General features: G+C 42.8%; 3 protein-coding genes across 4 annotated transcripts; all 3 read right to left on the reverse strand.

Annotated features, from left to right (window-relative positions):
- Positions 1-45,216: 45,216 nt before the first annotated feature.
- On the reverse strand, positions 45,217-48,258 carry ARL4A (ARF like GTPase 4A). Its single transcript, XM_073333824.2, has 2 exons — positions 48,152-48,258; positions 45,217-47,968 (listed from the first exon to the last, which is right to left on the reverse strand). Exon 2 carries the CDS (start codon positions 47,885-47,887, stop codon positions 47,285-47,287), a length of 603 nt encoding a protein of 200 aa, XP_073189925.1. The 5' UTR covers positions 47,888-47,968; positions 48,152-48,258; the 3' UTR covers positions 45,217-47,284.
- Positions 48,259-92,790: 44,532 nt separating this feature from the next.
- SCIN (scinderin) lies at positions 92,791-189,392 on the reverse strand. The gene is made up of 16 exons (XM_073333825.2): positions 189,065-189,392; positions 177,692-177,846; positions 175,152-175,313; positions 151,027-151,176; positions 115,651-115,743; positions 114,769-114,901; positions 112,375-112,463; positions 111,060-111,275; positions 108,623-108,744; positions 107,637-107,727; positions 101,824-101,994; positions 100,757-100,934; positions 100,136-100,257; positions 97,974-98,051; positions 96,378-96,438; positions 92,791-95,305 (listed from the first exon to the last, which is right to left on the reverse strand). Exons 1-16 carry the CDS (start codon positions 189,261-189,263, stop codon positions 95,172-95,174), a joined length of 2,154 nt encoding a protein of 717 aa, XP_073189926.2. The 5' UTR covers positions 189,264-189,392; the 3' UTR covers positions 92,791-95,171.
- An 18,225-nt stretch (positions 189,393-207,617) lies between these two features.
- C2H7orf78 (chromosome 2 C7orf78 homolog) lies at positions 207,618-237,299 on the reverse strand. Of its 2 annotated transcripts, none has more exons than XM_073329552.2 (6): positions 237,186-237,299; positions 231,061-231,533; positions 224,996-225,080; positions 223,618-223,757; positions 222,380-222,460; positions 207,618-207,683 (listed from the first exon to the last, which is right to left on the reverse strand). In XM_073329552.2, exons 2-6 carry the CDS (start codon positions 231,499-231,501, stop codon positions 207,642-207,644), a joined length of 789 nt encoding a protein of 262 aa, XP_073185653.1. In that variant the 5' UTR covers positions 231,502-231,533; positions 237,186-237,299; the 3' UTR covers positions 207,618-207,641. The 2 variants fall into 2 exon arrangements, with proteins under 2 accessions (XP_073185653.1, XP_073185654.1); XM_073329553.2 differs by lacking the exon at positions 207,618-207,683 and adding an exon at positions 218,363-218,639.
- Positions 237,300-288,358: the final 51,059 nt, after the last annotated feature.

Here is a 288,358-nt window from a genome sequence, read left to right on the forward strand (position 1 = left end):
TGGTGGCACAGGGAGAAGCAAGTAGCAGCAAGGGCTAGTTGTCCTCAGTACATAGTCACAGGGTCCAGGTTGGCTTGTACTTGGGGGTGGCTAGCATGTACGGCCGCTGCCCATGCTACCAAGGCTATGCTACTAGGTTTAGCATGCTACCAAGTTGAGAACTAGTGTGAGTATGTTTAGGTGAGCTGGAACTCATGCCTCCAGCACCAAGGGTAGATGTAGCTTGAGTGGGGGTAGGAGGCATCAGGAGAAGTTACTTTAAATGCCTGTTTCAGTCTCATTGTCATAAAGCTCTGTTCAGCTTCCCCAGCAAGTGTTTTCCTCCACCTATTCCTCCCTTCCATTCCGAGTGAAACACAAACAGAGAGAGAGAGAGAGAGAGAGATTACCTGTGTGAGCTCTCTTTCCACAGTACAACTGTCAGTAAGTGGCATGCTAGTTGGCAGTTCCATCAGACACCAGACTCAAAAGGCATTAGGAACTGAAATATCCTCACTCCTAAAATGGATCTGGAACAGGTTGAGGTATTTTGTCAGGACTTTGTAGGGAAATTTGTATGGACGCTTCCTATGCTGTAGATAAAGCACTTCACTCCAGGACTGGCAATCTAGCACTTTTCAGCAGCACTAAATTCATGACTAAGATATTTGCTTGAAACTGAATCCATCTTACCTTCTCCAAAGGTTCTACAGTGGTAAGGAGGTGGCATTATGTGAATGAGCATGTTTGAAAATAGCTCTCTGATCTCTGAATTTTAAAGTTTATCAGCCAGATCCTGAGGGCCTTATTCAGTTCTTACTCAGGCCAAACTCCACTGAAGTTGGCTAAGTAAAAACTGAGTAAGGCCCACACGATCTGGCCCTATGACTCTAGTTTTGGCTAGTTTTTTCCCTAAAGCCTGCATATCAGTATGTTAGTCAAATTCAAATGGTGCTCCTGGAGTAAGGGCTGTTCTGAGAAACTCCATTCTTTATCAGTGGGAAACAGTTTGCAGGCACACCCAGAGCAACTGCAGGATTAAAAAGAAAAAAATAGATATAAAGTTAACCCACATTTGAAGCAATAGAAAGGGAACAGATGTGTGAATAAATTACTAGCTCTTTAAAAATATCCACAGCTTCTATCAGTTGTAACTGGTTAAGAATGCAAAACTCTTTGGTGTTTCCCTTAGTATAAACATAGCCCTGTTATTATACTGTGATGCTCCCACTTCTAATTCCATTAACAACTCCCTTCAGAGATTTTGACTGCCCATAACAGATTCACAAAAGAGCACTAAGCATCCATCTTTGTCTGAAATTAGTAGTTACTGCACATGTATAGATATATGCAATAATGCATTGTCCTGAAGCTCTGTAATAAGTAGCCACAAAGATGAATTAAGCAAGACTTAAAAGTAACCTTGCAGTTCTATGCTGCTCCCTGTTTAAGGCATACACTGAAAGCAATATATGTAATACAACCCCCTTTTACAGATCACTCACTGTTAGCTCAATGGGAACGTGAAAATAAGCTGTCATTTTGAAATTAGGTATACTTGTTCACTAGGGTCTACTGAATACAATAAAATAAAATAAGTTCCCAAATCTGACATTTCAGAGGTAACCAAATCATCATTTTTCCATTTACAAATATGAAATTTATAAAAATTAAATAATTGCTCGAGAGCCACTCATGTTGGTTCTGGAGTCCCCAATTTTGAAGAAATTAATGTCATCTGAGAACACCAGCTCTATTTTTCTGATGTTAACTGAGAAAATTGCCTGTCACTCATACCCTAAAATGTTTATATTCCACCATAGATTCTCTTTTTTTCATATTTCCATTACAAACATTGGTGTGTAAAAAAAAATATCGATAAGGACTCTACACTCAAATACTGTTAACAGTACAGAAATTCAGTTACTTCTACTTTTCCTTATTACCTCTTTGTCATTGTGATCACATTTAAGTAGAGAGGACTAAGAAGGGGCCAAATGACAGAGACCTTGATGCTTGTTCCAGAACTAGATAGATAGGAGGATAATGGCCAACTACGGACTTTCTCTATGTAATCCCACCTCATTAGCAAGGAGTTAAGAAAACAAATACTAACAGAGTTTAATGGCAACAATGGGCTGAAATATTTCCTTTGATCATGCAATAGTGTCTTTAGTTCCCGGCAGCATAGCACAAGGGATTTTTTTCCTTTTTAAAAGTACTTTTAAAAAAATTCTCTCTAGCCTCTTCCAAAAGATGAGGAAGACAAAACCACATGTAAATTAGGGCCAAAGTTTTCGTAATTGGCCAGTGAATTTTGGGTGCCCAACATGAGACTCCTTAAAAGGGCCTGATTTCCAGAGAGTGATGAGCATGCACCCTCTGAAATATCAAGATCTTTAAACTGTCAAAAATTGGGTACATAAAAAAAGGCTGCATCCCAAATCACTGGTCACTTTCGAAAATTTTGGCCTATAGCATTACAATTATATTACAAGTGCAAGTGATGTTATAGCCGTGTTAGTCCCAAGATATTAGAAAGACAAGGTGGGCGAGGTAAAATTTTTAATGGATCCATTTCTGTTGGGGAGCTTGTCTCTCTCTCTCCCCAACAGAAGATATTACCTTATCCACCTTGTCTTTCTAAGAGCAAGTGAGTGATGTAACCATGAAGTACCAGATCCTTTGGAGGTTATATATTCACCCTTCCGCAAGAACTTTCTACAGACACATGCAAACTTTAACACCTTGTGTAATATTTTACTACTTTTCAGAGTAACAGCCGTGTTAGTCTGTCTTTGCAAAAAGAGGAGTACTTGTGGCACCTTAGAAATTAACCAATTTATTTGAGCATGAGCTTTCGTGAGCTACAGCTCACTTCATCGGATGCATCTGATGAAGTGAGCTGTAGCTCACAAAAGCTCATGCTCAAATAAATTGGTTAGTCTCTAAGGTGCCACAAGTCCTCCTTTTCTTTTACTACTGTGCCCCCTGAACCCATGCAATATTTGTAACCCATATCCACATCACTGTTATATTTTAATACCACCTTAATTCAAATATCAAATTTATAAAAAGTTAACTGCTTCCCTTCAGTGCAGACAGGGGTAGTGAAAGTTTCCATGTCCAAATTCACGTAAGTAAAAATTATTCACAAAGTAACACTGATCATTAAACTCTCCATTTAGCTGGCAACATGGCATTCAGCAACACTACATTATGTAACACTGTTGCTAAGTGTGTAATGATTGTTTTAGGCCTAGTTAAACCCCTGGATGCAGGGCCTTCCTTAGGCATACACAGCATACATGGCTGCATAGGGCACCTGAAAATTTGACGCACCAGCAGGTCTTAAGTGTCCCCCCACCTGGCTCTTCCTATTCCTGTTCTGACCCTTCCTACAGGCTCCCACAGCTAGCTGCTGCAGCCTGGTGACTCTTACTCCGGAGGGGATCTAATAACTTAAAAGTGAAAAAGGCTTCCAGCCTGCCAGACCCATTAACACAACACTGAAACTGTTAAAGAGCCATTCAAGTGGTAATGAAGCCATTTAACAGGCTTTTGCCAACTCTCAGGTATATACTCAAAAAGAAAAGGAGGACTTGTGGCACCTTAGAGACTAACCAATTTATTAGAGCATAAGCTTTCGTGAGCTACAGCTCACTTCCTCAGATGCATGAGCTGTAGCTCACGAAAGCTTATGCTCTAATAAATTGGTTAGTCTCTAAGGTGCCACAAGTCCTCCTTTTCTTTTTGCGAATACAGACTAACACGGCTGTTACTCTGAAACCAGGTATATACTGTCAGTTTCGGAATTTACTGACAAAAACAGTTGTGCATTACTGTAATATTTACTCAGAACATGTTAGTTTACAGGACCTTATAAAGCAAATTTTAAACTATTTCATTAGTGAGTTGGTGAAGATTATAAAATCACATCTCTAAAAATCCTTGCATCGATTTTTAGATGCACAATCTTCAGACACAGTTTTTTAAAAATCAATCCTTCAAAAGACCACCCTCATCTAAAATACACATTAAAAATACTATAGTAAAAAAAACACAAACAAAACAAAAAAACAAACTTGCTACCAAAGTCTTCCTGTCCATCCCTTTCTCTCTTCACCCTCCCCCAAATTGAAGAGAGCCCTTAAAGGGACAACACCCCTTTCCTGCCAGATAACTGGACAACCTTTCTTTACTTCTGACTATCTGATTAACTAGATTTAAGAGAACCCTCCAGCAAAATCAGTCCCTAGTAAGATATATAATCCTTTGTTATGCCTAAAATCTTTGGAAAGGTATTTTTTTAAGTTGGTGAAATTTCATGAACATGTCTATTGTTATGGAGATCACACAAAATAAATTAGTGTTCCCTTTTTCTAAAAGCAATGAACATTGTTTTGAACACACTAAACCTCTGAGACTGATTAATTTAAAATAAGGTCTTTGTTTCAGTGAGTTAAGTATGTAGTAATCTGGAATGATTACTTTATGAAGGCTTAAGAGTACATTTAAAATCATCTTAGAAATACTGATTAGGAAAATGTAAAACAGAAGTGCTGCATCATGTATTCTATAATATTTAATGTTATATTCAGCAAAATAGCTGACTCGCCCTTACTACAAAGCTTTTGCAAATAAATCTGACGAACTTCAGGGCATATCAAAAAACCTGTGACTGACATTTTTTATTCCCAAATTTAGTGCTTTTAATTAGGTACCTTCTGCATGTCCAGTCTTCACCATCTGGCATGCAGTGGAAAACATGCTCCATTTTCTTTAGAAATAAATTGCAGAAGAGAGTGTTTTTTCAAATGTCATTTGCTCCATTTGGGTTCAGGGATTTGGCTGGAAGGGGGTGAGGGTGGGGGAGGGAAGAGAGGAGGGAGACAGTGGAGAGAGGCCTGGCACAGAGCAGGAATGGAGTATGGGTGGGGCCCACAGGCAGACAAGGTGGGCTGGGGAGCTAGCCTCCCTAAGCGGCAGCTTCACCCACTGCCCATGACAGCATGTAAGAGAGAGCTGGCTTCTGCATACCCAGGATGCACTGCAGTCTCCTTAGGCAGGAGCCATATTCACAGAGCTGAATGGCCGGTGCTGTACATTCTGTGTGAGGGAGAGGGTACAGGGGTCTCTCTGGGGAGCTGAGACTCTCCACCGCTGTGAGGCAGACCAGGCGGCTCAGTGTCCTTTGCTGCCTCCACCTGGGCTGTGTGTCTGGGCTGCCATCGGGCATAGGGCCCCATAAATCCTAAGGATGGCCCTGCCTGGATCCACATGCACACCTCCCCTTACTGCCAATGGAAGCCTTGCTCATGCTTTGAAGTGAAGGCTATGGCACTTTATTTCTGTTAGTGGGGATCCACTCAAAGCTTTCCTAATGGAGTTGAGCAGAAAGAGTCTTTGAAGGTTGTTTGCATCCCAGAGACAGACAGCTCCCACTCCCAATCCAACTGAAAGCATGTCTACAAACACCCTTGTGGAAGAGATCCCCAGCTCCCTATGTCAAATTACGTGAAAGGCAGTATTGGCAGTCCTAAAAATTCAAAAAATGAGTCAGCCCTCTGTGTCTCCTCCCCAAAATTAGATGATTTGTAAATTAATGAGTTTAAAAAAAATACATTTTAGATTTTTAATTTTCCTTCAGAGTTCAGGTTTTCAAGCTTTCATGAAGGCTAAAAACTTGAATTAATAAAAGATGTAAAGGTAGATTCTGATTTATTCAGATAACTCCATGAGCAGATTCTTTAAGTAAAGAGTCACCTAATAGGAGATTTGTGATCAAATCAGGAGAGTTGGCAACACTCGTTTGCAATTTTCAGTTTTAAAACAGTGGGCTCAATTCTTCTGTCAATGATTTTACACTAGTATAAGACTCCAGTAAATTCAATGGAGTTATGCCCAGTATACACTTGTATGCAAGGAGCATCAGACCCAATGTATGTAAACCGTCTTCCTATGTAAACCTACTTTCTAGGTTGTGCTGACCAGCTCCACCTCATCAACCCAGCTGAAACAGAGCTTGGGGTTTGGTTTGTTTTTAAGCCACCTGCTTGGTGCTGTACAAGACATTGCCTCACAATGCTGGAACAGGCCTCTGGGCAGATTTTCCACTGCCAGGGGCCTGCAGCCCATCATCAGAACGTAGTCTTTCTTCAACATTGGTAGGCTTCACATTTGACCTCTCTTTTCCATGTATTATTTCATTCTTTATACATAATCATTTCAAAAGAATAAAAACCACAATTGTCAGCAGCACAGACATCTTAAGCAACCCTACAACAAGGATATATGCATCTTGAATTAAAAATACATATATAATTGGCTTCTAGCTTCAAGTTTCTAAGGAGTCCAAGTTTATAAGTCACAAGGACTGGAACAACACAGCAGTTATTGGCGGGGAGGGGGGGAGGAATCAAGGACCTTCTGATTTTTGCTCAAATATGCAACTTTTTAAATAGTTGGCTTGTGTGCATGTTATGCCTGAACCACCATTTGCCTGATTATACCATCAGTCTTTCCACCCTTGCCAACTGAATAATGATGGTGAGATGATCATTTTCACATTTTAGAAGGGATGGAGGCCCAATCCTGTAGGATCTGAATGCAGAATCTTTCCTTTGTTTTCTGTAGGAGTTGGTTTGGGCCCCATGGGCAGAACTTCCATGCACATTCACAGTTTGCAGGACTGGGGTCAAATGTAGCATAAATACATGCCAAAACAGAAACATTTGCTTTTAAGAGTAACAGCCGTGTTAGTCTGTATTCGCAAATAGAAAAGGAGTACTTGTGGCACCTTAGAGACTAACCAATTTATTGCAATTTAATGCTCAAATAAATTGGTTAGTCTCTAAGGTGCCACAAGTACTCCTTTTCTATTTGCTTTTAAGTATTCCCTCCCTAAGTCCTGCCAAAAATCAAATTTATCAATCCTGATTGATATCAAGATAAAAGGAAGATGCTGGTCAGATCCTCAGCTGGTGGAAATTGATGTAGTTCAAAGGATCTAATCCTGATTTCTTATTGTCACTGTCAAGTTAATACTTTTTTTGTTTCACTGGAATAGCAGTAAGATTAGGGCCTGATCCAACTCCCATTAAAGTCAGTGAAAACCTCCTTAGTACCTTAAAAACAGAGCTTAACCTGTATACAATTGATTTTAAATGGGTGATCAAATTCAACTGACTTTTGAACACAAATTTTAACTGGCTTGGCTGTCACAGACATTTCCGATCAAACCAGCTGTGAAAGAATGGTCTGCTCAGCTCTCCAGCTTCAAGATGTCAGCAACTTGCCTTTGACACCCTGCAGCAGAGGAGACATCACAATGTTGTTACTTCAACAATAAACTCACAGCAAGGCTTTCCATGCTGCTTACTGCCCATTGTCTTGCATAACGTAATCCTGGAATGAAGCCAAAGCTGCAACCTGACTTGGATTTTTATTAAACACACAAATCTCTGTTGGGAAATGGGAATGAAACAAACATTGGCTTTATTTTCATTACCAATTAGAAAGTAGGAACAGTATGAGGAGATCAGACTAGGTTTGAGGAGGATTTTAAATATCAAATCCTACATAATAAGGAACTGGGGTGGAGATGTGGCGAAGTGCCTTTGAACTCAAGATGCTGATGAGCAAAGCAAAGAATTAAAAGGATCAGGTCTAAAGCTGAAAATGAACAACGGAAAAATCTGCTTTTGCACTTGGAAATATTTTACTTTAATTCGTAAAAGACAAATGTTATGTTGGTCAAGCGGAAGAATGTTTAGGAAGCTTTGCATTTGAGGTCATAGAAAATTCAACTTCTGTCTTAGAGTTTTCCCCACAGTAAAACTACCTTATGGAAACAAGTTTAAGAAGCTTTAGCTTACTAGAGACATCTCAGGCAGAACTGACTAAAGTTCTGTTTACAATAAGGTTTTTCAAACCCTTAGTTCCCAGTTGTTCCGTGTGTGCCTGCCCCCCCCCCCCCCGGGAACTATTTATGTACTTGCCCCATTTGAGCCTTTTCTACACCACAGATCACTACTACTGCCACTGATGGAGTTTCACAAACTTCAGATTCAACTGAGTAGAACTGTGCAAAAATGGAACTAGAATGTTTTTTCCTCAACCCCACTGGTTAGTGGAGTGCTTCTAGCAAAAATAAACCCTCTAGGACAAAACCTAGACCAGAAACAGTCCTGGGCAGTTTATTCTGCACCACCTAGGCTCCTTATCGCTACCTTTTATAATGTATCTCTAAAACTGGGCCACGTCCATTACCTTCTAAAATGAATTCTATTGTTTCACAGTTGCCGTAGCTCTGTTTCAAGGTAGTAATGAGGCTCATATGGCTTCCAGACTATATTTCAAGCTGTGGCATGTATTGGAAGCAGACAAACACAGGGTAACTAGTTGGTTCAGAATGGAACACTGATGGTGAATTCTTGGCCTGGAACGTTGTGCGTGCACACAGCTTTGACAGCCTGACTCACGATCCTAATTTCACTCCCTTTGCTTGCTAGAGCTAGCCTGGAGTCTGGCATTTATGAAGGAAGAGCAGAAATCCTGTGCCAAATATTGCGAGAAGTTAGCTACTCACATAATTTTGTCATTGTACAAACTTGTATCAGCTCTAGCTCTCAGACTATGAATTCTGTAATATAGTGCCAATCTAGTTACTCACCGTCTTCTCCAACGGTCTCAACATTCACTGTGGTTTAGGCTCCCCTATTCTTGTGGGACTTGAGAACCACAGGTAAAAATGTGAGTTGAGCCAGTAAAAGTAAAAAAGTAAGGCTGTAAGAGCCCCACAGGCTTGTTTGCAAAGGGTTTCACAACTCAGACTTGCAGCTTGATTTGCTCAGGCTGGAAGGTTTGCCCTCAAACCTCTATGGGGAAGCCCCTACACAGGTAGCTCATTGTTAACCTTCTCCAAACTACCCCTAGCTGTCCTGTTCCTTGCAACAAGCTCCCCTGCCTCCCAGCCCATCCCGCTCCTTATTGTAGATATCTTCAGGGAAGCCCAAATGCCTGTTCTTTCTCCTGGAGTCAGGTGGCCCCATTCCCTGGCCTCCCTAGCAAACACTAGATACTACTTCTCTCACCTGGCTTTAAGGGGGTTATCAGGTATGAGCTACTGACCTGTAACCCTAAACGATCTCCCACAAGAATAGGATGCACCCACAGAGCAAGGGAAGAAGGGGAAAATCACAATCATTGCAGTAGCTCAGACACCTCCCTAGCTGTTTACAAGAATTGTTTTGGGGAAACAAACATCCTTCCCTCCCTACAAACCCCAGGACTCTTGATATACTGTTTATGCCTTCTGTGAAGAAGAGAACTGACAGTAAGCCAAGGGTCCTGGAGCTTAGCATGCTAAGGATTATGGAATGCCTCTCAGACTCAGCTGGCTGGCGATTGGAATTGGCATGTGTTCCCTAATCCAAATGCTTAATGAGGTGCTGCTCACAGAACTCCCCCAGGGTCCCTCATGCACAGAAGATCTTTCAACTGGCAGCTGATCTGGAGGGCTTCTATCTGGTTTAAGAAGGAATAGAAAATGCCACTCCACCTCAGGTGAAAGTAGGGAGAGGCAACAGAAGATATCTAAGGTAAAAAGAGATCCCAGGTCTTGCTAGGCAGAGAGATGGATCCTGAGGCTGAGTGAAGGTGCCCAGTTAGATAGAGGGAGAGGCGAGCATGGCAGGTGAGGACAAAAAGAAAATCTATTGTGTTTTGTAAAAATACTGGTTTTCTAAAAATAAGATGAAGATCATCAGTTCATGGGGAGGAATGGCATGGTCCCTGCCATGAATGCCACTTCCTAATGACACAAAACTTCCTATTTCCAGAAAAAGAAGCATTCACATGAATTGTTCTCTATTTTGGTAAAATTTCTATCCAGTATGATTGATTTTGAGAATTTATTTAGTCGTTCCCACCCTCTTCATACATTTGTCTTAAATCTTTGATTTAAAAGTCCCTTAGAGGGTTTTTTTACTGCTCTTTCGGACCATATATTATTATTATATAAAAAATCAGATCTAATCAACCAAAGTGTCAAATTAGTCAATAGCTTGACAATTAACACCAGAAAGTCAAAGAAATGCAATGATTTCTGTTAAGCAAGCTTATAATCAAATGTGAACAGTTATTTACAAAATGTAAACGGGTATCAATTTGAAGTCTAGGCAATTAAAAAAAAATCCCTTAGAAGTATGCCTCCTGCCCGATAGTCCCACCTCAAGTTTTACTGTCACATTTTTCTATTTTATTATAACTTTCCTCTCATGCTGCCCCTTTCACTTAGGAGAAGTTTCCTGTAAACATCTGCAAAGCTAACTTATGATCCTCCTTCAAATCCCTCCTTAGAGCTCTCCTTTGCTGCGATGCCTACAAAAGCTTGACCATAGTACTTAGGTGGCGATCCCCTGCAGCCTACCATGCTGAGCAATATTGTCTCATTTTCCCCTTCTACTCCTCTGTCTTGCTGTCTGTTTTCATCTTTTATCTGGTGACTTCAATTGTAAGTGCTTTGGAGCACAGGCCTTTTTGTTCTGTTTGTACAGTGCCTAGCACAACTGGATCCTGGTCCTATGGCTCAATGGCCTATGGTAATAAATTCAAGCATATTTTATTATTTTCTTACCTGATGCTGTTCAAAAGGCCCACAAACAAAAAGGGAGACTAATTTATTATACAGCAGGAAGTTAAGCACATAGAACTGTCAAATGCCCAAAGCAAAGAAACTGCAAATATTTTCCCCTAATCTTTCCATTGCAATAAACTTAGCTACAAAGTTCAGTGATGAAATTGTAAATTTGGTTGAAAAATATTTTGTCCCTTAGAGAGAGAGTCACTGATTGAAGGATATGAATGGAAAGTGTGTCTGTTACTATGAAGACAGGAATCACTCTGCAGCACCTGGAAAGCATTCTGCGACTCACCTTCAGCATCTCTCATCCAGTGACCTGTCTAGAGATTATAATATTTATAAAATGCAAAGACAATGCACATGGCTGCTCTCCTGGATCCTTGCCAGTTAGTATATTTGTGATTCAGAGGGTGAATACCTTTGTGTTTGAACACTGCATGAATCAGAAAGTCATTTCAGAACAGTTCAGAGATGTCATGGTCGGTCATGTCACCATGCATCACCTTGACATTTTACAGGATATGAATCATTGGGATCACAGCCTTGGGGCCATATATTTTCTTCACAATAAGTTATTTATGATAATGGCTGTTACACCTCTTTCTCCTATATATACACTCGCAAAACAAAGCAGAGGCTACTGTGCAGCTCCCCAGTCTAATATACTGACTGACACTCCAGACCCACACAGGAAGTCATAGGTTGGGTCCCACGTCCAGTCCCTTGCTTTCTAGGCCAGCAAAGGATTTGAATGCTGCACAGGCACCGATCACCACCACCATATGATCATAAATTTCTAATTATATATTGGTTATTTCTGTTAAGTAGCTAATGGTGCCTCTAATTCCTAACCAGGACTTAAACTGAGTAGTCGCTTACATTGATTAACCCCTATAGTGAATATAGCTACATTACATTAGTCAGCTTCTGCGGGGGAGCAATCCTTGCTCTGCTCTCAAGTTACTGCATCCAGCCAAACAAGGAGTAGTGTTAACTGAGCCTAGATGTAGCCACACTGGGTACATCTGTGCAGCAAGCAGCTGTCCACGGCAGCGAGTCTCAGACCCCACGTCTACAGACTCAGGCTCACATCACGGCAGTAAAAATAGCTGTGTAGACTTTGAGGCTCGGGCACTGAAGCCCTCCCACCCCAGGCTTTAGCACCCGAGCCCAAATGTCTACACAGTCATGGACACCGGCTATAATAGGCCAGCGGAAGCTCAGCCTCCCCTGATGCCATCATGGCCGCTGGACCCCCAGGTGCAGGGTTTTTGGGTTTTTTTTGTTTTTTTTTGGGGGGGGGGGGAGTTTTTAATTTATCATGCCCATGCAGATTCGAGGCAACGGTATGTGCTGCCCCAGAACCTGCAGAGGGCATAGCAAAAGCTTCTTATGGGGAAGAGAAACATATGTTTTTCTATGGGTGGCTTGGGGAGGAGAAGTACAGTGTGGATGCAGCTGGCCCAGGACTCCAGGCAGTGGAGCTCGGGGCTTCAGTTGGCTGGGGGCTCTTCCAGGCAGGCGGGGGTCTCAGGGCTCTGGCCGAAGGTGGGGGGGGGGTCACCATGGATGGAAGGGGTGGAGCCAGGACTAGCCTCCCCAAAGGGAGGCTCCACCCACCATCCATGTACATAGCTCTTTTTAGCGCCATACTATGAGCTTGCGTTTGAGACTTGCTGCCGTTCGCTCTGTAGATGCGCACCGAGGCCCCTCTTCAGGGAGAGAGGAACCACTGCAGGACCTGGGGTGGGCAGACTTGGTAGGAGAAATCCCACCAAAGAGATTTTGTTCAGGTTTTCAAGCGACAAAGGGGGCAGAAATACTCAGCTGTAGAAATGTCCATTCTCCGTATTCTTAGTGGATACAGAAAATGCTCCCCCATCTCTTCAATATGTTATGAGCAACAGTTCCTTCTTCACTGCAGATCCTTCAGCATCTGTTTAAAGTGATCTGTGCTGTCAGGACATTTAATAGCTTCTAATCTAATATAGTGATCTCCTGAGCAATTGGCTGCGAGAATCCATGCCACTGTACTCATACACAGTTCGCATGTCAAAGGACAAAAATGACAATAGCGCCACTTTGAAAATGCCTCGTCCTGGCCAAAGTACAGAATTCATAAGCAGACAAAGTGTTCTATTTATCTTACGCCAGGGTGTGGTCCGTGTGTGTTGTAAAACTCCAGATACAAAGGCCATTCACGTCCATCAGGAACTCCCCTGCTCTGCACTGACTCAGCGGAAAGTGGTGGGAAAGGAAATGTGTTCTTACATTTCAAAACCCCACCAAAGCAACACACTCCCTAGTCAATGTTGTCATAGTGCAAGAGGAAAGGGGCTCCACCAGTTGAAAAAAGAAAAGAAAAAAGTTAGGAAGAGATTAAAGAGGGGAAAATAAGTCCATGGGAAAAACAATATACTGTACAAGTGTTGAGAGTTTTCAGGCTCTATTTTTGAGCTCTGTTTGCCACTGGAACAGATTGTGATCTCACTTAAACTAGGGTAGTTCCATTGACTTCTGCCAAGTTAAGTGCCAATCATCCTCAGGCCTTGTCTATATGGGAAAATTCTCATTCTCCCTCCCCCATGGTAATGAAACAGCTTTAACTAAACAGAAAGAGCATCCACACTGCTTTGTCTGAAGGAGCTTTAGTTATTTTTCTTGAGAATCAGAGTATTGACCCAGAACCGTGCTTTTTGAAAATAAGCACACAGCATCCTGGTTAGGTATCCCAGGGTACAATATTCCACTACTAAGGTCAACGCATTATAGACTGTTTATCATAGTAGATTTCAGGATACCTACCAGAATCCTAGGACTAATGGTCAAACTTCCCCGATTCCTTCCATGCTATGCGATAATTGCCTGGTTTTTGCTAGCAGTGCTATTTCACTCTTTCAGTTTCAAACAAGTTTTGAAACTGCTGCCAGGCAGCATGGAAAAAGCACTGCTGAGCACCATCAGTAATATAAGCAGGGTGCTCCAGTTGTATTGGCAAATTAGGCAGGTGCGTGACTTTGGAAGAGATGGAAGATCACCATCAATAGCCACCATGCAGATGCTACTAGAAGAGGATAATGATACCAGCCACCCATGCCTTTTTTGCCTGCATCTCTTCCACTAGCAGATCTTGGCTTGCCTGTAATTAGTGGCAAGAGGATGCTGAATGGCTCCCCAGAGGGCAACAGAGTCCAGATCCCCATTGTCCAGACCCCCAGGTCCCCATTGTGACCATGCAGAAACACAGAGTCTGGTGTCCAAAATGAACTCCGAGTCGGAGAACTTGCCCATGAGCTGGGTGCAACTAGATTTACTAAGGGTATGTGACATTTAAATTGGTCTGGGGGGGAGAGGAGGGAGAGAAAAAGAATTTCTGGTGAAGATGGGCTTAGAAAGCAAACAGACACCCAGATCCTCTCACGCAGGCCACCCACCTTGTAAGAATAGGCTCAGAGCTGGGCCAGCAGAAAGAGACATGGCAGGGAGCAGAGGCAGCACGCCCAGCATAGATGCCAGACTATGCCCCTTAAGAGATCTTCTGACCCCTCTGGCTGTCACTGCACCCCTTGCCCCAGAAACATACCCTGCCGTCACTCTACCCAGCCCCAGGGAAACATCCCTCACCTCCACTGTCACTTCACCCCATCCCATCCCAGAGAGTTCACCCCCACAAACCTCTGCTATCATTTTGTCCCAGCGTCAACTCCATTGAGTCTCACTGCATCCCTAACTTGCTATTCCCAGAAAACAGCCCCCCCCCATCTCACTGAAGCCCCAGGCCCCTCCTACAAATGCACAGGATGTATTTTAGGAATTTGCATAAGGCCTGTTACCTCATTTAAACAGTAGCTCATTAAGCCCCTTATGAACGTTGATGGGATTATGCAATGTATGTCTAAAAATTGTGAGTTATCTGTGTCCAGTGTATGAAAGTGTAACCTGGGATTAAGATTGGTCCCTCCCCTCCCCCACTTTTTTCAGGCCTCTTTAAGCACTGAGTGCAGGATAGCAGCAAGAGGGTACTGAAGGTGTAGTTAATCTGAAATAGGTGGTGTCCACCTGATCTGTGCGCACAGCTCAGTCCAAAATAGTTGTCATTTTGAAAGTGGATTATAGTAGGATAAAACACAAGTTAAAGCAAAAAGGTGTGTGTGGATGCAACACAGTTGGTCTCAGATCCTCAAAGATTGATTTCCATAAGTGTTCAGTACCTAAATACCTTTAAGAAACTAGGCTGTTATCAAACACGCTCCCACACACGCCCCTCTCACATATACCCCCAATGTATCCTGTATAGACAAAGTCTCAGCGGAAGTCAGTGGAGTTATGCCAGTTTACACCCAGTTTCTGACTCACTGTGTTTAGGGCGGGCCTGAACTAGAGCCAACTCAACCCCTAAAGTTCGGGTGACCTTTTCATTACTGTCTGCCAGTTATGGTTTAACATGGACTCTGCCACAATAGGCAGATTCTGCCACCCCTGGGTTGCTAACTAGTACGATGGCCCTCATTCGTGAAAAAAATTCACTGCAGCAGGTTGTGTCAGAGACTATAAAATATAAATCACTGCAAGCAGAATATTTTCCTCATTTCAGATGTTTGCAAAGCTGCCGTGGCGCTACAGCTCCACAGAACACGTTCCTTCTGGCATCGGCATGTGGATTCTTAACAGCCTTGAATTTAGTTGCTACAGCTGCATTCAGACCAGTAGCTGTGTGCAATTTCTGCAATTATGAAGTAGCCTGCACCCCAAAACTAAATACAGCAAGAGATCAGACACTAAGGAACAGATTGAAAGTGAGGATTGCTCAGTCATACCTTACAATGGGGCTACTCGTGGAGTAAGATACCGGCCCTGGCAGTGGGAATTGTTTATTCCTACTGCGATCTGTTTAGCATTCAAGTTGCCAACCCTAAAACAAGCTCTGTGCAGATGGACTCTCATGCCCCAAGAGCCCAAAATAAGTGCCCCCATGGTGATCCAGTGACAAGAAACCATGAGCTTGGAGGTTTGTTTGTTTAACAGGACTGGAGTCTGGTGAGACTGTCTGAGTCACATAAAGCCTTGTCTATAATAGAGCTACACTGATGTAACTGCACTGGTGCAGAGGCCTAATGTAGACCTGCTGGACTGACATAAGTTAGCTTGTTACCAGTGCAAGATCATGAGGAGAGGCCATATCTACACTATGGGGAACATAGCTATATCACCATAGCGATGCCAGCATTACCCTGTCATGTAGATGCAGCCTACAGTGACAGAAGGGGTTTTTCCATTGCTGTAGTAACACCACCTCCCTAAGCAATGGTAGTTAGGTCAATGGAAGCCTTCTTTTGTTGACCGAACTGTATCTATACAGAGGCTTAGGTCAGCATAGCTACAGTGCTCAGAGGTGTGGATTTTTACTGAGTGCTATAATTATGTTAGCCTAGTTTTAAGTGTCAATTAGGCCAGAGATTCTGTGCTGTGCCTCTTGGCGTAGGAGTACTTGGTTACAGGCGATATACTCTTGTGGGCTGGATTTTGCCACCTTTATTCACAGTGAATAGTATCTTTTGCACAAGCAGTTCTTTCGACTTCAGTGAGACTGCCTGGAAAGTAAGGCAGTACTCAGAGCACAAGGAGCAGAATCAGGCCCTTTATGATTCACTATATGACAGGCTAGGAGAAGGAAAAGCAACTAAACTGAAGAGAGGACTCATCTCTTGGCTAAACACTTCTCAGGTCTGTTGAAAACTGACCCTGATGTGGCCGGGAGGGCACCTGCAAGGAGCTATTGCCATATCAATCTGTCCATACCTTATCTATGGAGAAGACTTCAGTCTCCAGCTCTGTGAGTCACCTGAACTGTGGCAGTACAAATACGCTAGTATAAAGCTAGGTCTACACTACAATCTATGCCAGCAAAACTTACCTCGCTCAGGGGGGTGCATAGTCCACCCCTGAGCAACACAGTTACACTGGCATAAATGCTCCTGTGTGCAGCGCTGTGTGGGCGGGAGAGCTCTCTCCCAGTGCCAAAGAGCTCATAAACATGGCTTAAGTGCACAGGATTTTTCAGACCAGCACAAAAATTTACACTTTTCCTAAACAAAGCTTCCCAGTTAGTCAGAGCTATGTTAGGGAACAATTGTGAACATGCTGATGCATGCGAATCTGAGGATCAGGTCTTGCAGATCAGCCCAGCTAGAAAGCAGACTATAGCCTCAGAAACAAAAACAATGGAGAAAGTTTCTTTGCCCCAAGGGGCAAGGAAAATGTGTTTCTAGGATTTTCAGAAGCACTCAACTCCCATTGACCAGAATGAGTTGACAAGGGGTGGGATTTTCCCAAACAGGATCAGTAAACAAGCCGAAGAGAGATTAGTAGACTTTTTTAAAATGTGCAGATTTTGTTCAGCATTTCTTTAAATGATTGAATGAACTTTCTAGCCTTTTTACATTCGCAATACAGTCAGCGTCTATAGGGGAAGCTATTGTCACCCTATTGACACAGCTTTACAAAAAATCTACACATCTAACCACACAACAGCAGCAGGAAAGGTGTGAACTCCCTTTCCCCATTCCCATCAATAGGGTCACTTGAAAGACTTCCAGAGACCATTTAAATGCAAACAAGTCAGCCAAGAAACAAATACTTAAACCCACTTGTTTTTATTCCCACCCTGTCCCCTACTTTTCCAGGGTGGTCCTCCCTTTGACCACCTGTTCTCAGAACAGTCCTTTCCTGTTTAGGCCAGAAAGGGACTGCATACTTATCCCAGTCTTCCCCCCTTCCCATATAGCAATCATAATTCAGTAACTTCACTACCTCCAGGCCTGGCATAAGGCAGGTGGCTGCTTATATCACCTCCCAGGGGATATTGTGGACCCTATCAGGACTCCACACATGCCTTTCCAGAGCACAGTTACACTAGTGTAAAGCTAAAAGAGCAGAGAATGATTTCCCTTGCCTACTTCCAATATCTATTTAGTAATGCCCATGCTGCTGCTCAGGAAGTTGTTTTTAGCACATTGGCAGTGCCCAGAGGTGTAGTAAGCTAGAGCTGTGACTAACTCACCCAGCCAGGTTTGAGCAGGGGTTCGTAATGTGCTTATTGCATGTGGTTTAAGAATTGCACAATGTGAGGGGGAGAGTGAATTCCAGAAAACGACCTGCCTACAGGCAGCCCCATTTTTAACTTGAGACCTCCAGCTGGCATCTCCACCAATATCAAATAACATTGACAAGGACAGAGGGGTTCTCAGTCATATAGGGCTGGATATGTTAAAGCCAACACCTGGGATTCCTGCTGGAAGCCCACTGACAGCCAACATCAATCCCTGAGCTCTCCTGTAATATGATGCCAGTGTTAAGAGGAGTCTCACACAAGGCCACTGGGATGGCCCACTATATGCTACACATCAGAGCCTTAGCAGCCAATTTTCACCCGTGCAGATGCAGTCAAATGGAGAAGTAGGAGCTTGTACTCCTCCCCTTTCTTGTGCTCTCTGCTGGGAGAGGGTATGTGACCCAATGCCCACAGAAGTCAATGGGAGGCCTCCCACTGACTTCTACAGGTCTGGGTAGGGGAGAGGGTTAAGTAACTCTGGGTTTGAGCCAAATGAATACAGTGCAGGTGAAGATATAGTTTTACTTTCTGCTGCACTTCCCAGGCTTATACTGTAGTAGGTCTAACAGAGATTTTGCTTCTGCAGGTTTCCTCAGCTCTTTGACAAAGAAGCCAGTCTGTAGAACGTGGAGAGAGATTTCTCACACACACACACACACACACACACACACACACACACACACTCTCAACCCCCCACACCCTTTTCCTGCTTGAAAAGGTCTCTATACTTTAGATAATAGCTCATTTTTTAAAGCCACTGACTAAAAAGAGACTTGTTTTAAATTAATTGCAAGAGGGCATCCTCTGTTGTACTCTGCAAGACTACATTAAAAGCTTTAGGCCATTTCTTCAAGGGAGTTAATTAAGGCCAGATCACTCAGGAAAAAGAACTACAGGACAAAGTAATATCTTTACTAAGGTAGCTGGAACATTTAATTACTGTGTTACTGCAACAAAAGCATTATATAATATTGGTACATCATCATAGCTAAGGAAAAAGAGCTGCTTGTCAATTAGGGGAAAACTGATGTCGGATCACATCCAAAAAAACAATGGGCATATTAACTGAGAGCAGAGAAGTAGCAGACAATATGGCTATTAAGTGGGGGGGCAGGGAGAGAGAATAAAAAGACTGTTGAGTCATGCAATCCAAACATTAGACTGCCTGTTGAGCTTCTGCAGCATCTTTCCATGGTCTTGTCTGAATAATGTTTGATGCATGGTGCCAGTCAGTGGCTCTGACCCTGCAAACAAATGCTGTACCCCTGTATGATCATGGAGCCTCCTGGAAACCAATAAGAATCCATGCAGGCACAGAGGTGCCCGACAGTAGAAGCGATACTTAGGCCTGATTTACAGTACAGAGTCAGGTTGAGGTAAATCCACTTGCATTGACCAAGTTGTGCACACATCTGCATTTACACTTGTCTCCTGCGACAGTGATGCAGTAACACCACCCTCCCCAAGAGGCATAGAGTCACCATCAACCTACTTAAGTCCATGCAGTGAGAGTATAGACACTGCATCAGTTGGGTTGATGCTAACAGTCCTCCAGCAGCTGTTCCACAGCGCCGGTGGCCCCACCTCAGTAACTTCTCCATTCACAGTGTTGAGCTCCATTGCCCAGGCATCACAGAGAGTGGAACCCCTTCCCCACCTCCACCCCCCTTACAACCTAGCCCCCACATGTTTTTGAAATGCCTTTTCCTGTTTGCCCACCTCCCAACTCACCTTTGTTGTGTGCATCTAACTGACTGCTCCATGAACCAGGCTGGCTCCATGCCCACAAAGAACAATTAGACACTCCTGCCTCGAATAGGCAAGTAGCATTGGATTGCTTCAGCCTGTGCAAGCACAACTAGGGACCAGCCATAGAAAGAGCAACATCTACAATGTGGGAGGGGGAAAATTAGTAGCAAAGGGGCACGAGAGGGATCAGCAGCAGTGCCATGTGAAAGCAAAGGACGTACACCAGAAATTGCTCATACTGAGGGAGGGCAACAAGATATCTGTGCGGCCCTACAGACCTGCCACTTTTACAACAAACTGCATGCCATACTTGGCGGTGACACCACCAGCACCCCACAGACAACTGTGGATACTTCAGAGGAGCCCAAGATGGAGACCCTCTGCTGTGAACAGCAAGGAGGATGGAGGAGATGCAACAAATGACTCCAATCGTGCCATGAGTCAGGAACTCTTTGTAACTCTGCAAGAGTTGTCAGTCATAGAATCATAGAATATCAGGGTTGGAAGGGACCTCAGGAGGTCATCTAGTCCAACCCCCTGCTCAAAGCAGGACCAATCCCCAATTAAATCATCCCAGCCAGGGCTTTGTCAAGCCTGACCTTAAAAACTTCTAAGGAAGGAGATTCTACCACCTCCCTAGGCAACGCATTCCAGTGTTTCACCACCCTCCTAGTGAGAAAGTTTTTCCTAATATCCAACCTAAACCTCCCCCACTGCAACTTGACCAGTGAGCAGTGACCAGTCCTGCCAGGTGAGCATAGATGAGGAAAGGGCAGTTGGGTAAGCATGTACATGCATTGTTTTTTGCTTTTCCTGTCCCCTCAAACCTCATCTGACTCTCTCCCACTGTTCCAATCCCACCATTTTAGCATTAAAAAAAAAGAAATATCCTAGGATGCATCAGACCATGTAATTCTAGCAGAGCTAGGGCAGTATTACTACCATGGTACAAGGTAGTAGTGAGACCTATTCTGGAATATGGTGTGCAATTCTGGAGACTTATGTGTGCCGTATTAGCAACGCATGTGAGAACTGTGCTGAGCTCTGCAGGCTCCTTGCTTCTGTCACAGAGATGGCAAACACCAAGAAGCACAGCACAGGATTGTGGGAGTTTGAAAAAGCATGGTGGAAAGGTTATCAGATGTGGAAAGTGGTATGGCTGGAACTGGAGCTCTAGCTCCCAGAAACCTCTAGGCAATTCGCTACTACCCAACAAAGGACTGCAATAGGTGTCCCACAAGGCATTGAACCTGATGGTAGTGCAGGGAATACTGGGATACCTATCTGGGGTGCACAGATTGATGGTACACCTAGCACAAGCACCCCTGGTGAATATACGTAGCACAAGCTTAAGCAACCAAGTGTGCACACACCTGGTGATATACAAACTTTGGCAGCTGCAAGCCATTGTAACTTGTGCCAACCAAACTTTGTAGGATAGAGAGGGCCTTACTCCACTTTGTAAAGCATTTTAAGGATCAACTGATGGCTCTTATCTAATGCTTTACAATCACCACCACCTGTCTGCAGTATCAGGACCAGCAATGGTCCATATATTAAGGCCAAAAGGAATCACTATCATCAATCTAGGTCTACACTAGAAGATGCTTGATGGTATAGCTGTACTGGCAAATCTTCCTAGAGTAAATACAGCTTATACCAGCAGCAACAAAACCCAAAACCAAGAACACCCCTCACAAACCATGCATTTTTGCTAGCATAGTTTCTACTGGTTCAGCAAGTGTTATAAGCTATACCAACACAGAGTTCTTCCAACAGTACAGAAATGTTGCAATAAAAAACAGTCTATCCCCAACATCATAGCTGTGCCAGCAAGAGTTGCTAGTGTAGAACTGTCTTAGGTGCATCTATACGTATTGTCTAACTGGTCTGCGTTAGGTCTTTCTAAAGGATAGCAGTTGCAATGCAGGACCAGGTGTCTGAAATGGAGTGGAAGGAGGAACAAATATTGCCAGTGGTAAACACAGTAATCCCTTAAAACTGATCTTGCTGCCAGATTGTAATCCTTTTCCTTTGTCACACTGAAGTTCTGACTGACAGTTAAATGAGTACAAAGATTTAGTCTCAGCAGGACAATTCTGCACGAGCATAGGAGACCCATGTATGTGTACATTACATAATGTACATAAGAAAGCTTCACTGAAACACCCATTTGTACTCAGCTAAGCAATGTAACCATACAACCTTTGTTCTTACCACGGCCGATCCCTGCTGCTCCTCATTGCCTCCCTCTCATTGTGCCCTGTCTACAAGGTAATCTGCCTTTCTGGAGCAGAGGCCACCTTTCATTGCCTCCAGTGAAGAACCAGCACACCACTGGGCATTATAAAGTAATCATGATAAACTTGACAGTAAACTGAAGAGCTCCTAGAAATACAGAACTTTTAGATCAGTCCTAGAGAGCGAGTAGTATTAAAACATTTTAAATGGGAATATCTAGGAGTATTATGGGGAAAGTGGCCACACATTAAATTAAAAGGTATATTTATAAAGGGTTACCAAATGATTAACCATTTACTAAGATGTAGGTTAAAGCGTTCTGAGTTATTTCAGAGTTCAAAAGGAACTATGCATATAATCACATCTCTAAGACATATGTTCATATCTCTAATGTGTGTACAGCATCTATCATTTATGTTAAGGGTACACTTCTAATCTATAAAGTTTGCCAGAAAAAACAGATAATACAATAGACTAAGTTAGAACAGAACTCTCAAGTGAGTTGCAAGATATCAGCCTGCCACAGCACAAGATGACCCATTAGGATAATAAAGAAGATCCTACCAATCTGGGTCATTCTTGTTTTCATCCAGTTCCAAGGAGGTTTGCTTTCATTTGTTCCAGGTCTTCCATTCACCTCACTATCCAAAAATTTTAAAAACCACACACACACACACACACCCTCCCCCCCACCAAAAAAACAGGCCAAGGAGGAATGCAAATTGCATTCCTCAACTGATAGTTTTTACTTCAAATTAAGTAATGTAATTGAATTTCATGCCCTATTGAATTATGAACAAACAATAGATTGAACAAAAAGTTACAGAAGAAAGTCATATAAACTTTGGTAACTTATTTAATAAATTGAAATACCAGTGTGCTCACTAGCTTCAGATACAAGCCCAACTTTCAGGGGGGAAAATGCTGGTTTACAATAGAGAGCCCTATCAGTAAGTTTGTACTGTCACTAGAGTTTGAAAGCTCATTTCAATGCTGTCAATAGACTCTAATGTACAGATGGTAATTAGCATTAAAGGTGACCTGCAAAATAAAGACAGCTGGTCTTGTATGGTTTGCTTCCTTATTCATTAAGAGGCCTGAAAGGGTTTGAGCTTTAAGTTGGCTTCTGCCTTTTTTTTTTTTTTAATTTTGAAATTCGAGTCCTGTCTAGCCTAAGAGTCCATAATGGTGGATAAGTAGTAACATGACATTAACACAAGAACCAAGAGTGAAAATTGAGTGGTAGGGAGTTTTCAGTCAGAATATAAAGCTTAATTTTGTTCGTTAGATAAGTCACTTAGAGTGGGATCCACAAGTGTACTTGGGTCTCAGTCACATTTTGAGGCACCCCTGTGATCCACAAAATTGCTCAGGCACTGCCTAACCTTGTAGGCACCTGAAACCACGCAGCACATTCATTTTTGCAGTAAAGCTTCCCTAGGCACCTGTGCTTCTGCCTCTGAGCATGCACACTGGTAGCTCACCCTAGAGCTCAGGCATTTACTTTTAGGGCTGCCAATTTTGCTTGGACACATTCCTGGAGGTTTCATCACAGGACATTCCTGCAGACTCCAGGACAATCTTGGAGGGTTGACAACCCTACTTACCTCCCACCTAAGCCTCAGAGGGATTTACAAATCATGGGCAAGACAGGTGTTGGGCTGCCTAAATCATGTGTTGGACCCAATCTGGTAAGCATACTCAGAGGTCACCTAACTCCACCCAACAATTGCCAGGAGGCAGCAGACCTCCCTTCTAACCTTTAGGTCAATGCCTAGGGCACTCATCCATGATGGGGGAAGAGACCTAGTTCAAGGCTCCCCTCTGCCTGATGAGAAGGGAGTTGAACAGGGGCCTTCCCCACTCAGGTGAGTGCTTTGACTGCTAGGCTATGGAATATTCTGATGTCAGTTTCCCTCCGTCTCTCCCACTGAAATTGTTCCATTGTAATTAAATAACTGGTTAAATATTAATTGGGCCAAAGAGTGTGAAAATGACTGTAGCAGAGTGGTTAGAGCACTCACTTAAGAGGTGGCAGATCCCTGTTCAAGTCAAGTGTGCCAGAACCTTTGTAGAAGTGGTGGGGAAATTAAACTACTACTTAATATCCTGTAGAGTACAACTAAAATAACCAGAATACAAAATGTTATAAGGCATATTATATATATAAGGCATAATTACAGCAAGAACAAAATAAGACAATTTTAGTTCTAAACAATCAGGACTGCATTTTATTTTTGCACTTCATGTATTGTACTTTTCATTTGTCATTTTACTGTGTATACGCCACTATTAATAGTGCACTATTATTAAACTGTAACTTGCACCATCACAATCAAATCATCCTTGTTTATATATAATGCATATTTTAACAATTGTAATGCTAAATTGTAAATGGCCTTGGAAAAAAAACAACCACCAACTTTGAAGGGAAGTAAACATGTCCCCATATGAAACTACCATATAAAATTTGTTTTAAAATGTTTTATAAAAACCAAAATTTATATATTTTTAGAAAATCTAACACACACCATCCACAGGCTGTAGCAAATGGAAGCAATAGGATATCTATTGAGCAAAAAATGTAAACAATGCAATTTTTGATCATGTGATTGTCTAGGATGGCAGTGGATATCTAGGAATGCATCCAATCCGATCCCATAGTGCATCCTGGCCTTTAGTAGCATGATCATGTTTTTCCCCACAGCACATGTTTGTTTTGTTAAAAGTTGTGGGGCATGGTCCTGCCCCCATACCCTCCATTTTCTGGTGCTAGTGGTTCAAGCCCTCTCATGAGGTGTGAGGGTGATGGAGGGTCTTAAACCAAAAGGTTTGCCACATCCTGGCTGAGAGCTTTAAGCACCAGGCTAAAAGTTATAAGGGAGCTTCTCCTCTTCCTGCTCACCCCCACCGGCTGTTTTATGGAGTTAGGTGGCCTCAGAGCATGTCTGCCAGATCAGTCCCAATCCACAAATTTTAGGCAGCCAGACACCTATCTTCCCTTAGTTCACAAATCATAAGCTGAGATAAGTGCCTCCCTGCAGCCCAGATTTAGGCTCCAAGTTCTAAGAGAGGTACAGAGCTTAGCACACCCCTCTCATCAGCATCTCCCATTGACTATCTTAGGCAGCTCCCCACCTACCATGGTAGCTTTCTAAGGCACCTGTCTCTCCCCATTCATTGTACATGGAGCCTAAGCACCTAACTCAGGCTCTGTGGATCACACAGTGTTGTTCCTGTGATTTTCTAGGTGCCTAAAAGTTAGGCATTGTGACACTCAGGGAATCTGGACCTTAATATTTAAATCAATGACTAATTATTATTTTGAAGAAAGGAAAACCTCGACAACCCCACCCCTACAATTAAGGTAGAAAAGCTAAAAATATACAACTGAGCCATCACAAGCACTCCAGCAAACCCAGAAGAAATCAACATTGGCATTCCTGATACGTCTAAGGTAAACAAACTGAAAACTCCGCATCCCTTGCAGGGGAAAAAAAAGGGAAAACAGATACCACATACTTGCAGGCCTTATACACTGTGGGATGAAGCTTTCCAGAACTTAGACGTTCCTCCAGTTACATCATCTTTGGTGAATGCTAGTAGATTTGGTTGCCAGCCTTCAAAAACAAGAACACTGAAATTTTCTATTGGGTTTCTGTACAAAATACCAAGCTAGGAGGGGTTTCAAGCACTTTGGAGAACAGGATTAGAATTCAAAATGATCTTGACAAACTGCAGAAGTGGTCTGAAATAAGTAGGATGAAATTCAATAGGGACAAATGCAAAGTACTACACTTAAGAAGGAATAATCAGCTGCACAAATACAAAATGGGAAATGACTGCCTTGGAAGGATTACTGTTGAAGAGCATGAAGGGTTTGTAGTGGATCACAAATTAGGAGTCAAGAAATATGTTGCAAAATAAATAAATAAATAAACAAAACCACCACAAACATTCTGGGATGTATTAGCAGGAGTGTTGTAAGCGAGACAAGAAGTAGTTCTTCCACTCTACTCAACACTGATAAGGCCTCAACTGGAGTATTGTATCTAGTTCTGGGAAAGATGTGGACAAAATGGAAAAAGTCCTGAGGAGAGCAATAGTGTGTCTAGAAAATGTGACCTATGAGGAAAGATTGGAAAATTGGGTTTGTTTCATCTGGAAAAGAAAAGACTGAGTGGGAACAGGATAATCTTGGTATATGAAAGTTGTTAGAAAAATGAGGGTGATAAATTGTTCTCCTTATCCACTGAGGACAGGATAAGAAGTAATGGGCTTACACTGTAGCCAGGGAGATTTAGGGAAAACTTCCTAACTGTAAGGGTAGTTAAGCACTGGAACAAGTTATCTAGGGAGATTGTGGAATCTGTCTCTGGAGTTTTCAAGAACAGGGCAGAAACACCTCTCAGGGGTGGTCTAGATCAGTGCTATTCAAAGTGGTGGTCCGCGGACTGACACCAGTCCATGAGCCATCGGCTGCCAGTCTGCACGCACATTGGAAAAAAATTGCCTGTCTTTCCCCCCCCCCAGATCAGATAGCTTGAGAAGCACTGGTCTAGATAATACTTAGTCCAGTCTCATTGCAGGGGACTGGATTAGATGACCTATTGAGGTCCCTTCCAGTCCCACATTTCTAGGATTCCAAGATTGGAGTAGGGAGAGTAATTTTCAGTTCCTTGGCTGTGTTACCAACTCCTGCCCTCGTTTACCCACTTCCTAGTAACCTACACAGGACTAAAGGTAGTGAAGTACCAGCTATATTGTACTTGCTGTCCAGACTATGGTTATGCTTAAATCTATACTTCTTTACACTGTGCCAGTGGTCCTTGGGGAACTGGCCGTGGTTACCTCCAGAGCTAAGTCTGTAGTGAAGATTCTCTAATGAGCCCAGGCTTGCAAAATGAAAGGTTTCAGGAAAAGTGAAACCCCCTATATTCAAGCCAGAAAAATACAATCCATACAGTCTATCATTGGTCTTATAGGAGCTTTGTTTTGGGGGATGAAGTATATACACATCAAATTCAGGAATTAAAGATCCCTTTATAAGAATTAGGATTCATTCTCAACCTTTCAGCAGTGAGGTGGCAGATGTCAAGTTTACACTCATTAAAATCTTGTCCTCTGCTTTGGCTTTTGTTTCCCTAGAGTAATGCCCTGTAACCCCAGCAGTACCTCAATACTGACTGGAAGAGGGGCTCCCTGTACTGTAACTCATATCAGGCCTGACACACCCATTGCCCCAGCTCACTGTTGTCATAATATATATCCCAAAGGTGTCACCAAGTACCATGTGTAAACTGGTGACACACTGATGATGTACGTACAGGTTGTGCATGAGTACTGGAAATAGGTCAATGTTTTTTGGAGGCAGAATCAGGCATAAAATCAGCCTGCCCTAGACAAAGAAATGTGTACTACCCATTTGACTGGTTCAGCTACAGACAGAGAACAATGAAAGTACATTTACATCTAATGTAAACAAAGCCATCAAGCTAAGCAAGCAGGGGTGAAGACGCCAGACAGAATATAGACCCTAGGAAGCCTTCCTGGGTCTTGAGGCAGAGACAATGGACTTTGAGTAACATAAGGGGAGAGAAAAACAAAAAACAAACCACACACCACATCTGAGTTATCCATCACTTAGGGCTTCTCCTGCTGACATACCATCTCTGCGAGTGGCAGAAGCTTTTATTATGCCGACAGGAGAGAGCTCTCCTGTCAGCATAGAACATCTTCACCAGAAGCGCAGCAACGGTGCAGCTGTATTGGTATAGCTGAAGTGCTGTACATATAGACATGAAAGTCACCAATGTCCAGCCAGAAGTTCAGGCTTTGCCTAGTCTCTGGGCTCCTAACCAAGGAGGGTAGGGAAAGCAAGTCACTCCCTATTAGCCCTGGGCAAACATGGAGGCTGAACAGTTTCTGAAAATTCTACATCAGGCTGTATTTACTTTTACAGTACAGAGGAGGTCCTGGGAATAGATGCTATGCAAGTTTCTCTGGAATTAGAGAGAAACATTTGTATTCAGATATAGAACATTTCCTGCACAGCAGCTGTTCAGATGCCCATTAATTTAACTGCCAAACTTTCCACCTCAGCCACAAGACTCATTGTGTAACATTGACACAGGCTTAAAGAGAAGCAGCATGTTGAGCAAGAAAGTCAAGCATCAGCATTTAATGTTAACAGAAGTGACCCTGCACTAGTCCATCAGAGGAAAGAAGGGAAATTGATTACACTATTTGACCCCCACTGTCATGCAGTGGCCTATGTCCAAGGCACTTTAATCACTTCCCCAGGAATGGCAATTCTACAAACACAAAATGCTTCACATGTGAATCCTCAGAGGTCAGACACAGCCTGCGGCCAGTCAGAAGGAGAAAGATGAGGAGGATGACATTTCTCCACAAGCAGACCCACAGACAGCAACACTGATGATTTCTGAACCCCCAAGGACTTAACTACAGACATTCCTGATGACAGGCCAATGAGATACAATAAGTGACTCTTTGGACACCATCACTTGAGTACTATTTGTTCTACTGTTAAGATATTTTAACCCCCCCCCCCCTTGTATGTATATTCCTAGTTTAAAGTTGTCAGGACATCATAGAATAGTCAAATCATTTAACTGTTAACATTTTAAGTGTGGAAAAGCTTATAGTATAGTCAGCAATCCATTTAGTTACAGGCCTGTCTGATCTGGACAAGATTCAAGGTCGATCCCATAGGGTGAAACTGCATAGCAGACAGAGTTAGGGAGGGCGAACACTACAGAGTCTGTGGCCAGGGTTAAAAGAGAGTCTTCAAAACCCCACCAGTGTTAGCATGGTTTCAATTTAACCAGCATTCACTATGGTGGAAGCTTTAGCATAGGAAAGGCTCTGTGGGTTTCTCGCATTTTTGCCAAGATGTTAGACAGACATGAGTACCAGAGACCAGGTGAGTGCAAAAGAATCTTTTCCACACACATACATGCTTTTGAGAACCCAAATTCCTTGGCCCCTGACCAGAGCTTGGCAGAGTCCCTTCCCTTGGCCTGGCCATCCCTCCATCATAATGGATGTACAGCAAGGCCAAAACTGAGTAGTGTTGTTGTGACCCTTCACAGGAGGTCACAACCACACTGACTTAGACACAGCTGCCCCTCAATGACAGAAGGAAGGCTGGGCCAAATTTGAGCAGCGTTGTTAATCCACGCACCAGGTCACAGCGCTTCTCGCTGCAGCTTGGGCCCCTGCCACTTTTGCAGACTTTCGAGAGCCACTGTAGCTAAATCAATTTAACAGTAAGACGACAAGTAGTGGCCAGAGCCTATTTACAGTAAGGATCCCACCAATTCAGTTGAACGCAGAGTAGGAATTTTCCTCAAGTGTAATCAAGGCTTGCATGTGCCCAGCATGTTAAATAAAGAATCCCCTCTGTACTTAAAGTTCCATCTCTTTTATTGCAGACCTTTACTAAGCATTGCTGGAGGACACTAGATGCAAGCAGCTTGTGCAACAGCAAGTGTCAGGTACTAGAAATTATTCCCCAACTGTGAAAAATAATGTGGTATATTTCCTGCTTAATAACCACATGGCCTTTGATTTTAACAGTTTTTGTTCATGAGGTAAATTTTTAAGCCCAGAAGCAACCTGTTCAAGTTTTTGGTTTGCTTTAACTTGCCAACTATCCGCTAATGTTTAAATCTGTGTTCAAGAACAATTTCAAAAGAAACAAGAGTTTGCTTTCAGAGAATTATTTCTAACCTTTGCTATTACAGCTGTAGTACGCCAGATTCTAGAGTACACCCCCCCCCCTTTTTTTAAAAAAAAAAAAAATCTGTGTTCACACCATTCTACATTTTAATTTATAACCACCACAGCATGCATAATGCCATGGCAGAGAGAAATAAGATTTCCCACACTGTAAAAAAAGTTATAACAGTATTTTAAAATGGGACTGATGCTTCCCAGAATCCTATTAGAACGATAGGAACTACCATAGCCTCTCTTAGGATGAGAAGGTGCTGAACAGATGGGCCAATCCTTGGGTCCAGGGCAAAGATGGTTTTTCAGAGGCATGTGCCAGCCTGACACGCACCCTTTCAGCCAATTGTGGTGCTGCATATACACTCTGCCTTAATTTCCCCAATTAAAGCTATCATGTATTATTAAAAAGCTTACCACACGCATCCCTCTCCCACTTATTAACTGATAGTTCCACACAAACACAAGGAATACTGTCACCCAGGATTCTCAGCAGGGAGCAGATGCCATATGAGTTTCAAACCCACATCCAGGTCCTTTACCCACAATATACTCTCAACCTGGATTCCTTTCCTAGAGCCAGGGTCCCTGAAAAGCCTTCCTACCTGCTGAAGCTCTTCTCCCAGCAATACACAGCCCCTCCCCAGCTAGGCTTCCTGCAGCTATCTGGGAGGTACCTCCCTAAATGCCTCTTACCATCCACCTCCTCTCCCTAAAAGCACTCTCCCACCACCACCACCTGGTGCCTTTTATCAGGTCCAGGTGTTCATTAGTCAGTTAGCTGCCAACCAGCCACCTAGGCAGTTAATTACATGCAGGTGTCCCAAGATGGGTTTCTCTAAGGCGAGTGAGTCTATCATAGATAGATGAGGCCCTGACTTCCCTTAAGAAGACCAGCAGTCCAGTGACATGGCTCTATACCACCATTGCACTTCCCCATTCTACAGGTTGCCAGGCAGTTCAGCCCCCTTGAATGTTTGAGCAGCCTCAGGGTTGCTCTAATTTATGCTTCACTAGCAATGCTTCCCATTGGAGCTGGGAATCACCAGTTGGTAGCCCCTTCTTAACATGCCCACTTTGCTTAGGAAGGGAGGGAGGCAAACTGGTAGAGGTAACATAGACAGCTATGGTGGTTCTGCACCAGCCATGGATTTCTTCATGCCAGACAAGTCCCCAACTACCCACTTAGGACAGCTTAGGTGCCCCTTTGCACCACCAAAGTGTCACAAAGAGACTATAACATGGCCCAGAGTTTGGCCCATGCAATAGGTACAGTAAACCAGCTATTTTCAGAGAATCAGATAACATGCATTTTGTAGGGACCTGTTCTAAGATGTGTATAAAAATATTTCCTTACTGGAACCAACTGCCATTAAATAATAGTGCTGGATCCCATAGCACAGGGAAACAGATCTTCACCAAGCACAACACTGCCTCAGTTTCTCCACCACCCAACCTAGACAGACTGTCTTTCTGAGGCTAGTAAGTGAGACTGTCTTTTCAGGCTTTGTTGGGTTTAGCAGACAGAGTCACTAACCACACCTGCAGAATTATTCTTCCTTCCTAGAGATAAGCAAACAGCCCTTCTCCAAGACTCAAATGGTCCTTATTCTACTAATGCAGGATCTAAAGAGGCTTTCTTGATCATCCACTGAAAGCCCAAACATGGGCCCCTACAAACAACTGGTACCAACACTAGGCCTCCAGCCCTATACTGCATAGATGGCCTCCTCCTTCATTTATTTGCCCTCCCCAGATCATCTATGTCCTGCCTTCTCTTAGACCATTTCTACAGACTCTCCCAAACTGAGTACTTCACAGCTAACTGGCATGTTTTCCATCTGCCTTTCACAGGTCTCTCTCTAGGCTACACTCAGGCTGTTCTTGTATAGCTCTCCCATAATCACCTGACTCCCTGTTGCTCACAAGAACTTTGGACTCTAAACCCCATGGATTGGGAGAAAACCTGGCACAGGTGTAGCTGGACCATCAAGCTGGACTCAATAACAGTATGCAAACAGGATTTAGATATTTACATTTTTTTAAATGGAACAAACCCTATTGATTTCAATAGAACCACACCCATTTATACCAGCTGAGAACCTGGCCCATGGTCACTTCCCCAGATTTCTTACATTTCTAAATTTAGACACACTGTGACAAATGAAGCTATTAAGTAGTGGGGAGAGGATGGGGTGAGGAGAGACAGTGCAATAACAGTGACTCAGGTTAGGCATTTTCATGATTCAGTTGCTTTTTAAAAATAATATAATATTGTGGCTATTGTCTCATTTCTGGTGGGCACTGCAGTGATGATAAGTTTTGATTAGGGATTTTAATGACAAAAGAACAATGATTCAATAGACCGAATTCAAAGAGATAAGGTAGGGGAGGTAATATCTTTTATTGGACCAATTTCTGTTGGTGAGAGAGACAAGCTTTTAAACTTACAAACAGTTCTTCAGGCCAGATCTGAAGAAGAGTGTAGTGTCAGCTTAAAAGTTTGTCTCCTTCACCAACAGAAGATGGTCTTGTAAAGGATATTACCTCACCCATCTTGTTTCTCTAATATCCTGGGAGTAAAACGGCTACAACAACACGGCAAACAGAATCCAAAGGGTACCCTGGGCCAGATTGAAAGCCCAAGGAAGTCAATGGACATGACTGTTGGCAGGTGGTGGCATAGAAAATATAATTATGCTAATCCCACAGGAAACGGGATAGGCTGTTTTAAGGTAGGAGAAAGGAGATGATGTGGAATGTTTGCTGTACAGTCCATATGCTGAGTATAAAATGGGGTAGGCTAGGTGAGTGTGGAAGAGGAGCCCAACAAAACACATCCCTTCTCTTATAGTGTGTCTGTGACACTGCATCCCGTATTCTTCATAGTGACATTATTACAATATGATTATAGCATAATTATGATGCATTTTATGCAAGTCATATGAGGTATCATTGGAAAAGTTATAATTTGCTGAATATGATTATCCTATTTGTATGCATGAATCATTTTTGTATCTGCAGTTATGAATACTGATTATGTATCTGTATTTCAAATGTAGTTACACTGGGGTAATGCGCACTAGACAAGATACTTTCCGTCTAGATTGTGGGTGGGAAAGGGCCTATTCAGGGCAATGGGCTGTTAGGAAAAAACAATAGGCTTTAGGAGAAACTTATCTCCCACTTGGGGAGCCTTTCTGAGACTGCTACAGACAGCCTCCAAGTAATGGGTGCTACGACTCGACAAGGACATGTGACCAAACCACATGTCTCTGGACTCCATCTTGGGATATCAGTATTTTTCCACAGATTGGTCTAGGAACCAAGCTTTGGGAACAAAATGGTTCTTGCCATATGTAAAAGATATATAAGGCAGTGAGTAACATCATCTGTGGTTCTTTACTCCCCACATAAGGACTGAGTGGCCCTATATAAGGGTGTGGCCCTACTTGTATGAAGTCTGGTGAAAGTGTAGGCTGCAGGACTTTGCAGTTTGCCACAGCAGTACAGTGGTACCCCAGTTCCAGGTGGCACCTATCCCACAAAGAAATACAATGGCTTCCTTGTGCAGTCATGTACGGAGGGTTAAAGTGATTGGAAAGTGGGGGAGAAATGCTACTGAATCAGAACAGGAAGGTTCCAATTCCTTGTGCACAGGTGTAAACAGTACACAAGGTGCAAGGCAGAGTAAAGACAGGCCCATAATAGTCAGTCATTAATGCAGATTTCCATGTTACAAGCGCCTGCAAAAGGAAAAAAAATATTTTGTTCATGGGGAACACATACTAACCACAAAATTTTTCACCCAACTTCAAGGTTATGTTGACTAGTGCTGAGCAAACCTCAAAAGGTCTATGTTTCCACTGGTTTTAGAGTCTTCTTCAAATTTCTTTGCTTTAAAAATCAGGTTGGGAATCCCAACAGTGTCAGCTTTCTCACACAGTAGATGAATCGTTTCCATTTGTTTTATATTTTGCATCAGTATGTTGAGTAAAATAGGAAGGGACTCATCAGTAGTCCTGCCATAATGAATGAGGGTATGTTTATACTCAAAATGCTCCACCTTTGCAGCTGGACCTGCATCACGATAGCATTTCAGTGTAGACACTGACTACTGCGACAGGAGGGGTTCTCTTATCACTGCAGTTAATCAACCTCCCCAAAAGGCAGTAGGGCAGTAGACAGAAGAATTCTTCCATCAACCTAACATTGTCTTCGCTGGGGATTAGGCCAGCATGGCTAAATCTCTCAGGAGTGTGAAAAATCCCCATCCCTGAGAGATGTAGCTATGCTGATGGAAGTTTTCAGTGTAGATCTGCCCTGAAAGTACTTTCAGGAATAAGGTTACAAGCTGACCCACCCTGAAAATGAGTGATTTGCAAACATTAGCAGCTGCTATTTCAAACTTAAAAAAACATTTCCCAAGGGTTTTCACTAGGAACCATGTCTCATATGTTTTCATGTTAATAAACAACGCTATTGTTAAGCTTTTAGGAGTACAACAAGCATTAAAAAACAGTCTGCTTCTTTTTTCATGTATTTACATTCCTATCAAATACATTTAATTAAAAGAAATTGTGGAAAAGCTCAAAACTAGCCTGCAAGCACAGAACCTCTGTGCCAAGTTTCAAGGCAAGTGTGAAATTCCATGGTTTATTAGATTATTAAGCATCTGGAACAAGCATTTATATTTATAAGAGAAGTGTTGACAAAACCCTAACTCTGAACAATGGCAATACCGCCATCATAATTTAGAGTTAAACTAGAACTGCTTGGTTGATGTGTAGTGTGAACAAGGTAAATACCAAATCCGGATAACTTTTGTCCTATTGATAATAAAGTGAAGGTAATCTGAAACACAGCACATTATTTCAAATGTTTTTTGTTTCAGTCAGTCAGAAATTTCCAATCACATTAAATGGTTTAAAATATGAATATATTAATATTTTCAAATACATTAGTAACAGTAAAATATAATAATATAAATAATATTTTAGTAGAGGAGCAATTCTTGAAGGAACCCTATTATGGTGTATATGTATGTGTATGGTATGTTTACATGTATATAAAATCAAATGTGTAAGGATGCATATTTCTGAAAACAATACACTACTTGTGAATGTTTAGCAGTTGCAAGTACCTTTATGGGGATTATCTGCCCTAGTTCCTGCTCTTATTTTTGGAAAGCAATCAGCTCTTCTTGAGAATTTAGCACCATGCTGAGCCACCCTGGGGCTTTCCATGGCCCAGCCCTTCACTTTTCATTATCATCTGTTAACAGCTACATCCTGTGCAGCCTGCTTCATCATAGCCAAAAGAGAGAGAACAGGGGCCCTCTGAATCCTCAGGTTTGAAAGTACTGCACAACACTCTATTCTCCTGTACTGTATAAAATGAGCCACTCATTTAAAACAAACTGTGAGCGATTTTTGTCATTAGTTGCTTCAAACAAAACTTTGAGTAGATGCTGTTCTAACACAAGAACTTTGCTGATCACCAGTACCCAGAAATATTCATTTTCTAGGGCTAGAAGATCTTATATTCATTCCAATTTGCTTTAAATCCAAAACTATGCATAGTGACAAGCATATTTTAACTGCTAGCAATGAACATCTGCGGCCTAATTCTAGATGGAATTAGCAGCAGACTGTCATCATTCTGAATGTGTGATTATTATTCACTGACAAAATTTAAGTATATCAGCATTGCCAACTTTCACAATATTTGGTGTATTTCTTGAAGCCCCAGTTCCTGGAGTCAGGTGATGACATGATAAGCTCAGCTTTCATTTAAAAAATAAAAGAGAGAGTAAGTTTCTAGTCTTCATGGTTGCGGAGAACATATGAGGCCTAAAGGTTCAAAAAACAGAAAGCAAATAAAAAGAATCCAAAATTTATTATTTTTAAATCTCATGCTTTTTAAGCCAATTACATGCTTGTGGGGGCCCTGACTCATGTGGTTTGATTTTGAATGCTTGTGATTGGCAATATAGAAATAAACTAAAAGGTCAAGCCAGCTAGTAACCAGAATTATTATTAAATAATTTCTTCTACTTTGGATTTCGATAGCATCTTTCATGTAGGGATCTCAAAGCACTTTTCAAACATGAATTTAAGCTTAACAGCATGCTGTGAGTAAAGTATTTCAACGATACTCATTTTACAGGTGGGTCAAGTGTGGCATGGAGGTTGAATCTGGTTTGCCCAGGGTGATATAGCAAGTCAGTGGCAGACCAAGAATAAAATTCAAGTCTTGACTTCTAGTCCTTTGCTCTATAGGGAAGGAGGAGAAGATTGCTTTTGTTTTTTTAATTACTACAGCACACTAGGAGCCTCGTCTATACTGAGCCTTTTATTCAAATCTCCTATCATTGCTGTGGTAACAATGGGAGCTATATTGTGTCCAAAAGGTCTAATGTGATCCTGGAATGCATAAACAGGGGAATCTCAAGTAGGAGTAGAGAGGTTATTTTACTCTATATTTGGCATTGGTATGACCACTGCTGCAATACTGTGTCTAGTTCTGGTATCCATAATTCAAGAAGGATGCAGATAAACTGGAGTGGGTTCAAAGAAGAACCACAAGAGTGACTAGAGGATTAGAGAAAATGACTTATAGTGATGGATTTAAGGAGCTCAATCTATTTACCTTAACAAAGAAAGGTTAAGGGGTGACTTGATTATAGTCTTTAAATATATACATAGAGAACAAATATTTAATACCAGGTTCATCAATCTAACACAGAAAGGAATAACACGATCCCATGGCTGGATCAGACAGATTAAAATTCAGACTGGAAATAAGGTGCAAATTTTTAACAGTGAGAGTAATTAACCATTGGAACAATTTAGGAAGGATAGTCCTGGATTCTCCATCACTGACAATTTTTCATTCAAGATTGGACGCTTTTCTCAGAGATATGCTGTAGGAATTATTTTGGGGAAGTTCTAAGGCCTGGAGATCAGACTAGACAATCATAACGGTCCCTTTTGGCCTTGGAATCTATGAATTGTAAACTGCAGGCATTTGAGTCAGTGTATTGGCTAGACCAGGGATCGTCAACCTTTGGGACAAGGCCCGACAGGGAAATCCGTTGATGGGCTAAGACGGTTTGTTTACCTATAGCGTCCGCAGGTTCGGCCAATCGCAGCTCCCACTGGCTGTGGTTCATCATTCCAGGCCAATGGGGGCTGCGGGAAATGGAAACGATCGGCCGAACCTGCAGATGCTGCAGGTAAACAAACCATCCTGGCCCATCAGCGGATTTCCCTTATGGGCTGTGTGCCAAAGGTTGACCCTGGGCTAGACCTCCTTGTAGCAGGATTATGAGATACAAAGATATAAATGCTGGTGACTGGACTACATTAGTGCTCTCACCATTGTTACTGTGTGTGGAGCTGCATTGGTGCTGTAGTAATCAAGGGAGAATTTCACAATTCACTGTAGGCACAGCCTGCAGGCCCAGAGTGACTGTGTTGATTTCAGTGAGGCTACATCAGGTATGATTTTGGCCCAATAAGTCTACTTTCCATAACAATTAAAAGGTAGTAGATCAATAATTCTGCTGTGCTTAAACTCCAGCTCATTTATAAAGATACAGTATATTTAATACAGTGAGGGATATGTATCTCTGTCTGTCCGAAACACAGAAGAAATATATTTTATAAGCCAATCAGAATGCAGCTTTTTAGTAATATCATTTATCATGTAATATTATAAAATCTACATCCAATATTTTGGGTTTTAGATATGAAATTATTATAACATAACCTTGTTAATCTCCTGCTTTGAAACTATAATATCTCAGTACTTATGTAGCTGCAGAAGACTATTAATTTATGCCAGTTTTATACTCCCTGATTACCTTTATTAATTATACCTGTACCATTGATTTCAAGTTTTAAAAATATTTCCCAGAAATGTTTCAGTGTTTATTTTTAACATTTCAGGTCAGGAAAATAAATTCAATATAAAATACTAAAAACAAAACAACTGGTTACAATTAGTGCCTATTTGCATTTTATTCACAATAATGAGGGGAAACACTGAGAAGAACATTGTATTAGCTGAGGCATTCATTATATTCTCCAATGTTTTCTACAGAATCAACGATTTCATTGAAAAACAAAGAATCTTGCACTAGAAATCTTTCCCATCATTGCTTATACAAATTGATAGTGCTTTAGATGATCTGAAAAAAGTGTGGGGGTGGAGGAGGGAGGGTCTAGCTATCATAATCTGCTAGTAGAAGCTTTGCAAAGACAGTGCTTTAAACGCAGCACTCAGCGACCTGGCTTTTTTTTCTTTTTAATTTTGCCAGGTCTGTGATACTCCTCCACTCTAAGAACTGCAAGCTCAGTATGTTATCAGCACATTGGGAGACCTCATAGTCAATTTGTTATCAGGTGCAGCAGTCAATGTTATAAATACCAGCAGCCTCTGTAGACTAGGGCTTCCCATGTTGTTAACACTGGTAGAGTTCAACTGATGATAGTAACAGAGAGATATTTTTAGAAAATGTCCCTATTGTAGACAACGCCAAAATGCTTGGTTTTCCCCCTTCTCTCACATTAAGCCAGCTTTGCAAAAGACTGTCTCCAGCTAAATAACAGGTTTCAGAGTAACAGCCGTGTTAGTCTGCATCTGCAAAAAGAAAAGAAGTACTTGGGGCACCTGAGAGACTAATAAATCTTAGTTATGCTTAAATAAATTTGTTAGTCTCTAAGGTGCCACAAGTACGCCTTTTCTTTTTCCAGCTAAATAGTAGCAGCAGCAAAGGTGGAAACTGTCCTCTGCCTGATCCCGTTGACTTGTGAACTCTCTTCACCTCAGCCTCATTCACCAGAACGTCAAAGCCTATTAAAGTTTGCAAAAAGCAAAGGAGTACTTGTGGCACCTTAGAGACTAACAAATTTATTTGAGCAAAAGCTTTCATGAGCTACAGCTCACTTTGGCAGCCAAAGGGGAATGGGGGGAAAGAGGTGAAAATGATGTGGTACCACAAGAATAAAGTTACCTGGATATATATATGAATATGATTCAAAAAACAAGTGATCAAAATTAATTTTATAGTTACTAAAAACTAAAGTTAGGAATTTGATGTCAAAAAATTGACAAACACACTATAATTGGGCTCTAATTATACTACACAGAATTGTGTGGCAGCTACATTTTAGTAGCTGATTCAAAGGTTTAAAAAACTGAACTCAACAAATGAGGAAAAAGCATCCTGGTTAGTGCCTCAGGAAGGATTCGTCTAAATGGGCAGAAGCTTCTGCAGGTTCTAGAGGTACAAGAAGTTGGGGCATTCTTAGATCAAGCACGTAAGACTGATCATATCAGGGCACTGGTTCCACAGGTTGGCGAAATGATGACAAATGCCTGGCATCTGCACATGCTGCTTTTTCGTGGTTGAAAAATCACATTAACCAGATTGTTAAACCACCATCTGCTCAGCACAAAGGAAGGTGTTGTAGTGCTGTCATCTACTTCATCAGCTGATGGTGAAGAGATAGAAACTGCTCCTTTCCCAATGGTTATTCTGTGACAATGGATAAAAAAGAAAGCTACCGAGGGGCAGAGTTGAATGGATTTCTCCCTCCCATGCCAAAGTGTATGCTGCAGGACAGTAACACATCAATTGTTCCAGCTATATATAGTTTCTATCCCTCTTCACTGGAACTCTGGGTACAACATGACAGGATATATATGGACGAAAGTTCAAATCCTATTACTCCTAGAATTTAAAAAAGACAAGTAACACCATTCTAGAACATTTATCAACACAATACACACTGTATTCTATGGTAGAGAATAGTTTGTCCTGTCAATCCACACTCAATACAATATTTAAAGGTACGATAAAAGATTTGTACCTGTTGCAGAGTAATTAACTCACTAAGTTTGTTCTTTAATCTCTGGCATCTGGTTTCTCCCTGACTAAACCTGCCTTTAGCTACCAAGGATCCTTTTTATCTTTCATTTTAAAATATACATTTTTGTTTGATCGGATTGATGGGGTATTTTTATACTTGATGCAAAGATTTTAAGGGCTCTGCCTTCAGTATACAACATAAAATAGATAATAGTCAATGTACTTATAGAAACAGTGGAATTGCCAGACCAGATGATTTAGTCCAGTGGGTCTCAAACTTTTTTACTGGCGACCCCTTTCACACAGCAAGACTCTGAGTGCGACCCCCCTAATAAATTAAACACACTTTTAAATATATTTAACACCATTATAAATGCTGGAGGCAAATGGGGTTTGGGGTGGAGGTTGACAGCTTGCAAACCCCCATGCAATAATCTCATGACCCCCTAAGGGGTCCCAACCCCCGGTTTGAGAACCCCTCATTTAGTCCAATATCCTTTTTCCAGCAGCCACCTGTATATATGCTTCAAAAGAAGGTGCAGGAAACCTGATAAACAACTAGAGAACAGTCTCCCTGTAAGGAAAGTTTCTTCCTGATCACAGCCAATTAATGCTTGGTTTATATCCTGAAGTTGAGGGTTTATATCCCTTATCAATTTTTCTTATCTTTTGATACTGTGATAATTGTTCATATATAATTTGACATGAGGTATGGCTCTGTAAAATAGAATGACATTGCTGGGTTTCCTACCCCTTATTTCACCCAATCTCCAATTTACTTCTAGGTATTATTTTTTATGGTTGTTTTTCAGCCAGGTCCTTAAAAATCGCTCGAAGGCCAAGTATTTCTCTTTTTAGCCTGCATCTGCTTTAGATAGAAGATGGGGGGCTTGTCTACACTACAGACTTGGCAGCACTTGTGCCACTGTAGTGCAATAGTGAGATGCATGCCACAGTGACAAAAGGGGGTTTTCCATCACTGTAGTTAATCCAGCCTCTCTGCCACTACCTAATCTGTCTACAGCTGAATTGTTAATTGCCTGGAGAGGCTCCTGTTTCCCTATACTTTTACTTCCTCCCACTCTCAGAGGTGAAGCTTAAGGGTGGGATCCACCAAGGGACTGACATTGCCATGCTGAGCAGCATGCCACCTAACTTTTAGGTGATTAGAAAATCACAGGAATGACACCACAATCCACAAAGCTGAATAAAGTGCTTAGGTTCCCTGTACAACGAATGTGATCCACAAATGCCAGCTAGTGGCAGGAGCCACTTAAACTAGCCAATGGACATGCTGGCCAGACAGGTGTGTGCTAAGCCTCACCACCCTCGCAAAGATAGATAGGCACCTAAATGTGGGCTGCAGGGAGGCCCAGAGCTCTGTTTAGCAATCCACCAGTAGGATCCCCTGTCCTGGAGTCAGGCAGCTTAAGTGCCTAAGCTCTTTCTTGTGTGCATCCGCCTTGCCTTGCCCTGACCCACACAAAATGGCCAGAGGAGCTAGTGATAGCACCACCACTGCCACCTTATAACTTTTAGCTCAGTGGTTAGAGCACTCATGGGGACATGGGAGACCAGGGTTCAATTCCCCCCCTCTCTAGCAGCAGAGACAAAAGAATTTGAACAGGAGCCTCTACTACCCTTTAACCATGGAGGTGCTTTAATCACTGCAGTGTTGAATATTCTGATAGGGGCCCCCTCAATATCTCCTGGTGAAGCTCTATCTCTTCTATTGAATAATGAAAGAGTAACTGGGGCATGGGAAATAGAGGTGGGGTCTCCCACCTCCCAGGTGGGTACCCTAACCATTGGACCACAGAATAATTTCCAGCTCTATGACAATTTAAGCATTTAGACACAGTAGAACTACCCAGGAGGCTGAGAGTGTGAGAACGATTCTGTAGTTCAGTGGTTAGGGAAAGCACAGAGGAGGTGGTAGACCCCATATCCAGTCCTCCTGCATCAATCACTCTTTAATTACTAGAACAACTTCAAGAGGAGAGACTGAGGAAGCCCTATATTAGCATATCACATAGACAAGTGGATAAAGCTCTCTTCTGAGAGGTCGGAGACCCCTATTCAAATTCTCTCCTCCTCTGGAGAGGGGTGGAGGGAATTGAACCTGGGTCTCCCACATCCCAGGTGAGTTACAAGGTAGGCAGTGACAATTTCTCCTCCTCTGGCAAGACTTTGAATGGGAGCCAAACCGGTAGGCAGACTGAGCACACCAACTGGTTTGGGCTCCAGCCACAATTTAGGTGGCTTCCCCTGGTTTGTGAATCACTTTGGGGATTAAACAGGAAGATGCAGGGAGAGGGCCGGCGTGGAAGATACCTAGTGTGAGGCAGTGCATGTGCCCAGAGGCTAAAACATAGGCACCTCTGAAATGTAGGCAGGAAGTGAGCTTAGACACCGAGAGGGCTCAGCAGCAGTTTTGTGGATCATAGTGGAGGGGTGGGGGAGAAGACTTGGTGCTTAAATCTCGGGTTTAGGCTCCTAGGTACATTTGTGGGTCCCACTGTGAGTCTTGATTTGTTACAAGTCTTTGATTTATATCAGTACAGAGATAAAACCTGTAAACACACTTCTTATATTACAATACTAAATACAAATACCAAGGACAGAGATATAAGAAGCATGTGTAGTCTTTTAGACATTGTATGTGGACAGCAGTAAATATATATAGCTATTATCCAGTTGATACAAAGATTTTATTTTACTGAGGCGGGGGGAGATGGGAAATGATTGAGGTTACCAAACTGCAACCTTTCTTAAAGCGTTTCAGAATGGTAACTGTGTTAGTCTGTCTCAGCAAAAAGAATGAGTACTTGTGCATCTTACAGACTAACAAATTTTTTTGGGCATAAGCTTTTTTGGGCTAAAACCCACTTAATCGGATGCATGCAGTGAAAAATACAGCAGGAAGATTGTGTGTGCACATGATCACACACACACACACAGAGAACATGAAAAAATGGGTGTTTCCATACCAACTCTATGGCAACACCCATTTTTTCATGTTCTCTGTATATCTATCTTCCTACTGTATTTTCCACTGCATGGATCCGCTGAAGTAGGTTTTAGCCCACAAAAGCTTATGCCTAAATAAATTTGTTAGTCTGTAAGGTGCCACAAGAACTCCTCATTCTTTCTTAAGTGTTTTGTTGACACGTACAGTGGTTAAGATTCAGAGTACTGAAAAACTGAACCGCCAATACGTGTTCAGTGCACTGCTCAGCTTAATGTAAGGCCAGGACCTCCACTGTATCACAGATCAACATGATTTGCTAGCTAAAACAGATAAACTTTAATTCATATACTTCTAAGAAAAATAATGTAAAAGTGATCAAGCTTGTATAATCCAATTGAAGCAACCCCACATTTTTAAAGATAAAACCTGAGAAATGAACAGTTTCCTTTAGTGGGTCTCAAAGTGTTTGTTTTCTGTGTTTCACACAGTAATTGTTGATTTAAGTATAATTATCCTAAAAGAGTCACATAATGTAGGCAAAGTTACTAATGTAACTAATTCTCTTTGACACAGCTGCTCCAAGCTGTTTCACATTTCTAGGTATTTCCTAAAGTATGTTTAAAATGTCCTTATATGAAATAGCTACTACCTTTATTAAACCAGTTTATAAAGTAAGTTACATCAACAAAAATACATTTACCAAACCTTTAATTTCTGTAACAGTGGAATAACTTGAACATAGAATTTAAACAAAAGTTTGTTTTGACTTTAGTTTATTTCAAATAAAAACTTCCTTACACATCCCAACTTCAGCTTACTGTAGAAATCATAGATCGGGGTTGAAGCTTTCTTATGTCAAGTGATAACATTGCTCCCAGTCAACATTATGTAATACAACATTATAATAAGGGGCTAGCGATTCATACATGAACAAGGCTACTTTAAGAACAGCCAGGATCTCCTGCAGAAAGTATCTTACTGGACTCATTATGAGGCTCAAGATACAGTGTGCAACCATGTTCATATCCCCCTGCCTCCAACTGTTCTTCATAAGTTACCAAGGAGTGGGGAGCCAACAGGGAGTGTATTAACACTAGTTTCAGAGTAACAGCCATGTTCGTCTGTATTCGCAAAAAGAAAAGGAGTACTTGTGGTACCTTAGAGACTAACCAATTTATTTGAGCATGAGCTTTCGTGAGCTACAGCTCACTTCATCGGATGCATACCGATGCATTATATACACAGAGACCATGAAACAATACCTCCTCCCATCCCAATCTCCTGCTGGTAATAGCTTATCTAAAGTGATCATCAAGTTGGGCCATTTCCAGCACAAATCCAGGTTTTCTCACCCTCCGCCCCCCGCACACACAAACTCACTCTCCTGCTGGAAATAGCCCATCCAAAGTGACCACTCTCCTCACAATGTATATGTGAAATGGCCCACCTTGATTTTCATACACATTGTGAGGAGAGTGGTCACTTTGGATAAGCTATTACCAGCAGGAGCGTGAATTTGTGTGTGTGTGGGGGGGGGAGGGCGGAGGGTGAGAAAACCTGGATTTGTGCTGGAAATGGCCCAACTTGATGATCACTTTAGATAAGCTATTACCAGCAGAAGAGTGGGATGGGAGGAGGTATTGTTTCATGGTCTCTGTGTATATAATGTCTTCTGCAGTTTCCACAGTATGCATCCGATGAAGTGAGCTGTAGCTCACGAAAGCTTATGCTCAAATAAATTGGTTAGTCTCTAAGGTGCCACAAGTACTCCCTTTCTTTTTATTAACACTAGTGTTTGATACAGTTAAGTGTACATAGCTTGAAAGATCAACCCTGTTTCCCTTAACCTCCCATTGACAGTATCATATAGTATCCTTCAGACAATATTCAGAACAGGTTGGGTAGACAGGAAAGAAGAGTGTTTACATGGCTTTGGGCCAAGAAACACAATCAGTTCCCCACAAAATTTACTTTACCAACTATTAAGCTCTCAGATGAAGCAGACCATGTTCCATAGCAAGCAACCCTTACTCATGAGCCATAAAAAAAAGACAGGCATTTCAATGCCTCCTTGTACAATAGTAGTGTGCAACCTGCTAATTAGGGCAGCGAGAGGGGGAGGGGAATGGAGATTAGAGAGTATAAGCCAAACTGGCCTCAGCCCTTTGGGGATAAAAGGTACCACAAAGATGTGGAATCAGTTTTGGTGGGCAATGATCCACTAGATATGGAACATCCAAAAACTTCAAAGGTGAGGGGTTTTTTTTAATTATTTTTTTAGAGCTATTATGTGCTTCCAATTGTTCAACTGTACCCACCCAATTTTGAAAAAAAAAAAAAAGTAGCCCTACATGTTTCTCTGTCAAAACTGAATGCTCTTGAAATTAGTATAGTGTGCACAAGTGTTTGACAGCAATTATGGAGTACTGCCATTGAGATTTCCAAGTCAGTGCAAGGGATTTACTCCCATTCTCCATTAAAATCAAGAAGCGGTGTGACTGAATCCTCTGCACTGCTTTGAAGATTTCAACCTACTTGTTTGCAATGAAAAAGTACCCTTATATAGGTATGAGAAATGCAACATATTTCATCTACATAGTAAAAAAAAATCCAAACCCTTTCTAGCACAAGAAGTGCTAAACCAAGTAAAAATTTTAGTCGCAGCTGATTGAAGGATTTAATACTACCATTGTAGTCTGTTAATACTGTATATGATTTCAGAACTTTGAGAATTTGAGAACTGCACCAGCAAGTATGTATGTAACATCTAAATCTGTTCATGAGAAGGGAAGGTTTACAATACACACGACGACTGCACAAGGAGAGAAGTGGCTATAGCTAGAAGCAAACAGCGTTCTATTACAAACATATAGAACATAATACAAGTATGCCATTGATATTAAGTCTTTAATGAGATACCTGTGATTTATAACATTGTCACATTTACGAATCTCACATTTATAAGAGTTTGATTTCCATGCAGATAGTTCTACTGCTATTGAGAGCGAGATTTGCACATAGAGGCCAACAAGAACACTTCACTGCAACTCAAGGAAGTCAAACACCTTCTCCCTGCAGACTTGTTTTGAGTTGTGTTTATTGAGGTTTAAGAAGTTATCCACATTTCTATAAATATAGACATTACTGAGTAAGTGACTTTCCATGTCACTAGTGCAGGTACATATATAACCAACATACAAAAGCTCCACTGGAAGCTACTTCAATTCTTTCAAAAGGATCAGGGTGTCATTAAAAAAACAAAAACAAAAAAACCCAAAAAAAACCAGCTGTCACTTTCAATTATTGAAAACACTAAAGTGCATTTTTGGTTACCTTCTGGACAAACAGCTGCTGGCTATGAAGTTTGATTTTAAACAGATATCAATACCTTACATTGATTGACATTCAGCTGTTATCCTCTTAATACATGGCTGTAGGTAAGAATGCATTAACTTTGCTGGTTGAGTGAGTAAGATGAAATGATTCTTGCATTGTTCCTTTAAGACTGATATTTCTAATGGAAGTTTCAAGATAGTCTAACATTCTGTTTTACAGCACCACTAAAGTTAATCTTAAAATTCAGGCTCTAGTTTAGCCCTTTTCAATTGTTAATCAAGATGTCTAGACAGCTGTTTGAAGTTCTGTACCAGTAAGAAAAACTATTCTCCCTTCTCATTAGACATACTGTCCTGCCCAGTTAATACTGTTTGCGCACTTTGTAAACAAGAACAGCTTAAAGCATAATTAGAGCAGAACACAGGCCATCTTTAAACTGATGTTTTCCCAGTGTCAAGAGTTTCAAGTGTATAAAGCTTCTTTACATTCCTAACCACAAGCACTACAAAAACTGTAATAAAAAAGGCTATATAGAAAGTGACCTAGTAGTATAACTAACCAACCTGGGCATTTTTGCAGATACAAAAAAAGTGTGCTCTGTTGTCTTTAGCTCTCTTTATATTTCACTATGATCAAGTTTTATTGCCATTATCATCTAAAGAGCCCAGAATGCTGCACTGCTTAAAATCTTGCGAGACCTAAATCACTGTATGCATCTCCTTTATTGCAACAGCAAATTTACTTTTGTGTTGATAATCTGGGGATGTCACAGTAACTTAATTTTTTGATCAAACAAACAAGATTTCTGGAACAAGTCTCCAAATGACATGAGTATGTTCTAAACCGAGTTTGCGCAGTATAACAATGCATAGCTATTTCTAAGAAGACTACACACCAAATCATGTTACATGTTGGGAAAACTGATCCATGCTCTTGCATGTTGTGTATTTGTCTAACAAGTCTTATTTCCTCTATCAGTTGAAGAATCCACAGCACAGAAGTTTCAAGTATTAGAACTAAAAAAGTGATTCAACTTCAAAAGTTGAATTAAAAACATACCATATAGCCAAACTCTCTCATGGAAATCATTACCAAACAAGATTAAAAAAAACCCCAAGGCTCACAGCCTTGTGAAATAATGGATTGCTAATTCCATACACGTTGTTGAAATCAATATTTTTAAAGCTATATATATATTCACCTAAAACACTCCACTTACGAGCATTAGAAGTTTAAAAACACTGAATGCCTTCAATGGAAATTGCTTGTAAAAATGCACCCTCGAATATATGAATACAAACACCAAGCAAAAAAACTCATTTTATTTGGCTATTTAGATATCCAGGTCACATTTACCCACCCATCTGTTTCCTGATAGCTTTATATTACTTTATAGGGCATCCAAAATAATACAGTGCCAGAAACCTTAGAAAAACTACTTTGTTTTTGCTTTTCAAAAGGTTCTGTGTCTGCACAACTTCCACAAGGCAAAGTTGTGCAACTGATTGTTTAACATAACTAGGCTTTAACAGCATCCAAGCAAGCAGGTCAGACTTTGGAAGCTGTTATGTCAAATTCTGACCACGGAACTACTCTAAGACAGAAGTGTGGTAAAAGAATTCATCTCTTCTTTTTCTGCTGTCTCAACATTTTTCTTCGCTTAATGATCATATCGTGTAGTTTTTCAAGTCCCTCTTTGAGTCCATCCCCTATGATTGCACAGGTAGGCTGCAGATGCCAGGGAGTAGAAGAGCTCAGCTCGCTCATTGCTAACATCTTCTCGATTTCTGAGAGAGAGAGGGAATTCCTCAGGTCCTGTTTGTTAGCCACTATAAGGACAGGCACGCCCTGATTTTCAGATATCCTAGTAATTTTATGAAGTTCTGTCTTGGCTTCCTCCATCCTTTCGATGTCGACAGAGTCCACCACAAATACGATGCCATCCGTGCACCTGGTGTAGGACTTCCACAGGGGCCTCAGCTTCTCCTGGCCTCCCACGTCCCAGAAGTGGAAGGTGACCGTTTTCGAGCTGCCCAGCGTCACTTTGATTTTCTCCGTGTTAAACCCCTTGGTAGGCACAGTGTTGACGAACTCGTTGAACTGCAGCCTGTAGAGCACGGTGGTCTTGCCGGCCGAGTCGAGCCCCAGGATCACGATGTGGAAGCACTGGAAGGAGGGCAGGCTGGAGAGGATCGGCGTCTGGTCCGAGAGCCCATTCCCCATCGCCGGCGGCGGGGAGACAGCGAGCCGCCGCCGACACAAGCACCGCCGGGCTCCCCTCGGCCGCCGAGCCGCACTCAGACCCTGCCAACGACAAGAGAGGCGTTAGCCCCGCTGGGTGGCTGACCGGCCGCCCCGCCCCAGGCTCGAGGGGAGCCGGGGACCTAGGTCCGCGCTCCACCCCACCACATGCCCCTCGCCCCCCGGGTCCGTCCGCCCGCCCTCCCGCGCACGTCCCCCGGCTGGCGAAGCTAGCGCAGCCCGCACCTCACGCCGCTGGCAGCCCCATGTCTGCCCGAGCGCCCAGCACCACCGCAGCCGCCAACACGCCGCACCGCCGCCGCCTCCTCAGCGTCTGCCGGAGCCTGAAGCAGTGCCGCCGCCTCACCGCACAGAGCGAACCGCGCCCCCTGCCCGCAGCGCGCCGCTCATTGGCCGCCCGGGGCTGCGGGGTGGGGAATAAAGCGAGGGCCGCCTCCCATTGGCGCAGGTATCCGCCACTCTCCAGGGGCCGCCGCAGCGCGTTCCCGCCCTCCCAGGTTTACACGCGGGGGTAAAGGGCGGGGGCAGAGGAGGGGTCTGTACGTTATGCCCTAAAGGCAGAGCGCTCCGTGCACACTACGTCCCCACGTCCGTCACCGCGGGGCTCCAACTTAGCCACGCCCCCAACGCGCCCTCCTTCGTGGGCGGGGGATGGAGCAACGCCCCTCCCTGCTGCATAGCCCGGCACGTGCCCCCGCAGCAGAACCCCGCCCGCGTCTCAGGAGCCCTGGATCTCCGTCCAGTCGGCAGCGCCTGACCGAGGGCGCGGGGCGAGGGGCGCTGCACCTTTAAGCCGTAGAGACCCAGCGCCCCGTCGCCAGCATCTGCACCTAACACGGGGGGCGGTTAACCTCCTCCCCTGGGACCCTGCCCCGCGGCCCCTCACGCGCCGTCCCCGCCTCCCTCGCCCTCAGGGAGAAGCGCGGAAACTCACCTCTGACCCACCACTCCCGAGGGAGGCAGGGAGGGGTTTGAGGCTTCCCGCGCGCTCGCACACCCGTAGCGTCATCGCCAATAGCCTCGCCCGTTGGCCCCGCGCACATCCGTCTCCTAGCAACCCGCTTCAAACGGCAGTGGCGGGGTCTCGTCCCCCTTGCGCCAACTCTTCCCTTCGCCCCCGTCGTGCTTGGGTCACGCCCTCTGCGCGAGCGGACCCCCCCGCCGCCCCCGCTCTGGGGACGCGCCACAGCGAGCACCCGCCCAGCGACCGGGTCCCGCAGTAGGGAGTGCGTGGTGTGAGCCGCCCGGGCCGCGGGGCCCGGAGTCTGCAGAGAAGCTGCGGGCAGCGCCCGGCCGGGTGTACCCGGAGCCCAGGCTCAGAAGCGAGGCTCCGCTGGTAGCGCCTTGCCCCCAGTGTGGGTGCTGGGCTCCCTCTGCTCCCCCCAGAGGCGACGAGGGAGGGGTGGCACATGGCGTCGCCTGTCCCCCGCCCTCCCCATTTCTGCTGGGGTGGGAGTTGGGGCTGAGCAAGGCTGAGGGGGACGTGCGTAGAAAAGGCCCCCCGCCCGAGGAGGCACGGGGAAGCCTGATTTAGCTTTTTCTAGGATCCTTGTTCCTCCTTTCCACCTCTTTCTCCACCATCGCCTGCCTCATTTTCGTAACTTGGGTATCATCTGTGAGCACTCTAATTCATTTAACTGTCCACATAAAAAAAACCATTCATATCAAATCTTTGTTTTTTCTTGATAAGATTATCATCATCCATCTCGTTTTCCATTTTTTTTATTCTAGCTTCGCTGTTTTTTGACCTTACCATTTAACCATTTTACTATAATGGACAAAAAAAAAAGATAAAAAAACAAAATAAACCACTAAGCATTGTTCTGTAATTTTGAAATCCACCAGATTGTTTTATGAACTTAGTGGGTTCAATTATTTAGAATTGAAAAGGAGTGAAATTAATGCATTTATTTGGATAACTTTTTTGAGAAGGTCTCTTTTTATTTTTATTCCATGTTCCAGATAGATCACTATGAAGAGAAGATTTGAAAGTGGTGCAAGTAAGAGAGAGTGAAAATGACTGCGTGAAGTAGCAGTTAAGAGCTCAAAGCCAATAACTTCATTTCTCAAACCTCTGGAAAACACAGTTTACCCAACAAACAATGCTACAGATACTGAAAACTCTGCCACTGCAACAGGTGATATTTCAATGCCAATAGCTGAACATGAGGATAGTAGTCAAGAAGGAGATGTGCCGATAGCAACAGATGCAGCAGAAGGTTCTCTGTACCGTCAAGAAACTCAACAGGAATATGTAGATCTTACTCAGCAAGAGCAATTCATGAGTACTACAGGTTTGACTGTGACTGATACTGGAATTATTGACAAGAGTAATGCTGCCCAAATGCAATCTTTTCTTCAAATTGGTGGTTTTGAAATTCCAAGTAACATTCCACGAGATGCTGATAATCATGCTTTCCCTACTTGTCTGCTGATAAAAACTCTTCCAAATGGTGAGACCTGCACAAGAGACTGGTTTTGTTGTAGGATGGAAAAACAATCTCTGTACTGATGAAGTGGGTTTTAAATTACGAAAGCTTATGCCCAAATAAATTTGTTAGTCTCTAAGGTGCCACAAGGACTCCTCGTCGTTTTTGCTGATGCAGACTAACACGGCTACCACTCTGGAATCTCTGTACTGTGTACCCTGCTTCATTTTGAACAAAAGTGCTGCAAATGCATCAGTTCTCTCTGATCAATCAGGATGGAGCATCAACAGAGGTTGGAGGAAGTTGAAAGACAGAATACCATCACATGAGAGTTCAGTGTCACACAAAGAAAATTATGGAAATCAGCCAGTAGGGCAGCATCAGCTGAAAGTTCATTGAGAATTTACTCTTGACTGAACTCCACAGAAACTAATAACTGAAAAAAGTTTCTTGAGCACGTTCTGAATGTCATCCTTTTTCTTTCTGAGTGGGGATTGGCTTTCTTTGGGTTGCAGTCAACGCATTGGTGATTGTGCAAATGGAAACTTTCTAGGCATAGTTGAGCTCCTCAGCAAATATGACCCACTTTTGTCAGAGCATGTTAAACGTATTCAAGAATCGCAAGAGGGTCAAAAGCACATGCAAGTCCATTATCTACTTTCCACATGCATACAAAATGAGTTTATTGAGCTATGTGGATCATTCATACAAACAATTCTTGATGAGATTTGAAATGCCAAGTATTTTTCAGTCATTGTTGATGCCACTCCAGATTGTTCTCACAAGGGACAGACTACTATGGTTATTCGCTATGTTAAGAGTGTAGACAGCTCAAAATTTTCAAATGAAGAAAGGTTTATTTTGTTTGATAATTTCACGAGAAAAACTGGAAAAGAAATTGCTGCTCGAGTACTAGCAAATTCTAGAAGGTTTTAAGTTAGATTTTCAAGTCTGTATTGGTCAAGCCTATGACAATGGATCTAATATGGATGGGAAGTACAAAAAGTTCTGTTTGAGCATAAATGAAACTATTTTCTCCAGTTGACTGTGCTGAATCAAGCAAGGAGGCAATGACTTACTTTGGAACTGTTCAGCAAATGTACAATCTCTTCAGTTCATAAAGGTGGGAAATTTTGAAGCAATATCTTCCTGTTTCACTGCATGGGATGTCCAAAACTAGGTGGTCTGCATGGATTGATGGTGTTCAACCATTGCGCAGCACTTGAATTCAGTGAGAAAGGCTTTAAATGAGCTTGAATCTCTCAATCTCACTGCACAGGCTCGAACTGAACTTCAGTCCGTTCAGGTGCACATGTCCAAATTTGAATGCATTCTGATGTCATCTTTGTGGATGAAGCTACTTACAAAGATCCACCAAACTAATCTGGTAATTGAAGCACACAGAGCTACACTTGATGTTGAGAGGGATAATATTGAAAGTCCTATCAATGGTATTCAGCAGATTTGTGAACAAAGGGATGCAATCCTGACGGAGTCCAAATTAGTAGCACAGAATGTTGGCATTTCATCTGAGTTGCCCACCTATCGCAACTTACCTACTGAATCTGATGCCGAGCAGCATTATAGGGTTAATGTCTTCCTTGTCATCATTGACTCTATTCAATCAGGTCTTACATGTTGATTTGAGTCACTGTGACTAATTTGTACCCTTTTGGCGTTTCTTTGGCAGTTCAACAGACCTGAGTAATGAAGATCTACTTTCTGAAGCTGAATAATTTCAGCAACAGTACAACAAAGAAATCTCAAAAGATCTCAGTGACGAGGTCATCTTTCTCAAACAAATATATTCCATGAACTTTAAATTAGATTGCAAGCCAAAGGAATTGCTTTAAGTAATACACGCACTTGGACTCTCTGGGGTGTTCCTAATATCACAATTGCATTGCTTATTTTTGTCAGTTTGCCTACATCAGTGGCTTCAGGTGAACGCTCCTTCAACGCATTGAAGCAGGTAAAGAACTATCACTGTTCAACTATGGGACAGAAGTGTTTGAATGGACTCACCATGCTTAATATCAACTGTTACATTGCACGAAAGCTAGATTTTTCCTCAATAATTAGTGCATTTGCACAGAAAAAGGATAGAAAAGCATTTGCTAAATAAAAAAAATATTCAAATGATGTCTCACTCTTTTTTTGTTGCCTTATTTTGTTTTCATGTGTTGTCATTTTTTATTTTTATTATGGCGAGGGGCCTCAAAAGCTGGAAGTGGCCCAGGCCTCTCTGGATGTCTGACAGGGCCTGATTGGGAGGTGGGTGGGGAGGCAGAGGTGGCCTGGGGGAGGGGGTAAGCCTGGGGAGGCAGTAGGGGCCAGGATGCTAAAACACAAGTTCACCCAGGGTACCATTTTCCCTAAGGTCAGTCCTGGGTATGGGAGGCACATCCTAGGTATGGGAAGCACAGGGGAAGTGGGAAAGGCACCATCACCTGGTGCTCTTGGGGAGCCCCAGTAGGAGGTGCCCAGAGCAGGGAAGAGAGACCAGGCTAGCAGCACAGCTTCATCAGAGGGGGCGCAGGGAGCCCGCTGAGTCCCATCCCTTTGTCACCCACAGCTGTAGTTACCAATGCTTGGCAGTAGGTATCTGGAGCCTTTTCTGGCCCACACTGTGTTCTCAGTGGGGGAGGCAATGGGAGAAGTAAGTGGGGAAGGAGCTGTGAGGAACGTGGGGGCAGGGCCAGCCTTACTGGTGGATGAACATCGTGGTCAGGAGGGCACTGTGGTCAAGAGAGTTGCTGGAGGGTGCCATGGCAGTTACCAGGAAGTTGATCATTGATATGAGGGAGTTGGGGGCAGAGGAGGATTGCCATTGTCAGTTATGGTGATGATGACTTTGAACACCTGCCCCAGGTCTTCAGACAGGTACTCCCTGAGCACAATCTCATCTGTCTTCCTGTTGGCTAAGAGCTCTGACTGCTGCCGTGGCTTCTCTATGAAGGAGAAGGTGAGCTCTCCATTGACCCCCATTGGCTGTATCTCTGGCTTTTATCTGAGCCAACAGGGAATTGGGGGTGCCTTGCTGGAGACTCCGATCTCCACGTACCTGTTGGTGAGCACTGGATGGGTGATTATTGGGGTGTTGTCATTTTGGTCCACCATTGTGACCTTGATAAGGGCGCTCCTGGAGAGTTGAGGGGAGCCCGTATCACTTGCCTGGATCCTCAGGTCCAGCTACTTGAGGATCTCATAGTTGAATGTCCGGAGGGTGTAGATGGCCCTGGTGGCTGGATCTACAGAGACACAGGTGGAAATGGGGTGTCCATGTTCTGTGTCTCTACTACATACTTAATCTCCAAGAAAGGGCGCCAAAATACAAGTTCACTCAGGGTTCCATTTTCCCTTAGGCCAGACCTGAGTGGGGGCAAAAGGATGCTGTCTTCAAGTGGGTGTGTGGGGGGTGGGAAATGTATTTCAAAACTTTCAAACCTTAACAACATAACTACCAGGTGTCTTTGACCCTTCACCTTAATTGTTATAACATGACTTCCACTTTTTCAATCAGCGTGGCACTCACAAATGTGTTCATTAGACCGTGGAATTTTATTACGCTTTTGACATACTTTTCTGAAAAGTGGTTTGAGGTCAGTCTACATTTAACTTGAGTTAATTTAAAAATGTACCTGTTAGCTTTGTAGAATGGCGAAAAAACAATTAAGTTTGGACATTTTCTTCACAAAGAAAGCTAAATCACCACCACCAAGTACATCAGAAACTGAACCTGACTTTTCTGGAGTTCAGAATTATGTAAACAGCAGCAATGAGAGTTACACTGATACTTTGGATTCCAATTCAAATGCTCTTACAGAGGCTAGTACAGCTTTCAATAAAGGAGACCCTTGCTTTGGACTGGATGCAGCTTTAGAATATATTGAAGAAGGCCCATAATAAGCCAATAATTGATTTTACGGCCAATGCCAGTCAGAATAAAACCAGAAGATTCAGGCAAGAGTGGTATAATGAGCATAAATGGCTTGAATACAGTGTCTGATGACAAAGCTTTCTGTTTTTATTGTCGAGCATTTGGCAATGGGCAAAACAGTGAACTGGCATTTCAAATTACTGGTTTTAAAACATGGAAGAAAGAAAATGAAAGATTTTGTGAACATTCAAAGTGTGAATCTGATCTAGAAGCTGTTGTTAAATGGAAGGATAAGCTGCAATCCTGTAAAACATGGAGTGTTGCATCCTAGCTTGGCAGTCCAAAGGAAAAAAAAGCAGTGGAGGACAACCAAGCATATTTAGAAACTATAATAGTACTTTATTTTGTGCTCGCCAGGGTGTACCTTTGAGGGGACATGATGAGAAACTGGATTCCACAAATCAAGGCAATTTGCAAGACTTGATTAAACTGCTTAGTAACTGATTCAAATGATGGCTAATGAACAGAAGTACTTCACCTACCTACACAGTTTGTGTCAAATGAAATAATTGAGATTATGGCTTCACAAGTGCAAGATTCAATCATAACTGAAGTCAAAGAAGCTGGAGTGTTTTCCATCATTGTAGATGAAACTGGATCTGTCAAAACATGAACAAGTTGCTCTCCTTGTGGGTTACGTAAACCAGTCATTTGAAATAAAAGAGCGGTTTATTGGCTTCTACGAGACACTGCAAGCGGATGGTGCTTCACTAGCCACCCTGATCAAAAGTACACTATCAGTCTTGGGACTTGATATTTCAGCTTTAAGAGGTCAATGCTATAATGGAGCCACCAGCATGGGAAGATTCTATAAAGGTGTGGCCGCACAGACACTTGACAAAAATCCTCTGTCTTACTATGTTCTCTGCTCCGCCCATATACTTAATCTGTATATAGTGGACATGGTTTCCTGCATTCCAGTTGTCCAGAACACTTTCGGAATTCTCCACGCTCTACAAACTTCCATTGAAGTCAACTCAAAGGGACATGCTGTCTTTGAAAAAATGTCAGAAAATATTTTTTCGGGGGGGGGGCATCTACTCTTAAATCACTCAGTGACACTCGTTGCAACTGTCATGTTGAGACTATCATCAGCTATTTTGGAAATTTTTGATGAAATGGTTGAAGCTCTGAATGAAATCTCAGGTGGGAGTTCGACAGCTGAAGTTTATCTACTTCTCAGAAATGTACAAGACTTCACTTTTCTACTACATGTTTTGTATGTGGAAAGTGCTAATGGAAACAACCACTTGGTGATGGTTTTGTATCCCAAACTTTAATGTTAATGAACTGTGGCAGGAAAACAGTTATCATGGCCCTGGTGTGCCTCACAACGGGGTTATTTCCACAAAACTGGGAAGAGGGGAAAAGTCCTCTTTTGAGAAGCCTGAGGACTATTATAGGAGAGAAATATTGTACAGAACTCTGGATCCCTTATTAAGGAGCTAGAAGACTGCTTTTCCAAGAATGACCTGTTCATTTTCAAGTCCCTTGCAGACATTCTCTCATCTGAAAGCCCATCAGATGAAAGTGTAGGTGCTATTTCCACCACTTACAGTATCAAGATGATCTGAACTCTGAAATCACAATTTTTCCCCACATGTTCAAAATTAGCAATGCTGATGAGTGTAATGAGGAAGAGGAGCCCACCCAGCTTGAAAAAAGATGGCAATTCTTTCTTGAAATGGAACTACGTGATGTCCTTCCACATCTGTCAAAACTCTGTGCTTTACTTAACTATCCCAGTGACTAAAGCATCGGCTGAGAGAAGCTTTTCTTCCTTGTGGCAACTTAAAATGTACCTGAGGAATACAATGACAGATGCTCGTGATTCTAACCTGGCAATACTGCAGATTGAGGACAAGCTGTTAACATATTGGACGTTATTATGAGGTTCACAAGCATAAAGGACCAACACCTACAATTCTTTTGACAAGGTAAAGTCATTTATTTTTTAAAGCATTTACATTTATTATTGCTTAACAGTTAATTGTCACAAAAGGTATAGTCATGCATGGATAGAAAATCAGGAGAACAATACCTTCTGTGAAAAATACCCAGATATGGGTCCTGTTTGGTAACAACAACAATTTAAAAACTGCAGCAGACTTTATATACACACAGAAATCATGAAACAATACCTCCTCCCACCCCACTGTCCTGCTGGTAATAGCTTATCTAAAGTGATCAACAGGTGGGCCTCACATCAGTCTTGTGAGGTGTGCCAAAGAGTGGGAAAACCCCAAGACCAGGTCAAAGCTCCTCTCCAGCCACTCCCCATCATTGAAGTTCCATTTCAGCGAGTAGCTGTGGATATTCTGGGTCCTTTTCCGAAAAAGACACCCAGAGGAAAGCAGTACATACTGACTTTCATGGATTTTGCCACCCGATGGCCGGAAGCAGTAGCTCTAAGCAACACCAGGGCTAAAAGTGTGTGCCAGGCACTAGCAGACATTTTTGCCAGGGTAGGTTGGCCCTCCGACATCCTCACAGATGCAGGGACTAATTTCCTGGCAGGAACTATGAAAAACCTTTGGGAAGCTCATGGGGTAAATCACTTGGTTGCCACTCCTTACCATCATCAAACAAATGGCATGGTGGAGAAGTTTAATGGAACTTTGGGGGCCATGATACGTAAATTCGTAAATGAGCACTCCAATGATTGGGACCTAGTATTGCAGCAGTTGCTCTTTGCCTACAGAGCTGTACCACATCCCAGTTTAGGGTTTTCCCCATTTGAACTTGTATATGGCCGTGAGGTTAAGGGGCCATTGCAGTTGGTGAAGCAGCAATGGGAGGGATTTACACCTTCTCCAGGAACTAACATTCTGGACTTTGTAACCAACCTACAAAACACCCTCCGAACCTCTTTAGCCCTTGCTAGAGAAAACTTACAGGATGCTCAAAAAGAGCAAAAAGCCTGGTATGATAAACATGCCAGAGAGCGTTCCTTCAAAGTAGGAGACCAGGTCATGGTCTTAAAGGCGCTCCAGGCCCATAAAATGGAAGCATCGTGGGAAGGGCCATTCGTGGTCCAGGAGCGCCTGGGAGCTGTTAATTATCTCATAGCATTCCCCACCTCCAACCGAAAGCCTAAGGTGTACCATATTAATTCTCTAAAGCCCTTTTATTCCAGAGAATTAAAGGTTTGTCAGTTTACAGCCCAGGGAGGAGACGACGCTGAGTGGCCTGAAGGTGTTTACTACGAAGGGAAATGTGCTGGTGGTGTGGAAGAGGTGAACCTCTCCATGACCCTTGGGCGTATGCAGCGACAGCAGATCCAGGAGCTGTGCACTAGCTACGCGCCAACGTTCTCAGCCACCCCAGGACTGACTGAACGGGCATACCACTCCATTGACACAGGTAATGCTCACCCAATTAGGGTCCACCCTTACCGGGTGTCTCCTCAAGCTAAAACTGCTATAGAACGGGAGATCCAGGATATGTTACAGATGGGTGTAATCCGCCCCTCTGAAAGTGCATGGGCATCTCCAGTGGTTCTAGTTCCCAAACCAGATGGGGAAATACGTTTTTGCGTGGACTACCGTAAGCTAAATGCTGTAACTCGCCCAGACAACTATCCCATGCCACGCACAGATGAACTATTAGAGAAACTGGGAAGGGCCCAGTTCATCTCTACCTTGGACTTAACCAAGGGGTACTGGCAGGTACCGCTAGATGAATCTGCCAAGGAAAGGTCAGCCTTCATCACACATCTCGGGCTGTATGAATTTAATGTACTCCCTTTCGGGCTGCGAAATGCACCCGCCACTTTCCAAAGACTTGTAGATGGTCTCCTAGCGGGATTAGGAGAATATGCAGTCGCCTACCTTGACGATGTGGCCATATTTTCGGATTCCTGGGCAGACCACCTGGAACATCTACAAAAAGTCCTTGAGCGCATAAGGGAGGCAGGACTAACTGTTAAGGCTAAGAAGTGTCAAATAGGCCTAAACAGAGTGACTTACCTTGGACACCAGGTGGGTCAAGGAACTATCAGCCCCCTACAGGCCAAAGTGGATGCTATCCAAAAGTGGCCTGTCCCAAAGTCAAAGAAACAGGTTCAATCCTTCTTAGGCTTGGCCGGTTATTACAGACGATTTGTACCGCACTACAGCCAAATCGCTGCCCCACTGACAGACCTAACCAAAAAGAAACAGCCAAATGCTGTTCAGTGGACCGGAAGGTGTCAGAAGGCCTTTAACAAGCTTAAAGCGACACTCATGTCTGACCCTGTACTAAGGGCCCCAGACTTTGACAAACCGTTCCTAGTAACCACAGATGCATCCGAGCGTGGTGTGGGAGCAGTTTTAATGCAGAAAGGACCTGATCAAGAATTCCACCCTGTAGTGTTTCTCAGCAAAAAACTGTCTGAGAGGGAAAGCAACTGGTCAGTCACTGAAAAAGAATGTTATGCCATTGTCTACGCTCTGGAAAAGCTACGCCCATATGTTTGGGGACGGCGTTTCCACCTGCAAACCGACCATGCTGCACTAAAGTGGCTTCACACCATCAAAGAAACTAACAGAAAACTTCTTCGGTGGAGTTTAGCTCTCCAAGATTTTGATTTCGACATCCAACACATCTCAGGAGCTTCTAACAAAGTGGCTGATGCACTCTCCCGTGAAAGTTTCCCAGAATCAACTGGTTAAAATCGTCCTTGAGATGTGGAAAATATTGTTAGTCTTTATGTACTTGGTAGTATATTTAGAGATGCATGTGTCTTATTAACTCTGTTTTCCTAGAGCTCCAGGAAGAAATCCCAGCCAGTGTTTCACCCTAGCTGAGATTTGGGGGGCGTGTCATAAATATAAAGGGAAGGGTAAACCCCTTTGAAATCCCTCCTGGCCAGGGGAAAGCTCCTCTCACCTGTAAAGGGTTAAGAAGCTAAAGGTAACCTCGCTGGCACCTGACCAAAATGACCAATGAGGAGACAAGATACTTTCAAAAGCTGGGAGGAGGGAGAGAAACAAGGGGTTTGTGTGTCTGTCTGTAGTCGTCTTGGCCAGGGACAGAACAGGAATGGAGCCTTAGAACTTTTAGTAAGTAATCTAGCTAGGTATGTGTTAGATTATGATTTCTTTAAATGGCTGAGAAAAGAATTGTGCTGAATAGAATAACTATTTCTGTCTGTGTATCTTTTTTGTAACTTAAGGTTTTGCCTAGAGGGGTTCTCTATGTTTTTGAATCTAATTACCCTGTAAGATATCTACCATCCTGATTTTACAGGGGGGATTTCTTTATTTCTATTTACTTCTATTTTTTATTAAAAGTCTTCTTGTAAAACACTGAATGCTTTTTCATTGTTCTCAGATCCAAGGGTTTGGGTCTGTGGTCACCTATGCAAATTGGTGAGGCTTTTTATCCAACATTTCCCAGGAAAGGGGGAGTGCAAGTGTTGGGAGGATTGTTCATTGTTCTTAAGATCCAAGGGTCTGGGTCTGTAGTCACCTAGGCGAATTGGTGAGGCTTTTTACCAAACCTTGTCCAGGAAGTAGGGTGCAAGGTTTTGGGAAGTATTTTGGGGGGAAGGACGCGTCCAAACAGCTCTTCCCCAGTAACCAGTATTAGTTTGGTGGTGGTAGCGGCCATTCCAAGGATAACGGGGGTAATATTTTGTACCTTGGGGAAGTTTTGACCTAAGCTGGTAAAGATAAGCTTAGGAGGTTTTTCATGCAGGTCCCCACATCTGTACCCTAGAGTTCAGAGTGGGGGAGGAACCTTGACACATGCATGGATAGAAAATCAGGAGAACAATACCTTCTGTGAAAAATACCCAGATATGGGTCCTGTTTGGTAACAACAACAATTTAAAAAAAAATTTGTTGATGGTTTAAATTTCAGTCAGTTCTTGGATACACCACTCTCAGAGATAAAGATCATAGGTTTAGGGCATATTTCTGTTTTAAAACATTCCATATTGGAAGCCACAAGGTGGCATAAAGTTGCCCTGTTTTCTTTCTGATTAAGAACACCAGCTAGTCATCTCAACAATACTGTGGCGCAGTGGTTGCGGTGTTTTAGTTTTTTTGGTAAAAGATTGCAATGTTAATAAACTCCATTATTAATATTAAAACTATTTCAAGAATGTTTAAATTATACTTGCCAGCGATGCATGGGTAACAACTGCATTGTTGTTATATGTTATCCAACGTCATTTATCTAATAATTTATACCAGAGTGTTTTGGTTAATTAAAACCCAACAGGTACTCGTGCCAACCTCTCTAAAAAAAACAATACATGTTTTGTGAAGTATGGAAAGAAATGTAATTTTGCAAACACCATTACTTCACCCCAAACAACGTTTTTATTAAAATACAGATTATTTTCAATCTAAACCTCACTTGGTTTGGTTGTAATAATAAAGCTGCATGTAGTTGCGTTGGGATTATATTCATTCACAAGATTAATTCTGACATTTTATCTTAAGGTATTTTTTAAAGAATCTCAAGTGTCAGAGCCACCCACATACGAATTGGCCTTAACGCTTAACCATATATTAAGGCAACTTTCTTGTTAAGATTTTTAATGCATGTGTGAATCATATGACCAGTTTTCTCATGTGTAGCTCTCTTTTTAGAAGTCTCCATCTGCTATTATAGTATCGTAAAATGTATGTCTAGAAATCAAAACTCCTTTGTCTCTTGAGTATCTGCCCTGAACCTTGCTGCATACCACCAGAACCTTTCAATTGTGCCCCCCACTATCAGCAATTATGGGTCACCTCTGCACAGGGCCCTGCCTCTGCCCGAGAAGGAGTAGGACGCTTCTCCAGGCACCCAAGGCAAGAGTCACCTTTGTGCCACCTATCTTCAGCACAGGACTCCTGCCTGTGCCTGCTGGGTGTTAGCTTCCTGAGATGACCTGCCTGTCAGCCACTCAATCCTTCTCCTTTGGGCTACACCAGCCCTGCAGGTTGACAATAGATGCCCCCTAAACCGCAACTCCCTTCAAAGTGTTCTCATGTGGTGTCCAGCCCGTGATCTCTGGATACCCACAGAAATCCCAGATACTCTGTTCCCAAAGGACCAGTGTACTCCATTTTACCAGTTTTACCTTAGATCACTGCACCTGTGTCACACCTAGCTCTTGAGTTCAATTATAGTGAAACAGGAAATTTTAACAATAGAGATGGAAATAAAAACAAGTGTGAGTAATAGAAACAAATGGTTACCTACAAAATAATAAAATGCAAACTAGGGTCTACACTTACCACTAGTCACCTTTCCTAGCTAATAAAGTAGATTCTCACCCCAAAGTTCAGTCTTTTGCAGTGTTCACTAGCCCAAAGGAATTGGACCCAATCTTTCATGAAACACCCTCTCATCAAGGTACCTCTTCAATAAATGGATACAGCGTGTCTTTCTCCACCCTGTGATATACTGAATCAGTTTTTTTAAAAACTTTATTCACAGAAAGGACAATCCCCTTGCTGACACATCATTCCTTTTCACTTCCAAGTGGGTTTTGTTGGTTATCATGAGTCTTTGATGGTTTTCCATAGACTTTTCCTGGTTGGTGCAAAGGTGAACAGTTGGCCAATGTGATGCTGGCAAACCAGGTGCCAGCTCATACTGAAGCCCCAGGCCAATTCACATTTGTATTAGTATAGATCAACGTGATTTGTTAAATGTATAAAGTGTGTATTTGGTGTTTAAACTTCATGAAAACTAATGGGATGTTACTTGCCTTGTGTTCACTTATCTGTATCCTGTAAAAATGTAGTAGCAAACATTTACATTGTGTATAACCCTGTAACTAAATAATCCATCAAATAAGAATGAAGCCTTGTGGAATGCAGATGAAGAACTCTAACAGGAAAGAGCTAATTTCAAAGCAAGTGGTCATTTTGTATGACGGGAGGTCAAAGACTCAAAATGCATTCCTCACTTTGTTGTCAAAGGAAAAGACCAGGTGGGTAATGACACTGTCAGATTGTTTTCTGTGAGAAGAAGCTATAAGTATGGATTCTAAGAAAGATCTCCATCTCTGGACTGTTTGGATTCTAACAGGGTAGAATAATTGAACAAGAAGATTGACTCTGGGAATCTCCATCTGGGAGCCTTGAAAAGACTTTTTTGGGAAACTGGCAGTTTATTACATCACTGCCACCATTTGGAATTACAAACTCTGACTCACCTGTGCATATATTTTACCCACTTTAACAACTCAAGAACTCATTTCCTTTTCTTAGCTAATAAACCTTTAATAAACATCTGATGAAGTGAGCTGTAGCTCACGAAAGTTCATGCTCAAATAAATTGGTTAGTCTCTAAGGTGCCACAAGTACTCCTTTTCTTTTTGCGAATACAGACTAACACGGCTGTTCCTCTGAAACCTTTAGTTAGTTTACTATAGAATTGGCTACCAGTGTTGTCTTTGGTGTAAGATCTAAAGTACCAATTGATCTGCGGTAAGTGACTGGTCTCTTGAGGCTGAGAGAAACCTAAATGTGATATGATTTTTGGTTTGTGTCCTTTTGTCACAAAGGACAATTTTTGCAGGTAACAAGATAGACTGGAGAGTCTAAGGGGATTGTTTGTGACTCCATGGTGAGACTGGTATAGTGATCCAAGAGTTCACATTTGTCACTGGCTTGGTGAAATCTAATTATAGAACATACCACCAGTTTGGGGTATCTGCCCTGTTTTCTGACAATCTGCCTTGAGATAGGCACTCATAATTGTGAGCTACTCCAGACAGCATGACAACCAATACATTACATAATCAGCTAGCCAGGGAGGGATGATAATTCCCTCCCACTTGAAAAGGCCATCACCCAGACATATATTATTCCCTGGTGACTCATTTTCACGCTAAGACCATATGGACATGATTTCCAGTTTAGTTACATTATTCCTTAAATATCACCCATGCACACATCACAATGATTACAAGTATCAATATGTTACAAGCTTTCAGCAGAGACCCCTCATACAACCTATATAAATACCAAGAAAGTGATGTATTAGGTGTCGGGAGTTTGTCAGGTCTGAGACAGAAGCTGCTTGTAAAGAACAGTGAATCCTTTACCAATTGGCACCAATGGGCCTTCATGTCATAGGGGACCAAATAGTCCAGGTGGCATTTTGGAAAAGAGAGATTAGAAAAGCTGATTATACATGCATGTTTCAAACAATACTCTGGAACTGATGCTTCTAGCCTGCTCTCTGGCATCTTTATTGTTCCAGTAGGAGCTGCTGTTCACACTGCAAGGATACGCTACATTCTTTTTAAGATTTATTAACATTTAAACTTATTCTGAGCACAATAAGCTAAGTGAAAGACTTTTGTTTATTAAATGCTATATTACTAAATCTATGAACATTACTGGACTATATCCTTTTGTTCTGTTTGTACAGCACCTAGCACAATGGAGTCCTGGTCCATGATGGGGGTTCCTAGCCACTGTGGTAATACAAACAATTAATAATAGGAGTTGAGAGACCTAGGGCTTGATTCCTTTCACATGTCCACTATATTTACAGCCATGTAAGTCCAATAGGCTTGATTCTCATTTACACTAAGGCCCCTTTATACCACTCTTGTAGTGTAAAGTGGCCTGTCTATGCCCACATTAAGGCATATTTTGGAACAGTATAAAAAGGGCTTTACTGTAAATGAGAATCAGGCTCATTGACTCCCAATTTAGGCCCTGATTCAGGAAACCATCCCTACTGAGAAATGCTGCTAAGCATGTGCTTAACTTAACACATACTTTAGAACCAGTGAAGTCAAAATTGAGCATATGCTTAAGTGCTTAACTCAATTAGGTCCTTACATAGGTATAGGGAAAGAATCAGGGCCTTGGGTCACTGACCTGCTGTGTTTCGATGAAAGAGAAAGGGTGTCATGCTCAAAATCTTTTGGTTCCCAGAGCACTTCCCAGCAGTCAAACCAGGGAATTTAAAAGAAAAGGCAGTTTTGACAAATTTCTGGAAATTATAATTCATTTTTTCCTTTCAAAGCCTACACTTTATATTTTAGAAATTGAAATGGCAAAATACAATGTGTAAAATAAAATGTAATTGTGTAGTAAAAATATATTGTAGTAGCAGCAGAAATTGAAATTCACCATGTGTTGTAATTGAGTCTTCATGTTATTAAAGTGTTAAGGCCCTAATCTTGCTTCCACTAAAAGTGGCAAAACTCCCATTCACTCATATCTGAGTTTGATTCTCCAGTGCTTTGCATGTTATGTAGTTATTTAGGTCCAGATCTTACCAGTGACTCCATCTGGTCAGAGTGAGCTGCTTGTGTATAGTCAATCACAGGATAGGGGCCTTCCTTCTCTACAAAATAGGTGTAAAATGCTCCCCCAGCATAAGGGAGTGGATAATTCTGATTTTGTAGTATTTTACACTCACTTTGCACAGGTATAAATGACAAAACAGTGTTCAAGGCAATAGTAAGTCATGCCTAGTGGTAGCAGGATTGGGCCCTAAAGCCAGAATCTACATTACAGAGTTAAGTCGACTCAAGTTACACTATCATAAACCACTATAATTACATTGCTTGTGCATGTTCACACAACGCTCCTGGTGTCAGCAGAGCATGTCTACAGTTGGTGCTGTAGCATCAAGAGAGCAGTGCACCATGGATAGCTATCTTCCTGTGCAACTTGCCACCTTCAGCCACTGGGAGTTCTGGGAATGGATCACAGTGCATGCTGGGTACAGGCTCACTGTTCCATGATGCAGTTCTCTGTCCTATTGTTCCATGGGCTTCCAACTACATTTCGTGCCATTTTTCACAACAGCCCCTGTAAACTGTGCGCCCACCATCTCTGTCTAAAAGCATGGATCCTGCACCGCTCTCCAGTTTTGTGATAAGCATTATGAACACAATGCAGTGATCATGCAGTATTTCATGTGCTTTGAATCTGAAAATTAATCTGTAGTGCCTGTCCTGCTGTGTGCCATGGAAAGAAACAATTCCAGATTGCTTTTGGCATTCACAGAGCAGCTGCACATCGTAGACTGTCGCTATTGGGCTTGGGAAACGTACTGAGTGGTGGGATTGCATCAATATGCAGGTATGGGATGATGAACAGTGGCTGCAGAACTTTTGGATGCGCAAAATTACCTTCATAGAACTGTGTACAGAGCTCACCCCTGCCCTGTGGTGCAAGGACACGAAAATGAGAGTTGCCCTCTCAGTGGAGAAGCATGTGGCAATTGCTGTGTGGAAGCTGGCAATTCCAGACTACTAGTGGTCAGTTGCAAATCAGTTTGGAGTTGGGAAGTCCACTGTGGGGGTACAGTCATGCAATTCAGGGTCATTAATTGCATCATGCTATGAAGGGCTGTGACTCTGAGCAATGTGCAGGAAACAGTGGATATGCTTTGTTCCAGCACATTCTTCACGCTTACCTCAGGGCCTTGTTCTGGTGGAGTCCCAGCAGCCAGCCCAGAGAACGATCCACTCTCCTTCAACTCTAGCAAGGAACTGATCTCAGGCTAGCCTTGCAGCTCTTCTTATACTAGCCTGTTGGGCCCTGATTGGTTGCTTCTCTGACAGTCTCTAGGCAGCTTGGAGGACCGCTCTACTGCCCTTTTCTGCAGTAGGGTGTGGCAGGGCCACAAGGCCTCCAACAGGGGGCATCAGGGCCTAGTCCACACTGTCACAGGGACATTTATATTTTTTCTGAACTGCTGTGTTGAGCTAGACATGTTTCTGCTGGGAACATAATCCCCCTCAATTTTACCATGCTGAAATCCTTTCAGTTACTGGCCTGGAATCTATACCAGTTTGAAGCTTGATTGCATGCCAGAGTTATTCTAAACCTCTTAAAAATTTTTTTCAAGCTGAGGTTTCATTTTAAGCTATGGTCTCTTTACAGTGCATCTTTTGAACATCAGTAATAAATAATTCTAAAACTGAGGTAATAGGGTAATTTTCACTTAAGAAAGGCAGCCCATAACATTTAAAATCTCCTCTGTGTGAGTAATTTTTTGTGTTCCTCACTTTGTCACATATAGCATGTCCCACATTGGACCTCAGCAGGTTGAGGTATGGACATAAGAGGTGCTAGTCCTTGCAAAAAGCTAACTTCACCATATATAACTCAGACAGTATTTCACATTTGTATGACATTCTGTAGTGCATACAGAGTGACATTGCTGAGTTAATATTATCTCCTCACCAAGGAGACAAAAACTTTTCTTGTATAGTATAGTCCTGACCATTTTAATTACAAACCCAGCTGACAATGTTTATTATGCATTTTAATCTGTTAACTTTGTTAAATAACCTCTCTGTTGTATTTTATTGCTTATTATGAGACAGCTACTCCTTGAGAGAATTATGAGACTCAAAATATTTAATTCCTTTAAATGAAATTATCTTGGAATAATCATATAATTATCCAGTCTATACAAGCAATTCCTAAAATACCGGAGATATGATACCACATATCATTATCCACATCTTCTAAATCATTTCTGATTTCATACAAAGAAATTTAAAAAGCGTCAAAGTAATTTAGAAATATAAAAAGAATGGTAAAAGTTACAACAAACTTTTTAAAGATTCCAACCCCCCTATTCTCTTTCCAGGAGGTATAAGTTAGCAGTTTCTAAGCAAATAATTCTTACTCAGGCCCCAGTTTAGCAAAGAACTGAAGTACATGCTTATGTTTAAGCATGTGTATAAGTGGATACTTAAGCACGCAACATTGCTTTGCTGAATGGGGCCCATAGGAAACAGCTAAAGGAATATACAAATTGATGATCTCAGATCATGTTCTCAAATTTGTACTTATCATTAAAATTAGCCATTGTACCAGAGAACTGGAATGAGCAAAACATTGTTCCCAACTTAAAAAAATGTGAATCTGAAAATTGTATTTTAGTTCTGGGAAAACTAGTTGAAAAACTAGTAAAGATTTACTGTAGGTGTCAAGAATCCAGGCCTTCTGCAAAGCCAGTCCCCAGGCAACCTATCATGTGCAGATGGCCAGTTGTAGGCTGCTTGATTGGTCATATTGCCTGATTGGTTGGAAGAGTCAGAAGATTGGCTCTTAAGCCCAGCAGCAGCAGCAGCAGTTCCGTGGCTAAGCTCTACTATGTTTTTTCAAAGACACAGAGCAGGGTAAGAGAGTAGAGTACCATGAATGTTTGAGGAACATAGTAGGTGGTGGTTATAAACTCAGTAGGTGAATCTGCTTTGCCATAAACAAAAAGAAGTTTGGTGGCTGCTTAAAGCATTCACCCATGGCTGTGATATCTCCTGTGCCTGCAAGGCCCCAGCTCTGCTCCTGCCTTGTCTCACTTCAGAGAACCTGGATCTGACCCTTGGCTCAGATTCAAGACTTCCTACTTCCTTGGATCTGGCGTCTGACTCTGGTTTTGATTCCTTGTTACCAACTACTGTTGTAATCACTAGACCTGACTCCCGCTCTGATACTAGGCACAACAGCCAGCATCCTGGTACTGTGAAAGTAGGTAAAATAGGACAGGGAATAAACCAGCATGACTCTTGTAAATGTAAATCATATGCTTTTACTTATAGAGAATTATAAAAATCAATAAAATACTTAATAAAGAGGTAAATGTGGATATAGTTTATTTAGACTTCCAACTTGCTGTCAATAAAGTCCCCTACTAAAGACTAATCTGGAAATTTGCTAACAAAATTCTGAGATGTAAAGTCCTGTGATACATTAAAAAACTTTTAAATCCAGATTGCTCCCTTCCATACAGCAGGAATGGATTAGAAGGGCAGAAAAAAATCCGTGCAAGGTTCTGCCTATACTTTCCTACCAAGCATGTTGTGGCATAGTACCATCTTGTGGCCACTGCATATATCTAGCAGGAAGTGCAAAGAAAGGAGGAAGATAGCTGGGGAGAGACAAGGAGACTTGCAATGTTTAGAGATTCACTGAATAAGACACTGAATCTGGTTTAATCCATGATGTGGTGGATATATTTCACTGAAACCTGAGACTCTGCTTCTTGAAGAATACGCCCCCTTACAGGAGAGAGGCTTGGGACCCTCCAGAGTGAGTATACAGTAGTGCCCATGAATCCCTTTGACCCACTTGTCCCCAATCTCCAGAGGCAGGAGTTGTGTGCCTTTAGTCTTGTACACTTAGAAGGCTTCTGAATTAGTTGTGACCTCTTTGGGAAAATGACAGGCATCATTGTGGACAACTGCTGAACAAAGACTCCTGCTCTATATGCAGTGTCAACTGTTAAAGTAAGCGGTTAGGCTGTAATAACAACTTTGTGTAAATCAGTCAGAAGTGCTCACCTTGAACATGGTCTTCAGTTGTTCATCTCATCTGAAAATAAAAGAGTAGAAATAGAAAAGATTATATAAAGATTGCATTATATGGGTATATCATTTTATTGGGAGATATGTTTATATTCCCATAAATCATCTGAAAATCTCAACCTTTCTGCTCCAATGTACAATGCTGTCGGTAATATACTGGTAATACAACAGCTTCTTGAGCTTAGTATTCAACTGGAATTGAATAGCTGGTAGAAATCATTGCAGAAGCACTGAAGTGGAATAAGAATAGTTTATTACAGTGGTTCTCAAACTAGTGGCTCATGGACAACTAATGGTCTATAGAACCCTTCCTGATGGTATACAGAATAACAATACTGAGACTCAAGAAGTGAAGTAGAAGTTTAGGAATTGGGTTGATGAAAGGATCTCTCTTATGCTGTGGTCTACTGACGGGGAAAGAAAAAGAACTACTGACTTGCTAGATATACTGTTTTTTCAGTATTAATGTTAAAAAGGTGGAATCAGTGTACTCTAGCTCAAGCGCAGTTGTAATTTTTTGAATATGCCAATTAATGGGTTAGCTTCTTGAAGATAAAAACCTCACAGCAAACACTATATCATATAAATGAATGTGTTGTTTCAAGAACAATACATAACCAAAAAGACGAAAGCTATTCTCCCTCCCTGCACAAACCTGAGTCATCAGACTTTGCACAGGGCTTTTTCCACAGGGGTTGGAGAAATGGAAACGTTCCCCTAGGCCATGCTCCAAAACTATTGTAATGCCCCAAAATGTGAATGTGGTGGATTCACATAGTTGCAGATCAACTAGCTGCATCCTGCCCAACACCCACTACCCTCTTAACCAAAGCTCCTTGTGATGGGGTGTCCACCCCACATAAGGCAAAGCAGGCAAATTAGGTTAATTAATCTGATAGGCTGCATCTGGGGAAGAGCCAGGGACTGAAAGGTTGATTGATGGTGGAGCCCATGAGAACGAACAGGCAGGGCTAGTATAAAGCTTGCAGCAGAAGGGGGCAGCAGTGAGGGATCCTGTGGCCATTCGCTAGATATTATGGAAGGAAGGAAACTTGAGGGAAAGTAGGAACCCCAGGGAATCTAGGCCCTGAATGAAAGGTTAATCCAGAAGAGTGGTGGAGCAAAAGCCTGAGAGATGAAAAGGCTCAGGAAAATGACAACAAGGTGGGACACTGCAAGTCTTGGGCTGCTGATTAGAGGGTTCCGGAGCTGAAACCCAGAATAGAGGGTGGGCTGGGCTCCCCTACTACCCACAGGGGAAGTGGCACAGTGAGAAAGAAGACTGCCATTTCGTATAGAGAGCCTTTGATAAGCCCTGGAAGGGGAAAACTCACATTGACCTGGTGAGAGGGCCAAGCCATGAAGAGAGAACACCCTGAGTTGCAGAGAGAGAGATAGCAAGGGTGCAAGAATGAGTGACAGAAGGGTACATTAGACCTGGAAGGAGCTGATCCCCAGAGCAGCCAGGAGGAGGTGCCCTAGCAGTGAGTTAACCACTTATACTCCTCTCCACTGCTATGTGATTTAGGAGCACAGCTCTGGTGTACCTGTATAAGCTCTCCAAGACCTATTCCCCTGTGCAGCACATTTGTTCCATTGCCTTTCAGACTGTAGGCACTTGCAGAGAGTGGTAGACTTTATTTGGGCTTATGTAAATACATGTTGTATTCATGCCAGAAGCTGCGACTGGATGACATCAATCATTTGATAATTGCCCTGTTCTGTTCATTCTCTCTGGATAATCTGGCACTGGCTGCTGTTGGAAGACAGGTTACTAGGCTAGATGGACTAGTGGTCTGACTCAGTATGGCCATTCTTATATTCTTATTCCCAAAAAATAACACCAGTGTAAAATTAAGCAGAATTACACAACAAAAGGCCCAATTAGTTTCCATTGTAGTCAATGGCAAAATTCCCACTGGCTTTAATGGGTGCAGTATTCAGACCGTTATAGCATGTTTCTTTGTTTGAACAGAAGGGTGTTAGGATCCAATTTAAAAAAAATGAATTGCTCTCTTGCTTCATAGATAGTATTACCAATGCGCTTCAGTTACTATAAAACATACCTGCCTTAGTCAGTCTGGGTTGGATTTTCCTCATGCCTAAATAATCTTGATTGGCTGCGCTTGATTGTCACTTGGAGCCCAAGAGGTTTTTCTATTACCATTGTCAGAGGTTCACGAATTTGCTTAAGCTGCTTTGTGAGGAATTTCATTCATGGAGGCACATGCTGCTTGCATATGCCCTTGACATTTGTCACAGTTTCTAGGACTTCAGACAAAATAAATTTGTCATCATTATCATCATGTATATTAGTTATTACAGTGGTGCCTAGAGGCCTGAATCAAGGATCAGAGTTTTATTGTGCTAGGTGCTGTACAAACACATAAAAAGACATTCCTTGTGTCAGGGAGCTCACAGTCTAGAATTAAGGTAAAACAAGTGAAAGAAACAGACAAAAGGGAAGAGAGGAGGATGGCAGGACAAGATAACAGTGGGATGCATGCGTTATGCATGATAAAAAGTGATCTCAGCGCACCACCTGCCTTAGCATTAGAAGAGTTTGGAGGCCTTGGAAGATCTTGGGCCTGATACTGCTTCCTTTGAAGCTAATGGGAAAAATTCCAATTTACTTCAATAAGTGCAGAATCAGACCGATTGTTCATTAAGGGTAAAATGCATAGATAACTGAAGACAGACTTGGCAGCAAATCATTAACATGCCAAGCAGATTTCAGAGTAACAGCCGTGTTAGTCTGTATTCGCAAAAAGAAAAGGAGTACTTGTGGCACCTTAGAAACTAACCAATTTATTTGAGCATGAGCTTTCGTGAGCTACAGCTCACTTCATCGGATGCCAAGCAGAAACTCTTCTGTTATACTGCAAGACTTCAGTTCTTGCATATAACAACAGTGAACCCACTTGGAGGGATTTGTAAGTGGGTAGGTGCACAAAACATTATTTTCTTTCAGCTCACAGATAACATGATTTTAAAAAACACATTTATACATTGCAGTTTCATGTTATCAGTGAAGAGGACTAAAAGATGATTAATCTAGTGACTCTATCAATCATCAGCTCTTGCCACTGAAGTTGTAAATCCAAGTTTTGGCAAGTGTTTCCATAAAAGCAAAACCAGTCTGAATGTGTTGATGCCTTATGTTGATGTCTGATCTAGTCAGCTGATAGAAAGATACAGATATTCTCCTGGGGTTTTGATGTTGATGCCTATGATGATTCACCTTGCTGATGGTGGCTTGCATTTCTGATCCTCCCTCAACCCCCCACTTTTTAAAAAAAAAAAAAAAAGAGAAAAACAATAGTGGCAGAGACCTGATGGAGGCAGCAATTGTTTGGATGGGCCAAACTCACAGCTGTGATTTTTTGAACATTTTAAAAATAAAGCTAGCTGACATTTTAAGCCTGTCACCAGCTTTAACAGAAAAAAGCGACATATGAGTGAAGTTTACTTTTTCTTTTTTTAACTGAGGGTCAGTACAGGAAGATTGTGCTGATTTTGGTGGTGTGTGTCAACACCATCACAGCAGGGGTCATTTTAAACACAATTCTAAAGGGGATACAAATATGAAAAACATAATCAAAAACATAGAAACAGATTCTCAGCCGGTGTAAATCGGTATAACTAAATGAGCTATGCACACTTACTGAGGTTCTGGCCTGTTAGGCTTACACGCGATGGACTGTGAGTTGGTTCCTTGTTGCCTAGTCAGATTGCAGTATTGGTATCAAGTTAGTGTTTGTCTTCCCAGGAAAGCTTTTTCAGTATTACTAGCTTTTCCATATAAACTGCCTTGTGGCCACACACAAAAATTCCTTTTTATCTGGTATCTTATCCCACTTTAATTAATCTGCTTTGAAAGTGATAGGGCTCTTTTCTGGAATGAGTTATACTTCTAAAAGGGTTGTGTGCATGCATCCCCATTTCAAATTATCTATACTGTGTCAGGCAGTCCCCTCTGCTACCCCATACTGCATTGCTTCACACCTGCATGAGCCTCCCTGGTTATCAGTGTGCTCTCTACTGCTCTAGGGATGTCACTTGCTTGTTTAAGTGTTGGCACACACTCATGTGCGTCCCTTTGCCATTCCAGCTTGTGGCAAATTCACGTACCTGGAGTCCATTGTAGCAGCCAGGCCCTGTGCTCCTGTCACCCTATCTGGAACTGGACTTTGTTGCACTCTGGGGAGAGGAAAATGTCCAGTCCCATCGTAACAGGAGTCACTGGAATTCGAAAATTTATTAGCCGCTATCGCAGTAAATGAAGAAGGGGCCATCTGAGGACTCGAACAAGTGCTACTCAAAAGCCAAGGAGCAAAGGCAGAATTATCAACTTCCCCCCCCCCTCCAAAAAAACCCCTCTGTTCCCAGTACACATACTCACAATAGGGACCTGGCCTGGCTTTCTACCAGGGAGACCATCATGGAACCCCAGTATCTGCAGGTCAATTTGTCCATGGCATCGAAAGGCAGCCATTCAACCAGGGACCCAAGCGAGGAGGCGATTTCCCTGAACAGCCAAGGTCTCTTCCATGTGCCCAGCATTGAGCCAGTGATCCTTTGCCAACTCATCCAAAGCCACTGGTCAGCATGATTGCCAATACATCTGGAGCACCCTGTTCATAGTAATAGACAGTACTGTGGCGCTCAGCAGTGCTTTCTCCAAACTGCCTGATGGCCATTTGAAAATGACACTTACCCACTAAACCCAGATGAGTTTTGAGATGTCAGGAAAGGAATCATTAGAGTTTGTCCCAAAATACCTACCAGAACCTACTGGACTCCTACAATGCCCTGCGAGAAAAATCCCCGATTGCACTGAGCCTAAAGGTGGAACATTGCAACATAGGATACCTGCCCAGAATGCTGTGTGATTACTTTGAAAAAGCACAATGGATGCAATGACTCAGAAGAGAAGCAGCTTAAGCCAATTTAAACAAAGTGATGTGAATGCACTGTTTCTTTATAATTATAAATTGGTATAATCATAGTGGAAAAATGTATATTGGAAAAACTTTCATGTCTACAAGCCCTTAGATTTTTCTGTGCCCTTCCAGCTGAGGGAAACCTGTAAGTTATTTGCATGCATATAGCATCTTTCATTCTGTGAGGATTTGTGCACTGTCCCTTTAAAGGCAACTTTTTCCAAAGCCCCAAAAGAAGTTTGGCACCAAGTTTCAGTCTTTCACAGTATTGCCAACCTCAAACATTCAAAAATTACGAGTCAGCCCCTCCCCCCTCAAAATCATGAGATCTTTAAAATAATGAGTTTGGGGCTCTTTATTTGCCTTCTGGTTTGAGCCTTTTAGAATGCACTGTGGTCACATTGTCATACTTTTTAGCTTTTCTCTGCAGCCATGAGAACTAGAATCTTTCTTTAAAAAAAAAAAGCTGAAATTCATGTGTATTCACGTGACTCGGGGAGCTGGAGATAAAATGAAAACAGATGGCAACAATGCTTTCAGTGAGAGGTAGGCACCTAACTGCCTTTTGTCCCTTTGAAAAACTCATCCTAAATCTGTAGCAGAAAGGGATGCAGCAGTGGGCCTGGGGAAAATTCTCAGCAGAAGCTCTACAATGAAACAGAGAGATAGAGCGCTAGTCTCCACCACAAAGGCTTTGCGGCTAAAGCTAGATGGGTATAACTACAGCAGCAAAGCACCCTAGTGCAAACAGCAGATACCAGCAAAAGGAGTATAAGCTGCATCTACATGGGGCATTTTGCTGGCATAGCTATGTTGGTCAGTGTTGTGCCTTTTTCACACCCCTAACAGACATAGCTATGCCAGAAAAACTGTGTAATGTACTCCTGACCAGAATCAGAGTAGCTATAATGATCATCCCTTTTTATTTACTTTAATTAAGTTCCTTTTTCTGTCTTATGCCTTGCCTACACTGGAGGTTTTGTTGGCACACCTATGTCACCAAAAATCACTCCCCCTAACTGACATAGCTATGTATGTAAAACTTTCCAGTATAGAGTAGGTGTTAGAAGAAAGCGACTTTTGGGGGTTCTTCATCATCACTTGACTCACCCATGGTTCTCAAAGCATTTCACAAACAAGAACACTTCCCTATGAAAGAACTTCTTAAACCTGATTGAGACGCTTAGGGCTTGGCTACCCTTGCAAGTTAGAGCGCATTAAAGCAGCCCCAGATGCCCTAACTCATGACCCGTCCACACTGGCAAGGCACTTAGGGCTTGTCTACACTTACATTTTGTAGTGTTCTAACTTGCTGGCTCAGGGGGGTGAAAAAATCACCAGTGCTCGGAGCTAATCTCCTCATGGAGGTGGACTACCAGGAGCGCGACCACACTTCAAACTTCAAAGGGAGAGCACTCCCGTGGCAGCGCTTTGAAGTTTTTAGTGTAGCCATGCCCTTAGAGCGCCTGGACTCTGCAGCTGGAGCACTCCTGGTAGTCCACCTCCACAAGAAGCATAACGCTTGCTGTGCCTCGGTTGAAACGCCCCAGTGTTGGGTGTTGTATTACTGCGCTGCAGTCGGCCTCTGGAAACATCCCATAATCCCCTTAAGTCAAGTGGCCACTCTTGTAATTGTTTTGAACTCACTGTAGGAATGCGGATATGCCATTTCAAAGCTCCATTTCTGACAGCTGGCTGCTTATCTGCTCCAGGACAAAGGAACCATTAGTGTGGAATGTTGCTGCTGTGAGTGTGTGTGAGAGAGAGAGAGGCAGAGGGGAAGAGGGTCTGCTGCTGTTTGAACTTACAAGACAGCATGCTGACATGCGCTCAGCCCCCCAAAAACCCACTCCCTCTCCCCCCACATACACACAACACACTCCCTGTCACACTCCCCCCCATTTGAAAAGCACATTACAGCCACTTGCATGCTGGGATAGCTACCACAATGCACTGCTCTCTGTGGCGTTGCAAGAGCTGCTAATGTGGCCACGCCAGTGGGCTCGAATCTGACAGTGTGGACACACTGCAGCGCTTTCCCTACTGCGCTTTCCGAGGGCTGGTTTAACTCACAGCGCTCTACATCTGCAAGTGTAGCCATACCCTAAGAAGAAGGGATTGTATAACTGCAAAGCATTATGAATGACTATAGTACAGGTGATTAAACTGAGGTGTAATGTCTTGTCCATGGTCACACGGTGGATCAACAGCTGAAGCTGGACAAGAAAGTAAGAGTCCTGATCCCAGTCTCTAAACTCTACATGGTACTCCCTAAATAAATTCCTTGTGTATCTGGGATGACAGATTAGCAGTGAGGGCATGATTACAGTACGTCTCCTACTATTCTGTCTATTCTACATATTATACCCAAAATTGCTCAGTTTAACATTTTCAAAAAAACACATAAAACCTAAATACAAAATAGGGGCACAAAGAGAATCTGTAGATTCCAAATACTTTCTAATAAATTGGAGACTACCTTAAACTTTGAGAAAAGCAACACCAAGAATTTGTTATTTGAAGAGATAGGCAGCCCTTTATTTTCATGTTTGACACAATCATTGTACTATTTAATAACAACCTTTCCGATTCCCATAGTTTTAATAATGATGTCACATCTATTATTTCAGCACTGAATTTGGTCTCTTGAAACATCATAGTGTTTCTAATAATGCATGTAAAAGTAAAGAAGATTTATATTCGGCCACAGAAATGTTATGCCTACAGGATGTTTATCACCAGATTAGCAAAGAGTAGTACAAATGCATTTTTCCTAGAGTGATGGAGACTTAACAGAACACACACACACACACACACACACACACACACACACACAATTATATCCACCAGAGCTACATTTTAATAAGGAACTGATGTTGGCAATTCTTAGTCTTCAGCTGTTTTTGACGTCAGCATCTGTGAAACCAGAGCACAATGTAAATTGCTTACTGGGGGAAAAAAATAGAAATGCCTTTGATTTGCCCCTTTACTGATTGCATTACACAAGGAAATTGCTAATCAGTCCTTTCATTCTTGTCTTATAGCAAAATTTTAAAAAAGCATTTTAGTGTCTGAAAGATGACCTCCAACACTTAAACTGTGCAAGCAATTTCCTTCCATGATGAGGGAGACATCCCAATCTGTTTGTTCTGCATATTTTGGGTGCAAGTTGAAAAATTCTACAAATTGTGCTATCCTGCAATGAAGTAATTGGATTCTAATGGCTACCAGAATGAAATAGAAAGCTAGCTAATCCTCGTGAGGATGATTCTTAGGCCTGGTCTACACTACGAGTTTATGTTGGATTTAGCAGCATTAAATGGAATTAATCCTGCACCCGTCCACACAACAAAGCTATTTTTTTCAACATAAAGGCTCTTAAAACCGATTTCTGTACTCCTCCCCAACAAGGGGATTAGTGCTGAAATCGACGTTTCGGGTGAGGGTTAGTGTGGACGCAATTCGAAGGTATTGGCGTCCGGGAGCTATCCCACAGTGCACCATTGTGACCGCTCTGGACAGCACTCTGAACTTGGATACACTGGCCAGGTGTACAGGAAAAGCCCGGGGAACTTTTGAATCTCATTTCCCGTTTGGCCAGGCAAGCTCATCAGCACAGGTGACCATGCAGTCCCAGAATCGAAAAAGAGGTCCAGCATGGACCAAGCAGGAAGTACTGGATCTGATCGCTGTATGGGGAGAGGAATCTGTGCTATCAGAACTACGTTCCAAAAGAAGAAATGCCAAAACATTTCAAAAAATCTCCAAGGCCATGAGGGACAGAGGCTACCGCAGGGACGCAACACAGTGCTGCGTGAAACTTAAGGAGCTCAGACAAGTGTATCAGAAAACCAAAGAATCAAACAGATGCTCTGGAACAGAGCCCCAGACATGCCTCTTCTACGCTGAGCTGCATGCAATTCTAGGGGGAGCCGCCACCACTACCCCTCCCCTGTCCATGGATTCCGATGATGGGGTATTCTCCACAATGCCTTAGGATTTTGTGGATGGGGAAGATGAGGAGGAGGAGGACGAGCTTGAGGAGAGCACACAGCACACCATTCTCCCCGACAGCCAGGATCTTTTTATCACCCTGACTGAAATACCCTCTGTCAAGGTTCCTTCCCCACTCTGAACTCTAGGGTACAGATGTGGGGACCTGCATGAAAGACCCCCTAAGCTTATTCTTACCAGCTTAGGTTAAAAACCTCCCCAAGGTACAAACTTTGCCTTGTCCTTGAACAGCATGCTGTCACCACCAAGCGTTTTAAACAAAGAACACGGAAAGAGACCACTTGGAGATGTCTTCCCCCAAAATATCCCCGCCCCAAGCCCTACACCCCCTTTCCTGGGGAAGGCTTGATAATAATCCTCACCAATTGGTACAGGTGAACACAGACCCAAACCCTTGGATCTTAAGAACAATGAAAAATCAATCAGGTTCTTAAAAGAAGAATTTTAATTAAAGAAACGATAAAAGAATCACCTTTGTAAAATCAGGATGGTAAACATCTTACAAGGTAATCAGATTCAAAACACAGAGAATCCCTCTGGGCAAAACCTTAAGTTACAAAAAGACACAAAAACATGAATACACATTCCCTCCAGCACAGCTTATTTTACAAGTCATTAAACAAAAGAAAATCTAACGCATTTTCTAGCTAGATTACTTACTAACTTTACAGGAGTTGTAAGGCTTGCATTCCTGATCTGTTCCCGGCAAAAGCATCACACAGACAGACCAAACCCTTTGTTCCCCCCACTCCAGATTTGAAAGACTCTTGTCCCCTCATTGGCCATTTTGGGTCAGGTGCCAGCGGAGTTACCTTAAGCTTCTTAACCCTTTACAGGTGAAAGGATTTTGCCTCTGGCCAGGAGGGATTTTATAGCGCTGTATACAGAAAGGTGGTTACCCTTCCCTTTATATTTATGACACCCTCCCAACCCAACCAAGCTGGAGAAGGGACCTCTGGTGAGTGTACCTTTTTAAATATAATACATGTTATAAAAGCAAGTATTTTTTAATGATTAAGTAGCCCTGAGGACTTGGGATGCATTTGTGGCCAGTATAGCTACTGGCAAAGTCTGTTAACGTGTCTGGGGATGGAGCGGAAATCCTCCAGGGACATCTCCATGAAGCTCTCCTGGAGGTACTCGAAAAATCTTTGCAGAAGGTTTCTGGGGAGAGCAGCCTTATTCCGTCCTCCATGGTAGGACACTTTACCATGCCATGCTAGTAGCAAATAATTTGGTATCATTGCATGACAAAGCCTGGCAGCGTATGGTCCCGGTGTTTGCTGGCACTCAAGCAACATCCATCCTTTATCTCTCTGTGTTATCCTCAGGAGAGTGATATCGTTCATGGTAACCTGGTTGAAAAAGGGAAATTTAATTAAGGGGACATTCAGAGGTGCCCGTTCCTACTGGGTTGTTTGCCTGTGGCTGAAAAGAAATCCTCCCCGCAGTTAGCCACGCGGTGGAGGCGGGGGGGGGGCATTGGCGCTGAGCTGTTCGCATTTGGCAAGCAGGGATCTTCCCTGATACCAGCCACGCGGTGGGTAAAGCAATCATCCCAGAGAATTGGATGGGGGGGGGGGTTAGTTTGGTTTCTGCTGCTGCACGTTAACAGGAAAACTGCAGCACTAAATGGCCAACTCAACATGCTTTGCTTGGTATAGGAGAGGAGGGCGCTGCTGTTATCAAGGTTGCAGAAGCTGCAAGACTATCGCTTACCATGCTACCTGCAAGACAAATTCTGTTGCCCAGCACTGCATGTGTGATCTCTAACACCAAAGCTGCAGGCACTCAATATAAGATGCAAAATGCAACCATGTATCAAAATCACATGTGCTATGTAATGTGAATAGTGTTGTTCACCCTGAAAGAGTATAGCCAATGTTCTGTAAAATGTATCTTTTTAAATACTTCACTCCCCTTTTTTCCTCCAGCAGCTGCAAATGTTTCAAGCCTCCCTCCTCTGTCCCAAAGGCTATCTCAGATAAGGTGGCAAAAAAAATGCACACGTGATGAAATGTTCTCTGAGCTTATGCAGTCGTCCAGCACTGACAGAACTCAGCAGAATGTGTGGAGGGACACAATAGCAGAGTACAGGAAAGAGGCCAATGAACGTGAGGAGAGGTGACGGCAGAAGATCAGAGGAGGCATGATGCAACCCTGGGGCTACTGCGGGATCAAACGGACATGCTCTGGCGTCTGGTGGATGTTCATGAACAGCAGCAGGATCACAGACTGCTGCTGCAGCCCCTGTTTAACCGCCCTCCCTCCTCCCCAAGTTCCATAGCCTCCTCACCCAGACACCCAAGAACATGGGTTGGGGGGTGGGTGGGGAGGCTCCGGGCACCCAACCACTCCACCCCATTGGACAGCCCAAGCAACAGAAGGCTGTCATTCAACAAGTTTTGAAGTGGCCTTTTCCTTCCCTCCTACCCTCCTCCCACACCCCACCCGGACTACCTTGTGAGTTATCGCCCTATTTTTTATAATCAATTAATAAAGAATACATGTTTTTTAAATGATAGTGACTTTATTTCCTTTGCAAACAAGCTGTGATCGAAGGGGGGAGGGTGGGTGGCTTACAGGGAATTTAGAGGCAACTAAGGGAGCGGGTTTTCATCAAGGAGAAACAAACAGAAGTGTCACACAGTACCCTGGCCAGTCATGAAAGTGGTTTTCAAAGCTTCTCTGATGCACAGCGCTTCCTGCTGTGCTCTTCTAACCGCCCTGGTGTCTGGCTGCACAAATTCAGTGGCCAGGTGATTTGCCTCAACCTCCCACCCCACCATAAATGTCTCCCCCTTACTCTCACAGAGATTGTGGAGCACACAGCAAGCAGCAATAACAATGGGAATATTGGTTTTGCTGTGGTCTGAGCAAGTCAGTAAACTGCGCCAGCACGCCTTTAAACATCCAAATGCACACTCTACCGCCATTCTGTACTTGCTCAGCCTATAGTTGAACAGCTCCTGACTACTGTCCAGGGTGCCTATGTATAGCTTCATGAGCCAGGGCATAAAGGGGTAGGCTGGGTCCCCAAGGATAACTGTAGGCATTTCAACATCCCCAACAGTTATTTTCTGGTCTGGGAAGTAAATCCCTTCCTGCAGCCTTTTAAACAGACCAGAGTTCCTGAAGACACGAGTGTCATGAACCTTTCCCAGCCCTCCCACATTAATGTTGGTGAAACGTCCCTTGTGATCCACCAGTGCTTTCAGCACCACTGAAAAGTACCCCTGGCGGTTTATGTACTGGCTGCCCTGGTGGTCCGGTCCCAAGATAGGGATATGCATTCCGTCTATAGCCCCACCACAGTTAGGGAATCCCACTGCAGCAAAGCCATCTCATATGACCTGCATGTTTCCCAGAGTCACTACCTTTGATAGCAGCAGCTCAATGATTGCATTGGCTACTTGCATCACAGCAACCCCCACAGTAGATTTACCCACTCCAAATTGATTCCTGACTGACCGGTAGCTGTCCAGCATTGCAAACTTCCACAGGGCTATTGGCACTCGCTTGTGTACTGTGAGGGCTGCTCTCATCTTGGTATTCTTGCGCTTCAGGGCAGGGCAAGTCACAAAGTTCCATGAAAGCGCCCTTACGCATGCGAAAGTTTCGGAGCCACTGGGAATCATCCCAAACTTGCAACACTATGCGGTCCCACCGCTCTGTGCTTGTTTCCCGGGCCCAGAATCAGTGTTCCATGGCATGAGCCTGCCCCAGTAACACCAAGATCTCCAAATTGCCAGGGACCGTGGTTTTAGAGAAATCTGTGTTCATGCTGTGTTCACTGCACTGCCATCGCTTCCTCGCCTGGTTTTTCAGGTGCTGGTTCTGCACAAATTGCACGATAATGTGCGAGGTGTTTACAATGGTCATAACTGCTGTGGTGAGCTGAACGGGCTCCATGCTTGCTGTGCTATGGCATCTGCTCAGGCAATCCAGGGAAAAGGGCACGAAATGATTGCCTGCCGTTGCTTTCATGGAGGGAGGGTGGGTTGACTGATGACATTTACCCATAACCATCCGCAACAGATTTTTGGCCCCATCAGGCATTGGGAGCTCAGCCCAGAATTCCAATGGGCAGCGGGGACTGCAGGAACTGTGGGATAGCTACCCAGAGTGCACCACTCAGAATGTCGACGCTTGGCACGGTACTGTGGACGCACACCGCCGAATTAATGTACTTAGTGTGGACACATGCACTCCACTTTATACAATCTGTTCCCAAAAATTGACCTCTATAAAACCGGAGTACTTTCGTAATGTAGACATGGCCTTAGATTCTTCTACAGCAGAAGAAGAGAGGGTTTCTGGCTATTAAGGCCAGATCTGGAGTCTAAGGAAGAACAAGCTTGGCCTATGTTCAACTACCTGAAAGAGGATTCCAAAGAGGATGGCTCTAGACTGTTCTCAGTGGTAGCAGATGACAGAACAAGGAGTAATGGTCTCAAGTTGCAGTGGGGGAGGTTTAGGTTGGCTATTAGGAAAAACTTTTTCACTAGGAGGGTGGTGAAACACTAGAATGCATTACCTAGGGAGGTGGTGGAATCTCCTTCCTTAGAAGTTTTTAAGATGATTTAATTGGGGATCGGTCCTGCTTTGAGCAGGTGGTTGGACTAGATGACCTCCTGAGGTCCCTTCCAACCCTGATATTCTATGATTCGATGTCCTCCCAAGCTAGGATCCTTGTCCGCTCCAGCCTGTGCTTCCTATGTGACGCATCCTCCCAGCTGCTGGAATTAGTGAGTGAGAGGTAGATCACATTGAAAAATAGGATTGGTTCAATGAAGACCCAACAAGGAGCTTAGAGCAGCTCTGAACAGGAAGTGGGGCTGGTGATTAAGAAATGGGCAGGGAGGGTAAAGAAGTTGACCAATGTGGGTGGAGGTTCATGGTGTTCATGGAAGGGTGTCAGAACTTAACTTGGGCCGGGGGGAAGCAAGGCTGGTTGTGGTACTGACAAGAATGTTTCTAAGAAGAGTTGAGCCCTGAACCAGGAAGATCAGATTGAGGTCTGGATTTTAGCAAAGTTCAAAGAGGTTTAGATTACTCATTCTAAAACAAATCCATCTTTTAGGGAAAAAAGAACAAAGCTGAGACATCTGGATCTGCACTTCTCCAAAATTCAGAGAGTTCAATGGATTTTGCAGTTGATGTTCCAGTTCATGCTCATCTCTAATTCTAAACTGTGCTTTGAAATGTAATCTTTTTAAACAGGGATGGCTTTAACATTTTGCAATAGGTGAAGATTCAGGAGACAGTGGTTGAGAAAGGGTGACAAAAAGGTGATGGTCATGGTGGTGCTGGATGATGCAGTCTTAGATGGGGGTCTCAAATTCCCAACTCATAGAAGCAGTGGTTATTGTAGATAGAAACAGAAGAGAAGTCTCATTGCACCTGCCAAGGAAGGAGAACTGCGTGGGAGTCCTGCTTACCCTTGCTAGGGATAGGATGCAGGGAAGGGGCAAATTTGGAATTAAAAAAACAGGTCATAGTCCCAAGCGCCACTCAGCACCAAAGCTCTGCTTACTAGTAGTCTGAGATAATATGTTGATGAGCAGATGGCAGCATGATGGGCTCCGCATCAACACATAGGGTACGTTTACACTGTAGCTAGGAGTGTGCTTCCCAACTCGGGCAGAAAGACGTGCTAGCTCTGCTGGAGTGAGAGTGCTAAAAATAGAAGTGTAGCTGGGCCTAGCACGAGTGCCAGCTTGGCCTAGCTGTCCAAGCAGAAAACAACCTGGACCCACAGGTACTTATGTGGGCAGCTAGTCTGACACCTCTTGTGCTACCCCCAGCTACACTGCTAAATTGGGTGCACTAATTCAAGCAGAGCTAGCATATCTGCCTACCTGAGCTGGGAAGCACGCTCTTGGCTTAAGTGTAAACGTCCCCATAGACAGAATAGAATAGGTGTGAATTTCACCCATTAGAGATTGGATAGAAAACTAAAATTATCCCTCCCTTTGGGTGGTCTCAGATTCCCTGTGCTGAGGTTCCTGGGTTCAAATGCTGGGTACCCTAAGTCGTCCTCCTTAGGATGTGTAGTGGGGTCTCAGTTTCCCTGTGCTGGGGTGAACCCTTCTCTCCTTGACTGAAACGGAGCTGTGTTGATCCTGACCTGGAGTCTCTCCTTCCTGCATTACTGCTCCTCCTAAGTGGCTTTGTGTAAGTGGGGGAACAGTCCCGCTATTGTGGGGAACTTTCCTGGCTTCTGCACTTCCCTGGTGAAGTGGGCTAGCGAAAGGATCTGAGTCCTCGCTCCCACTTCCTTTACCCAGTAGCCTCCCTGCCCTTGAGGACTGCCCTTCCACTCTCCTGTCTGGCAGAGTCCTCGTAACCCCAACAAGGCTGGGCCCAGGATTCCTGGAGGGCTCGACCCCCAACCCTGCTGTGGTCACCTAGGACAGGGGCTAGGGTGTCCCCGCTCCGGGGTACTCTCTCTGCACTGGGCACTTCTCTGACCCACTGACCATTACATACAAGTTAAAGCAAATGCAAGTTATTTAATCAACAATTAATTTTAAAAAGAATAAGGAATAATGGGAAAGGTTAAAGGAAACACATCAACCCGCTGTATGGCAGGGAACATCACAAACAGTGTCTCTGGAATGTCAGGGCAGTTCACAGTCTGTTCCTTGTAAGTCCCAGGCCTTCTTCTCAGGCCTGGCTTTGCTGCAGGGATGCTGTGGGTTGGACACTCTCTCTGGTGGTGGCCACACGCTCTCAGGCTCTAAGTGGTAGGCCCCTTCTTCCCAGTGTCGCCCCCCGTCCTGTCAGGGTTACGATCCAAACCTGGCCTGCAGAGCCTCTTGGCTGAGGTGTCTCCCTCCCTGAGGTGTCTCCCGCTGCCCAGGGTCCCCCTCGCTCTCCTGAGCTGCTCACCACACCCAGCTCCAGCCCCAGCTGCACCACTCGGTCTCTGCACTGCTGCTGCTGCTCTGCCTCCAGCTCCCTGGGCTGCTTCTTTGGCCCCTCTGCCTCTGGTTGCTGCAGCTCTGCTCCCAGGACAGTCTGCTCTGCAGGCTGCTTCTATGACTCTGCTCCCAGCACTGACCTGCTTCCTGGGCTGCTTTTCTGGCCCCTCTAGCTCTGGTTGCTGCAGCTCTGCTCCCAGGGCAAGTCTGCTCTCTCTGGGCTGTGCCTCTCGCTTTGGGGCTGCGGCTCTTCTCCCAGGACAGGGTCTGCTCTCTCTGGGCTGCTTTTCTGGTCCCTCTGGATCTGGCACAGCTCTGCTCCCCAGCTTAGCTTGGACCCCTGCTTTCTCCTCAGCTCAGCCCCACTCTGTCTGACCCAGGCAAATCCAGCTCACATGGAGGACGGGACCTCTCTGGCCTCCTGACTCTCTGATTAGCCTGCCCGCCCTGTCATTCAGGCTGACCTGGAGCATTGGCCACTCCACATTGTTCCTGGGGGCTGTCAGTCTCAGGGTCCTGATTCCCCATCGACCCTTCCCCCTTTTTAGTACTGGGAGCTAGACTACCAAAACACCCCACTGAATGTTAGTAAGGGGGCAACAGTCCCCTTACATTTGTCTCCTCTCCAACTGCAAAGTCAGGGCACAGCTGCTGTGTAGCCTGCAGGCCAATGCTTCTCTTCTGGAATAGCAGTACCTTGGACCAGCTTCTGGTGACTTGGGGGCAGATCCTGTCCTGTTGCCCCAGGCTTGCATGGAGAGAAAGGACTCTAGTGGCTGTACTGCCTGCTTTCCTGCCTCAGTAGAGGTTGGGGGTCTGTGGAAGGAGGGTGTTCCTGCTGCTGGCAAATCGGATGCCTGATCTGAGGCTTTCATACTCCAGCCTTATGCAACAACACTTTTTAATTTTGGCATTTCTGGCTCTGATGGGCTAGTGGCAGAATTGACGGCAGAAAGGAAGCAGGGTAAGATGGTGGGCAGTTCAGAAAGGTGCTGGTACAGCGGATGGACACATACAGGCCCAATCCGAGCCCCAAGGAGGAGCAACAGTGCTTTTTATGGAGAAGGGACAGTTGTCACCAGTGATTCCCCCCTACATTAAGGCTATGTCTACACTACACAGCTTTTAGCAACACAGCTGTGCCACCAAAAGGTACACAGAGTAGCCACTGTTTGTCGGCAGGAGAGAGCTCTTCTGTCAACCAAAAACTTCCACCCCCAATAAGCAGTGTTAGTGTTGTTGGCAGGAGAGCACTCCTGCCGACAAAGTGCTTTTCACACTGGCGCTTGTCGACAAAACTTTTGTCTTTCTGGGTGTGTGTGGTTTTTTACACCTCTGAATGACAAAAGTTTTGTCTTTCAATTGCCAGTGTAGACAAAGCTTAACATCCAAAGGCCTCCATCTCTGGGCTTGCTGCTGAAAACCTAGATCTGTCGGCTAGAAATCTGGGTAAATCCTACATGCTGGGCTGTAGTTCAGAACCTAGCCTTCGCATTTACAGACCCAGCCCTACATCTGATCTTTCAGCTCAGTACTACTCCACAGTAAGGCTTTTAGGGGAGCAACCTTTGGACTCCCTTAACATTACTCATCTCTGATCTGCTGTTGTGAAGTGATTTGGGGTCCAGCAGTCTCGCACATGCCGTACACAACATTTCTTTGAGTGTTTCTTAATCCCTGATAGCTGAAGATTTAAACAAACAAAATTCCAGGCAATTCTAGATTCCCTAGTTCCAGTCTTTTGCTGTTACAAAACTATGTGAAACAAAAACAGCCACCAGAGCAATATTCAACAGGGAAAAGCCAGTACAAAGGCAAAAGCAAACAGCATCAAAATGAATAGGAATCTCATCAATTATATTGATCGTACTGCCTGTGGTCAGCATGAGCTCAGTGTTCCCTTCAGCTCGCACATTTTGCAAGATATAGTCCCCCCATGACACATTAGATCAATGTATTGAAACCACATAAATGTACGTTTGCCAACCCATGAAATGGAGGTGGTGAAAAAGAAGCAAAACTTATAAGGCCCTGTCAATATTAGAACCATGACAGCAGCAGTCACATTTAAACACAGTCCTTGTCTACACCAAAAAATTCAGCCCTCATTTTCCAGCAGTGGTGTGGACACTAGTGTATACAGGCAATGGAGGAAGGGGTGACATCCTGAAAGCAAGTATACTGGATCCTAAGTAGAAAAGAGTCTGAGGGTTTTCATGACCAGGTGGTCTTGTCTACTTTAGCGCTTGCTTTCACAAGTGCAGCTGCTCTTGTCAAAAAGGGGAACACCATTATCTAGTGCAGATGCACCTATGATCATTGTTAGCAAGGTTCTCTAGCAAAGTTACCCTGACTAGTCTTGCCAGGGTTTTTTTTCATTAGAACTGTATCATGTCACTAAACTGTGCTTTTGTCTACCCAGCTGACACTAGCTTCCCCCCCCCCTTATAAAGTTTTCCACACTTGCTGTCACAGTGAAGCTGAACCAATGTTAGCACAGTGTAGAAAAGGCTCCATGCAGCTGCATGTGTTTTTAAATGCCAAGTTGTCTAACCCTGCTGAAAGCAGTTCTAACTTGACATGCTGCTAGCAACCCTTGCAGCAGTCTGGATAATCATTACTGTTTATATGACAGTAGAGCCTAGAGGACCTGATTGAAATCAAGGCCTCATTGTTCAACCACATTATAAAAGACAATCCCTAGCTCAGGGGTGGGCAAACTTTTTGGCCCGAGGGCCACATCAGGGTTACGAAACAGTATGGAGGGCCTGGTAGGGAAGGCTGTGCCTCCCCAAACAGCCTGGACCCTGCCCCTTAACAGCCCCCTCCCACTTTCCGCCCCCTGACTTCCCCCCGGGACCCCACCCCCTTTCCATCCCCCCCTGCTCCCTGTCCCCTGACTGCCCCTCGGGACCCCACCCTCTATCCAATCCCCCCTGCTCCCTGTCTCCTGACTGCCCCCCCCGAACCTCCGCCCCATCCAACCGCCCCCTGTTCCCTGACTGCCCCCTGGGATCTCCTGCCCCTTATCCACCCCCCCCCTCGCCCCCTTACCAGGCCACTCAGAGTGGTAGGACAGGCTTATTTGAAAGTCTGGAAGGTGGGTGGATGCAAGCCGCACTGCCCTCGTGGTGGCATACCTATGGGGGAGGAGGGGACAGCAGGGGAGGTGCCAGGGGTGAGCCTCCCTGGCTGGGAGCTCAGGGGCCAGGCAGGATGGTCCTGCAGGCCGGATGTGGCCCGCGGGCCGTAGTTTGCCCACCCCTGCCCTCGCTAGAGGAGCTTGCAGTCTAAACAGACAGGCAAAGGGTGGGAACAATGAATTATTATCCTCATTTTAGAGATGGGGAACTGGGGCACAGAGAGATTAAATGATCTACCTAAGGTCACACAGGGAGACTGGGGCAGATCTGCAGAGTCATCACCCAGTACTTTAACCACAAGACTTCGCACCCCTGAATGCCTTATTGCTTCCATCTTTGCTCCTACCAGTGGCGCTAAACCAGTGGCACCAATGATAGGAAATTTTATGGAAGGAAATAATTTGCATATAACCATAAACTTCATCTTACAGTGATGAAGTTACATGATACACTGGTTCCACAAAGGTGGTGGTAGGACATGGCACTGCACAAACCATGGCAGCCATGAGGCTGGGGCAGGGAAGGAAGGGGGTGGCTGGGAGGGAGGATGTTTAGGGTTAGGTTAGATGAGTGGGTGCTAGAGAGATTTTGTCAGTGAATGCTGGAGTGTCTGAGGGTGCTGGGATAGATCGGTGCTATGGTGGTGAGGTCCTGGGTGCTATCAAGCCTGAGAGAGTGCTGGGATATCCGGGAGAGGTGGGATACTTGTATGAGTGCTGAATGGTAGGGAAGCTGAGGTCTGTCTGACATCAGGCTGGGGCTGTCTGGGAAAGTGGGGTCAGTTTAAGTCCCTTCATCTGCTGTTCCCACTTGTTAGTCACTTACCACTACTGCTGACTTCTCTTGATGCTCCTCCTGCTCAGATGCGGGGGGTGGGGGGGGTGGGGACAGTGGAGAGCAGACAAGCCCGCTGGCTTCCCGAAGCCAGGCTCTGTAGTGACCTTTAGCATCAGCAGGAAAAACTACAGATGAACGCATGTGGACTCAGAGGTGCTTCAAGACAGGACTGCCAAATGTGAGTCACACAGAATGCATGAAACTTGGCAGCGCTGTAAAAATCCCTGCCCAGAGGGAAAGCCTGTTAGACACCAACTAGCAACGACCTTGTTTAAATGCAGTTGCTGCTACTATAGTTCTACTAGTAGCATGGAAATGGCCTAAAAGCACAGACCTGTTTTAGGCTTTGGGTTACATCAGCCCAGTCAGATGGCCAAATTCAGCCTCGGCATAAACAGGTGCAATTCCTGTGAAATCGCTAGGAATCATGTCTGTTGCATGATAATGTTAATGTTTCACAGACAGAGTAGCTTTCTTCCAATACCGAACAAGGAACTTCTTTAGAATAAAGAAAACAGTATTATCACTCAGGATAAGCTCAGTCATTCTGCTTCACTGTATAGCGTTTGCCTAGAGCCTCCCCCAACCTCTTGGCTTCCAGTGACACAAGTCCTCACAGAACCAGTTTGCACCAGAACTGATCTGGTTCAGAATATCATCCCAAGTGGTAGTAAATTATGAGAGGTCTGCCTATCTTTTGAATAATTGTTATGCTTGTAATTATAGCAAAGGAATAAATCTGAGGAAAAAAATTGGTTAATAGTTTCTTGCTGGAGGATCTGCCCTTTGGTGCGTTTTTTTATATGCCACGAATCCCAGATTTCATGGCACTCTGGTGAAATCTGGAATCTGTGGGGGAAAGAGGGCATCCACTTTTTTGAACTCACTGTCCCTAGTGTCTTTTTGTAGCAGGGATTGATTTATTTAATTGACAAGTAGCTTTGCATGGGATGCTTTTGTAATCCCAGCTACTTATCCTCTGAAGAATCACTGAGCTGCTAATTATTTCGGCGGAATAATAAAAGTAAATTGGAGAAGCCAGCACATTTTTAATTTAGGCTGTACAGGACAGGGTTGGAGTACTTTTCTAAAGCAGGCCTGCATGAGCATCGCATGAGAAGGATTGGGAAAGGTAGCGTAAGGGCAGCAGGGCCAAAATGGTCATCTGCTGATCCTGGGGCCTTCCAGCAACCCTACAATGGAAACATGGCTTCAAGTGAGTGTAGCATGTCACTGTCTAGTGTAAGATAAACATGTTGATAGTCACAGGAGGGCCCAGCCCAGCACCCAGAAAACTCCAGCTAGTACAGAATGCTGCAGTGCATTTGCTCAGTGACACAGGATTCTGTAAGCACTTCACATCTGTCCTCTGCTTGCTGCACTGGCTGCCCATTGAATTTCAAAGTCCTTATCTTCAAAGCACTCCATAGGCTTGGCTCAGGATAGCTAAAAACTTGTCTAATGCTCTGGGACAAAGACTGTGGTCAACAACTCGGTTCCTTTTGGCAATGAACCATCACAAACCTCACAACTTCCCACTCCGAGTCTGAGGCATAGTTCTATGACCTCGCCTTCTCTAGCAAACACACAGCAACCAGGTATATTTAAAAATAAAACAAAGCAAAAAAACGTTACCAAAAAAGAAACTTCACTGCACACACACTTCTCCCCCTGGAGAGAGGATGAAAGAACAGATGTGTAGTCACGTTTCTTAATGCACTACTAAAAGGCACTCAGAAACTATGGCGATGAGTGTGATTAACAAACCAATATAGCATAAAAAGGGGAATATGATGAGATGTTAGGTGATTGGGGAGGGCTAAGGCTCTGATCTTGCTCCCACTTAAATCGAACTCCCACTGATTTTAATGGTGTAGGGTTCACACCCCAAGAGGGGCCAACGATCACTGAGAAAAAAAAGAGAGCAAACATTTTGGAGGGGAAGACTGTGGGCCTCACATTGAGGCATGATGTGTCAAATGGAATCTGTTACAGAACAGGGGGTGTGTAAGGAAGTATGATTATTAAAATATTTTTCTAGGCTACTAGTAATTTCCATAACGTATTCTCACTTTAGGCTCAAGTCTGCCTTAAAGGCACAGCCCCACATTGGGCGTGGCAGGGAGCTGCACTGCTCCAGAGAGATCTGGGAAGTAATCAGCTTCAGGGACAGAGACTTTCTCTCAGGTATGTAGGGAGAGTACACCTCTCTGCTGCCAGCCAGAGTGCAACATACTCCCCCACTGTATGCAACCTCTCAATTCTGCTGACAGATGGCTAGAGGGCAGGGCCATGGTCACACCTCCTCTAGGCTCTCTTTGATTCTGCAGCTGGAACAAATTTTGTTGCTGTATGAGAAAGAAGAGAAGGTAGCCCCTCTCCCAGAGCTGTTTTGGCTCTTCAGGACTAAAGGAGTAACATGCTTTTTGTCACACATATAAGCACGCACAATTCTGAAACACTCCCCCATACACACACACACACTGAACAGACTGTTGAGTAAAAACCAACCCTTTTTATAGTCACCTTTCAGAGCAGAACTGCAGCTAGATATCAGAGAATGCTATAGGGAAAAGTGTATGTTTAAAATATACTTATCTGATCCTGGAGGCAGGCTTCTCTGCCATGTGTAATGTTTACTGAGATTCTGATATTGGCCACATTATTATAGATCTAAATTACTAATACCATTTTGGTATTAGACCTTTTGGGCCTAATGATTTCAATTGTGATCTTTCAATTTCAATGTAGTATATGCTGATGAGTTATGATACTATATTTACCACCAGCAGCACATATGATCACTAGTGATTTAGACTGGTCTTCTAGTAAAGATAACACTACTGCAATAATTTGCTATTATAAATGGACAAAGAGTGCCCTCTCCTGTTTGGTAATAATGCAAGATGTGGCTCACCCTTGGGTGCAGTTCTGAGTGTTTCTATACCCACATTTTCCCTTTCTAACCTCTGTGCAACAAGACAGTTGTGTTTGCCGCTTGGGACCTTAAAACTAGGTACTGAAGCCCCTAAAGTAGCCTTATTTTCAGAGGTGCTGAGCACTCACAGCTCTCATTGAGAATATATACTTTGGTTACGGGACCTGCCACATTAGATGAGACTATTGGTCCATGCTATCTGGAGACCTGTCTTAGTCAGTGTCCAATATATCTGATGCTGTAGAGGAAACTGAAAATCCTATTTGTACAGCACCTAGCACATTGTGGGCATTGCCAGAGACAAATAGGCCCCAATTTCCAAATCTGGGTGCTTAGAGTTAGGCACCTAAATAGAACTGAGCACAGCTTCACCGACCAATGTGGTCAAAGATGTTTTTCTTTTTTAAGGAATTTATAACAAGATTTTTATTTCTTTATTTTGTTAAAGCCCTCACTGATCAGAGAAACGTTGTGGAGCCTTGCTAACAACCATTGTGCTTAAACACAGTTGATAGAATTGTTTCAGTCATAAGGCCCTAATGCCCATCTACCTAGCAGTAATCACTGTAAACACCATAATGCCCTGCCCAAGTTATAACACAGTTTATCTTGCATATGAGCCAAAACTTTGCTTTATCTGTGTTTTGGAATATTTTGACAGGCCCCTGTAAAGATCAGAGCTGTAACAGTGTTCTGGAACACAGTTAAAACATAGTTTGACTTTGATCCCATCTACATAAGTGAGACTAAATTCTGTTTATAATACAATTAAGGCATTATTATATTTTATAATACACTCTTCTGACATGGCAAAGATTGCTAAAATCGTGAGTGGGCAACAGGTTGCTGATTGTCCATAGGACCCTATTAACTGATCAACTGAGGTTGTAAGCTTTTCTTTTTAATATTCCTTCTGTTTAGCCTACTTGCAGTCTCTTAGAAAAGTGCAGAGGACATCCTTTTTAAAAAACATGCTGTTTCCTTTTCCATGAAATGATCTTTACACACATTACCCATCGTGTGTCCTGCCAAGAGGGCTGCAAAAAGGAAATTGATAATTGGCTGACTAATTTGATCACAATGTTATTAACTTTCCTTAAAGATGAAATAATATGCTGATAAGCATGCACTTCTTGGCTGCTAGTCAAAGCATGTTTTGTATAACTTCGTAATGTCGCTGGATGAGCTGATAATGATGGGTCAACTCTCTGTGGGTGTAAATTGACGCAGCTCTAATTTACACCAGCAGAGGATTAATTACTAGCTAATTAAATTGTCCCCCTAAGAAGGAAGTGAGTGTTTGCCATTCTTTTAAATATCAATGGGCACACAAAATAAACAAGAATGTTTCAGGAGAAAAAAAAATCAGCTTTCCACAAACTGTTATAGTGTTGTGTTTTGTCTTTTTTTTTTTTACATGAAATGACACATCCAAATACAGCTAAATTGCATTAATATAGATTTAAACAAACACTTTAAGCTAACAAACTCCCAGAATTAACCCTCTTCACCCTCCCAACCCTTGAAAAATAGAATTAGATTCTTATATTTTAATATGGTGCAGTATTCCCTGGTTCTTACGCTATCAGTGACCCAGCCATGCAACTTTGTTCAATAATATTGACAAATGAAGTTGAGACTGCTTTCACTCCTTTGGCTTTACTGAGCTTCCAATTCACCATTAACCATGTAGAAAAAATATAAAAAGCCATTTTTAAAATTCCATTTTCAAACTCATTTAAAAGTACAATTAAAAAAACACAATTGGAATTCCTTATTTAAAAATTCACATTGACACGGAGTCCATTTGATTTACCGATGTACACATTGGCATTAAAATGAATGCAACGGGATAAATGTTCAAAGCATTGCTACAGGTTTGAAGCTGAATGGTCCCTGCTAACTTTACAGGGAGTTGTATGGTTAAACCACAAACACACACACTGTTTGAACATGTTTTTTTCTAAATTCACAAGAATAAAAATCATCTGCATTCTTCACACCAGAATGACTATGTGATTCTTTCAATTTTTGAGAGAGACCCCAGGCCAGATTCTACAGTGCTTACTCAGAGCTCCATCTTTCCAGGATACTCCGTGCTGCTGAAAGAAAAGTGGTTCCCCAAAGCATTGGCACAGCACATTCGAAGTCTGCTCAGCACCCGTGTGAAGAGTTTCAGTCTCCTGCACATTGAGGAAAAACACAATCTGTTTGGCCATATGAGCAAATCTCTACACTTGCACAGAACTGAGCACTGATGAGTAGGGGAAAAAACGAGACTGGTGCAGCCTGAGATAACTTGTGGCTGGGATATGCAGTGTGTGCTTACAGTCTGGTGAATGAAATGATGTGTGTTCATCCACTTTTAAAGGTGTCAGTGACTCCTGCTGCCTGTCAGGAGCAATAGCTCACTTAAGTGTGTTTAAGGGCAGCAGTTAGAGCAGGGGTCTCAAACTCAATTTACCTTAGGGCCGGTGCCAGTCCTCAGATCCTCCCAGAGGGCCAATAATGTCACTGCAGATGGTGTTCACGCCACCTCCCAGCCTGTTTCCCACCCTTTTCCCTCGCCTCCCTTGGCCTCATGCCGCCCCAGCTGACTCTGCCCGGTGACTAATGATGCTGCCTCCATGGCTGACTCTGCCCGGCCACTAGTGATGGTATCTCTGTCCCTCTCCCCCAGCCAATGGGAACTGCGGGGGGCAGTGCCTGCAGTGGACAGAGCTGGCAGCGTGGCTGCATGGGTCTGTCTTCCGTGGCTCCGCCGGGAACAGGAGGGATAGGGAACCGCTTGCAGGGAGCCAAGCTGCCCGAGGCGAACGACATGTTGCCGAGTGCAACCCCTGGGAGGGTCCCAGCAGGATGGAGCAATGTTGCGGGGAGGGACATGTGAATCTCTCCTGCCCGCTCCCCTCCAGCCTCCCCCTTCAGCCAGCAGCCATGAGGGCCGGATGAAGTAACTTCTTTAAAAGTTTCCGCAGGCCACAGTGGGGAGGTTCTCGGGCCGCAGATGGCCCGTGGGCTGGGACTTTGAGACCCCCAAATTAGAGGAATCTGAGAACAGGGATAACATGCGACCATGTCTGAGGGCTCTATAGAAACAGTGTCTGTCACAGCCAACTGTGTTAGGCCTCATGATGATATATGTTCACATCACATTCATTCAAGCCTATAGTGTCTTCTCCATTCAGATTATATCCATTTCCTGGACCACGTGTAACAAAGTATCATTTTCACATTGGCTCTCTCAGAATCCTCATCCGCACCCTGCAGGACAGAGCTCCCATTCCTAATTCAGACTGCAATGGACGTTTCGTATTAGTAAGGACTGCAGGATTTTGACACTTTAGGTAAATTAGGGCTCAATCCTGCTGCTGGGATTCTTTCCCCTCAACTTCAATGGGTCCTGGGTGGGCCAAATTGTGCTCTCACTTATGCTGGGGTAAAAAGCAGAATTTGGCCCACTGATGAATGTTAGCTTGTAAATTGTATATTAATGTGCTACTGATGTACAGGTTGTGTTTGAAAAAAGGCATTTTAGAACCAAACCAATGGTATCACTCTACATAGATTTGTAAAAAACCCAACCCGCCACCAAGAAGTTATGTTACTACTTTATCATCTCATTTAACCTTTCCAAAGCTTAGACATGCTAGTTTACGCAGAGGAATATAAGAACGCTGGGGAATGGGTGACAACAGCTGCATCAATATTGTTTTACAAGCTAATGCTTAAGAATGCTAGATAATAGTTGTGCTCTGATTGCTGTTCTCTTTGTAGTGGAGGCCTTCACCGACAGATCAGTTTTTCCATTTGTTGGAATCCCAGCCCAGGAACCAGCCTGTGAATGTAGGGGGCTCGTATCCTTGCTTCACAATAACAAGTGGAGTCCCCTTATCTCTTCCAGAAGGATCTGTCTCAATGTAGCGTTTGGCTAAAGAGATAACAGTAAAACATGGAAAATATTAGTCCATTCACCAGGAGAAAAATAATTAAAATCCTCAGCAAAATAAATGAGGATATTATTACACTGATTCAGCTTAACTACATCAAATGATCAAATAGCTATTGCTTTCTCTTAGCTGCCAGTCAAATTTTCAGAATTGTCATCTCAGATGTCAGTTTAAAATAACAAGATACAGGCACAGTGGTCTTTGCCCTGGTCATTTGGGTCCTACCATATAATAGCTCTTTAGCTCTGGAACGGCTGAAGGCCTCAGGTACTGCTGCTGGAATGTAGATGCTTCACTCATGGTTTTTCCAAGGAAGAGCCTTATGGTTGAATCCAATGGTTTGTCTAAGTGATGCTAGTAAATGTCTGAAAACAAGCTAGGTAACTATGTCTGAGGTGAGGGTGTGCCAGTATTTTCAATATAAATCTTGGTATGATAGCTCAGATGCGTTAATTCACATCACTGCTGGCACATGTTTTACAATAGAGGGACATTTAAAAAAAATTGGATTTCAGACTACTGTGCTCAAGTAGTTTAGGCACACAACAGATTTGCACCCATGTAAATTCTGAGAGCAGAATTTAGCCCATATGACAGAATTAGAGAAGGGCAACAATGAGCAGACTTGGAAGCTTTATCTATTTCTCTGGCTATAAATAGTTTAGGGTCAAATTCTATAGTCACTCCACATACAAAACTTCCAGGGCAGGTTCTGTACATGGAGCAGCTACAGACACGGGTCCTTTATACTTTTTAACGATATTTTGTGCCTATTAACACCATGTTGATGAATTTCATTCTTTATGGAAAGTTACATTTAAGAAGAATAGAGTTGAGTTTTTGGTGACTGTTGCACTGTTTAAAATGGTACATAAAGAGGGAATAACCTAATCATGGAATCTTCAGAGGTAATTGCTACTCAAGCTCACTAACTCTTTTAAACACCATGCTTAGTATAATTAGAGTGCTGACCATTTCACATCTCCTCTTTCATTCATTTTTAATCACCACTGAATCCATTTCATTCAGCATTTTGTCAAACACATTTCTTACCAGATTTCACAGATTCATTTCGCTCAATTTCATTAGCATCTTTACCAATCCAGACAAATACCTGTAAATAGAAGATTTAAAAGTTTAGTTGTCATATTGTTATGGGGATTGGCTCAGATTCTGATCTTATTTACACCATTGAAATCTAGAATAATTGCATTGTCTCCATTCGGAGAAAAAGCAGGCATCAATGCAGTGACTCCAGAGTTACACTAGTGTAAAGGAGATCAGAATCTTGCCCATCATACATAAAGACACAAGTTTTCTACAGACACGGTTCTATGCTTCAAAATACCTCCACATCCTGGACTTTTGCAAGTCCAATGCTAAATTCCAGGGACATTTGTTAGACCTTCTCTTTTCACAGCTTTGTCCTAGTGGTTGGCACCGCACACGTTTCCAGGTTAAGCTAAAAATGTTGGGCCTGATTTTCCTCGGCTTTGTGCCTTGTGCAGTCATGCAGGATGGGTGAAAACCACAATCAAACAGAATTCTGGGTAGCACTGTACCCTTACTTTGCACAGATGGAAGGAACAGGGGAATCAGGCTCATTATTTATAACCCATGCTGAAATCCGCTCCCCCCCCCCAGCTTGTATAGATCACAAACCAGGGCAGTGTGTTCTGCATGTGTTACTAGTAATAAGTGAGCTGTTGCTCACGAAAGCTTGTGCTCAAATAAATTTGTTAGTCTCTAAGGTGCCACAAGTACTCCTTTTCTTTTTGTGGATACAGACTAACATGGCTGCTACTCTGAAACCAGACTTTTTCAGCGTGTGATAAAAAAAATATGAGAAACATCTTTAGTGTTTATGTTTGTTGGGCCAAATCCAGCCCTGGTTCTGCAAAGCAGGCGATTCCTCACTCCCTATATACTGTGAAAAAGCCATAACAACCCTTTGTAGAGCAGTGTGGATGGGGGTTAGGGTGGAGGGGCATGATGGATCTAAAAGCCAAACCCATTTGCTTTGGATGGATGCTGCCCTTCAGCTGTAGTAATAGCTGCTGAGCAACTGTGCTGGTCTCCCACAAGCTGGGGGAAAGGAGCAAGCTTCTGTTTTCTCCAATCCCTGTGAAGTTCCCCTGAAGAAGACCAGTTTGCAAAGGTGCTCAGCAGAAGCCTATGATTTGGCCCATTCTCTACTCATGTGCTTTTTCTGCCACATACTGCTATGGTCTTCTGGAGGCTTCTGAAGTTTTGGAAAAGTTTTTGTACACAAATTGTGAAGACATTAAACAGAATTGTCCAAAACATTGTTGGGCTGACTTGCAGTGTACTGTGGTCGCTTATAATCAAGCGGCTTCCATTAGCATTAAGGGGAAATGCAACTATAATCTTGCATGATGGTTTGAAAATGTAGTGGATATTCATACTTGCATGTCAAATAGCTCTATTTTCTTCCTCAGTTATAATTTCAAGAAAGCGAAATTCCTTCTAGCCTCACAACATGGTACTTTTGGTATGTAATTATCTTCACCCCTCTCCTCTTTATGATAATTCTCTTACTGTCTTCTCGCTGGTTGTCCATCCATAAATTGTTGCTAGCAGTAAATCCTTTTTGTCACCACATAAAGCATTGTTAAGTACATAGCTTACCTGCTCCCAAGTATCTAACAACATGACATCATCTTCAGCTAAATCATCCTGAGTGAATTCTCCTGGGACCTCCTCAATCTAAAATGGATAATAAAATTGGTATTGTAGTTCCATTCAAGATTTTCCATCATGCTTGAGTTTGGACAAAGATGAGACTTTTAAAAGGGATTACTCTAAAAACAGTCATGCATTTGCTTTTTTTCTTTTCTTCTGCAGAAGCAGGTTCAAAACCTATTTTGATCTATGAGTGAAATGCAGTAGACTGGTGGGAGCAAATCAGACATCTGGCCACATCATAAACCCATCTTTCAATTTGGCACAATTGTCTGTGCTCAGGAGAGGCACAGATTTCAAATAGTAGCAGTGAGTTGTGTAAATTGGGACTGAGATGCACTGGCGGACGGGGGCAAGGAAATCCGCTTACTGCCTACCTACACTAAATGCCTGGACAGAGCCAAACTTTCAGCTCGTATGTTCATGGGCATTAACATTTACTACAACACCAATTAAGAGAAGGAAGGTGATAGTTCTGATGTGCAGTCCATGGACTCAGTCCTGAAATGGCAAAACTCCCACTGACTTAAAAAAAATGGGATCTTTGGTTTGACTAAGGAATTCAGGGTTGGGACTCAAGAGAATCAGAGGCTAACTTCTTCAGATGTGTTAAAAGCAAGTAGGAAAACAGTTCCATTCTGGTTTGTATCAAGTAGGATAGGTAATAGTTCAGCTAGTGGTCAGGCTGCCTTTGTTTGATGTGATTGCAAGGCTTGTCTGTGCTTGGCCCTGGGGCAATGCTGAGGTGAGGAGAGGGCAGAAGGTGCAAAGAACCTTCTCTCCCTCCCCTCTTTTGTGAGCATGTGCAGGAGCTGGGAATGATCAGCTCCTTGTGCTGTCCTGAGTGCAAAGACATGGGAAGGTGAGCACTAAAGTGAGGCCAGGTCCTATGGAATTTAATAGATGGTGATAACTTTGGATATAGGGGTTTTTTTAAAAACCATCTTGTAGATCTTTATAGCAAATTCTATTCCTCTGTGGATTTCCATGGGAGGGTTTGAAAAGGCTGCAGGAAAGATATACTTCTCCATTACATTTTATAAGATCTTAGTCCTTTTCTAAGAACCTTACTGGTTCCATCTCTTTTAAATTGGATGGGAGCTTTCCGCAACGGGCATGAGTAGGGAGAAGCTCCACTCCCTTCAGGCTCGTCAGCAGCGTTCGCCCAAGAGAGAGTGCCTCCTTTCCAAGTGTGGGGCAGTGCCCGTGCTCTCAGAGCTCCCTGCGTCCATGCGCCTCAGTCACATACACCAGCTCTGGAAGTGCCTGCTGGGGAAGCTTGCCTCCTCACCTCCCTCAATACTCAGCACCTTAAAGGCACAATTACAGAAAAACATCCGGCTGCTTCCGGCACTATGGGTTAATGAGGGTTCAAGGAACCTTCCCTTTCCCCACCACTACTAGCACACACTTGATGGACCCAGGGACGATATAGACCTAACATTTTCTTGAACAACTGGCTGTGGGCTCAGCTGGCATATCTGGCAATTCTCCAGGGCTCCATGAAAACATGGCTAGGAAGGTTTAGTCAAGGCCTTACCCATCAGTGCACCTTCTAGTTGCAGGTAGCAGACATTAGTAGGAGTATAGGCTACTTCCTTCAGAAGCAGGGCTCTCCCCAGAACTTCCTAAGGCATTCATGTCTGCATCTGCCCTATGTCTTCAGAGCACCGCTCATCCCCTCTAGCTTTCCAGATGCCACCACCATCAACACCTCTACAGAGAGCAGTAGTGTAGGCCATGATTTTGAATTCTTAAATAAACCTACTAATGTGCAAGTCTAATTTTGACACATTCATCTTTTCCATCAAACGTTTTTTTCTCCCACCGCATTGATCTGCATATAACAAAATGAGAATTAAATAGTCTTGAACTTTTATTTCCCTCCAGCAGTCACCGGTTTGTAACCCTACAGGACTAGCCCAGACACTCTACACCATTTTTATCTTGTGCTGCTTAATAAGTATTGGAATAGTAGACTAACAATTCACAAAGGTACCATGCTGGGTCAATGGAGGCCTCAGGTGGTGTTTCATTTAGTGTCTATTGCTGCCCAATATGTCAAAGTACAGAACTAACAGAGGGGAAAGTATCCATCATATACTTACAATAAACCTGCCAGTCTTATTGGAACAGCCATAGAGACGAGGAGGGTGGTCTTCAGACTCAGTTAGCAGCTGTGCTGAAGTCTGGTATTTCTTCTTACCTCCAAGGGCTGTCCAGAATTCCTCTGGAATATACATGATATAATCTACTTGGCATTGAGTTTTATGTTTTCTTCTTTAACTGGATGGATATTGTTTCAAAAATCCCCAAACAATATTCCCTTTGCCCAGCCCATAATGTGTATGTTTTTCTTTAATAGTTCTGTTCTTCCCAATGTTTATAAAAGCCAATGCAGATATTCATGTGATTACATGTAATCACACCTTGCTCTCTCTCTCTATTTGTTTTAGTCATTCAGTATGTGTAAAGGGCTAAATTCTGTTGCATCCACTGCAACTCAGTTGACTTCTATAGATAGCACCACTTGTAAATCAGCTCAGATCCTGGACAAATATCCTTATTGCAAAATACAGCCAGATTTTCAAAGAAAGGGGAGTGTATCCGGTTTGTCCACAAAAGTGTGTATTTTCAAAAAACCCATTTGTATGCACATTTGGGACCCAATTCTGTCTGGTATTGTGCACCCTCCATCCCACTGAGCAGCCAGATCGCCCAGAACTAACCTGGTTCCTGGCCTTCTGCAATCCTAGCGGTTTGACATTTCAGAATCCTGGCTACATATTGAGCTCCTTTTTCCTCTTCTCTGCTTGCTCCTTTTCCGACCCAGGTGTAGCCGGAGTTTGTTGGCAGTTTCAAAACAAAAACATCATTGGAGTTCAATGAAGTTGCATCAACATCAACCTAGAGCAAGAATGAGATTGTTTCATTCTTCTGATTTTTAAATAACTCACACATTCACCTGTCTGCACACTGATGTAAAGCTGTAATACTGGTGTAAATCCAAAGGAACTGCACTTTCTGCTGTGGTGTTTCTCTAGATTTACACTGCACTAGCTTGGGGCACATCTACACTGGAGCTGCAGGTGTAACTTCCATCCCAGGCAGACATAAGAACACTAGTTTTTATCCAGCTAATGCACTAAAAATAGCAGTGTAGCCACTGTGGCAAAGGCTAGCCACCCAAGTATGATCTTATCCAAGACCCTACTTTTGTACTTGGACAGCTAGCCTGACCTGCTGCAGCTGCTCTTTTTAGTGCACTTGTTTAATCAAAATTGGCACGCATATGCTACTCAAACTGAAAATTACACCTCCAGCTCCAGCGTAGACGTACTGGTAACATCTCACTTGAAACTGATAATTGGCCTGAGAGAAAAATTTTAACTAGCTGCCCAGGCTTAGGAAGACAAGGTGGATTTGGTAATATCTTTTATTGGACCAACTTCTACTGGTGAGAGAGATGAGTTTTCCAGTTTACATAGAGCTCTTCTTTAGGTCTGTGTCCTGGTTAGCAAGAAACTTTCCATATGCTCAGCTTATTCTTTAATTATCCACTATGGGGTTTCTTGCAACTTCCTCTGAAGAATCTAGTACTGGCCACTGTCAGAGACGTCATACTGGATTAGACCTGGAATGGCTTCTGATCCAATCCAGAATGTGAGCTCCTCTGTTCCTACTCATACTATAACCATCAAACAGAAGTGATTTTAACTCACGCTTGCCACTCTGGTGCTCATTCCAGCTGTACTATGTTACAGGGGGAATATTTTACTGAACAGGTGATTTTTACCTCCACAATCCTGGTGATGGAAGCCAGGTTCCTGCGAATTTGAAAGAGACGCGTGGAAGGAGGGGGTTTCTGACCTCCTTTCTTGGATGTTCCATCCTTGTAGACAATGAGTGGTTTGTCTTTGAACAAACTCAGCAAATGTGTAGGTTCTTTTCCTTGGGAGACCCGGATCTGTACAAATAAAGGAAAAGAAATTAAAGGATTTTACATTAGTTTTGGCATGACTGAAGACCAAGGTGATGATAGCTAACAGGGTAAGTAGGTTCGGAAGAATTACTAATGGCAAGCTGTCTCCGCTGAGCTGAGCGCCCATTATTTCAGAGGCACTGTAGTTGCAGCATTCATAAGCCGTTTTGTCACTCATACTAACACATACACACAGACTAATATTTCTTACAGAACATTGAGATTGGGACTTGTCCATTTAGTTTCTAAGGGATTAAAACTCTGATGGTTGCCATTTACTTTAATAAGAAAACTGTTCCTTTTTGAAAAAAACATTGCCTCTGTACAGAGGTTTTATGTAGGCATTTAATTCTCCTGGAAGACTCTAGTTCTGAAGGTTAGGGGATTTGTATTTAAACGAAGTAGCAAAAACGGGTTTTTCATCATAACCATTATTTCTAGGTCTGTATGAGGATGAAAAAGGGAGCATAAATCCACCAGGCGATAGATAACTAGGCTGACAATATAAACTGCTAGTGTATATGGGAAAAGATGGTATTTAAAACTGAACTGGCAAATGCCTCTAATTTTCAGGGCATCTTAATATAAAAATAACATACATTTATTATTGTACAGCAGAATTCTCTATTTCTTCACTCTGGAGGAAACAAAAAGATGACAACTAAAGGCTACATTCTGCCCAGAGACTTTTTTCTGTTTTCCTTCCCTCTTGCAGTATACAAGAGCAGCATACTTTAAGCATGATTTGAAGTATACCACATATATATCAAGTACTGTATGCATCAGAGGAATGAATGATGGAGGATAAATGAGAAGAAAGGTGAAAAGTAAAGGGATGGAACAGGGAATTGGCTAAAATCTTTCTTTAAAAAGGAGCACTACAGAAGAGAAGAGGGAGATGAGAGGAGAGAAAACAGCAAAGACCACCACTTGATACAGCTGGCATGGGAAAGAAAACTCATTACTTCAGATGCCAGAAACACCTACTTCTACGTGGTGTCCTGAATGTGCAAAGCAACCAGTTTAGCCAGCAGAGGGAGCTTATATGCCCATGAGCAAGTCTGACACATTTCCTCAGAGACTGCAACATACATAGAAACAGAGCTCGCTAACCTCTGTTTTTTGGCCCGAGCCTTCTGCTTTGAACCCTGGTACATCAGCCTACCAGCTGGGTCCTCTGCCTTTTGGGCCAGATGTCAGATTCCCTCTCTTCCCCCTGAAAATGGCTTTCCCTCATCCAAGAAAAGGAATAGAGGGCCAGAAAAGGGAATGTTCAACTGAGAGAGGGAAAGAGCCTCAATACCAGCCCAGCACAACCCTGATCACTGCCTCCGGCAGCAGCAAAGAAGCAAACTGCTCAGCACTGCCTGCTGGAGGAAAAGCAGATGAGGAAGAGCTGGCTGCCACCGAGGAGCCTGACACTTGCACTCTAGGAGGAGCAGAGCCTGTGAAGTGTTAGTGAGCAGCTTCTGTGAGATGGTTGCATGCTGATGCACTGTGTGGCTGAGAACTGTCTGCTGGATAGGGTGCGTGGCTGCAAGCCAGCGCAAAGGAGCAAGGGGACACCTTATTACCCTGTGTGGGCTACCCACAGCACCCGAGCTTGAGCAGGGGAGGAGCAGAGCCTCTGCCAGTGGGGAGAGGACAGGCAAGGATGGGGAATGGGAAGAGCCTTGGCATATCAGTGAGCGCATCAGAGCAGGTGCAGAGGTGGGAGTAATCAGTGCCAACAAAAGAGCTAGGAGCACGGGGAAGCAAGAAGCAGATTGTGACAGTATTCCTATCCTCCAACTGGGGCAGTGAACCCCTTACTCTGTCTGGATTGTAGGACTGCAGTCCAACCTAAGGTTGGCAGGCCAGGCATCTGGGTTTCAATTGGAATGCCCAGTCGAAAAGGGACCCTGGTAGCTCCGGTTGGCACTGCCGACTGGGCCGTTAAAAGTCCAGTCGGCCGCGTAGCAGGGGCCCGGGGCTAAGGCAGGCTCCCTGCCTGCTCTGGTTCCACATGGCTCCCGGAAGCGGCCTCCAGGTCCTTGTGGCCCCTATGTGGATGGGTGGCCAGGGAGGCTCCGCATGCTGCCCCCGCCCCGAGTGCCGGCTCCCTAGTCCAACCCAAAGCAATCATTTTAACAAACTGGAGAAACATTTTGATCACCCCAGAGATAAAGGGCTCCTTTTCAGGCCAGCCTCAGCCTGGCCTTCCATTTGCTCCCACAGTGTTGCAGGTGGCAGCAATGGTGGGCACTATCCCATTTCGATGTCTCACTGCCAGACGGGCAGGCGCAGTCAGAGAGTGAGACAACTGAATGAAATCAATTGCACGCGCCATTTGTGCAAAATCATGGCAATTATACGCAGGTGCCGAAAGAGAGGCCACACTTTAAAAATCTGCTCCAAAGATGATGAAGTGAGCTGTAGCTCACGAAAGCTCATGCTCAAATAAATTGGTTAGTCTCTAAGGTGCCACAAGTACTCCTTTTCTTTTTGCGAATACAGACTAACCTGGCTGCTACTCTGAAACCTGTTAGGAAATATGTGGCTGTAACGAAAGTTTCAGTCTCTCTCTTTGGTGTAATTTGGGTTGTAGTGCCATCTAGTGTCTAAAAAGATGGTTACACTGGAAAATGCTACAAATTATGCTAAATACCATTTTACATAATAAGATTTAGCATATATATGCTGAAAGTAATTAGCTTTTAAATATTACAGTCATTGCAATTAGATGGAACTCTTTTAGCTTAATGAAAGAAAGTTCAGTTAACTATAAAATAATTATTTAACATTTATTTAGGAAGGTTTCAACTAAGTAATTACACCAAGAGATTTTAACCTTCACTTAGTATGATGTCAATAATCAATTGCTATTGATTTAACATTTAAAACTATCCCCTGCAATCTAATTAGTTATAAACTTGATAAAAATGACAGACCTTCACACTTATACTTTAGGGATGGGAGTCAAACATTTTACTGTTCTCATCCCCTGCCTCGTAACCCCCCCTTCTTTCCCTAGCCCTCCTCCTTCTCCTCCTCCATCCCCTCTTTCAAAGGAGAGCCCTCCCACCTCCTGAGCTGCATATCACCCATATGGAAGTGAAGGCTTGTCCCAGTGGGCAGCAGGTCTAACGCTCCCATCTGCTACACCTTCCCTGTTAGCCACTTCTTCAGCACAGAACTGTTTCTGGGCTCTGTGGCAGGAAGTTGGCCCCCCAGCTACCTCTGCGGTAGGGAGTGGGACCAGTGGGTGATGGAAGGCAGGACGGAATGAGAGAAGGCCAGAGGAGCAGGAGGTATTTTTAGCAGGGGAACAGTGGGTCACATCAGAACTGGTCTTGCCCCAGCCACACCTCTTAGCAACCTTTGTCCTCTCCTGCACACCACATTCCTTCAGGTAAGGACTTGTATCTGAGATCTCATCCTGCATTTCTGCAGAAGGGAGCACTACCATAGGGCCAGATTGTGCACAAGGGAGGAAAGACATGAGTTACCTCCTGTGCAAGTGACAAGAACAAATCAGACCCTGAAGGAGAATGCTTCATGGTGCTCTGCCTGTGGTGGTAAATCTTTATCCCATCAATGCAAAACAGTACCTCAATGGCACAATTTGGCCCCTAGCATGTCATCAGGTCTGACAAAGAGCAGCTCCATAGGGTTAGCCATTCTCAGTAACTTCAAAAATGGCATGAAGGTGGCTGGGGGAAACACTCATATGCCCTTATTAAACAGCAAGGGTCAAAGTGGGCAAGGAAACCTCCAGTAGAATGGCAGGTGCCTGATGAAAAGGTTTAAAATGGCCGAAAGAGATGGACTGGCATGGGCAGGAAGGAGGAATTCTGTGACTTTATGCTGGAAAATTCTGTTGCAAAGTGATTTGTGCCATTGACAAAGCAGGTGTGAAAAACTAAAGGGCATAGAAAACAAGCCCTTTCATTAAGGACTGTGGAGAGTCTGAACTCTTTTTTACTTGTGATCTGATCACCAGTTTCCAGAGGGAAAAAATCCAATATATTAACGGAGTCCTAAAATGTGTTCCACAGCTTCCCTCTGCATGGTGAGAAAAACAATGGTGATGATTATGAGTATCATAGAATCATAGAATATTAGGATTGGAAGGGACCTCAGGAGGTCATCTAGTCCAACCCCCTACTCAAAGCAGGACCAATCCCCAACTAAATCATCCCAGCCATGGCTTTGTCAAGCCTGACCTTAAAAACTTCTAAGGAAGCAGATTCCACCACCTCCCTAGGTAACGCTTTCCAGTGTTTCACCACCCTCCTAGTGAAAAAGTTTTTCCTAATAGCCAGCCTAAACCTCCCCCACTGCAACTTGAGACCATTACTCCTTGTCCTGTCATCTTCTACCACTGAGAATAGTCTAGAACCATCCTCTTTGGAACCACCTCTCAGGTAGTTGAAAGCAGCTATCAAATCCCCCCTCATTCTTCTCTTCTGCAGACTAAACAATCCCAATTCCCTCAGCCTCTCCTCATAAGTCATGTGTTCCAGACCCCTAATCATTTTTGTTGCCCTTCGCTGGACTCTCTCCAATTTATCCACATCCTTCTTGTAGTGCGGGGCCCAAAAGTGGACACAGTACTCCAGATGAGGCCTCACCAATGTCGAATAGAGGGGAACGATCACGTCCCTCGATCTGCTGGCAATGCCCCTACTTACACAGCCCAAAATGCCATTGGCCTTCTTGGCAACAACGGCACACTGTTGACTCATATCCAGCTTCTCGTCCACTGTAACCCCTAGGACCTTTTCTGCAGAACTGCTGCCTAGCCGTTCGGTCCCTAGTCTGTAGGGGTGCCTGGGATTCTTCTGTCCTAAGTGCAGGACTCTACACTTGTCCTTGTTGAACCTCATCAGATTTCTTTTGGCCCAATCCTCTAATTTGTCTAGGTCCCTCTGTATCCTATCCCTGTCCTCTGGCGTATCTACCTCTCCTCCCAGTTTAGTGTCATCTGCAAACTTGCAGAGGGTGCAATCCACACCCATCCTCCAGATCATTTATGAAGATATTGAACAAAACAAGCCAGAGGACCGACCCTTGGGCACTCCACTTGATACCGGCTGCCAACTAGACATGGAGCCAGTGATCACTACCTGTTGAGCCTGACAATCTAGCCAACTTTCTATCCAATCTATAGTCCATTCATCCCAGCCCATCCTTCTTTAACTTCTTTAACAAGTAGCAACAACGAGAAAAAAAATACAAATCAGCCAGTTAGTGTTGTAAATGTCTATGGTGCTTTTCAAATGTAGAAGACGACAAATTCCCTGCTTCCAAAGCTTACAGGCTACGTCAAGCCATGTCACAACAAGAAAGGGAGAATATGTGGAATTACTGAGGAAGTAGGGGGGATGCCTGGAAGATGTCCGAATCAACCATTGTTATTTCTGGTGAACTCAAATGACAAGCAATTTCATTTAATCTCCAAAGTAAGCTGCAGGGGGAAGAAAATACGGTTCTGTGAGGACGTTTGTTTATGTTCACTTAGGTGCAATACAGATGTAGCCTCCATACACCAGACAAGTTGTCTGTGTGGTCCGGGGTGTTACTAAGATTGGCCACCTCTTTTAAAAGAAAACTAGGTCACATTTATTCCTTAGAGAGACACAAACCTGGACAGCCTGTCCATTTAGTGACCGATCAAGCTGAACGGTCAGGAATGCAGATGCAGTCAGCTCATCTTTTGTTGCATGTGCCCCTTGCCTGAGAGTGAAGAAGAAAGAAACAAAGCTGAAGCCCAGTTTCAAAATGATCCAGGACATATATTTCAAGCAAAGCACACAATAAGTAAGTCAGCTCCTACAGCCTTTATGCAGGTGTGGGACTGGATAGAGCCACTTTCCCCCTCCCTTCCTTTCTCCCCCCTTTCCCCCAACCAGTCCCTAGTACTCTGTGCAGACCTGTCAGGCTGGGGGCAGCACCATGCCAGACCATGGACACAAAATTAAACTGCAGACCACTGGGAGGGTTTGAGCCAAAGAGCAGATGGGGAGGGAATGGGATGGGAAACAAGCCTGGGAAGGTTAAGGGAGACAACAAAAGGAATGGCAGAGGAGAAGCAGTAGCAAGGAGCTGGGGCAGAGACTGAGACACCCCCAGAGCACAGGGCTGCAGAGTTTACACTAGTATCATCTTGCAGGGGAGCCAGCTGCTTCCAAAAGGGGACTCTTACAGGTACACAGCCTGGAGCCGACAGGACAGCTGAGACCACGCTACAAGACCCACCTGTCTGGGCTCTCAATGCAGGTGCCAGTATCAGAGTGCACGGACAGATTGGAATGACTGGGGAGGAGGAGAGAGATTTGCACTGGCTCAGGCCAGAGAGTCTGTGTGTGTCTAGCTAGGCATGGGGTGCTGTTTTACTGTATGCTGTGCCAGGGCAAGGGAGTCTCTCTAACCCCCCACTTGAGATCCTGACCTGCATCTACTCCTGGCTCTGCCTAGGTTTGATAAAAATTAAGTGTGGTGCTTACTCCACCCCTTCCCCAACCCTGGGACCCTTGTGACATGTTAGTCTTCCCACTGGTTTCAGTGGGACAACTCACATAAAGCCAGCAAATAATACAATATCCGTGGGCTGAATGCGGACCAAACATACCATGTGTAGATGATCTGTCCTTTAGGATAAGTATAAAGTATAATGTAGCAGTCACCGCCAAAAAATTCTCCATATGTCTCAGATGCCACAGGGATTCTGCCATTACTTTCAACACGCCAGACCTAGGAAACCAAAGCCATCACTGAAAAATATTGGAATTCATCAGCATTCGACTTGAAGCTGAATATCGGGGAAGTGGTCAAATGACTTACTATGTTACCTTCTTGAGCAACACCTGTTTTCTGTCTCCAAATACTATGTTAACCTAACTGCCATCAGAAAAGATCAGGTGATCCTAAATGACAGAGACTGAACCATCTTGCAGTGCACTCGGCCCAGCACTGCTAACTAAATGAATTGTAGCGGGAAGTCAATTAGAAAATATTGTGCTTTCCTCTTGACATTTTGATGTCACATCATGTAATGTCACTTACACTAATCCATTCACATTCCTTTCCTTCATGTCATAGGTAAATGGTACCACATTAATGAAATAGAATTCCACAAGGAAAAGGTATGCTGCACTCCAGACAAGTACCCACTGCTGCACACATTATCCTCCACTTGATCCTGTATATTTCAATTCTATGTCATATGATTAATGCTTGAGACCTGAGTTGCTAAAGGCTAAGACCGCTATTCAACCTGGGCTAAGCCCAGGGACCCACTGGCCACCTCAAACAGCAGGCAGTGCACAGAGTAATCCCATAAGGAACAAGAGGAATACTCCCCACAAGCTGCAGAGCTGCTCTGTTATGTCAGCCCAATGGCTAATATAATCCTGTGTTGCCCCAATGTATCCTCAACATGGGAGCAAGGACTCGAGGGTTTACAGTCATGTGTGGAACCCTGCACTGTGCGTATCATGCCATCTTGCCCTCTCTGAGTCCAGTCCCCACGGCTGGGCAATGAAACCCACTCATTCTGCTTCTGTGAAGGAGCTCTCTAGCCTTGAGTTGAAGACTGCGTTCAGAGAACAGACCTGGTGTATGAAGGACTTACAGATATAGAGTGAATGGGTAAAATTCCCATTGACTTTTGATTTCTGGGATTTCACCCATACTCTTTAACTGGAAGGCTTCTAAGTGGAGAGAAGGGAGAACTGTCACTTTAGAATAAGTGTCATATTTAAAGTATTTCTTTTAAATACATTATATAGAGGCTGGGAAGGATTTAAGGATTAGATTTGTATCGGTAAATGTCGATAACCATTGATTTCACCATATACGCACAAACTGTCAAAAAAAAAAGAAGCTGTTTTCATCAATAATACTTGACATTTACAGATAGGCAAAGTAGGGTACATGCTGCTTGAGAACTTATTACAGTTTAATTTAAAGCTATGTACGTTGTACATTTTGATATGTGGTGGTGACAATTTGTGTTTTAATAGTTTATCAAGCCATCTCAATTTCTACTGTCATTAAATGATTGTCTGACCCGCCCAATAATTTCCAGCAATTGTGACAATTTAAATAGACAAAAATTGAAAAAAAGTGCTCAAACCCCATAATTCTGTGCAACTTTAAAAATTTAAATAGATAAAAAAAATTAAAATGCTTAAAAAGAAACAGTGATATCCATTCAAATTATTAAAAAAAAAAAACAAAAACAGAAATCAAATTCTGCCAAGCCTAATTTTGTAAGAGAGGTGGCAATTCTACTTTTGTACAGAGTGACTGATATAGCATTTTTAATGGGCATCAAAGCACTTTACTGAAGAACAAACTGTACAGCACATAGATGACACGGGGATTCATTCCCTCTCCACCGAAAGGCTCTTGAGATGTAAAGCTGCAGATTTTGCAACCAAACTACTCAACAGTTTAAACCTGCAAAATAACAACTTATCCAGTAAAAGTAACACGAGAATGTACCATATATACTTGTTCATAAGCCGAATATTTTTGGTAAAAATGTGACGCATCAAAGAGCGGGGGTCGGCTTATAAATGGGTCTACACCAAAATTTGATGACTTTAAACTCTGTGAAATCATTGAATTGAATATCTAATACATTGTCATTTTGTTTACCTGGAGCATTCACAGGCATGGAGCCCCTCAGTTCTCTGTGGCCGCAGTTTTCCGTTCCCAGCCAATGGGAGCTGTGGGAAGTGGCACCACTTCCCGCAGCTCCCATTGGCTGGGAATGGCAAACTGCAGCCACTGGGAGCTGAGGGGCTCTGTGCCTGCGAACGCTCCAGGTAAACAAAAAGTCCTGACCCACCAGCTGCTTACCCTGATGGGCCAGGAGCCAAAGTTTGCCAACCCCTGAAATATAGGGTCGGCTTATGAAAGGGTCATACAGTTTTTACCATTTTTACTTATCCATCTTGGGGGGGTCAGCTTATAAATGAACCAGCTTATGATTGAGTATATATGGTAGGTAGTTGAAATTATATATGTTATATTTCAATTTTTTAAAATTACAAAATTACCTCCACTTTCCCTGAACCGTCATCAATCATATTGTGTTGGGCAGCCATTTGTGCAGATTCATGTAACTTGGTAGCATCAAATTCAATCGGCTCAATTCTAGCCACTCTCTCAGTGACATAGACTTTCCCAAAGCCTTCGCTTTGATATTTATCCTTCCAGTCTCTGAAGAACTGTTTGAAGATGGGAGTTTCCCCTCCTTCTGGAAGCACTTGAATCTGCAGGTAAAGAAGAAATGGGGGAGGGGAAAGCCGGTATGTTACTACTACTGTCCCTTTAGTGGAGCAAAGTAGAATATTTTGGGTGGCTGATGGTCCACTGGTTGCAAATTGTTCTAATTTTTGTGGCCACTTTTGAGACCCTCTCAAATGACATGTGGCCACGGTGATCCATGCCTTTCAGACCTCCAGTTTAGGATTACTGGTAATGTTCTCAATCTGCAGGTAGCCAAAGAGTCTATCCAGAAATTAAAGCTAGTACTGCATGGAGCAATCCACCTACTGATCAAGACAGAGCATTAAGAATGTATCACACCAGCTCTTAGCACTAAATATTGGCTGGCTATCCACTTCCAAACCCAATTCAAAGAGCTACTCCTAGTTTACAAAGTCCTATATGGAGTGGGCCTTGTTGCACAAATCAGGAAGATAGCTACAATAATCAACTGGGCACAGTGGCTGACAGAACCTAGGGTCCATCTTGCCAGATCCAGGGACAGAGCTCTCCGGGGAGAGATCTGGCAGCTGTGGAGCAAGCTCCTGGCGGAGATGAGGCTGACCTGAATCTGACTGCTTTTAAGGCATGCTGCATGATCTGTTTCTTCACAGAGGAGTTTTCCTAAAAGGAAGGATGAAGATGCCTGACTCCACTTCGAGTCTGATCCTTCAGGCAACAAGTTGTGATGGGGGAGAGAGTGAAGAGCAAGGATTCTATTATGAGACATTCCACATATGAGATAAATTTCTTATTGTTGTTCTTGGTAATCTAAAAAATGAGGTCTGGAACTGAAGCCAGGCATTGAATGAGTAAGGTTTGTACAAACTATCTTACTTCAAATGAATAAATCAGAAGCTTTCTACATTAGTGATCCCTTTCACTGACTCTCCAAACTTTTGGATACTTGTGTATACCAAACGTTTGGAGATTCACACATCACTATTTATAGGCAATGTTATGAGAATTATTTTGATCAATTAACCACCCCACCTTAAAAAATGATTGGCTAAACTGATTAATAGCACCACATGCACTTTAAACAATTGACCAATATTTTAAAAAAAAATCTCTTGTATTATTTATCTCACAAACGTACTGCACCTGGGTGTTGGCAGGGTAGTTCATTTGTTGTATGAATTCTTCGGCAGTCTTCATGGCTGCCTTTCTCTCATGTGGGTTAGCATCTTTGCCTGATTAAAACAAACAGGACAAGATTACGGCAGGGGAAAGGGAACATGTTCTCAGAAGGTGTAAAAGAAAAATTCCTGGGAGAAGTTGAAAATGAATGAGGTATCCTTTAACATAGTTCATTCTTACATTTTGTTTGCCTCCAGGCTGCACAGTGACAAAACTAAAGTCTGCTAACAGAGGTAGGCAAAGAGATTCGCACCAGGTCAAACTGCCAAAAATCTAAATTCTACTGATTTTGAAAATGAATAAAAATAATCTGTTCACTTTTTAAAAATGTGTCTGTTTGCATTGATAGCCTGGGTCAAAATAATTATCATGATGTGTGCTGTGTAGAAAGGCTCGACTTGCAAAAGCTCACTGGCTACCTGCATTGCTGGAAGGGGGAGGTGGGAAATTAGGTTGCTTTCCACAGCTGCCAAGCCCATTGCCTATCAACCCCTCTCTTCCATAACTTGGTTAAATGAAACTCCCTATTAGCCAGATTTTGGCATGTCACATGCCACCACTGTTCTTCACACATTGCTCCTTGTTGGGCTCCAGAGTTTTTTCGACATTCCTGAATCACTGTCTGGAACTGCACTGTGTCCTGGTTCTGTTCCCCACAGCACCATTAATAATTGCATTTTAAGGCCCAGATCTGAGCTGTTCTGCTGGAGCCTCAGTACATTTGATTTTGAATGAGACAGTTGCTGAAGCAGCCTGTGTAGCATTGCTTTAAAGCTGTCTCCTCTGAATACAGCTTTTGCAAGAGAGAAGGTGTGAAAGAGAGCATGGGGAAAGGGGTGCTATCGCTTTAAGGGCCAGGTTAGAGCCGACAGAAAGAGAGAGGAGTAGAAGCCAGGCAGGCTGCAGTGCTTGGCATTTACTCCCTGAGGCACCTGGAGACAAGCCTAACCTGATTCAGAGACTTGGGTGTGGACTGTAAGTTTGTGGGGGGCATTCTGATGAAATGATTGTGGTAATGATTCCTGGACCCAGGAACTGTTTGTTGTAAAGGCGCCTGACCTAATGAACTGTTTGCTCTAATGGTCCCTAAGTTGAAGCCTTAGTAAAAGGGACATGGTTAATGTGCATTGACATCCCCTTGCCCCTGGGCTGTTAAAATGGTAATTGCTGCCCCCAGTACAAGAGTGCGGACTGAGACAATAATAGACTCACTGGATAATAAGGAAAAAGAAAAGGAGGACTTGTGGCACCTTAGAGACTAACCAATTTATTTGAGCAAAGCTTTCGTGAGCTACAGCTGTAGCTCACGAAAGCTTTGCTCAAATAAATTGGTTAGTCCCTTTGGTGCCACAAGTCCTCCTTTTCTTTTTGCGAATACAGACTAACACAGTTGTTACTCTGAAACCTGGATAATAAGGGTTATAACCAATTGTGTTGCTAACATAAGTCACAAAAGAGAGAATGCCTGGAGCAGCACCAGTGCACCTAAGGGGACACATGGGTGCTTCCCAACTCTTCTCTATTTAAAAGATGCCTGAACATGTGCAGGTGAGATTTTACTCTGGCAAAATGTTTGCAGTACTTCCTGGATTGCTGCAGATGACTGGCAATGTATTATTTCTAATGAAGTTGCTACAAAGCAATTTTATTAAGAACTGTGCTCAGTCAGAGAACAGAACCCCCTTCATACTGGATCTAATGGGAGCTCTGAAATCTGCCCAGATGCAAGGAGTTCAGGTATTCTTGATTTTCCAGCACTGTTCTATTACAGGGAAATGTGCTTTCAACATAGCTCCAGACACTGTTGCAAGCACCTATGTTGGCACTGAGAAATGTTTAAAACAAACAAAGAAGCAATAAAGTAATGATAAACATAGGTTTTTAATGATGCATGACGTTTAGATTCTATCCAGTGCTGGCTTTACAACCTCTCATCCGTATCTAACAATATTGTGTATGTGAGAGCAAGGTACAGTTTACATTAATTATTAAGCAATCAGCCTCTGGGTTTCGTCCCTGATCATGATGATTTGCCATTCCACAAACAAGGCTCTACGTGATTTTTAATGCTTTCTTCATAACTGCTGTTCAGATCTTAGGCACCAAGCTGATAAATACCCAAGATACATAGACTGGACCCAATCCTTGCAAACCCATACTCATGTGAGCAGTCCTTATCCACAGAAAAAACTGAGAAAGGACTGCTCAGGCGAGATAGGGTTTGTAGGATGCCGTGCTCAGGCAGTATGTAGCCCTTCTATGTACCCACATGTACTGTGTGCACTCCCCAAGTTCTGGCAGCACTGGTTCCTGGGTGAACTCTCTTGTCACCGAGAAGCAGTGTGGGTCATCTCTTACCTTTCCACACAAAGATCTTTCTTGCAGCGCCATGGTCCAAAATGAAACACTCTGCAGACAACAGCATAGCCCTCGAGAAGGGGTTTTCCTCTGCAACCACTGACACCTTCATGGACCCACTTGCATCTGACACCTGAGGAAGCAGTAATTTCAGATTTAGATCAACCCAGGCTTTCACACTCAGATCACTTTCCCCTCCCCAAACTACATTAGCTTTGCTTTACTAATCCTGTATAAATGACTTCATATAATCCGTGCGTTACTGGAAAGCTGTGACAGTTAATGAGAACTTTTTAAAAAATTGTTTCATTTCACGTTACGTCCAACAGAGGGAGCTAAGCTATTAGCATTGTGATTTTTATCAGCTTCCTTTCTCACAATCTTATTAATAAATCACTTACTACTCCACCCCTGCTTAAATACATGTTCTATGAATACCTTATATAATTAAAAATATGCAGATCCTTCAAAATTGATAATTGCAGCTAAAACACCTACACTCATGAATTATTCTTATGCATTTAAAGCCTGCTCTATCTACTGATTCACACCCACAATGTGCACGCACAACTAACGGCAGGTACAATCACTTGCAGGTACAAAAAGGGAGGCTGGCTTAAAGCCCCTCCTTGGATCAGGGCCACAGTTTTGAACAGCATGGTTAAAAACATTTCCAAGACCAAATCCTTGGCTAGTATAAATTTATAGCTCTATTGAATTTAATTGAGCTTTACTGATTTACACCAGCGACTGCAAACTGATGGAAATAACAGGCATCTACAGCCCCAAAACAGAGTTTAGCATACAAGGGATATTGCATGTCTGAACGTCACTGTTTCAATATATCTAGCCACAATAGAAATAGAAAGATTTGGCGCTTACCATGTATAGTTTAGCAATTCTCCTGTTTGTGATATCAGCTGCCTCATCATCATTATCATCATCCTCACGAAGCAGTGGCTTAGTCCCTAAAACCTGTATACCAGAAGAAAAACAACTTCACTGCAAAGGCAACATGGGTTTCTTAGTAAATGTACTTACATATTTTTAATATCTGGTAACTCAGCAATTAGACTGGATCATCTCTGTATATTATTATGAAGAAATGTAAATCTCATCTGTTGGCCAGCTTGATTGCAAACATACAGGTGTGTTCAAGCAACTGTGCCAGATTTGCTGCAGTAGGGTACATTTGTATGTGCTGTCTTTCCCACACGCCAGCTCCTTGGTTGTGGGTACGTTGGGAAGGGGATTCACTGAGAGACCCAGGCCACAAGATAATTAAGAACCAACTTCATTTTTCACTTTCTTGGTGCTTTCTGTTTGTTTCCCTACATTCCAGTTTTGGTCATTCACGCATTGGCATTGCTAAACACTGAGAAGGCCATGGTGTTTGATTACTAAAGAAAAGACATCCACTTCTGGGGGGTCATGTCAGTACAGCTAGTTGAGATTTCCCCCCCCCCAAATTTTTTTTTTAATCAGAAAATGTAGATTTGTTGAAACAAAAATGTTTGTGAGAAAGGGTTGGTTTCAATGCATCTCAAAAAATTTTTGAAAAAAAAAAATTCAGAACTGTTAAAACATCCTGTTTCAACATTTTCAAAAAAAGCTTCATTTTTCAAGTTAAAATGACTTTTCAAAATTTTAGTTAATTTGTACTTTATAAAGGGTTAAAAATGTAAAAGGTCAAAACTGAAACAAAATAATTTGAAATTATCTAAACAAAATGTTCCAATTGATCCAATCCATTCCCCCACCCCAGATTATTAGTTTGTGAAAACTTTCAAGATTTCAGTTTTCTGTTCCATTTCAGGATGGGGAAAAATTTTCAAAATCTCAAATAGTCTTATGGGATGAGAAACCCATTTCCCACCCAGGTCTGTTACCTAGTTAACCACCGGCACTTTAAGTGGCCAGTTTTGTACCAGGGCTAGTTTTATACTAATTTATCATTAAAACAAACTCACAATGCTACATTAAGAGTATACATTAAGACTGAAATGTCCAGGTATTCATTGAGAGAGACAAGGCAGGTGAGGTAATTACTTTTATTTGACCAACTTCCGTCAGGGGAAGGTACGAGCTTTCAAGCTTCACAGAACTCTTCTTTGGGTCTGGGATTGTTGTAGCCATGCTGGTCCTAGGATATGAGAGAGACAAGGTGGGTGAGGTAATATCTTTTACTGGACCAACTTCTGTTGGTGGAAGGTACAAACTTTGGAAGGTCCCCAGACCTGATGAAGAGCTCTGTGAAGCTTGAAAGCTTATACCTTCCACCAACAGAAGTTGGTCCAATAAAAGATATTATCTCACCTACCTTGTCTCTCCCATATCCTGGGACCAACATGGCAACAACACTACAGGTATTAACTGGCTTTTTGACTGATTGTCAGACCTTCTTCCTAACAACCCTCATTTTAATAAGATGTTTCCTTTTTGATTCACATATGGCCAAATCCAGCAAATTTGTTCTCAGGCAAATAATTTCAGTGGGATTACTCCCATGAATCAGGGCACCAGGATATGGTTTAATATCTGATAATGAACTGTTAAAATCAAATATGTCAGTAAAAACTTTTCTGTTGACAGTAGAATTGCATAGAGCCATTCTAAAACACTGTAAATATTTGATCACAGGGATGCGGCACAAAGCACACAGTTGTAAAGAGTTCAGAGGAAAAATACCATAAATATTTAATAAAAATCATCAGCCATCTGTATGATTTTCGGTCTTGGCAATATCATGTAAGCTGGATGTGATTGTCCTAGGTTAACCTCAAGTAGTTCACTTCTAACTGGAAATAAAACAAAAACACAATGCTCTTAGCCTTTAAGAGAGATGTTCCCATTAGCTTTTCAACAGATAATAGTGTTCACTGTATGAATTTACAGTGGCTGCAAATTTAATGATATTTAAGGTAATTAGAAGTAAATTTTCACATCAGTGTACAGGCCATGTAGCTGAATGACACATTATAATCAATGGGATTATATGGCAATAACTGGAAGAATTGCTTTGAAAATACTCCCCATCATGAACTTTTACATTAAGTTATAGCTATCCAAGGTACGAAGCCTCAACAGGCTATGGCCATTCGCTTTTTTACAGAAAAGTTAGACCACAACCTGGCAGTAGGCATATTTCTTTATGTGAGCAGATATGGGATATATTTGAGGCTATGTAATATTGAAATGTCTGTGAAGATCTAGAGGATGAAGTGCTCATATTAATAAAATCTTCTTCCACCCACCTTAATACTTTCCTCCTGATTCACTGGGAGTTTGCAACAAACACAACAGATGGTCCCATTATCATACAAACTCAACTGTACAATGTGATTGCCTGTGGTATGATTAATGCAGAGTTTCATCTTGCCACGTAGATGGGAACTATTTGTAGCGCCAAAATAATGCTGCAACCGTTATTATTGTCAGTGACTCCAGGGCTAAAAAATGGTACGAAGCAGCTGCCCTTAGTTTACAGTGAGCCGCCTTCTTCTACACAGACTTTGGAAAGTATGTCAGCACCATTGCAAACACCCTATTCCAACAGGGGCTGTGCAAGAAAAGTGCAAAACAGGGGCTAATGGTGTGTAAGCAGAGTCTGAATGAGCTCTCCCCGGACATCAAATAATGAGCTGGGGGAACAGACTCCAGGAACAGACTGTTTGCATAAACATGCCGACTCTGCCTCGCTGTGCAGCATGATGGAGCTACTTTGCCAAAATGATCACTTTGGACTGGTTGGTACAAGCTCTTGAGCAAGCTTAACAAGGAAGGTTTAATTTAGGATGACCCCTTCAATCAGGGCAGGCTAAGTACAATTCTGCTGCCCATTACTCTGACAACAGGGATAACACCATTTCATTACCCCACACTCAATACAAACAGATTTAATTTTTTTTAATTAAAGCTAATGTTAAAATTAGCTAATACACAGGTTAAGGAAAGAGTGTCTATACATCTGGGTATAATGCTTAAGTTATCCAAAAGTACTATGTTTGGTTTGAAAGTCATAAAATACACATAGTACATAATCTGCAATATCCCAAATTAATGTTAATAAATTTAAGATACAGTTAAAATATTAGCATCCAAATATTTGGGTACATCACTCATAAAAAGTTATACCAAGAGTAGCTTATGGGAAGCAAGTATAGCAATGAGTGTAGATTGTCCCTCAGTAACTGAGAATTTAGGATAGGTTGTCCCTCAGTAATCACAGAATCATAGAATATCACGGTTGGAAGGGACCTCAGGAGGTCATCTAGTCCAACCCCCTGCTCAAAGCAGGACCGATCCCCAACTAAATCATCCCAGCCAGGGCTCTGTCAAGCCTGACCTTAAAAACTTCTAAGGAAGGAGATTCCACCACCTCCCTAGGTAACGCATTCCAGTTTTCACCACCCTCCTAGTGAAAAAGTTTTTCCTAATAGCCAACCTAAATCTCCCCCACTGCAACTTGAGACTGTTTCTCCTTGTTCTGTCATCTGCTACCACTGAGAACAGTCTAGAGCCATCCTCTTTGGAACCCCCTTTCAGGTAGTTGAAAGCAGCAATCAAATCCCCCCTCATTCTTCTCTTCCGCAAACTAAACAATCCCAGTTCCCTCAGCCTCTCCTCATAAGTCATGTGTTCCAGTCCCCTAATCATTTTTGTTGCCCTCCGCTGGACGTAATAGAAATGGGATGAAATTTAATAGTGCAAAGTCATGCACTGAGGGACGAACAAGAATTTTTGCTATGAACTGGGGAGTTATCACTTGGAAGCGACAGAGGAGGAGAAAGACCTGGGTGTACTGGCTGATCACAGGATCGGTACGAGCCACCAGTGTGATGCAGCAGTGAATAAAGCTAATGCAGTCCTAAAATGCATCAGGCGAGGTATTTCCAGTAGAGATAGGGAAGTGTTATCACCATTATACAAGGCACTGGTGAGACCTCACCTGAAATACTGTGTGCAGTTCTGGTCTTCCATGTTTAAGAAGGATGAATTCAAACTGAACAGGTGCAGAGAAGGGCTACTAGGATAATCCAAGGAATGGATCCTACCTTATGAGAGGAGATTTAAGGAGCTTGACTTGTTTAACCTAACCAAATGAAGGCTGAGGGGAGATATGTTTATCCTCTATAGATAGATCCAAGGGCTAAACACCAGAGAGGCAGAGGAGTTATTTAACTTAAGGGTCTGTGTTGGCGCAAGAACAAATTGATATAAACTGGCCATCAACAAGTTTAGGCTCGAAATTAGATGAGAGGAGTGAAGTTCTGGAACAGTCTTCCAAGGGAAGCATGGGGCATGGCTGCTAAAATGAACTCAAGGAATGCAAACTTGTCACAAACTAGAATCGCAAAGGGGGATACTTGGGTGTGTGCCAGGATTTAAATAGGAAGGTAACATCTGGTCAAGATGACCAGGGGAACAGTGGAGGGCACACTGGGAAACACATAGGCTGGTCCAGGTGTGAAGTAGTGCAGTGTGGGATAGCAGAGGGAGGACTGGCTGAAGTAATATAGTCAATCATAAATAGGGATGCATCCTTGTCATAAATATAAAGGGAAGGCTAACCACCTTTAAATCCCTCCTGGCCATAGGAAAAAACCCTTTCACCTGTAAAGGGTTAAGAAACTAAAGATAACTTCGCTCGCACCTGACCAAAATGACCAATGAGGAGACAAGATACTTTCAAAGCTGGAGGGGGTGGGGGGGAAACAAAGGGTTCTCTCTGTCTGTGTGTTGCTTTTGCCGGGACCAGAGCAGGAATGCAGGCCAGAACTCCTGTAAAGGGCTAATAAGCAATCTAGTTAGATATGTGTTAGATTCTGTTTTGTTTAAATGGCTGATAAAATAAGTTGTGCTGAATGGAATGTATATTCCTGTTTTTGTGTCTTTTTGTAACTTAAGGTTTTGCCTAGAAGGATTCTCTATGTTTTGAATCTGATTACCCTGTAAGGTATTTACCATCCTGATTTTACAGAGGTGATTCTTTTACTTTTTCTTCAATTAAAATTCTTCTTTTAAGAACCTGATTGCTTTTTAATTGTTCTTAAGATCCAAGGGTTTGGGTCTGTGTTCACCTATGCAAATTGGTGAGGATTTTTATCAAGCCTTCCCCAGGAAAGGGGGTGTAGGGTTTGGGAGGATTTTGGGGGGGGGACATTTCCAAGCAGCCTCTTTCCCTGTTATATATTTGTTAGACACTTGGTGGTGGCAGCAATAAAGTCCAGGGGCAAAAGGTAAAATAGTTTGTACCTTGGGGAAATTTTAACCTAAGCTGGTAAAAATAAGCTTAGGGGGTTTTTCACGCAGGTCCCCACATCTGTACCCTAGAGTTCAGAGTGGGGAAGGAACCTTGACAATCCTCATGAACCTTCTAGTGGTATAATTTATTCCAAAATATATGTCACTTCCCACATGGATTAAAGTGGGACAAGACACCAGATAAATCAAAAGAACTTGTGTGTGTAGACACCAAGCAGTGTATGCTGAAAAAACTAGTTATACCAAAAAAACCCTCTCCCATGTAAGTAAGCCCTCATTTCATTATGGGAAGGGGAACATTGCTAAACTGGAGAGTGTTCAGAAAAGAGCCAGAAGAATGATTAAAAGATTGGATTAAAGGATTGGAAAACATGCCTAACCCTCAGTTAGTCTGACTTTGGCCAGGAGAGTTCAGATCCCTTCCAAACTTTACCTAATGTTTCCATTAGCTGTGCAAACGTGTAATCCCTTTTTGAATTCTGTTCAAGGAGCTCAATCTATTTAGTTTAACAAAGATTAAGAAGTGATTTGATCAGAGTCCATGGGTGGTGGGTGAACACCTCCTTCTGGGAGGCTAGTCTGCCGGCCCCACCCCTTCCACCTGAGGCTCTGCCCCCCCGGATGGAGAAGCCCTGAGCATTCCCCCCCCACCAGCTGGAGGAGCCTGACTCACACATCCTGCAGCCCACCTGCCCCAGCAACCCCAACCCACCAGCCAGTCTGAGCCCGAGCCCCAGCCTCAGAGCCAGTCCACTAGCCAGCCCCAGCACCGGGCCTAGTGCCACCGGCCCAGCCTCCGAGCTGGTCAAAGCACTGCCCCAGGCCACCCTGGGCCCTGGCTGCTAGTGGGCCTGAGCTCCAGGCCGCCAGCTGTAGTTCAGCCCCCACTGGGTTAAGGAGATGGGGGAGGGAGGGCAGGGCCTCGGGGGTGGAACATGGGCAGGGCCACAGCCTGGGTTAGGGGAGGCTTAACCTGCCCTGGCCTTTGATACCTGTTGCCCATGTCAGCATCTGTAAATTCCTACCTGGGGAAGAGAAATTTGATAATAAAGGGCTCTTCAGTCCAGCAGACAAAGATCCAATGGCTGGAAGTTGATGCTAGACAAATTCAGACTAAAAATAACATGCCCATTTTAACAGTGAGATAATTAACCACTGGAACAATTTAGCAATGGTTGTGATGGATTCTCCATCATGGGCAACTTTTAAATCAAGATTGGATGTTTTTCTAAAATACATACTCTAGTTCAAACAGGAATTAATTCAGGGAAGTCATCTAGCATGTGTTATACAGGAGGTCACATTAGATGATCACAGTGGTCCCTTCTTGCTTTATAATCTATGAATAAGATATATCAGCATAAGGTCTTTATTTTAGTTATAACTATGTCCACACTATAGATTATACTACAAAATCAAAAACCACACACACACCCCTAACCAAAACAGTGATACTGATATAAAATCTATGTGGAGACCAGGCATAAATCAACTTTATAATGTTTTTCTTGATCTACAATGATTAGATGAACCATATTTATGTCAGATTCACAATACCCTGCTTCCTAACAGGGTTAGGTGCAGGCATTATATGACTCTGTCAACATCATCTCCTTTATGGCTTCTGGGAACCGAAAAGGGAAGAAAAAATCCTCTGCAAAGTCAGCTGAGCAGAAATCATTTAGTATGATGCTATAAATGTGACAATTTTATCAATAAGGTAACAAAGCCTGCACTGAATTTTGGTTTACCAGAGATAGTAGGTTTCAGAGTAGCAGCCATGTTAGTCTGTATTAGCAAAAAGAACAGGAGTACTTGTGGCACCTTAGAGACAAACAAATTTATTTGAGCATAAGTTTTCATGAGCTACAGCTCACTTCACTTCAGAGATAGTAGGTTAATTGGAATTTTGTCATATAATTATATCTGCATATGGTTGGCTAGACTGCTATTCCACATAATTCTTCACCTTTTTATAGCAGTATTCTCTGTGCTGTACATTAAAAGGAAAACTAGTCATGCCACTGTGGTTTACCAGCTGCAGGGAAAAGCTAGCTCAAGCCATTGATCTTTCAGCAGAGCTACCCAATGAAGCCATTTAGGTAAATGGGGAATTTTTTTATGGCCCTGATTTACATACATTTCCAATTTAGTAGTGAAACCTGTGATAGCTGGTCACATAGGACCTGATTCTGTAAACTCTTACACAAGCAGTCCCACTGAAGTTTGTATTCCTGTGGTTGGAATTGAAGCCCCATAATCCTTACTTACCACCACAGATACAGTGGAAGTCAATAACTCTTCACTCTTCTTGCAGTCACATAGAAGAGAATTCTAATTCCCTGAAAACATTTTAGATTGGCTGGGGAGGCTCTGAACATTCTCCAGTGAATGGGGAAGAGTAGGAATTGACCACCTGCTTCCTTCTGAAGACTGCGAAGGGACCACTGGGTCCAAGGAGGTGAAGTCGACCTGAAGCCAAACATGTTTGTGAAGGGGCAGTTTTTGAGGTAGACAACAAGTTGGCTGTCAACGGCATCAAGCCATGACTCATGATGTGTTTGTGAACCTGAGATGCTGTTTGAGATTTTAATGGAACCCTGAATTCTCCCTGATTTCTGATGGTTTCATGTTTCTTCTTTGAAATATTTGAGGTACAACTTAAATTTGCAGCAGTGTTATCTGTCCTTGTTTAATCACCCAACCTCAGTGTGCATCTGCCAGCCTTCTGGGAAAGGTGCAAAATACAAAAGTAAGGTTCACTCTTAAGCAAAACCAAACAAAGAGAAACTTTTTACCCTGTAGGAATACTAGGGTAATCCTAGCTAAACACATCTCAGCAGAAGAGAGAGTCTATTTCTTGCTGTTTTAACTACAGGAGTTTCCTGCCTTGAAATGAAGGTACACGTCCTAACAAAGCAGACACTGATTTAATGGGAACACAAAGATTATGGGGAGCTGAGAGTCTGGATGGAAATAGTACAGCTGAAGGAGAGGACAGATAAAGAAGGAAGTGTGAATCACATGAAACAGTAGGTCAGACAAAGGTTCATTTAGGCCAATCTGCAATGACCAAACCAGTTTTGTATTGTTGAATTTGGTTACACTAGTACCACAACAATATTTGTGTTTTCTCTTTATTATAGATAATCAGACTTTGGGGCTGAAGCTGAGCCATTTGTTGCGGCTGTGAGCCAAAGTATTGTATCTCAGAAAACTCCAATTTCCATCTTACATATATAAGGAGATTAATTTACTGCCCAAAGAGCAAGATAAAGAAAAGAAAGTCAGATATTTATAGAAGTCAATATTGTCTCATGGATTTGATGATATTTTACAGCTCTATGCCTTTGAAAACGAACAGGATTAGGAGAATTTGTCATTTTCTTGCTTAACTCGCTGACACAAGGAGTTACTGCCATTTCCTAACACTATGGATTTCAAGCCCTCCCAATGTGCACAGATATCTATCAACCATTTGTGTGAATGCAAGATACACACGTGCACTGGGGATCCCTCATAGTGGATGCAGAATGATTAGTGTTGAGCTACACAATCTCTGTGTGAACTCATCAGCACTCACAGGGGGTTGTGTGTTAATCTCCTAAGTAGAGAGGAGGCTGTCACAGAGAATGTGCCTCTACAATAAAAATCACCTCAAATCTCAGTTCAATTCCAGTGCTTTGCATGGAGACAAATTCTCATTCCAGTGAACCAATCCATTACAGTGAATAAAATTGCTCAGGGCTAGACTGTTCCTACCCGTAACAGGGCCACTGAGGGGAGTAAGAAATCTATCCCCTTCCATGTGTGACCACACTAAGGCTTGCCCAGCTTACAACTCAGAGCCTGGGAGCTGAGGAGAAGTAGCTTGTACCATGCTCTTTTGGCCCCCTGTAGACCAGTTGGTGACGTAAGGCTGAGCAGCCATGGCTTCACCCTGAAAAGGGATGTGGTAACTTATCTTCCCTTCTAGAGCAAAGAGGAAGCAGGTGAGGAATGGTGACCCAAAGTAACAGTTCCTTCCCGGGCCTCCTGGGTCAGCACAGCTACACTAAAGACAGCATTCATCATCTATTTGACCTCCACTTACCAATACAAAAGCAGCAGTAACTCACTCTATTTCCATGACTAAAGTGTTGCTGCCCTTTGCGCACAAAACAGGGGGAAACTGCTCTCCTCTGTTAATGGGCGAGACTGTGCCATTAGGCCCAGCCCAGAGTAAGGGATGGTGGGGAGCTGCACTGCCCCAGAAGCAGATCTGAAAAAGAATTGAGCCTCAGGGCCACAATTTTTGCTCTGTTGCCAACTTGCTCTAAGGGGTCAGCCTGTAAAGTACTTATCTCTTTCTGTGTTACTCTGGCTGGTAAGTAGGGACGCTTACCAGGGCTCCTCCCACTACCTGTCCATATTCCCTACTCTCCCCACCCCCCATCCTCCTGCTTGTAGCAGATGCAGTCTAAGAAAGAATAAAAGAAGCATGCCAGGAGCCTACCCTGCTTGGGCATGAGCTACAGTGCCCCCCACAGGTGTGGCACTATAAGGGCCAAGGTCCTAAAAATCCATAGGAAATGCCTAATGAACACAAAGTAGAACCAAGCTTTAAGAGCTGAAGGTGACAGAAGAAAGCAAGAAGCCCCTTTTTCTCCCAACTACCTCATTCCTTGTCAGGCAGCACTCTCAAATCCAGCCACTAGTGCTGCTACCATCCCTTACTGCCCAGAGGGTGACTGGATTTTGTGGCTGTAGGGCGGTGCTGCTGCAATGACTAACAGTGGGCTCACCTCAAGTCATAATCACTTTCTGTTTGTCTGGCATTAGCATAAACACAGCATTACCAGCGAAAAGCTCCTTTGACACTGCACGGCCAATTTAGGAATAGCAGAATAAATCTATTCCCCCTCCCCCCAACCCCACTCTCCTGCTGGTAATAGCTCCCCTTACCTGATCACTCTCGTTACAGTGTGTATGGTAACACCCATTGTTTCATGTTCTCTGTGTATATAAAATCTCCCCACTGTATTTTCCACTGAATGCATCCGATGAAGTGAGCTGTAGCTCACGAAAGCTTATGTGCAAATAAATTTGTTAGTCTCTAAGGTGCCACAAGTCCACCTTTTCTATTTGATTGCTTATCCACTGAGAAAGTTACAATCTTTGGGACTGCACATAGGTTCATGTCCTTGGAGAAAGGGAGGCAGGCTCAAGGTAAGGAAGCTTTGCTAAGCTGCCTCACAGACAGCAGGTTCTGACTGGAATTATGTACCTGTGGTATTCATAGCAGCAGCTGCAGCCTTCCTCATGTCTGCACCTCTCCCAGGACAGCAGGAGACCTCCCATCGACCTTAGTGGAGGTTGAGAATACGGTGGAGGAAATAATAAAAGCATTTCTAATATTTAAATTACAGGCTACAATTGAACAGGTTTCTGTTGTCTCCAGAGTTTCAAACATAAATCATAATTTGATTCCTGGTACCATGTTTGACTTCCTAAAAGTGGGGCACTGTGCTTTGGCAGCTTTCCATCAAACAGTACTTTGCAGCTTTGCAGACATATTGTACAGAGTAACTTGAATATAAACTGTTTACTATTCTGATGTGGTAAAACATGCTGTCATTAATCTGCAACACTCTAAAAACAGACCTCGGGTAACATTTTCAAAAGCACCTAAGGGCTTGGCTATGCTTGTGAGTTAGTTACCATTAAAGGAGCCCCGGGTGCCCTAGCTCACTACCCGTCCACACTGGCAAGGCATGTAGAGCGCTCTGACTCCACAGCTAGAGCGCTCCTGGTACCCCACCTCGGCGAGAAGATTAACACTTGGGTGCACCTTGGCTGAAATGCCCGGGTGTCAGTGTGAACGAGGTGTTGCATTACTGCGCTCTGATCAGCCTCCAGAAACATCCCATAATCCCCTTAAGTCAAGTGGCCACTCTTGTCATTGTTTTGAACTCGCTGTAGGAATGCGGATATGCCCTTTGAAAGCTCCGTTTCTGACAACCGGCTGCTTATCTGCTCCGAAACAAATCAAGCCATTAGTGTGGAATGTGGAGGGATAGGGGAGGGGGATCTGCTGCTGTCTTAACTTACAAGACAGCATGCTGACATGCTCTCAGCCCCCCAAAAACCCACTCTCTCTCCCCTCACATACACACTCCACACTCCCTGTTACACTCCACCCCACCTCCCCCATTTGAAAAGCACGGTGCAGCCACTTGCATGCTGGGATAGCGACTACAATGCACTGCTCTCTGTGGTCATTGCAAGAGCTACTAATGTGGCCATGCCAGTGCACTTGCAGCTGTCAGTGTGGACAGCTGGTTTAATTCAAAGTGCTCTACATCTGCAAGTGTAGCCATGCCCTAAGTGACTTAGGATCCTAAGATCCATTTTCAGAAGTGACTTTACTAAAGATTTTTAAAGGTATTATATGCTTAAATAAGCATCTAGGCACTTTTGAAAATCCCACTAGACATCTATTTGCATCTTTAAGCACATAATATATCTTTCTCAAATCTAGTCCTAAGTTGCATTTGAAAATGGGACTTAGGCACCTTTGGAAAATTTCCCCCTAGTTATTTTTAAGTAACTTTTTCTTTATTTAGTGATATGTGGGTGCTCAGTTTTAAAGGAAAAAGCAATAATGCACAGACAATAAACTAAAGCCTTTTTTTTTTTAAGACAGCCCTAACTTTTTCTTATGTGTACCTAGCTTCCTTTGTTTCTCTCTGCTATGCAAATAATCACACTTAGGAACTCCTTTTAGATGCCTGCACACTTTTTAAGTTCTCACAGAAGAAAGTTTTATTTTGGCACTCAGATTTGCAACTTACTCTGTTCCAACTAACCACATTGCAAAACCAAATATTTATATTCAGCATTTATGCCTATGTGGGATGCTACGGTGGGTAACAGATCACAGTCTGGGTGGTACAGCAGAGCTGCTAAGAGGAGAAAGGTGAACAGCACAGGAGAGAAATGAAGACTTCTGATACCAAAACATTTTCAGTCTTCTTGGGGATTATTTGCTCAGAATTGCAAGGAAAGTTCAAAACATTTTAAACCAGAGAACAGAGCTCATGGCAATTTGCAATGGAGCAGAAAATTATCCCTCCCACCAAATGACCACAGAAGCACTGCCTTCCAGGCCTCTATAGGCCACAAGCGCTCTGTACAGGTTAGTGACAGGCACATACCAACCCCCAAACCCTCCAAGCATCCCCCTGCAGTGTCCAGCCCCTGATCCACTGGACACTAACAAAATTACCAGAAAAAAGAAAAGGAGGACTTTTGGCACCTTAGAGACTAACAAATTTATTTGAGCATAAGCTTTCGTGAGCTACAGCTCACTTCATCGGATGCATTCAATGAAATGATCTGTAGCTCACGAAAGCTTATGCTCAAATAAATTTGTTAGTCTCTAGGGTGCCACAAGTACTCCTTTTCTTTTTGCGGATACAAACTAACACAGCTGCTACTCTGAAACCAGAATTACCAGATGAGCTCTTCCCAAAGGCTCAGTACACCACAGATCACCAGTTACACCTCACCGCACTGAGATTCATTTATAGTGGAAATAAGTAGAAGTGTTTCTAACAAAAGAAAAGCGATGCAAATGATAGTAAGATGAAATATTGGAAACAAAGCGTTATGTGCTGTGATCTTCTGTGCATGAAGCAAGCCCACCATCAGTTATTTCCTAGGTGAACGATGCACTTTGCCTCTGTCTCTACAGTTAATGTCCAAAAATTCATTACTTGCAAACAGGACTCACCCCCAACCTACTTGTTTTTTCCCTTGTCAGTTTTTACAATCTTGATTAGCATTTGGCTCAGACTGTAGATAGGCTCCCATTGTGAATGGACATCACCCAATACACACATGCCCAATCAAAGAGAGATAAGCATCTCTTCCTTCTTGCCTGAGAGGTATGTGTAGATCACCTTCTGGTGACCTGCCTTAACCCACAGACCTGAAGAATATAATTTTCAATACATGTGCATGTGTATGTACATATTGTCTGTACATACATCTTGCAATAACTATAATGACCATTGAGACACTGGCTTCCATTCGAGAACTTACATGACACTCGTTGGTGAACTAGATCACCAAACCAGATCCAGGGAATCCCTGTAACCCTTATGCATCTCTGTGCCCTCTGCCAGTTGGCACCAACAGGTCCCTGGGTCAGAGGGAGAAAGATGCACTATCCTTCTATTACCTTCAGCCCTTTAAATGTGGTTCCTGTCTGTGGTTGTGCATTTTCTATGCATTATTAGCACTGGGGTACTTACATCAGTCAGGCAGGATAGGCTTAGTTCATGTCTGAGCAAGACTCCAGCCACCTTCCTTCACAACCTCTTTCTTAGACTGCATCTGTTATGGTGTTATGGGCAGCGTTGCTGTAGCCATGTCGGTCCCAGGATATTAGAGACAAGGTGGGGGTGTAGTTTTGCTTCTCATCCACTTGTGCTCTAGTATGACCATTGCAGCTGCACAGCCCAGTGAATGCCCAGCTCACTGATACTCAGACCTTAGTGGTTCAGGAGCCAAATTAGCAATCAACATTACCAAAAAAAGCCACAGCAGTGTGAATTCTTTGTTTTGTTTACTGTAGTACAATATATTGATATTTAAACAGTACGACGGGGAAATATTTAGTTTACATATATTATTCTCACAGCAAAATGACTGACCAGTATTATTATTTTAACAACTACAATTGGTTAATAACATAGTAAAAGCATCCTGATTAGTTAAGAACTTAAATTGGTTAAGAATTAAATCACACAGTGTTTTAATATGATGTGCCGCAAAGAGTCACAGGAGACACATTAAAGAACCACTTGCAGCTCACGAGCCTCAGTCTGAGTATCACTGGCCTAGCTCAAATTCAGTGGCTCAAACAACAGTGGCTTCTGGGAGATTTTGAATGGCCTTCAAAAGAGCTTTTTCTTTTTTTAAAAACCTTTGGAGGTCACCTAGCTCTTGCGCCGTTTTTAGCTTCTATATGTAGCATGAAAGAAGCCAGAAAGGGATTTTTTAAAGGTTTTTTGGGAGTAGGGCCTGCTTTTTATATTGGAAATTCATGTTGCGTCTAGTCTGAAAGACATGCATTTGTTTCCTGTGAAGCTCTGTATGATTTATGGTGGTAGGGGCTTATGCTTCTCACAATATGACCAAACCAAATCTTCAAAGAGAGTTGCATATTTCAGAACGGTTTGTTAAATACTTCAAAGCAAGCCCCAGTGGCCTGATCATGTGCTTCTTCTTCTTAGCATATGCACAACATGCCTCAGGTGGCACATGACGAGGATTCATCACCGAATTTGGTTTGCAGGTTAGATCATTAGCTTCCCCAGCCTGGACCAGATACTGATGGGGACTGCGACGTGAATGCTGATGCATGCGCTGATTGAAATCAACAGGAGTTTTCCCACTGATGTCAATGGGACCAGTACTAGGCCACAAACAGTGAAATGTTATACAATATAGGGGAAATTCCCAGTTCTAGTAAGCATTTACAAACTGTATTTTAAAATATCCAGTGGGTGGGATTTTTCCAGTGCTTAGTGTTGGCCTAACTACTTCCACTCAAGTCAAGGGGAGTTTTGCTGTTGATTTCAGTGGGAGCTGAGTTAGGCCAACACTGAACGCTTTCAAAAATCCCATCTTGTTGCTCCATTATAATGCAGCGAAACTCTCTTATGACTAAGAAGGTTTGCTCACGTAAATTCATTATATCCTAGCTGGCCACCCTAACTGGATCTGGTACATCATCACGAAAGCTCATGCTCAAATAAATTGGTTAGTCTCTAAGGTGCCACAAGTACTCCTTTTCTTTTTGTGAAACAATCTGGGAATTTCATCCTGCTTCATTATACAGAAAGGGTCTGAATCTCATTTTATGTTAAAGTGAGTGGGAATGTAATTAACTCTCCCTTTCGGGCCCCTTAACACTGCCAGGCTGGTGTAAATGGGTCTTAACATACATGAGAAACAGCTCCAGAACTTCTTTATATCTGGAGTCACTATAAAGTGGCTTCAACTCTACTCTTCAGTTCATGTTATCCAATTATTGCTGATAATGCATAAAGATCTGGGAGAACACTCCCCCTAGTCTGTCTGACTGGCAAATGTTTAACTCTCTGGGATGTCTCTAGGAGGAAGGTTTCAGAGTAGCAGCCGTGTTAGTCTGTATTCGCAAAAATAAAAGGAGTACCTGTGGCACCTTAGAGACTAACCAATTTATTTGAACATAAGCTACGAAAAGCTTATGCTCAAATAAATTTGTTAGTCTCTAAGGTGCCACAAGTACTCCTTTTCTTTTTTCCAGGAGGAAGGATGGCCAGTCATAAAAGACACCTGATGGGAAAATCACACGAAGTATGCAAACACTCCAGAGCTCACTATTACAGCCACAGAAGCTGGATAATGAAAATGGGGCTGTTTACTTGCTCAGTATAATAAAGTAATTCAGTTATGCAAAGGAAGAAAGCAACCCAGCTTTCATTATGGAGCCATCTTGGATTTAATGGTTTACCCTGAATGCTTACTCGTAATGTCAATATTAGCCATACACCACACTATTTTAACCACTTTATTGCTGGTCCTCCCTCCACTCTTATTAATTTTGAATCACATTCCACTGACCAGTCCACACAAGAGATCCACTTCCTGGACACTACAGTGCTAATAAACGATGGTCACATAAACACCACCCTATACCGGAAACCTACTGACCGCTATTCCTACCTACGTGCCTCCAGCTTTCATCCAGACCACACCACACGATCCATTGTCTACAGCCTAGCTCTATGATACAATCACATTTGCTCCAACCCCTCAGACAGACACAAAGACCTACAAGATCTCTATCAAGCATTCTTACAACTACAATACCCACTTGCTGAAGTGAAGAAACAGATTGACAGAGCCAGAAGAGTACCCAGAAGTCACCTACTACAGGACAGGCCCAACAAAGAAAATAACAGAACGCCACTAGCCATCACCTTCAGCCCCCAACTAAAACCTCTCATACGCATCATCAAGGATCTACAACCTATCCTGAAGGACGACCCATCACTCTCACAGATCTTGGGAGACAGGCCAGTCCTTGCTTACAGACAGCCCCCCAACCTGAAGCAAATACTCACCAGCAACCACACAACAGAACCACTAACCCAGGAACTTATCCTTGCAACAAAGCCCGTTGCCAACTGTGCCCACATATCTATTCAGGGGACACCATCACAGGGCCTAATCACATCAGCCACACTATCAGAGGCTCATTCACCTGCACATCCACCAATGTGATATATGCCATCATGTGCCAGCAATGCCCCTCTGCCATGTACATTGGTCAAACTGGACAGTCTCTACGTAAAAGAATAAATGGACACAAATCAGATGTCAAGAATTATAACATTCACAAACCACTCGGAGAACACTTCAATCTCAGGGGTTCCAATTCCCAACTAACCACCCAGCCCACCCCCAGAGAGGACCTGCTCCTCACCCACCAACTCACTCACTGGATGACCTGCTGGGGATTCCATAGACTGCGAGCTCTTTGGGGCAGGGACCCTCGTTTCCCTCTCTGTACAGCACCCAGCACAGTGGGGTCCTGGTCCATGACTGGAGCCCACAATAAAAATAACAATCATACTGCCAGCAAAGCTTCTGGATACTCGACTGCCACCACTGTTGCTGTGAGGAAAAGTTCCCAGGAGGAACCTCCCTGAGAAAGGGGAAGCACGATAAATTGAGAGAGGGTGGGGATGGCCGAATCAATAGGTTGGGTGAAGGAGCTGGTGGGATTGAGGGATTTGGGAGAGGAAGGCTAGAGCATTCTACCTCAACTGAGGTGGACACTGTTTGAGGGACCCCTAGTTAAAATGTTTGCAGCACAGCACTGGTAAGACATAGACAGAGTTTTTAAGGCCAGAAGGGACCACCTGATCAGCTAGTCTGACATCCTGTGCATCGCAGGCCACCAACACCTCCCAGTACCCCCACACTAACCCCTACAAGCAACGATCAGAATTAGATCAAAGCATTACAGGATTACACACCTCAGGAGACTAAACGATTGAGTGCCACAGGTGGAGAACAGGAGGGACTGAGGTGCCCAAGGCCCCGGCAGTAGCAGGGACTTCATTAAGTGAGATATACTCAGATGATCCCAGCACTGCAGAGGAAGGCAACCCCCTCCACCAAGGACACTGCCAATCTGACCTGAGGGAAAAGTCCTTCCTCACCCCACATATGGTTCTCTTCTGAGGCACAATCCCTCCCAGAAGTTCTGCCAGGGTGTGTAGCTCTGCACGGCCCACAATGCAAGCCCATGGCTACAACCCAGTGTCTGATCCATACTGGACAGTATTGCTGAACAATCACTGTTGGACTGAAGGCAATGCACTCTAAATAAGCACCCTATCAATTATTTTAACGTAAGCATTTTCCCATTATGAATGTTACTTTGGCCTGAGGTCTCTGTTAGTATGCACCCTAAGGTCCCTGTATTTCGGGGAGTTGATTGGGGCAGCCAAAGATATAATGCAACAACATTTTCTACTTCTGTATTTATCAATTATTCAGACACCCAAAGCTGTGTTCAGATAGCATTAGAGATCTGCCTTTAAACACATAGAAAACAGGGAAATTCTGTGGTTGAAACTCTGGGTCAAGTTCTCAGCATGTGTAAACAGACAACTTTCCACTGAAACCAAAGGAACTGTACCTATTTGCATGAAACAAGAAATTGGCCTCCTGATATCTCTCATCACATTGGTGCTTAAGAAAAACTCGATACTTCGGTGTTACATTACATTCCTATATTTGTCTGGAAATCTGAGGTAATTGATTTTTCACATTCAGAATTTCCTGATTCTTGTAAGCTGAAATTCAGCCTATAATATTGTTTGAATGTATTTTTAATGGTTTAATTGTCCTTGGATTTTTGTTGTTAAAAGTTACGATTAAAAATAAGGCACACTCACTAATTCAACATAACCTTCCTCCGGATTATTTTATTTTCCAAGATAAGGTCAAGTTCCATTACATTTGGATCTTTTAGATCACTGAAACAAATATCTGCATGCAAGATGTTTACAAAATTGTACTGATGACTAATAAATACCGCATCTATGAGACATCATGCTGGGATTCCCTTCCTATGATGCTCTACATGTTACTACCCAACAGAAATGAAAGATGGCCCTGTTTGGTTTTTTTTTCCCTTAAGCAGCACAAATGCTGGAAACAATTTTTGTGTTCACTACTATTTACCTTGGCAGAATTTTATATATATAAAAATGTAGATGGATAATACTAATATTTATCTTAAAGCATTTTTCAATTTTTATTGATTTAAATTTTCACAGTTGTGGAAAACTGTGGGTTTTAAGCATTTTTTCCTGTTTTTAGCTATTCAAATTTTCATAATTGTGGGAAATTATGGGTGGTGGGAAGCCAGACAATTATTTAATGACAGCAGATATTGAGATTCAAAACGTTAAGTCTTTATAATATTAAAATAAAACTTGTTAACATCACATGTCAAAATATGCAAAAATAAATGTTTTTCAGTCAAAGTCCAATATGTTCTTGACAACATTTTTCTTTCTTTGTAAATTTCAATTATATGTTTCTGTTGGTTTGTGTGTTTACAGTGAAATCGACGTTACCAACATCTACCAATAAAAAAAAATGTATGGTTTGATTTATACAAGGTAAGTAGGTGTTTAGTTTTCAGAGCAGCAGCCATGTTAGTCTGTATCCGTAAAAAGTAAAGGAGTACTTGTGTACTCAAGTCATACTATTGTACTGTCACTATTTATTTTTCAAACATTTCTATATATATATATATACCACACACACGACATAGAGACAGAGCCAAAGTTGATATTGTCATATCTGTGTGTGTATGTGTATATATATGCATATATATGTGTGTATATATATATATATATTTATTTTTCAAACATTACTAACATTACTATATATATATATATATATATATATATATATATATATATATATATACAAACACACACACACACACACACACAACATAGAGACAGAGCCAAAGTTGATATTGTCATATCTGTGTGTGTATGTGTATATATGTGTGTGTGTGTGTGTGTGTGTCTGTGTGGTGTATATATATATATAGCAGTGTTTGAAAAATAAATAGTGACAATACAATAGTATGAGTCGAGGCTTGTTTCTTGAGAAGTGTGTAACTAAACACCTAAAAAGAAAAGGAGTACTTGTGGCACCTTAGAGACTAACCAATTTTGAAAGCTTATGCTCTAATAAATTTGTTAGTCTTTAAGGTGCCACAAGTACTCCTTTTCTTTTTAGGTGTTTAGTTACACACTTCTCAAGAAACAAGCCTTGAGTCATACTATTGTATTGTCACTATTTATTTTTCAAACACTGATATATATATACACACACACACACACACCATAGAGACAGAGCCAAAGTTGGTATTGTCATATCTGTGTTTGTGTGTCTGTCTCTCTCTCTCACACAGACACACACACGACAATACCCATTTTGGCTCTATGTCACATATATTCCTTATCTTATAAAATAAACCCTTTTTTAATAAAACAAGATTCAACCAAATTAAAATTTTATAAGTCATTATAAAAACCATTTGCAGTATTCTTTCCCTGACTGTATTGACTCACAGTGTTACAAATTCTTATTTACAGCTTTAAAAATATGTAGGCCCAAATTCTGCTCTCAGTAATACTGATGTAAATTCAGAGTAACTCCACTGAAGTAAATGGAGTTATTTCAGATTTATACCAGTGTTACTAAAAGCTGAATTTGGTTTATAGGATTGAAAAGGTCTGTAATAGCCAGCAAATGTTTTGGCCAGAATTTTAAAAACTGACATGTAAATATTTATTGGATTGTTGTTTAGGGTTATCCTGATCTATTTCCTGCCACAATTTCTATTAAAATAAAACACTATGTTGAAATGTAATTCTCTGCAAAATAGAGCTTTGCACTTTTAAAATCTTTAATGGCTGTCTTCGATGACAACCATCAGTTCACTGCTCACTAGTCTGATAGATTAACAGTTTTATCGTTGGTCACAACATCTGCTGTGCTACCTTTGTAATTTATGTTAATTTAAATTAGTGGAATGTAAGAATGGGTGTGCCTGATGCATTGTGCAGCACACCAGGTGAATTCAGCTAGATATACAATACCTGGAGCAGCCAAATGATTATAGAGAGCTGAAATGCATTTTAAAATCATGAAACTGAAAATTCTTTTCCAAATTGATTTCTTACTGGGAGTTGCAGTTTTATGGAGTACACTTCAAATTAAAAAAAATGGTTTTGAATTAGTTTCTCTATCACTAACAGACAAGACCTTAGTCCAGAGTTCTACATTTCTCTTGCAACACTAGATTACAGGCACTAATGCCTGAAACCAATATGAGGCATGCAGGCAGAAACTTGACATCCTAAATTGGAATCTTGGAAAGTGAAATGGCTATCAGTTCACCTTTTATATTAGATGTGTGTGGTCTAACTGCACAGTATATCATCAAAGGTGACCACTGTAATAGTAACTCATAAGCTTTAAGTGTCTTTCAGTCCCTTTTATTGCATAATCAGCTGACAGTGGTTTTCATGCATGATAAAGTGACTTATCCTCTAAAGTCTTTTACATTCTCACGAAAGTTTAATTTCCCCTTCGTCCCTATTTGTTTATATTTGGCTGCATGTGAGTGGTCTCAAAAGGAACTGGTGTGATTTTCTTTGTTTCCATCTCTCCTACCTCTTGTTGCATAATGAGATCTCAACTCTCCTTTGCAAATGTTTGTTCTCATTGTCTCTTTGATATGGGACTTTCTGCAGAGAAGCAACTTGTTTTCAGGGTTACTTATTTCCACGTCATAATTTAATTTGGTCAAATGATTTCTCTAAATTCCTTGCTATCTGGTTTATCATGTGGGGCTATATCTATAAGTCATTCAGGGTCTCTGCCTCCTAGTGAAAGTTTTGAGGGGTCTATGATGCTATATGTTGTTCAGGAAAAGGAATGAAGTCTCTCAAGATCACTGTTTATACTCCATTTCTAGACCAGGTAATCCCCTTTTTTATATTCCTAATTAGGGTGACCAGGTATCCTGTTTTTAAAGGGACAGTCCTGTTTTTGGGGACTTTTTCTTATATAGGCACCTATTACCCCCACCCACTGTCCCGTTTTTTCGTTTTGCTATCTGGTCGCCCTATTCCTAATGGACATAAGGAATTTTATGGTATTTTAAGGGCGGTATTAGAAATTATTGCTTTCTCAGTGCTGTGAGGGTAGCAACCATCTTATTTTCCCCTATATTGAAGAAGCAAGCTCTTGATAAGCCTATGAGCCCAGGATATATGAGTTAGAGAGAGAGGCCCAGATCCACAAAGGAACCTTGGGTGTTGTGATGCTGAGCACTGCAACACCTAACTTTTAAGTGCCAGGAACAACACTGCAATCCACAAAGCCTGGGTTAGGTGCCCAGGCTCCTTATACAATGAATGGGACGAGATAGGCACCCAAGAATGTTATCCACCAAAGCCAGCACACTGAGTAGCGAGTAGTCTAAGCAGTCCAATAGGAGATGCTGACAAGATGAGTGTTTCGTAAGCCCTGCCCCCTCACAAAGATAGGCACCTAAGTCCCAGGTTCAGGAAGGCACCTATCTCTGTTTGCAATCTACAACCAGGAATCCCTCTCCTGGAATCAGACGGCTCAGGCGCTTAGGTCGCTTTTTGTGCAAATGAGTTAGGTGCCTGCCTCATTCCACACAAAACCAGAGGAGGAGCCCACCTTGTGGCCCAGTGGTTAGAGCACTTGCCCGGGATGTGAGAAACAATTACAATTCCCACCTCTGTCTAAGCATGAGATAGAAGTTGAACAGGGATCTCCCACCTCTCAGAAGAGGCATGATAACCACTCAGCTGTGGCACATCCTGAGGGCAAAGTGAGGGAGGGTGGCTCCCTCACTCGAAGCTGTTCCACTTTGTATAAATACTTAGAGTCATTGGACTAGAGAGCAAGAGAGACTATGATTCTGTAGTCTAGGGGTGGGCAAACTACGGCCCACGGGCCGCCTCCGGCCCATCAGACCTTTTAATCCGGCTCTTGAGCTCCCGCCAGCGAGCAGGGTTGGGGGCTTGCCCTGCTCCGGCGCTCCAGTCGATGAGCGGAGCCAGGGGCTTTCCCCATTCCGCCCACCTGGTGCTCCCCAGCCCCCGACTCACAATTCCTTGATGAGCACCATCTTCCTGCACGCAGAGCCACACTGCGCAGGCGTGACAGCACCACTTACCCAGACTTCATCGTGCTGTTTGCAGAATCAGAACCCCACCCCACGTGGCAGCGGGCCCAATCCCCAAAGTGCCACTCTCTTTGCACCAGCTTCCGCCCAAACTAGCCAATGATCAAGATTAGCAGCATCACAAGATACTGCCCCTAATTGAGTCCAATTAGAAACCGCAAGCTCTTTCATCGACCAATCCCTGAGGTACCGCTCTTCCAAGAGACTCGCCTCATTCCTCATCGGCCAATCACCGTGCCCAGGCCCTCCCAGTCTCCTACAGCCCCACCCTCGAGACTCTCAAAACTGCCCAGGGGCTGCACTCGTCCCAGCTAGGTTGCCTCTGCCCATGGCAGTGCATGGTACAGCCGCCTTGGTGTTACTACCAGCAGGGCCCCTAGGAGTCCCCAGTACGGTCCCTGTAGAGCACCCCCCCAAGCCACACCCCATGAGTCCCCCTCCCCCCACTTTAGCATCTCTTATAGAGCCCCCCCCCATGCTATATCCCATAGAGTCCCCCTCCCCCACATTAATCAAAGAAGGTGTGGAAAGGGGGTAAGTTTTGTTTAATTATTGTAATATGTTATAATGGTATATTTATAATAGTAAGTAAAGTTTTATGTTTATTTCCACTAAAATGTATCTTTATTAAATAGAATTTATTTGAACATTTCTAAATTGTTAATTTTGAGAGCATTCATGACCTGCAATATAATTTCCATACCCAGATGTGGCCCTCATGCCAAAAAATTTGCCCACCCCTGACCTACAGGGTTAGGTGGCAGTCGAGCAGTTTTGTGAATCACACTGGTGTCTAAAACTGGGACTTAGGCGCCTAAATCTGGTGGTGAGGTGCCTCGGTACCTTTGTGGATCTGGGCCTTCATGCTCATAGACCCTGCTCTTAGAGCCCTTCCCGGTGACCAACACGTAGTGTGACAATGCTGGAAGCTTCAGAGGTAGGGTGACCACCTTTGTCGGATGTATATACAGGAAAACTACATGAAAAATAAGGGGCACTGCTTTAATTTTAGGGACATTTTAGGGAAAAAACATTTCCCTTAACACACCATCTATTTTTCTCTCAAGTGTACATTTCTACTGCCCTCAGGTATACAATGCAATGACCATAAGCTTCAATATAATATTTAAAATGGTAGGTACTAGTTTTAATACATCTTAAAATAAGGGACAGGTGGTCCCTCTAAGGAAGGGCAAATCAATGCACTAAGGGATGGTCACCCTATTCAGAGGAAACTGCACATCCCATGTAGCTGTTTGAATACAGAAACCTGCACAGACGCATAACAGGCCAACCTCTCATGCCAGTCACACTGAACATGTAGAAAAACCTTACTGAAAATTGGAGTTGAAGTTTTTCAGCTACTTCCTACTGGTGCGTGAATAGGTCTTCAGTGGTGCATCTGCATCCTTAAAAAGTTTCTCTCTGTTAATTCTGTCACTGCGGATTATTAGCTTAAAACAATTAGTGAGATAGTTTATTTTTCCAAGAGGGGGATCTACTTGCTGTTGATATTCCCAGGCTCCACTTCACCTTTTTTTAGCCTCAGGCTTCAGCAAGCACTGAAAATGGTGTTTACAGTATTTGAGTCCCTCCGGAACTAGCCTTTATTATACCCTAGAATCTAGGTAACGCATCATTACCTTATTTGCATGACATTTGATCCAAAGCACTTTCTCGATCAACATTTAGTGTGGCTTTTACTTGACACTGCATCAGGACACTAGAGTGCCTCCAGTTCAAAAGGTTCAGCTATGGCTGGCTGTGGAGAATGATCCAATCATTTCCACACCTTCATTTCTAATATTTATTCACAGGTCAGTCAGTCAAACTTTCCTGAGGTTTATGACGCACAATGGCACTTAATTAACAAAGCTTATTTTAGAAGGTCTGGGCTTTTCAAGCTATGCTTCCTTATTAAGGTGTCTCAGAGAAAGAGGAAAAATCACCACTAATCTTTATGGGCAAGGGGTTAACAATAATGTTGCCCGTTCCTTTTATAACTAAACTCTGAAAGAAGCAAAACAAGCTAGTTCTTAAATAAGTTACATACAGCATTTCACAAGAATTGCGTTCACACACAGGAGAAAACTGAGCATCAGTGCCAGAGTTTGCTGGGAGGTTACTAGCATGCATCCGATGAAGCGAGCTGTAGCTCAAGAAAGCTTATGCTCAAATAAATTTGTTAGTCTGTAAGGTGCCACAAGTACTCCTTTTCTTTTTGTGGATACAGACTAACATGGCTGCTACTCTGAAACCTAATAAAACCAGTGACACCGATACCAACCATTCATGAATCCTGGGTAGGGCCTCCAAACATTGTGAGATTGTTGGATCATATTAAAGAACTTCTGTATTAAAATCACAAATGAGTTTGATTCCCCATAGTTTAAATTCCAGGGTATTACTAATTAAGAGGTCTCTTGGTTTTTGGTACTCTTTCTCTCCCTCTGTGTGTGAAACTTGCAAGCTGCTAATTGTGTTAGTACATTCTAAGACAGAGTCTGTTCTCAAAGCAATTCACAGAGAGAGAGACTCAAAGCAATACTCTGTAACAACAGAAACAGCATCCAGAGACTCCCCGCCCTTTTGTTGTATTAACAATTGTGATTAAAATAGAGATAGAGGATGTATGTGGATGGATGCTTGGTGTGGATAATAACTGAATGACCAGGGAGGTGCCAGCCTAAGAATCCAGTGTCCATCGGCTGAAGAAGGCATCAAGTGGAAATCACCAGAGGGACCCCGCCCCCCCAGGGCAGACTGGAATCCACCCAACAGCCTCAAGAATGGGAGAACCAAAGAACAAGATAACATCTTGGAGCCATCAGGAATGTGCTATCTGCTGATTGATTCAGCAACAGCATGATGAAGCAATTCCCATAGACTGGCATAGGAAGAAATTCCTATAAAAATAGACTCTAAAAAGTGAGAACTTTGGGGTCTGATTCTGCAAACCAACTTCCAGGAGCATCAGATGAGCATCTGACAAGGCCCTGCTCCCTCCTCATGTCCAGGCCACCTGGCCAGTGGCTTGACATGAGCAACTCTAAGGCTGGTAACTATGATAACAACCTTGCAGAACCTCTGTGTGTGTGTTTGTATGAATGAATGTGTGAATAAATATGAGATTGAATGGAATGTTATAGCTATAACTAACTGCTTACTATGATTCTTTTTGTATTCACAATAAATGTGGTATTTTGCCTTTTTCCCTTTAATAAGATCCTGCTGGTTTTTATTTTATTGGTATAACAAAATTAGCCTACAAATCATGAGATTTTAAAACAATAATAAATGTGGGCTCTTTTTATTTGCCTTTTGAGTCTTGCGCAGAAAGAACAATGTTGTCATGCATTGAAGTGTGGGTGGTTTGCATCCTCCCCCACCGAGCTCTGCTGAGACATGACTGAACCCTGAAAGCATATTTATGCACACCATCTACACTACAGCTAATAATTTTAGCCACTCCACTGAGTAGAGTTTGCATGAAAGGCAGGTCAACTAGATGACTAATTTATTTATATTTGCAGTTTACAGTGCAGCCGGAATGCTGTGAAGAGATAAAGTAACAGCATATGCTTTCAGCTGCCATAAACTGAGCAATAAAGTAACTTCATTGGAGGCAGAAACTACTATACTTCAGCCAGTCAATAACCCACATGTTCATCAGTCAGACAGTTTTAATAGACAAAATATCAAAATGCCACTGAATAGAAACAGATAATTTATTATGCAATTTTTAATAACTTATTTACTTTGCCAGATAGCCCCAATTTTTTTTTCTTGAGAAATTACATGTGATATTCAACCCATGATTTTCAGAAAATGCCATATCTTAAGTGTCTGACAGTAGCTAATAAGCAGGTCCAGTGCTTTGCAACAGTGTCAGAAATGGATGGAACTAATTTATGGGAGTATAGTAGCATCGTTCTAGACGCCCTAACCAAGATCAATGGTTTGTGGGGTGAAGAGGCTGTCTCTGCCCTGAAAACCTAACAATCTAAGGCCTTGTCTCCAATGCCACTTTAAAGCACTGTGACCTTCTCGCTCTGGGGTGTGAAAGAACCCCCCTGAGCGCTGCAAGTTTCAGCGCTGTAAAGTGACAGTGTAGACAGTGCCCAGGCGCTGGGAGGTGTGCTCCCACCGCTGGTAGCTACTCCCCTTGTGGGGGTGGGGTTTTTTTTTTGTTTTTTTTTACAGCGCTGGGAGATCTACCCCAGGGCTGGTGCCACAACTACACAGCCACATTAAAGAGCTGCCATGGCAGCGCTTTAACGTTGCTAGCGAAGACGTACCCTACGTCGCCAAAGGGTGGGAGAGTTTACCCGTCAAAGAGGCTAAATAATTTGCCCAAAGTCACACAGCAAGACAGCAGCAGTGCTGCGAGTTGAACTCCTAAGTCCTAGTCCAGTTTAACCCCTTCACTTAGAAAAGCCTCCTTCAACCATCTGACTAGCCCTAATGTGATTGCACAGGAGGAAAGTTTGACCCTTAAGGAGTAGGTATTTGTAAGATTCTATGGAGTTCAGATAAAGATCCCTGTAAATACTGAACTTGCCACTCAGGCTCTGGGATTCAGAGTAGTATTTAAGAACATGAGGAATGCTATTCAGCTATTCATATGCAAGTACTCAAGTACCTTGCTAATCAGTGTCTCACTCTAAAAGGGACGTGCTTAACAGGCTCAAAGAAGAGTGAATACAGTTATTTAGGCATGATCTACATGTAAAACTTAGGTTGACCTAGTTACATTGCTCAGGGGTGTGAAAAATTCATTCCTATGAAGGACATAGTTAAGCTGGCCTAAGCCCCTGTGTAGACACCGCTAGGTCAACGGATTCTGTGGACCTAGCTACCACCTCTCAGAGGGGTGGATTTACTACAGTGATGGATAAACCCCTTCCATTGCTGTAGCAAGCATCTACACTACAGCAGGGCAGCTACAGCACTTGTAGTGCAGACGTACCCTTAATCCGTTTTACAAGAAATCTTAGGCCTTGTCTACACAGGGAAATTTCCTAGCATAGCTGTAGTGAAGCAGAGATTCTATTCCAAAATAAAATCACTTTTATTGTAGAATACCCATAGCAATGCCAGAAAATTTTCCCTAAGACGACAAGACCTTAATTTCCTATCAAGAAATTCTTAATACAAGAACAGTTTCTGACAACATAACTATGAACGTTTAATGCTTTAATGAAACTCTGTACTCTTTAAAAGTATAAAAGATGGATGACAATAAAAGCCATAATCTGATGGTCTAGGTATACTTGGTCCTGCCTCAGCACAGGGGCCTGTAATAGATGACCTCTCAGGTTATGTCTACAACACTACAGTTAGACACCTGCAGCTGGCCCATGCCAGCTGACTCTGGCTCATGGGGCTCGAGCTAAGGGGCTGTTAACTGCAGTGTAGCCATTCATGCTCGGGCTGTAGCCCGAGCTCTGGGACCCTCCCACTTTGCAGGTCCCTAGAGCCTGGGCTCCAACCTGAGACCGAATGTGTACATCGCAATTAAACAGCCTTAGGCCGAGCCACACAAGTGGGTCAGCTGGCAAGGGGAGCTGCGGGTTTTTAATTGCAGTGTAGACATACCCTCAAGGTCCCTCTTTCAGCCCTACATTTCTATAATTCTGTGAAATGCATAACATGAATCAAGAGAACAGACTCACCAACTATTCCCCACAGATCCAAAAACATCAAAGCTCAAAAGAAACAGTGTGAGATTATTTAAACAGGGTTTGCTTTAAAAAACAAAAAAAACAAAAAACCTGATGTGAACAGGTTAAGAAAGAAACACGGCTGGGGAATGGCTAAAGTTTCATTCCTCATATATTTTAATGGGACAGGAAAAGATATTGTAGGTGCAAGAGACCATAAAAGAACATTTGTTGTAACTGCTCTCCTTACTGAGTTCTGGATTGTCACTGAAAGGTGACTACAGTACCATTACACTGGTGAGCACCAGATGGGATCAGTATCAGTTTATAGTGTTTACTATATATATTTATACATATTAATTTTTGACATGTGATTTTCTTTTCTAACACTGCCACTCAATAAGGATGGTAACTATTTTTTCAGCAAATTAACTGACCGGGTAATCAATTTTCCTGACATTTACAGCTGGGTGGAATCTACAGGGAAGTTACTCTGACTTGGAAAAGATGCCAACTGGCAAAATAAAGCTGTTCATTTGAAACATAAAACTCTCCTTCCAAAGACTGAAGAGTGAGGAAATAACCCATATCTATGAAAGTCTGGTTGTCTACATTAGATTCACATTATTCCCAGCCCAAAGTTAAAAAACGAGTCAAACACACCTCCCCCCAAACGATGAGATTATTAAACTAATCAATTTTGGGTTCTTTTGGTTTTTTTTTTTTTTTTTTTTTTGAGTTGATAGGCTTTATGTTTCCCCCACAACCAGGGGGGCTAGAAAATTACTTCTTTTGTTTGACACTTTTAGAGTTCTTCCAGCAGAATCTCAAGAGAGTATTGCACCCCTGCTTCTGGTCACATAAGGCTACTATATTTGCTGTGTAAAACTGTCACTACAGTAGCTCTGTTGACTTCAGTGGAGTTTCTCCAATTTACAACCTCAGAGAACCTAGTTCATACAGTTACTCCTCGTGAAAGTAGCGAAAGCAGAAGGAGAATGAAACTAATAATATCAGCGTTTCTCTCTGCTGCTCCTCCCAGGGCTAGTGCTGGGAAGAGAATGCACTGTGTGACAGGTGTAATACAGCCAACAGATTAAATCATCTACTGCAGATAGAACTGCTAGAGATGAAAAAATAGGGTCTCTCTCCCTGTTCTCTGATCACCCCAGCAGCAGCTGAGAATCAGATCCAATCATAGAACTAAGTGAATAACTCACAGTGATCAATGTCGTTAATTCAGGCCACGTCTACCCTACAGGGTCTATAGCAGCATAGCTCTGGCACCGTAGCTATGCCAACGCCACCCCATTGTGTAGACGCTACCTACAATGACGGAAGGGGTTTTCCTGTCAGAGTAGGACCACCACCTACAGTCACTAGGTTGATGGAAGCATTCTACATGGTCTACACTGGAAGCTAGGTAGTGTTGTTACAACACTCAGAGTGTGGACTTTTCATACCCCTGAGCGACACAGTTTTGTTGATATAATGTTAAGTGTACATCAGGCCTTAGCCAACTTTTCCTAAGTCAATGTTCAGTATTTTTTTTACTTTGTAGATTGATCAACACAGCACAACTTTAGAATATTCATGCTTAGTTGTGATTGGTCAGCTGAGTCACATGTTCTTGTTCTTCAAGTAGAAACACAAGTTCTGCCAGCATGAAGAGTAAAATTTGCCTCCACACAAACATTAATGCTAGTAAACTCGATCACTAAGATTTTCAAAGTCTCCTAAGGGATTTAGGAGCACAAATCTCACTGAAAGCCCCTGGAAAGTTTTTCGGGTAGGGGAGAAGTTTCCCTGACAGACAACTGAAGCTGAGACTGCAGAGGTTTCTGCAAACTACAAGAAAAACTACACTTGTGCCTTAAGCCAAATGCAGGGCATGACTTTCACCAAGAGGCAAAAAACTAATTCCTACAACCCAGGCAGCAATTCCGTTGTAAATTCTTCATCTGTATTTGCATTGCAAACATGTACTTATATAGCAGCAGCCTGGCATCTTATCAGCAAGAAAAACTGCGTACCAGAATAGCATCTATTTGCGAGTGTTCACAAGCAACAGGAAGAGCCATGTGCCTGCATCCAAGGGAGAAAACCCCCTCAGGAGTTCCATTCTGGTACGGGATCATGAGAATCTCACTTTTTCCCACCTACTCATTTTATAATTTATGTTTTAGGGAAATGGGTGGCACCCTCCTCTGCCCAGGCCCATGCCACTTCTCTGACACCAAAGTGAATAAATACAATGATGCTTCCGATCTACCCAACAGCATTAGGGAAGTCTTATGAGCAGAAGCAAAGGGGCTTCATGGAGAACAAGGGCAAGCCACAAAAGATCAAACAAAAAGGCAACAACAGGGGACAGATGCTTAAAGAAGGAAAGAGGAGAGATGGCCTAGTGCAGCATTTTCAAATACGGCCACCTGGTCGCACGTGGCCACCAGGGGCTTTTCTTGTGGCCACAGCCTCCTGGGCAGTGATTGCAGGTGAGTCTGAGGGCAAAGCAGTGGTTCCTTCCCTTGGGCTGCAAGGAGGGGTTGGGCCCTGCCCCCATTTGGAGCCACAAGCGCCAGAGGAGCAGACAGCTGGTGTGAGTTCCCCACCTTCCCAGGAGAGGTGGGGCTCAGGCTTCTGGCTTCAAGCCTGGGGTGGCAGGTACCAGGTGGCCAGCTCTGACCATGGGGCTTTCAGCTCTGCAGTTTTTGCTGTGCAAAACCCCAGTCTCCGGGTTCACCCCCCCCTCACCACCCCTGGCCCACACTGCTGCCTCAGCCCCTCACTTATCTACCTCATCACCCTTGGCCCCCCACTGTCTCCCTATCCACCTCCCCGTCGGGGCTTAATTTGTCCCCCGGCTTGCCAGGGCTGAGTAAGTCTGCTGTGAAAAATGGTATGTATATGTTTGTAAATATCACTCATCACTGCTTCAGAGCTAGATAACAAATATACAAATATCACTTTTCACAGGAGCAGACTTACTAGCTAGCAAGTCTAAAAAAACCAAAAACAAAAAAACCCCCCAAAAAACAAAAAAAACCCCACCACCACCACCACAAGATAAGAACATGCAAAATACCTTATTTGTGTTTCTGTTCTGCTTAGGTCCAGTAAAGAATAGAGATAACTGTACATTAATTATTAATTATTATTATCATTGAGTGTACAAATAAAAACCCTACACAAATAACTATGATTTGGACATGTTTATGGGCATATTTATTTGTTTTTCCTAAATTAATTATTTTAGAGAAAACTGTCATAGTGGCAACCAGCAAGATTTGGTGGCCCCACTCTGGGGCCACTGAAACATTTGTGGTGAGAACTCCGGGCCTAGTAGCTATATGACAGCACATTTCCCTAAAGCTTGCAATGACTGGGCGTGCGATGGAGGCATGCAGGCGCAGCTCCATATTTCTTTATTGAGACAACACTCCCACCCCTGCCGCCTGAAGTACTGCCCGCAGAACTTCCCTGGTACTGCTGCTCACAGGAGAAGAGTTGTCACAATGGTGAGCAATCAGAGCAATAAACACTGTTCACTTAACTCACCAATAGTCTCCCACCTTAATATTTACCTTCGTAAGAAAGGAAAAGCTGAAACTTTCCCTCCATTGTTGCTGGGCAAGTAACGAAAATCATTATTCACTAATATTTTCCAAGACAGGGAAATCAAATTACAACTGTGGCATTTTCCCTGTCCTTTTAATCACCTGTGTAGGTCACTACAGGTTCCAGGAAGTTTACACGAGTTACAAGAACCACACAGCTGAATGAGGGCTTTGTGATGAGATCCGTGTCTCAGCCTGTAACATCTTCCACCCACACAACCCCATGGACTTCTTCAAAGATACCGAACACCAGAGTTACGGACTTACCAGTCAACCAGACACCCTGTGAAACCGGAAGTCCTCAATCAGGCAGCAGCGCAGACAAAAAAAAAAAGAAGCAAATACTGTATAGTCTAGTAGTTGGGATATCACAGATTTATGCATTCCTGAGCATCACAGTGGAGCAGAGAGGTGACACTTCATCAGGGCCCTCAACACCTTAATGATGAATGGGTGTAACTTTTCCTTTATAATATCTACTATGTATTAAGTCCTGAACTAGTTGAAAATGGACGTGTGTGTGTGTGTGTGTGTGCACGTGTGTGTGTGTAGGGTGGTGGTGGGGGATTGCTTAAGGGATGGGAACCCTATTAAAAAACAAAAAAAACAAATTTACTCAATTTCAACCAGCTCTAGAGTAGATTTTTTAAAGTGGGGGAGGGGCAGATTTGTAATTTTTCCTTCAGAAATGCCACGCCTCCTTCCCTCCCCCTGTTTTCTGAATCTTCAACAGTTGAAAAATGTTGACCAACATTGTGATCTGGTTACAGTTCACATACTAACCTCCTAACACACTTGGAATTTATTAATGTTTCTAAATCAATTTTTCCCATTCAGACTCTCCCCCACCCCCTCCAAAGTGGGAAAGGAACAAAACGTTGAACATAAAATAATTCTTCAGCAAAATGGAATAGGCACATTTAATTTCTGGTTTGGCGTGTCTTCTGCCCCATGTTATCTGCATGAAGCAATACTAATGGAGTGTGCATGAAGACTGTTTCTGGTGCACCACTGTTTTGTCATGCTGATTGTAAGCAATAATTGTTTAAGCAATAGAGCAGAACAGGTTCTGTGCCTTTTGCCCCTGAGGCAAATTAGACTTCAAAGTAAATTATTTTAGGGGCATGTTTTCAAAGTAGAGGAGATGTGGCCTCCCTTTCTGAAGGTGCATTGTATGTCCAAAGTATCCACATGCAATTTTGCAATTTGAAAACGAATTGAAAGTGCACATCGGGACACTTGCACCTCTCATCACCTGATCTGCACCTAGTTAGAGGGGGAAGTATAGTAGAGCCTCAGCGTTACAGACACCTCAGGCATGGAGATTGTCCGTAACTCTGAAATGGTCTGTAACGCTGAACAAGACACTATGGACTTCTGCTATGGGGGAATTGGGGCTGCAGCTGTAGGGTTGAGGGGGGTCAGGACTCCAGGTGGGGAAGGGGAGTCGCCAGGGTTCCCGACAGGGGGCTCAGGGCTTCTCCCCCTGGAAGCGCCTGGGCTCATGGCTTAAGACCTGGAGGGAGTGCTGGGGATCGGGGCTTTAGCCCTGCTGCTCTGTTCCAGCTTCAGCCCCACAAGGTGTGCCAGGGATTGGGGCTTCAGACCCACAGTTCTGCTCCCCGTGTCTGCCAGGGGTGGGGGAGGGTGTGCGCCGGGACTCTAACTATGGGACGAGTGCTGGGGCTGAAACCAGCACTCCCCCTCAGAGCTAAAGCCCTGATCCCTGGCACCCCCTGCGAGGCTGAAACTGGGAGCAGAGTCCCGGGGCTGAAGCCCCAATCCATGGTGTGTCCCCCACCAAGCTGAAGCTGGGAACGGAGCCGTAGGTTTGAAGTCCTGAGCCTCAGTGCTCCCTCTGGTCCAAAGCCCTGAGCCCTGGTGCTCCTGCAGGGCAGAAGCCCCAAACCCCTGCCTCAACCCAGAGCCCTGACCCCCCAGACACACCCTGCAGCTTTACAGCCCCAACGCCCCCCCAGGACTCTGCTGGAGCATGGAGCCAGCCTATAATGGCTGGTTAAATGAGACTGAGGCTACATCAAACCTCTGAGCAACTAACCCCAAGTGTAGAGCGTGCGAGATCAAATTCTTCCATCAATCAAACCCCTCGGGGAGGTGGATTACCTACACTAGTTAGAGACCCCCCACATTGGCAGAGGCCGTGCCTACACTGAAGCACTACAGCAGCAGCACTGCAGCTGGGGTGCTGTCACGTTTCAAGTGTAGACAGGCCCTGAAGCCTGGCCTACACTTAAAATTTAGGTCAACACAGGGACATTGCTCAGTGGTATGTAAAATCCAAACCCCAGAGTCACGTAGCTATGTCGACCTAACTCCTGGTGTAGATGCAGCTAGGCCAACAGAAGAATGCTTTCCTTAACCAAGCTACTGTCATTCAGAGAGGTGATGTTACTACACCGACAGAACAACCTCTTCCTTTGGTACAGGCTGTGTCTACACTATGGGTCATGCTAGAATAGCTCCAGTGCTGTAGATATGCCAGTACAGTCCCCCTAGTGTAGACATGACCTGACTCAGCTGATAATCTTTTTACATATGACTGTATTCAAAGTCTGTGTTATTATTTTAAATATCTCTGTGTATGAAAAATAACTTTGCCATATAGAATAAAAGGGGACTTACTCAAGTCCCCATGGACTAGCTCCATAGTACAAAGGTGTTTCTAATAGCTGTGATGTTCCAAAGCAACGCACAAGGACTTTTGTCCTCCCTCCCAAGTCCTTCAATTTGTTTGTTACACTCCCTTCACCAGTTCTCTCACAAGCTTTTCAAGGCACTCCCACCACTCATCTCTCCCCTCCATAAACTTCCCCACCACTCTATCTAGCACTGATCCTGCACTATTGAGGGAGCTTTGCCATTGACTTCAAAGACCATAGGACCAAACCCTATATGAGTATTGTTTATTTAGGAGAGGAAAGGAATAACTTTGCTAGGGAAACTGCTGGATGAATTTATGTTTGTAGAATGTAATTACTCCACTGGGATTTGTTCAAGACACAAGGGCTAACATTCTTACTTTTCCAAAAAGGGGGCCATGAAAGACAGCACATAAAGGGAGTCAATCATCTCATAGCACTAGGCTGGGGCACTAGCTCAGTCCTGACTGAGAAGGAAGAGCACCTAGCAGTGTTGTGTATACAGCACTCTTACGACAGAGCAATGAAGTTGATGGGTGTCCGGTGAGGATCTTCTCTATGTAAAGACTGGGTCCAGTCCTGCTTAGATAATGAGATCTGATGACATATCCTGAGGTGAAGTATTATGGCGGCAGGACATGCCCAGAAGTCTGGATAACAGTGTATTTGAACCAGCAATACATTTACAATACCTTTGTAAGTTGTCTTGGCTCACTTCCTTCCTCTACAACAATTAGCTGAGATCTTCCATTCCTCTCATTGTCCCGAATGCCAACAGCAACTTGAGCAGCTTTCAGACGCTCAAATTTATTGCATGTTGAGCCACACCACTGGTAAATTTCCTAGAATAAATGAGAACGGATACTTCAGTCATCAGAATCAACATAGGGCAGAATTATGAAATACTTTAGAGCTGTTACTAAAACACAAAGGGCCAGACTGTCAGGTTGTGTAAATCAGCACACCACCACTGAATTTAATAGAGTTACCTCAAATTACACCAGTTGAGGATCTGGATCAAAGACTGGTTTTGTGTCATATAGACTAGTGCTATAACTGAAGTATTCAGGTAGCCTCACTCACCATAGTGTCTATGCGCTAGGGCTTCGGTTTGGTCCAGAAGCGCAAAAATCTGGCTGTTTATCTGAAGCTTATCTAAACAAGCTGAATCCCTTGAGTTTCTTCATGAGAAATTTCTTCCCCAATCTCAGAAATGAAATTTCTGGTACTTCTTCCAATGAGGAACACTCTGAGTTCAGCCCCTCTTATGGAACTGTCAAGGCTAATTCCCCACTCTGGCACTTTGAGTGCAGAAGGTGGGGGCCCGCAAGGGTTCTAAAAATTAATACTGGCCACTCCAGGCTTGTATTAAACTCCCAGTGTTACAGCTACTTTCTCTGATCTTGGATTGGTAGATGCTGCCACCACTCAAGTGTAGAACTCCTTTGAGACCCCAGGAGGGCACACTTGGGAATTCCTTCCTGTGGGGTACCCTCAAGCCCTTTCACCCCCTCTCCAGGGACGAGCTGACAAAGAAAAAAAAAGGAAATCAGCTGTTGTCACCAGCTAATTAAGCAACATGTGCACAAACCTCTTAAGACACACAAATCCAATTCTGTTCTTAAAAAAGGTAAATTTTATTAATAAAAAAAAAGAAAATAAATACATCTGGGAACTCAGGCTATTGCTAGATTTTAAAAAAGCAACTACAAGGATTAAGCACTAAGAATAGCTTTCTTGAGGTCCAGCTTAAAGGTTACAAGCAAAACAAAAGCACCTGGGGTTAGCACAGAAGAATCCACAAGCCATAACGAAATAAAAGAAATAAACCTAATTGCATCTTCCTAGACATTTCCTGATCAACTTACATATCTGGGGTTTTAAATGAGTAGTTTCTAGGTATAATACTGACGATTTTTTCATACCTGGCCCAAGCTTCTTACAGCATAGCTGCGGCCCTGACTGCCTCTTCCTGGGAGAACAACAGACAGACAGACAAAAGGGGAGTCTTTTTTCAATTTTAAAAAGTTCTAGCCTTTCCATTGGCTCTTCTGGCCAGGTGCCCACTACTTCCTTTTACCTATGCATCACAGTGAGACTTTGTAACCTTTTACAGGTAGAGCAAGTAGAGAACAGCTATTAAGAAGGATTTTATAGCTACTGGCTGGCTGGGTGTCCATAAAAGGGAGCCCTCCCCCCCCCCCTTTCATTATCACAGGGACTTTGACAGTTCCAGTTCTGATTCCAGACAGAAACCAGAGCCAAAGAAACCTCACCCAAACATTTCAGAATTTTGAGTCTGTTTCTCAAAAATGGACAAAAGTCCTTCAATTTGGTCTGCTAATTCCTGTTTTGAGGACCATTCATTTTAGATTGCTATTCTCGTGTAGGCCCACTGCTGCTTTGACACATCACTAAAGTCTCGGTCACTCAAAGGCACTTCCAAAAGAGCAAATGCCTAATCGCCTTCAATAAAGCTCTTCTGTATGGACAGCTTGCTCACCAGTGTTCTGATCCAAAACCACATGAAGTCAATGCAAAGCCTCTCACTGAGTCTAGGTCAGGCCCTAGGCAGGCCCTTCAAGGATCTAGTTATTACTATGGGGATTCTTCAATTGAGTGTCACAATGATTAACGTTTGTTTAGAGCATCTGAAATGTTTCACAAGTCAGATAATCTATCCTAGATGCAGACTATGTGTCATAGAATTTCAGGGTTGGAAGGGACCTCAGAAGGTCATCTAGTCCAACCCCCTGCTCAAAGCAGGACCAATCCCCAACTAAATCATCCCAGCCATGGCTTTGTCAAGCCTGACCTTAAAAACTTCTAAGGAAGCAGATTCCACCACCTCCCTACGTAACGCTTTCCAGTGTTTCACCACCCTCCTAGTGAAAAAGTTTTTCCTAATATCCAACCTAAACCTCCCCCACTGCAACTTGAGACCACTACTCCTCGTTCTGTCATCTGCTACCACTGAGAACAGTCTAGATCCATCCTCTTTGGAACTCCCTTTCAGGTAGTTGAAAGCAGCTATCAAATCCCCCCTCATTCTTCTCTTCCGCAGACTAAACAATCCCAGTCCCCTCAGCCTCTCCTCATAAGTCACGTGTTCCAGTCCCCTAATCATTTTTGTTGCCCTCCGCTGGACATTTTCCAATTTTTCCACATCCTTCTTGTGGTGTGGGGCCCAAATCTGGACACAGTACTCCAGATGAGGCCTCACCAATGTCGAATAGAAGAAAATGATCACGTCCCTCGATCTGCTGGCAATGCCCCTACTTACACAGCCCAAAATGCCATTGGCCTTCTTGGCAACAATGGCACACTGCTGACTCATATCCAGTTTCTTGTCCACTGTAACCCCTAGGTCCTTTTCTGCAGAACTGCTGCCTAGCCCTTTTGTCCCTAGTCTGTAGGGGTGCCTGGGATTCTTCTGTCCTAAGTGCAGGACTCTACAGTTGTCCTTGTTGAACCTCATCAGGGATTTCTTTTGGCCCAATCCTCTAATTTATGTAGGGCCCTCTGTATCCTATCCCTACCTGCCACCGTATCTACCACTCCTCCCAGTTTAGTGTCATCTGCAAACTTGCTGAGGGTGCAATCCACACCATCCTCCAGATCATTAACGAAGATATTGAACAAAACCGGCCCGAGGACCAAGCCCTGGGGCACTCCACTTGACACCAGCTGCCAACTAGACATGGAGCCATTGATCACCACCCGTTGACCCTGACAATCTAGCCAGCTTTCTATCCATCTTATAGTCCATTCATCCAGCCCATACTTCTTTAACTTGCTGGCAAGAATACTGTAGGAGACCGTGTCAAAAGCTTTGCTAAAGTCAAGAACAACACGTCCACTGCTTTCCCCTCATCCACAGAGCCAGTTAGCCATAGAAGGCTATTAGGAGCAGCGAACAGCAGAGAGGCTAACAGAGGGAGTTTGCCTGGGATCTGTCTGAGAGGAGTAAAGAAAACAGATTTAGGTCTTTGAAGTACTTGCTGAAAACATAGGCAGAATAGAAAAAGTGAAGAAATTCTGGAGGTTGAACTGGAAGGAGCTAGTCAAAAGGGAATTAGTCAGTTAGTATTTCTAGTTATTTTTTTTCATTTCTTTTTGGACAGTGTTAATTTGAGAGAAAAAAATGTTTTCAATAATTCTGCAGAGTCTCCAATACAATAGCAATGGCAAAAGCTACACAATATACACATCACATTTTTAATAACAAGGATCATCACTAAATAATTAATATTTTCATCTTTCAAAAAGGAGGTTAAACAATTGGCTGAGCAGGCTGTTGTCTCTGGATATGGTACAAATAGTAAGAGATGACCTGTCTGTCAGTACTTTCACAGGTAAATAACTGGTTTGTAAAGTTTAGGTCAATATAATAAAAATAATGTGGCCCAATTTTTTTATCACAATTTTAAACTCTTCCTTGCAGACTGCCTCTATAACTCCCATGCACGAGTTGTAGTCACAGAAATATCAGTTTCAAATAAGTGGGTTATGAAATATTGCTTATTCATGCAAGTCAAAGCAAGTACCTTCTTGTAAATGCTAACTTGCTGTGTGTAGAACAGACAGTAGATACTCTACTCAAAGCTTATTTCAAATGTTTGGCTTTGACTGATTAAAGGAAACTAAAACACATGTGACTCACAGTCTAGACCCTAGGCCCTTCCCCACCAAGTGGTTACCCATGTTTGGAATCGGCTGCCACCAACCAGCTGTTTTAGGCTTTCATTAAGAGTAAAGGTAAGCTACAACCAGAAGCTCAAATCTGGACCTCTTCAAATTTCAGGGGGCTCATTTCTGAATCTCTATATCTTTGAACCTGCCTTAATAATTTTGATCCTAGGTCTGAGTCAAAAGCAGATGGGCCTGTTTTCCCTATTCTGGTTTGGATGTGTACTTTGTGATCTACCCACAATCTGGGACCAAAATCTTGGCTTCAAATTTGGCTAAATCTAATCTGATTTAAATAGTGCCTTCTTGACCCATCTTTAAAACAAGATTTAGTTATGAAGTATTCTAAATCTGTATCAAGAGAAGTCAGATAAAGTTATTGTTTAGAACTGTGCTACACTGAGTATAGGTAGGCTTGGAAGGATTATATTTTTATTGGTAAATTTCAGTAAACATCAATTTCACTGTACACAAAAAAACAGATGAAAAATGATAAAGATAGGAGATAAAGAAAGAAAAATGCTGGTTGACATCTTATTCAAGTTTGATTTAAGGATATTTACTTCTTATATTTTGACATGTGATGTTTACAATTTGTGTTTTAGCAGTTACAAAGCTTTAACTTTTTGAAATCAATGTCTACTGTCATTAAATAATTGACTGACCCATTCTGTTGCCTGCCTCCCATATTTTCTTGCAACTGGGCACATTTTAAAAAAATGATAAAAAGGAAAAAATGCCTTAAAAAACCCAACATTTATATCGACAGGTTTCAGAGTAACAGCCGTGTTAGTCTGTATTCGCAAAAAGAAAAGGAGTACTTGTGGCACCTTAGAGACTAACCAATTTATTTGAGCATGAGCTTTCGTGAGCTACAGCTCACTTCATCGGAACATTTATATCATCCATCAAAATTATTCAAAAAAATTGAATTCTGCCAAACCTAAGTAGAGAGTAAAAACCATTGCAAATCCAGTCTCATTTACCATATTTTTTATTCAAAAACAATCATGTATTACCACAAAACTAAGGGTGAGGTTAGGAAATCAAGGATGTCTTAGAAAGACCACGTAGCATCCACATAATTAACCCCACTCAACAAATGTAGGCAAAACATTTACCAAAGCCAAAAATATTAGAAAGATGTATTAAAAACATAAATACTGAACAAATAAGGTGTACCTAATGAACGACAGAGAAAAGACACTGGAACTTAGTAAAGCATAAGGTAATAAAAACGTAGAAAAATAAAAACTGAGAAACAAATATTTTTCCTTTGTAATCATACTGTATAAAATTAACGTTCATTGTAAACAAATATGACAACCCGTATGAAGATAGTGGGAGATCTCTAATGGAGTGGTTAGTGTTGTTTTATTGCTCATTCGCTGAATGGAGGAGAGAGAGAGAGAGGAGCCATAAACAAGATGTCTCTTCTCAGAAATCCTTCACAAACCTATAACTCCATTTACCTTTTTATTTTCTTCCGAAAATCTTATTTATTTTAGATCTTGTCTACACAGAGGAAATTGACCAGCATAGCTATTCCAATTTAACTGTTCCATGTGGGCACTCTGTTCCAAAATAAAACTGATTTTATTCAAGAATAATTACTTGGCTTTGTGAATGGAGTAATTACTGTGGAATAAAGCCACTTTTTTTTTTCAGGAATAGTGTCTGCATGGGGAGCTATTCTGAAATAGCTATTGTGGAATAGTTTATTTTGCAACAGCTATGCCAGTCAATTTGATCAGTTTGTAAATAGGGCCTTAGTGCTGGACAGATCTCAAAAGACTTAGAATTTGGTTCTGAGAAGCACCCAGAAGTTTACTTCTTTATCCAAATTTCTTAGATCTGCAGAACCCAACTGGAAATCTTGTAAGAAGTCTCACCTGCAAGATTTTTGGTACTACTATGAATTAGGAGGCAAACCCTACAAAAAAAAATAGTCTAATTATTTCAATACTTCTGGTTGTCTCACAAGAAGCAGAACAATAGAGGTCAAGATAATAAAAAGAGAGAAGTAACCAAGCTTTTGAAACTTCAGTAAAGGTTTATTTTAAGTGAAAGATAAAGGAACTATAATTTTATCCAAACTGTTTTCCCCCAATCTGTTTCTCATGTATGCTCACATTTGAATTTTTTTTCAATGGCTTCCTCAATTCTCAAAGACTTTCTGTGTGCATATATACCTTTTGTTCATATTATATTTCTGCAGAAGTGAAACACTCAAACATATGTTTCAGGCTTACTTTTCATTCTCATCTTGGCTTTTCTCTTTGTTGCTCCCAATTTAGCTGATTTCAAACATCAGTGACACATGCTGGGACCACTGAAGATGTATCAGCAATAAATAAGAGTTTTTTATTTCTCGCAAAATATAGAAGCAGTAAGGAGGAGAAACAAAATATGTTTCCACAAAATTAACTGGAGAGATTAAGGAAGTCTTGTCTTATCATGTGTGCTTTGCAAGTTGAAAGAATCTCTCTCTCCAGCACTTTCATTAAGGTTAAAGTTCATCAGGTTTCTACTATACCACACCTGAGCATTATTCTTTGCACCTTGACTCTCTCTTCTTTAAATAAATATTACCTAGCTGTGTAAAATTCAGTCTTGGAGGATGACTGCAGCTCTAGAAATATATACTACAATATTAACAATACTCACACTGGGCTGTCATTTGCATTTAAAAAAATAAGGCCAAGATTATCAAAAGTGAATAATGATTTAGGGTGCCATCTTAATGCATCTTAAGAGAGTCTGGTTTTCAGCACTTTCTGAAAACCAAGCCCCTTTAAGGCTGAAGTTAGATACCCAAAAATCAAGGTACCTTAAATCACTTTTGAAAAAAATCTTGATCCCAGTTTCCTCCACTGGGATTAACATGGCTGACTGTATTTTGGGTTTTATTTGCATTGGAATTAAACCTGACATGTACGTGGTGAGCCCAGGGAAGGTATTTTTTTCTAAAAGCAAGACACAATGATCTGATCACTCCATATGTTAAATCTGTGGGATGAGCCTCTGTGAGAGGAAATCTCCACAAAGAGATCTCCTTTAGATCCTCTCATATCATCCCATTAGGACAGGCATGATATTTGCAAACCTCCACCCAGCCCAGCCCAAACCATGGCAGATCCTGGAAAATCAGGAGGGTTATGTGTACACTGTAAATTAAACACTCACAGCTGGCCTCTGTCAGCTGACTCTGGCTCACAGGGCTCGGGCTGTATGGTAGTAAAACTGCAGGTGTAGATGTCTACTCTTAGGCTGCAGCCCAGGCTCTAGAAAATTCCCCTGCATAGGGTCCCAGAGCTTGAGTTCCAGCCCAAGTCAGAACATCTACACCAACTTCACAGCCCCGCAAGCAGCTGACACAGGCTAGCCATAAGTGTTTAATTGCAAGGTAGACATACCCTAGGATGCCGGCTCCATCTGCACAGTTTGGGGTGGGGTCAGTGTTCCACAGCAGGCCACTGAGCTACCAGGGCAGGAGACAGCTCCTGCATCTCCCAGGAACAGCCACCTCTTGGGGCTTCAAGCACCAGAACAGTTTCTAACAAGGTACAAGTGGGTGACGCAGGTGCCAAAGCTCAGGGATACACTGAACCGGACTGGCCTGTTGGGACTCGCTGATCTAAAGCGGCAAAGGAAAAATATGGAAAGAGCAGTTTGTGGAGTTGTTCCTCCTACTTTTTCTATGAGGATCTGGCTGAGGACATGGGGAAAAAAAGGAAAAGAAGGATGAAGACAAGTCCCAGGTAGCCCAGACTCTTAAGAATCGGACTGTGTCATTTCACATACATGAGAGTATAATTTGTGAGAGAAACCCTGGGAGGAGTGTGTCCTTATTTATGAGAACATAATTGCAAGGGTTAACATTACATAGGGGTGCATGGCATGGGTAAGGTACAAAAAGGAGTTTAGACCAAGAGTGGCAGAAACCAGAATTGTCATGGGGTGGGGGGGGAAAGAACTAGGATCTCTGGCTTGGCTATCATGTCCAGCTGTTTTTCCACAGCTTGTTGATTGCCAGTGCCAAAGCCACAGGTCCCAATTGTGGATATCAGTGTTAGGGATCGGGATAGAGGTGGTCTGGCCTAATAGTCAGAGCTGGTATCCAGGTAGGGGACAAAGCCAAAGGTCAGCAGCAGAGTCAACTGCCAATTACCAGATCCAGGAGTCAAGCCTGCGTCAGAACCAGGAATCAAAGCTGAGGGTTGGAGCCAGCGTCAGATACCACATCCTCAGCTGCAATAAATCAACATAACTCAGTTGACATCAGTGGAACCTGTCACTTACATCAGGTGAGGATATCGTCCACTGTTTCTACTAGGTTTCAGAGTAGCAGCTGTGTTAGTCTGTATTCGCAAAAAGAAAAGGAGTATTAGTGGCTTTCGGATGCATCCGATGAAGTGAGCTGTAGCTCACGAAAGCTTATGCTCAAATAAATTGGTGAGTCTCTAAGGTGCCACTTGTACTCCTTTTCTTGTTTCTACTAGATTAAATATAAAAATTCCATACTACTTCCCTGAAGAGAATCACCTAAACAACTGAAGTCTTGAAGCACAAAACCAAGTAAATGTTATCCAGGATAGTATACACTTGTGCTTTTAGTCTAATTAGTGTGTACAAAAAATTAAAATATAAATATTAATATAATTTTAATACTATTCCATATGAAGAGCAACTTGTGTGATCCTTTTCAATTTCCATTATTAAAAATCACTATAAGGACACAGTCCACATGATGGACTAGCAGCCTCCAACTTAATTTAAATTGATTTAGTTTAAAAAAAAATTGCAAGAAAGCAAACAAAAACACATAAGTGGGTTTTGCAACAGTCCAGTTTTACAAAAAACAATGTGATTCAATTTGAAGTTTGTGGAAGAAAACAATATGACCATAAAAAAGAGTCAGCCCTAGATTGTCGAGCTTGTCAGTCAATTTTCACATTTTAGAATGTTCTTTGTCAAGTGAGAGGCCCAGGAAGAGGTGAGGGAGTTCACACAGGAAATGAATACATTAGGGACCAAGCTAGTGCAGTAGATCCTCAGGGTTCCTGGGTCTTATTCTTAGCCTTTCAGTGGTTAGCTATGCAACCTTAAGCAAGTTAGAGGACTAAACTGAAATAGAGTGACTGTCAAATGGATGATACACACTGTGCCAATCACACAGGAGTGTTGTGAAAATTAATGTGTGTGTTTTACATTCAAAGTATTTTTTACTATCTCCATCTAAGCAGCAGAATTAGAATACACATTAAAATTTTATGCAATATAAATATTGTTTCAGGTACAGGATATATAATTTCATAGAATTTACTTAAGGCACTATTTTTAGTCTTACTTTACTAGAGTTATTCTGAATTGGAAGGCTGACAAATTAAATATCTATTAGAGTGAAAATAGCCTTCAAATGCTCACTCTTCTCAAAACAGCAACTTAATTCATGAGTAATTCCTATGCTATACCCTGTTTATTTTTCAGAAGTCCCTTTCTGAAATTATATAAACAGTCAGCTTGAGAGGAATCAAAGTGACTATGTATGTTACAGAGCTATGTTATGTTACTGGTATGTACAGTGCTTTATATCCATCTCTATTTTCTTTCAGTGTCCCTGTAGGACAAATTATCTCCTTCCTCACATTGGTAAGCAGCTACTCACATGAGCAATTTCATTGAATTCAAGTCTATGGGACTACTTGTGTGCGTAACTGGTCACCAATGCGTGTATGGAGGTCATATGCTAAAAAATCATGACTGACTTTAAAATCACAATTTGAAAAAAAATAATTGTTGAATTTTTTGTTATTTGCCTTCTGGTTTTCAAGCCTCTAAGGTGAAGTTGGGTTACAGTTTCCATCTTTTCTCCAAAAAGAAAAGGAGTACTTGTGGCACCTTAGAGACTAACCAATTTATTAGAGCATAAGCTTTCGTGAGCTACAGCTCACTTCATCAGATGCATATCGTGGAAACTGCAGCAGACTTTATATATACACAGAGAATATGAACCAATACCTCCTCCCACCCCACTGTCCTGCTGGTAATAGCTTATCTAAAGTGATCATCAGGTGGGCCATGGGGGTGGGGGGGATGTGAGAAAACCTGGATTTGTGCAGGAAATAGCCCAACTTGATTGTCATGCACATTGTGTAAAGAGTTGTCACTTTGGATGGGCTATCACCAGCAGGAGAGTGAATTTGTGTGGGGGGGTGGAGGGTGAGAAAACCTGGATTTGTGCTGGAAATGGCCCACCTGATGATCACTTTAGATAAGCTATTACCAGCAGGACAGTGGGGTGGGAGGAGGTATTGGTTCATATTCTCTGTGTATATATAAAGTCTGCTGCAGTTTCCACAATATGCATCTGATGAAGTGAGCTGTAGCTCACGAAAGCTTATGCTCTAATAAATTGGTTAGTCTCTAAGGTGCCACAAGTACTCCTTTTCTTTTTGCGAATACAGACTAACACGGCTGTTACTCTGAAACCATCTTTTCTCCATAACCATGCGCTGTTCCCTGCACTGTATGTACTGACTGATGGGTGTCTGGACACAAATACTTGCCAACAGACCTTTTCCCCCTTGGAGCTGCAGTGTACAAACTGGCATAGTAACATGTCCACATTTCTAGTGCTCTCTCTGTCCTGCTGCTTGTGTGTGAAGGAAGCATCTAGCGCCTCAGGATAAAACAGTTATTCACCTGTATTGTACCTGTTGTTCTTTCAGATGTGATGCTCACAGAGGTGATGCATGGGAGGGGAGGGGGTAATGCGTGGTCACATGCTCTCGCTGCTGCCCTCACACTGCCCCCCACTACCGGCAGGTACAGGATGCATACATGTATTCCATGTACGTGTGTGTGCCCCCAGTGTCCTGAAGCCAGAGAACTTTGCCTAGCAGTACCTGTAGGGGCAGCACTCATGCCCTATGGCCCTAGCCCCTCTTCTGCGTGTATAAGGGCAGCACTGCCCACATTCCCCTCAGTTCCTCCGCACCAAGAGTAAGGCCCTCAGTGCAGAGGGGATGGAGGGTGGGTTGCAGAATACATGTCAGCATCCCATCTCAAAGAACAAACACGTAAGTAGCCATGTTTTCTTCTTCGAGTAGATGCAGTCATGTATTCCATGTAGAAGACTCACAAGCAGTACTCGCAGGAGGGGCTCAGAGTCTATTTAAACACAGACTGCAGGACTGCCTTCCCAAAGTTTGCATCTGAGCTGGATGTAGTAGTAATAGACAATGGTTTGTAAACATGTGCAGAGGACCAAGTGGCAGCCCTGTAAAATGTCCAATATAGGAACATCATTTAGAGCAGTGGTTTCCAAACTTTTTTTCTGGCAACCCAGTTGAAGAAAGTTCTTGATGCTGGTGACCCAATGGAGCTGGGAATGAGGGGTTTGGGGTGTGGGAGGGGCTCAGGGCTGGGGCAGAGAGTTGGTGTGCGGGGGTGAGGGCTGTGGGGTGGGGCTGAGAATGAGGGGTTTAAGGTGTGGGAGAGGACTCTGGGCTCGGGCCAGGGATGAAGGGTTTGGGGTACAGGAGGGGGCTCTGGGTTTGGGGGGAGCTCAGGGCTGGGGCAGGGGATTGGGGCGTGAGGTTGGGGCCCAGGCTTACCTCGGGCAGCTCCCAGTCAGTGGCGCAGCTGGGGTGCTATGGCAGGCTTCCTACCTGCCCTGCACCGTGGACTGGAAGCGGCCAGCAGCAGGTCTGGGTCCTAGGTGGAGGTGCGCAAGTGGCTCAGCGTGGCTCTTGCCCACAGGCACTGCCCCCCAGCCAATGGAAGTGCAGAGCTGGTGCTTGGGGCAGGGGCAGGGCACGGAGCCCCGTGGCCCCTCCACCTAGGAACTGGACCGGCTGCTACCCACTTCCAGGGCACAAAGCAGTGTCAGAACAGGTAGGCACTAGCCTGCCTTAGCCGGGCAGCACCGCCAACAGGACTTTTAAAGGCCCGGTCTGACCAGAGCCGCTACAACCCAGTGCCTTACATTCTGTGACCCAATACTGTGTCATGATCCACAGTTTGAAAACCACTGATTTAGACAATATTGCCAGGGCCCTTGTAGAAAGAGTTTATGCCCTTTGGGCAGATGCAATCTGAGCTATTTTGTATGCTGTCACAATATAGCACAGAAGGTGCCGAGGACACAATGGAGGATGAAGTGCTAGAAATTCCTGGAAACACCAGAAAATACTGGAAAACTCCTGAACTACTGGAGACTCAGGGACTGAGAGGCAAAGCAGGACTGAAGCCACCTCCTATGCCACTGATGTGGAAACAGTCGGTGCGGGTCCCGATGTCATCACTACTGGACTCAACAGACCCCCCCAAGGCCGAAACGAGAGTCGATGATATGGGCTCTCACTGATCTCAGCAAGGTACTGGTAAGTGTTTAGATGGCCCTGCTCCAACTGCATGTAGGAAGGAGTATGTTGCTGTCAGTACTCCCCATAGAAGATGAGGAAGAGCTACCCGAACCAGGGATTAGTCCTGATTAGTCTTACAGGACTTCTTCCTCACCGCATCAGAGAGAGAATGAATCCTCTTCCTCTTGGGGGAAATAGCAGGGTCCAAATGTGGTGCAGCATCACTTGCCAGTTCCACAGGCGACCGCCAATCACATGAGGGCCTCAGTGCCAAAGCCGGCCGCATGGCCTGCTTCGGAAGGTGCTGCTTCAGCCGTAAGACTCTCAACACTTGTGTCCTCTTTTTGAATGACTTACAGATGGAGCACTATTCCTTAATGTGCCAATCACTGAGACACAACAAGCACCTCTTGTGGGGATCACTACTGGGAATGGCTCCCCCACACGATGGACAATGCTTGAACCCTGGTGAGGACATCACACAAGGCAGCCAACGACTCCAACACTATATGAACACTAAACTAAACCTAAGGTTCTACTAACCAACTATTATCTAGGGGGGCGGGGGGGGGGAATCTCTCAGAAACCTGAGGCTGAAAACATGAGGTGAAAACACCACACTAAACACCAGATTCGAGCCCTGGGCAGTGAAAAGGAACTGAGGAGGGGGTTGGGGCAGCACTGCTCTTATATAGCCAAAGTAGGGGCTAGAGCCACATGACGTAACCACCTCCCGTACGTGGACGCTAGGCAAAGTTCCCTAGCTTCAGTGAGCTGTGTATGTGTGCACACACCTCCATGAAATACACAGCTGCATCAGCTCAAAGAAGAATTCTCCCTTTTCAACGTATTAGTGTAGAAGGGACAATATAGCGTGGTCTACTGGGTACAATGTGCAACTAGGAATCAGTAGTCCTGGGCTCTTCTTCCGACTGCTAGGGGCATGCTAAGTGACATGAGTTCTCTGCGCCATTTGAAAGAATGATACAACAATACTTACCTGCTCAACAAAAGTGTTCTGAGGATTGATTACTTACAGTTTGCAAAGAACTCTGAGATCTTAAAATGAATGGTGCAAGCAATTATTACTGGAGAGAAATTATAAAAGCACATCCCAGTGCATCCATTTCTGGCTCTGAACTGGGTGAGGAGTTATTAATAACAGTGCAGGCAAAAACACTTGCTCCATTCAGAGGAGGTTTGGTATGAAATTCCGCCCCCACACACACACCCTTCTCCACATACAGTGCACTTTATATTCAATTGGCACCCTGTCCTGATTGAAGGCAAATGAAAATATGTGTCCTGTCCATGTACTATAAAACCCTAGCTGGCCCAAAAAGAGAAAAGCTAAGAAAGCCAAAAACAAGTGCCATAAAAATTCTAATAACTAAAATAATTTCACAGGAAGGGCATTCATGGACTGGTGTACAAAGATTTTGTTCCATAATCTGTTTCTCCAAGTACCTAGTATCTATTGAGCCTATGTTTTACTCTTGATACTGCGCTGATCCCATGCTAATCAGTGATGGATACTTTTTCTCCCCTACAAATGACAGACCACTGAGCACATTACACTCCCCATTTCAGAAGTTTCAGCAGCTGCATGACAACTCGTAGCAAAACAGATACACTGTACTGCATAGAAAAAAACCCATATTGGACACTATCTTTCATGGCTTCTTTAAACTACGCCTTTGAGATTAGAGTTTAAATAAAACAAGCTGTGGAGTATTTGGAGTAAAAACCTGTGTTCATGAAATAAGCAGAATTAACTACTGTGAGAAGTTGATATGGAGGAACTGAATACATTGACTAAATAGTTTTCACTAGCTGCCTTTCCATATAGTCTCTCTGTGGTAAGTACTAGTCCCACATGTCTTGTTCCTTAAATTATAGATTATTCGGAAACCATATGCTAGGCAACTCAGAATTCACATGTTCTGACCACTTAAATAGAAAAGAGAACATTAATGTCTGGCCCTTGTCTTCGAAGTCAGATGCGGTAGTAGAAACAGGCACAAAAAAAAGCCCCAGATACAGACAGCCCCAGACTTTGGGGAAGTTTGGATCCAGATCACATACATACGAAACTGCTGTTCATTCACTTAAGTACAGCAAATTTGGTTTAAATTTTGTTTTCTGTTACACCAATAAAATCCACATTGACTTCAAAGCCCAGGTAATAAAACAAATCACATAAGATTAAGCTAGATGTTGGGTTTTTGGGGGGGTGGGGAGCGGGGTTGGGCAATCAAGGTATGTCTATACTGCAATTAGACATCCATGGAGGGCCTGTGGGACTCAGGCTAAGGGGCTGTTTAACTGCAGTGTAAATTTTTGGGCTCCAGCTGCAGCGCGAGCTCTGGGACCCTTCCACCTCATAGTGTCCTGGAGCCCAGACTCCAGCCCGAGCCCGAACATCTATATTGCAATTAAACAGCTCCTTAGCCTGAGCCTCTTAGCCCAAGTCAGCTGGCATGGGCCAGCCATGGGTTTTTAATTGCTGTGTAGACTTTACTCTCAATTACATGAAGGTTACTGAGGGTAGACTATGTTGCCCTTTGTTTGGGCAAAAGGGCAAGCAAAATATATAAACACAGTTTCAGTCTGTGGAGGGTCTTTTTAAAAACGAGTTTGAAGGAAATTGAAGTGCCTGGATTAGATTATACTGGTACACCGGGAAGAATAATCACAATAAGATATGTAATGGAAGATCACATAAACTGGACCAAGAGGGCATCAACACTATCAGATTTTTGATTATCAAATAAAATGACACTCAGTAACCTGGTATAAAGTGTCATTTGCTGCCTGGTATAAAGCAGGGTTCCTTTCAAAAACTTGAAAGGAAGAAAGAAAGTGTAGAATATTTACATTAATTTTGCAATGTGTTCCACTCCTTCCACCCCCACCTCATCTCACTTCTCTTCATTAGGAAAACAGCTGTGTTCTTACCACATGTTGGCTAGTTTCAGTTAACTAACATGAAGTAAAATTCCAGTGAAGACAAGGTGCTCTGCAGTTTTCACATTTGTCAGCAGGTCAAGGTACACCCCAGACTCCCCCATAGTAACTTGTGTGAAAGCTACAAACTGCCTGGTCTTCTCTTAGGATTTTACCTCAGGCTAACTACAATTCACTAATCTGGTATGGACACAGGGTTTTTTCCCCTCCAAGTGAAAACATACCCTTTTAGTTTGACTGGCTTTTCTCTATTTTCCTCCGGTGTTATTTCCATTTTCTGAGACTCCCCTTCAAGTTGTCTTTTAAAAAAAATTGGTTTAATTCCCCAATCCTTTCTCCTCCCCACCTCCAGTATTTTCTACATTGTTAAATTTAAGCAGGTCAGAGTCCAGGGAGAAATAGCCACATCTCAAAAACCATCACTGCAATTCCCCTCTTGTTGGTAAATCTGCAGCGAAGCCAAAGACTGAATGGGCATGAAACAGAAAAGAACAAAAACTGTAGAGAACTGAAAGTGTGATAAAGAAGGTGGCCAGACAGAAGCCAGGGAGAACATCTGGGGTGAAATCCTGACCCTAAAAAATAAAATGGGAGTCTTGCTATTGACTTCAGTGGATCAGGATTACACTTTTGAGAGGATTGGCCAGGTCTATTGATGTTACAGCCAGTTGGAATATATATGAAGGCTCTGCAGACCTCGACACATGACTCTCAGAGCGTCCGACAAAACACATCCCCCTGTTTGGGACTTCACAGATTCTCTTCTTGTTCATGTAGGCTATGACTTATTAAAAAGTTGAGTTACTTTTTTTGTGTGTGAAAGGGTTCCTAATTTTTAATGTTTTTTGTTTTGTTTTTAAGGTAATGGGAAAGGAAAGTATAGATTTAAGGGGCAATGGCAATTCAAATTGAGCCTCAAGTTTAGGTTTTCTAAAAGCTTGTTTTTACAGAAGTAGAGACCAATAGAAATGGTTCCATATTTTTTTAAGTTTCAATAGAATTAGTTTTAAACCAAAATTCCAGTACCTCACGAAGCATCCAACTCAAACACTGCAACCTCTGGAAATGGAAAGTGAAGATGACTAAATACAAAAGCATAAATTATGTCATTGTTTTTCACTGTCCCAAAGGAGAAAGTGCAAAACCAAACAATCAGCACAAACAGTGAAGAATAATTTGGATTTTACCATTTTGTTATGTCATGTCCTTACACCAGCTTTCCACTAGCTCATCTACACTCTGTCTAGAGAAGGTAAGTATAAATAAATATACTGATACCGCAGAATGCTCTGATTTAGTATGGTTAGTGAGGACTGTTTCGGAAGATTTTCCCCATTTAAATTACTTATTTATTCAGTTAAGCAGTTGAATTGTCAATGCTTATTTTTGTCTAAACTGTTTAATTCTGGGCACTGAGAGAGAAAAATCCTGTCACAAAAAATAGTTAAATCACCTTTTTAAATTCCTTTGAGACCATGATACAACAAACCTTGGAATGATCAAAACTCTGCAAGTTTCAAAGCAAACTCCGTATTCAGTCGGTCAGAATAATGTCTGAGGGACCTAGAGTCCTGTCTATGCTACAATTACAATTGTATGTCTTTTTAACCCATTTATGATACTGCCATCTGATACAGCTGGAACAAATACAGCTGTTAGGAAAAACACGGAATGGAACAATGTGCAAAGTAATGCACATTAGAAAACATAATCCCAACTATCCATACAAAATGATGAGGTCTAAATTAGTTGGTACCACTCAAGAAAGAGATCTTGGAATCATCATGCATAGTTCTCTGAAAACATCTGCTTAATGTGCAGCAACAGAAAAATAGAAAGCTCCTCAAAAAAGCTGACAACGTTAGGAACCATTAGGAAAGAGAGATAATAAGACAGGAAATATCATAATGCTTCTATATAAATCTATGACATGCCTACACCTTGAATATGGTGTGCAGTTCTGGTCACACCATTTTAAAAAAAGATAGAATTGGAAAAAATACAGAGAAGGGCAACAGAAGTGATTAGGGGTATGGAACAGCTTCCACATTAAGAGAGATTAAAAGGACAAACTATTCATCTTAGAAAAATGATACTGAGGGTGGGATATGCTAGAGGTCTATAAAGTCATGAATAGTGTGGAGAAAAAATGTTATTTACCCCTTCACATAATACAAGAACCAGGGATCACTCAATGGAAATTAATAGGCAGCAGGTTTCAAACAAACATAAGGAATTACTTTTTCACCCAAAGCACAGGATGTTGTAAAGGCCTAAAGTATAACTGGGTTTAAAAAAAGAATTAGATAAGTTCATGGAGGATAGGCCCATCAATGGCTATTCTCCAAGATGGTCAAGGATGCAACCCCATGTTCTGGGTGTCCCTAAACCTCTGACTGCTGAGACTGGACGACAAGGGATGGATCACCCAGTAATTGTCCTGTTCTGTTCAGTCCCTCAGAAGCATCTGGCCCTGGCCATTGATGGAAGACAAGATATTGGGCTAGATGGACCATTGGTATGAGCCAGTATGGTCATTCTTATATTCTGGAAATGGCAGTCATGTGTCTCCCATGTGTGTGTTTCTCACAAACAATGCTGCCTAACTATTGTATTTGTGCATTCTGGGAATATCTGTGCCACTATCACTTACTGCTCAGCAAAGGATAAAATACTTGAAGGACATGCCCTCAGAGTGGCACCAGCAGCATGAGAAGCAATGCACTCTTGGATGTCTGACTGCATATAGAGCGGCAGGAAGACAGGCCAACCTAACTGGATACTCTAGCACAGCTAGCAGGTCTGTCTACCCTGCATAACGATCATCAGCTCTGACAATTTTATTGCAACTCACACTATTGGGTGTTTTTTCTTAAAACCCTACCTCCAGGAATCAGGCATTTACATGAGAATCGAAGCTTTCATTAAAAACAAAACAAAACAAAAAGAAACAGTAGGTTTTCTAGATCTCCTGGTATGGAGAAAAGCTGGAACACCTGAGCTCTAATGTGTCAAAAAACTGGAGTGCAAATAAAAGGTTCTCAAAATTTATTATTTTTAATCTCAAGATTTTGTAAAACTGACTCTGAATTTTGAATGCTTGGAGCTAGCCATATTGACACTGCAACAACAAAGTTCTAGGAAACCCAGCCTACGTGACCGACAAGGGAAAACGCTATTAGCTGGCACACTTGCTAAGCAGGTGTTAACTATCATGTAGGGATACAAACCAGGTCTCAGAGTCCGTTAAAATTATGTGGACAGGGCCCAATTTCTTCTCCTGGATTTTTAACCCAAGAACTGCTCTAGCAAGGTCATCTAGACAAATTGAGAGTCGGTGACAAATTGTGGAGAACAAGAACCGTAGGAGAAAAAGGCATGTGGTGAAGGAAATGAGGCTTTTTTTTCTTTTCTTTTTTTGATTACTGGTAGTGTAGTAGGGAATAGAATGAGAGAAGCAGAAGTAGCCCACCATATAAGAAACAGATTTATAAAGGTGAACTCCCATGTGGCAAGATAGGAGGCTGGAAAGCCAGATTTGAGTGTATTTATTCCCACAGCATGGCTAAAAAATAAGTGACTAATATACTGACAGGAACAAGTGGTCCCTTAAATGGTACAAAACATCCTAGAAAAAATAACCCACTCCAACAGGAAGAGAGAGCACAGAAGTAAATAAAATGACGGCACCCAATGCAAAAGTGTGATGGTGAATCATAACTATTAGTGTGGAGCCACTGTCACGCTCTCCCGTCTACTTAATTATTCCAGCCCCGTGAACGGTGGTAGGTATTTTGGCAGGAGAAGCTCTCCCACTGACATAGTACTGTCCACGCCAGCCCTTAGGTCGGTGGAACTTATGTCACACAGGGGGGTGGCTTATTCACACCCCAGAATGACATAACGTATACCAATTTAAGATGTAGCGTGTATATAGCCTTAACTAGGTCTCTGTGCTCTTGATTTTATCATCGTCATGAAGAAGAAATGCAAGAAGCTGAATTTGTGTCTACAATGCAGACGAAAAATCAGCTGATGGCAAAAATAGCAATTGTTATAAAGAAAACAGATTTAAGTAAACAAACAGATAATCCAGATGGATTCTACGGCCCTTTGGAAAAATGGGCAGTCTCTGTTCCCCTTTCAAATAATGCTGGGGTTCATGCTGAGTGTACAAGCAGGAACATAGAGAGGCTTGTGTGGTCACACAGGGTAATAGCTTTATTCAAGATAACCCAGAAGAGACCCACATTGTGGTCCTCTAGCAACTAGAACTTTTACATCTTGCCCTAACTTAATTCTCCACTGGGCAACATATCTTGCCCATCCTATTGATTTCTTAACACTAGGCATTGGTATCAATTTATAGAGGCCTATGCGCAGAGAAAAAATTATCATTCCATGAAGTTATTAGTTCTGACTCAGGGATGGATTATGACATTCTGAGGCCCTAAGCTATGTCAAGTATAAGAGGCCATACCTTTAATAAACTCTTCTCCCCCCCCGCCACAGAAAGGGCATTGAATATATAAACACGAAAGCTTTATATTTGCATATATACACAAAGGCAAAGTTGTAAAAATAGAATAATAATCTTCATTTTCAGCAGCCCTCTCTGGAACAATCACATCATGACAAATAAATTTTAAACAAATTCTTTGAATTGCAAAAGTAAGTAAAGTAGAAGTAAACAATACACTATAAAAAATACAGTAAATAGTACAACGTACTAGAAGAGTTCTCAGGAAATTTTTCTTCTCTGTTGGGCATCTAAATTGTGGAATTCCTTGTCTGAATAGGCAAAGAGACTTTTAGAGGATATCAGATGGCAATAGAGGATACAAGAGGCAATAGAGGATATAGGATGCACATAACCCACAGGCATAAAGCTCAAATATTATGGTAGTTCTACTGATACGAATTATACCCAGATTATAAGCAAACCATCAGAAAATTGTATGCAGGTTGTATTTTTCCAATCAGTTGATTTGTTTTGTTTTTATAGAAGGTTATGCTGAATTACCTAGTATTGGTAATAAAATTAGTAGCAGAAAATTTTTATTGAAACCAGTAAAAAAAAATAATTTTTATATTATATAAATAAAATATAATGTGTTATTTTACCAGGATACCTCTGTGAAAGTTAGTGCTACGTTCTCACAGGGAAACAAGAAAGGATATATAATTTTTTTTACACCATGAATAAAGAAAATTATTCTTCTTTTCATATGAATAAATAAATAAAAAAAACATTTGATTGATTTTGTTAGGGAAATATAAAGTTTATGCAGACTATATAGAAAATATATTTACAAATGTTTATTCTGATTTAATTTTCACTATGAAACAATGAATTGTTGGGATTTTTCTTTTGCCATACTATAAAAATACAATTATGCATATGATATGTGATTTATAAATATATATAAGAATTTTTACATAGCATACTACCTATAATAAAATATTATCTTGCATGCTCCAAACCCGCCAAGCTGAAAATCCCAATCTTTTTCTAGGCAAACATCTCTCTTCATGTTGGCTTCTCTATCCTCTGTCTCTCACAGGACCACTAATTAATCTCAAGTAAACACCTCAGACACAGTGACAATAAGCTATATGCGCAAAAGAGAAAGGAGGAATTTGCCAGTCTTTTTTCTGCTAATCTCTAGACAGGCATTGAGAAAGTGAGAAAAACTATCTTATATTTAAAGCAAATATAATGAATATTATAGCCTTTAATAGCCTATAAATTATATATGCACATGGTGAGCAAGTTATTTCAAACTAAGTACTCAGGATATTTTGATATATATGTATATATTCCTTCACTTATCTCAAAACCCTCTATTTATCCTTTCATCAAAACTCTCTGATATTTACTGTGAAGGTTCCCAAAACTGACAGAGGGAAGCCAACACAAATTTATTCTCCTCAAGATCCACTGGACCCAAGTCCATAAGATGATCACCAGCAAACTCAATCATGTGAAGCATGAATAGTGCATGAAGCAGAAAGCGGCGTACACACTACAATACACAGTTGTACGTTTTTACAGATCAAAAGAAGAACACACTAACATATGAGTGTGAGCTTGGCAGGATTGTTTCACAACACTGCTGTCTCTGACCTCACATTTTTCCCAATTTTATCAGCAGTGAGATTTATTTATTTAAATAAGTTATGAGGGCACGGTCAGAATTTTACCAGTAGCAGCTGGCCAACGAAATGCTGCTTTAGGAGACTGATAGCAGACTTACTCAAAGAAATACGAATTTTACAAGTGCAATTATCATTTCTTCCTCAGCCCTGGCCTCTCGCCAATTAGTGAAGGGTAAGGGTATTTGTGTAGCCAGATGTGCATATTTTTGTCATATTTGAATGAAAATATCTACATTTAGAGCGAATCTTCTTTTTCCCCCACATGTCTCCTTTATTTATCAACAGATTTTGATAAAATTTGAAGTGGAGTCAGTTTTTTAGAGGTCACTCATGTTGAAAGGCCCTAAGATGTCGCTTAGTTCGCTTATACCTTAATCCGGCACTGTTCTGACTGCTAGTTACCTGAAAGTGTGCAGGAGTCTTCTGCATAGTCTTCTAGCAGTCTTCTAGTCTTCTAGATATTTGCTGGAACTTCACGTCTCCTTAGTTTATGTTTCACTGTAATACTGTCCCTTGTTCCAACTAACTTTTTTTGGTAAGCTTTGCTTTCCCTAGAGTTGAGTGTGAAAGATGCAGTACACTCACTGTACACTGTCACAGTATCCCTCATCGTCTGCCTTCTGGCTATCATGATTATATTGGAGAGTATGTTTTACAAAAGCAATAGAAAATGAGCTAGGATGCGATCATTGCATATTTTTTTTTTTTGGTCGCTGGAAATAGCTTTTCTAGCCCTATAATGCACCTGAAGAATCTGGAGGCCAGAAGTCAATAGGAGTTGCCAAGGGCAAGTACCTCACGGGAGGATCAGGCCCTGAGATGACACAGCTATACATACAGCATTTTCCATTCATGTTTATTTGCTCCAATATTCTAATCTGTCAATGGATTATTTTTGGAGGGGGGATTTGGCTCTTCCTGGTGTCTTTTGTCCAATCCCAAGATGCCATTTCCAGATAATAGTGTGGACACTTAACAGTTGGTTGTTTCTTCCATGGCTGGAGGGCACCATCTTGGCAGGAGTGGGAAGCTGTAAAGGCATCACAACCAAAGGCCTCTGGACACTTTCAAATACAAGACAACCAATAAAGACAGCAACATGCCCCAATATCTTCCCCGAGTAAGAAACGGAGGAAACCATACCAAACATAAACCAAACAAGCCCCCCAGATCAGGGCCTATGCTAGCCTCCCCAAAAGGGTCATGTCTATATTACCTAACCCAAGTTGCATACCTGGCAGAGGTATAGGATTCTCTTTCAGAGTAAAGAATCAGTCAGGTTTATAATGCAAGTTTAGACTCAAGAGCAGCTGCTAAGAGGAGAGTCCAGTTATTTTCTTTCATGTGTTCTCATACCTTAACTATGACAGTGTCTGTTATGCAAATAAATTTAAACTGATGACAACTGACGTAGTGTTTAACTAGTATGGATTACATCCCAGGAATTTGTTTTAATATAAAAACATTAAACTACAATTCAGACATTAATTCCATGAAGGCAACATTGTACTAGTGTTTCCAAATCTTATCTGCACAAGCAGACTTCTGTATGGGTATGCAATTATGTAATATAAAGAGAAAGACATCTGCTGTAAATCAGTCTTTTTTTTCACTTGAAAGTCTCAAGATAGAGGACGGTTTCTCATAATTCCCTTCTCCTGTCTCTTCAAAGGATCATGTTTAAAGGTTTAAGAGTAACAGCCGTGTTAGTCTGTATTCACAAAAAGAAAAGGAGTACTTGTGGCACCTTAGCGACTAACCAATTTATTTGAGCATAAGCTTTCGTGAGCTACAGCTTCCGATGCATCCGATGAAGTGAGCTGTAGCCCACGAAAGCTTATGCTCAAATAAATTGGTTAGTCTCTAAGGTGCCACAAGTACTCCTTTTCTTTTTGTTTAAAGGTTTAAATATTCTCAACCCTAAATGAACATTGTTTACAAGTGTCTTCTGAATTATAATTGGTCTCAGATTACCTAAACAATTCTACAGCAAGCCTATCATTGTTTAATATATATTGTAAGCTTGTTATGATAGTTATTTTTCAAGTGCATTGTTTGTAGAGGGTAAATGTTAAGGGATAATGAATATTAAGAATTGCATTCAAGGCAAAAACGGTTTCATCATTCCACACAGTGGATTTCAACTCCAATATTTTGCCTCTGATATCAATAGGCATCGTGCACACAGGGAGAGCAGAATACAGGAGACCAAATCCACCATACAGTTTGGAGAATGCCACTTTAAATGTATAACCCTGGCAAGACAGGCAACTCAGAAAGGGACCTGGGTGTCATTGTAGACAACTCAATAAAGACTTAAGTAAAATCCTGCTCACACTGACATCAAGGTCTATACAGCCAAGGTCAGCCTTCCCTGACTGGGTCCTAAATCAGAATCTGCTTATACAAGACTCCGATATCGGTAAAGAAAATAAAACTAATTTTCTAAAGTTAGCCTTTGTGAGTCATTTATCATAGGATCTTCAAATCCTCATGTGACACTACATCAGCTTGGGTCTTTCATTCAGTTCATGGGACTGTGACAAGATTAGTTATACAGTTCATTCTATCATTCAGACCTTAGTAGGGATGTTGCTGTTATTTTTCAAAGCCTTAGTTCTATAAAAACTTACAGTTCCGAGATCAACAATGAAACAGTCTCCTTTGTTGAAACTGGCCCAGCTGAGAGGAACTTCTGTAGCTCTCACTACCCTCCGGCCCTTAATATGCAGAAGCCTCTGTGCACTCAAGTCATTAGTGACTACGTGTTTAAATCCAGATGCAACGCCACCAGCCTAAATATAAAAACAAATATGGAAACTTTGATTAAGTTTGGTTTTCTTTCTACAGCAGTATTGAGAAACCAGACCTCGGACATGTACGAAATGAGAGCTATGTGGCATTCTGCTTGGGATTACCAACACTGACCACAGCCCAGAAGGACAGAGACAGTGGGTCAGATCAACACCTGCACTTCTGTGAACCGGGGGGAATACAGCTGTAATTCAGATACACCAGTGTATGGAACTACCACAGAAGGGATGGGTGTCAACATCATTACACCCCTTCCCCTGTTCCTATGGGGACCCTCTGAATGAGGGAAGCAGAGAATGGCACTGGCTGCTCTCTCCATCGCTATTTCCCACAACCATGTGCGGAAACCCAGCATAAGGTAATGCTGACCAAGACTGTCTGGGCAGAACCCAAGAGGGGAGCCCATAGGGACTAGGAGGAAGTATGGAGGCATATGGCCTCTGCACAGATGACTAGAGATGGGCAACACTCCCTCCTAGCAGGTGAAAAAAATGCAGATTTGGAAACACTGAAATGATCTGAGAGTTCATGTTGGTTTTGCTCAATTGTTTCAAAAGACATCTACAATAATTTTTTTAAAACAAAACATTTGAATTTTTTTATTCAAAATGAGTTTGTTTCAAAATTCCTTTAATTTCATTTTTAAAAAAATCCAGTTAAAAAATGGTCAAAATCGGCTGTTCCGATTTTGTCAAAACAAAACATTTTGTTTGACACAGAACAACCCAACCAGCCATATTTTATTTGAAAAAATTCATTTTCAGTTTGACCGAAATGATTCCCGCCGCCAATTTTCCAGAATTGCCAGCACACCAAAAAATCCATTACTGACACTGCTCTACAAATGACCCTACCCTCCTCCGTTCTCAAGAGATCTCCTGGTTTCAAGATGCTGTTCTGTATGGGAAGGAGAGAATTCCAAGGTAATTCTGTGAGTAATCTCCCTGTCCCTGAAGTGGATGTTTGCCACCTAGGAAGCAATCTGACCCAGGGTGCTGCCCACACAGGGAAAATCCAAAACACTGGTTTGAGCTTTCGTGAATTTAAACGTATTCCCTTGGGATTAAACGGACTTGGCCTATGTGCCTGCACAGGGAAATAAGCACTTGAGACCTCTAACAAGGTGGCCCAGACCCTGGGCTTCAGCACCCATCTACTCCCTTCCTCAAGCAAAATGGTCAAAGAAGGAGGAAGTAAAGGAAGAATTATGACTGAGTTTCGAGCTGTGGAGCTACTCCTGGAGCTGTGTAGTTCACACAACATCCCTTGCTTAGGGTTGTGCCTCAAGGCACAGACTATTTATTTCTCAGCAAGCAGCAGTTGAATTAACAAAACAATATTTTAATCCTTCCAAATGACTAATTAGCTACTGCTGCCCAAGAGAATTTCAGAAGCAGCTGGTATGACAACCTACTGCCGGCAACACCACAGATAATAAGTTATTGCTGTTGGGAAGTAGGCACTAGTACTGGTTGGAATTTTCAACTTTTTGAAATTTCAATGAAAGTTTCATGAAAAATGCATGCTGTTTTTCAGCCAGCTCTACTACACGTACAAAACTCCAATGTAACAGGAGTGGGCAAACCCCTCCATACGGGATGGAAACCAAACTTTTTGAAGCAAAAACCAAAGGAGGTTCCGGGTATCTTCCCCATTTTTCTTTTTTACACACTTCCAAACACTGGGTTCTGTATGAGGCCAAAAGCAGAGGTGCCCCAAACCAGTGAGGCAGAGGTCATTCGTCTGGTATTGACAGCTTACCCAGAAGCAGAAAGTACCAAGAATCGCAAGACTGCAGGCTCACATGCGGTTTTACAGCCCCGTTTTGCAATCTTAAGAAATTGAGAGCTTATTTGAACAGAACTGTTGGATCCCATATCACAAGCAGGCATGGGAGGGAGGCACCCTTTTTGTGAGCTTAGACAGAGACCTTCAAATCTTGTCATGTACTCCATGAAACATTTTTTCATGCCTACTTTTTAATTGGGCAGATTCTGCCATTCTTATGTCAAACAATACCTTACACTGAGAATATTCCCACTGAAATAAATGCTACTTGCAGAGAAAGGTACTAGTCTATATGAGTAACCATGATAGAATGTAATCCTATATAGTTATTACAATAGGGAAAGATGGTTCTTTTGAATACCAATAAAAGGTGTCAAGAAATTGTGTTTCTGATTTTTCAAACATTCTAAGTCATTAATTGTGTAAATATGGTTACTTTGTATTAAAGCTAGGTAGAAAGCAGAACATTTTCCAGAATCCAACAAAGATATGTTTTGACCTTTTAGGTGGTGTGAGGGGGAGGGGGAGTTGTGTTTGTTCTGGAGAAACATTTTCATAGCTGACTGTTTACCTTGTACTTAATCCCTCCTTTGAAATATCCAACAAAGTCAGTAGACTCGTATCCTTGAATTTCTCTACTCTGCACAGGTTTTCCACCTAGGTAGTCATCCATCTGAACAGTGAAGATTGCTGCAGCTGTGCTTTCATCCTGGGTGCATTCTTTTCCTGAAAAAAGATAAAATATTACCCTTATGAGCAAGTCATTCTAGTGTAACAAGATGGGTAGCCTGGATTTTTGTTTTCCAAATAGTTTTCCCGGACCCAGTAATCAGATGCGTGATGATATCCTGATGCAACATTCAGCAGAATAACAGTCTATGTTTCGCGAAAATGCACCCAGCCCTTTCGCCTTTTGACCCTTTCAGCAAAAACACAGACACCCTTCAGGACTATTTCGTAGCCACTTGCAGTACTGGCTTTCTACAGAAAACAAGAAGGAGGAGCGTCAAAACAGAACCTCTCTCAATCTTCTTGAGTAACATTCTAGTTTAGTGAGACAAATTCAAGCCTGAAAAATGGCTCTGAAAGCTACTTTTGGCTTTCCAAAATGACTTGTTTTGAGTGTGAGCATGGAAAACGCTTGGGAGGGCCAGGGAGCAGAAAGTAGTTACCTGGGGCAATATTTGAGGTGGGAGGAGGATACCAAGTTTAGCTAAACGTGCTGGTTCCATTTACACTGAATTTGGTGTAAAAAAAAAAAAAGAGTACTTGTGGCACCTTAAAGTACTCCTTTTCTTTTTGCGGATACAGACTAACACGGCTGCTACTCTGAAACCTGACTGGTGTGTTATCTTTTCAGAGAATAGCACACAACAATTCTTACCAAGAAAGTATGACCACATTTATGGTCAAGGCTCATCTTAGTCTACTATAGCATGCTCTGTAAAAAACCCTTTCTAGCATGATTAGACTCTCTCTACAGTCCAAGAAACCTATATTGCACATGTTTAGTAAGATAGATGTTTAAGATTAATTCTCTGGAAAGGCACCAGTAGTCTCCGGTCTCACCAGAGAGGGCTTTTATTCCATCATCTGCAGTGCCTGTGCCTGGTTTCTGGCACTGAGGTGAAGCAGGGTTCAGAAATTCTGAAGCAATCACATAAGGGGCAAGGTTGCTGTTTTTTTGCAAATGGAAAAAGTTGTGTGCTTTCAGCTGAGTCATCAATAGAAGAGGACCACTGAACTGGGCTGTTGCCTTTCCGGTAGATGACTGAGGAACGCCTGGTCAAAGAGAGACCCTGGTGGCTCCAGTCAGCACTGCTGACCAGGCCACTAAAAGTCCAGTTGGCCGCAGTGGCCGGCTCTGCACGGCTCCCGGAAGTGGCTGGCATGTCCCTATGAGCAGGGCAGCCAGGAGGGCTCCACGTGCTGCCCCTGCCCCGAGCGCCAGCTCCTCAGCTCCCAACCCTATGTACCCAGCCTGGAGCCCCCTCCCACACCCTGAACCCCTCATGTCTGGCCCCACTCCAGAGCCCATACCCCCTCCCACACCCCAACTCCCTGCTCCAGCCTGGAGCCCCCTACTGCACCCCAAATTCTCATCCCCACCTCCACTCCAGAGCTTGCACCCCCAGCCGGAGCCCTCACCCCCTCCCGCACTCCAACCCTCTGCCCCAGCCTGCTGAAAATGAGCGAGTCAGGGTGGGGGAGATCAAGCAAAGGAGGGAGGGGGGATGCAATGAGCGAGGGCAGGGCCTTGGTGAAGGGGCAGGGCAGGCCAAGGGTGTTTGGTTTTCTGCAATCAGAAAGTTGGCAACCCTAGATGGGTGAGAAGTGACAAAACTAAGAAATTACTTCCAGCATCAGGCTCCAGGCAGTCTATGCCAAGCCCAGGAGACCTTTCAGGGGTTGCACGGAGGGAAAAAGATGGAGGAAGAGATGAAACTCCAGCCAAATGTCATATTACAGGAGGCCAGACAACTGTCTTCCCCACCTGCATGTACTGGGAAAGGGCAAGGAGAGGCAGAGAGCGGGGACTACATTTCCTAAGGATGGCCTCTTAACTAGCCCCTCACATTAATATGCATCCTGGGTTGCTTTGCAGTTTTAGAGAATGCTTGTACAACTCACGTGGGAGAGAAGAACTGCTGGAGCTGCTTTTGAAATGGAGGAAACCCTGGTTCTCAGGGAATCAAAGGGAGGAGTAACAACAGTTTATGCAGAATCCTCTGGAGGGTGGAATCATACAGCTGCCTGACTTTATAGAAGCAGCTTTAGATCAGACGAAGCCAGCAAGCAGACAGTTAAAAGCCTTGAAGGAGCCATGCCAGCCCTTAGAAAAAGAGAGAACTCTTCAATGGAGTACCCCACTTTTTGAGATTAGGACAGACCAGCGGAAACCTAGAATTCTGACAATTTGATCCCAACGAGCAGAGCTCCATTAATTTCCAGGTACTAGACCAGCAAGTGGAAGCTTGTAAACTGGGTGCCCCAGCACAAAAGCCAAGGCCAGGACTATTAACTCCATAAGCAGTATAGGCACAGACAGACTGGTGTTGAAACACTTTCATATAAACACAGAGCAACTGTTAAAAATTGGTTTAAAAATTAATTTATGGACATTCATTTCCGTAAGGCACATACTTTAAATTTATAGCATGTAATTATACCACAGGGACCAAGGAAATAGGCCCTGAAATATTGTTATAGATAAGAGTCAATTTCTATACCAAGTCTTGCAATAAAAATTTAATATTGTTTAAAATATCAGGTAAATTCAGCCTGGCGTACACAGCTCAAACTCAACTGGAGCTAGAGGGCCTGAATCCACACTCATACACACACATGTATGCCAGGAATGGCTCCACTAAAGCAAGTGCGAGTGAGAAGACAATCAGGCCCAGTGGCTCAGGGCTGATTGCAGCTCGTCCATTTTTGTGTAGATAATTCATTTCTGGGTATACAAAATGGCCTAGAACTAAACCTTGAAAACCCAGAGGCCATGGCAATCTAGGTAAAGATGGTCTCAAGGAGAGTGCCATCCTGGTAAGAGATGACTAGTATTCCACAGAACTAAGAACCCAGAATATTAGAACTATAAAGTCATAAAATCCTCTCATTAGCATTGCTAGCAGGCAACGTGGGGAAAGCCACAAAAACCACATACAAACAGAAAGTCTCATTATCTCAACAACCGGTAGAGATTTTCCAGGAGATAGAAGGGTGAACTTAGAGATATGCCTGGCTAGCATGCAAGGGCTTTAACTATGTCCTAATGGGGCATGGTTTGATGGCTAATCCCTAAAACAGATGTCAAGGTTCCTTCCCCACTCTGAACTCTAGGGTACAGATGTGGGGACCTGCATGAAAACCTCCTAAGCTTACTTTTACCAGCTTAGGTTAAAACTTCCCCAAAGTACAAACTATTTTACTTTTTGCCCTTGGACTTATCGCTGCCACCACCAAATGTCTAACAGGGATATAATTTGGAAAGAGTCCGTTTGGAAACGTCTTTCCCCCCAAAATCCTCCCAAACATTACACCCACTTTCCTGGGGAAGGTTTGATAAAAATCCTCACCAATTTGTATAGGTGACCAGAGACCCAAACCCTTGGATCTTAAGAATAATGAAAAAGCATTCAGTTTCTTAAAAGAAGAATTTTAATAGAAGAAAAAGTAAAAAGAATCACCTCTGTAAAATCAGGATGGTAAATACCTTACAGGGTAATTAGATTAAAAACAGAGAATCCCTCTAGGCAAAACCTTAAATTATAAAAAGACACAAAAACAGGAATCTACATTCCATTCAGCACAGTTTATTTTCTCACCCATTTAAAGAAATCAGAATCTAACGCATATCTAGCTAGATTACTTACTAAGTTCTACGACTCCATTCCTGTTCTGTCCCTGGCAAAAGCATCACACTGACAGAGAGAGAGGCTTTGTTTCTCCCTCCCCCCAGCTTTTGAAAGTATCTTGTCTCCTCATGGGTCATTTTGGTCAGGTGCTAGCGAGGTTATCCTAGCTTTTTAACCCTTTACAAGTGAAAGGGTTTTTCCTCTGGCCAGGAGGGATTTTAAAGGTGTTTACCCTTCCCTTTATATTTATGACACAGACTCTGCCTAGTCTGCCCATAGTAGCAAGCACAAGCTGTAACCACGACTACAAGCCAACTGGTGCTTGCTGAAAGGAGTACTAAGTTGGGCAACATCCTACCCAGAACAAAAAAAATATTCTTTATACTCTGGACACACTGGCAAGCATCTTTGCTCCACTTTTCCATTGGTTCACAGGCTCTTGGGTGAACAGACTGGAATTGATCTTTTACTGCTACACTGGCTTCAAGTCTTCACAACTGCAGAGCAAAGACAGCTAGGAAAAGGTAAGAAAAAAAAAACAAATGCCAAAAGCAAACTAGAAGTTTGTGGTGGTCAGTTAAGACTCATAGGGAACCCAAGAATAAACCATGTTAACATGGTGCAGCCATAGTCACATTTTCCTAAGGCACAAGAGGCAGAGGGTAGGGTTAGGTTATTTACATAATGCTGGAAGTTTCCTCTCCTAGAATTGTATTGTGACAGCAATACCACGTCTCTAAATTGGATTACACTTTTGTTTAGACAGAGTATTTGAATGGTGGAGAGAAGATCCTTTCAGAACATTGTAGTCAACCCAAAACCTATTTGATGCCAGAATTAGGATCAGTCTTGTGGATTCCAAGGTATCAAATCTTTAGGGACCTTTATGGCCAGAGACATTTAGCGTGTTCACTGAGCAGAGCCTGTATACTGTAAATCCTTAGTAGAAACCACAAAGTTATTATTTAGTTCCCTATTTCTGAAAGCTTACTCTTTTGTAAGAATACATCAGACATTGGTGAAAAGAGAACAAAGCACAATCTTGTTAATAGCCCGAGGGATGGAAAAGTTATGAACTAAACACCATGCTTAAAAAAACCCAGAAACACTCATACAAATAAGCCAAGGTGTTTTTTTGTCTGTTTGTTTGTTTTTTTGCTTTGTTTTTTTAGGTAGAACCTAGAGGCCTCAGCGGATCCAGACCCTTTGTGAACTGTACAAAGATAACAAAGTGACAGTCCCTGTCCCAAAGCACTTTTAATCTAGACCAGGGGACAGCAACCTTTCAGAAGTGCTGTGCCCAGTCTTTATGTATTCACTTTAATGTAAGGTTTCGCGTTTCAGTAATACATTTTAACATTTTTTAGAAGGTCTCTCTCTATAAGTCTATATATTATATAACTAAACTATTGTCGTATGTAAAATAAACAAGGTTTTCAAAATGTTTAAGAAGCTTCATTTAAAATTAAAATGCTGATCTTACGCCGCCAGCCCGCTCAGCCCGCTGCCAGCCTGGGGTTCCGTTCACCTACGCCAGCAGCGGGCTGAGCGGGGCCTGTGGCCGGGACCTTGGCTGGCAAGAGGCTGGCAGCCAGAACCCCAGACCGCCAGTGGGCTGAGCAGGGCCAGCGGCTGGGACCCCAGACTGGCAGTGGGCTGAGCGGCTCAGCCCGCTGCCACTCAGCCCACTGCCGGTCTGGGGTCAGTCCGCCGGCTACTGCCAGCCAAGGTCCCGGCTGCTGGCCCCACTCAGCCCACTGCCGGTCTTGGATCCCAGCCCTGCCCACATAGAGTGGGTACCTACCTCCTCCCTGGTTCTAGCCCATTCTCTTCCTCTCTCTCTGCACTGAGCTGAGGGTGGGAGTGCACTGACAACAGGGCTGGGGGTGAAGGAGCAGGCTGGGGGTTGGGATGCAGGGTCTGGCCAGGAGCTAGAATGAGGGAGGGGGCTCAGGGTTGGGGCAAGAGGTTTGGTTGTGGAGTGCTTACCTGGGCAGCTCCCATTTGGTGCGAGGGGTGCAGGTAGGAATGTGGGAGGGTGCAGGAGCTCGTGTTTGGCGCTCAGGGTGGGGGTGGGAATGTGGGGGTGCAAGACTCAGGACATGGGGGGGCTCGGTATGTGTGGGGGTACTGGAGTCAGGGCTGGGGTCGTGGGGGGTGCAGGAGTGAGGGCACAGGGCTGGCTGTGTGTGAGGGGAGTGCACGGGTCAGGGCAGGGGGCTGGGGGATGTAAGGTGCAGGGATCAGGGCAGAGGGCTGGGGTGTGTGAGGGGGGTGCAGTGGTCAGGGCAGAAGGCTGGGGGTGTGGGCTAGGGTCCTGGGGGCACTCCCAGCCCCCTGCTCAGAGCGGCTCACAGCAGGGGGCTGGAGGGCATATGCCCTGATTCTAGGCTCCATCCCCACCTCTTCTCCACCTCCTCCCCAGAGCGGTGAGCACACTATGGCTGGCTTCTCCCCCTCCCTTGCAAGGGCCATCAGCTGATCTGCGGCAGGGAGGGAGAGGAGGAGGGGCAGGAACCCAGCAAGCTGGGGGAAGAGGCAGGGGGAGGGGAGAGCTTGCCTTCCATGCAGCAGCAGCCAGGCAGGACCAAGCTTCTTCATCCTGCCGGTGGGGTGGGGGAGGGCGGAGAAGAGCTGGCTGGGGCGGGCAGGATTTTTAATGGCACGCTGCTGCCTGCCGGGGTCCCTTTTGTGTCCATTTATTCTTTTACGTAGAAACTGTCCAGTTTGGCCAATGGACATGGCAGAGGGGCATTGCTGGCACATGATGGCATATATCACATTGGTAGAGGTTCAGGTGAACGAGTCTCTGATAGTGTGGCTGATGTGATTAGGCTCCTGTGATGGTGTCCCCTGAATAGATATGTGGACAAGGTTGGCAACAGGCTTTGTTGCAAGGATAGGTTCCTGGGTTAGTGTTTTTGCTGTGTGGTTGCTGGTGAGTATTTGCTTCCTTGCACCACAACTGAGATTAACACACCGAACAACACGTAGGGCTGGGAAGACGAAAATGTCCATTCTCTAAGGAGAAACAATTATTACTGTTAGGGAATTTATTTCCACGTTTTTATTATTATTTCTGGTTTTGTGTTTGTGGGGGGGATTTTTTTAAAAATCCTTAATTATAAAAGGACCAGATAATATTTATTCTGGACTGTCCTGCACACCCCAGTTGTGACAAAGTCAAGCTGGATAGTTGCAAGAGAGTGGTCTTATTGTGTTCCTGGAAGAGGGCAGGTATGTTAACCCTAGAATGATAAAGGTCCTTTTTCCTAGAAGCTCAGAAAGAGCTACACCAGGTCAATTAGGGACACCTTGTCCAATTAAGGGCTGCCCCAGACCTTTAAAAACCCCTCCTCTGGAGAGAGAAGCTGCTGCCAGGTTCGTGGCAGAAGGAAGATAGGCTACTCTAGGGTTAGAAGCTGCTCTCCTCCCTACAGGGCCAACAACCAAGTCTGACAGGTTTCAGAGTGGTAGCCCTGTTAGTCTGTATCAGCAAAAACAACGAGGGACAAGCCTTGTCAACTGTTGAGAATAGGCCACTTCCACCTTAATTGAATTGGCTCGTTAGCACTGACCCCTCCACTTGGTAAGACAACTCCCATCTTTTCATGCGCTGTGTATTTATACCTGCCTACTGTATTTTCCACTCCATGCATCTGATGAAGTGGGTTTTGGCTTATGCCCAAATAAATTTGTTAGTCTCTAAGGTGCCACAAGGACTCCTCATTGTTTTAACCAAAACTGAGTGCCTGTTTTGGGAAGGACTGACACCCTGGCCAACCACAGGACAACACTCCCGCCGTGAGGAGGCAGGGAAAGGTATCCCCCTTTGTTTTGCGTTTGTAAATTGGTTTCTTTTGTTTGGAGGAAGAGCAGCAGCACTCCTTGGGCCAGTAAATACAGAGTGAGACTGATTTACCCCAGGCCCTGCCACTGCCAGAGGGCGAAGTGCTAAGTGTAGCCACACAGTTTAGTAGCCTGAGAGGAGCAAACCCCTCTTTCCATTGACAATGGAAACCCCGGAGAAGATGGTTTCAATTTAATTGACTGTTCCTTAAGCACTGAAGACAGAGGCTCCAGTCCTGCTCTCCTCGAAGTCAAAGAGAGTTTTGATGCTGACTTTAATGAGAGGTGACATAGGGCCCAAACTGCCTTACATTTTCAAATACATTTTGGGGTTTTAGCAGTATCCCTTCCATTGGTGTGAAGGGGAGCTGCACAGCTGAAACCTTGTTCACTGTTCTGAAAAGATATACATACACAAATGTTTTTGTTTAAGGCTTTGACCAATAAAGCAGAGAAAGTTCAGTGCATCACAGGCCATTTCAGCTCTAGCATATTATTTCTTTGGCTTTGCCGGAGCACAAAGGTAATTTTACAAGTGCAGAGACCTTATTCATAACCACCTCTAGAAACATTTTTACCAACCACCAACTAAAGCACTCTAGTGGAAACTCCTCAGACACTTGAAAACCAAGAATATTAAACATTAAATATTAAAGGTTGGCTTTTAATCAAACAGCTGATCAAGGGAGCTATTTGCTCATTAACTGTATAAGCCCACAATTTTACAATAAGTGTCATGATTAACCAGGTTATTTTTGTTTCTTTATTACACTGACATAGTCTATTAGATTTATTAAGCAAGCGTAACGTGCATATTTACTACATGGGTAGCATATTTTTTAGAAGGGAACGTGAATTTAATGGGAGATATTTTACTGAACACCACCATCCACTCCAGCACAGCTTGAAAGATGCAGCTCAAGTAACTCACATATAGTTATTTCTGTCTGCTTCCTCTATATGCATCCATCCTTTTGTACACTACAGTAGTAGCCTTTTCTACTTGAAATATCCCATTAATTTGCTTATAATATGGGGGGATTCTCAAAGGCAAAAAATGGCAATAAGTGCCAAACTCCCATTGAAAGTCAAGGAATTTAAGCACTTCTTACTGTTTGGGCCTTTGAAGATCTCCCTCAGGGTCTTCTGTTGCTACTAAAACAGACTTTGTTTAGTTATACCTCAAGAGAACATTTCCTGTTGTCAAGAAACTCAAAATAGCTAACTGGGGGTGGGGGAAGGGGGAGATTAAAACCTAACTACACACTGCTGTCCAATGTTCATTTGCATAAATGAAGTAGACCTACACCATTTGAAGTCATCTAGCATATGGGTTTCAGCACACTTGTTAGGAGCATGGCGATCTTTTACAAGAAGAACTGCAACATGTATTTGTGTTAAGTGTTCATTTGTTTTCCATTTTAATCAAAAATATTTCTCCACGCTCTTGTGACAGCATCATCACAATGCAGACAGTATTTGTGTCCTACATTTGTTGGAAGTTTGACAAGTTTTTAGAATGTCAATTCTTATTTAGATTGTAAGCCCTAAGGCGGAAAGAACTTTTTCTGCATCTTTAACCATAAAGTGCCTACTACACTTTGCAAAAAGAAAAGGAGTACTTGTGGCACCTTAGAGACTAACCAATTTATTTGAGCATGAGCTTTCGTGAGCTACAGCTCACTTCATCAGATGTTTACCGTGGAAACTGCAGCAGACTTTATATACACACTTTGGCCACCCTATCAATGATAAAGTAATACAAAATACAGAGTTAACTGGTAAAGGTGCTAATTACCACACCCTGCTAACAACCTCTAGTACCTGAAGCCAAGTGAATATCTGCCAAAATGCACTCCCATCTAACTAGAGCAGGGTAAAAAAAATTTGGCAAATAGTATGTTTTCCAAAAAGTGCATTGGGGGGACATAATACTATTGGTGAATTTGGGTCAAATTCAGAAAATAGTTACAGCCCCCCCCCCCCAAAAAAAAACCTGATTTTTTTTTTATTGGCGATGTTGAAACATTGTTTGACCCAAATAACATTTTTTCACTGTGGTGAGATAAACAAAACAAAAACAGAAAAAACAGACAATTCAGATTTGATTCAGAACAAACCAATTTTTTTTACTGTTTTTTACTGTTTTTACTTATTAATTCAGCTCTTCTAACACTTCTGGTACTGACATCTGTTGTCCAATACCTCATGCAGACAACATTTCTCATTTCTGATTGGATAAGAGCTAACCAGGGTGAGCCCAGTATGATCTCCACAAACATCTGAAGGTGAATAGCCCAAGCTCCACTTTGCTCTGGAATTTCCTCCCAAGGAGTCACACAGATCCAACATACTAGTTATGTGTCTTATATGCAATCATTGCATTTAGAATCCATGAGAAACAAAGCTTCAAACACACTAAATTGTTATTAAGTCTTGGTAATATTAATAATAGTATTAAAATGGATTTTACTTGTCTGCATTTAGCTGTGTGTGTATGTGAATTCAGAGAAAACTTGTGGGAAACACTGCAAAACTTTTCCTTCACCTGCACTAGTAACTGGAAAAGCTAGATGACCTCTTAGTAGCTAAGATGGGAAAGTCTCAATATCCTGGACACACAAAAACATGTCTTCATCCCAGCATCCTCATGTTAGGCTCCTATTTTCATTCTAAACACTTTATGGGAAGAGAGTGTAAATGGAGTTGACAGACATGAATCCCAGCCGTTCCACTTGCTGCAGGAAGAAATGGTGCTTGGATTGCAGATATGCTAAAATAGAGAGTGGGAAGAGTCTGGGTAAGAGATAGATCTAGTCACATCCTGTTGATTTTGCACCCAAGCTTCGCCAAATTGTACCATTAAAATAGAAACCAAGTCTAGTGGCTCTACTACAAACAATTCTAGACCCCCACACATCCCAGTGCAGCACCACTGCAAAGCCCCAGATCCCGCACCTGGGATGAAAACTTGTCCACGCTGAAGTTGAAGGCAAAACTCCCATTGACTTCAATGGGGCCAATATTTCACTCCTGGATACTGCTAGATCCAACCAACTTTTGACAGCATCATCCCTCTTCTCCTCTCCCACATCCCAAATTATACTCCATGAATAGTAAGCTCATCTTTCACTAAAGCAACCTGGATGCCAACGTATGCAGGTCCAGCAGCCCCATAACAAGCCAGAGTTGGCACTAGCTGGATCCTGCTTGTTTTTGGTCCCAGTTCCATCGCTTAAGTAGAGAACATGCTTAGCTTCTCCAGCTCCACCTTCACAATTTAGGCTCTGTTGTGCTCCAACACAACCGCCTTCGATCATCTGGCATGTCGAGCCTGCCAAATTTTGGCTGCAAACTTAGAAAGTGTATTATCGAAATAGCCAGCAAGTGCTGCTTCCCCAACACAAAAAGCTGCACCCCAAGACATCCTGGCACAAGAACGCTGCAAAGCCCCTCGTTTGGCACCTGTTTCCTGCTGGATCCAGCTAGTTTTTGGCAGCACACCCCGCACTTCCAGGATCTAAGCGAAGTACAAATGCCACTCCTCCCCCCCGTCCACTTTTTGCAAGCATCTTCCTTGGCGTCTCTGGGAGGCTTCACAACTGAGCGCTCCCGGGGCATTTAAATGCCCGGCAGCTCTCAGATCCTGGGCGAGACTGACAGGAAAGGCGGTCCGCGTACCACCAGAGGACCGGGACGAGCCCTCTCCCTCTGCCTGATCTCCCCCACCTCCTTACCTAGCCAGAAGTGCAGCTTGTAGAAGGTGGCGTCGCTCTTCTTCAGGGTGTGGAGCACCAGGTACGCATCCCCCACGTAGAAATTGCCGTGCAAGTTCTCAGGCACCGGCCCCAGGTCCATCTTCTCGATCCTCCAGATCTGCAGGCCACTCTTCAGGCCAGCGTTGGCAAACTCCTTGTGGTACAGCTCGGGGGCCATGGTCCGGCAGGCAGAGCCAGGGGGGCGGGCGAGAGAGAGAGAGAGAGGTGGAAGCGACGCCGCGCTGGACCCAAGCGACCCAGGGAAAGTCCAAGTCTGGCTCCGGCTCTCAGCCCCCGCCGCCGGGCCAGGCAGCTTTATCAAGCGAACCCGATTGGCCCAGAGGCGCTCAAGGGGCGGGGCCTAGGACTCCGATGGCTGCCTCCGCGCTGGGGCGGGGAGCCCCTCGGCCGCCGGCCCGGGGAGTTCCCGAGCGGCGCCTGCCGAGCTCGCGGCCACTCGCCCCCGCCCGCGGTTAGTGCTGGTCAAAGGCTGCTTGTGCTGGAGAACAGGAGAGACTTTGAGGAGCGAGGCTGCGGCCGGTCTCCAGGGGCTGAGCCTGCCCTCGCTCGCAGCCTAATCAAAGCCCTAGCGGGAGACTGAACGCACCTTCGGTCAACGCTCAGCCGGTCCTTTTGCACCTGGCATCTCTGTCAAATCATGACTCTACCCCGCGGAAACCAGTGGGGGTGTCACAGTGTTCAGGAGCCCGGCCATGAGTCCTCCCGGCCTTTTGCTCCTATTACACGGCGCAATAAAGACTTGGTTTTTCTCAGGAGTGCCTAGTTAGGGGCAAAGAAAGGACCATGAGGGCACAGGTTTCAGAGCAGCAGCCGTGTTAGTCTGTATTCGCACAAAGACAAGGAGGACTTGGGGCACCTTAGAGACTAACCACTTTGTTTGAGCATAAGCTTTTGTGAGCTACAGCCCACTTCATCAGATGCAGTGAGCTGTAGCTCACGAAAGCTTATGCTCAAATAAATATGTTAGTTTCTAAGGTGCCACAAGTCCTCCTTGTCTTTCATGAAGGCACAGTAACCCACTGAGTTACAAAGCCCAGATGTAAAAGGCAGGTAGTTGGCATAGCGCTCAGAGCTGTGTATGGGCACTTCTTTATTCTAAATGGAAAGAAAAATAAAAGAAGGCAGGAAAGCAAAATACAACTGAGGCATCAATCATAGGTGTCACGCGGCTCTGTTTGCCTACATAATTGTATCACATCAGGCTTGGTTTTCTGAGCAACTCTCATGAGTTCATAGAGTTCTTATAGCTTTCGCTTGCTGCAGGGCTGTATTTACTCAGGATGTGTACGTGCGTCCCTGGAAGGCAGCGCACACTTATCGCATCGCCTCCCCCGCCCCCCCCTTCCATAATTTTACTTTCTTTGTTCTGGGGCAAAGGTTTCTCAAAGAAATCCAAGGAAAAAAATTGACTCCTCCGTGTCCAGGACGGTTCCTATACCGTACCTTTTCTTCCTTCAGAGGGTTACGAGGGTTGTATTTGTGTGAGGAGGAAGCCACGTAATCACAATATAGGCAGTAGTGACAATGAACTCTTCTTTTTTTTCCAGGGGTGGAGGGAGAGAACAGGAAAACCACAGACGACTGCCCGCTAGCGTGGAAGAGATGCCCCTGGAGTGAATTTTTTTTTCTTTCCTCCAGACAACTCATAGGAGTACTAATAGCAGCCTCCTCGGTGAGCACAGTTACCCCCACAAAAAAATACAGTACTCCGCAACCCCTCCCCCACCCCGCAGGCAACATAATCCCTCAGCCATCCTGGGTGCTCTCACCTGTGCTGCGGTGAACCTCGGCATGGCAGGTGTCTTTGGTGACTGATTCAACATGAAGCCCTGCTGAGACAGAAGCACTGTCCCCTCCAAAGATCAAGCTTTGTGAGCTGGGGGTGTCGGAGACTAGAGGCAGTATTGATGAGGAATCAGTGGTTGGCTCGAGAGTAGGCGCATCTGAAGTCTCCTCTGGAGCAAGGTTGCTTGATGGTGACGGTCTCAGCTGGTCAACGTGGCAACACCAAACTACTCCTTTGGCAGTCTGGACCTTTATATGAGATGAGTCCAGTGACCACAGTGATGGTTGAAGGAACCCACCTTGGTCTAGCTCTGTAACTTTTAGCGAATACACGTCCTTATGGTGTGAAGGAACGCACTGTAAATGATGACTGGGAGGAATCCAAAGCCTGTTCCTGTTTGTGTTGCAATTCCTCAAACAGCTTGGTGTTAAGACGGCCCAGGCATGTCTTAAGCCATTGTCCCTGCTGGGCTAACTCTGGTAGTCAGACAGGGAGTGACATGGTGAGTGAAGAGGAACCTGGCAAGCCTTGTTGTCAGGCTCTGCCTCTGCTATTCAGGTCTAGTGGTTGAAGCGTGGATCACAGCTAGGCGTAGGATTGGTCCTGGGCCAGCAGTAGTCCTGGAACTGAGATCCAGGGACAGACCAGGGTCAAAACTGAGATCCGAGTCTGTAGCCAAACCAGAATCAGAACGGTACCAGGGTCCAGGTGCAGGCCAGAGGTCGAAGCCAGGTGGTCATGTGGGAGCAGGATTTTATAATTGTACTATAAGAATAGAGGTACTAATGTATGTCTTGATTTCATTTTACCAGCCACCCCATTTGAATAACAGAAAGGAATGACCCACTGGGACATTGGTAGAAATACATCTGACAGACTGCCAGTGTCTGTACTGATGTTAAGGCAGGGACAGACCAGAACAATCCACATTGGTCAAACTGGACAGTCTCTACGTAAAAGAATAAATGGACACAAATCAGATGTCAAGAATTATAACATTCATAAACCAGTCGGAGAACACTTCAATCTCTCTGGTCACGCAATCACAGACATGAAGGTCGCTATCTTAAAACAAAAAAACTTCAAATCCAGACTCCAGCGAGAAACTGCTGAATTGGAATTCATTTGCAAATTGGATACTATTAATTTAGGCTTAAATAGAGACTGGGAGTGGCTAAGTCATTATGCAAGGTAGCCTGTTTCCTCTTGTTTTTTCCTACCCCCCCCCCCAGATGTTCTGGTTTAACTTGGATTTAAACCTGGAGAATGGTCAGTTTAGATGAGCTATTACCAGCAGGAGAGTGAGTTTGTGTGTGTATGGGGGTGGGGGGGATGTGAGAAAACCTTGATCTATGCAGGAAATAGCCCGACTTGATTATGTAAAGAGTTGTCACTTTGGATGGGCTAGCACCAGCAGGAGAGTGAATTTGTGTGGGGGGGTGGAGGGTGAGAAAACCTGGATTTGTGCTGGAAATGGCCCACCTGTTGATCACTTTAGATAAGCTATTACCAGCAGGACAGTGGGGTGGGAGGAGGTATTGTTTCATGATTTCTGTGTGTATATAAAGTCTGCTGCAGTTTCCACGGTAAACATCTGATGAAGTGAGCTGTAGCTCACGAAAGCTCATGCTCAAATAAATTGGTTAGTCTCTAAGGTGCCACAAGTACTCCTTTTCTTTTTGCGAATACAGACTAACACGGCTGTTCCTCTGAAACCGGTCATCTTTTTGTTTTAGGATAAGTTATAATGTTAACTATGGTTTCCTATATGTATTACAAATTAGGCACTCTAGTTAAATATACATTTCTTTGTTTTAAGGTTTAGTAAGTAAAAGACAGGATCTTGTATTGTGTCTATGTTAAGGAGATTCAAAATAAACTGACACTATTTGTATTCTCAAAGGTCTCTGTAAAAGACTGTTTGTGTGAATGAGGAATGTATGCATCAGGAAAAGATAAGGTGTGAAGGCCATTGTTATAGCCAGATGGTCAAGGAAGAAGGAGTGAAGAGACTTAAAGAGAATCATCAACGTGCATCCATAATGAAGGAAGGGCAGATTGACGACCCTGACGTGAAGGCTGGCACCCCTAAATACAGGACAATTGATTAAATCAGAACCAGGACAGGATGACCCTCTTGGAGGTGTATAGGAATGTTTACATCAAAAGATACACCAATTAAGAAGTAACCCGGTCACAAACTGACACAGCAAAATCCATACACTTCAGCAGAGAAAAAAAAACTATAAGAACAGGGTGCTTGGCCATGGGACTTTGGGTTCGTCTTGCCACACTCCAGGAGCATCGGATCGCGACCAGCAGAGCACTGCTCCCCTATTCCCAGGGGAATACTACCAGGGTGACTGCAGGGTGGTCCCCAGGCTCCCCTACCCTGTCTTAATTGGTAGGGACTTCCCCAGGTTTGAGAGCTTACTCCCCCCAGTAGAGCCCGGGGAGGATAGCAACCCCCGGGTTGAGATGGAGGCACCTACAGATAGCCTTTCCCCAATGTTTGCCGAATTTGACCCAGAGTTATTCTCATCCCCTGGAAAACCCCGAAAGTCTAGGCGCGAAAGGAGGGCAGATAAAAGATTGGGGACCAGGATTCTAGCAGAGAACCAGAAAACCTCCTTTGTTGGTAGGCAAACCCATTCAGGAGGCCAGGAGATAATTCAGGCCAGTGAGGACTTGGAGGCAATTCCTAGCCCAAGTAGGGGCAACCCAGGGAGTGGAGGAGAAACAGGCCCCCTGGAATTAGGTCAGTTTGGTACCGCACATGAGAATTTCGGGCAGGACCAAGCCAATGACCCGCTATATGCAAATATAAGGGAGATAGGTAGTGGAAGTAAATGGCGTACCCGTGGAAGGAAAGACCAAAGGCCCAAGGCCATATTATGTGCTCAAATGCGATCTGTTGTACAGGATAGCGCAAACGTGAGGGGAAGAAATAGAGCAACTCTTAGTCCCATGGAAACACACAAAGGCAGTACTAGAGTTAGCTCACAGTCATCTATTTGGGGGACATCTAGGAGTAGACAAGACACTGGATAGAGTCCTAAGAAGATTTTATTGGCCAGGAATACGTGCAGAGGTCCAGCGCTATTGTGCCTCCTATCCTTAATGCCAGTTGCATAGCTCCTGACCTCACTTGTGGGCCCCATTAGCTCCTTTGCCTATTATTGAAGTCCCTTTCGAGAGGACAGCCATGGACATAGTGGGCCCACTGGAAAGATCGGCTCGGGGCCACCAAAATGTACTAGTCATCCTTGACTATGCCACGCGGTATCCAGAAGCCCTTTCTTTAAGAAACCCCACATCCAAGGCAAAAGAACTACTCCAGGTTTTTGCTAGAGTGGGCATCCCTAAGAAGATCCTGACTGACCAACGAACCCCTTTCATGTCAAAATTAATGAAAAACTTATGTACCCTACTCTGCATCCAGATCATACGGACCTCAGTCTACCATCCACAAACAGATGAACTGGTCGAGCGGTTTAACCGTACCCTTAAAAGTATGATCTGGAAGGTGGTAGCTCAGGACGGAAAAGGCTTGGATACCCTTCTACAGTATCTAATGTTTGCTATACGGAAAGTCCCCCAGGCGTCCAGTGGTTTCTCTCCCTTTGAACTACAATACGGACGCCAACCACGTGGAATATTAGATATTGCCAAGGAAGATTGGGAAGAACAACCCAACTCAGAAAAGAATGTCATTGACCATATGACACAGATGAGAGAGCGAATAACTCGAGTAACCTCTATAGTACGAGAACATTTGGAAAAAGCACAAGAGGCCCAGCAGACATATTTCAACCGTCAGGCAAAAGTATGGAGATTTCAGCCGGGGGAATGTGTGATGGTCTAGTGCCAACAGCAGAAAGCAAACTCCTAGCCAGCTGGCATGGACCATATGAGATAGTGGAAGCCACTGGGGAGGTGGACTATAAGGTCAGACAACCAGACCGCCGAAGGCCAGAGCAAATCTACCACATCAACTTACTGAAGCCCTGGCGTGACCGAGAGATGTGCCTGGTCATTCAGGGAGCTCTACCCCAGACAGACGACCCACAGGGGCTGGTGAAGATATCTCCTGAGTTAACTCCAGAACAACAAACAGAGGTCACTGATATGATCCAATGGAACCAGGACGTGTTCTGTACACAGCCGGGCCGTACGACACTGGTCCAACATCATATTGTCACGAGGCCCAGAGTAAGGGGGATGATAAAACCATACCGGATACCGGAAGCTAAAAGGAAAGAAATTAGGACAGAAGTGAAGAAGATGCTGGAACTCGGGGTTATTGAAGAATCCCACAGCCAATGTTCCAGCCCTATCGTCCTAGTCCCCAAGTCTGACAGCACCCTGAGGTTTTGCAACGACTTCCGGAAGTTGAATGAAGTATCCCAATTCGATGCCTATCCGATACCACGCATTGATGAGCTAGTTGATCAGTTCATAGAATCATAGAATATCAGGGTTGGAAGGGACCTCAGGAGGTCATCTAGTCCAACCCCCTGCTCAAAGCAGGACCAATCCCCAATTAAATCATCCCAGCCAGGGCTTTATCAAGCCTGAGCTTAAAAACTTCTAAGGAAGGAGATTCTACCACCTCCCTAGAAACACTGGAATGTGTTACCACCACCTTCCTAGTGAAAAAGTTTTTCCTAATATCCAACCTAAACCTCCCCCACTGCAACTTGAGACCATTACTCCTTGTCCTGTCGTCTTCTACCACTGAGAATAGTCTAGAACCATCCTCTTTGGAACCACCTCTCAGGTAGTTGAAAGCAGCTATCAAATCCCCCCTCATTCTTCTCTTCTGCAGACTAAACAATCCCAGTTCCCTCAGCCTCTCCTCATAACTCATGTGTTCCAGACCCCTAATCATTTTTGTTGCCCTTTGCTGGACTCTCTCCAATTTATCCACATGCTTCTTGTAGTGTGGGGCCCAAAACTGGACACAGTACTCCAGATGAGGCCTCACCAATGTCGAATAGAGGGGAACGATCACGTCCCTCGATCTGCTCGCTATGCCCCTACTTATACATCCCAAAATGCCATTGGCCTTCTTGGCAACAAGGGCACACTGCTGACTCATATCCAGCTTCTCGTCCACTGTCACCCCTAGGTCCTTTTCCGCAGAACTGCTGCCTAGCCATTCGGTCCCTAGTCTGTAGCGGTGCATTGGATTCTTCCGTCCTAAGTGCAGGACCCTCCACTTATCCTTGTTGAACCTCATCACATTTCTTTTGGCCCAATCCTCCAATTTGTCTAGGTCCCTCTGTATCCTATCCCTACCTGCCACCGTATCTACCACTCCTCCTAGTTTAGTATCATCTACAAATTTGCTGAGAGTGCAATCTACACCATCCTCCAGATCATTTATGAAGATATTGAACAAAACCAGCCGCAGGACCGACCCTTGGGGCACTCCACTTGATACCGGCTGCCATCTAGACATGGAGCCATTGATCACTACCCGTTGAGCCCGACAATCTAGCCAACTTTCTACCCACCTTATAGTGCATTCATCCAGCCCATACTTCTTTAACTTGCTGACAAGAATACTGTGGGAGACAGTGTCAAAAGCTTTGCTAAAGTCAAGAAACAATAAATCCACTGCTTTCCCTTCATCCACAGAACCAGTAATCTCATCATAGAAGGCGATTAGATTAGTCAGGCATGACCTTCCCTTGGTGAATCCATGCTGACTGTTCCTGATCACTTTCCTCTCGTGTAAGTGCTTCAGGATTGATTCCTTGAGGACCTGCTCCATGATTTTTCCAGGGACTGAGGTGAGGCTGACTGGCCTGTAGTTCCCAGGATCCTCCTTCTTCCCTTTTTTAAAGATGGGCACTACATTAGCCTTTTTCCAGTCGTCTGGGACTTCCCCCGATCTCCATGAGTTTTCAAAGATAATGGCCAATGGCTCTGCAACACAGTCACCAACTGTTTTACCACTCTTGGATGCAACACATCCGGCCCCATGGACTTGTGCACGTCCAGCTTTTCTAAATAGTCCCTAATCACTTCTTCCTCCACAGAGGGCTGGCCACCTAGTCCCCATGCTGTGTTGCCCAGCGCAGCAGTCTGGGAGCTGACCTTGTTAGTGAAGACAGAGGCAAAAAAAGCATTGAGTACATTAGCTTTTTCCACATCCTCTGTCACTAGGTTGCCTCTCTCATTCATTAAGGGGCCCACACTTTCCTTGGCTTTCTTCTTGTTGCCAACATACCTGAAGAAACCCTTCTTGTTACTCTTAACATCCCTCACTAGCTGCAGCTCCAGGTGCGATTTGGCCCTCCTGATTTCATTCCTACATGCCCGAGCAACATTTTTATACTCTTCCCTGGTCATTTGTCCAATCTTCCACTTCTTATAAGCTTCTTTTTTATGTTTAAGATCCGCAATCAAGGATTTCACTGTTAAGATAAGCTGGTCGCCTGCCATATTTACTATTCTTTCGACACATCGGGATGGTTTGTCCCTGTAACCTCAAAAGGGATTCTTTGAAATGCAGCCAGCTCTCCTGGACTCCTTAGATAAGGTAAGTTAGGTAAGGCCCGATACCTAACCACCCTGGACCTGACCAAAGGATATTGACAAATTCCCCTGGCCAAGAATGCCAAGGAAAAGACTGCCTGCTCTACACCCGATGGCCTGTTCCAACACACTGTCCTCCCTTTCAGACTTCATGGGGCTCCTGCAACATTCCAACGACTTATGGACAAATTGCTGCGACCCCATGCCAAGTATGCCGCCGCCTATCTAGACGACATAGGTATCCATAGCCCTGACTGGGAAACGCACCTAGGAAAAGTAGAAGTGGTACTAGACGCTCTGCGGAAGGCCGGCTTCACTGCCAACCTTCTCAAGTGCGTGATAGAACTAGCTGAGGCCAGATACCTCGGGTATGTAGTAGGGAGAGGTTTGGTTAAACCCCAAAGGAATAAAGTGGAGGCAATGCAAGGTTGGCCTCGACCAGTCTGCAAAAAGCAGGTCAGAGCATTTCTAGGAATAGTAGGATACTATCAGAGATTCATCCCTCATTTCACCACAAGAGCAGGGCCACTGACGGATTTGATAAAGGCTCGGGGCCCCGAGATATTAAAGTGGACTGACACAGCAGAAGGAGCATTTACAGATTTAAGGACAGCCCTTTGCTGCCATCCAGTACTCATAGCCCCAGACTTCGAGAAGGAATTCATCCTACAAACAGATGCCTCTGAGGTAGGGCTAGGAGCCATCCTTTCGCAGATGGTAGGGGAGGAGGAACACCCGATCTTGTACCTCAGCCGGAAACTCCTCCCCAGGGAACAAAAGTACACTACTGTTGAAAAGGAATGTCTGGCGGTAAAATGAGCTATGAAGACTCTCCGCTGCTACCTACTGGGGCAGCGGTTTACCCTCGTGACAGACCATACCCCACTCCAGTGGATGCAGAGAAACAAGGAGAAGAACGCAAGAGTGACTAGGTGGTTCCTATCCCTGCAGCCCTTTCATTTCCGGGTACAGCATAGGGCCGGAAGCCAACACAGCAACGCTGATGGCCTATCATGACAGCACTGCCTCTCATCCCAAGTAGCCCAACCTCATGGTGTTGAGCGGGGGGGGGGGGAAAGGTTGGGGAGATATGTCATACAGCATGGCCAGAGGGCAGCAGGAGAGTGTTAGAAGCGAGCCTTATTCCCTGCAGAGGGAAGAAAGTTTGCTATAAATTAATTAAAGCACCTGAAGCCAGTCACATGATAAAAACCCCCTGCTCCAATCAGACAAGAGGAGGAGTTGAAGCAGAGTGGATTGGTGTTGGAGCAGAGAGCAGTTTGGAGGAAAGCAGAGGAGAGTTTGGAGAAGTGCTGCGGTGGGCTAAGAAGACCAAGACCCTAGGTAGAGGGACATCTGGTTTGTGCAGAGGGAGGGCAGGAAGCCCCACAAGCTGAAGGGCAGGAGAAGGAAGTAGCCCAGGGGAAGGAACCACCAGTTCTAGTGGTTTACTACTATCCCTAGGGCCCCTGGGCTGGGACCCGGAGTAGAGGGCAGGCCTGGGTCCCTCCCTCTCCACTTCCCTCCTCTAGGACACTAGTGGGGCAGTTAATACCCCAGTTCAGGGGCAAGAAATGATGCCCTGAAACCCGCCCCCCAGAAGAGAAAGCGAGAGACCCATCATAGTAGTGCCGGAAATTTGCCACAATAGATACCCCTCCACTCCCCCAGGAAGTGAATTTTCTAGGTAGAGCCCTGCGCAGATACAAAATTTGTATCTACATCCAATCCATGATCTGGAAACATGCTCCGTGGATATCCACATCCATGGATACAAAGCAGATATTTGCAGATTTGCATGGCTCTATTTCTAGGGTCATCCTGAGGGTTGGGGGTTACTCACCACCTCTTCCTCTGCTGGCACCATTACCTCAGGAATAAACACTTGATCCCTTGTTCTGCCCGTGACTTGGACTGGCAGGATCGTCTCTAGTCCCCTCTTCCTCAATTGTCTTGTACAGACAGTGCAGATCTTGTGTCTGACCCCTTATTGAGCGATTCAGATTGGCCCAATGCACCACACTGGACAGTCTCTCTAACAATACAAGGCATTGGTTACTTTCAGGTGCACCTCTCTTTCTCTTTGGTGAGTAAACCCGCACCATGACTCAGAGTAAAGCGTTCTCCTCTTGGCCATATATCTTTTCACCATTTCCTTCACTGTGCAGTTCCCCAGGGACATCAAACCATTTGAAATAAGGTAGAAATAGAAAAGTTTTAGGACTCTTAGGCCAACAGATTCAACCAAGTCCAGTTTCAGTATTACATCCTATGACATTTTTAACAATGCTTCATGCTTATCTAGCTCCCGCTTAGATTGTCCACGTCCTGTCTATATCAACTCTTCCTTGCACTTCCACTGATTTGCCTATGCTAAGGAGGTTAGCAAAGCACTTTCTTCATATTAGTTAGCCTGTGCCAGCATCAGCATTCTCCACATCTAAATGAATTGAAAATTGATTTCTTGGCTGCCATTACACTGGAAGTGTCTTTGCCCAGAGATGAAAAGCAAAGCAGTCTACTCTAGTACAGTCCCATCTCTCTTCTACCTGGTTCTGCATATAGAGATAAAGGTGTTTATACTCACATCGATTTTCTGGCTCAGTAGACTTCCCTAACATAGTGGAAATCAAATCTTACATCTTTCTATTCCAACTGATCTATTTATTTAAAATTTTCAAGTGATTGGTCAAATTCTGCTCTGAGTTGCATGTGTGTAGCAATAACGATGTGTGTGTTTTGGTGAACATTGACAATGTGCTTGTTCCTCCTGCAACAATATACATAAACAAGGTTAAATCCACTGGTACAATTTTAACTGATTGATTTAAGACTGAAGTCAATGGGACTACTCACACAGTAAGGTATTGCTAAGTGTGAGTAAGGATGGCAGAATGTGACCTTTAGTTAATTTACACAAGTTTGCCTCAGCAGGTTTAAGTACTAGGTAATTAGTTATCTATTAGTTTATTAGTAAAGGAACCATTAGTACTTTTAGCACAATTGCCATGTACATTTATTTGATTACTTGCATCACGGTCTAAATTCTATATCTGCCATTATTTTCAGTACTTCTGGCTGATCTTTTGCGATCTACCTCTATCATATATACCTGTCATTTGATTATAGTCTTAGGCCCAGGTCCCGAAAGGTGTCTAACTCCCATCGATTTCAATCTGAGGTAAGCATCTAAATCTGGATCTTCGTGCTACTTCTCTTTGCTCATTTAAATCTAATTCACACAGTCTTGAGCACTGGCTTTGCTAAAATTAGTTGTAATTCATGCCACCAGCAATATGAGAGGTCATATAATTTATATCATCAGCTTTTGTTTTCCAGAAACTATGGGTCACATCATGCTCACTTTACTCATTAGCAATTGCATTACTGTTTTCGAAACTACCTAAGAAAGTCCATTCAGGCTTGTTGGAGATAAGCCAGGTTTACACTTAAAAATTAGATTGACCTAGTTATGTTGCTCAGGGACATGAAAAATGTCATGCCCTGAGCACTGCAGTTATGTCGATCTAACCCCCGCTGTAAACACGGCTAGGCTGACAAAAGAATTCTTCCATCACAGCACCTCAAGCTTTGCTTTGATAGGTAGATTGTTTGTTTTTCACTGAACAAGGAAAAACAATTCATTGGATTAATCAAGAAGGTGAAAGGAAATAATATTTGAAGGTAAGAAAAAGAGGAACTAAGACAGAGGTTACACAAGGGTCTGCAGAGGCCTGTTCTACAGGGCTCATTCCCACTTCACTCTGCTCCACATTCCAAATTTGAACTGTGGGATTACATGAGCTTCCTCTCTTTTCTTCCCATTTTGAGCGCTGATTACACTTTACAATTTGCTTCACACTGAGTAAATATGAAAAAGGTGTGAACTTGGCCAAATACCAACACACAGGCCAATTTCTGCTCTTGGTTACACTGCAGTAGATCAAAGGTAAATCCCTGTAAATCAATGGAGTTATTCTGGATTTATACCCGTATAAAAGAGCAAACCCTCCTCTCCAGTGCAATGCTCAAAGACTTCAGTGACATGCACTAGGGGTACTGCAGCCCAGCAGACAGCGTGCTGGAGTGGGACTGAGGAGACCTAGGTGCTCGTCCCAGCTCTGCCGCTGGCCTAAGTGACCTTTGGCAAGTCACTTTCCTTTCTTCAGCCTCAATTTCATAATCTGTAAAATGGAAATGATACTGACCTCTTTTGTAAAGCATTTTGAGATCAACTTATGAAAAGTCTTATATAAGAGCTACATAGTATTTAATGATAAGTGAATTTGGTCCTTAATCTGTATATACAATTATTTAAAGTTTAAAAAACAGAATTGTCCATAATCAGATCTTAAACTACATCTAATCTGAACAATGTCAATTGCCACAAATGTGAACTATTTGACAGGTTTAATCTAAGTCTAGACATCTTGGTAAAACATTTTGAATGCTGTATCCGGGAGACGTGAAGTGCCAGGAACTGAATACGGTATAGCAACACCGTTTTTAATCAGTTTTCTCCTGTTCCAAGGAATTGTTTTGGTGTGGGTTGGTTTTACCCCGGAAGTATTTTATACCTACATTAACAGTTTGATTAATAAATTACAACACAACCCATAAAAACAAGTTGAATTGCAAGTTAATACCAATATTTAAAACCACAAGAGGTCAGAGATAAGGAAGCAGAGACAACTGTCTTGGTCACTGTTCTCCTCCCAGCATATCTGCCTCCCTTGCTTTTATGTGTTATGATAGAGTATTTCATTACATGGTCCCAAGACATTAGACAACAAATATTCTTGGACAAACTGTTGACAAGTATGGGGTACTGAGATGAAGGCAGAGAAATATGGTTATGTTCCCTCTAGTAAGTTATCAGACCATACAGGTTTCCAGCTCAGTTGTCCTATCCTGATACTAAATAGAGAATGAAGATATGGTGATAACTGCAGTTAGTTTGAAAAGTTTTTACCAAAATCATCATCCCAGCAGGACTGGAGTTTGCTTACCTGCATTTGGACACCACTGTCAGGAGTTCTATGGGGAAAGACTGGAGATCTTTGCCACAGGGAAGATCAAGCGTACAATAAGATAGTGTTTCTTAACATGAAGCTTGGAGAAAAGGCAGGAAATAGAGAAAAATGGAAAATTAAGTGGTCTGATTTGAGAAAGATTCAGGGCACTGGCCAGATCCTCATATGGTGTTAGTCAGTATATTTGCATTGAAGTCAGTGGAGCTAAAACAATTTACATCTGCTGAGGATTTGGCCCATTATCAGAGGCCTTCCCTTCCCCTTCATTTGTTGACCAAAGGGTCACCTGGGGCCTTATTTTCCACTGACTTGAGTAATAAGGGTGCAACAGACAAGAGAGCAAGTAAGAGACTGATCTTTAGTGACTGATTCCAGTCACAGGACATGGATCAGGATTATATGTCAGGGGCCAGTATCCATTGGCTCCACTGGCTACTGATCTACTTTGCTCAGGTGTAAGAGACAATTCAAGGTGTGGGTTACATTACCAAATCAGATAGACAAGGGAAGTGGGGTAACATCTTCTATTGAATGAACCAATAAGAGAGAGTCCAGCTTTCGAGCTCTTCTTCAAAGCTCTCTGTAGCTTGAAAGCTGGTCTCTCTCATCAACAGAAGCTGGTCCTGTAAAAGATGTTACCTCACCCACCTGGTCTCTTATATCCTGGAATCAACACCGTTACAACACTGCAAATTCCAAATCAGATTGGCAGTATTTTATGTACTCGAGGCAAAGGAAAAAATTAGTTTTCTGGATGTTATTTTTAGAGCCAAGAAGTGCTGATGTGCTGCTGACAGAGATTTGGTTATTTCTCTTTCTACTGGTCTGAGTCTTTAGAAAATAGAGAAGGGGAAATTCTCACATTGTTGTGCTTTTAGCAATGTGAAAATTAAAATAAATAAATGTAAATAAAAATAACATCCAGAAAACTCACTTTTTAGAATTAGATTGAACCACCACAAAAACCCTTCGAAATCAATTGAAGTTCTAGCAAACACACTACACTGCAATCAACAACAATTTACAAAAAGCACCATCTTCTTCCAGCCCCATTCAATGCAGCATTCATCATACTCATAAATCAACTGTCCACTAAGCTTTACTTTTCCTTTACTCTGTCCTGGTAATGATGCAATATGAAAAAGATAGCAATCTTCTCCATCCATAATAAAGAGTTTTATCATCAGTGACAATGAATCTCAGAATATCACTAAGAGAACTTCTGTCCCAAGGAGCTTATATTACTGGCACACACATTAACAGATTCAATGCTGTTTCCTTGGGAGTTTTCCAACAGCTGTAGAGCAAGTTGGAAAATGAAATTTGTTTTTCCATGAAAGAGTTTTTCTTGTGGGTAAAGTTTCCCCTATCCAATTTTTTTTTTAACCAAAATCTTTCAAATTTGTTATTTTGTTTTAAAAAACAAACCAACAAAAAAGGGGAGGAGGGCTTCATTTAGACCATGAAATTTAGGGTGTGGGGTTTTTTTAAACTAAAATATTTTGTTTAGAGTTTGGAGGTACCTCTAGTTTTACTTCCTCTCAAATGGAAAAAGGGAGGCAAAGTGTGAGGAAGGGGAGACAACCTCAGTGTTTACTCCTTTTACTGTATAATTAAAATAATAAAAAGATGTGAACAGCAGATCTTCCTGCACTTTCCCAACACTTTGAAACTGGTTTCCCAACTGACAAAAGTTGGATAATAGTACTAACAGGTGGGGGAAAGCTTTATGGCAAATCAAAATGTTTTTTAAAAAACTAAAACTTTAGTTTTGAAAATTCAATTTTTCATAACATTTTTATTTTGAAAAAAAATGGAAAATGAAAAAGTTCATTTTCAACAAACCCCTGTTTCTCGACAAAAAGTTTTCAACCAGCACTAAGCACTTTGCTTCATATTCTGCAACAGCTCATGAACTCTCATTCCAACCAGCAGTACTGTGGTTTTTGAGATATAGCCATACGGTGGCATTAAAGAGACAATTACAGAAAAATATCCTCATTTTATGTAGGGAAATCAATGATAAACTCTCTTGTCTAGCTCCCTTTCTCTTAAAGCTTTTTCAAATGATTAAAAATAAATAAACAAATAAATAGTCACACTCAGGAGTAATCCAAGATTCAGCACTGTGTAATAAAATTTCAAAATGACAGAGTGTAGCATTAGCAGTTGTGGAGGTTACTGAAAAATAGGAGTCTAATTCCTTCATTAGGAAAGAAACAATATCAGGTTTCTTACTTCAACAGTACTCCGAAGTGTTGGGAAACATACTTCTTTAGTGTCAAAGCTAATAGCCATGGAGGATGCCAACACAGCTCTTTAGTTTTAAGTGGAGCAGCTATTCTTCACTTCCTCTTCTCAGACTCTTGTGTATTGATGCTCCCTAGAGGTGGCTACATTTCAGTAATAGCTGGACTTATCCCATTTACTTTATGTGAAGTGTTTTGGGATCCTTCCGGGTCAAAGTGCTATATCAATGTCTACACACTTTTGAATGCAAGGTATATTAAGTATGTGTTTCAACTACTATCAATTAGGTCCAAGGCACTGATACAAGACAGAAGCCAGTTTATTTGCAATTTGAAAGGTCATTTTCAAAAATCTGAATCAGATTCACCACTATGGTCTGGTGATGTAAAGTTCTGAGTTGAGTTTAACTGGCCAGCTGAACTGGGTAGTCAACTGTTTTGCATCACCAGAAAGGCATAGGGCAACCAATACATAATGGTGTCTCTGGGCATTTAAACACAGGCTAGGTCCTTGCTAGCTGAGGTCTGCAACTTTCACTTGAATGTAAAAAAAAAAAATCATTTAAATTAACTTTTGGTTTCATTGTATTTAATTTTACCCTTATCTTTTCTTCATAGTCTTTGATCTGTTGTTTTTAACTGTTGTAACTGTAACCATTCTGCCAGTCAGAGTTAGCAGCAGAGCTGGTTCAGTATCTAGGGGTTCCTTTTCAACAATACAACACAAAACCGGTTTGAGCCCCCACCTAGTGACCTGGAACAATTACACACCACACCCTGCGCACGTCTAAGAGGCAATAATTCCCCCCTTGCAAGCACAAATTCTGAGTGTAGCAAAACTTTTAATAAAAGGAGGGAAGTAACTCAGCATTAATTTGGGAAAACACCATAAACAGGATCCATAAACATGAACCATGAGCAAAAGACCAACCCTTCCCTCAGGTTCTTAAGTCCAGTAACCAAAAGTCCTTTTAACATGCCCGTCCCCTTCTCTGCACCCGACTCACAGTTGCTGTCCTTGATCAGTGCAGCCCAGAGATCAGAGGTGCATCTGCAGAGTTCACCTCCCACCTCCCACCTTACTCGCTCTGCTGTCCGGGCACTTGCTCGCCACACCTCTCTGCCCACTGCCCTGTTGGCTGATCACCACACCTCTCTGCCAGGCTCTGCTCCTCTCCACTAGCTGCCCTGCTGGCTGATCACCATGCCTCTCTGCTGGGCTCCGCTCTGGCCGTCTCTGCCTGCTGCCTTGCCAGCCAATTGCAATACCTCTCCACTGGCCACCCTGCCAGCCGATCACCCAGATTCTTCAGGTCCCACCACTTAACCCAGTTCTCAGTGATTTCAGCTATTGGTACACACTTCTCAGTCTCTTGCATCAGTGACACTGTCCCAAATCAGGTCTAATACTTAAAGCTAGGTATTCATGATTTCAGTTCTGTAGCATGTTACAGGACTCTCAATTGAGTCTTAATTAGCTCTTTTATTACACAAGGGAGAGATAAAGTATTAAATGCTATCTAAGACCCTTAAGCCAGACCCACACCAACAGGTATAGGTACCTATCCCCACCCCTTCTCAACTCAACAGGCTTTGGAATCCATGTCCCCTGCCTAGCGAGTGCTGTTTAGTTGAGGGTGTGTCTCTCTATCGGGGTATGCCAAGTACAGTTCTACTGCCCTCGATTCACACAACAAGGATAACTACGCTTTATTACTCCTGGCCCAATAACAAGGAGACTGGGAATCCAACACCAGCCAAAAGTGATCATTTTGGCAAGCAATCCCATCATGCTGAGCACGTAGGCACGGTGGGTATGCCCATGCAAACGAGATCAGCTCCTGAAGTCCTTTTCCACAGCTCATCACTAAATGTCAGGGGAGAGCTGATTCAGACTCTGCTTATATAACATTTGTATGAATCTTAAAATAAATTAGAAATGTCAGTTTACAGATCCTTCTATTTTATACTAATTCATGGAAATATGGGCTCAGTGATCATTTGCATAAGTTTTTATGCCAGTGTAACTCCAGGCTCCAGTGATGTAAGTAAGTCAGTGCAGTAAGTTGGTATAAAACCAGTGTCAACTATGTCTAGAGAGCTTAGGCAGAAGTTACTTAGAAACCCTTTATGATATGTTGGTGACTGTGGGACTGGAGGAATGAACATTTTCCAGTTTGTTCAAGGCATCAGAATTCTTACACCTAGCATTTAAAGAAGCTAGTTTCAGACTCATGTTTGTTTGGCTAAATACTACTGTGTTTTTGGCCATCTTCAACTAATAAAGGTCAAAATGCTTTCAAACTACACTTAAAAATACTGTTTTAAAAATATAGAGATGGGTCATGAACTTTGATGTTTAGTGTCAGCTTGAAAATGAATGTTAACAGCCAAGTTAGTTATACATGCACAAGATGCTGACTGCCTGTTGAGAGGAGCTCTGCTGAGCACTGCTCTCTGAACAGAGAGCCTCTTAGCATGAATGTACACATTAAGTTTTGGATTCATTTGATTCCACTTGGACTGAGGCAGGAAACGAGCTCAGTCCCATTGTTCAGCCTTCCACACTAAGGATCCGATTCACAGCCTACTGAAGTTAATGGGAGTCCTTCCATTGAATTCAAGGGGCTTTGAGTCAGGCCCAAAAGTGGGCCACCCACCCAGCCAGAATAGATAAGTTCAGAGATGGACATTTCCATTTCCAGGTTAAGTCAGCCTGAAATATAATTTAGAGAGAAACTGCCCCTCCTATACCTCTGTGGAAGCAATAAAGGGTATTCTTCTGCAGAGCTCCCTGGAGCTCTCTAGAGCGGCTGGGAGCAGTGTCTAAAGCAAACCTCTGTTGACAGGCTGGCTTGGTTGAAGTCAATTTTTATTTATTTATTTTATAATTTTGACAGATGTTTATTTTTAAGTGTTTTTCACAGTTGCTGGAAATAGTGGAGGGGGATCAGATAATAATCCTGTAATGACAGAAGACATTGAGATTAAAAAGTTAAAGCCTTATAACCATTCAAACCCAAATTGTCAACATTGCATGTAAAAATATACAAAGTAAATATTTTAAAATCAAACTCTAATAAGGTCTCCAGCAGCATTTTTCTGGACTTTGGCTTATCTGTAAATTTTGATTATCGTTGATGGAGATATTTTTGCCTTTGTTTGGGCATGTACAATGAAATTGACATTTACCAATATAAATCCAATTCTTCCAAGCCTATTGACAGGATATGGTCAAGGCAAACACTTTAACCTAGAGGAAGGTCTATTTTAAATCAAAGCTTGGGATTGGTTCCTGTTTCCAGATACTAATAAACCCATTTAGTGGAAAATGGCACATTTTTTTCCTTTCCCTTTTCTGACTACTACTGAGACTCAGGAGCATGGGGAAGGTGCTCTGACGTTGGAAGGCACATTATCAAAATAAAATCCTTTTCAACTTTATTTCACAGGCTTAAAGGACAAAATGGGGACACCAGGATATACCACAGTAACTTATAAAATGCACTAGATGATTTTTACTGACAACTGGGCATGTCAGGGGCTTTTATTTTGATTTGTATATTTCTAAATGCATCTATCCTGCATTCCAGGCCCATGTACCAGAATTAAATAATAAAACCTACAAATTAGGGGAAACATTATGTTAAGCATGGTCTCGCATCCAGGGACCATCATGTTTAGCACTGTCAGCCGCACACAGGTAAATTTTACTGGAATCACAGTTTACCCAGGATTAGCTGATAAGATGTCAAACCCAACTTGTCCCTATCTGCACTAGCTGCCAGGTCATGTTAGCATTATGTTAGTGCTCGGGTAGCCAAACTTTTTGGCCCTAAGGCCACATCGGGTCCAGAAATTGTATGGAGGGCTGGGTAGGGAAGGCTGGGGAAGGCTATGCCTCTCCAAACAGCGAGGCGTGGCCTGGCCCCTGCCCCATATCCAGCTCCCTGGAACTCCCACCCCCATCCAACCGCTCTTGCTCCCCACCATTGACTGCCCCCGGGACTCCCGCATCCTATCCAAACATGCCCCCTTACCATTCCCCCGGGACGCCCATCCCCTATCCAATCTCCCCTGCTCCCCACCCCTTGCTCTCCCAGCCCCACATTACCTGTGGGGTGGGGGAGAGGGGGGCTCAGTCCTTTCCCAGAGCATTTCCCCTGCTCGTTTGGCTGCTCTCCCTGGCAGTCGGGCAGGGCTTGCTCCCAGGCTGGGCTTGGCTGCTGGGAACAGGGGCCAAGCATGCTGGAGTGGAGGGTGGGGGCCCTGGCTTGCTCTGCCTCTGTCCCTGGCAGCAGGACCCATGCCCCTTGACCGCCCCGCTGCACCCCCTAGAATTCTCCCTGCTCCCCGCCCCCGACTGTGCCACCTGGAGCAGCAGGTCTAGAGGAGCTAAAGCTGTGCCACCCAGCCGGAGCTGCAGCCACGCTGCTCAGGTGCTGGGGGGGGGACACCGTGACTGCGAGGGATGCAGGGGAGCAGAAGGCGAGGGGCCAGGGGCCTAGCCTCCGCCCCGCTCACCACGCTGCCGGGGAGTTGGGCTGGCTCCTCCGCAAGCCAGTCCTGACCCCGCTCACCGGCAGGAGCTCGGGGGCCAGAGGGAAGGGTCCTGCAGGCCGGATGTGGCCCACGGGCCATAGTTTGCCCCCCTCCGTGTTAGTGGATACATTTCCTTAAGCTAATATGCTAACACAACCTAATTTTGTACCAAAGACAAACCCTCTGGAGCATTAATTGTCTTTTCAGCAAACTCCTTTGTTCTGACTGTTCCCTGTCTATTTCACCTTGTATGCTGATAAACAGCCAGCAGGTACAAATATCAGAATGCTTAATTAACACAACACAAGGACATACCTGCTTGAGTGGTCCCTGCTTTCCTGGGCACAGCCCTGATGTGAAGGCTTTTCCAGCGATATAAACGCACCCTTCCCGACTACCAATGTACCTAGGCACCAGCATTAATCATTTGTGGCTGTAAGCAAGGGACTTACCTCTACAGTAACCATCACATACCTGCACCTCATTTCCCCCATTTTCAGTCTTCCACAGGCTTTTAGGTCTCTGGTGAAAAGCCCAAAGTGTCAATCCCTTCTAGAGTTAAGTAGAAGCCCAACACCATCAAACAGCCTCCCAGCCATCAGTAGATCTTTACTCCTGTCGTCACCGGGTGCATCCTCCTCAGGTTGCAGCTCCTCTTTGTGCCTTCTCCAGGCTACAATAGTCTATTTAGCCCCTCTCCACCCTGAATAGTATCCATAGCTCCTTTCCCTAGCTCAGCAGCTCATTTGCCCTGTTTGTTCAGAGATAGATAAGAGGAACTTCCTCTCACCTTCACCAGAGGCCCTGTCCCTGGTCACTAAGTGAATGCAAGTGTCAGCTCATGCCTGAACACACTCTGCATTCTCCTTTCAGGGACTTTTTCTTTTCTCATCATCCATTCCAGGAGTCTTTCTACATCCTGTCTTTTAACCCCTCAGGGCCTTCCAGGCTCCATTCCTCAAGCCCTCCTGCCTAGGCCCTGCAAAGCAACCAATCCTAATTTTACCTCCAATCAAACCACTTTTAAACTGAGCTCCATGCTTGCTTTTCACAGAGTGGCAGATGTTACTGACTTCCCTAGGACTACATTTCCCAGGACTCCTCCACCTTAAAGAGCCAAATACCCACTAACAGTGGGATTAGTGGTTCCCACTGTTACAGGGCCCAGATGCTCTGGTACACTCAGGGAAAATGATAATGATAATAGGTGATAAAAATAGGAGCCCAACAAATTCAATAAATACACGTGTAAGATTTACATAGTATTTTTGTACAATACTTAAACCACACCAAAATAGCATGAGGATGGATTGTGTCCCAGGCCCAAGTCATGCAGCTAATGCACTAGGGCAGAGGTAGGAAAACTACGGCCCGCGGGCCACACCCATCCCGTGGGACTATCCTGCCTGGCCCTTGAGCCCCCCGCCAGGGAGTCTAGCCCCCGGCCCCTCCCCTGCTGTCCCCCCTGCCCTGCAGCTACGCTGCCACGCGGGCAGCACTCTGGGTGGCGGGGCTGCACACTCCTGCAGGGCAGCGCAGCAGCATGTGTGGGTCTGTCCGGGCGGCGCCGCTACCAGACATGCTGCTCTGAGCGGCAGGGTCAGGGGGCCGGGGGCAGTCAGGGGACAGGGAGCAGTTAGATAGGTGTGGGGAGTCCTGGGGGGCCTGTCAGGGGGCAGGAATGTGGATAGGGGTCGGGCCAGTCAGGGGATAGGGAGCAGTGGGGGTTGGATAGGAGGTGGGGTCCTAGGTGTGGCGGTTAGAGGTGCAGGGTCCAGGGAGGGGGCGGTCGGGCACAAGGAGCAGTGGTGGGGGGGTCGGATGGGTGGGAGGTTCTTGGGGGGCAGTCAAGGTGCAGGAAGTGGGAGGAGGCAGATGCGGGGAGGGGGCAGGCTGTTTGGGGAGGCACAGCCTTCCCTACCCAGCACTCCATACAGTTTTGCAAACCCAATGTGGCCCTCGGGTCAAAAAGTTTGCCCACCCCTGCACTAGGGCCTGATCCAATTCTTATTGAATTCTATGGAAATTCTTCCACTGACTGTAATGCAAGGAGTTAATGGAATCACAAATTATTGCACAATCCCCTCTCCCACTGTCCAGACATGTATCTAGCCTCATGTTTTATGTATTACATATCAGCCAGATGCTATAGAAGTGATCAATGGACAGTGTACATATCATCCTGGTACTTAAGGATAAATCACACCACTATTTTTCCTTTTACATAGTCTCCTTCACTAGCTCAGAATATTTCCTTAATTGAAAAAAAGAATCTCTGTTATATTCTTTGGCTTTGTCTGGTTCTAATTATGCTTGACTATTAACAGTGGTCTTTCTTCCAAAGGTACGTAACTGGCAACAGAAGGGACTTTTTCCTCATTGGAAAAATATGCACCAGAATCTGTTTACTGCATTGTGATTTAACTTTCCACTGTGTGCCATGGGATTGTTGTGTTCCTAACTGTTTGCAAAGAAGGAAACAGAGTATAAAACCACTGCTCAGATACAATTCTCTTGAGCTAAACAAGGATACAAACTGCAATTTTCATTTAGAAAGTGAAAAATGATCAGTTAACAAAAGAGAATGAGAGCACACACCAAAGTGCCTTGGACTGAGTACAATTTTAGTACAATCTACATGACAGACGTTTCCTTGTCATATTTTTCCAACTAAGAATCAGTCTTTTTGTAAGAAACCCAGCACTTGTCTGTTTATAAATCTTTGTGCATCAAGTGAGTGCAGCACAGGTCCTCCTCTGCAATGTAGATATGTAAAATTCAGCAAGAATATTTCCAGTACTTACTGGCTGCTCTAGGGATGAGGGTCTTAATAAAAGACCTGGTTCTCATCATTGGTAAGTAGCACCACTGAAGTCCATGAAGTTACAGAGTGTAAAACTTGTGTAAGTGAAAGGAGACGCAGGCCCAAGGCATTTCTTCTTTAGGCCCCAACCCTGCCTTGAGCTCTGCCCCGACATGCTTGTGTGGTTCTCAGTCAGGAGTGGGCCTCTTACAGTAAGCTCTTTGAGGCAGGGATCTCCCTTCCTGTTTTACAGGAAGCATCTGGCATACTTGTGTTTGATACAAGTTAACTGTTAAGAAAACACCAGCAACAATATTGTACAACACAGAGAGACACAAATGGCATTTTCTATTCTAGAGTAGTGACGGACAACAACAAAGCATTCACTATTACAATATTATTTGCTCAGAGGAAATGCTGATTTGATCCATGCCACATTGATCCTCTGCCCAAGAAAATCTTCAATAAACTGTGCACCAGCATGGAAAATTTTGGCAAATTAGGCCCTCAGGAAAAACAATGGTGGCTTCTTGAACTGTCAGGTGGTTAGTCTAACTCAGATCCTCAAAAGTATTTAGGTATGTAACTCCCATTGAAATAAATGGGAGACACAAATGCTTTCGAGGCTCTGGGCCACTGTGCTCAAAATGATTCTCCCATGTCCATTCCTGGCACTGTTCAAGAGGGAAGACTGCAACCTTAGCCATGCCCAAGACTGGTACACAGGCTGTCACTTCTCCTGTATTAGGACAGAGATACAATCTCGAGAGATCAGCCAGCATGTCCTCCAGCACAGGCCAGACAAAAACCAATACACAATAATTAAAAAACAAACAAACAAACTGATGTTGGTAGTTAGCAATAGAGAAAACAGAATTTTACATGTGTTTTGATTTTTAAACATCAAATGACTGAGATGGGTGGAGAGTATGCAAATTTCTTTCAAGTGATCCTAGATGTCAGTTATATATGAAAACTGATACTGTACAAACAATAACATTACTCTAATAGTTAAATTGGATCAAACATGAGCTGTGAGTCAGGACACTTGGGTTCTAAACTAGACCCTGACACCAACATGCTGTGATATATTGGACAAGTCACTTACATCTAGATCCTCAAAGATATTTAGGCACCTAGCTCCCATTAAAATCAATGGAAGTTAGGCGCCTAAATATCTTTGAGGATCTGGGCTGTATGCCCCACTTCAAGAAAGTATTTAAACACATGCTTAAGTCCAGCCCTGATTAGGACAGCATTTAAGCACATGCTTTACTTTAAGCATGTGCTTAAGGACTGTCCTAATAGGGATGTTTTCCTGAACTGAGGCCTTCAAATCTGACCTCCTGAGTTTTCTTGTCTCTAGAATGGAGTTATTAAAGATCTGTGAAGTACATTAAGATCTATAGAAAAAATTACTATCTAATTGTCAAGTATCAGTAATAGATCATGAGCCTGCTGATTTTTCCTTTTAAATAGCAAGTTTTCTTGGAAGGCAGATTTGCCCATACTCGTGTTCAGCACTCTGATTTCAGGGCATGTTTCAGATCATACCATATAACATTAATTTATGTGCCTGTATGGAAGTTACTGTTCTTCAATCTTTTAAAAGGACCCAAACCAGAGTTCTCAGATTTGTTCTACATACATGTATAATGAGGCTACAGAAGTTTGTATAAAAGTACTGTGTAAAAATACCAGAAAATGCAATCCACCTCAGATTTATGCCATGTGGATAATACTAGTACTGTCCCAAACAAAACAAAGGAGTAAATTCATTCTCTCTGGGCCTAATCCACAGCCCACTGAAGTCAATGGAAAGTCAACGGAAGTCAATTGACCACAATGGGCTTTGGATCAGACCTTATATTTCCAAAGAGATTTACAGTAGTGGTATTGACTGTTCTTCCTAGACTGTTCTTCCTACACTGTGCCAAGTGGTGTTTGCACTGCAGCTATCCCAGAATGGGCACAGCTGTCAGCAAGATTTAAAATGCATTGCTCAGTGAGAGTGAAAAAGTAAAAAGGATTAAAAGATTTTGCTAGAATCTCCAGCACCAATGACTGTTGAGGCATAAGAACACCATGCTCTAGCCAGTGCTTACTACACAAAACATACTGCACTTTCTTTAAGATTTAAAGGCTTTGTAAAGCATGTCCGTGGAGATAGAGGTCAGTTTGAGCGGCAAAAATCTTTGAGATGGAATCACAGGATCTTTTGTGTTGTGAGTGGATTCAGCCCTAGAATACAAAGACAAAGTGGCTGTTCTAGGGCTTGTCTCCACTTACCGGGGGATCGACGTGTGGCGATTGATCCACCGGGAGTTGATTTAGCGGGTCTAGTGAAGACCCACTAAATCAACCACTGATCGCTCTCCCGTCAACTCCACCGGAACGAGAAGCATAAGGTAAGTTGATGGGAGAGTTTCTCCCATCGATTCAGCACGGTGTAGACGCCGCAATAAGTCAACCTAAGCTGGAGTTGCACAACTTAGGTTGACTTAGCCTCGTAGTGTAGACCAGCCCTCAGTTGACAGGAGAGTGATTGGTCATTGATTTAGCGGGTCTAAGACCCGCTAAATCAACCCCGGTGGATCAATCATCGCACGTCGATCCTCCGGTAACTGGAGACAAGCCCTAACAGCAGACACAGTTCTTTGTGTATGTGAGTGGTTTTCCTGTGTGTATATCGGAAAGCAGCAGTGAAAACCTTATAAAAATCATGCCTTTTTCTCATTTTGTTGAACAGTGAGTGCAGCACATTCTTCTATGTGCACTTTGCCAATTGTAATTGTGGAAGGTTCTTTACAATTAGCACCAGAGTGTTTGGGTACTATGTTTTATCATACCAATCTCACATCACCAGATCGAATGACTGTAGTATACTGATGAATCCTGCAGAGTTAAATGTGTTTATGGATGGACACCTGGACTTGGTAATGTCAACTCCATTTCTAAAACCATTAATTCTGGTCATATTGATATGAAAATTTGGATACTAGATGGGAGGTTTGGCATGTTTACTGGCCTGTGAACATGCAGAGTGCACATCAAGCTCAGAGTTATTGCATAGCAGTGCTGGTGTTGGAATGCGGGGGGGAAGGGGGGGGACAGAAAGTTGTGTGAGTTCTATATCTTTTTTCCAGTGAGTTCTTAATAGAAACAGGTTCTTCCCTTCCTTCCTTTGCATATTGTAATACTTCCATCAAAGCAAGAAAAGGATTTGAGCTGGATTTTTCCAAAGGAGTGCAATGGAGATAGGCTGAGATTTTGAGCCTTATTTCTTAGGGGATCTGTTAAAAGGTATATTTTAAGAAAGAGTACTATGGTTTGCCAGAAGCTGGGAATGGGAGACAGGAAATGGATCACTTGGATGTTTACCTGTTTGTTCATTCCCTCTGAAGCACCTGGCATTGGCCACTGTTGGAAGACAGGATACTGGGCTAGATGAACCATTGCTCTGACCCAGTGTGGCCGTTCTTATGGTTTAATGGACTGAGCACAACCCTGACAACCAAGAACTTTCTGAATCTAAGATGTGAAATGGATTTTCTTCTGTGACTATGGGCAAGTCATTTAATGTCTCTGTGCCTGTTTTCTCATCTGTAAATTATTGTTGATTATAGTGCTGGAAGAACGCTAGGCACACCACAATTACTATGTATTATTTTCTTAGTTCACAGGGTTTAAGAAGGCTCAGATCACATTTGCCAAGTGGTATACGAGTGCTAAGTTTTATTGTTGTGTATAGAAGCATAAGGTCAAATCCTGATGTCCTGACTCAGTTTTTATCAAGGCCTTGTAGTGCTGTGTAAGAACTGTACAAAGCAAGTATAAAAAAAAAGAAAAAGAAAAAAGAATGGCATTGTGCCTATTCAGCACACAGAGAAGAAGAAAAATCCCAAACATGCCTGGAATATGGTTCATTCTGGGTCCAGATTCAGCCCTTGAAAGTTAAACAGTGAACTCCACATTTCAAACCAGACAAGGGTCTGGAGATGTAATGAATTTGCTCCCTGCCCAGTATTACCTGAAGGCAGATGTTGGTGTTTAATATGTAAAAGGTCATTTAATACACACTTCTGCCTCTGGGAAGTATTGGAGAGACACTTAATGAGAAAGCAGTACATGCAGAGCTATGAGATCATTGCACAGGGGAGTATCACTGGTGAGAGTTAAATTAGGGTGTCCGTCTTTCAAAGCAGCATGTGCATTGCCATCAGCCTGGAAGTGAAATTCAATCCGGAATGCAGTTTTCTCATACTAAATCACCATCGGTGTGTATCATACTACATATATTACTTGTGACTTTAGTCTATTTCTGAGTTGAGGGCAATAGTCGGATGCAAAGCCCATTGTGACAGATGGCAATTTCCTGAAATATCCTGGACAAACCTTGTTGAATTACATTTAAGTACTTTAGAAGTTCATTGTATTAAAAATGAAAATGTTGATGTATTATTGTAGGATTGTATGTAACATCTCTAGGAGGAATACATATCTAATGTAAACCCTGGGAAGCGTTAAGAGCTTCATAAGACTATTTCAGACAGTGTCCTCAGCCTTTTTAAGCTTCATCCTGAGAAGAGGACCTGTCTGCTGATTACCTGTTATATGAAGACAAGATCAGAGGCCCAAATTGTATAAAGGAGGGACCCTCAAATTCATGAGGGGATTCTCAGATTCATAGTGGTGCTGGTTCTGAGCTAACAGCTGTCATGAACTTGGACCACAGGAAAACCCCTTGGTGGGGTCTGAATGTCTGATCACGGACCAGAGCCCTTGTTGGAGTTGGGATGATCTCTGGTAACCCTGTTAGCAAATGTGTACACTCTTGATTGTTTTAATATGTTTTCTGCGGAATGGTTTCACCTTAACAATATATGCTTAGAAAGAGCTGTGTGCTAACTTGTAACTGTGGGCAATTATGCTGTTCATCAGCCTTCAAAGAGTAAGCAAAGCACAGACGCTGGCTGCTTAGGCAGTCTGCCTTGCTGGAGATATCACACTGTAGGTAGGGAATTATGCAGCCTGGAGAAACCCCATTCAGGAGGGAGAGATATGGCTCTCTACCCAAGAGAGATGACAGCTGAAGAGCTGACTGCCTAGGGCGTGTGTCCTTGCTGAATGCAGAGAGGGAATACAGGTGCAGTTGCCCTGAACTGTGACAGCTGGTTTAAAAGAGAAGTTAGAATTTTTCAGCTGGAACCCCAGTGGAATCCATCTAGGTCACTTTGCCTTTTTTATTTTTTTTATTATTAAGTATTTTACCTAACTCACAAATCTTCAAGTATTACAACATTCCACACCACTGCCTCCAGAGTATTTAAAGCGGGGTATGTGACAAATGGATATTGTCACACAGTGTTATTTATAGGTTGCTGCAATTGCACTTTTGGGGCCTTAGTCTTTTTAAAAGACAAGCCCCGACCATCAGAAATTCCCAGTCGAAGAGCCTGACCCTCTGAGATGCCGATCACCAGCTTCAACGAGAATTGAATCCCCCTCACACTATCCAATTCTCATGGCTTGATTCTGCTCCCATTGGAGTCAGTGCCAAAACTTCCACTCTCTCAGTGAGGGAGGAGAGGAAGGGATTGTGGAATCACACTGGGACAGGGCATTGTTCCCAAGCTCTTCGCTTGGGAGAGGCTGCAGAAGATAAGTTACCACTAGGCATTCTGGCTCTCACCAGGAATCAAAGAGACAGTCAAAGAGCTTAAGGCCAGACCATCCAGGCTGACCTCCTGTGAATCACAGACTACCAACACCACCCATCACCCGCACACTAAACCCAAAATCCAGGCTTAGACTAAAGTATTACAGCCCTCAGGAGAATAAGAGTCTATTGAGTGCCATTAAGCAGAGACCAAGAGGGAATGTGGTGCTCTCTTGCTTCATCCCCTTTCACTCTTCCCTTCCTTCATATAAAATGATGGAGAAAAAAGTAGAATAACTCGGAGAGGAAATAAAAAAGGGGAAGTCTAGATAGAGAGAAGAGGGAGTGGATTTTCTGGGAAAGTGGGGGAAGTAACTATGAGGGGAATGTGGGTTAGTGAGAAGGGGAAGAGACTGAGGGGCAGGAAGGAGAAAGAAAAATAAAAAGACATTCTTAGGGATGAGAAAGTCATAGTTACCACTTCATTCCTTCAGGAATAAAAACTCCATAAGGGAGAGAGTTCCCTTGTTCAGTTATAAAGATCATAAGACACAAAACTTAGCAAAACTCTAGTAAATTTAGGGTTTCCATTTTATACCGGTATAAATGTAAAGTTATGCTTGCTGCATTGTGTTAAAGATATTCCAGATCCTCAGTCAATGAAGCTATCTATACCAATTTACAACAGCTCAGGATGTGGCCCTCATTAGTTATTCCAGGTTGGAGTTCTCAAAGATTTGAGATCTGACACAAGAGGACATACAAGAAATGCAGCGAAGCACCAGTAGTATCTTTCACAGGATTTGATGAGGTTTATACATTTCACAGAGCTGGACTTGGTGCATTGACTTGGGTCCTGCTAGAGAACTTCCACTGCATTGCTTTTTCCTCTTCCTGCTATTTGGGCTGGCATGCCTGTGAAATTAAGACATTCTCCTTTAGTGCAATCTACCATATCAGGCTGCAGTGGGTTTTTAATAGACCCCATGGTATTGAAAGCAAAGTATTAACAGAATATTTACAAAGGATTGATCTATAAAAAGGAAAAATAAGGACAACTTGAGAATCGTAGACCAGTCAGCTTGACTTAGGTACCTTTGGCACAAATATGGAGCAATAGATAATGCAGCAAATAATCAAACAATCAATTTGTAAGCACCTAGAAGACATTAAGATAAGTAACAGTCAACATGGATTTGTCAAGAACATATTATGTCAAACCAACCTAATATGCTTCTTTGACAGGGTAACAAACCTTGTGGAGGATGGGAGAAAAGAGTAGATGTGCTATATCTCGACTTTAGTCAGGCTTTTGATACTGTCTAACATGATCTTATCATAAGCAAACTATGGAAATATAGCCTATATGAACCTACTAAGAGGTGGGTGCACAACTGCTTGGAAAACCACACCAGAGAGTAGTTATCACTGGTTCAAACTGGAAGGGCATATTGAGTTGGGTCCTGCAGGAATCTGTCATGGATCTGGTTCTATTCAATATCTTCAAAAATGATTTGGATAATGGTGTCAAGGTTCCTTCCCCACTCTGAACTCTAGGGTACAGATGTGGGGACCTGCATGAAAACCCCCTAAGCTTATTTTTACCAGCTTGGGTTAAAACTTCCCCAAGGTACAAACTATTTTACTTTTTGTCCCTGGACCTTATTGCTACCACCACCAAACGTCTAACAAAAACAACAGGAAAAGAGCCCACTTGGAAACGTCTTTCCCCCTAAAATCCCCCCAAGCCCTACACCCCCTTTCCTGGGGAAGGCTTGATAAAAATCCTCACCAATTTGCATAGGTGAACACAGACCCAAACCCTTGGATCTTAAGAACAATGAAAAAGAAGAATTTTAATTAAAGAAAAAGTAAAAGAATCAGCTCTGTAAAATCAGGATGGTAAATACCTTACAGGGTATTCAGATTCAAAACATAGAGAATCCCTCTAGGCAAAACCTTAAGTTAGAAAAATATACATTCCATTCAGCACAACTTATTTTATCAGCCATTTAAACAAAACAGAATCTAACGCATATCTAACTAGATTGCTTATTAACCCTTTACAGGAGTTCTGACCTGCATTCCTGCTCTGGTCCCAACAAAAGACAACACAGACAGAGAGAACCCTTTGTTTCTCCCTTCCCCCCCAGCTTTGAAAGTATCTTGTCTCCTCATTGGTCATTTTGGTCAGGTGCCAGCGAGGTTGTCTTAGCTTCTTAACCCTTTACAGGTGAAAGGGTTTTTCCTCTGGCCAGGAGGGATTTTAAAAGGTGTTTACCCTTCCCTTTATATTTATGACAAATGGCATGGAGAGTACACTTATAAAGTTTGTGGATAATACCAAGCTGGGAGGAGTTGTAAGTGCTTTGGAGGACAGGATTAGAATTCAAAATGATTTTGACAAACTGGAGAAACTGATCTGCTATAACTTGGATGAAATTCAATAAGGCAAAATGCAAAGTACTGAATGTAGGAAAGAATAGTCAAATGCACAAATAAAAAGTGAGAAATGACTGCCTAAAAAGGAGTTCTGCAGAAAAGCATCTAAGTTTTGTAGTGCATCACAAACTAAATATGAGTCAACAATGTAACACTGTTGCAAAGAAAGTGAACATCATTCTGGGCTGTTTTAGCAAGAGTGTAGTAATAAAGGCACAAGAAGTAATTCTTCCACTCTACTCATCATTGATTAGGCCTCAACTAGAGTACTGTGTCCAGTTCTGGGCACCATGCTTTGGGAAAAATGTGGATAAATTGGAGAACATTCAGAGGAGAGCAACAAAAATGATTAAAGGTCTAGAAAACATGACCAGTGAGGAAAAGGTGAAAAAATGGCTTTGTTTAATCTGGAGAAGTGAAAACTGAGACAGGGCATGTTTCAAGTACATAAAAGCCTGTTATAAAGAGGTTAATAAATTGTTCTCCCTATCCACTGAGGATGGGGCAAGAAATAAACGGGCTTAAATTGCAGCAAGAGAGATGTAGGTTAGACATTAGGAAAAAGCTTCCCATCAGGGTAGTTAAGCACTGAAACTAATTACGTAAGGAGGTTGTGGAATCCACGTCACTGGAGGTTCTTAAGGCCAGGTAAGCCAAACACCTCGTCAGGGATGTTCTAGATAATACTTAGTCCAGCTTCAGTGCAGGGGACTGGACTAGAGGACCTACTGAGGTCCCTTCCAGTCCAACATTTCTATGATTCCATGATTGCACCTGCTGAAAGATCAAACATTTGCTTTTGAAATGTTAGTGATCACAGTTATGTGGGAACACCAAGGCACTGCATTCAAAGTATTTGTTGGAATGTTCTATTCCTCCCAGGGGGCCTACCAGTTGGACAGAGGTGGCTTGAAAACAACCTGGAGAGGACTCGTAAAAGATCCGCAGACTGGGAACACAGCAGGAGAGGCGTGCTAGGAGAAATATCTCAGGAGATAGATTTTTCTTTTTAAGTGCTGTGTTGCTGCCCTAACTGATCAGGACAAAAATGAATGTGGAGCTAAGCACACGGGCTGCCATTTGGGCACTTCAGAGAATCAATGAAGCACTGAGACTGCAGGGAACAGCATTAGCAGGATAGCTCCCACCAACATTTCTGACACTTTATTCAGCACAGCACCAGGTTAGAGTGGCTCTGGCTTTAGAAGATTGCAAGGGCAAATATGGGAAGGCTAGTACACCAGGGTGAAATTCACTTCTGTCCAGCGGGATAGGATAAGGCTTTATGCACTATGTAAGACCCATGTTAAGGGCATAAATGGGATGTGGGCTTTGCAGGCCCCCAGCATTGGGGTGAATGTCCACCCCAAATACAGAGTAAAAAAGAATTTAAATTGAGTTAATCACAAAATCAACATCAGATAAAAATACTAAACTTTCCCTAGAAAGGTGCCCTCTATTTAAAGAAGTGCCTGGCAGTGGTTTTGGATTTGAGTCTCATTGTCAGTTTGGAATGCACGTATGTAAGCAAAGCTCATTTCAGCAGCTCGCTAGTCACCAAGAGCAGCTCTTCTGAATCATATTCTGGCGAGAAATATAAAAATGCAATTTGGCAGAAGATGACTCTGCATCTGAAAAAGAGTGACTCATCATACATCTCCTGCTTTAATCAGCAGGTCACCCAGCTCTGCTTTTTAACCACGCAGTTATGGATCTGAGAGCCGCTGCAAGAGGGGAGGAGGTGCACTGCCTGCATGTTAATGGATGGAGACATCATGCCTGTGTAGGACAGCAACAGACATATCATCTTCCACGGCACTTCAAATTCTCCCAGGGCATTACCACGAGCTCAGTCACCAGTGACCCTTGTTGTTCCCTTCCTCTGCCATTGTGTAGAGGTTTGAGATTGTAACTATCGGTATCAGTCCTGGTCTGAGCACATCCCACATTCTAAAGCGAACACCTGAGGATTTCTGCAGCTCTCCTCTCCATCCCCCAGGAGGAGTTTGTATCTATTGTGTTTAACCTCCCTTCACTCTGCCCTGCCACGCCCCCTGCTGAGGTATGAACTGCTTTTGGCAGCACCAGCAGTCCCTGCTTCCTTGAGAAACAAATAATTGTATCACAGCTACCCCCTGCACAAGCAACCATCATGTGGCCCTAAGCAGACACTGGGTTTGCACCATAGGGAACAGTACAACATCACCACCTACTTCCTCCTGCCATATTGTACGTAGCTTTTCATCCACACGATCTAGGAACGCCGTGTGGGCACCACGTCGCCTTCTGTGTCTCTAGGAATAGAATAGTAAAAATAAATTAGAGCAATTAAATGACACACAGGACAGGAGAATGCTCCTATGGTCTTTGATGGGAGGGCTGAAGAACCAGAATCTCAGACATGCTTACACATCTGAATCAGGGAATAGGTCATCCAAATGTGTATTTAGGCACATTTGTATGTGCAATCACCTTATTTGCTTCTGCAAATATTACAGGTATTACTTTTAAATAGCAAAACTATTGCTGCAAATAGATTTGGTACAGATGATCTAATGTCTCTCATCATTACACAATAGGACAACTTCATAACTTGGAGCATCTGCTACGCATACAATAATATCCATGTTCAATACATTCTCCATTAACACTAATGGGAGTTGAGTGCATGCACTGGGAGCAAAGATCCTTTTATGTTTAGAGACATTTTAGTTTTAAGCGCTTGGTTTATGTTTGTAAGCCATCCCAATATCATCCCCCCCCCCCCGCCCTCCCCCACACCTTTGGAAATAGTCAATGTCTTGCACAGGGAATATGACACCTCCCCCCACCCCAGTAATGAACTTTCTTCCACATGGTCCCCCTGGCAGTTTGAAGATGTAAGGGTATGTGCCTTTGCCATGTGCTGTATGGTACAATTTAACTTTAATTTAATTTAAATTCATGGAGGTTAAGTCCATTAATGGCTATTAGCCAGGATAGGTAAGGAATGGTGTCTCTAGCCTCTGTTTGTCAGAGGGTGGAGATGGATGGCAGGAGAGAGATCACTTGATCATTACCTGTTAGGTTCACTCCCTCTGGGGCGCCTGGCATTGGCCACTTTCAGTAGATAGGATACTGAGTTGGATGGACCTTTGGTCTGACCCAGTATGGCCATTCTTATGTTCTTAACATTAAGGGCTTAATTTTCAAAGCAGCCCCAAGAAATTTATCCTTCCAACTCCCACCATGATCAGTGGGAGTCCCACACCTAACCCCCCTACCAGGTACAAACTACATCCAGGGACAGGGGAGAACCCAGCAATCCATCTACTGAGTCTCCTAAACTCTCCAGCAGCCTGGTGCCCTCATTAGCTGCATCAAAACTATCCACAAAGTCCCTAAGGGCCTGATCTGAAGCCGATTGGAGTCCAACAGAGAGGCAGGGAGCTTGGCTCAGGGTTCAACTAACCGTAAATGAAGCAGACTTTGGTGGCCAAGGGTTCTTTGACAGGATTAGCCTGGATTCCCATTTGCATTCACGAGGCTTGTATGTAATGAATCTCCCCTTGGTGTCCTTTTGCTTATCTTTCAATGGCTGAAGTCCATGAACTGAAGAAGTTAAGTAAACAACATGCTAGCAGCTATAAAACAGGCAGTCTGTGCTCTGGAATTATACCCTACATCACTATCACCAGGAGCTCTAGGATCATTAGGGTTTGGAGAGCTGTAAGCAGATGGAAGTTTGGGAGACTGTCCCAGAAAGAGGAGTATGTGAAAAATGCATAACCCTTGTGAACTCCCTGCCCGTCCCATTGCTGTAAATGTTTGATGATATTAATGTTTTATTGTACAGGGTGTATATGTATATGGTGGCCAGAACTATTGTGTAATTGTTGACAAGAAATGTGTGACTTGAGAGCTATGACAATTACAGTAAGAGCACTCTTCCCATGTTCCATCTGCTTAATATAAGATAGCACAAGCGAACTCTGGGCAGAGTCTGCATAAGGAAGAGCACATAATTGAGTTCAAATCTCAAATTCTAAGCCTCAGCTGTGCCATGTAATTATGGCCCTGCATTAGGAGCTTGCAGAGCTGCACTGCCCCTGGGGAATTCCTCCCTGAACTTCCCCACATGCAGGCAAGCACACCTGCAGCTATCCATCTCCAGGGAGTCAGCTTGCACCCCTTCTCGACAGGCCTCCTTCAGAGGGCTGGTATTGAGGAGTAGAGAGGCTTTGGCCCTGCTTCCTCACTGCACTCTGGGGTTGCAGATGCCCCTGCAGGGTGGAGGAGAAGGATGGGTTCATGTGCTCCCCCAAGGGCAAGGACTGCAATTGTGCCTGTCCGTTATGCAGGCCATGCAAGTGATTCAAAGATCTCTTGTGCCCTCTCCCACTGCCACACACTTTCACATGGGCCAGGCACAATCTGGCTCTAACAGTGAAATTTAGCTGACTTAGGAACTTCTATCAACAGTAAATCTGTGTCTAGAAGCAATTTATCCATCTGCTGTTACTTCCATGCATGAATGCTACTTCCCCTCCCCCAATCCAGTGATATAGGATGAGGACCCAACCCTGCCCTCATGAGGTATTCTGAGACAATGAGATGATGTGCATGAGTCAGGTCTTGAGATAGGTCACACATGTTAACTAGGGGAATAAACTTTAATTTGTATACTAATTGTCCGGACATATTGGCATTCAGTGCCTTATGCTTCATTTGAGGCTACTTAACCTCCCCTAAGGTCATTTACCTCACAGCCTTATTTCTACCCACTGAAGTTACCACATCAATAGCTAACTTCTACCATACAGTGAGTTTGCATGTCAGCAAAGACTTACCTGCATTTAAATGCTGGGATTTGAACTTTAAATTGAAAGGGTCTCTGGGGTAACTTGTCACAAAGTCTGGTATATTAGTTTCATGCTGCACAAGACAAGGGAACATTGCAATGTCAGACGTGTTATCATACTGAAACCAAGAGTCAGAGAAGCCCTTATGTGCTGAAATTAGACAAAGGACAAGATATATCAGTACATCCAAAATAGCTTTAATGGCTTTTCAATTCATAAAACAGAAGATTTAGGGTTAAAAGATCTCCAGCTGGCTAAACTGGTATAGTGCCATTGACTTCAATGGCACTACACCAGCTAAACATCTGGTCATTAGCTTAGTTGCCCAGAGATAAGCTCTCCGAGGTAGGAACCATCTTTATATTCTGTTCGTACAGCACCTAGCACCATGGGATGCTGGTCCATGAGTGGGACTCCTTAGCACTACCACAGTATAATTAATAATAGCAATGCAGCAGTTTTCCACAGAAGGGAATCCAGGTCCTAAAACAGTGAAGGATGAGGATGTCTTGGAGTCAATATGTCGAGCTCTCTGTACAGAGGGAGTACTTAGCATCACCTTCCCTCAACCCCATTTGGTGGACCTAAGGAGCATCGTGACTATACATCTTGTACTAGAGCTGGTCAGGGATTTTTCAGACAAAATGTTTTTGGTTTTTTTTCAACAAAAGAACACTGGTTCATTGAAACCCAAAACTTTTTGCAGAAATTTATTAGTTTCAACACAACTTTCTCGGGTCCAGGATGGGATTTCTGATCATGGCAAATTTTAAAACATCTCAGTTTTGTCCCAGTGCAGGTTGGAAAATTATTGGCAATCTCAACATTTTTCAAAGAATGGGAAACTGTTTCCCACCCTGCTCTACTCTGTACTCCAATGAGTACATTTAAGGGAATCCTGTGGCGGGAGAACTAAGACTTGCTAGAAACAATGCTCGAACAAAGCAGCCAATGAGCTTCAAAGAGATGCTTTATCAAAAGGATATATTTAGTAAAAAAGGACTCTGGGTTCAAAATAGACAAGATTTAAAATAAACAAACAAAATGTCCTGGATTTTGCAACAAGAGGGAATAAAGGTAGCTGATGGTTACCAGCTTTTGGCTGAATTAATAGCCTCTCTCCAGAGTCCTCATGTGCATAGGACAAGATTAATAAAGTGGACTTAGAAGCCTGCAGGAAAAAGAGATTTTCATTAGGGTGAGCTCTTTCACCTAATTTTGGAGTTCTGTGGAAGGCAATGCTAAAAAGGGAATAAGAACACTTCCTTGTTGAAACCTGCTGTTTCCAGTTGGATTGCTGGCATGGTTGACTGGGCAGTTGCACAGAGCAAAGGGTGACCTGCTAGGTGTGCTTGCCAAGGTGGGCAATCAGGAAAAGACATTTAAAAAAAAAAACACATAGGGCTTTAAAGTGTGTGGAAGGGAGCGGGTAAACTTTTTGTCTCAGTGACCTCTGGGTAGTGGAGTTTATAATTATGATCAGAGTAATCACTGTCGCAGGGAATGGGGCATTGTGGGACAGCTGCTGAAGGACTGTTAGGGTAGACACAGGTCTATACCACAGTTTATACCCTGGCACTGGATTGACTTCAGTAGGTTGACCATGTCTCTATGCCATTCAGGGAGATGATTTTACAGCATCGCTGTAATGGGATATTTATGTTGGCCGGAGACAAATTTGAGTACACAAGTAGGTTGATGCAAGGTGACTTATATTGACCTAACTTTGTGTACACCAGGGCCTTAGATAGAAACACAAACCAAATTCACAACTTTCGCAGACCTCCACAAGCTGTAATGGATATAAACATACCCGTGTTTAGGCAGTGACGTCCTGGTCAGATTACAAATGAGTGATCCAGTATTTTGGAAGAAAATTGGTAATCACCAGGTTTAGTGGGGTCTGGGTTAATGATCTGTATAAGTTATGGGGACATTATGCCTTAGTCAACTGGACCTGTGAAAACTGAAATGGTGAGAGCTTGTGCAGCAGAAATACTCCCAGGGCCAAATTCAGAGGTCACCAAAATGGCAGTGTAAACAACAGGCTGGTAATTTGATGAAAGCAGATGTGAAACTGAACGGATGGAATGTAGTATAATAGGCACACCAGTGGGTCAGAATGGAGGACAGCAGGAAAAGCTACTAATAGGAGTATGACCTTAAACTCTATTAGCGGCACCCACTTTCTAATCCTATGGGGCCCAATTCTGCCTTCAGTTACAGGGTGCAACTCCCACTGATTTCAATGGGAGTTGCACCAGCACTGCTTACATGGTGTAACCACTATGCAAACTAGGTGGTCGCCTAGAGCGCCAAGTGGTTGGGGGCGCCAAAAAGTGTTGGCTTGCGGGGGTGTCGAGCCCCAGCCATGGAGAAGCCGGCACAGCGCGCGGGGGGGCGGGGCAGCAGCCCTTCAAAGGTGGCAGCGCCGCTAGTGGGGAGCAGTCACGGCCCCCTCCCCAGGGGCTCCTGCAGGAGTGGGCGCCAGCCCCCGCACGCCTCCCGGCTCCTCCCTCGCTGCGCTCGGGCTCTGTGGCTCCCGGGCATGTGTTGTAAGAGAGGGTAACTGGGCTTTTAGTGTGTAAAAAAAGACACCAAATTAAAGCCATTTACGTCCACTTACTATCACATAATCTGCATCAACATTTACTTCACCTCTGAATTTTGTACCTTGTTCTTCTGTCTCAGACCCTGTCAACACTGGAGGCTTTGGGACCAATATAACTACACTCCTGCAAATTTTTAATGCAGATGCACTGCACTGGTGTAAAAAAAAAAAAAAACAAAAAAAAAAAACTAGTGTTGCTTACCTCAGTCCCAAACTCGTGCAGCTACATCAATGGACAAGGCGTAAACCATCCTGATCCTAGGAAAACTCGGCAGAACAGGTTGCAAATGTGGCTTTAAACCACTAAAACATCTCTTCCAGTTTATGCTGGTGTGATTCTGCCATGGCTTAAAGGCAGCTTTGCACTGATGGCAATGCACAAAGCAGCCCTGACACAGGGGAGAACCTGGGACTGAGACTGTAAGGGCTTGTCTTTATGGAGACTTTTATTTTATATGATTATTTCAGTATAATTGTGCCAGTAAAATTCCCTAGGCAGGCAAGCCCTTCGTATCTCTCAAACTTGCATCACTATCCAAAAGAATATTCTAGGGCTTACTAGACTTGTGCAGTTGGTTTGCCAGTTGGCTGCAACTGTGGTGATATGATAAAGTTTAGCCAATTGGGGTATGTCTACACAGCAGCTGGGAGAGCAATTCCCAGCATGGATACACAGACATGCTCTAGCTCTACTCCCGTTAGTGCACTAAAAATAGCAGCATGGCCATGACAACACAGGCAGTGACTCCAGCTAGAAACAACAATTCCCCACAAAGCCCTGGGCACAGACTCAGGTGGCTAGCCTGAGCCACTGCCCAGGTGCCAAGGCCACACTATAATTTTGAGCCGACTAACTTGAGTGGAATTAGCATGTGTACGTCTACCCGAGTTAGGAATCACCCCTACCCACATCCACTGTGTAAACATACCAGTTCTTACTTTGTAACAAAAGAGGTGCCTGGGCTCAAGCAATTTTTTTTACATTTGTAACAGATGCAGCAAGCCCAGAGGTGCCAGGGCTGTGAACTGCCAAGCCCTAGAGGTGCCGGGGCTCAGCCCTGGCAAGCTTACTGGCACAAATTAAGCACTGAAACATACTCTTAGATGCTTAATACTGTATTGCTCAGACTGTTAGAGTGGGGAATCATCTCTCCCCCTGGGCCTGATTCTGAAGACAATGGGTGCTGAGGATATTTAGTCCTTAGCAGGAGCTGACTCTCAGTGCAGGGTTGGAGTCAGAGTGGCTGCGTGAATGTGTTTTCTTTGTGTCAGTGGCAGAGTTTTGCCTGGGAGGCAGAGGTGTGAGAAAAAGCCTTCCTCTCTGAAGTATTTAGTTGAAGGAGAAAAGTTTAGATTTGTGGATATTAATGGAAATCAGTTTTTTACTAGGATTTCTGTAGAATGAAGGTGTTGAAGCACAAGGAGATTTCCCTTGAGACAGCATTCAGTTAGACAATTTTCCTTTGCCAATAAGAAGGGACTGAAGCCAGGTCTACACTACAGACTTCTGCCAGCACAACTGTGTTGGTCAGGGGCGCACCCTGACTGTCAAAGCCCCCTATTGTAGATGCAGCTATACTGGCCACAGCTGTGTTTTCACCATTCTAGCTTGTTTTGCTCATGGGCAGTGCTTTTGGTATGCTGGTACAAATTCTAGCATTGCCAATATAGTTGTGTCCACACTAGGAGCACTTTGCTGGCAGAAGAGACCAGTATTGCTTAAATACTCCTAGTATAGACATGGGCCTGAGAATCGGCTTTCAAGTAATCTGAGTAAACACAAAGAATAGGGAAGATAACTTCCCATGAAAGCAATTTGGCAAAGGAATTTGGCCATGGGTTATAGCTGTGACTGAAAGAAAGTAGGGAAAAGTTATTTATTGTTTTCCTGGTAAATGTGACCTATAAAAGAAAACAGTAGGGTCTATGCTGCTTTTTTTAGTTTCTTTGTGAATTATAACAAAAGTTTAAAAGTTTGTTTTGGAGGTGGGAGGGGACGTTGCTGTTTTTCACCATAGAAATCTTCTATTTTTCCTGGTTGTTTTTTTCCCACATTCCTAGCTGATGTAGCTATGCTGACAAAACTTTGTAGTGTAGACCAGGCCTTAATCTCGCTTTTTGAAGCTATTCCACTTCGTATAAAATACCTGAATAGACCTTAGGTCATCCGCACCACCACAATGTCTGTTTTGTGATTGGCATCTCAATCTCTAGGTGAATCTAGCCTGAACAACTGAAATGATTCATTTCTACATTTCCAAATTTTTTTCTTTTTTTGTTTTGACAAAAGCAATTGGCCAAAATTGACATGAATTCATAAAATTTTTCAGTAGACCTGAATCTGTTTTTGTGGGTTTTTTTGGCGGGGGGAGGGAGTTTTGGTTGAAAATGTTCACCCCATTTTACTCTAAATAAATAATAAATACAAATAATAAATGTGAGTGTAAGCTTTCCCCTCCAGTCACTTGGACAATTCAGGCACTGTTGTTGGAGACCAGACATTGCAGCCAGTAGGAAGGAGGAAAAATCATAAAGTAAGGGGGAATGAATTAGTCATGAACTAGTCATATTCATATTTTTTTTATTTCAATCTCTTATGCAAAATTCATGGAGAGCTCCAAAAAGCTAGATTCATCAGGGAACCCCTGTGCTTTCCAAAAGCTTTTCAGGAGACTATTTTTTTCTTAATTATAGCTTGTATCCAGCTGCCTACAGCAAAGCTAGATGTTAAATACTGAACCACCTTGTTTGGTCAAAGTTTTTGTTGCAAGAGTGACATCTAGTGGCCTATGTAGTGAGTGGTGTCGGTCCCAGGATATTAGAGAGAGAAGGTGGGTGAGGTAATATCTTTTAATGGACCAACTTTTGCTAGAGAGAGAGAGAGAGAGAGAGAGAGAGAGAGAAGCTTACACACAACTCTTCTTCACCTTGTCTCTCTCACCAACCGAGGCTGGTCCAATAAAATATATTACCTCACCACCTTGTCTATCTAGTGGCCTAATAAGTTAATTATCATGGATTTTATGGCTACTGAGAGAGAAACTGCTTCAAATAGTCTAGGAGTAAGTCTACACAGCATTTTGGAGCAAGCCTCCCAGCCTGGGTCAACCTGTCATTTGCATTGGCCACTGTTGAAGACAAGATACTGGGCTAGATGGGCCTTTGGTCTGACCCAGCATAGCCGTTTCTTATGTTCTTATGTGCTAGCATTCTAAGAATAGGTGTGTAGACAGTGCTTTGAAGTTGTGACTCAGGCTCTGAGGCCTAGGGAAGAGAGGTGGGCTTCAGACCCTAAGCTGCAACTTCAAAGCGCACACCAGACATTAGCAGTAACTTGAAACCCACTAGTCCAAGTCTGTTGACCTTGGCTGGGGGGCTTGTTCTCACTCACTCCAAAGTGCTGTGTAGACATACCACTATGGCATGCTCTTACATACCTTACCTGCCTAAAATCATGTGGTTTGGGATCTTGGTAGACGCCAGTCTTATATTTTCCATTCTTCACAAACATTATATCCACTTCATATGAGCCCATGTGTGGAAATCTTGTGACAATCTTGGGCAACTCTTTCTTCCTTTCCAAAGCAGTGTGGAACTGGCTGGTTTTTATCTTTGGTAGCTGTTGCTTAGTCTCAGATTCTGTGCTATTGGCCTTCTTCAGTTCTTCCTTTTCTGCTGGTTTTCGTGAAGGCCTGGAAGATTTATAGAATTTGTGGTTAAAATCGGGAGGCTGCTTTTGCCATATATCTCTCTGCGAGGTGGCTCGGCGTGGCTGCACAACACTTTGACTCTGTGCAAAGGCCAAATCCAGGCATGCAGAAAATTTGAATTGTCTTTCAAAAGTGAAGGTGAGCCGTTTGCCTTTGTAGCTAGTGGTGAGCATTATGGGATTTTTCCTCGCAGGTATTTTAACCCCTGGAAAAAAAATGCATCTGATTAATGATTGTTTTGAATGGGTTTAGCACGAACTACGTATCAAGTGCTGCACAGTATTACTGTAGTTAAGATAAATGAATGTCTGTAAAACTTTGTACTTCATTACATTTCATTCAACATCAGTATTTAGATTAATAATATCATTGGGTGGTTATAGATGGGAACAGGGGAAGGATGATTTTGTAGTTATGGCACCAAACCGGGACTTTGGAGCTGGGTTCAATTTCTTGCTCCACCAGAGATTCTATTCCATTCTACATAGGTTCCTATACCTCACTCAATCACCATAGTATCTGCATGGCCCTGGAAGAGTCCCATAGGCCTCAATTCTGTAAGCTGATCTGAACAACTGAACCCTTAAGCCCACTTAGAGCCCCATTAAAGTCAACTGAATATGAATAAGGTTAAGATTTTGTCATGGTTATTTTTAGTAAACGTCACAGACAAGTCACGGACAATAAACAAAAAATCATGGAAGCTATTGGTCTACAACCCAGAGGGACATGCTGGCCGCTTCTGGGAGCGGCCTGAGGTAAACGCCGGCCGGAGCCTGCACCCCTCACCCCCTCCTGCACCACAAGCCCCTGCCCCAGCCCTGAGCCCTCTCCCACACTCCAAACCCCTTGGCCCCAGCCCAGAGCCCCCTCCTACACCCCAAACCCTTCATCCCCAGCCCCACCCCAGAGCCCACACCCCCAGCTGGAGCCCTCACCCCCTCCCACACCCCAACCCCCTGCTCCAGCCTGGAGCCCCCTCCAGAACCCCAAATCCCTTTACGCCATCTTTGTGGTTCTCCACATTCTTGGATCTGCCCACACTGCACTGCTCCAATTTATGCCCAGCTGCTATGTCCATCTAGAAACCATTGCATCAGGCAAGGATAGCTAGTGTGCAACTGCACACCAGCTATGCCCTCTCCTTCCAGGCATATCATATATCATGGGATATCAGGAGGCAGCCCTCACTACACTATCTAGGGAAGCCTCTATGCTAGGTGGAGAAATTTGATCCTCTTATAGACCCCTTACACCACTGAAGCGACATTAATCGGATGATGGGCAATAGAGAATTTATCCCAATCTCCCTAGCTACATACTGCTGTGGCTCAACCCACAGAGGGATTCCAATTGATCTCAAAGACAGTTCCATAATTCATTTCCTTTTCTTTTCACATTGTATTTTTAAAAGTGGTTTTTAATGAATTCCTGGTGTCTCAGGCAAAGTTTTGAAAAACTGCATTTGATTTTAATGGCATTACATCAGGAACTTGGCCAACATTCTCGGAGCCAGTGTGCCAATAAATCATGATGTTAAGATTTCCCGCCCCCACCCTTGCTTTCATATTACTAAGGAAGCCAACATAAAAACTGTAACCTTACTGCTTAGCTGTTCATCTGCTCTTGCTACTTATTATTTGTCTCTTTGAAGTCATAATCTTCTGTGACATCACAATCAGTTACTGTGGACATATCTGCGTGTATGAGTAGAGAATGGCCCAAGTGAAAACAGCAGAGCTGAACCCCCACCCCAAAATCTTTGGAGGCCATTTGACATCTGAACCCAGGTCAGAATTTGACAGGTAGTACGCGTCTAGCTTTGAACTCCAGAACTGAACATCTGCAAAGGCCATTCAGAGTGACTTGAGCCCACTCTCAGGACTCTATCTGCATTAAGGAAATTCATAACTATGCTGTGCCAGTTATGGTTTATGTTGATGGGGCTTCAGTGGATAATCGACGAGAGCAAATTGTACCAGCAAAAGTCATGCTTTGTACTAGTGCAGCCACATGCATTAGAAGGTTTGCACCAGTGCAAATTGCTCCAGTGTAGGTTTCCTTAATGTTGACAGTGCCCAATTACGACTTTAAGTGAAGGATAAGCAGCAGGGCCAGATGAATTCCCAAGCCACAAAGGTTTCATCTGAACGTAAATGTCCAGAGCATTAGGAAGTGGGGGAAGAGAAATTCCTAGAGTCCAACATCTAGGGAGGTCTCATTGCAGGTTCCAGTGGGCAGGTTCATATTCACTTCAATGCAGGACGGGGTCTCAGATTTATGTCCTGAACACAATCAAATTATCCTCAGAATATCAAACACTCATCATGAAGCAAATCCTGACCCAAGTGCACAACCTAGGTACCCAGCTCTGGGCTTGGGAGATTACTGGAAGCTTGGGCTGAAGAATCCTAGCACCAGGCCATCAGGCAGTAGCAGCGCTCCTCCTTCAGGCCTGTAATAGCCCTTGCAACCTTTGCTTCCTCCACTCTGCAGGGCAAATGGAGAGAGATTCATACATTCCAAGGCCAGAAGGGATCATTGTGATCATCTAGTCTGACCTTCTTGTGACGGTGCCCCCCATAAGCCTTTATGGAAATATGCTTATGAATGTATATATATGACATAACTGGAACATGTTTTATGCTACATATGCCATGCAACATCTCTCTGTAGAGGTTATGATCTACTGAATCTATTAATCCTATTTGTATGCATGTATCAATTTTGTATTCAAAGTTATGAATATTGGCTACATACTTGTTGGATTCCGAGTAGGTTTTAGTGAAGCAGTTGGTCAGCTTCCTGAGAAAAGACTATTCTCAGTAAGTGCCCAATCAAGAAGCCCTTAAGCCAACAATGAACTTGGAGATGTCAATCCACATCTGGGCTTTCCCAGGAATGTGGCTTGGCTGGTAAGGAACTCAGTCATGCATGGACATGTGACTTGCACAGGTGACTCCAAAACTCCATTTTGTAGCTGGACTTCGCATAGGAGAGAGGAGGAGGTCTCCACCCACAAGAGAAAGTCTATTTAAATCCCTGGGAGACCCCTCCATTTTGTCTTCAGCTGGCTAAAGAGCGAGCCTCTCCACCCCCAAAGACACCTGAAAGAAACTGGAACAAAGGACAGTAACTACAGGGGGAAGGGGAGGGTGAGTGATTGCTGGACCCAGACTAGAAGGAGATTAGTCTGTAAAAGAAAGCTTACTGGAACGGGTGAGGTTTTTAATCTGTATTCAGTTTGATTAGACATAGACTTGCGTGTTTTATTTTATTTTGCCTGGTAATTCACTTTGTTCTGTCTGTTACTACTTGGAACCACTTAAATCCTACTTTCTGTATTTAATAAAAATCACTTTTTACTTATTAATTAACCCAGTGTATGTATTAATAGCGGGGAGTGGGGTGCAAACAGCTGTGCATATCTCGCTGTCAGTGTTATAGAGGGAAAACTTTATACAGGGTAAAACAGATTTATTTAGGGTTTGGACCCCATTTGGAGTTGGGCATCTGAGAGTTAAAGACAGGCACACTTCTGCCAGCTGCTTTCAGTTAAGCCTACAGCTTCTAGGGGACGTGGTTCAGACCTGGGTCTAGGTTTGGGTTTGCAGCAGGCTAGTGGGTCTGGCTCAAACCAGGCAGGGCACTGAAGTCCTAAGCTGACAGGGCAGGGAAAGCAGGAGCAGAAGTAGTCTTGGCACATCAGGTGCCAGCTCCCAGAGGGTTTCCGTGATCCAACCCGTCACACTCCTGTGTAACACAGGCCACAGAACGCCCCCAAAATAACTCCTTTTGAATGAGAGCATATCTGAAATCAAGATTGGATATATTTTTTTGGTCACTGATGAAGAATCCACTATGATCCTTGCTAAGTTGTTGCAATGGCTAGTTACCCTCCCTGTTAAAAGTTTACACCTTATTTCCAGTCTCAATTTCTCTAGCTTCAAACTTCCAGGCACTAGACCTTATTATACCTCAGTCTGCCACACTGAAGAGCTCATTATCAAATATTTGTCCCCATGTAGATACTTATAATCAGGTTAGACCTTAAACCTTCTCTTTGTTCAGGTAAATAAATTGAGCTCCTGGAGTCTATCACTGTAAGGCAGTGTTTCTCAATGACTGGTCCGTGGACTGGCACCAGTCCCTCAGATATTCCTGATATAGTTTAGGAAGGCAGCAAGCCCGGTCCCTGGTCTCAAAAGGGTTGAGAAACACTGCTTTAAGGCATGTTTTATAATCCTTTAATCATTCTCATGGCTCTTCTTTGAATCATTTCCAACTGATCAGCGTCCTTGAATTGTGAGCACCAGAAATGGATAGAGCATTCCAACAGAGGTCACACTACTGTCAAACACAGAGGTAAAAATAACCTCTCTCCTCCTACTCAAGATTCCCCTATGATCGCATTAGCTCTTTTGGGCACAGAGTCACACTGGCAGCTCATGATCAGCTGATTATCCACAATGCCCCCCAAAAATGTTTTTCAGAGTCACTGCTTCCTGGGATAGAGACCCTTATCTTGTAAGCATGGCCTACATTCTTTGTTCCTAGTTGTATACATTTACATTTAACCATATTAAAAATGCATATTGTTTGCTTGTGCTCAGTTTACCAAGCAATCCAGATCACTCTGTATCAGTGACCTGTCCTCTTCATTTACCACTCCTCCAATCTTTGTGATTTCTGCAAACTATATCACTAATGATTTTATGTTTTCTTCCAGGTGATTAATGATGTTGAATAGCATAGAGCCAAGAACCAATCCATGTGGGACCCCAATAGAAACACACTCATTTGATGATAGTTCCCCATTTACAATTACCTTATGAGACCCATCAGTTAGCCAGTGTTTAATCCATTGAAAATATGCCATATTAGTTTTGCATAATTCTAGCTTTTTAAATTAAAATGTCTTGTGGTACCTTGTCAAATACCTTACAGAAGTCTAAACATTGGATATCGCTATTGCCTTTATCAAATTTATAATCTCTTAAAATATCAAGTTAGTTTGGCACAATCTGTTTTCCATAAACCAATGTTGATTGGCATTAATCATGTCCTTCCCCCCCCCCCGTAATTCTTTTTTTTAATAAAGTCCCATTTCAGCTGCTCCATTATCTTGCCTAGTATCAGTGTCAGACTGACAGGCCTATTATCAATCAGGTCATTCCATTCTACCCCTCAAAATAATGCCCTTTCTGCATTATTATTGATAATTCTACCATTACCATCTAGAAAGAGGATGCAGATTGCCATGGCTTTACTGACCCTATTCCTCAACCTGCCTTCCTTGTCCCCTCACAGCAAGGCCTTATGGTAGTCAGGAGGTTTGCAACCCCTCTGGTGGGCTCCCAGAGTCCTGCCCCACTCCTGCCCAATAGAACTGCAGGTAGGCAGGCCCTATGGGAAGGGAAACAAGGAGGAGAGTAGATAATTTGCCTCATGATGAGTAAGATTCAATTGTTGAATGAGTAAGATTCATCATGTAGATTCAATTGTTTTTAATACTTAACAAAAATCTCCCTAGATTATTGGTTTACTTAGAACTGTCTCCTTGTGTATTACAGCCACAGAGTGTTTCTAGGTCCTGTTTTTAAGCTTTAATTGGGCAAAAGGAAGAGGTTGGGATTATCCATAAATTTCACCAAAGAAACAGTCATCACACTTACCAACATGGTTACCCTATCGGCTCTGTAGAGTCTGCACTCTTGATTTGCGGTGCATGTTTTAGTAGCTTAGAAACAGAAACACTTAATCGCCGGGTGCACATAGATTCATACATGTGGTGACAACCACAAAAGCAGCCCCAAAGAGAAGCATTTAACAGAAGAGGTTAAGAGACACCACTCACCACTCTGTCAAGTCAGGTTTCTCTGCCGAGCTTCTCGTGTTGCATCACACAGCCAGGCTTCTCTTCTCTACAGTGCTGGGGGACACTGAGCAAAGAGATGAACTCACAGCACATGTTTATTCTGGGAGCTATTTCTTCTTTTGTTGTACAAAAGAGCTCAAATGTATAATCTGGCTCTGCCCATCTGGGTTGCTAAGAAACGAGATCATTTCGCCTCAGGGCTTGATTGAGAATTCAGAAGTGAAAGTAGTACCTCAGTTGGCTTCATAAAATTAACTTGAAACCTAGCAACAAGGCCACAAGTTCACTGCAATTGTTTCAAATGTTAGAAAACAAAGATATTATAAAGGAAATATGATCCGGGGGAGAGAGCAGCAAGCTGAAAGGAGAGCAGATCTGCTGCATTTTGTATGGTGTCAAGCAATGGAATATTGCTGAACACACTTTTTTTCTGGAAATATAGGGCCAGAATCTTTGCTGCTCTGCACCTCGTTTAGTCATATTGTAGTGCACTGTGTGTGCAATGCAGCTATGAATGAGAATGGTGATGCTTTGCACAATATAACACTCACTTTGCACTGTTGTGAGTGACTATAAGGTACAGGGTAACAGAATCAGGTCTTCCATTTGTATTTCAGTTGGAAACTAGTCCAACTCATTTACTGATTACCTCCCCCTGCCCCCAAAGTACACCATCCTACAATTTCATAGATTATATAACTTCAAGGAAAAAATAAAAACACACACACACACACACACAGAACATATACAGAGTATTTGCAATGTGTGCTCATGGCATGCCTTCAGCATAAGGAATTGCCAATGACAAAGTGTGAAGTTATAAATACATTATAATGTTTGCCCACCTTGATGTCCTGTGATTAATTCATGTGGGAAACCTAGTATGGTACAAACATTTAGTTACAAAACCCGCTTCAGATTTCAGTGCAAATTTTAACCTCAGGCCAGGACCCCAGAAAACATTGCAATTCTAGGCCAAGCTTTGAGCAAGACTGGTCTGAGTTATGGCTTTCAGTTTGGTAAACCTTGGGAGTTTCTTATTCTTGGAGGAAACCAAACAAAACTATAGTGAGTCTGTTCATAAGGGACTCAACTGGGGGGTGAAAAATCGCGAAACATAATGGAGACATCAAGCTGTGCTATCACCAAAACTGAGTGACCACTTTCCTTGCCTTATTATTCTCACACAGAGCACACCTCCAAAAGAATAGCCAGATTCGGTTCTTACTTACCCACATGTAAATCTAGAGCAACTCCATTGACTTCAGTGGAGTTGCTCCAGATTTACATTGGTGTAACTGATCAGAATCTGGCCATTAGATTGTAAATTTATGCAGGCAGGCAGGACCTTTGTCCTTACATTTTTTTTTTTTTTTTTTTTACTGTTTACATATGTCAAGGTTCCTCCCCCACTCTGAACTCTAGGGTACAGATGTGGGGACCTGCATGAAAAACCTCCTAAGCTTATCTTTACCAGCTTAGGTCAAAACTTCCCCAAGGTACAAAATATTACCCCCGTTATCCTTGGAATGGCCGCTACCACCACCAAACTAATACTGGTTACTGGGGAAGAGCTGTTTGGACGCGTCCTTCCCCCCAAAATACTTCCCAAAACCTTGCACCCCACTTCCTGGACAAGGTTTGGTAAAAAGCCTCACCAATTTGCCTAGGTGACTACAGACCCAGACCCTTGGATCTTAAGAACAATGAACAATCCTCCCAACACTTGCACCCCCCCTTTCCTGGGAAATGTTGGATAAAAAGCCTCACCAATTTGCATAGGTGACCACAAACCCAAACCCTTGGATCTGAGAACAATGAAAAAGCATTCAGTGTTTTACAAGAAGACTTTTAATAAAAAATAGAAGTAAATAGAAATAAAGAAATCCCCCCTGTAAAATCAGGATGGTAGATATCTTACAGGGTAATTAGATTCAAAAACATAGAGAACCCCTCTAGGCAAAACCTTAAGTTACAAAAAAGATACACAGACAGAAATAGTTATTCTATTCAGCACAATTCTTTTCTCAGCTATTTAAAGAAATCATAATCTAACACATACCTAGCTAGATTACTTACTAAAAGTTCTAAGACTCCATTCCTGTTCTGTCCCCGGCCAAGACGACTACAGACAGACACAGACCCTTTGTTTCTCTCCCTCCTCCCAGCTTTTGAAAGTATCTTGTCTCCTCATTGGTCATTTTGGTCAGGTGCCAGCGAGGTTACCTTTAGCTTCTTAACCCTTTACAGGTGAGAGGAGCTTTCCCCTGGCCAGGAGGGATTTCAAAGGGGTTTACCCTTCCCTTTATATTTATGACAACATAAATAGATAGTAAAGCACAATACAGCTTCTCACGGCTTCAACCCAAAACCAAGTTGGCAGTCTCAGCTGAGATGTAAGATAAGGTTTTGGCTGTGAAGGAAAGATCTTGCAGGCATGCGGAGTTAAAATCAGGGCATGCATTTGCATTAATCTTCTGCAAACCAGCACCGCTGAGGTTGCAGTTTCATTGAAGAAAAAATGCCTTCAACCATAATTTAACTTCACATAAGTTTTTAAAGTAATTTGAAATAATTTTTGTTGCCACTGGATGGCAGCCTATTATTTGCTATATCAAAGGGTAAAGCACTGTGAAAATTAGAACAGGACCTTTTTGCTATAGATCTGCAGTGCAAGTGAGCGTGATATTTTTCTAATCAAAATAACCATACATGTGCAGCTAAATGCAATCCACTGTTACAATTAAATATGAGTAAGCAGACCATGTAGTTCAGCGGATAGAGCAAGGAGTGAAACTAAGAGGATTCTAATCTGAGCCATTAAATCATTGTGCGATCTTAGGGGAAAAAAATCACTTGTGTGTGACTGAACATTGCTGGAAAATTGTGCAAAGAGAATCTCATGTTGAAAAGCACATGCTGCCATTGAATTGAGCTATGCCTATTAATAGCTTCTCCTTCAGAAAATAAATGTCAAAAAATATGATGCCAGTCCACCATTTATTTTTAATTATTTTACTTGTATAATTTGTATTCTGTTTTGTCAACACCTTGGAAAAGGTATCATCATCCAAACACTGCTTTAAGGAAAAATATTCTGTTGTATAGTATCATTAAAATGACTTTTCATATGTGCTGGTTTTAGTTTTCCTTGAGCTTTTTTTATGCAATATGGATTCCAATTACAGTAACTTTATTCAAGGAATCATGAAAGGAATTTTACTACTGATTTTGAAGGCACATACATTTCATTATAAACACTCTCCAGGCTTTGAGAGAAGTAGATTCTTTGTCAGGAAATTCATGTGGACACCATTGTATACTTATGAATCTGATTCTGATCTCACACTGGTGCAAAATATTAGTAATCACACTGAAGCCAATGGTGCTATAGCGAATGTAAAAGTGCGAGATCAGAATTAAGCACTTAGTAGAAAAGCATTGGAAGCTGCACCAAACGGGATATGATCATAAGTACTGCCATCCTCATGTATCAGAGCATAACGTTAATCTTCTGATGTCAGGGAAAGATTTCCTTTCCCATCATTCCTATGGAGTGGGATTTGGGCAAGAGCATTATAGGACATTATGGACCAGATTTTACTCTCCGCTACACTGGTGTAACTATGGAATAAGCTCCCTTCTTACTCCTCGGAATCCAATTGCTGACTAGACAGGGTCACTCCAGAGTTACACCAATATATTTGAGAGTAGAATATAGCCCACTGTCTCATCTACTCTGGGGAACAGCTCACCAAACCCGGGTCTCTGGGAGATCATTTCCTTACCACCCATACGCTTTGCCCAGAGGAGAGGTAAGCGAGCAGAGCATTCTCCCAGGATAGACAGGAAAGTTATGACCTCAGATTCTGCTTCAGGAGCAACAGACAGATGGAACATTTTGGATGGCCAGGACACCAGAAAAAGTAAATTGCAACCCAGCCCATACATATCACATTTCCATCCTCCAACCTCAGTGGTTTCAGTTGGTTTTGGGGGTATTTTTCATCTCCTTTATAAGGTATTGGTTTGATTCTCCAGTGCCTGCAGCAGTTTAGCACTTCTCCAGTGCATATGGGAATCCTGAGGGGATATAGAGCCATTGTAGTGGTTTCTAGGCCGCCTCCCTCCCAGCCACCAATGTGGGGAGAATGGCCAGGAGAAAGAGGGCAAAGTGAAGATATCCCTGCATCCTGCTAATTGCCAGGTGCTGGAGAGGGGGTGGGTGGGTGGGTGGGTGCACGCACATGCTGGCGGCGGTAGAAGGCTACACCACCTCCTGGCTAAATTGATACTGTACTGAATATGCAGCTGGAACCAGCTGTGCCAAGCCAGCCCAGTCAGTCAACCAAGCTTGGGTAAAACAAGGACGGCCAGGGGCCTCATTTCTAATTAAATCCTGAATAGCTGAAACTTCATTGCCACCAATCTTGCATTTGACAGCATGGACCTAAGACAGGGCTCTGTTTGCAACCCCTCTGCCTCTTGAAAGCATTCACTACAGGCAAGAGCAGAACAACTAAGATTAAACATTTTCATTCGGGATTATGCCATACACATGATTTTTCCCTGCCTTGTCCATCCCCTGCTCATTACCCTGCGCTCATGGGACCCAAAGCCTCCATATCCCCAGCAATTGTTCAGCCTTTTTGGTCCCCTTAAGGCAGCCTTTGAAGGACCACAGCTGCTATTCCCAGAATGAGGCTATTCTGGACAGACTGCAAAGCCACCTTAGCCCATTTCTCCCAACTCCCAGAATATATTTATTCACTCCCACCTCTTCGAATCCCCTTGTCTCTCACACCTGCCTGACACTAATTGTCCTTACAGCTGTTACATTTTAATCAACAAACATTTTTCAAAAAACAAACTTTTCTGGAGCTTTTTTTTTTTTTTTCAAGCCAACAATAAAACATTTTTGTGGGAAGTTTAGAAAAATTATAAATGTGAATGAAAAATAAATTGTCTTTTTCCAACCGTTCTGGTACTTCTATCCTTTGTATAGTAGGGTTTCCAAAACGCAAAATAGGGCTGAAAAGTAAAAGAAAAGCAAACAAACAAGCAATGTCTTAGCACCAGGTGAAATTAATATTGAAGCCATCATAATTCACAGGGACCTACCAAATCCCAGCCTATTACAGGATGGATTGGCCTTTTAAGAGAGTTTGGTTTAGTTCCCACCTGTGACTAATCACAGGTGGTCAGATAAAAGACTCCCAGGAGGTCAGATAAAAGACCAACAAGCTGCTCAGCTGGCTGTGTGATCTGCAGGAAGTAGGCAAGTTCCTACTGGAGATCCTGGCTCACAGGAAAGAACGCTGTTTATATGTGACTCTCAAGCAGATGGCTTGGGGGCTGTAATCCTGCAGGGAGTAGACTAAGAAAGAGAAGGGAGTCAAGAGGCCTTCCTTGACTGCCAGGTGGATGGCCTGAGAAGTGAGATCTGAGGGGAGTAGATGGTCTCCTGCTGGTGCCCCTGGGTCAAGGGAAAGGCCATGATTTATATGCTGAACAGTTTTATTTGGAGAAATAAAACTTGGAAGAAAGGGATTGACTCCCTATGCCTGGTGAGAGCTGTTGGTTGCACTGGCCTGTGAGTTTGCCTGCTGGTGTACACAGCAATACATTTTAATGCTGCTAGTCAGACTCTGACCTCCCGAATACCTTAACTGTAACACTTCAGAGATGTCACTAAACATGACTTGATCTTCACCACCATTCTTGAAAAAGTTTTTAAATAAGATCTGTTTAAGCAGACTTTCCACCTCTCGGTATTGTGCGCACAAAACCCACAACTTCTAAATTACTAAGTTTGTGGCCAGAAATGAATGGAAAAAGAAAAATCAGACGCCAATCTGCCATGTAGTGTCTCTCAGCTGAGCCTCAGAAGTGCAAACTGCTGTTACAGTGCTGTGACCCACTGTACCCTTGAATGGTATGAAAAGACAACACTCCCAGCTGTGCTAGAAATCAAGCGCAGAGCTGCATGGAATGGAGGCTGGATAGGGTAGCACCCCACAGAGACCCATGTTCCTGTTTCCTTACCAGCTACCCAACATGGCTATTCTGGCTTTGAGTCTTTGTGGTTTGTAACTCGCTATTTGGGCTGTGTGACTTGTCACCTAAATCATATGTGACATTCTTTTTGACTCCCAAATGACAAAGCACTTTCAAGATGGATCTACAAATAGTTCAGGCCTGGATTTCTTGCATAGTCCCTGCACTTTTTCCACTCTGTGGGCATTCTCGCAAACAAAAGCTTTTCTTGGCCATGGTGCCTACAAAGGACTTGACAGTGGTTGGGAAAGGGATGTGCTGTGACTGCTGAGCAGCATTCTTCCATTATTTCCTTCTTAGCTTCCATCTGCTTGTTGTATCCACATGTTGTTTCTTGTCTTATGTTTACACTGAGCTCTTTGGAGGAGGGACTTTCTTTTTGTCATGCATTTGTACAGTGCCTAGTGCAATTGATTATTATGGCCCCCCGAGTACTACTACAGCACAAATAGATGTATAATAAATTATTGTTAACAATATATAAATGGTTTACAGAACGTGAATGAAAGGAGTTGTGAATACAGTCAAATCAAAGTTTTTATTCAGACAAATAGCCCCCACCCTTCATATTTCTCCTGCTCTGCTGGGTACCATCCACTCCTTTGACATTCAATACCATTGAGGACATTCAGTACATTATAAGATTGTGTCCCTTCTTTTTAAAGACTTTTTTTTTTCCAGAGGAAAAGGTCTTTAAAAGTCCTCTTACCCAAGAATGTTTATTAAATTTCGTTGATTTGTTTATGGTAATCCCCCAATATGCTGTGGCTTTCCAGACACACAGGAATGGATGGATACTTGCCCTGGGGAGCTCAGACTTTTGGACAGACAGACAGACATCAGGGAAAGGGAACAACAAAAGCGATTTTATATGCTAAGCAATAAGATTCACTACAGGCTGCTTTCAGGAGAAAGTAAACATATGGTTGCAAAAGAAGAATAGTTTTTTAAGCTACTGGGTGTGAATAAAAGCTGTTGAACCTAATACACTTTCTATATTTTAAGAAGAAAAAACTATATCCTATCATTTAGCCCTAGTATGCCAAAAATATAGTCTAGAGGCATTATCACCGAGCTGTATAAACCCTTACAAATAAGATTTTGCACACTAGAATTGCTGACAAAAGCTCAAACAGTGATTCTATATCATAATAATACTATGGCTTTGAAGCCATTATTAGTTATTGTTAAATCAATTATTCTTTTTTTCAGTGTTCTGAATCTAATGGAATTTGGATGGCCAAAGTTTTTGAATTAACAAACTTACAGTGTATGAAAGATAGATGACAGGGTTTCAGTATATACTTACTGCATTATCATTTTTTGTTTAAAGAACTCAGCATGTCTCCTCTGAGCTAAATAACTTCAGCATTCTATATTTACCTCTTATTTTTCCTGGTTCCTTTCCTTGTGATTGATGTGCCCTACTTGACTTGATTTCACACACACAAGATGCTTCAATATACAGACTTCCTTGGGAGGCAGGGTTTTGACAGCCACACACTTAATAGCTATTTGATGACTGGATGAACGTTAGGGTCAGAGGACTGGTAGATTTTGTTACAGCTAATTAAGCAGGATGTTTGGAGAATTTCCAGCTGCTGCATTTCTGCAGGAGAATCCTTACAGTCCAGGGATTTTCAAACATCTGCATTAGTGTGGGCCACATCTTAACCGGGATTATTTTGAGGACCACCTCACATATATGTGGAACTTTGGTAATCTTGTAAGAATCTCATGGCAACCAAAGGAATTGTGTATGTGGAAAAGTCATAACAGGACAGCTTTAAATCTATTTGCAATGGCTTTTAAATGAAATTTAGCAGCTAGAAGCAAGGAGCAGAGGTAGCACTATATGACCAACTGGCCATCACCACACTACCAGCCAGTGTCCTGTGGATGCCTATCCACTGACCCCCTGCTGTGGTATATAACTGAGTTTCTGGCTTTCCCAAGAATGAGCTTGTGATAAATCTTATCATACAAATCTTCTGGAGATCCTATGTTGGATGGTGTAATTTCTACAGATAGAGCAGATAAAGGAATATGTATGTCTAATCCAAGCAATGCAATTATTATTTATAGAACAAGGAGCCAATAAAATTCCCCAGAAGACTTTCAGACTTGATAGCATTTCCACACCAGATTTGTCCAGAGATACCAAGATAACTAGGATGCAAGCTTTATGGAAAGTAAAACAAACATGTCTGTACTTATTTAAAAGAGGATGAAATCTAAGTAGTGTTCATTCAGACAACGTTAAGCAGCATTTAAGCACTTGGATGTCCAAGAGCCATATTTTGAGCATGGGGTATTCTGCTTAGCTGGAGTTTGGTGAATCTGTGATTTCTACCACAGCCTCCTCTCATGACGTGGGGACAGGCTTCAGGTGTCACATTAACCAAATTCTACCTGCAGTGTGCAAATAGCAACCATATTGAACCTGCTGACCAGACAGTCCCCATTCCCAAAGATCTTACAGTCCCATTTGGATGGATTTTATTCAGAGTTTTAAAAAAGCTGAGCTGACCAGCTGCGAGCCGGTGTGCCAGTTTCGCTTTCAGAGTCACCTCTTGGGTGAAATCCTGGCTCCTCTGACGTCATTGGGACTTTTGCCAGGAATTCGATGGGGCCAGGAATTCACCCTTTATGTGCAGCAGTAGAAGGCACAGAACAGTTGAGACAAGCTTAACAAGAGCATTGCAAACAAGATGCTATGATCCATTCTGCTTTATTGGCAACAATTTCTTTATTCCTCACTCCTACTTTCTAGGGTCTCATTCTTTTTTATTTCAGTTGGTTTATTACGACTCCCAAGAATAGAAATGTAAAGGGAAGTCATTCATTGCTCTTTTAATTTGGAGCTATATTTTTGCTTCTACTTTTGGCCTGCCAGCCTGCACAGCATCCCTCCCTCTGGTCAGAAAGAGAGGCTCCATGGCCTCCTGCAGTAGTTACTGACCATCCACTCAGATAGGCTGGTTAGAGATACTCTTCTGAACTCAAAGCAGTCTGATGGGTCTTTGTGTTCTCCTCTGGCGCAGGGGGCATTCAGAGTAGACACTATCAGGCCAGGTCACTCCTTTTTTCTCCTGCTATGCACCTTATTAATGTGCAGCCTGGCAGGAGATGGTGGCACTCAGGGGATATGCCATTTCAGTGCATCATTGGTGACATAGTCAATTTTATTTTTATTGGTTTTACAAAGTCACCAGCTACATTTTAAATATAAGGCCCTAGCCTGCCCACCTTACTTCAGTTGAAACCTATTCTATGCATAGTCGTATTGTTTTCCCATTGGTTATTCATGGAGGCACTTAAGGATGTGCCTAACATCCTGGTTCAGTTAGGCACTTAAGGATTTGCCTAACTTTAAGCATGCGAGTGGTCCCATTGGCTTCATGTATGCAAAAATTTAACTAACACTGTTTTTCAAATGAGGAGCATCAGCAGCATGGAATCATGTCCTCTAGAATGGTAGTTGAAGCATGAAGGGGCATATGAATGTTTAGCATATCTGGCACATAAATATCATGAAATGTCAGCTACAAAAGCGCCATGTGAATGCTTGTTCTCACTTTCAGGTGACATTGCAAATAAGAAGTGGGCAGCATTATCTCCTGCAAATGTAAACAAAGCTGTTTGTCTGAGTGATTGGCTGAATAAGAAGTAGGACTGAGTGGACTTGTGGGCTCTAAAGTCTTACATTGTTTTGTTTTTGAATGCAGGGTTTTTTTGGTACATAATTCTACATTTGTAAGTTTAACTTTCATGATAAAGAGATTGCACTACACTACTTGCATGAGGTGAACTGAAAAATACCATTTATTCTGTTTTTTTACAGTGCAAACATTTATAATAAAAAAATATAAAATGAGCACTGTACACTTTGTATTCTATATTGTAATTGAAATCAACGTATTTGAAAATGTAGAAAACATCCAAAAATATTTAAATAAACAGTATTCGATTGTCTAACAGCGCTATTAATTGCACGATTAACCATGATTAATTTTTTTAATCGCTTGACAGCCCTAGAATAATTAATAAACAGCATCATGTGATTTGAGTGACCAAACATGATTTTTTTTTAGATTTACACACACACACGAGCATTGACCTACATGCTCTCGGCATTCTTGACATAATACACCACTGACTTCCTGAGGAAACTACAATCCATCGGTGATCTTCCTGAAAACACCATCCTAGCCACTTTGAATGTAGAAGCCCTCTACACCAACATTCCACACAAAGATGGACTACAAGCCGTCAGGAACAGTATCCCCAATAATGTCACGGCAAACCCGGTGGCTGAACTTTGCCAACTGTGCCCACATATCTATTCAGGGGACACCATCATAGGGGCCTAATCACATCAGCCACACTATCAGAGGCTCGTTCACCTGCACATCTACCAATGTGATATATGCCATCATGTGCCAGCAATGCCCCTCTGCCATGTCCATTGGCCAAACTGGACAGTCTCTACGTAAAAGAATAAATGGACACAAATCAGACGTCAAGAATTAGAACATTAAAAAACCAGTCGGAGGACACTTCAATCTCTTTGGTCACTCGATTACAGACCTAAAAGTGGCAATTATTCAACAAAAAAACTTCAAAAACAGGCTCCAATGAGAGACTGCTAAATTGGAATTAATTTGCAAACTGGATACAATTAACTTAGGCTTGAATAAAGACTGGGAGTGGATGTGTCATTACACAAAGTAAAACTATTTCCCCATATTTATTCCCCCTCCCCCGCCCCAACTGTTCCTCACATATTCTGTTCAACTGATGGAAATGGCCCACCTTGATTATCACTACAAAAAGTTTTTTTTCCCCTTCGCCTCCCCTCCTCCCCCTGCTGGTAATAGCTCACCTTACCTGATCACTCTCGTTACAGTGTGTATGGTGGCACCCATTGTTCCCCACTGTATTTTCCACTGCATGCATCCGATGAAGTGAGCTGTAGCTCACGAAAGCTTATGCTCAAATAAATTGGTTAGTCTCTAAGGTGCCACAAGTACTCCTTTTCTTTTTGCAGATATAGACTAACACCACTGCTACTCTGAAACCTATACAGATTGAGTTCCAAGTCTCACTGTAAGGTGTTTTTCCAGTCCTCAAGTCATTTTGGGGGCTCTTCTCTATACTCTCTCCAATTTTTCAACATCCTACAAGTTCTCAGATTTTCACTGCCGGGAGACAACACACCAACCCGTCATCCGTGTGTCCCTTCCAGAATTCTCGATCCACTCTTTTTAGTATGGAGTCACCAATGACAATTGCTTTCCTTCTCAGGAAGATTAAAGAACCTCTCTTCATAGCTGCTCACTTCTTACTTTAAGGACACAATGGAGGAGGTCAGCACTCAAGTACCACCAGAAGTGCCATAAAATGACCTTCTGGCTCCCAAAGAAAGTGCTGGAATGGTGTTTCAGAGTGTTGTAGTGTGACTCAAGCAGTGGCAAGGACATCTATCAGGTACATCCTCTGGAGCCTTCTATTCCAGTCCTCCAGAAAGAGATTCCTTGATGGTTGACTTGATGAGTATCTGATAGTGATTCAATACTTCTATCTGGGGTGAAAGCCACCTGGTTCTCTTTCCCCTCTTGGTCACAGACTGCCAGTTGGTTTCTTCAGTTTCTCCTCTCTCCAGTTCTCTAATCGCTGATCCTTCTTTCTTTAAAAAAGAAGGATCCTTCTTTTAAAGAAAGGTTGCCTTTCTCCTTTAAAAAAAATTTTGCACAAATATCTACACAGTTAGCTTAACTGAACGAATGTTTTGGATATTGTTGCCATTATGTACTGATTTGGGAAATGAAATAAGTGGAATAAATCTATTTCAAAAACACCATGTGCATTTAAAAAAAAATCACTGATTTTCATAAGGAATGTATTATCTTAAACAAAAAACCGTAAGACAGGAACTCTCAATGATTTCTATTCAACTGCTTTAAAAAAATGTATCAATACAGTTACACGAATCTGATCACAAAAATGTTAGGGTAAACAATATCACATTGTTGCAAGTTTTAAGTGTTTTAGATACATAATTTAAAAGTGACAAAGGTGTGGAAAAGAGTTTCTGAAGGTGGCTGTCTGGCTGAGTTCCTGTTGAAATGTTTACTGTTTATCTTAATTCTTCTAGCATTTATTGTATTAATAATATGTTAGGATACCTTTGAGCATTGGATATAGGTCTTTTAAAATCATTTAAATCTAAACAAACAGTAAATATTGGTGTTAGAGTGAAATTTAATAAGTTCTTGAATTATTATACTAACAGCATCATGATCAAGAGCACAACTGGTAGCATGCGTCATACATTTTATCTAAGTTCCTTGTGACTATATGGCCTTATTCTGACTGGTACTGAGCACTCTCTGAAATCAGTGGAATTGTGGATTCTCAGCATCCCTTGGAGTTAAGCTTTCTGACACAGCACGTTTTCACACTCTTCCTCTGCTGTCAATAATTCTCTGTAAAACCCACTGACAAAGTGTGTGTCAGTCCCCTCTAGTGCTGACAACCTGCTACTGCTATCAGTTACTTCATTAGTTCAAGTGGATGGAAAGATTCCAGCCCTGCTGAGGACTCATGTGGGGTCAACATAATGCTACATGATGGATTTTTTTAACCTATGACGTTACACACAAAAAACTTTGTTAAAGGAATGTCAAGGTTGCAAAGTTGAGCACTAAAAAGTTAGGAAATGTCAGAATTAATATTATGTTTTCAGCCTTTATTCAACTCCCTTGTTTTTATTCATGATACAGCCTTTAATTGCATGATCACCACTTTTTTCCACACAGGGACCCTGCTTCATTCAGTGCACAGGATGGCCAGTGTATAACAAATTCACTGAGTTCCAGGTCTCATTACACTTGACACTTTCAGTATCTGTAACTCCATCATGCATGACCGTCAAACTTGGAAATGGGGGGACCAGAATGCCAACATTACCTCACCATGGAAATGGGACTTCCAGAATAGGGAGAGAGAGGCCTCCCAGAGGGGGATCTTAAATTTTCTATGAAGACAAGTTCTAATTACATTGTTCTGTATTTGCCAATGAAAGATAAGAGTAATTTGCTGCAGGATATTTTTCCTTGTAGGAAACTCTCAAATCATCAATTACTTAATACAGACAATTCTCTAATGACATAATAGGGTGTTTCCTCTTTCAAATGATTTTTTCAGTAATCCCCTCATATCTTTAGCAGATGAGAATAATTATTTCAGCTATGTCAGGCACATGTAGGCCATTACATTCATTCAGTGGAGAACAGTTTCATGAAATATCCAAGTGTCTGATGTCTGGGTACTACAGATTTGCAATACTGAATATTTTATATCTTAACTACAACATTTTAACATTAAATCCTGGCTCATATTTTAATTAAACTGGAGTGGTTTCAGTAAGACAATCCAAGTAATCACCAGTGAACTTGAATATAGACTGTACTATAAAGGGTTAACAGTTCTAAGCTTCCTTGGGTACTTTGTTCTGTGATTCATAGTCTAGGACAAGTATAATGTACATGATTACAAAGACTGTAATAAAAATACATCACTTCCAAAGATTTGAGAGGCTTCATAAGTACCCCGACATATACACACACAGCTCTAGTCACTATAGTCCAGATCTGCAAAGGTATTTAGGTGCTTAAACTCTGGATTTAGGGGCCTGAATCTTGAGTTTAGGCAACTAAATCCCAGTCCCAGTTTTGGCTCCACTGTGATCCTCAAAACTCCCGCAGAGCTCTGCAGTTGATTAAACTCACTCAGTGTCTAAGTTTCTGCAGTAAGAGTTCCCTATGTACCTATGTTTCTGCCTCTGAGCATGCACACTGCTTTCTTCTTCTAGGAGATAGGCATCTGGGTGCCTGCCTAAGCTCCAGAGTGATTCACAAACCAGAACAATATAGGCATTCAGCCACCTAAGTCATGCACAGGGCCTGATCCAATAGGCAGCCTCTGAGTACACTTATCAGCATGGGGCCTGGGGAGTTGTTGGTGCTCTCCTTATACATTTTAGCCCAATGGTTGGAGCACTCACCTGTGGCGTGGGAGATCCAAGTTCAGACTTCCCCCTCTGGGACAAAAGACTTGAGCAGGGGATCTCCTAGGTCTCAGGAGAGTGCACTAGCCACTGATTGCTGGGATATTCCAGTTGAAGCTGATCCACTGTGGATAAATAGTGAAAGGCACTGGAGCATGGGAACTGGACCCAGGGTTTTTCACTTCTGAGATAGAAGCCCTAATGCATGGACTGAGAATCTTTCTGATCCAATGACCATTCCACTGTGGATCAATACTTCGTCTTTGGGTCAGAGAGTAAAAGAGGGATTGGGCAATATAATAGAAGATATCAGGGTGTTAGTCTGTAGCCACAAAAACAACAAGGAGTCCAGTGGCAACTTAAAGACTAACAGATTTATTTGGGCATAATCGTTGGTGGGTAAAAAACCACTTCTTCAGATGCATGGAGTGAAAATTACAGATGCAGGCATTATATACTGACATATGAAGAGAAGGGAGTTACCCACGAAAGCTTATGCCTAAATAAATCTGTTAGTCTTTAAGGTGCCACCGGACTCCTCCTTGTTTTTGTAATAGAAGATGAAATTCAACTCACATAGGGTAAAGCAGTACACATTGACCAGAAGCCTACACTTCACATATGTACAAGTGAGCTCTGACTGTCTGATCCAAAGCCCATTGAAGTCAGAGTCTTTGCACTGACTTCTCTATTTTTTGGATTAGGCCTTGAATTTGCAGGGATTTTCAAGGGTGGAAAAACAAACTACAAAAAACTAGGTTGAGATTTTCAAAGCTGCCCGGGGGGGGGGGGGGAATGTCCAATTCTCATTAACTCTATTAGGAATTAGGAGTCCAAATCTCTAAAAAGCAACTTTGAAAAATCTCAGCCTTAGGTGTTTTTGTGGCTAATTTCATGAAATGAAATGAATGGCTGAAATAAATAAATTTGCAAGAAATAAAAGGAAAGGATGTGGAATCAAATACTATAGCTGCATTTTGACATAAGGCTTGATAATTTTATGAAAAATAAACTGTCATAAAGCATATGAGGGCAATGGAAGAAAGGGGCTCTATTTTTGTGATTTGTGTAGATTTATGTTATGTCTGGAAATATGACAGGGAATGAGAAACTGGGGTTAGTGAGTGTGGGAAAATGACTGGGGCTTTCAGCATAACTGGGGTTTTCCCCCCCTGATTTGACAAACTGACAGTCAGAAACCCAATTCAAAGGTGTTCAAGCCAAATCAAGATGCAGAAAAGCTCTGTCCAGGAAAGCCCTACCTGGGGAAGTTAAGAAGTATAAGGAGAAGTTAGTATAATTGACTTTCAGTCTTACTACAAGAAAGTTTTGTGCATCTTCCCATCCGAAGTGCAAGAGATAAAGGCAATCAAATCTTAGGTGTCATGGCATAATAAGGTGACTGCCATAACGTTCAAAGGACTTTCCTCCGAAGAAAAGCCACTTGCTGGATATAGCTAATTACAGCAAGGAATACTGCATGCATTTCCTATCCCCAGAAAAGAATGTGTCGTATTTCTGCCTAATGAGGAATGCTGGACAGTGCTTACATTGCTAAAGCAATTGTAAATTCCTGTAGTATACGAGTGTTGACAGAGAATTATTACAAGCTGATGGGACTGTTTTTTGCATTTATTACCTCACATCCATACTCAAACTGCTAGACTTCAGCTGCATTTCGTGTAATTGACTGTGGGATGCTATTGTCCTGCCTCAGAGATGTGGCAGGAGTTAGGGGAACTGTATTAAAATGAAAAGGAGTATTTGTGACACCTTAGAGACTAACCAATTTATTTGAGCATGAGCTTTCGTGAGCTACAGCTCACTTCATCGGATGCATACCGTGGAAACTGCAGCAGACTTTATATACACACAGAGAATATGAAACAATACCTCCTCCCACCCCACTGTCCTGCTGGTAATAGCTTATCTAAAGTGATCATCAAGTTGGGCCATTTCCAGCACAAATCCAGGTTCTCTCTCCTGCTGGTGAGTGAGTGTGTGTGTGTGGGGGGTGGAGGGTGAGAAAACCTGGATTTGTGCTGGAAATGGCCCAACTTGATGATCACTTTAGATAAGCTATTACCAGCAGGAGATTGGGATGGGAGGAGGTATTGTTTCATATTCTCTGTGTGTATATAAAGTCTGCTGCAGTTTCCACGGTATGCATCCGATGAAGTGAGCTGTAGCTCACGAAAGCTCATGCTCAAATAAATTGGTTAGTCTCTAAGGTGCCACAAGTACTCCTTTTCTTTTTGCGAATACAGACTAACACGGCTGTTACTCTGAAACCTGTATTAAAATGGCATCAGTCATTCTTTCCACAGCGTACACAGAGGGTAAAAGCCTACTGAAATTAGTGGCAAAACTTCCAGTGACTTCAGTGGGACCAGGATTTCATCCAGAGAATGTATGGCAGTTGGGATAATCATGTGAATAAAAGGTATTCATGTGTGTAATTGTTTGCAGGACTGGGCCCTTACATTTAGCAGTAAATCCAGGAAACATAAAAAATTGTAAGATAAAGTAATGTGGGATGGAAGTCACAAAAATCTCTAATGGCTTGTCTATATGGTGCCAGCAAAATGCTCTAAAGGGGTGTGATTTGTACAGTGTTCTAACATGTTTCATTCTAACAGTCCTATGTAAACGCTACTGGCAAACTCTAAATGGTACCTAGTTTGTGTTAGCAGGAACTACATTAATTCAAACTAAGTACCCTTCAGTGTGTGCCAGCAGGGTCTAAGCAGGCCAGTTAAGAGCAAAGCACATTAGAGTGCTTTACACCCCTCTAGAGCACTTTGCCACGCTGTGTAGACAAGCCCTAATTTGTCTTATTTACTTGTAGGCTTTTGAACAACACAAACTGAAGTAATATTTCAGTACAGACCAAAAATCTTTCCATCTTCTATAGTTTGGAAATTCTCTAGACGTATCATGATGAGAACCATAGTCAAGACTTCCATATGTCTAAGGCCTTTAAAATTAATTATTTTGTTAGAAGATTTACAACAAGTCATCGGTTCACAACTGACTTTAGTTCACAGCTGAACAATTCTTGTTCCTGCCTATCTGTGTACCTAACTGAAATCCATATAACCCTGTGAACATCAAAGTGGTTTTTACAGCTCCATGGCAAAGGGCAGTCCAGAAATTAGTTTTCTGTAACCTGACCTGACCCGGCACACCTGCAAAAACCAACTTGTTTTTATGAGCATCATGCTATGCCAACGCTCTTATTTTTCCACTCCCTGAAGACATCTCTGGATTTGTTTACAAAGTTCCAGTCACACAGAAAAACAAAAACAATGAGGAGTACTTGTGGCACCTTAGAGACTAACAAATTTATTTGGGCATAAGCTTTTGTGGGCTAAAACCCACTTCATCAGATGCGTGGAGTGGAAAATACAGTAGGAAGATATATACAACAGTACATGAAAAGATGGGAGTTGCCTTACCAAGTGGGGGTGGGGGGGTCAAGACAATTCAATTAAAGTGGGCTATTATCAACAGGACGAAAAAATCACTTTTGTAGTGATACTCAAGGTGGCTTATTTCAAACAGTTGACAAGAAGGTGTGAGTAACAGTAGGGGGAAATTAGCATGGGGAAATTAGTTTTTAGTTCTTGTAGTGACCCATCCACTCCCAGTCTTTATTCAGGCCTAATTTGATGGTGTCCAGTTTGCAAATTAATTCCAGTTCTGCAGTTTCTCATTGGAGTCTGTTTTTGATTGAAGAATTGCCACTTTTAAGTCTGTTATTGAGTGTCCAAGGAGGGTGCAGTGTTCTCCGACTGGGTTTTGAATGTTACAATTCTTGAGGTCTGATTTGTGTCCATTTGTGTTCCACTTCTTTTGCGTAGAGATGGTCCAGTTTCGTCAATGTACATGGCAGAGGGGCGTTGCTGGCACATATCCCATTGGTAGATGTGGAGGTGAACGACACCTGATGGTGTGGCTGAAGTGGTTAGGTCCTATGATGATGTCCCTTGAATAGATATGTGGACAGAGTTGGCACCAGGGTTTGTTACAGATATAGGTTCCTGGGTTAGAGTTTTTGTTGTGTGGTGTGTAGTTGCTGGTGACTATTTGCGTCAGGTTGGGGGCTGTCTGTAAGCGAGGACTGGCCTGTCTCCCGAGGTCTGTGAGAGTGAGGGATCGTCCTTCAGGACAGGTTGTAGATCCTTGATGATGCACTGGAGTGGTTTTAGTTGGGGGCTGAAGGTGACGGCTAGTGGCGTTCTGTTACTTTTGTTGGGTCTGTCCTGTAGTAGGTGACTTCCAGGTACCCTTCTGGCTCTGTCAATCTATTTCTTCACTTCAGCAGGTGAGTATTGTAGTTTTAAGAATGTTTGATAGAGATCCGGTAGGTGTTTGTCTCTGTCTGAAGGTTTGGAGTATAGTATAGTATAACAAGAAAACAATGCTTAAGGTAACAAATGGAAAGCCAAATTTCATTCTCTCTAGATACAGCAAGACTGACCATTGCTTTAGTTATTCATTCACTAAAAACTATAGGCCCTTTATGAGAAAAATATTTTTTTTTTTATTCATTGCTTGCAAAGATAGGATTCTTCCATCCCTAATACATATATAGTTTAGATTGTTTACAAAATACTTCATCTTTTTACAATACCACCAAACAGTTTAACAAAAAATAATAAATTTTGCAGCTCCCCTCCATGACATGAGGCAGTTACATCTTAGTCTTCCTTATTTATAAATCCTAGAGTCAGAGTTTAAGGCTGGAAAGGACCCACTAGTTCATCTAGGCTGGCTTCCTATATACACACCACAGGCCACCACCACCCATTAACCTCAGCATCCTATCCTGCCTCCGCTCTTCGTGCTCACTTCTTTCCTGGCCTCTGCCACTGAATGCTTCCATGCATTAAGCTGTGCCCTATCAGTGTGGGAGGACTGCATGAGCTCGGAAAACATGTCATCGTGAGTACGGTTTTTTCGCCTTCTAATCTGCAATAACCTCAGGGACGGAGATGATGGGGGGAGCGTAGAAACAATCTACTCTCTGCGATTCTGGGGGGACTGCATGGTCACCTGTGCTGCTGAGTTTGCCACGCTGACCAAACAGGAAATGAAATTCAAAATTTCCTGGGGCTTTTCCTGTGTACCTGGCTAGTGCATCGGAGTTCAAAGTGCTGTCCAGAGCAGTCACAATAGAGCACTCTGGGATAGCTCTTGGAGGCCAATACTGTCGATTTGGGTCCGCACTACTCCAAATTCAACCCAGCAAGGTTGATTTTAGCACTACTCCCCTCATCGGGGAGGAGTACAGAAGTCAATTTTAAGAGTCCATTAGGTTGGCGGAACAGGGTTGGTTGTGTAGCCGCATTGCTTATAAAATCGACCTAACCTGAGCAAGAACCGGCCAGCCAAGCACCCGAGATAGAAAATGTTTGGTGCCACCTCAGAGCCCTGGCCCACCCAACCTCCCCATCTCCAACAGTGGCCATCCTGGATACTTCAAAGGAAGAAAACAAAAAAACACTCTTAGAACACACTGGGGGAAAAGATTCTCCTGCTGGTGGCCAGGAGAAACCCTGAAGCATGAGCTTTAGGAACATAACCCATAAAATCAGAGCCCTGCCCCCGACTATCAAAAGCAACCCTGTCATACAATTGCACTCATAAATTTGCCCCGCTCTCTCTTAAAACTAATTAAGTTGTTTGCCCTAAATGGGGGAAACGAAGCATTATAAAAAGTTAGGTGACTTATCCAGGGTCAAATAAATCAATGAAAGAACCAGGAATAAAACTCAGGAGGAGTCCAATTCTCAAGATTCAAGTAACAATTGTGACCTCTATGAGAGAATTAACAATGTCCTGTGAGAGGGAAATACGGGCCCAGGAGTCCTGAGCCTAGTGCCCCACTCCAGCCATAACCCATGCTCAATATATTGTATTAACTGATTGGCTTCAGTTTAAAATCTGAATTTAGGTTTTGTCAAAGTGGTCAGGGGACAGCTCTGGAAAATGAAGTCCCCCTGTTTAGAGATGGGCTTAAACTTCTAGTTCCATACTTTGTGGAAGACCCAATCTGAACTCTTTCCCTGACGCCAATTTCTTCACAGAACAAGCAGAGCATGGGCACAGGGAGCAGTGTAAACTTTTCCTCATTGCTCAAATAAGCATCAGTCTTGTTTTAGAAGAGCCACCTATGAGGGAAAGGGGATAATTCATTCTCAGTTGATTCAGTCCTTAGCCTTTCAATCTGTCTTATATGGGCCCCATTATTATAGTATCATCATTACTCCAGACTTACACCAATGTAACTCCATTGACATGAAAGGAGTTACTCTGGATTTATGCTAGCATTATTCTGAGTAGAATTTAGCCCATATTTTCCTGCATGAAGAAACTGACCATGTTCCATTAATACCAAAGAAAGAGGTTTTTGCAGCCACACAGACGTTTTCTCATGAAGTTTGCTGGTAAAACATGGTCTTAGTTATTACCCTTTAACTATGGGGCCAACCTACTTGGATAGTCTCGGGTACTTTAAGCAAGAAAGTTGATTTTTTTCCAGCAGCCACTTCCCTTTCAATGAGACATCCTTGGTTGGCTTATCTGCATGACAAAACACAAAATGAAAAACACACCTAACCCAATCCAACCTGCCTTTCTCAGCCAAACACCTCCATGATGCCAATGGCAATTTTGATGTAGTAAGAACTGCAGGATTGGGCCATTCAGAATCAGGGTAGTGCTGCTTAAAAACCACAAAGAAATTCTCAATGATCAGAGTTCATTTAGCAGAGAAGTCAGAAGAAAAAAAATAGATTGGAAATGAGAAGTTCTCTAACAGTCAAAGTATTGAAGTTAGAGGTATGAAAGTCACAGTGGCTCCTGGGCTAATGCACAACCTTTGGTCGGGGCTGAAATAATCTAGCCCTTATTATTGCATGTGATGTTACAAACTGTGAAATCATGGAATAATGTATGTATGTTAATATGCAGTTTTCTGAAATAGCCAATTATATTTGAAAGTACACAGTCATTGATTAGTTAAAAGGCTGGTGATTGAATGACTTCAACAATCCAACTGTATATGAAGTCAGTCTAATAGAATGCATAGAAGAGACTATTAATTATTATGTACATGAGATAATTTTTTGTAACCTAATTATACAACTTTCACATAAACTAAAGATACTTTAATGAGCACCTCAGGGCTCATGATGCAGTAGTGTGGGTAAGCAAACATCTTTAAAATAATCTCCAGATGTCCAAATTGTCATAGAATGGCATGGTACAGATACACCATATCATTTTGTTTTATGTAAATAAAGAGCTTGAGCTTTCTTGGTGCACTCAAAACTTCTAAGTGTGCAAGAGTAATCAGAATTAGGCCCCAAATATTCAGTATCTCTTATTCAGTAATTACTGAATAATATTTACGGAATTGGGGGGATTCATTTATATAATTTTATATCTACACTAGATATGAAATGTGATGATTCCCCATATTAGAGTTGATGCACTACCTTAGTTAGAAGTTACCAAGCAGTGTTGATCTGGCTTTGATAAATTACCATGTACTCAGAAAAAAAGAATGCCTATTATTTAGGTTCTGTTTATAAACAGTGTCAAGCTGGTGTCATTTATTTTTCCTTGCCCATTTAAAAAATAGTCCGTCCAATTAGTTTTATCATCATAGTCCTGAGTCAGCTTTTTGGAAACACAATTAATAAATTCTACGTCATTGATAAGCACCCTTCACACACACACACACACACACCACCCACCTTTCTAGCCAGTATTTCACTATGTCAAGACAATCCCATATCAATGTTTACTTTTAAGCATTTAATTTTTTAAATCTATTTAAATTTTCAAAATTACAGGAAATTATAGGGGTCAGACAAATGGGGGAGTCAGACCATAATTATTTAATGACAGCAGATGTTGAGATTCAAAAACTTAAGATTTATAACTGTTAAAAACACAAATTGTCAACATTACATGTCAAAATATACAAAGAAAATGGCTTTAAATCAAACTCTAATAAGTTCTCAAGCAATATTTTTCTTACTTACCTTATCTGTAAATTTTGAATTTTATAAATGGAAATGTTTTGCTCATTTGCATGTGTATGGTGAAATCAATCTTTCACCTGAATGCAGCTTATGAGAGAATACAGATTCTGTCTTCCTTACTCAAGGTGAGTAGTTCCTTATTCCAGAATAAATCCTGAGTAAGAATGGCATGATGGTCTTGCACGATACAATGGCCTAGTTACAAGCACCAATGCCCAACCACACAGAAGGGTACATGGAAACAGGGGAAAGTAAATGGCCATGGATAAAATAACCCAAACTGGAAAATTATAAAAACAGCCCCAGGCTAGCTCCTGAAAATCCATATTACAATCATTTGTTTATGGGAGAGTCTATGATTATATGAAGCACAAACCTTTATCAATGTTAATGCAAGCCCCAAATGTTTTATTTTGTTTGTGAATGAAAGAAAGAAACCTGATTCTTCTTATTTCAGGAAGAGGGTGATTACAGAAGAATAAATATTACCACTTGCACAGTGCTTAGGAATAGGGTAATAGACCTTTACATAGTTTGTGAGTCCTCTAGTAGTTCTCACTGTGTTAGGTGTTTTAGAAGCCAGCTCAAACCAGCCAGGAGGATACAAGTAGCGAGGCCTTGCATGTTGTGTAGATTTGGCCCCACCATGATGACGTGGTTAATTCATATTATATTTGTTGTGCAAGAGCAAAAGACACACCCGCTTCCCATCTCCAGATGGTTAGCTTCCAACCTTCTAGATACCTGCTCAACCTCTTGCCATTCTTTCTAAGAACCTCCCTCCCAGCAATCCATTCTTCACCTACTCAAGCCCAGCTATTTAGACTTCCCCTTCCTCCAAGACACCTACTCTAGCACCACCCCACTCTCAGAAACAGAATCTCAGGCTAATACATACTCCCTCCATCCTAGAACTGCTTCAATATTTGCTTCACCTCCCTCCTAGCTCCCACACTGTCCTGGCATCTTCCTCAGTACCACCCAGAACCTGGAACCCCTCCCCAAAAGGCAAAGCTCATTTTCTCACCTTGTAGCCTTCCTTCCATGCTACATGAAAGCTGACTCTGTGGATTAGGGGATACTTTATAGGAGATATCAAAGGTGGGATTTCAAATGTACTAAGAATTGATCTAACTCTGCTCCCACTGAAGTCAAATGGTAATATTCCCATTGACCTCTAGGGGAGAAGAGTTAGGCCAACAGTGAGTGATTTCTAAAAATCCCATTCCAAGTCTTAAAGACCTACAAGCAAAGGTGGGATAGGGTTGGAATGGGGCCTATAAGGGCAATCCTGGAGAAAGGACTATGAATTGTAGAGGTGGGGGCCTAGAAGTTCATGCCATTACAGAATACAATATTAGATTTGCATCTGACTAAAGTATATCTTCATTATTAGTAGTGACTTTTCTAGTGAAGTTATAGTAAAAATGTATTGTGTTTTTATTGAGGACTCAGATTGCTTAGCCAACGAAAGAGGTTCGGACTCACATTCAAAGAAATTATAGGTGTCATGCAGGTAAACATATGATCTAGGATCTAGTTAATGAGGGACACAAATTGCAAATGCTCAAGGGTATCTATTAGCAACAACATCCTGCTGTGAGGATACCCAGTAAGGTAACAGGATTATTAGTAAGAAACGATAAATCACGGATGTGTTCCAATGGTTTACAACATATGGAGACACAATTATGGTAACAACTGTGCTGGAGGATGTCAAAAGCCTTCAGATACAGAATAAGAAGGAAAAATATCCTCTCCACAAGTCAAGCAAGTGAAATGAAGGAGCACAGTTTTCTGGTCTGCCTGTTGATAGGTTTTTTAAAGGATGATGTTATATCAGTTGTTTTCTAATCCACAGCAATCCCTTTTAAAGGAGTGAATTTCAGCATGGGGTTGATAATCCTGTGTTTCCTCATTAAACATTATCTCATTAGGGTTGTTAAGGCCTAAACTCAGCAGGAGTTGTGTGTGGATCCAGGATTTATGACTCTTGAAAATTGCTTGTGAAGGTTGTTTTTTCCCCAGTGGTTATTCCTCTGCATACTGGGAGGAGGGTGGTGGTGGGACTCTGGAGAGCCAGTGTTTGATTCCTACCTGAACATCAGAGTTTCAGAAGCCTTCAGTAAGGATCAGATCCAACTGTCACTGAAATGAATGGGAGACTTTCCATGCACTTTAATGAGAGTTGGATCAAGCCTAGAGAGATACGCTGACTAACTCCACACACCTGCTTTTGCTCACATTATTCCCTCTCTTACAACGTTAGGACAAGAGTCTGTGATATCCACAACCAATGCTACTTATTCCTTACTACTAATAATTCTTTGGGCTTTCCCCTCTTTGTGGTGTACTCTCAAGCAATGGAAAGCCAATGGGAATTGGATGCCTGACTCCTCATGGCACCTTGAAAATCCCAACCCTCTGCTTCTCAGAGGGGTAATGCTTAATTCATTAATGTTTAGTAAACACTTTCTGATCCTCAGAAGGAAGGCACTAGATTAGGACAAAGTATTATTGTTATATGGCCCCAATAGCTTAGAGCAAGATTTGTCTGGATGTTGCACAGAGAATTCACCATTTGGCTAGAAAGCTTTCAGTTCTTCTGTATATTGGCTCTGTGAACTCCCTCCTGTTGAAGGAAATCACATCACAATGACCCCATACATAACCAGGCATTTGCCATCATCTTACCTCTTAAAAAAGGAAGGAGAATTTTTTTGGTATGCATTATTTTTAACCCCCTGATGGTATATATAATTATAAACAGTATTTTTTTAAGCTCTGAGAAGCAAAATATTCAGGTTTGACAGCATCTCTTCAATTATGTCCCTTCTAAAATGGTCCTAAGGGACAAAAACTACTATTGATTTCTTCCAGAAGCTCAGCATTTCCATGAACAGGAAATATACCCTTAGATGGTCTGTTATGAGCAACTACCCAGTGCCAGGAAATTTAACATATTAGTTAATGCCCTCCAATCCTGAGGTTTAGGAGGTTAGATAAAAAGGGATTCTTAACTAGGCCATGAATGTTTTTTATTTTCCCATTCCCATGAGCTCTTTATTTTCCTTTTTCAGTTGCAATGCAGTGATTTTCTTTAAAGAATTAGTCTCTCATGAACAAATATATTAGTAAGTTTTTCTTGTATTCTTTTGAGGCTGAGCAAAATGGGAGTGTAGCTCAGGAAAATGAGACAACAAATGCTCTCACCACATTCATTAACTGGTTAAAACTTATTTTTGTTCTCTGAGAGACATAACTGCCTGGTGAATAGTGAAGTAACCAAGTTGTTTAGCATTGTAACTGAAAATATTGAGTAAAGCCAAATTTAGAGCTTGTGGCCATAGAGTAGCCCCCCAATTTGGGGGACCAGACACATCTGCAGTGATCTCAATGTTTTTTTTAAAAAAAGCTCAACTCTTTTTATTACAAAGATGATATAAGCTGATCAATAGCATTGCAAGCTTTCCACTGATTTTTCCTAAAGATCACAAGTTACTTCAAGTCTGTCCCTAATAGCCACTTACAGGCAGCTTTTGAGATCGATGAGGTGATGGCTCCAGGTGGATCAATTTTGCTGGGAACTCCAGACCACTTCATAGCTGTTGGAGTTTCTGTCTGGGCTCCCTTCCAGATGACTCTCACGCTGCCTTGCTTGTGACATTGAGAGTCGATAAAGCCTTTCTGCCCTATCAATACATTGAGGGATGATACCAGGGAAAATGAGTTTCTGCAGAGCCAACTGTCTCCCTGTAAGGTCAGTTTTTCCCCCAGCTGACCAATGGCCAGCAAGACAGATTGGAGCCCTGCAGTAACAGCACTCTCCCAGCTGACTGTTCCAAAATGGGAGTGCTACCGGAGACCATGGGTGGCAATCAGGGCAGGAGGATACCTTCTCACTCCTCCCAATATATATACACATTATTATGTTTATGTTAGGGACCCATCTCATTCTCTCTTTTGCAGCTCTCAGTATTGCCAGTGCACCTCCAAAATTTGACGTATGAAACTCATTTTCTAAATCAAGGGTCATTCTGACTGAACTATCAATAGCATTGATCTGAAGTTCTGCTCCTAGACGTGGCTCTGTTTTGCATCGAGGTCCCTTTCAAGCCAAAATGGGGGCATCATAAAATAACCTAACTGAAATCCAGCTGTATTGCTTTATTGTGTACCTTCCAAATTACTATGCCAAAACACACAGCATTTTTAAAAATAGAGAATGAACTAGCAGAGTTTTTCTTTTAATATATTCAGGTTTTTTCCTTGCAGGTTTGCTGGAAAGATGCTGCAGCTCTAAGGGACTTAGGGCTAGATCCTGGTCCCACTGAAGACAATGGTAAAACCACAGAGTTTTATGAAGTCAGCTCCTTAGGCAAACCCATGCAATACACAATCTTAGTGCAGTAACAGGCATTGGATAGTTCTGCAAGAGGATTGGGTCGAGGAAGGGATCTCTCCCTCCCCGAGGCCTCAGAGCCACTCAGTAGCCATTACTGCAGTCTTCAGGCTACAGTGGTTCCCACAATCATTACAGGTTCCCCTCTCCTGGCCAACTCACACTTCACGCCATCTGCCCTATGGCTAACTAGCCCAAAGGGAGAACTGAACTCAGTGCTCACATACTGCAAAATCCTGCCCCTTTCTCTTGCATAGTGGAACCACACCATAGTGAAACATCTGCAACTACACATTTGCCTTCAAAAGAATACATACAGCTTGTCTCAGGAATTATCACACAACACACCAGCTTCCCCCATTGAGTTTGCTTTGTATGGCTAGTGCTTTTCTAACTAAGGGAGGCATATGGTCACCATTACCATAGCATCTGAGCAACTCAGTCTTTCATACATTTATCCTTACAACACTCCTGTGAGGTAGGGAAGTACTGTTCCCCCTCCCCACCATGTTACCGATAGGTAACTGAGGCTCAGAGAGACTAAGGGACTTGCCCAAAGTCTCACAAGAAGTCTGATGGAGCAAAGGATTGAACTTAAGTCTCCCAAGTGCTAAGCTAATGTCCAAATCAATGGAGCATCCTTTCTTTTGCTATGCCCTTGAAACAAAGGGATTTGTCATGACAATGCCCTTAGACTTTCAACTAGACAAAAAGGAATACATCTTCATTCTAATGATGGGAGAGTCCATCGAAGAAAGCTAGTTCGTGGAAACCTTCCGAAGAGCTACAATAATTATCCAGTGATTTGGCATTGGTAAATATTAGAATTTAAAATCTTTAATAACCAACTTCGGCTTATTGGGTTTCCTATTTGAGTTTATAATTGTGTAAAGGATGTGTTTGTTTTCTATTATGACTGACACACAGTTCCTCTGCGATTCTCACCTGAGTATCCAATCATGTTAGCACCTCAGCATCAGTGGGACACGTTGGCTGTTCAGTTAGTGTTTATTGCCATTCTGAGGCTGCTGAAACACTTAACCCATCAACAGCATCATTTCTTTTTTGACTCATGCTACTTTTGAACACCACTTTTCCTGGCAATCGGTGAAGCCCAAGATCCTGTCTCAGCACAGCCATATTGAAAAGTTTCATATTGTGGTCAGCTAGGTATGAACAAAGCAAGTGTTGTATTCACAACAGGATGTGATAAAGAAATTTCTGTGAACTATGTTTGGAAAGTAGCGTTCCTGAAATCCTACCACTATATGAGGTAGAGTGGAAGGAAGTGTAACTTTATCAAATATAAATAGAAGAAAATCATAAAAAACAAGGAGTTACTATTGCATCTCTCAGTAATTCACTTTAGGCTTTAAAAAAATCCCAACATGCTTCCAGAAAGTGATTTTTAATATTGTATTAGAAGAATCTGTAATTAGTACGTGGGTTCTCAGCTGCATATCTTGGTTTCTATTGCAGTGTTAGCATGTTTTTCACTCTATTTGGATACAGCCATATCTCCTTTTCTGCTCTAGTTTCCTAGGACAAAACTCTGCCTTAAGTTAGCTGACTGCATATCTTAGGGACTTGAATGGAAATTACACTCATAACTGAGTGCAGAATTGGATCCTAAAATTTTTAAGTTGGAAAACAATTGCAAAAATCCTCATGTCACATAAATAGGATTTAGATTTCTTAAACAATTCAGGCCAACTGCTGAGGGGCCTTGTATTATGTAAGGGACAGGGTGGATATCTAGAAGTCCATCCAGGTGCCTGGCTACTCAAGTTCTAAGGAGACAGGAATCATCATGGTGGCCTGTTTGTGCAAACAGCAAAGGGATACGATTTATAAGGAAGTAGGCATGTTTCACCCATGCTCAGGCTGCACACATACAATTCCTCCTATTCAGCCACCAAGTGCTGTAACGTTCCAATTTAAGCTGAAATAAGTCATAGGGCTGAAAAGGGGAAGGTACAAGGAGATCTGGACTGGTAGCTAGTGAGGGCCAGACATGGAGCATCATCTTCAAAACAAGCCAACCAGGTGGCTTGTTACTGGTGGAGCTGGAAAAGCATCTCAGGATGGGCTGATGGATGTAGTTATAGAAGAGGTATGTTTTATGATCCCACCTCCTGGGACTACACATCACAGTTTCAAGCACTAATACAGGGTACAGCACAAATCTTTCACCTCGATTTTGGCAAAAGATTTAGCCCTATGTATTGGTGACGCATGAAGTATTTGGTATTTCAATGTCGTGGTTGAGAGTTTGAATACTGGTAAGATTGCTGAAAGAAACTACACATATAGTAGAATGAGTGACTTGAGTCTACTATCACCTTCATTGCATTAATTCACCCCTTCTTCTATGCCTCATCTGGTTTTGGTCTGCTTAGATTCTAAGTTCTTTGGGCCAGAGATCTGTCTAATTATATGTCTGTAGAATGTCTGGCACACTTTTGGGCACCATATAAATAATAATGACCTAATACTTGGTTCCTAAAACAAATATCAATTTAGATTGGAGTCTTCTGTAATGAATGCTACCATATATTAGAGGAATCTTGTATCACTTACAGTTGCCACCCTGGAAGCTGGAATGAGAAGAAATTTCAAAACACATGAAGACAGGGCATAAGAGAAGAGAACTGAAAACAGCTGTGGAAACAAACTCTCTGTCATTTTCTCCATTCTTTTTACCTTCAGCAATATTCTGCTTGAGGCAGTGCAGAAGGGTGCAAACGAATATATCCTCAGCATGCCAGCTGTTGCAGTATAGCTTGATATGCTTATTTCATGTCAGGCAATATTTATGCTAAAAAAAACTTCATTGGGAGTAGGTATCTCCCTGGGATTCCATTGCCAGAAGCAGCAAGATCAAATGTGTTCTCAGGGATTCCAATTACCAACTCAAATTGTAGCATGGTGAATCAAAACCCACAGTTCAGAGCAACAGGGTGCAGAGGCAATAATCCTACCCTGTTCAGCCACCCTGCTGGCTCTTCTTCAGCAGAATTAAATGGCTAGATATTCATTAAACTGCTCTGAGAATGTTAACCTACCAACTCTACTGACCGCATTTGATTTGGATGGGTGCGCACATTGGTGGGAAATCTGATTAGTAAGAGATGTCTCCAAAGACACAGTGAAAAATTTTGTGGGATAAGACAACCCCACTGTGAAATATTGTTGTCTCTTAGCCATGCCCTGTTGGGAGAGCAAATAAAGCAGCTTTACTTGTCACTATAAAAATTTACCATGTGACTAAAATGCACCAAGAGAACTGAACTTATTTTAACGATGGCACTCGACTTTAATTGTACTGACCACACCATATGGAAGAAGGTCTGCTGAATTAATAAATAGGGACACAATTTTACAGTAGCTCAGTCTTGGCATCAAATTTTTAGGTACACAGTTTGGGGCATCTAATTCATTGCTGTCAGTTTTGTAAGTGCAAATGGTGTTTGAATACTTGGATCAGCTAAGTGGTCAGACATCTGTCTATCTACCCAGTTTTCAGCAGCAAATTTCATTTGCTGGGCAAGTCAGGTTTGGAACTTGAAAAGTCTTAGGTGCAAGGTTTTGGGTTTACAGATTTAGAGTCTGATTTTTAAAATGTCTTTATGTGGTTTTACTAGAAATCTGCTTCTTGTCAGAACAGATTTTGGGGTGCGATTGTACAACCGCCCTCACTTTGGTGAGCACCTTACACTCATAGTCCCATTGGTATGGGAAACCTTTACCCACACACTGTTAGGTCCTTGTTTATTTGTTTTTATAAGTACAAAATTAATTTAAAAAAAGTCTCCCCATGAGTGCCTCAGCTGCTCTTGGACCTGTTGGGACAAGGGTGAGCAGAAAAGGTGCAAAGACAACTGTCCATATAGCCACCTGGTACTCTGAAAACTATTTCAAAATACCTTTTTTGTGCAAAAGCCCAGAATCTGTGAACATCAGGATCCTGGATATACTCTTGTATGGACTAGCTTTCATCCTGCCTTCTGAAAACAGACATTCTGGGGGCACGTGTCCTTTGTCTCCACTGTACACACAATGGGTTCTTTGAAAGCTTAGAGCTAATATTGTGTAAAATAAGTATGTTGTTTAAAAGGTCTGTGCAAGTAAGGAAAACGCCTCTGTATTTGACTGCACATCTTACAGAAATCTGATCTGTTTTCCGAGGCGCCTCCCCCCCTAGATTGCTATAGATTCTTGGTTATTCATTTGACCACGAATTGCCTCCTGATCGTTGTAACAATTCTTCTAACAAACTCCTAGGATCAATCTATACAAGAATATGGTTTGTTGCTGACAATGAATCCCCATGTCCATCCCTTAACTGATGTTGGAAATGGTTTAACTTCTGATGAGACAAGACTGTTTCCAAACACCTTCACAGAAAGCATGATTGAGAATGTTTCACAGCTCTCAACCCAACTTCCTTGTAAAAGTGTTGAGAATGTTTTTTGTCCCATTGACTATCATTTACTTAGAGTTATTATAAGAGGAGTGATTAAAGGTATTCTTACTGGTCCACCAGAATGAAATTACAGAAATAACAGTGAGAAAAATGTAATTATCTACATTTTACATTTCTGCTAGCTCCACTTAGCATCCACCCAATTTTTAGACATGCATGGAAAAGCTTGAAGATACTTGCACCCTCTTGCTAAAGGTCATGCACATCTAATTCTAGCCACAGCATCTTGAAAACAAACTTGGATCTCAAAAAAAAAAAATCTTGTATTTAAAGAACGTGAACTGCATGCTGCATCTTGAAAATATAAAATTTACATGAAATGACTCAGAAAAGCAAACACACAGTAAAACTTGGGGCTAACAGCAAGCCTACCCCATACCAAATGTACATCATAGTCAAGGGGAATTTATAAATTACTTGTTGCAGAACTGGATCCTTTGTTGCCCTGAGTTATGCCCTGTGCAAATTTACTGAAGACGATGAGGTTACACAGAGGGTGCTATAAATCAGAGAAGAATTTAGCCCTCTGAATATTTCTCATTTAACAATTTATTGAAATTAGTAAAGATCTCAAACTATATTCTGGAGGAATAAGCTTGCTGCCCCTAGATAATCAACTTACTGCAGAAGCTTAGCCATATAACCTCCCAGATGTTTTACCATGGACACTCAGTCAGAGCACCTAGACATAAAACAGAAGAAGAATGATTAAGAATACCATTAATGAGATCTGGGTGGTTTAAGGGATTAATGATTTACTTTAATCCATGAGGATCAAGGGATAAATTAACAATGAACAGAAAGTTTAATAAAAACTATGAATCCTCATGAGCTTCCTGGCATTAAACCCAAAGCACGCATTGCTTTAATTTTAGACTGGCAACACAAGACAGATTTCTGAAATGCACTCTCATTAAGTATGCCACACATGATCAATTACGAGGGAATAAAGGAAATCCTAGTTCAAGAAATCCAGAGCTGGTTCCCTGAGGCCCACAAATGAATTTAGTTCTCTCATTTCAAATTCATGATAAAGTCATTCTTAAATAGGCCTTCCACCACCCAAAATAGATACACCTGGTGTGTGATCAAGGTGTTGCCTAGTAGTAGTAGGTGAAATACAGCAGTGGTTCTCAACCTTTCCAGACTCTTGTACCCCTTTCAGAAGTCTGATTTGTCCCAAGTTTCACCTCACTTAAAATTCAAGTTTTTGCTTCAGCCCTGTACAGTGGGGCTCTGGCTTCAGCTTTCTGCTCTGCATCCCAGCAAATCAAATACTGGCCCTGGTGACCCCATTAAAACAAACTTGCCCACAGTTTGAGAACTGCAGATACAATATATAGAACAGTCATTGTCTGTATGAAATTTTAGTTTGTATTGACTTAGCTAGTGTTTGTTATGTAGCCTGTTGTAAAACTAGGCAAATATCTAGAGGAGTTGATGTATGCTCTGGAAGACCTCCGTATAGCCCCAGGGATACATGTACCCTTGGTTGAGAACCACTGAAAAAGAGCACATGGAATGCTACAGTGAGGCTCATAGCCAGGGTCATCTGGGGTGAGGAGATGTAGTCTGCAAGACCTAGCTTGTGATGCTACATTTTAATTGGAAATGTATATGTCATTTACATGTAACTTTCACACAGCCAACGCTTTTCCTACATAAATAAGATGAGATTGCAGCTAGCTCTGTGCAAGTGACCAAATTCAGGCTGACAGGGAGATTTTGCCTATTGTGCTCCTTGCACAGGATCTGGCCACAGTTGCAGTCCTTGAGTACAAGGACTGTACAGAGCTAGTGCTATTGAGGTGGCTAGCCTGCCCTAAAGGAAGCATGGACTCATCCAGCTTCTGTATTGCCTTACAGATGAAAACATATGCCGATGCTCTTCAAAAAGGGGTAGCATTGTAGCGGTGTTCTCCAGGAACTCTAGGAAACCTAAGTGTCCTGTGGCTGTGCAGCTCCACACTAACCCCTGATTAGGGATCTGCCCTAGGATTTGCTACAGTCAATCATCAATGTCTAACCAATACCTGGATGTTGAAATATAGCAGCATATAGACACCTTTTGGTGTAAGGATTGCCATTATTTTTTAAAAACATCAAATAACTAACTGTAAGCACTACAAATAATAATACGTAGTTCTTATATAGTGCTTTTCATCAGTAGAGCCGCAAAGTACTTTACTGGCCTCAGTTCTGCATTGGTGGAACCCTGCACCAACAGAAGCTCTTTGCAGGATCAAAGCCCTACTGACATTCATTCCCCTTTGCCCCCATCTTCCTCTGATGTATGTAGGGAGAATAGACTAAAGTCCATTACATAGTATTTTGGAAGGGAAATATACAAATCAGAATATACAATAGCAAATGAATGTATTCTCTGTTTGTGCTGTATTGCTTTTCTTATCATTCTGTTACATTTCGTTTCCTGTAGGCCTCTAACTGACATCCTGAAAGGTTAACGAAACCTTCATTCTATATAATTTTGCTATTTAAGGCAACAGTTATGTTTCCACTTATGAAAGGGGAAAGTGATTTTATGTTTTTGGAGTGGCCTAACTCTGTTGCCCTGGCTGTTTGCAACATTTCACAACAATTGCCATACCGTTCAGCCTGTAGGTGTTTTGATCTGAATGACAGTAATAAATTTCATTTTGTTTACTATGTTATTTTTTGGTGATGTACTTGTTTCTTAAGCTTTTCCATTAATTTGCATTGTTTTTGTCAGCATTAGCTTACATTACCAATACTACACTAGCTTTTTAATTAAAAAGGTGGAATTTTAAACTGTGTCAATGAATCAGTTCTCTGAAGAATGTAATTTTCTGAAACAATAGCTTGAGGAGGTTGCTGCCATCTATGGACATGAACAGTCGTTAGCATACATAATTGGAAAACCATGGGAAGGAAGATCAGACTTGTCTTGGGCTCCAGAGCTATAAGTCTCCAAGAGGAGATAAAAACAGCTTTACTAATGGGAGGCAATGACAGATTGACACAATCAAACTATCAACTAGTCATAAATAAGAGCACTTTTTCTGGACCTAATTGCTTGTGTTATTGCAAAGGAAGTAAAATAATCAGTAAAGAACAGCTGTCCTAACAAGTTACTGCTCTAAACATATTATTTGTCCAAATGTACATATAAATGGCAACAGTAATGCAAATTCAGAAGGTTGCTTAAAAGCTATTTTATATCCAGAAGACACTACCACAAACAAGAAATCACATGCTTCCACACAGTGGAATTTAAAAAACAAACAAAAACCAAAAAAACCCCAGAAAACGTACCTGGAAATCATGCAAAACTCCCAAAACAACTATCAAAAAAACCTGATGACAGCCACCCAACACAAAAACAAAATGTGGAACCAACTACAACTCCTCCACAACCCACAGACAACCAGCTCCGTGAGAAACTTTGGAACCAGGACACATCACATAGATGCTACATGTCACCCCAACATCAATTGATTAAGACAACAGAGGTGAATTATCTGTACTCTCCAAAGGACTGAACTTCTGTTCTCCACAGAACCTGATACCATTCTAACATGTGAAGAACTAGAATTCTGCCATTGACTTTACCTGGAAGAATTCTTCCACAACAATAACACTGCCCACAATTACCACATCCCCACTAACAGTGATTGGGGAAAAAATAGCCATCTGATTGGACACCCACAGTGGATGGACTACACTCTCTATTACTACATTGACTGACTGTGAAATCCTTAAACATCACATCCACCACAATCTCTCCACAGCTGTTCAGTCCCTCACATCCAACCATCAGATAGTGATCAAACCAGCAGACAAAGGGGGCACCATTGTAATCCTCCCTCATGATGACTATGTTAACGAGGCCAACTAACAATTCCCCAATACCACCTACTATAATAAACTCAGAGAAGACCCCACACCACAATATACCCAGGAATTTAGGGAGATCATCAAATTCTTCCCCAGATAACTTCAAGAGTAACTCTACAACCTCCATCTCTAATGAATCCACTCCAGAAACCTTCTATATGCTTCCCAAGATGCACAAACAAGACAACCCAGGCAGACCCATCATATCTGGCCACAGCACGCTGACTGAAGGAATATTGGGACATATAGAAACCATCCTCAAACCACTCACCACACAAAGGGCCAGCTTCCTCCAGGAACTCTACAACATTAATAGCCTCCCTCAGAACTCCATCCTTGCCATTACAGATGTCACCTCGCTATACTCCCACATCCCTCACAATGATGGCATCGTTGCCTGCCTCAAATATCTACAAGACAATGGACAGCCCTCAGATATCCACCCCAAACACATCAAACTCACATCCATTTCATCCTCACCTCATAATAACTTTACATTCAACAACAACATTTTGTCCAAGTCACAGGAACAACCATAGGTACTAGGATGACCCCCCAATATGTCAATCTCTTCATAGGCCACCACAGAGAAGAATTTCTGGATAAATGCACCATGAAAGCACTGATATACATCAATGTATTATTTTCATCCTCTGGACAGATGACCTAAACTCCCTCAGATTTCCACCACAACAACTACCACCCCTCCATTAAACTCTTTCTAGAACATGGCCACACTATCAGCTTCCTGGACAACATGATCAGCTTCAGCAATGAAACCCTATAGACAACTATACACAAGAAGGCCACAGATCACCACCTCTACCTTCAGATCCAATAGCCACACCAAGAAATCTGATATTTACAGCCAGCCACTCAGATACCACAGCACATGCTCTGAGGAGACAATCCAGGATACACACCTCAACACACTTAAACCACCCTCACCAAAGCAGGAGACTCCACTAGAGAAGTAGATTATATCATGGAATGGGCCACCTGAACAGATCAGGAGAATCTGAGTTTCAATATGGAAATAAAACCCTGTCCAACCATAAAGCCCTAATTATCAGTCAACACACCTCAACAGAACCTATTTGGGGTATCTAAAAAATTGCAACCCATACTCAATGGGCACCACATCCTAACTGAAATATTTCCTGAACTACTTCTTCTGGCCTTCAAACAACCCCCTAACCTCTCCAACCTCAAAAGCAGAAGTAAGCTCCCCACAGACCAGGACACACCAACTCAAAGTAGCATCAGAGCCTGCCAAAACAACAAAGGCAAAACCTGCAGACATATCTCCACTGTTACAATAATCCCCACAACATTTCAAAACTGATGGGTCCTACACATGCCTATCACAACATGTGGTGTACCTCATCCAGTGCACTAAATGTCCCAACAACAACTATGTGCGTGAAACCAGACAATCACTACGCTCTCAAACGAACTCTCACAGGAAAATGATAAAAGACAAACATCATATTGCCTGTGAGTGAATACTTTTCGCAAATGGATCATTCTGTATTAGACCTCTCAGTCCTCATCCTGCACAACACCTTCCAAAGACAGGCCTGAGAGCTTGAATTCATAACTTTGCTAGACACTAAAAATCATGGATTAAGTGGAGACACTGGATTTATGGCTTATACAACAAACCTATAACCTACTAACCCCCTACCAGCTTTTTTACCCTTCTCCTTTCCCCTCTATGACTGGAGAGGTATTAACTAGCCACTTCACCTTGAATGGTCCCTTTAAATATGTATTAATTTCTTATGGTAAACAAACAATCAGTTCCACCTTGTATTTAGCTAAGATCCTGAGTACATATCCTAGACCTGAAGAGGAGCTCTGTGTAAGGTAGAAAGCTTGTCTCTCTCACCACCAGAAGTTGGTCCAATAAAAGATATCATCTCATCCACCTTATATCTCTCATGTTATTTCAATGTCCACTTGGGCCAAATTTTGTCCTCATAAATCAGGTGTATGTCTGTGGCTTCCATACATCTCATCTGGGGCTATGCAAGCATGTCCAATGGCAGAATTTGCCCTAGTACATTGAACGTCTGGAAGTCAGACCTTATGGGTAAATTTCACGCTTGAGCAGAAGGCCAGTGCAAAGCCTGGGCACCATTTAAGTCCTAGGAAGTGATACATCAGTGTATTTCCATTTCTGGGTGGAGAGGGGGAGGGCTGATCTTGGAGGAGAACAGCATGTTTATTTGTGTTTATTCAGAAAATCCATGATTCACCCTGGTATTTCTTATGGACATCTGGCCAGCACGAATTTTTTTGAGCCCATTGGCAGCCCATTCACCGGTGGGTCTCAGGAAGGAGAAGCATGGAGTGGGGTTTTGTGGCTTAATTTTTCCTCTTCCATATACCTCTACATATGGAAGGGGATAACTTCTACACTAAGATACTAACAAATTTATTTGAGCACAAGCTTTCATGAGCTACATCTCACTTCATCGGATGCATGCAGTAGAAAATACAGTGGGGAGATTTTATATACACAGAGAACATGAAACAATGGGTGTTACCATACACAATGTAACGAGAGCTATCAGGTAAGGTCCGCTATTACCCGCAGGAGAGAAAAAAACAAACAAACACCTTTTGTAGTGATAATCAAGGTGTGCCATTTCCAGAAGTTGACAAGAACGTGAAAGGAACTGTGTCGGGGGTGGGGAATATTTTGTGTAATGACACATCCAGTCTTTATTCAAGCCTAAGTTAATTGTATCCAGTTTGCAAATTAATTCCAATTCATCAGTCTCTCATTGGAGTCTGTTTTTGAAGATTTTTTGTTGAAGAATTGAGACTTTTAGGTCTGTAATCGAGTGACCAGAGATATTGAAGTGTTCTCCGACTGGTTTTTGCATGTTATAATTCTTGACATCTGATTTGTGTCCAGTTAGTCTTTTACATAGAGACTGTCTGGTTTGGCCAATGTACATGGCAGAGGGGCATTGCTGGCACATGATGGCATATATCACATTGATAGATGTGCAGGTGAACGAGAGGACCGCTAGTGCCCGCATTCTCCACCACTTGTGACGGGGTTGGGCCTCACCACCACAGCACCTCCTGCAGTTCACTCTGGGATTTAGCTCAGTTCATGCTGAGCGCCCTCTGCTGGTGGTGTCCCATCCATCTCTTGCCCTAGATTGGCGTCTCGACCTGTGTTGCTCCCAGCTTACGGTGTCCTCTACATGACACTGCCCTCCGGCAGTACCCACTGCTCCGGTCTCACCCCCTTTGGTTTGGTGTTATCACAGTCCTTCTCTTCCTTCCAGCCACAATGGCCAACCACACCCCAAAGTCTAACCCTTTTGGCAGGGGTCTGGTGCAGTCCGTGATGGCCACTCCAAACGTCCAGGTGGAAGTGCAAGGGGGGGACCCAGGCCTGCCCTCTACTCTGGGTCCTGACCCAGGGCCCCTTTGGCAGCAGCCTTCCTGCCTGCCCTCCTTCTCTCCCTTTGACTGTCTCTCTCCCTGGGCTGTTTCCCCTTCGGCCCCTTTGCACTGGCTAGGGCCTTTTTCTCAGGGCCCACAGCAGGTACTGGGCAGGAGTTCCCTTCTGCTCCCCCCACCTCCCCAGCACTGCGCTGTCCCTGGTGCCAGTCTCCTCACACAGGAGACAGACCTTCACCCTCTGAAGACCTGGGAAAGACTGCCTGCTCCCTTCCTGGGCAGCCTTTATATAGCCTAGCCCTGATTGGCTGGCTGTAATACTGGCCCTGATTGGCTCTCTAACAGGCCCTCCCTGATGGGCTACAACAGGTCAGAGCGGCTGCACAAGGCAGCAGCCGCTCTGGCCTGTTGTAGCCCAATGTGGCATGGGGTAGGGCATGGTGGCCAGGAGGAGCGGATACGCCTTGCTGCCCCTGGTGGCCAGGAGCAGCAGGGGTACCCCGCAGCTCCCTACCTCCACAGGGGACCCTGCGGCTCCCACACAGTGCTGGCTGAAGTCACAGATTCCAAGACTTCTGTGACCAAATCACAGCCTTACTTATTAGGACTTGTCATGTTTAATCAATGCCCTTTACAAGGTCTGTATTTCATCTTCGTGCATGTTTTATTTCGGCGGTGTAATTTAATACAATTCCTTTGAAACGGTCAAGCTAAACTTGGAAATGTACAAGTGCAGGAGTTTTAAGACTATACTTTATCAAGAAATCTCCATACAAATTGCCTCTAACATGAACAATTAGAGGGGTGCAATATATGTTCAGCAAATGGAAAGTACTCAAATTGATAATTTTCACATTTAATTATGTGTGGCAAAACCGTCTTTTTTCATAATTTTCCTCCAAAAGTCTCTAAAAACTCAGAAAAAAAGAGCACTTAATGTGAAAGCAGCCCCTTTATACAGCAAAAAAAAAAAGGGGCCAAATTCAAGCAAAATATGAACCTGTTTTTCAGCAGAGGTGATTCTGTAGTGCAAATTTGTTTTGAGGAGAGAATAGCAGACCAGACTCTTTTCTATGTTGAGTTTTCGCTTGGTGTAGTGTGTGCATGTACATACGTATGCGCACATCAGGGATCTGGTTTTAAGTTTCTAATTCACTTCCCAAAACATGCTAGACTAGTCCAAGAGTAGCTCTGATGTTTGTCGGCAGGCAACAGTCTCCAATGGACAGTGCATTGGATGGCCAGAGCACTCTGGCCACACCTTTCCTTATTTGCAATATAGCCCCTCTGCTGGAAGCAGCAGGGGGCAAGGATATCAGGGACCACAGGTCTCAAACCCTGGCCCACAGGTCTCCTAAGAAGTAGGCTGTCCCAACGGGCTACACAATGGGCTGCTACTAGCTGCTAGAATAGCAGCTGAACTCTAGCAGAGGACTCCAGTCCTGGGATCGGATTGGTGGAACCCTGGGGGTCCTGATGGGTTAAATAGAGGGTAGGGATCAAAGTCCAGGAACAGGAAGTTGTCCTTGCAAGTGGTTTCTCTTCAGATTGCTTCCCATGCAATACCTGCCCCTACAGCCAGCTGCTGATCTCCTGGTAACTGAGCCTGCCTGCCTCTTGATTTGCCCTTGTCAGGGTTCCCTCCCCACTCTGAACTCTAGGGTACAGATGTGGGGACCCACATGAAAGACCTCCTAAGCTTATTTCTACCAGATCAGGTTAAAACTTCCAAGACACAAATTCTTTGCCCTTGGAGGGTACGCTGCCACCGCCAAGTGATTCAACAAAGAATCAGGGAAAGGACCACTTGGCGTTCCTATTCCCCCAAAATATCCCCCAACCCCTTACACTCCCTTTCCCGGGGAGGCTTGAGAATAATATCCTAACCAATTGGTTACAAAGTGATCACAGACCCAAACCCCTGGGTTTTAGGACAAAAGAGAAATCAATCAGGTTCTTCAAATAAAATTCTTCTTTTAAGAAAAGGTAAAAGAATCACCTCTGTAAAATCAGGATGGTAGATAACTTTACAGGGTAACAAAAGATTCACAAACACAGAGGAACTCCCTCTAGCCTTAGTTCAAAGTTACAAAAAACAGGAATAAACCTCCCTCTAGCAAAGGGAAAATTCACAAGCTAAAAGACAAAAAAAATCTAACTTGCTTTCCTTGGCTTTACTTACTATTTTTGTAATATTAGAGACTGGTTCAGGATTGGTTTATAAGAGAAGGAGTTTTCTGATCTGATGCTTCTCTGCTTCCCCAAGAGAACACACTCAAACAAAGCCTCCCCCCCCCCCCAAGATTTGAAACTATCTTCATTTCCCATTGGTCCTTTTGGTCAGGTGCCAACCAGGTTATTTGAGCTTCTTAACCCCTTACAGGTAAGGAGGAATTCTAGGCTACCCTTAGCTGTACGGTTATGACACCTTGGTTTACCCTTATAAAAAAAAAAACATACCCTAAGCAGAGTCCTGATCCTGGAAAGGGAGAAGTGCCATAGATTTCAAGAATTCTATTACACTGTGCTAGGACTACTGATCTAACATGAAAGATGCTCAGATACTTGGATGATGAGCAGCAGTTCGAAACCTCAGAATAGAAAAGAACCTCCACATCAATTGGAAAAAAAGAGTTTGAATGTTTTGTGCTTCATATAATTTTTTGGATATTTATTACTAAACACATGCAGAGCCTTACAGTCAACTGGGTAAATAAAGCAAATTCCTAAAAGGCTACATATGATGATACAGAAAGGCATTAAAATCTCATCAGGAAATAGTGTGTGTTTAAAATGTCTCTAAATACTGACTCTCTTGTGGACACCTAGATTAACAAACCATTTACAAAGAATTAGTTACATATCCATAGACTAGCATATAATAGCTCAGGAGTATCTGTTAAAGATTTTCAAATAAATAGGAACCTAAACATTATACACTATAATTATGTACATACACGTAGGTCATGATCCTGCAACCCCTTATGCACTTAACTTCATGTACTTGATTAGTCTTACTGAGTTCAGCTGTATTACTCATATGTATACATTTACTCACATATGTAAGTCTTGGTAGGCTCAGTTCCTTATCCATGATGAATTGTATAAAACTATTTACCCCAAGAAAGTACAAAAACAAACAAAAAGAGGTGTAAATAATGCAGATTGTAGACAGTAATCCTATGCATGTAACATTTTAAGAGATTTAGAGACTCCAAACCCAGAAGAGACCATTGTTATAATCTAGTTTGACCTTCTGTATAGTAGGCCATATAATTTTCCTCAAAATATTTTCCTAAAATATCTGCTCTAGGAATTTATCTAATATTGATTTTAAAATGCCAGGGACAGAGAATCCCCCACAACCCATGTAAAGTTGTGGTTAATTACGCTCAATGTTAAAGATATACACTTTTATTTCCTGTCTGAATTTGTCGAGCTTCAACTTCCCGTCACTGGATCATGTTATACCTTTCTCTGCTAGATTGAGGAGCCTATTAAATATTTTCTCCCTATGTAAATAGTAATAGACTAATCAAATCACCCTTGAGTCTTCTCTTTGTTAAGTTAAATAGATTGAGCAATTTGGGTCTGTTTTCTAACCCTTTAATCATTCTCATGTCTTTTTCTGAACCCTCTCCAATTTATCAACATCCTTCTTGAATTGCAGACCCCAGCACTGGACAGAATATTCCTACAGCAGTCACACAAGTGCCAAATACAGAGGTAAAATAACCTCTCTGTACTTAAGATTCTCCCGTTTGTTCATCCAAGGATTGCATTAGCCCTTTTGGCCACAGCCTTGCACTGGGAGCTCATATTCAGTTGATTATCCACCATGACCCCCGAAATGTTTTTCATAGTTGATGATTTAATTGGGGATTGGTCCTGCTTTGAGCAGGGGGTTGGACTAGATGACCTCCTGAGGTCCCTTCCAATCCTGATTATGATTCTATGACAGTCTCTGCTTCCCACATTAACATATTTGTCATATTGGCATGATCCTGCCAGCACCGAAATCAATGGGAACAAGACTGGTCTTACTGGAATAATGTTGTATCAACACTGCAGAACAATCTGTTGCATATCATAAATCAATGAGTTTAAAGGAAATTTAGGGCCAAAACTTGTGTACCCTCATCCAAATCAATGGGACTTTATAGTACATAAGGAATGCAAGATTGGATCCTAAACAGATTTTTTCTTAAACAAGATAATGGACCAAATCCTATTCACCTGGAGCGTATGAGTAATCTGACTGATACCAAACGGAAGACACACAAGAATAAAGCAAGCAGAATTATACTTATTGTGCCCAGTGCTGTTCCCACTGAACCAGCAGGAGATTTAGCATTGATTTCAGCTGGAGCAGAATTGGATCAGTTTTAATCTCCTTACACCTTTAATAATGCATAAGGTTTACAGTTGCTAAGAAATTGGAATCTCTCCCTTCCCACAGTAGATTTAGACAGAAATGAAAAAAAGTTACAAACTGAAATTCAGTGGAAAATCTTGACTTCATTAAAAAGCAAAAGTTTGGCTGAAAAGTGAAAATTTTCTTTTTTGGCAACTAGAATCTCTCTTTTTATTGATTAATTATTATTATAAGAACAAAAATTTGAGGAAAGCAGGAACTTTCTGCAAACATTTTCATTTTGCTGTAGAAAAAAAGGTTTCTTCACCAGCAAGTCATCTTCACCAGCATTATTATTATTATTATTAATAATAAATACTTATAGAATGCCATATTTATAGGTAGATCAAGAGGTTAAGTAAGTTTCCTTTAAATTTTTTGAAGATTTGTTGTCAACCTTATTTCATTCACAAACAGGTAAAGAGGATTACACTAGGCCTCAAAAATAAATTCTTGGGCATCAGATAATTTTTAAAAGGAAGCTACTTTCTAAAGAGGAAAAAACAAGCCAAATATTATGAGAGTTAAGGTGAATGCTCAGGGGCCAGAGCTGCCAGCAGATACTTCAGTGTAACTCCCATTAAGTTTGGCTAGTTGTGCGTACATAGCCAAAGGGAGAATTGGGTCCTTCATCCGTAACTCACTATTTTGAGGCTCCCCTCCCTTCCCAAAGAAATGGCTTTGGAAAGGACTGAATGCCAGACTTTGCCTTTCTTGTTTTACATTGACTGATGTATCAGACCAATAACAGAGCATTGATCTTTTGGTATTTATATTTGCTGAAGTATTCAAATCAAGAGCACCATGACTATAAATTAAATTCTGACACATCCACATTAGAGTTCTATTTTACAGGTCTGTAATGGAATCAGAAAAGGCGAAAGCCCAAGATCAATAGAAGACACAGCCTCCTTTTGCATCAATAATATTTCTTATCCACTATGTTGTATATATTGCTATTGAAGGCTGAACACAATATTCCACCACCAGTATGTTTATCACAGACAGTTCTGTCACACACACAAAAATCAGAGCTGAAAGTAGGACATTATACTTCATTTTGAGTAATAAGAGTTGAATGGACAAGATAAGAAGCTACACAGCTGCTCATTGTTTAATTCAAAAGATAGGATCATCCATTTGCAAAATCCTTTACTGCAGTCCTTCGTCAACATGCTATTTTCATTACTGCTGGAAAGAGAAACTGCCGCTAAGCCAGCCATCTCCATGAGAGAAAAGAAGGATGGCCAGGAAAGCTGATGCCTGGAAGCAAAATTCTGTATTTGCCGTGGTAGGGAAAACAGAGTAATTTCAAAGCCTTCATTATTGTCTGAAGACTATCATTACTGCTGTTGTTTTAAATGGCACCCTTTACAAGAACCCACATGCCCCTTTAAACACAGGTAGCATTCTATGCAATTTCTGCACCACTTCCTCCTCCTACTTAGGAGGAGCCTTAGAAAGTCTGTGTAATGTTATTGTAGAATTTTAAAATGTCATCACCTAAACTGGCTAAAAGATTAGATTAATCTATTTTTGCTTAGATTACATTCTAGAGATTAATTTTCACAGATATTGAGCATCCTAAATTTCTACTGAAGTCTACTGGAATTGTAGGGGCTCAGCACCTTAAGCTTTTAGATTTATATGGACAGAAAATAACCTTACAGTGGTGAAGAAATCTGGTGGCTCAATCTTTTCCATTGCCCAGATCTGTATTTAGGAAAGCCTCACAAAGCAAAGATATTCCTAAGAAGGAAAGATTTAAATACCTGTATTTTAAACCAGCAAATACAGATTTAAACTGAGAGCCTCTTTTGTTGACACAGTTCATAGATTCCAAGGCCAGAAGGGACCATTGTAATCATTTAGTCTGACCTCTTATATAAACACAGGCCATAGAACACCCCCAAAATAATTTTAGAGAAAAAAAATCCAATCTTGATTTAAAAATGGTCAGTGAGGGAGAATGCACCAAGATCTATGGTATATTATTGTAATGATTAATTACTTTTACTAGCAGAAATGTATGCCTTATTTCCAGTCTGAATTTGTTTAGCTTCAACTTTCACATTATACCTTTCTCCACAATTGAAGAGCCCATTATTAAACATTTGGTCCCCATGTAGGTACTTACAGATTGCAATCAAGTCACCCCTTAACCTTCTGTTTGTTAAGATTGGTCTCCTGGAGACGCTCTATCGCTATATGGCATGTTTTCTAATCCTTTAATCATTCTCATGCCTCTTCTCTGAACCCTTTCCAATTTATCAGCATCCTTTTTTAATTCAAGTAGTCTGAAATGATATTTGCCATTTAAAAAAAAGTTTAAAGATGCTATTTTGACTCCCATCTTTCTCCAAAGATTATTAGTATCCAAGGGCCAGATTTTGACACCCTTATTTACTTGGGGTGGAATTTGCAAAAAAAAAGTCAGTGAAACTGGTGCTCCTAAATTACTTAGGCTCTTTTGAAAATTCCAGGCTTATAGTAGTACTTTACTCCATGAGTGGTTCCATTGTAATGAATGGGACTGCCTGCGAAATATGGTACAGACTTTAGGAAGATTTACACACATGCTTAACTTTAAGTCAACGGGAGTGCTTGTAGTGCATAAAATTAAGCATGTGCTTAAGTTTTTGCAGGACATGGGCATAATGGTACTATTCAACCCAAGTAAGTGGCAGAATCTGACCCTATGCATGTTAGGTTATAAATATTTGTATAGGCAACTACCTTTCTAGCCATGGGAGGAAACAAGTATTAGTTCCCCTTATCCTTGCCATTTCAGGAAAGAAAACACAGAAACCAATAAGTTAATGAAAGGAAAACCTGATCTAATCAATATCAACAACAAAACACTGCTTTTATTTCATTATCATACTGCTGTGAGTAATGGCAAGTGCCCAGATATTTTTTGGAAAGCATGGATGAAAAAATCCTTGATGGAAAAGCTTTAAAAACAGATGTTTGTATATTTTCTAGAACAAATGGGTCCCAACAGCTTTCAACCATCTCATCTGGTCTTTATGGATTTTAAAGTTTATAGTGAGACTTTTGTGGGAGTCCTGTTATACAGAACCATCACAGAAATACACACACACACACCCATAGCCATAGTCCTGCAGAGTTATACTAATAGTATGGAATGCCTTCATTGTATTCGCAGCGCCAAGTGATTATAATACAAAGTGGCTCCATATTAGTCTTACAAAGTCAGGATAGCATGTCTCCGTACTAAACTACTGACAAAACAACCAATTCCTGAGCAGCTGAGAAATGTTTCCTTAAATAGTTTTGACAATTTCTATTGGTAATTGACTTGGTTACAGCCTGTAGGTTACAAATGGTCACAAAAACATCATGAGAACATGAAATGGTGAGTTCTCCATGCTGACGTTAGTTGGAAGGTATAAAATCTGTCTGTTGGTCTAGGATTAGACCATTCTGATGTAAAAAGCAAGTAGTTTGGCTAAATCCAGAGAGATGTTTTGACTAGCCATAGCTATGTTAGGTTATAAGAGAGTCAGTGGAAGTTGTAGTAATTTCTGTGGTACGTTATTTAATTTGCCCCTATTGATTAAGCCCAATATAAATTGTAAGCCCTGTGCTGCTCCTATTGAAGATGGGATTTTTGCCATTGACTGGAATGAGTCAAAAATCAGGCTTTATATGTAAAGTTTGTTTACCTCAGCCATTGGAGAGGGGAAATAATAGTTCGTGAATCTGAGTCAGAGGCATATACTGCAGTTTGCTTTCCAAGGGCCTGTTCACTTTGCTCTAGCTTTACTTAGATAGAACTCCCACCAAAACCAATGGTAGGTTTGTCTAAGTGAGAACTTTAGGATTTGATGTTATACCCCAAGATCCATATACAGAGGACACTCAGGCTGCGGATACCCCCTCTTCCCTGTGCAGTTCTCAGAAGAAAACCCCATGAAGGAAACCAGCTTACAACTGCGTAAGCCACAACATGAACATTTAAACATGATGAATATCCTATAAAATGTAGGATGCACAGGACCTTCATCTAACTATTGCACTACAAATAATGTCAATTAAAAAAAAAGAGGAAGAATATTGTAGCATGGTGCATAGTTGCGTTATAAAACGCACACATTATTGCTACACTCAGTGGAAAATCTAAATGTAGATTCTCATTACTTTTGTGGATTCATAACATGAATTCATGGCTCCTCAACAATGCTAAGTAATCAGATAGCCAGGTAATAAATAGGCTGCTTGCCAAGATTTTCAAACAAAGCATGACTTTAGTCATCTGGTAAGGTGAATTTGGTACTGGCCAAAATGTAACAAAGAGCAGCACTGATTGACAGAAAAATTACCTTGTCATCTAAGAGACTAACTTTGCATGAACCAACTGTCCTGGAACCTACTGTTAGGATTATTATACCTTTTGGAGGCTGAGATATTGTCATCTATAATTAATGTGATTAACTGGTGCCTGGTCTTGTAATCAAAATGTTGAATTTCTTAGAAAAGACATTGCATCCTTTAAAAGAAACTGATAAAAATATTTTTTTTAAATAGTTTTTCCCTTTAAGGAGTTGCTTGCGTCCTCCAGCTCTGATTTTAAAAGGGCTGGAACAGTGGCCTCAGAAGGGCTAGGCAGCTACCTATGGGTTGGAGGGTGGATTCTGTTCCCTTCAAACCTTGCATAGCTGTCCCCATAATACTAGTTTCCTAGGGCTCCCAGAAATCAAAAAGAATAGCACAGCAAAAAGGAGCGTTCTGATGATCCCTGTAATGCGTAATCAACCACCACGTGAAACACAGCACTCTACAGATGATAGGCAACTTCTGGGATTACGTCTACAAGATTCAGATACAGAGTGAGGGAAAGTATATGTCCAAACACCAAAATTAAAACAGAAAATTACCTGTGAAGCAGTGGCCTCTCCTTTCTAACACATACACACGTGCCTCATCATCAGAGGTCTTCCCCCTTAGTGATTAATCCTTCAGTGTCTTAGCTGTTGCAGTGAAGCCAGGATTTTCTGTATGATAACTGAAGGAGAGAACAATAATTTCCTTTAGAATCCCTCCCCTGGAGGATTTCCTGTGGCAGCATCCAATGACTATAGGGAAAGTAGAATATTGCAGACAGATATTTTGCTTTTGTCTTTTTGGGTTATAACATTGTCACATGCCCTACAGTATATATCACACAGCTTTTTTTGTGGGGGAGGGTGTTGAGCCTAACACCCAGACATACTAATTTGTCAGTGATATAAAATGGTGGTATAAGTAGGTCCGAAAAACACTGTTAATTGACTTCAAAGGGAGTTGGAGCTCCCAGGACTGAATTTGATCATCACAAAATTACCCTAATATGGCAATTACATTCACTTTGCATATTCAGCCAAATTGGTAAAAGTTTCAATACTTTGCCACTTCCATCCATTTTCTAAACAACTTACACCTGGTGCTCCCCCACCTGCAGCTGCTGTGGTGCAGTTAACCAGTGCAAAGCAGCTGTAAATACAGCTTAAATGATTACTGTCAGCATGAGAGAATGCCACAAAAGCTTATGCTCCAATACATCTGTTAGTCTATAAGGTGCCACAAGACTCTTTGCCGCTTTTACAGGTGGGATAGTAGCTCCTGTACCACTCCCTTGTAGCCAGATACTTAGTAGAAGTCCTTGTAGGTTATCACCAACATATGCAATTAAGTAGCCTTATGGCTACTTTAGTTTGCACCTTAAGACAGGACCAATACCCCTTTTACTGCAGGTAGAGAGAAAGAAAGATCACACATATCCCTCCTGAGCTGTACCATGCCTTCCTCCTCACAACTATTCACCCACAAACTCAGGCAGCAGGATAGATATATTTTATTTTAATCTCTACAAGGTATTTCAAAAATAGCCTCTATAACATGACAGAATGCAGTGCGGTATAAAGACCATATGAAGACCTGTTTGGGATGATTTATATAACTTGTTCATAGCTTCATCCAAAACCTTACCAGTAAAATATTTAGACCAGCCTATGCCATTATGTTTTCTATTTATCTGGAAGATACATGTGCATATGCCAAGGTTAGAGTGTGTCTACATAGTTTATTCACACAGATAGTTCATGAGGGATATTGGTTGAGCTGCATCTCTGACCAGTCTAATTCATTTGGTGGGGAGGGAATTCAACATATAGTGAAGAAAAGGGAACGTTCCTCTTTGGCTTTTTAAATTTATTTTTGAAGTCAGTAGACTGAAAACTTCTCAGAAGTCTGGAATGTTAGAAGCAGCCCTATGGAGATTGATTAGAAGTCAATGGGACTTCTAAAGTTAAGCGCATGATTAAATTGCAGAATCAGGGTCTTAAAATGATACAGACTATATTACTGATAAGTCTTTTTTTAAGGCCTATGTAACACCAAGTGAAACAGGAGGAGCTAAACAGTTTAAAAATGATTTACAAGAAAGATTGTATAACCCAAATTTAACTATCTTTTATGAAACAAAACACACAAAAAAGATGACTGTCAAAACCCAAACCCCGGTGGACACTGGCAAAATGCTGATGGCCTAAAGATTATCCTCAAAGGCACAAAACTAAGAGCTGGTCTACACCTAAAACTTAGGTTGATCTAGTGATGTCATTCAGAGGTGTGAAAAATTCACACCTGAGAGTCACAGTTAAGTAGACCTAAGCCCCAGTACAGACACTGCTAAATCAATGGAAGAGTTCTTCTATCTAGATTAGCTACCGCCTCTCAAGCAACAGAAAAAACCCTACCATCGCTGTAATAAGTGTCTACACGACAGAGGTGTAGCTGTAGCCAAGCCACTGTAGCACCGTTAATGTCATGAAGGGTTTTTTCCATCCACAGGTTTTGTGTGTGAAGAAGAGAGACGGAATCTGCAGAAGGAAGGAATTTGGCAGGGGCAGTGGCAATGAGATACTCATCATGCCAAGAACTGCATCTTCTTCTAAGAAGTTCCAGTGTTCCCAGCCACACAGTGAGTCCCTCTTCCTCATCAGACCATCACCCCCAGGATCAGTCAGACTGATACAAAGCTGGTCACACTCCTCCACTTACTAAGATGGAGCCAAGATTTGGGCCTAAGAGAATAGGCCCAATGATAATCATGTAGTACAGTGCATTAGTTCTGACATCAAAAGAGAACATGCTGAGAAGACATAAGAAACTTGCTTTCAACATAAACAGTGGTGTGGCTGTGTTGTTTATATCCAACCTAAACTGTAGGAGGTCCCCTGCCCCAAAACTAGGTCTCACACTGAGTCCACTTCCTATGGGTTCCTATGGTTTAGAGTTAAAATGGCACTAGTGCTGGTATGTAGATTGCACTGTTGCACCCGCAAAGTCCTTGCATGAACTGATGAAGCTCTTCATTGCAGTGATTTTGTAGTCATCAAGCCTGATGGACTTTGGATATTTTAACATGTAAGTAAATGATGATTCTAACAAGTCAGGATTTCATGGCCACCATATGACCCGTGGTATTATTCCAGGCAAGTGCATGCTCATCTCATGCAGCTGGCCACATTCTGGGTCTGGTATAGTTCAGGATTACAGACCAGCATTACCTCCTGTTATTTGAGATGTCAGGGTGCAGGCCTTTGAAGGCTAATGGAACCTGAGGTTTTCCAGAGGTCTCCAAGACAGACTATTGTGTCATCAGACCACTATCAGAGGGCTGATGGCCATTTAAAAATGGACTTTTCCCCTCAAATATGAATGAGGTGGCCCCCAGGCACCCAAGACAGAGTGCTAGCAGAGGAAGTTTTACACTGAAAATTATAGATTGTCAGATTTATTAAAATTTCCTATACTTCAACTGCTCATAAGGCAAAGAAACTTGTCTTTGCCACCATAACATCTGCAAAGTCTCAATCAGCAGATTTGTTATGGATGATGGACAGTCTGGTTAACCTACATCATCTCTACTTGGTTGTGAGTCCCTCCTGGTGTGAAGAAATATCAGATTACTTCACAGATAAAACTGAGCAGATTTTGACTACGTATCTGCAGGTGGCAGGGAATATCTGAAGACTCAATCCAGATAAGACTAAGGTAATAATAGCGGAGTTGAAAGAAGAAACAGAATGATTTGGCTGATTATATTGATTTCCTGTGGTTCTATATTCATCATTTATCATCAGCATTTGCAATTTGGGGTTATTAGACTCTCACCTGCTTCTAGAAAATCAAACAGCAGCAGTGACCAGGACAGCTTCTCCTCCCTTCATCTGACTACTAGAATGTGATCATTCTGAACAGATGTGGTTCTTCCTACTGTGATCCAGGCCTTTGTCATGTCTAGGTTGGCCTAGACCTTAAATCAATTCAAAAACTAAAGCTGATCATCTTTTTGC

This window comes from Lepidochelys kempii, chromosome 2 (genome assembly GCF_965140285.1).
Source record: "Lepidochelys kempii isolate rLepKem1 chromosome 2, rLepKem1.hap1, whole genome shotgun sequence".
NCBI classification, from domain to species: domain Eukaryota; kingdom Metazoa; phylum Chordata; order Testudines; family Cheloniidae; genus Lepidochelys; species Lepidochelys kempii.

Bases quoted from the DNA above. Each gene is read 5' to 3' on its own strand.
- SCIN (XM_073333825.2), bottom strand. From the start codon at position 189,263: ATGGCCCCCGAGCTGTACCACAAGGAGTTTGCCAACGCTGGCCTGAAG. The intron at 111,276-112,374 runs GTGCAGTACGTT...CTTTACCTGCAG, and splicing joins ACTACCCTGCCAACACCCAG to ATTCAAGTGCTTCCAGAAGG. The intron at 107,728-108,622 runs GTATGTTTGGTC...CTTCACTCTCAG, and splicing joins GGACAGATCATCTACACATG to GCAAGGGGCACATGCAACAA.
- ARL4A (XM_073333824.2), bottom strand. From the start codon at position 47,887: ATGGGGAATGGGCTCTCGGACCAGACGCCGATCCTCTCCAGCCTGCCC.
- C2H7orf78 (XM_073329552.2), bottom strand. From the start codon at position 231,501: ATGCTCACCACTAGCTACAAAGGCAAACGGCTCACCTTCACTTTTGAA. The intron at 225,081-231,060 runs GTAAGGTATGTA...TGTCTTGTGCAG, and splicing joins AACCACATGATTTTAGGCAG to CATGAAACTAATATACCAGA. The intron at 222,461-223,617 runs GTTAGTTGAACC...TTCTATTCCTAG, and splicing joins CAAAGTCTGCTTCATTTACG to AGACACAGAAGGCGACGTGG.